Source organism: Megachile rotundata, chromosome 15 (assembly GCF_050947335.1).
Source record: "Megachile rotundata isolate GNS110a chromosome 15, iyMegRotu1, whole genome shotgun sequence".
In the NCBI taxonomy this organism is placed as follows: Eukaryota; Metazoa; Arthropoda; class Insecta; order Hymenoptera; family Megachilidae; genus Megachile; species Megachile rotundata.
The window spans coordinates 5,887,667-6,152,734 of NC_134997.1; the positions used below are offsets into that span (position 1 = coordinate 5,887,667).

The 265,068-nt window shown below is 31.0% G+C and overlaps 17 protein-coding genes and 5 long non-coding RNA genes across 56 annotated transcripts; 13 read left to right on the plus strand and 9 right to left on the minus strand.

Annotated features, from left to right (window-relative positions):
- The first annotated feature begins 5,281 nt into the window (after window positions 1-5,281).
- Window positions 5,282-9,560, plus strand: Rs1 (Dead-box helicase Rs1). Its single transcript, XM_012294998.2, has 13 exons — window positions 5,282-5,559; window positions 5,632-5,814; window positions 6,485-6,572; window positions 6,646-6,791; window positions 6,868-7,173; window positions 7,473-7,600; window positions 7,674-7,871; window positions 7,969-8,113; window positions 8,200-8,381; window positions 8,519-8,847; window positions 8,926-9,177; window positions 9,251-9,332; window positions 9,417-9,560. The coding sequence occupies exons 1-13, from the start codon at window positions 5,473-5,475 to the stop codon at window positions 9,508-9,510; spliced, it is 2,220 nt and encodes a 739-aa protein (XP_012150388.2). The 5' UTR covers window positions 5,282-5,472; the 3' UTR covers window positions 9,511-9,560.
- pds5 (cohesin associated factor B pds5) lies at window positions 9,537-17,916 on the minus strand. Of its 4 annotated transcripts, none has more exons than XM_012294996.2 (17): window positions 17,584-17,916; window positions 16,629-16,783; window positions 16,355-16,549; window positions 16,081-16,271; window positions 15,797-16,004; window positions 15,193-15,699; window positions 14,812-15,110; window positions 14,379-14,721; window positions 14,208-14,312; window positions 13,716-14,135; window positions 13,270-13,632; window positions 12,879-13,125; window positions 12,529-12,776; window positions 12,162-12,458; window positions 11,963-11,998; window positions 11,796-11,846; window positions 9,537-11,738 (listed from the first exon to the last, which is right to left on the minus strand). In XM_012294996.2, the coding sequence occupies exons 2-17, from the start codon at window positions 16,707-16,709 to the stop codon at window positions 11,682-11,684; spliced, it is 3,648 nt and encodes a 1,215-aa protein (XP_012150386.1). In that variant the 5' UTR covers window positions 16,710-16,783; window positions 17,584-17,916; the 3' UTR covers window positions 9,537-11,681. The 4 variants fall into 4 exon arrangements, with proteins under 4 accessions (XP_012150386.1, XP_003707480.1, XP_012150387.1 ...); XM_003707432.3 differs by having other exon boundaries at window positions 12,894-13,125; window positions 17,584-17,912; XM_012294997.2 differs by lacking the exon at window positions 11,963-11,998 and having other exon boundaries at window positions 17,584-17,912.
- An 805-nt stretch (window positions 17,917-18,721) lies between these two features.
- Window positions 18,722-19,577, plus strand: RpS20 (ribosomal protein S20). The gene is made up of 3 exons (XM_003707434.3): window positions 18,722-18,878; window positions 19,078-19,183; window positions 19,262-19,577. Exons 1-3 carry the CDS (start codon window positions 18,876-18,878, stop codon window positions 19,516-19,518), a joined length of 366 nt encoding a protein of 121 aa, XP_003707482.1. The 5' UTR covers window positions 18,722-18,875; the 3' UTR covers window positions 19,519-19,577.
- Window positions 19,578-19,679: 102 nt separating this feature from the next.
- eIF2alpha (eukaryotic translation initiation factor 2 subunit alpha) lies at window positions 19,680-21,767 on the minus strand. The gene is made up of 6 exons (XM_003707435.3): window positions 21,607-21,767; window positions 21,143-21,388; window positions 20,817-21,048; window positions 20,504-20,736; window positions 20,179-20,294; window positions 19,680-20,088 (listed from the first exon to the last, which is right to left on the minus strand). The coding sequence occupies exons 2-6, from the start codon at window positions 21,378-21,380 to the stop codon at window positions 19,903-19,905; spliced, it is 1,005 nt and encodes a 334-aa protein (XP_003707483.1). The 5' UTR covers window positions 21,381-21,388; window positions 21,607-21,767; the 3' UTR covers window positions 19,680-19,902.
- A 458-nt stretch (window positions 21,768-22,225) lies between these two features.
- Window positions 22,226-28,598, plus strand: Usp20-33 (Ubiquitin specific protease 20/33). 4 transcript variants are annotated; one of them, XM_012295000.2, is made up of 4 exons: window positions 22,226-23,161; window positions 23,732-25,486; window positions 25,635-25,902; window positions 28,468-28,594. In XM_012295000.2, the coding sequence occupies exons 1-4, from the start codon at window positions 22,743-22,745 to the stop codon at window positions 28,570-28,572; spliced, it is 2,547 nt and encodes an 848-aa protein (XP_012150390.1). In that variant the 5' UTR covers window positions 22,226-22,742; the 3' UTR covers window positions 28,573-28,594. The 4 variants fall into 4 exon arrangements, with proteins under 4 accessions (XP_012150390.1, XP_012150392.1, XP_012150391.1 ...); XM_012295002.2 differs by having other exon boundaries at window positions 22,230-23,161; window positions 25,635-25,906; window positions 28,468-28,598; XM_012295001.2 differs by lacking the exon at window positions 28,468-28,594 and adding an exon at window positions 26,097-26,280 and having other exon boundaries at window positions 22,231-23,161.
- A 176-nt stretch (window positions 28,599-28,774) lies between these two features.
- Window positions 28,775-36,187, plus strand: VGAT (vesicular GABA transporter). 2 transcript variants are annotated; one of them, XR_013040667.1, is made up of 5 exons: window positions 28,775-28,885; window positions 29,973-30,274; window positions 30,666-30,798; window positions 31,152-35,561; window positions 35,643-36,187. XR_013040667.1 is itself a non-coding variant. In XM_003707437.3 (4 exons), exons 2-4 carry the CDS (start codon window positions 29,988-29,990, stop codon window positions 32,334-32,336), a joined length of 1,605 nt encoding a protein of 534 aa, XP_003707485.1. In that variant the 5' UTR covers window positions 28,775-28,885; window positions 29,973-29,987; the 3' UTR covers window positions 32,337-36,187. The 2 variants fall into 2 exon arrangements, 1 of the variants encoding a protein (XP_003707485.1); XM_003707437.3 differs by having other exon boundaries at window positions 31,152-36,187.
- Window positions 36,188-37,298: 1,111 nt separating this feature from the next.
- LOC143265900 (uncharacterized) lies at window positions 37,299-38,962 on the plus strand. Its single transcript, XR_013040695.1, has 3 exons — window positions 37,299-37,467; window positions 37,545-37,644; window positions 37,929-38,962. It is a non-coding gene; the product is annotated as an uncharacterized LOC143265900 (long non-coding RNA).
- Window positions 38,963-40,375: 1,413 nt separating this feature from the next.
- On the minus strand, window positions 40,376-42,748 carry LOC100875391 (ER degradation-enhancing alpha-mannosidase-like protein 2). The gene has a single exon (XM_003707438.3). The coding sequence runs from the start codon at window positions 42,495-42,497 to the stop codon at window positions 40,425-40,427; it is 2,073 nt and encodes a 690-aa protein (XP_003707486.1). The 5' UTR covers window positions 42,498-42,748; the 3' UTR covers window positions 40,376-40,424.
- A 338-nt stretch (window positions 42,749-43,086) lies between these two features.
- On the plus strand, window positions 43,087-44,486 carry LOC105664299 (protein phtf). Its single transcript, XM_076540537.1, has 4 exons — window positions 43,087-43,197; window positions 43,362-43,638; window positions 43,746-43,885; window positions 44,122-44,486. Exons 2-4 carry the CDS (start codon window positions 43,613-43,615, stop codon window positions 44,241-44,243), a joined length of 288 nt encoding a protein of 95 aa, XP_076396652.1. The 5' UTR covers window positions 43,087-43,197; window positions 43,362-43,612; the 3' UTR covers window positions 44,244-44,486.
- Window positions 44,487-46,568: 2,082 nt separating this feature from the next.
- Window positions 46,569-48,944, minus strand: Edem1 (ER degradation-enhancing alpha-mannosidase-like protein 2). Its single transcript, XM_003708625.3, has one exon. It carries the CDS (start codon window positions 48,688-48,690, stop codon window positions 46,618-46,620), a length of 2,073 nt encoding a protein of 690 aa, XP_003708673.2. The 5' UTR covers window positions 48,691-48,944; the 3' UTR covers window positions 46,569-46,617.
- Window positions 48,945-49,279: 335 nt separating this feature from the next.
- On the plus strand, window positions 49,280-55,037 carry phtf (putative homeodomain transcription factor). 2 transcript variants are annotated; one of them, XM_076540533.1, is made up of 17 exons: window positions 49,280-49,390; window positions 49,555-49,831; window positions 49,939-50,078; window positions 50,164-50,375; window positions 50,444-50,630; window positions 50,713-50,849; window positions 51,260-51,362; window positions 51,452-51,673; window positions 51,991-52,055; window positions 52,178-52,347; window positions 52,461-52,597; window positions 52,747-53,056; window positions 53,137-53,365; window positions 53,439-53,534; window positions 53,605-53,748; window positions 53,839-53,934; window positions 54,007-55,037. In XM_076540533.1, the coding sequence occupies exons 2-17, from the start codon at window positions 49,806-49,808 to the stop codon at window positions 54,154-54,156; spliced, it is 2,424 nt and encodes an 807-aa protein (XP_076396648.1). In that variant the 5' UTR covers window positions 49,280-49,390; window positions 49,555-49,805; the 3' UTR covers window positions 54,157-55,037. The 2 variants fall into 2 exon arrangements, with proteins under 2 accessions (XP_076396648.1, XP_076396649.1); XM_076540534.1 differs by having other exon boundaries at window positions 49,320-49,438.
- Window positions 55,038-55,399: 362 nt separating this feature from the next.
- Window positions 55,400-60,804, plus strand: pasha (microprocessor complex subunit partner of drosha). 5 transcript variants are annotated; one of them, XM_076540536.1, is made up of 7 exons: window positions 55,400-55,768; window positions 56,921-57,350; window positions 57,818-57,901; window positions 58,051-58,435; window positions 58,539-58,816; window positions 58,903-59,339; window positions 59,427-59,533. In XM_076540536.1, the coding sequence occupies exons 2-7, from the start codon at window positions 56,966-56,968 to the stop codon at window positions 59,460-59,462; spliced, it is 1,605 nt and encodes a 534-aa protein (XP_076396651.1). In that variant the 5' UTR covers window positions 55,400-55,768; window positions 56,921-56,965; the 3' UTR covers window positions 59,463-59,533. The 5 variants fall into 5 exon arrangements, with proteins under 5 accessions (XP_076396651.1, XP_012150397.1, XP_076396650.1 ...); XM_012295007.2 differs by having other exon boundaries at window positions 55,418-55,768; window positions 59,503-60,804; XM_076540535.1 differs by having other exon boundaries at window positions 55,418-55,768; window positions 56,930-57,350; window positions 59,503-60,804.
- A 2,616-nt stretch (window positions 60,805-63,420) lies between these two features.
- Rilpl (Rab interacting lysosomal protein like) lies at window positions 63,421-66,115 on the minus strand. Of its 3 annotated transcripts, none has more exons than XM_012295010.2 (7): window positions 65,826-66,115; window positions 65,085-65,432; window positions 64,874-64,994; window positions 64,633-64,760; window positions 64,073-64,443; window positions 63,871-63,969; window positions 63,421-63,807 (listed from the first exon to the last, which is right to left on the minus strand). In XM_012295010.2, exons 2-7 carry the CDS (start codon window positions 65,394-65,396, stop codon window positions 63,684-63,686), a joined length of 1,155 nt encoding a protein of 384 aa, XP_012150400.1. In that variant the 5' UTR covers window positions 65,397-65,432; window positions 65,826-66,115; the 3' UTR covers window positions 63,421-63,683. The 3 variants fall into 3 exon arrangements, with proteins under 3 accessions (XP_012150400.1, XP_003707488.1, XP_012150399.1); XM_003707440.3 differs by having other exon boundaries at window positions 64,853-64,994; window positions 65,826-66,113; XM_012295009.2 differs by lacking the exon at window positions 65,826-66,115 and adding an exon at window positions 65,764-65,782 and having other exon boundaries at window positions 64,853-64,994.
- A 1,395-nt stretch (window positions 66,116-67,510) lies between these two features.
- Window positions 67,511-77,244, minus strand: LOC100875726 (FHIP family protein AGAP011705). 8 transcript variants are annotated; one of them, XR_013040722.1, is made up of 13 exons: window positions 76,629-77,244; window positions 75,444-75,655; window positions 75,104-75,355; window positions 74,879-75,029; window positions 74,461-74,706; window positions 73,724-73,771; window positions 72,399-72,566; window positions 71,045-72,319; window positions 70,763-70,961; window positions 70,390-70,561; window positions 70,075-70,240; window positions 69,907-70,001; window positions 67,511-68,867 (listed from the first exon to the last, which is right to left on the minus strand). XR_013040722.1 is itself a non-coding variant. In XM_012295015.2 (13 exons), the coding sequence occupies exons 1-12, from the start codon at window positions 76,797-76,799 to the stop codon at window positions 70,078-70,080; spliced, it is 3,051 nt and encodes a 1,016-aa protein (XP_012150405.1). In that variant the 5' UTR covers window positions 76,800-77,244; the 3' UTR covers window positions 67,511-70,001; window positions 70,075-70,077. The 8 variants fall into 8 exon arrangements, 6 of the variants coding, with proteins under 6 accessions (XP_012150405.1, XP_012150402.1, XP_012150407.1 ...); XR_001097169.2 differs by having other exon boundaries at window positions 67,511-69,839; XM_012295015.2 differs by adding an exon at window positions 70,615-70,626 and having other exon boundaries at window positions 67,511-70,001; window positions 70,390-70,543.
- A 1,098-nt stretch (window positions 77,245-78,342) lies between these two features.
- On the plus strand, window positions 78,343-80,280 carry LOC100876293 (uncharacterized). 3 transcript variants are annotated; one of them, XM_076540697.1, is made up of 3 exons: window positions 78,343-78,486; window positions 79,135-79,735; window positions 80,077-80,280. In XM_076540697.1, the coding sequence occupies exons 2-3, from the start codon at window positions 79,178-79,180 to the stop codon at window positions 80,203-80,205; spliced, it is 687 nt and encodes a 228-aa protein (XP_076396812.1). In that variant the 5' UTR covers window positions 78,343-78,486; window positions 79,135-79,177; the 3' UTR covers window positions 80,206-80,280. The 3 variants fall into 3 exon arrangements, with proteins under 3 accessions (XP_076396812.1, XP_003707494.1, XP_012150410.1); XM_003707446.3 differs by lacking the exon at window positions 78,343-78,486 and adding an exon at window positions 78,502-78,708 and having other exon boundaries at window positions 80,039-80,175; XM_012295020.2 differs by lacking the exon at window positions 78,343-78,486 and adding an exon at window positions 78,505-78,708.
- A 960-nt stretch (window positions 80,281-81,240) lies between these two features.
- Window positions 81,241-140,200, minus strand: LOC100876410 (spondin-1). 9 transcript variants are annotated; one of them, XM_076540690.1, is made up of 18 exons: window positions 140,040-140,199; window positions 121,262-121,463; window positions 106,814-107,057; window positions 100,881-101,067; window positions 99,395-99,559; window positions 98,603-98,726; window positions 97,443-97,573; window positions 96,242-96,431; window positions 92,997-93,165; window positions 89,953-90,295; window positions 88,772-88,798; window positions 87,399-87,615; window positions 85,989-86,159; window positions 83,956-84,078; window positions 83,321-83,469; window positions 83,078-83,156; window positions 82,924-82,992; window positions 81,241-82,396 (listed from the first exon to the last, which is right to left on the minus strand). In XM_076540690.1, the coding sequence occupies exons 1-18, from the start codon at window positions 140,040-140,042 to the stop codon at window positions 82,221-82,223; spliced, it is 2,769 nt and encodes a 922-aa protein (XP_076396805.1). In that variant the 5' UTR covers window positions 140,043-140,199; the 3' UTR covers window positions 81,241-82,220. The 9 variants fall into 9 exon arrangements, with proteins under 9 accessions (XP_076396805.1, XP_076396803.1, XP_076396806.1 ...); XM_076540688.1 differs by having other exon boundaries at window positions 96,215-96,431; XM_076540691.1 differs by lacking the exon at window positions 88,772-88,798.
- On the plus strand, window positions 86,503-87,858 carry LOC105663760 (uncharacterized). Its single transcript, XR_001097170.2, has 3 exons — window positions 86,503-86,891; window positions 86,971-87,374; window positions 87,449-87,858. It is a non-coding gene; the product is annotated as an uncharacterized LOC105663760 (long non-coding RNA).
- LOC105662907 (uncharacterized) lies at window positions 119,348-132,261 on the plus strand. 2 transcript variants are annotated; one of them, XR_013040723.1, is made up of 4 exons: window positions 119,348-120,029; window positions 120,627-121,149; window positions 130,004-130,262; window positions 130,340-132,261. It is a non-coding gene; the product is annotated as an uncharacterized LOC105662907 (long non-coding RNA). The 2 variants fall into 2 exon arrangements; XR_001096416.2 differs by having other exon boundaries at window positions 119,349-120,029; window positions 130,004-130,242.
- Window positions 140,201-143,528: 3,328 nt separating the features above from the next.
- LOC100877024 (uncharacterized) lies at window positions 143,529-152,328 on the plus strand. The gene is made up of 11 exons (XM_012288714.2): window positions 143,529-143,948; window positions 144,944-145,056; window positions 145,321-145,536; window positions 145,971-146,809; window positions 146,899-147,018; window positions 147,789-147,901; window positions 148,311-148,450; window positions 149,099-149,217; window positions 149,791-150,136; window positions 150,710-150,912; window positions 151,977-152,328. The coding sequence occupies exons 1-11, from the start codon at window positions 143,915-143,917 to the stop codon at window positions 151,999-152,001; spliced, it is 2,268 nt and encodes a 755-aa protein (XP_012144104.2). The 5' UTR covers window positions 143,529-143,914; the 3' UTR covers window positions 152,002-152,328.
- On the minus strand, window positions 152,196-153,748 carry LOC100876135 (splicing factor YJU2). The gene is made up of 3 exons (XM_003704765.3): window positions 153,590-153,748; window positions 152,723-153,466; window positions 152,196-152,650 (listed from the first exon to the last, which is right to left on the minus strand). The coding sequence occupies exons 1-3, from the start codon at window positions 153,611-153,613 to the stop codon at window positions 152,345-152,347; spliced, it is 1,074 nt and encodes a 357-aa protein (XP_003704813.2). The 5' UTR covers window positions 153,614-153,748; the 3' UTR covers window positions 152,196-152,344.
- A 76-nt stretch (window positions 153,749-153,824) lies between these two features.
- Window positions 153,825-185,899, plus strand: LOC105662908 (uncharacterized). Its single transcript, XR_013040550.1, has 3 exons — window positions 153,825-153,950; window positions 184,812-184,908; window positions 185,291-185,899. It is a non-coding gene; the product is annotated as an uncharacterized LOC105662908 (long non-coding RNA).
- On the minus strand, window positions 178,086-181,327 carry LOC143265885 (uncharacterized). Of its 3 annotated transcripts, XR_013040664.1 has the most exons (4): window positions 180,716-181,327; window positions 180,347-180,559; window positions 178,987-180,171; window positions 178,086-178,640 (listed from the first exon to the last, which is right to left on the minus strand). It is a non-coding gene; the product is annotated as an uncharacterized LOC143265885 (long non-coding RNA). The 3 variants fall into 3 exon arrangements; XR_013040665.1 differs by having other exon boundaries at window positions 178,987-180,045; window positions 180,347-181,327; XR_013040663.1 differs by having other exon boundaries at window positions 180,347-181,327.
- Window positions 185,900-265,068: the final 79,169 nt, after the last annotated feature.

Consider the following 265,068-nt stretch of genomic DNA (forward strand, 5'->3'; position numbering starts at 1 on the left):
CAGCACCAAAATGAGAATTGACTCTTCAAAATACAAATCAGTCATTAAAAATTAGAACTGACTTTCTAAAATGTAAACTAATGGCCAAATATGAGAACTGGGACCTAAAGAGTGTCAACTTAGCTTCCAAGATACAAATTTAACATACAAATACAACATAGTCTACAGAACGACAATAAAGTTCCCCAAAAATGGAAACTGATCCTTTAAAATACAGGTTAGTTCTTAAAAACCCGAACTTGGATACTTAAATAAAATCTAATCTTCAAAAATGTAAACTAGTTCACAGAATTTTAAACTGGGCCGCAGAAAGTGTTCTTTTCACACCCAAAGTGCTAAATAGTCCTTAGAAATACAAACTTAACCTTCAAAATGCAAACTAGACTGTAAGATGGCGGATTGAATCACACAAAATTAAAACGGACACTCTAAAATGCAAACTAGTCTTCAAATATTTGAAATGGACCCTTAGACGTGTTAACGTAACCCTCAGAATGCAAAACAATCCCTAAAAATGCTAACGTAACCTTAAAAATACAAACTGAACCCTAAAAGGGCGTATTGAACCCCCAAAAATAAGAACTGACCCTCTAAAATGCAAACTAGTCTTCGAACGTGTGAGCTAGGTTTTAAGACGTGTTAAATTAACCCTCGGAATGCAAAATAGTCCCTAAAAATGCCAACTTAACATTGAAAATGCAAATTGCACTCTAAAATGGCGAACTGGACCCCAAAAAAATTAAAACTAGCACTTTAAAATGCATATTGACTTCCAACAATGTAGACTGTCCCCCTAGAATTAGAATCAGTCCCCCAAAATGTACACTCCCTTCAGTTAAAGTGAAGTGAGGTAAGTTCGTAAACGGGGCAAGTGCGTATACAGGCTGTTTTTATTACAATATGAGCGAAATTTGTTCATTTAGTATGTTTGTTTTCTCATTTTGTTTCACTATATCCCCTTTTATATTTCAGCTAGGAGTACTTGTTTGCAGTATAGAGTACTTGCGTAATGCAGTAAAAAGCATTTTGTAGCAGATTTGTTAATAATTCTGCTCTTGTCCCATTGCACTTGAAATAAAGTTTCAAAGTATTTAATTTCAAGTTACGCTCTTACCCCATTTTCGGGGAAAGTGCAGAGTAGTTGACATTTTAAACAATTTCCTATCAAAATCAAAATGTACAAGGAAAATTAAGGTCCTAGTTAATATTAATTAAACAGTAGTAATTGTGCAAAGCGTTCGATATCGACAGCGTTAGGCATTTACATAGCAGACTGAAAATGCTTACGTTTAAATATCAACTTTACAAAAACCAGTCTGCACTTACCCCACTTCACCTTATTATAAACTGTTAATCTTTACTATATCCAAAAGAAGAAGAATTCATGTTGGTCCTCCTAACCATAAAAGTAATTAAATTACAATATTAGTAATTAACACATTGTACGTAAAAATAAATTCAAAATTTGTGTAAAATAATAAATAAAATTTGAACATCGGACTACTCTCGGACAACACGGAAGAAAGTAGGTAATGTATCTAGTCAACTTCTTCAAGGATGCTTTGGAGACAAAGGATTAGAAAAGATACGATCTTCATAAAAGCGTTTACGATTCAATGTCGACCTTTGATTCTATTCGCCTACACGGATCATGAATGAAAACTAGCATTTCAAACAATGGAACAATCGACCCGTTGTATTCGTATGTCCATGGAGAAAGTTAAACTTGCAAAGTATGTTGAAAGTTATAGACGTAGGAGTCGCAGAATTAAAAAGACAAATACACAAGATTTTCTAGATGAATCGTCGCTAAAAAGTAATCACGGTTTAATTAAAGACAATAATATGAGATCGCTGTTTTGTAGATTAGATTACTAACTCAATCATGATTAAATATAATTCTAGACGAGATATAAAAAAGATCAATCATGCCACTATTGCTCGTGTTACACAATGGAAAATACCACTATCACTGAAATTATATTTCACTTATAATTTATTGTGATTATATAATCACACACGTTTTTTAAATTCGTATTCACGCGCAAAATGTGGCGACGTCTACTTCCGGTAAACAGTGCCGCGTGAAATTGATCTTTCTGTCGTGAAATGATCTACGAAATAAACGCACAAAATCGTGAGTAAAATGAATTTTAATATTCAGCATTCTAGTTTTATATTTAGACTATAATAATAAATCGAAATATTGTAAATAATAAATTTAAAATATACAGTGTATGGTGCACCTAGAAACAAAGTGCAGTACATAGTCAATTATTTTTGAACACGTCAATCGATAAAGCAGGAACCCAACAAATGGAAACGGATTTTACAAAAACAGTATTACTAACATGATCTAGTGACTGAACGAGGAACTATTCAACAAAAAATTGCGTTTTTTTATAAAATAAGGTAATATTCATAAATTCATAAACAAGATAAAATTTTTCATAAAATTTTATGCCTTAATGACACCTGCAAATTATTCTACGATTTAGATACAGATAGAAAAGTGGTACTATATAAGCTAAAAACTTTATACATTGACAGTAGTATGTAAATCTACGTGAGTTTTAATGTACATGTACATATACCATGACATAATTTTCAGAATATTGTCAATAAGGTAGAGAATGATATGAAGATGGTAAACAATTTTTTTTCAAATTATCTAAAACCGTTCTCGCAGATGTTTCATTTTTTAGGAAGAAGCTTATTTGCAAAATTTGACGTGATTCATAGCATGATGGTTTTAAGGAGAAATGCCAAATTGATAATGGCTTCATAAAGTCAAAGCATGCCAAATTTAATTAATCTTGCACTCCGATCCAATTTGATGCATAGTATAATAAATTAAGCCAATAAAATTAGTATTATTGAGCGAGCGAGCCGAAGACGAGCGAAGCTCTTATACTTGACGTTGCAACTTCTTTGTCCGCGTTTTTCTTTTGCACCACTCAACCAATTCTCGTCAAATTTTGTATGCACATGCGTATGTACATCCAGATGGACATAGAAAAAAGAAATTTTAATCGGACTTGCCACGAACGAATAATCACCGAAAAAACTGATCCTAAAAAGTGAGGGTCCGAACACGCATATCAGGAAAATAAAAAAATGAATATTTCGGCACTTTCTCGACGTAGTATGGTTCCTGAGGCATTTAGAGACAAATTTCTATTAGGGTTTGATGCGCTTTGATGCCTAATAAAGCCAGGAAATCAATTTTTCTCGAATTCGGTCCAAAACGGTACAGGTGGCGCCATCTAGCGGCGAGCGGCGAAACTACGAAAAACTAAAATTTCGATTTTCTCCGAAATTAGGCAACTTTACATATTTCTGAGGGTCAGAAATTGTTCTGTGACCTCTCTACAACCTGTATATTGCCATAAGAACTTCTTCAGAGCGCTAGAAAAGAAAATTAGAAAAAAGGTCAAAACGTGGACTAAAAAATTGGCGTCCATCTAGCGGTGAAAGTTGGAACTACAAAAATATAAAAATGCGATTTCCTCGAATATTAGCGAACTTTGAGTACTTGTGAGGCTCAGAAGGTTTTATGTGATCGAATTAGAAGCAAAATAAAGCAATAAAGGTCTCCTGAAAGCTTTAATAAAGAAAATAAAAAAAATGTCATTTTATGGAGAAAATGTATGGCGCCATCTAGCGGCGAAACTGCGAACTAAACTGAAAAATCGTATGTCCGGACACGCGTTAAGGAAAAATATAAAAAGTAACATTTTGCAACTTTGACGACGTAGTATGGTTCGTTAGACATTTTAATGCAATTTTTGTTGAATAAGTTATTCATTTTTTTGCCTATTAAGCCCACAAAATCAATTTTTACTTGACCCCTAAACGCGTGTTCGGACATACGTTTTTTCAGTTTAGTTCGCAGTTTCGCCGCTAGATGGCGCCATAAATTTTCTCCATAAAATGATATTTTTTTTATTTTCTTTATTAAAGCCTTTAGGAAGCTTTTGTTGCATTATTTTGCTTCTAATACGATTACACAACACTTTCTGAGCCTCTGAGATACTCAGAGTTCGCTAATTTTCGAGAAAATCGCATATTTATGTTTTTGTAGTTCCAACTTTCACCGCTAGATGGACGCCAATTTTTTAGTCCTTGTTTTGAACTATTTTTCTATTTTCTTTTCTAGCGCTTTTAGGAGGTTCTTATGGCATCATATAGATTCCAGAGAGGTCACAGATTGATTTCTGACCCTCAGAAGTACTTAAAATTCGCTAGTTTTCGAGAAAATCGAAATTTTAGTTCTTCGTAGTTTCACCGCTAGATGGCGCCAGCTGTACTGTTTTGGACCGAACTCTACAAAAATTGATTTTCTGCCTTTATTAGGCATCAAAACGCATCAAACCCTAATAGAAATTTGTCTCTAAATGCCTCAGGAACCATACTACGTCGTCAAAGTGCCGAAATATTGCACTTTGCATGTGCAGTAGAATTGACGTAGGCGGCTCATGTACGTATCGCAATGCTGACACAAAATAATTAATTACTCATTACCCGAACATTATTTATGAACTTTTATGATCGAACCATGTAAATAATGCATTGCTGACCATTCTTTAATCATAAAAGTTCATAAACTGTGCTCAGAAAGTGAGTAATCAACGATTTTGCATACTCATTATCGTGTATATTCCTCCTACGCGCCGCCCGCGCATGCCACGGAGGAATAATTACCGAAAAACCATATCCTCGTAGACTTTAATGCAAAATTGAATTTGCTCGCACTTATGTACTTGACTTTTCAACTTTTTGGTCCACGCTTTTCTCTTGCGCCACTCAACCAATTCAACTGGATGACACGGTTGACTATTTTTGCTTTAGCGTGAAATTTACTCGCTCGCTCAACATTGTTAGGTTAAGCGCGGAGCGCCTAATCAAACGGACCTAGTTTGAATTTTCACGAAAATGAAACAAGTAGTGCCATCTCTTCGGCGAACAAGGTTAACTACGCACTTTTGAAACTGTAGTTCCATTGGCGCCCGCACACTCCGCTAAACGGTGCCTTCGTCTTCGGTTCTGTGGTGATCATCAGAGTCGTCGTCGGTCAAGAGGAGTTCTATTTTCGAGCCGTTGATAAGAAGAATTTTATTTGTTCTTGATATTCAATTTTATTTATGTTCAATTGTATTTTAAAATGAAAAACGTTCGTTATTCATTCCTTAATCATATCTGAATTCAAAAGCACATATTTAAATTCAATCCAAAATTAATTTCAATAAGTCAGTTATTCCTGAAAAGTTATTGTTTATTGACTGTTTAAAATATTGAAAAGCAAACTCTATATTTTAAGCTTCATGTTCCCTCTAGACAAAACATGCATAGTCTTCTTATATTTAGTATATACAATTATATATATCGCATAACACATGTTTGCTGGCGTTACCACGTGGTTAAGTTTTGGAATTAGAATGAAATAGTTGTAGGTTATACTTGTAATGGAAAATGGATAATAATTATGATTTAATAAAAACCATTGAAGAAGATGAAGAAGTGCCAGATTTCTCTGAGAATTCTGACGTTGAAGAAGATGTAGGATATAACCACTAAATTGTAACATTACTTCAGTTGAATATTCGTGAAAATAATTTCTTGCTTTGATAGTTCCAGCCTCACAAACCGAAGAAAAACCAAAAGAAAGATTTCGATAGCAATTTTCAGTTTTTAAATGATGCTTCTGATTATAATAAAGACACATGGAATGACTTAAACAAATATATTAAAAGGAAAGCCAAAACGAAATTGGACGATAAAATTAAAAATATTAGAAACGAATCCGGGAAGGAAGTATGTGTGCATATTTTCTTACTGCATAATTGAATCAATAAGTCACAAATACAAATCCATAGGCATGTGTGTAGAATACTTTTCTTTTATTATTCTTGACTTCAATACATAGTACTATGGATTTTACATTTGGTTTTGTGACTATTTGAAATTTACTACTTCTGGACTAGTATTATTCAGTTAATTGATTTAATTGTATGTACAATTTTATTGAAAAGTTTATTATTATGAAAAGTTAGGAAATATTTAGCAGGTATAATCATAATAAAATATAGTATTAAGCGACAGTGTTCAAAAGAGCGTGTCGTAGGACAATATTATTACATTATTGAACATCAGTATTTTTACAAACTAACTAATTCAGAATATAAATGGTTGGATAATTAACTAAATCATAAAGTAAGAAAATATTATTGCATAGTTTAACATTTTTTTTTATTTAGTAGAAAAGGCACGAGTGTGCTGTTTGGCATTTTTGTATCATATATAAATTACATTCCTGCAATAATATTTACCAGTTCAATGATTAAAATCACAATAAATAATTTAGCATATATTTTATAATGCAGCTCATGATTAAATATTCTAATTAAACAGTTTGTTTGTAAGAAAACGATACATTGAAAGTACATATAATGTAATTGATTTTATATATAAATCTTTTTTTCAGAATACAATAGATGATGATTTAATTATAGATATATCTGAAATTAAACAAGATGATGAAATTTCATTGTCAGACAGTGAACTTAAAAAGGGTAATGATATTATTTATTTTATTGTACAGTATTACAAAATATCAGTAAATATAAATATTATATTTTATATTAGATATATTTAAGACAAAAGAAAAAAAGAATAAAAAGAAAAAAAATGTTGAAGAAAATGATGAAGAGGCAATTGATTTTGAGGAATATTCTAACTCAGAAACTCATGCAACATTTTATCAAATGAATTTATCACGTCCTTTATTAAAGGTATACATTTATCAAATATAGATATGACTGAATTAATTCATAATATAATATAATTAACAATATGCAATTGCTAAAGGCCATCACAACTATGAATTTTGTTCATCCGACACCTATTCAAGCTGCTACTATCCCTGTTGCATTAATGGGCCGTGATATATGTGGTTGTGCTGCCACAGGTACTGGTAAAACGGCAGCTTATATGTTACCAACTCTAGAAAGATTATTATATAGGCCATTGGATGGACCTGCTATTTCTCGAGTGCTTGTCCTTGTACCAACAAGAGAACTTGGTGTACAAGTATATCAAGTTACAAAACAGTTATCTCAGTTTACTACAGTTGAAGTAGGATTGTCCGTCGGTGGTTTAGATGTAAAAGTTCAAGTACGTACATTTAATATTTATAAATGTAAATACCATCAAGTACAATAATGTCCAGTTTGTAATTTTAAATTTTATAATTCTTGTTTACACTTCTTATTAAGGACGATGTTTAAATTTGATATTTTCTGCTTTGTAATTAGGGTGCTATGATCTATACATATAATGAAAATGATATTAAACTTTAACCACAACTAGATAATACTTGCTATCAAATCCGAAGCCTGTAACCACTAACTGGACATTATTGTAAATATGAAATTAATAAAAACTGCTTAGTGAATTTGTCATTGCTTAATTAGGAAACTGTACTAAGGAAAAACCCAGATATTGTAATAGCTACTCCTGGAAGATTAATAGATCATTTGAAAAATACACCAACATTTTCATTAGACAGTATTGAAGTACTTATTTTGGATGAAGCGGACAGGTAAACTACAAAAAGTACTTCATTCATATTCTGTATCTTGTAACTAAAAAAGTATATGTTAATTTTATTGAAGGATGTTAGATGAGTACTTCGCAGAGCAGATGAAATACATAGTGCAGCAATGCTCAAGAACTAGACAAACTATGCTATTCTCGGCTACTATGACAGAAGAAGTAAAAGACTTAGCTGCGGTATCTTTAGATAAACCAGTTAAAGTATTTGTAGACAGTAATCAAGATGTTGCGTTCAATTTACGTCAGGAATTTATTCGGTAAACAAATTAATATGACAATTAGATGCTACAACAATATTCATGAAATTTATATATTTTGTTTTCACACTCACTTGTTATATATTCTTCAATGTAGGATACGAAAAGAACGAGAAGGAGATCGTGAAGCTATTTTGGCTGCTTTAGTTTGTAGAACTTTTCATGATCATACTATGGTTTTTGTACAAACCAAGAAGCAAGCTCATAGACTACATATTCTACTAGGATTGTTAGGTATCAAGGTATTTAAAATATATCATATATTAGTGAGGTTTAGCTATAAAGTTTTTATTACATTATTAAATAATGATATTTACATACATCTTAGGTTGGAGAACTTCACGGTAATCTTACACAGCCTCAACGTTTAGAAAACCTACGGAAATTCAAAAATGAAGAAATAGATATTTTATTAGCAACGGATGTTGCAGCAAGAGGTTTAGATATTAGTGGCGTAAAGACCGTAATCAATTTTGTTATGCCAGCAACTATGCAACATTATATTCATAGGTATTAATAATTCGATTTATATGTATTTCACACCTTTATAACTTATATACCTTAATAATCGTAATCATATAGCAAAACTAATTGTATTCTATAGAAAAAAAGAGGAAAAAATAATCTTTGTTTACTTTGTATATCAGAGTAGGAAGAACAGCTCGAGCTGGTCGTGTTGGAGTTTCAGTGTCATTAGCTGGAGAACAAGAACGTTCTTTGGTTAAAGATATTATTAAAAATGCAAAAAATCCAGTAAAAAATCGAATAATACCACCTGATATAATAGAAAAATACAATAAAAAATTAAAATCTCTTGAACCTGATGTTGAAAAGATTTTAGAAGAAGAGAGAAATGAAAGAGAACTAGCTAAAATAGAAAATCAGGCAAATCGTGCTGAAAAGTTACTTAAGGATGAAAATAAGTCTACGCAAAGGAGTTGGTTCCAAACACAGAAAGAAAGGAAAGAAGAAAAAGGTTTGTTTTAATGCTGCAACATTTAGTTTTGATAATTGCATAATTATAAAAAATAATTGGTTTTATTATTTTTTTTAGAAAAATTAACCCTAACAGAAAAGAAACCAAAACCTAATAAAGAGAAGAAAAAGAATGATGAACCTCCGAATATAGTTAAAGAAACGAATAAGAAAGTATCTAAAGGACCCAAAAAGGAAACAGCAGAAGATAGAGCAATGAAGGAATTAGAAAAAATTGCGGCAGTTCAAGCAAGATTAGCTAAAAAGAAAAATAAGCAAAAGAAACTCAGGACAGTCGTGGATGATGATAAATTCATGGCCAATAAAAGAGGTATATTATGGCAAATTATTTGTATTAATCTTAATGTTTTAATATTTTTTGTCTAATATTTATTATATTTTAGGATCTTTAAAGCGGTCAAAATCTTCATTTGCTGCTGATTTAACGGATACAAGTAAAAAAGCTGTGAAAAGAATGCGTTACGAGTAAGTATATCTATTTTATTATAATAATGCATATTGATAATTAAATATTATATGAGACTCATAAATAAATTTTATTTGTATTAGGGCAAATGTTAAGAAAAATGAAAGCAAAAGGAAAGGTGCACAGAATTTAAACAGAGGGAAGAAGGATACTAGGAAACCTTTTAGGAAACGTTAAATCAAATTTTTATATTTGTAACTAAATCTTATTAAATACATACCATTTTATTTAATTTGTTTTATTATAGAACCGTTACAATGCGTCACTTACGTCTCACAGATTGACAGATGAATAGCACTGATTAATTGGTTTTTTCGTCAGAATATGTATATTTTGTAGTCTATAACCTGTTTGAAAAAATTGCAGTACCATGCAACGAAATGCCTACGAAAACATATTTTCTACAATAATAGCATAGAACACAATATAATATGTCTTATATCAGCATAAATTTGCAACGTAAAGAAATATACAATAAGATTTTATTAATTTTAAACAGTATAACAGTATATGCATGAGTAATGGATTATGAAACAATAATTTATAAATGAAAAGTACAGAGTATCTGTATGAATGTTGGAAAAAAGATTGAAAACTGCAAAAATTTGCATTGTACTGTAATTTCAATGAAGAGGTAATAGGTATGTGTTAATTCTATAATGTTTATATAATAAGATTCAAGCATTCGTCACCATTCACAGCCTCATACACAATGTTTACTCTCGTCTTAAAATTTAATACAATTTACTGCTTAATGCTAAGAACTCTAATGTTGAAAAAGGAAATTTTATAAAACCTAGGCCCATTTTAAATTATTTTAATTGTATTCAAATTTGTACCCAACTACGTTCTAAAATTTTATATAGTAAACAAAAATTATTTTACTGATTTTTTTTTATCTAGTTTTACTGATTCTAATTGTATAGAAATGTTACTATGAAAATTAATCATATGAATGTAATGTATTTAAAATAAACAAAGATATAACTGAACATACATATTTAAAACATATGGTATCAAATAACATGGGAAACATGAAGTAAGAATATTTACTTTGTTTTTTGTAATCTCTGGATACAAATTTGAATTGAAATAATACGGAAGTATTTTGTAATGCATGTACAATAATGACAGTAGTACGGGAATAACTGCCACACACGAGGATAATAAACTTCAATCAGTTATCAGATTGATACTGTATTCTCATTATTTTTGTATAACAAAACTTTTTATATTAATGCGCACTATTTATCAAAGATATATTTATAAGTATACATGTATTAGATACTATTGAAGTATTTATAAGGTCACCTTGTCTGAAATAAATTAGTGGTCGTGCGCTGACCAAATCTCATTTAAGTTAATTTTAAAATTAAAATATAAACGAGATAGTTTTATCAAACAATACATGTCTTATTAGAAAATAGCGGTCATGAAAACGACGTAATTTCTTTAATAAAATAATAATAATAATAGCAATAAGATAATATTAAGAATAATAATGATAATCAGATTAATAGAAACAAACAACTTTGGATCGCAAAGCCAATTGACACACCCACCCTTTTATCTAGAATACGATGTTTATAGAAATCCAACAACGTTATGTTGTTCTCTTCTGCGTACAAATGTATTTTATTACCTCGACATACTTTTTATAATAAAACTTGTTCTCCATTACCTTTTTTTTACTGAAAACTACAGTTATATGTGATGATATATATAGATTTTATTGTTTAGAAATTATTCGTAACAAAAGTTTTGTATATAATTTCATTCAGCTGTGAAGAAAACTTTATGTGACAGTACAAATATTTATATTCGTTAATGCAAAAGTGAACAATACAACAATTGTCAGATATTTCACAAGGAAGAAAGACCTTCAATTGAGAAACATTTTTCAAAAGTTTTATAAAAAAGATGTTTATCATACATTTGTAAATTTGAAAAGAATCACTTTTATGTTATCGAATATGTCATTAATTTTGTTAATATATTAAAAAATTAAAAGAAAATAATTTTATGCTTCTTTTTATCGTCAAAAGAAAACATTTTCGAGATGGTCAAATACTTAATTTTTAATTATTTACCAATGCGATGTAACCTTGTAAAAGTTTTTGAGTCGTAAGCTTACATGTATTAATTATTTGACGTTAATGTATCATTATCTTAACATCTTACTGTCTAGACATACGCGAACGACATGTTTATTAATTGTTGTACATAACCAAAATATTCTGTTTTCTAATTTGTAAAGTTCTTTAGACTCTTTAATTCTTATGATCATCACGTCTCTTAAGTCTTTCCCCTACTCCTAGCATCCTCTTCAATACAATCCATTCACTTAATTATTTATTTACTTTATCTGATTCTCTTAATGCCCTCTTTGCCGGTGGTTCTTCGATCTGAAAAATTATATTCTTGTTATGTATCGAACGTAATACTTAAGCTTATTTACTTACTTCTTCCTCTAATCCAGGTAATTGAATTCTAGTTTCTGATGCTTCTGCCGGCTGTAAAGAAATTGCAATGTTATGCATCATTTACAATAATAACAAGATGTTATATATCATTTGCAAAATAAATGATACAAGATATTATACTCTAGTGAAATTCTAAATAATTTTACCTGTGCATCAATACATTCCACTTCTCCAATTTGCAGCTTGAAATCATATCATACATACTTAAAATTTCTTAACACGCTATACATATACATATACTATATATGATTAAAATAAATCAATAATTTTTATGAATTTTACCCCCTTAAATTGTGAATCGAACATTTAGATTAACTGAACTTCAAATTGTTTTAATTATCTTACCCTTGCATCAGTTTCATTCGGCCCAATGCCCACTTCCTTTTGTTGCTTGGACTTAGCTCTACGCTGTGGTCTTTCACTAACAGAATGTGCATTGTGAAGTGAAACTTTTCCCTTAGGGCTCGACATGTTTATTTGCATTTCAGCAGGTAAATAATTCCTAGTGTTAGCTATCAGTTCATCTGCACGTTTAAAGTACATTGTGGGAATCCGTGTTTCACTTGGGAATTCCTTCATGTCGAAATTTGTTGTTTTTGTATATATTACATTCATAGCCAAGTCACAAACAGCCCACAATTTCTGCATATACACAAAAAAAGGTATATTTCTTATGTTTAATCGTAAGTAATAAATACTTTAAAATACTTACATAGTTCATGTTGTTATCTTCAGGCTTTAAAGCATCTTTATGACTTTTCATTCGTTCTATTAAATTTTTGTAAAAGCCATAACAATAATATTCGTTTTTTGTTATAAGAGGTTCTAATATGAACCACAGACACTGTTGTATCACTTTTAACTGATTAATCATTAGATGACTTGTGAATTCAGGATCGTGTGCAAGAATAGGGACTGCAAACACTAACATATAATCGGGAAGAATGTGTGGCAGTTGACCTGTAAGGATAATTTAATCGAGTAGTTAATGCTCAAATTTTTAACATTATTTGACAAGAATGAAAACAAACAATATCAAACAATATTTCACTAATGCCTTACTATTTAGTTTCTTACCCATGGCCCTCTCCACTGTACCCAAAGACAGTGTTTTTACATAATCCCTTCTTTTATTTATGTCGGTTTGCATGTACGTTTTTAAAACGCATTTTAGTCTTTTATCTTGTTCTTTGCCAGCAAGAGCATAATAGCCCATAAAATCTAATGGCAAGCATTTATTGGGAATTCCCCTTCCAAGTCCTTTGTGTAATTTACTACCAAAAGCTTCCCTTACTTGTGGAACTTCATCCTTTAAATAAAATATTCACGATACAACTTTCACAATATTTTTGTTAAACTACTATTTTACAACGATCATATATATATTTCTTCAGAATATATAATTTATTTAAAAAATATATTAATAAACATTAAATTATAAATATTAACATACCACCATGAGTTGTGAAAGATTATAAAATTGTTCAGCTGTAAATTGATCACCAACACCTTTCTGTTCACAAATTTTTAGCATTGAACAACCAGCTTGTAATCGTAGCCAGCTCATTTCTGCTTTACTTAAACGGCCCTGTTGTAAAAGATCTCCTTTGTTTACTACAAATGCATTCAACATTCTAAATGTTTTTTGCGCAGAGAGAACATCAGTCTTCAATCCTAACAACCAGCGTGCCATACATTTTAATCCCTCCAACCTACAACGTGTTTCTTCAGGTAATTGATCTTCTCTGCACCAATCTCCTTCAATGGTGTCAGAAGTTTGTTCACTGCTTTCTTTTACTAACAATTCTTTGACTATCTACAAGTGTATAATATTCATATTAGATTACATCAAAACTTGTTATTATAGTTTTTAAATGATAGTACTGCACTAGAACTTACTTTTCTAGACACCATATTTTTTATTTGTACTTGATACTTTTCTGGTAAATTATAAGCTATATGACCTAATGTAACTATAGATGTTCTATAATATTCTGAACTTGGTGTAAGGCTATTTTTAATTCTTTCAATGATTTCAGGAAAAATTGTATCGTGTATATTGGTCATGTTAACAAATAAACACCTGATAGCTTGCTTTGCTTGTTTTGGTGTTCCCGTTTCTGCGAAATTCTTACATATTGGAACCATAAGGTTCATAATATCTGGTGCAACATCACACAAAGGCTTATATTTTCCTAAAAATGTAAATATTGAAAGTACCAATGGAGCTACCATTTCATCTTCCAATTCTAAAAGATGGACAAGTTGCATCAAGATATCATTGTGAAGAAAATGTGGACCAAATACAAATGATAGCATCTATAAAAAATATATTTAGAATAAATCAATAATATAAAGATGATGTTTAAAAAGATAGAACTGGGAACTTACCACAAGCAGTCTTAGACCTTTTTCGCCTGCATTATTTGGATTAAGCCCAACTTCTTCTATTACGTTACCACCTTTTAAACAATCTAATACATATCCGATTAAAACCTGTTAACATACGATTAATGTAAAAATATGAATACAATAATTAAGAAGTAAATTATGTATATTTACCCTGATTGCTTCTTCATCAATCATGACAGAACTTACTCTTTCTAACAACATCTTTATTGTGTTGTAGTATAAGTTTGTCATGACAGGTTGACCTAACTTTTTCAAAACCATACTTATTGTATCTGCACACTCTTTACAAGAGACATTTGGCTGCACTATTGTTTCCATTCCTTGCAACAATGCTGAATCTTTCCTCATATGAGCACTGAATTTTTGTAAAAATTCTTGAACTTTCATAGGATCTGGTAAAAAGCGGGATATCTGGTGAATTTTAGCCACCAGTTCAACAACAGCATCCGGTTTTTTTACAATTTCTAGCCATTCAACTACTGCCCGTCGTACACTAAAAAATAAAATTTTATATAAAAATAGTAATAAACTTACATTGTATATTTGATTACCAAGAAATTAACAAAAAACAAAATATACTTACGCAAGCTGATGTTTTTGTAGTTCCACAAATGCTTTAGATGCATGATCATCGATTGTACCTAATAGATGATATAATTTCTTCATTCTTTCACCAGCTGGCAGTTGGTAAGGAACTAAACAGGTATTTAACAATCTCTCTACTAGTAATCTATCTTCCATTCCTGCCATGTAATAACCATGCAATATTTTGTCCTTTATCCAAGTGACAGCCTTTTTTGTAGCTTGTGGTACATCTGCATCGTTCAAATGTTTCTTGTATATCATTGCCAATCCTGCCATTGCTTCTTTTCTGATTTTAAACTAAAAATTAAAGCAGTTGTTAGGATATCAATGTAATTTTTTGTACTTTACACATAGAATGTTTCCTATAAAAATTACATACCTTTTTGTCCAAAGTCCTCTCTTTAACAAATTCTAATAAATCTTCACTGTCTGAAACAACTTCAAAATCCCTCCTGGCAGTAGTCACTATAGCCATGACAACTTCATATCGAACACTTTCATCTGCATCATGCTGTCTTAATTTTAAGGTATCAGTAATATCCTTTCTTAGTTCTGGATGATTCAGTAAAAAATGCATTGAATACTGCACACATTTTATACGAATTGATACACTGATATCATTAAATCTTCCCAAAAATGCTCGCCACAACTGCGTATGCTGCACAGCTAACTGAGATCCTTTTTCAGAAAACATTCTTGCCAATAATGCTACAGCACCCAATCTTTCAGTTTCAGAAGAAGATTTTAGTTTACATTCTAACTGTGGAAGGACGGACAGCAAGACGCTGGGACATATGTGATTTAACTCATAAATCAAATCATATACTTTTTTGCAGATTTGTAAACTTTTTTCCTCTTTACCCAGAATTAAAACATGATTAAAGAACTAAAAAATTTAAACATAACAAATTTATTATTATCTTGTTTGATCTTGTGCAAATATACTTACAAATAAAAAAATATCTAGGTTTTATTCTACTCACTGCTTGAATGTATGGTTCTAATGTATCACTACATTTAATCACTAGCTCTTTTGCAAGTAAATATGCATTCTTCTTTTGTGTTTTGTTTGGTTCTACAATATTCATAAGTATAATGTCTAAAAGTTCGTTACTAACAATATCTGATTCTGTAATAAGTGGACATAATACATCTAACATAAAACTTTTGACTTTCCCAGAATGTTCATCACTGAAATTATAATTACAAGACAACTTAATACATACTACTTATTCATACATTACATTTTATTTTAAATTATACTCACTTTACTATCCTAAACATAAGAGAAAAGAGTGCACAGAAAATTTCCTGACAGTCTTCTAACTCAAAACACATATTAAATGATTTCACATATGCCAAATTTTCTAAAAGATAAAAATATCTTTTAAAAGCAGGATCTTTAGGATCTTTTAACCCAGCTAACTGTTTAATCAGAAATAAGAATATCGTTTTGACCTGTAACAAATACAGATATGACTCAAGTATATATTAATATTTTATAGAAGATTTGTTTATTCCTCAATATATTATTTCATTACTTGTTCTGCATCTTTATATGGAGCTTCAGGTGCATAAACCCTTAAAACATCAGCAATGCAGCAAGCAATCAGAAGTTGAACATCTTTACTCTGATGCATTAGAAAATGCTCTTCTGCCAAATGTAACGCAAGTGGTATGTACTGCTGATACATTCCTTCATCTTGTCCCATTGCTTGTAACGTATGAGCTAATGTCTAACAAAATATAATGTCAGCTATTTTTTCCTTTGTATAATAATATTTCTAAACATAAAAAGTTTTTCCACTGATGTACCTTCAATCTTCTAATAAGTTCATCTGGACCCAGATCTTCTGTAACTGATCTGCACCCTTGCGGGTAAACTATTTCTGACATAGTGTCTACTAAATGATTCAACCAAATACAAGAAACTTTATATCCTTAAAATAATCTAGAACACCGTCCAAATTCTGGAATATTACATACCATATTAATTATTATACTTAAATATTATACAAGATTATAAAATATTTTTATTTTATTGTTGAATTCTTTTTATTCTTAAAATCTTTATTTCTAGTCTTTCAATCAGTTATCATTAATCCTTCTGATTCAATGCTTTACATAATAATAGAAATTTCATTGTATGTACTTTCAAGATATGATATTAAGTCACCGATTTTCCAATTACAATTGGACAAGTTTCCTACTATGCCTCAATACTATAGTTTTCATAATTTTTGACATAATCACATAAGCTACAGTTTTGAGGGGTTAATAATGTAACAGATAAAATTTACAGATATCAAGTTTGCAACAAAGTAAATAAGACATAAATATGAACTTAATAAAAAATAAATGCAGCATAAATGTAGGAGTTCAGAAACCAAAAATACGATTAATATTTAAATTCTTAGCAGGTTAACTGTTTTTATAACTATTGAATAATTATTGGAGCTCGGGTATCAAGAAAACACTACATAAAAATCCTTCTGTGCAAAAAATAAATGCAAATTGAATAACAGAAATACTACCTAAATAAATGTAATACAAATATGCAGTTAAATACTATTTTCTGTTTATCTTTAATACTATATAAATATTCTAACATTATAATCCATGATGTAGGTTATGTCTACTTATCATGCATAAGTACAAGAAAACAATGTAAACAGTATTACTATTTAATTTACATAAAAAGATAAGATATTCTTAAACGTATCATTATAAAAAAACTGACAAGTACAGTAACTATTAAAGAATGCATTACCTCAAGATATGCATAGGCACCACAAGGCCTGTGACACTCAAAATATCAATAAAGCAAATATATGTGATGGATACACGGCACTATCTTAGTTTTTGTAGTTCACACACTTTCGCGTTATAATTGTTACTAAGTGCGAGTATGTCGCCTTCGACGTAACTTTCTGAATTTTTTGTAAATATCTGGCATGGTAAAATGATCAAAATGTTAGCAAAAAGGTGGCGAAATCGTTTTCGTAAACGGTTAAGCGTGTCAAAGGACGCGACAGCGCAATTCGAACACTTGAAGTCATCTACATTTAACTACATTGGAGAATACTTCAGGCTCAAGTGGTTAAACAACATCAGCATGAAAGGTACTGAAAGAAATATAACGGGAATTCTATTGGTTCAAATATACGGAGAAACATCCTGCACCAATAGTGTCCCGATGCACTGTTACATGATAGGAAGTTGGAACGTGACATAGTGGCAAATTCCAATTGATACGATTGATAGAAATAAACCTAGGAATGTAGGGACTAAACATATTCTTAGGATGGAGAACCATGATGAAATGAGTGACAAGTAAACCATGTTCATTTTTTGATTGGATGTTGTTTGATTCAACTTGAAAGTGAAAATTGGAATCTTTTTTGAATTTGAAAATTTAAAAATATCATAAATTTAAGAATTTGATATTCTGTAAGTTAAAATGTTATAAATTTGAAAATTTAATATTCTGTAAATTTTTAGTTTGTAAAACTCTAAATTTCTAAAAGTCTGCAATAAATTGAACCCCACTCTTCTTTCCGCTTCATTTCGACTTTGTTTCAAGTTAATTCCTAAATTTATGTTGAACACTAATATGTATAGATGATCAGTGGTATTTCAAAGCTATTTTCTAAATCAGAAATAATGCTACGACACATAATTATAAAAAAAATCACGTACTAAATTTGAAATATATGTATATCTAACATATACGTACATAATTTTGTCAATAGATAGGTCTTTGCAAAGCTATAATAAAGTAGCTTATTTATGAATATGCTTCTTACAGTATTTATTGATATGAAATTCAATATTATATTATATTATTTGTTTAAATATATCATATAATATATAATAAAATTTTATACAAAAGAATATTACATATGAAAATCAGTAGAATAGACTCAAGTTACTGCGGACCGGAAATTGCTTTTCGCTCCTTCTTTTCTGTTTAGCACATGCAACGTGTGTGTCTACTGGTTCAGCGCTGATCAGTTTTGAGCTACAGAAATTGATTATCTCGACCAGGAAAATATTTAAACAATGGTGTGTACATATTTAATTAATATTAACACATTTAATAAATTATTTACCTAATTTATATCAATTGATCATAATATTCGTAAATAGTCGTGATGTATTAGGTTAGATAGTTAAACATGCGGCCTACTATACTAAATTTGTATAAACATATTTTAAATAACTATTGTATTGTGCATTTTTAATTTATGGATTAATATTTTAGGCAAGTACAAAAGTTGACAATCCTGAAAAACCAGGACAAGAAGTAACTCCTATTCACAGAATTAGGATTACACTTACGTCGCGAAATGTACGCTCTCTTGAAAAAGGTAAGCTGCTTTGTATGGTATTATTGTTTAATATTGATTTTATGTGTACGAATTTGACTAATTATACATATATTTTAGTTTGCTCTGAATTGATCAATGGAGCTAATAAACAGAAACTCAAAGTGAAAGGGCCAGTCCGTATGCCTACAAAAATTTTGAGGATAACAACACGTAAAACACCTTGTGGTGAAGGATCAAAAACATGGGATCGTTTCCAGATGCGTATTCACAAAAGAGTTATTGACTTATATTCACCATCAGAAATTGTCAAACAAATCACTAGTATCTCCATCGAACCTGGTGTTGAAGTGGAAGTTACAATTGCAAATGAATAAATCATTTTAATAAAACTGTACAAAGTTTTAATAAAAATGTGAAAAAAAGAGTAAAAAAATTTGTGTAAAATTTGTACATACTCTGACATGATAAATATAACAAATTTAATAAATATACAGAAGATCAAAAATTTCCCAATACAGAATTAAAAATAATATAATTACAAAAAACTTGAAAAACTTTATTAGCAATTATGTAAATATTATTATTTATTTTACGAAGTTAATAGAAAATTATTTATAAATTATAATACAGTGACTTTTGTAAATTTATTTAAAATGTTTGGATAGTGTCCAGCAAGGCAGTATCATACTCAAAAAAAAGTATGATCATAACCGAGAAATAATGTCAGTCATTGAAACATTTATTGATGTATTCTGTGTTTATTCTTCTTTATCAGAGTCATTATCGGGTTTTTTATCATCTTCTGCACCTTCACCACCACTAAATCCATCCATTCCTTCTACTTCTTCTTCATCATCATCACCAGCAACTTCAGCATTTTCAAGTTCAGCTCGTTCCATTTGTCTTGCTAATTCTGCTTCATCAGTTGCAGTAACGACTTTAGGCTAGAAATTAAAAAGTACAATTTTTTATGTGTAAAATGTATTAACATATCGAATTATAAAAAAGCACTATAATTAGTATACTAAGCTTACAGCCATTTGTACGTTAAATACTCCTCCCAAGGATGTTATTTTATTTTGTATGACATCAATAGCATCACTCAATGCTTTCAAACCATCTTGTTTTTCTGGTGTAGATGTTGTCATAACTGAAAAGGGTAAAACATTTCTTTAATTACAAATCATTTTATTAGTTACCTATTGCAATATTAAATATAATGTTTAATAATCAGACAAAGTCTGCAAAGTACAGAGATCTGCAAGTTTATGTACTATGTGATTTATGTGCTCTTTACAAACTTCAATATATTATAAATACATAAACATCCACATTGCAGTAATAATAAAAGTAACATACCATATAATGGTGGTGCGATTAAATTAATTTTAATTGGCAGTTCATCAGTAGAAAGAGCTAAACCTGCTTTTAAAGCAGCTTTCACTGCATCAATTCCTTCGTAACCATAGCAAGCTACTTCTACATCTGCTCTAATTTTAACTGCTTGGGAAGTTAATTTTCGTTTGATATTATTCAATAATACCTCTTTTGTATGTTCATCAAGACCACATTCAGCTAAAATAGATGGATCCCTAAAGTCACAATGTTTTTAATAATCAGTATCATGCAAATAAAATTGTATTAATTTTATCACGATATATTTTATACTTACAAAACTGATTGTTTAAAGAAATCATATGCAGAAGCCTTTTGCTTTTTATACTTTTCTTCAAAATGCCATGCAGTTTTTTGATATAATTCTTCCAACTGATCATCATTATCATAATGTAATAATTCTGCGACATGTCTCAAAATTGAATTAACAGCTTTTGCTTTTGCATATCTTTCTGTACATTTTTCTACATCCTCTGCTGATACACGACGTTTACTAAGATCAATATAACCTAAATTAAATTATTTGACAATTAATAAGTTAGAAACAATGTACTCATATTCTTTTTTCAGTGTGTGCATAAATGAAACTTCTATTTACTTTACCTTTTTCTTTGTCAACACGAATAACAACAACTGGTTCAGTTTTTCCTACTCTAATAAGTTTATTGATTGATCTAATTCGTCTTCTAGACAATTCAGAAAGTAGAATCATACCCTCAATATTATTATATTCTAGTAAATGTACATAAGCTCCCATTTCAGCTATGCTACGTACATTTACCATTACTACATCTTCTACTTCTGGATATTTTTCTTTATAAAATCGACAAGATAACACCATTTTTGTTGCTAAAAAATAAAATTTATATTTTCTTCAGTTCAGTTTCTAATACAAAATTTAACATTTTAATCTGAATTTTAATCTGAATTTTTTCAATAAAGATTTTTAATTCATAAAAATATTTACAAGTGTCAAGTATTTTAGTAAATAAATAAAAAGGAGGTTAACGTATAGGTTAACTTTAAAAACTCTTTGAACCGTATGGTAATACACTTTTCACAATTACCTATATAATTACGTTTACGCAATAATTAATAAATTGTTTATTTATATTATTAAGATACACTTAGAACAAATAAAAATCTATTGAAACACGTTAATAATCCATGTGCACTTTTGACTTGAATTTCGGCCAGGTTATTAAGAGGAATACATAGCGGTGCCCAACCTGAATATTATTCATTGACATTTTATGTAATGACGCGACATCTAGCGTGACAAATATTTGTTCACGAATGTCATAACTAATATTTGAATTTTTTAAATATTAATGCAAAACAATATATTTAAAAACAGTAATCTACAATAAATATTAATCCTTTTTATAAATTTCAACATGATTTAAGAAAAAATAATAATATATAAGATTATTCGAAACTTTTACAGATCGAGTATCTACTGCACATGGACACTGACATGTATTTTTTCTTTTATATTGGCTATCTGATTACAAGAATTAATGTTCTCAAATATTAATATTGTACGTTCAACAAGAGATCATACTTGGTTGGCGCAACACAGCTAACTTCAGCTAATTCCCCACCTGTTAATTCTATCCCACTATTCTGCACTTTCGACTATATTAGTCATATACATGGTGGACAAAAATATATGAATACCGAAAAGGAGTAATAATGCAGAACAAGTATGATTATGTGGTGAATAACAAAATTCGGTTACCACCACGTTTCTAAAATTCTCAAACTTCCAAATCTCCAAATCTTTAAATCCAAATTCTGTATCTAACGCCCATTGTAGTTGTGCTTCATATATGAAGTATACAAAATAAAAAATCACTAAGTATATGCTTTTGGCGTCTTAAAAAACGAAAACGAGCATGCATGTTGCTCTTGGTTACGATGCGTTCTCGAACCAATCAAAGCTGCTATGCGCAGAATGAACAAGAATTCGTTTGATGATGAGTATGATCTACCGTTAAACGAATAATATCTCCAATGACAATCGTTTTCGTGGATAATGTTCGATTATCATGAACGACATGTCTCAATCAGGTTAGAAAATGATTGTAACATCACAGTCGTATGCAAGCCAAATTTTAGACGAATGTAAGAAAGTAAAGTATACGCGCGATTTCGCGTCCTACGATCAATAGCAATTACCAGGACAAATATCAAAATCCAAATGCCTCTGAGTTCGAGGAATTGTCCCCACATCGCCAATCGTTGTGATCTTGCATTTATTGAGACTGTCGTGTCTCAGAAAGAAAGATTTATAAAATGTAGTGAATGTGATACAAGCGGGCCTAACTTATGGTTGTGCTTGTTTCCTGAATGTCTTTGGGTCGGGTGCGCTGAAACACATTTGGATCATAGCACTGTACACAACCAAAAATTTCCTTCCCACTGTGCTCACATGAATCTTTCTACAAATCGTATATGGTGTTATGCTTGTAAAAGAGAAGTTTTAACCAGGCATGTACCGTCTCCACCACGGTCACCTACACAAGTAGATATTAAAAACCAGAGTAATAAGTTTGCTGGCGATGCACCTGTTAATATAGATTGTAAAACTGATGATCTTAATAGACTTATACTGGATAAGTAAGTATATTTATTAATTTAAAAAATTACAAAGGTTGGTTGAAAATTAATGAACTTTTATTTATATTTTCAAAATGAAATAAGATGCAGCACTAAGTTTATATGTGCATATTTCCCTTATAAACATGTCATAAACATAAACATGTTGTAATAAATTTATTTGACTCAGTCATGAGCAATATCATTTAAAGTAACATTTGATATGGATGTGAAAAGCATTACACTCATTTTTCAAACATTGTCACAGAAAAGATAATGATTTTCTTTTGACTATCATCCCAGACAATGAAAATTAGTTGCAGTGTTATGATTCAGAAGAAAAAAAAAATAGAATATGGAATCTTAGCACATTGTTTAAATCCTTTCAACATTATGTTTATATTGAATTTTCTTTAAATGATACTTTTTATAAAATAAATCAAACTTATTGATATTTGGTATATTTATGAAAAGGAGTATAGATCTAAGTTCATTACTTTTCACTTAGTTTTTGTATTTACATGTGTAATTTAAACATATACAAAACAACTTTTTAAAGTATAAAAATCTTTTTTCTTTTACACATAACAGGATTTATGGTGAACTTTTAAATAGAGTTAATTATGAGAAAGATGGGCTGTTTAATGAAAAATCTGGTGACTCACCAGACAGTACAGATTCAGATGAAAGCAAAGATTTTAATGGGAAACCAAGAGGTCTTGTTGGTCTTCAAAATATTGGCAATACATGTTATATGAATGCTGCACTTCAAGCTTTATCGAATGTACCTCCTTTGACACAATTCTTTTTGGATTGTGGTCATATGGTTAGCTATATGTCCAAAGATAGAAAACCTGGTTTAAGTCTAAGTTATTTAAACCTTATTCGAGACATGTGGAACAGGAAAACAAGAGGATATGTTGTACCGCATGGAATATTATCTGGTATTCGTACAGTTCATCCAATGTTTAGAGGATACCATCAACACGATACTCAAGAATTTTTGAGATGCTTTATGGATCAACTACATGAGGAATTGAAAGAACATATCGAAGATGATCGTGATAGTTTATTACGATTAAAGGGATTAGGAGAGCAATCATCAGATGAAGATGAAACTGAAATTGATGGAAATGGTTCGAGTCAGTCTGATGCCGAGTATGAAACTTGTGATTCTGGAGTAAGTGAACAAAGTTCTCTTAGTGATGAAGGTGAACGTGGTACAAAACGTAGGTATTCTCGTGTGTCTCAGTCAGAGAAGCTAAGAAGTAAATTTACAAACAGGAGTATCAAAAAATCAACTGTAGATCCACCGTTTTCTCAATCACAAAGATCTACACAAAATTCACCTGTTAAGTACAGAACTAAAAAACAAATGAAAACTCGAAGTATCATCAGTGATATATTTGATGGTAAACTGTTAAGTAGCGTACAATGTCTTACATGTGATAGGATTTCAACAAGAGTAGAAACTTTTCAAGATTTGTCATTACCCATTCCAAGTAGAGATCACATTGATATGTTACATCAAGGATCTCTAACTCCACAGAAAGCAGGGCCATGTTCAGATGTTGTATATGTAACCAATCAATCTGGTTGGTTGTCTTGGTTCTTGCAATGGATGCGCTCTTGGTTTTGGGGGCCAGTTGTTAGTCTTCATGACTGTCTTTCTGCATTTTTTAGTGCAGACGAACTTAAAGGAGATAATATGTATAGTTGTGAAAAGTGTAACAAGCTGCGTAATGGAATTAAATTTTCCAAAGTTTTAGAATTACCAGAAATATTATGCGTTCATTTAAAAAGGTTTCGTCATGAACTGATGTTTAGTTCAAAAATAGCAAATTATGTTTCATTTCCACTGGAGGGATTAGATATGCGACCATATTTGCACAAAGAATGTGTATCCAAAGTAACTATGTATGATTTGATATCGGTAATTTGTCATCATGGAACAGCTGGTGGTGGGCATTATACTTGTTATGCATTAAATCCAATTGTTAATAAGTGGTTTGAGTTTGATGATCAGTGTGTCACTGAAGTTTCACCAGAAACAGTAAAGCATTGTGAAGCTTACGTGTTATTTTATAAAAAGTGGTCACCAGAAATGTTACAATTACGTGATAAAACTATGGAGTTGATGGAAATTTCATCGAGAGAATTGTCTGATTTGAATTTCTTTGTGTCACGGCAATGGATAAATCGTTTTAACACATTTTCAGAACCAGGACCTATAGATAATTCAGATTTTCTTTGTCCACATGGTGGTGTTAATCCTGTTAGAGCACAGTTTGTAGACAAGCTTAGCATGCCCATTCCACAAGCAGTTTGGGAATATTTATATAATACGTAAGTGCAATTTAATTTATAAGTGATTTGATATTTTATAAAAGTAATTTTTAATTACAGATTATACTAATTATATTATATGATTATTAAGCTTATAAAATTATTTTTTCTATTATATCTTAAGTTAATTAACACAATATTATTTCAGATTTGGAGGTGGTCCAGCGTGTACTCATTTATATGAATGTCCAGTCTGTGAAGAAAAGTATGAATTGTTACAAAAAAGGAGACAATATGAGATGGAGGTATTTCAACGATTAAATCATAATGCAGATAATCCTACAGCTATTTATGGATTGGCTATGGCTTGGTTAAGACAGTGGCAAAGTTTTGTAAGAGGTAAAGAAACACAACCACCTGGACCAATTGATAATAATTCTATTATAATAAATAAAAATGGGCAAAACATTCTTAAAGTGAGTAAGTATTCCAGTGTATCATACTACCTAAAAAGATTATTTAAAATGGTAAAATTAGTAATATTTTTGAAAACAGTTTATATAGATATTTATAACAATTCTTAAGAAAAAGATATGTAATGAAGTTGGTGGACTACTTTGTAGGTTTATGTTTAAGTAATCTATTTTTACAACATAAAAATTGTTTGTAGGCTCAGATTATGGACAAATACCAGAAGAACTCTGGCAGTTTTTCTTAACAACATATGGTGGAGGACCAGAATTAATGTTGCATTCATGTCAAAGACCTGTTTCTGCTCAGTCTAACGTACCATTACATTCCACTTCAAATTCAAATTTAGATCAGAATTTTAAATCGAATCGCACAGAAATGAAATCCAATAAACTGTGTATGACTAGAAGTTCTGAAACAGTTTTACAACAAGACAGTGCTATTGAAAGTTTAACTTCTGATAGTGATTCTCATCAAACACAAAGAGATGCCACTGAATAAATTAATTACTTCAACATTTTATGGTTATACATACAAATTAACACTTCTACATGGACATTAAAGTTACGATTGATATCCTCACATAAAGGAATCAATGTCTAATTGTTATGTCCTAGCTGTGTTACAAATTGTTAGATTTGTAAAACAGAAATATCTTCTTTCACAAAGTTATTTACACTGTACTCCTTGTACAATAAGTACATATTGTGAGAAGTTATTCAAAAATTTTAAACAATTTTTGAGCATTTAGTGACATTCGCCTAGTGTGTTTTTTTTTGTAACTACGTGCAATTTAATGTAAATTTGTGGGTATTATCTGTATTTGATGGGAAATTAGTACAAAATTTGGAATTTATAAGTGTATTATTTAAAGATAAATATTGAGTTGTATTCTTTGTCTAAGTCGGTAATGTATTATTAATCTACCGACTTTGATATCAAATTTAACACTTCCTCTTTGTACGCTTACTATAATATCAGTGTATCATTGTTGCATATACAAAATACTGTCACAATCTTGTAAAATACAACATATTTCTTGATTTATATTCGTCCATTAAAACAGAAATAAAAAAAAATTTATATATACAAATATATATATATATATATATATATTATAGATATATATATGTATATGATATGCATATAAGTGGAAGACTGAAAAATGAAATCGACTTAATTTAGCAGAAATTTTAGTTAATGTTGGTGAAATATACCAATCAAAATCTATCGCAACAAAACTTTACAGAACACTAGTAACATATACAAGCTTTGTACTGTAGAAAATTTAGTGGAAAATTTTAAATATCTACTGCATTCACTTCTATAATAATTAACTTATAAATTCATTAATATGTAAATTTATTAATGTCTTTATGGTAAAATTTAGGGAAAAGCATTTCTTTTGTTGTTGTGATCTCACGGCCTTGGAATGTTACCAGAATTGTGTGCAGTATAGTGTAACATATTCATATTGTATGTGAGAAACTATTTGTTTAAGTGTTACTATAATTTGAATTACAAAAGCAGGGACACAAACGATTGTACAGTTAATATCAATTATTAATGGTCGTTGTGAAAAGTAACATACCTAAGATAAATAATAAACAAGTTGGTTTCTTTATTTATTGAAATCTATATTGATTTTTATTGATACCTTTGAATATTGTATTATATTAAATAATAAAACAATATTAGTATTAACTCTAAGCATTATTGAGTCTTATTTTCTGAATGTATATGAACGCTATAAGTGCATTCAACTTCAATGGTATCTGTTTCTTTGGAATGCATGATTTTCATCACCGACATTCTCAATTATACATACATGCTTTATCGCATTTCTTTTAAGACTTTTAAAAAGTCTGTACAAAAATGTAATGCAGAGCACCAGATGTAAATGTGAAATATTTATTATTTAACATACGTTTATCTAATATTAAGTGAATGATACTTTAGTCATGAAACCTGATTTAATTTGTGAATCTGTTAAATATTTTATTTGTACATATGGAAGAATAAAATTTGAAAGAATATACAGAATTTGTATACATTGTCATACAAGAATATTTCATTGTATAAAACAGCTGTAAACTACTTGTGTACAAATATGGTCTAAATATGCAGTATTTCAATTTACTGTAAGTGACTAATATCAGAAATATAGAAAAAGCACATGAATTTAAAACAACTTCTAATCTAATTTAGAAATACCCTTTAATCTCGTGGACACAATTGGCGATTATTGCGTTATATTGCCACTCGTTATATCGCCATATTCAGAAAGGGTCATACAAAAGGAGTAGATCCATTCTAACATATATCTTTTGTGGGAAACAATATGTATCATAGTAGTTCAATTTTGCAGTAAAAAATGTCCATACAAATTTTATAATTTCATTAATCCCTTCATAATTTCAACATCGCATCACAGTATGCAACTGGACGCGAATTTTTTTAAATGAAATTAAGTCTAATTGAAGAGATATTTAGGACACCAAAGCGACCTGAGTTTCTAAGCATCCGCTGAACAGTTACCCTATTAGAAATATCGTCTCTTCTTTACGTAGGGGAGATGCAAGTTTGAAGTACAGTACTGGGATGCCAAGAGATGTCTCGTGGACCACATCGATCGAGGCTTGCGCGTTCGAGGGATGCTGGCTATATTCTTCTGATCTCCCAACCCCTGAAACGCCAACCCCGTAGTCTATGGCGCGATTAAGGGCTCGCGATTAAGGACTCGACGATCGCGGTAGACCGTAGACGACCATGCGGTATCGTAGCCCACGTAGTTAGACGGTTTCGACCCTTTGTTTTCAAGTATTTTCGTTCTCTGAACTCGCTGCCGGGCCCCTTATTTATTTTCTTTTAGTTTAGCCTCACCTGGTAAGAAAGAACGAACGAGCTCGGTATCGGAGGTGATCGCGGCTGCCATCGTTGCATTGTTCAAAAGCCGCTAAGTTTCTGAAGAATTCCGTTCGTCGTTTGGTAAGTAAAGCAAGAAATCAAGATCTGATCATCGCACACTTGTTCAGTAATAAATGTTTGTAACGAAAACGTTGAACATATCCCAGGGAAAGTTGGGAGAGATTGTTAAAAAAAAGGGATGATGAAGGAAAATTTTGAAGGGACAACCATTAAATGTTACGTTCAGATACGGATATTGTGTTAACTTAGAGTATTAGACTTTAATTTCTGTGTAATTGTTTCATACTATATATTTGACCCTTTTTCTGCTAAGTGATTAAAATGACCTACATGTGCAATCTCTTTAACTTATTTAGGAAAGATTGAGATCAGGAATTGAGGTTGATATTTTAAAGAAAAGTATGCTTGATTTATCGTTAGAAATTATTACTGACCGTATAAATTGAAATTTATTATATGAAGTAAAATAATATGATATATTATACAATGATATATTTATCATTGTGGTAAATAAAATTGATAAAATTTTTTATTACTGGGAGTATAATACCCTGTCAATTAATCTCATAGTTATCATTAGATATTATTATTAAAAATATAAATTGCTATCTTTGTGTGATAAATAAAATATCAATTTGGTAGATTTTTTTATTGCTACATTGTAAAATATAGAGGGTCATTTAAATAAATAGTCAATAAGTTTTCAAATTATCTGGGGGTGAATTAGATATCGGGTACGATTTATGCAAATCATTTGTTTAGATATATTTTTTATTACGGAAGGTATAATTTAAAAGTGTTGCGTAAGTACATATCGATGATGGCCACAGATATCGAGTTTCATCGAATGTGCAATATTACTCATCCGCAACAGTTGACAACGAATAAACATTTCCGTATCAATAATTCTTTGAATCCTATTAGATTTTTAAAAGTATTTGAAAACACTTCGATAATCTATTGAATGCATGTTTTTCATCGTTTAATTACATCAACAATTTTTTACTTTCCTGTTCGATTAATAATGAAGAATTTTTATTTCGAAAAATTATTTATACTTTTGCGATAAATAAAATAATTTTTGACTGATAGGCATTAGTTCAATTGAAGAAATTCTATTGAAGAAATTTTATTTATTCATTTTCAGAGTACAAATTAAATAATGGCCCACTTCCGTGGATTTTATATACCATCCTTTGGGGCAGCGGTCAACGTTGCATGGGAAACACTGAAGGCTAAGTGGCCAGAAAACAGCCCCTGCATGGAACTTATTCGCGGAAATGGGACAGGTCAACGACCTGTTCCAGGGCAAAGTGGTCAAGGAGAATTCAAGTCATTCGACGAAGGTCACGATAATACGGAAATGATGACCATGAACGGAGATCAAGGATATCGGGACCAGAACAATGTAGCCATCGCCGAGGATTCCTTCAGCTATCAACGAAACGGGTAAAATTAAGTAGTTTAACACATTGATTGACAGACATTGACGTAAGTAAATGAAAACTAGAATAGGTCTGACGTCTCAAAATATAAAATCCTTACCATACAAAATGTTACAGAGTACAAAATGTTATGTACATCTCACATTAGAAATTTAGAAATGTTTAGTTATCAATTTAAAAATTCTTAATTCCTAAATTATTGAATTTTTAAATTCAATTTAAGCAAATTTTCAGATTTTTAAATTTACATCTCCAATTTTTTTTATTTGAGTTTAGAAACAAAAACAGCAATATTATAAAATTAAAATGATTATGTGATATATCTTCTTCATATTATTTCCATAATTTTTAGTGCGTTTTAAATCTATATTAACTTAGGCAATTTAATGTTTCAGTGACAAAATTAGGACAGGAAGTGTCAGTAGCGGAGAATTTAGCGAATACGACGAAGGTGGCGGTGAATTTGGTGGATCAGGGGTAAAAATTAACGAATGGCAAGCCGCATGGAATGTTACAAATGCTATACAGGTATTTGTTCATGTTTTTACTAACTTCTAATAACTAGAAGGGTATTATAAGACCTCAAACAATGTTACTTTTTCAATAAATGCAATAATACATGTAACAGCATATTATTTTTCATACAAGTTAATTTATGCGAATATTCTATACAGAAAACAATTAAAGTATAGTACTAAAAAGAATGAATACTTCGTGAGATTTACGCAAAGATTAAAAATATTTTGCGAATTGTCGATCTTTCGATACTAATACATGTGCGTAATAACAAAATCGAAGTATTTGTATAAAACAGTTGTATTTTCTCATAAATTTAGTTTTACAGGATTCAGACACAAACTGATATAAATTTCTAATTGCAGGGTATGTTCATCGTATCGTTACCATTCGCCGTATTACGCGGTGGTTATTGGGCTATCGCTGCGATGATCGGTATAGCGCACATCTGCTGTTACACCGGCAAAATACTCGTCGAATGTTTATACGAATTGGATACTGTAACCGGTCAGCGTGTCCGAGTACGGGATTCCTACGTAGCTATCGCGAAAGAATGTTTCGGGCCGACATGGGGTGCTCGAGCGGTAAACATAGCTCAGATAATCGAATTACTGATGACCTGCATCTTGTACGTGGTAGTCTGCGGTGACCTCATGATCGGTACATTTCCCGAGGGAGCGATCGACACCAGAAGCTGGATGATGTTAACTGGAATATTTTTACTGCCTCTCGGTTTTCTCAAATCCCTGCAGCACGTCTCGGTGTTGAGCTTCTGGTGCACGATGTCCCATTTGTTCATAAACGCCATTATCGTCGGCTACTGTATCCTAGAGATCGGTGATTGGGGTTGGTCCAAGGTGAAATGGACAATAGATCTCGAGAATTTCCCGATTTCCCTCGGCGTGATCGTGTTTAGCTACACCTCGCAGATATTCCTGCCCACCTTAGAGGGCAATCTGATCGATCGGTCCAAGTTTGACTGGATGCTCAACTGGAGCCACATCGCGGCCGCCGCCTTCAAGTCCCTCTTCGGTTGGATCTGTTTCCTCACTTTCCAAAACGACACCCAGCAAGTGATCACGAACAATCTACACTCGGCCGGTTTCAAAGGTCTGGTCAACTTTTGCCTGGTGGTGAAGGCTGTACTCTCGTATCCTCTGCCGTATTACGCAGCATGCGAGCTCCTCGAGAGAGCGTTTTTCAGGGGTAGGCCTAAAACGATCTTCCCAACGATATGGACCGTGGATCGCGAGCTGAAAGTCTGGGGTCTGGCGTGGCGAGTTGGCGTGATCGTTTTCACCATTCTTATGGCGATCTTCATTCCCCATTTCAGTATTCTTATGGGTTTCATAGGTTCCTTCACCGGGACCATGTTGTCCTTCATATGGCCCTGTTATTTCCACTTGAAATTGAAGAGAAACTCTATGGAATGGAGTGCAGTCGCTTACGATTGTTTCGTCATCTTCCTCGGTGTACTCTTCGGCGTTATCGGTGTGTACGATTCTGGCTCTGCTCTGATAAACGCCTTCGAGATCGGTTTACCGTTTTGAATGGCCACTTGGTTCCTTCGATCTTCGTTTGTCTTCCATAAACAAATGTGTAGATATACGCACTGCTCAAGGGAACTATCGAATTGCAGCTTGCGTCAATTGCCCTTTATCGTTGTATCAAACGGTCGAAACCTATCGAGAACGTCTGGCATCTTTAATCGCGCACCTATCAATTTCCGGATCACATGGTACAAGTATTGTACCGCTTTTAGCGGCTGCACTGCAATCTAGCATTCCCTTGAGATTCGAAGTGAAGAGAGAAAGAGAAATAAAGAAATAATCAAACAACGCGACTCTATTTTTGCTGATTTCGAACATTTTTATGATCGATCGTACAAAGTTTACGATTTTCGTGTCATCGCTTAGAGACATTATTATAAAGGTGTGTCCTTCCCGCTCGTTCAAGTAGATACAAAACGTTCAAGACATTTTGAGATTGTACATTTATAATTCAACCAGAACTCACACATATCTAGCTAAATGATGTATATTTAAGACGAAGAGCATCGTAGAACGAGCAAATATTTATTCTTGAGCAATCTCGGCTTCGTGTCCTACGTCTTCCCGACTCCTCGTTTTTCTTGATTTCATCGACGATGGTCGACAACAGGGGCTTCCTAGACAACATTTAGATTATATTTAGCAAGCAGTAAATATCTCGCTAGGCCGTAAGTAATCGATGTCTTCCAAACAAACAGGTTGCGTGTACAAGCGAAACACGGTGAATATTGTACGTACAAGTTAACTAATTACTGTTACACAGATTTCGGGATTTTATAATCAACATTGCGGATCTTGTAATTTCTATCTATACGTTGAATCACACGTATCGCCGAGGAGGCGTTTAGCGAACTTTAAGCGTACAGGAAGAGTAACTTTTGATGCATTATAGTATTTCGGACAATGTTCATTAGGGTGTGACACACTGGAAGGTACACGGAATAACGAAAGAGAACCTTCCATTCAAAAAATGTATAAATAGGGTACATTATGTAAGTAGGATTCTGGGGGAGCCTGGTCCATTTCAAAATATGAATTGACCATCAGAAATTAATAAACTGCATCTGTGTTAAGCTTCTCGAGGGAAAATATATTTTCAAATCGTCACGTTTCTAAATTTTTATTTCTAAACCATGAGAATATCTCAATTTGCACATTTTTTAATTAGGAAATGTTTAAAATTTCAAATTTAGAAATTATTGATTTCTGAACTCCTACATCTTTAAATTCCTAATGTAAGAAATTTCTAAATACCTCTCAAATTTCTAGGTTCCAATATTTTATTTTTAAACCTTCATAAATTTTTTGATTCTCAAGTTCTCTAAAGGACAAATTTTTAAAACTTTAAATTTCCAAATTCTCCAAGTATTAAAAATTCTCAATTTCACAAATTTCCAATTTTCCAATTATCAAAGCTTCAAATATTCAAATTTGTCAAGTGTCTAAAGTTCAAATCCAAGCAAGAAAATGTGTGAACTAATTAAAGGCAATGAACATAATTCCATAGAAACAGCTTCCCTAAGGAAGCCTACTGCAACTGTATCACATCTCGTTTATCCCAAATACTATAGTACTGCCGTAACAATTTTTTCTTATGGTTACTCCAGAATCATTAGCTGCCCGTAATAAATACAGCGTATCTAACGTCTCCTCGTCGAGCAAGTGAATGCAAATATGTAACCAGTTATGTACGAACAAGTACAATTAATTAGTTAATTATAATCCAACGTCTTCCAAGGTCTTTGAAAGCCGCATAGATCACACACGCTAGATTAAGCAATATGAATTGTAGTCCATTGTAGTAGGTTCGTCAAATGTTCTGCGAGATGTTCTTTAAATCTGATCAAATTTATTTGTCCATTCCTAAATTTTTTAATTTTTACTTCGCGTTCTTCAATTCTATTTGATTCCTTGAGTAATATTTAAACTAGAGACTATTCCATCATTGGTGAAAGTATGGTGTGTGATTGAGACGATAAAGAGTGTGGAATTCCTTCATCCATTGTACCAGATTGAATTGGTAGAAATATTTGTGGTTCGTAAGGTGATTCGTGACCAAGATAAGCGTCAATTTCATGCGACGATACGAGCGATATGATAGTTTAAAAAAGAGGTTAGTTGACGCTCGAGTAATATCAGTACCATTTTAATAAGACTAGCCTTAACATATCGTTAAAAAATAATATATTAATGTCTTTCAGTGATGTTATACAGTTTAAATTTTTGCATTTGTCACATTGGCGTAATTAGGTAGATCAAAAAATATTTTACGGAGAATATCACACTTTTTCTTAGACAAAGTGGCGGTATAAGAACTTGATGCTATTACATGTCTTACGCGAATGTCTTTTATTCATAATTGCGAAAATGTATTATTTTTCTTAATTATAGAAAAATCTACGAATTTGAAAATTTGTGTATTTGAGAAAAAGTTAGAAAATTTAGTAATTTAAAAAGTTAGGAAATTTTAGAAATAAACGAAACGTAGGAAAAGGAAAAGAACAATTTGGAACTTTGTTAGCTGGAAAATTACTTGGAAAATTCTTAAATTCACTATTTTACATGAAACTTCTTGTATCGCTATTTTTCTTTAACCCTCTTCTATAACTATGTCTTACGCCGCCATTTTCTATACCTGACCCGCACTATAATTCTGTATAATACGAAAAGAAAGAACATCTCGCAGTCGAAGAAATGTGTTATTTAAATGAGATACGATAATATTTATGAAATGAGTCTTCCAATGATGTCTTCCAGAATGATAATAATGATAATAATTAATGTAATACGATCTATTGATCGAAAAAAATCTTTGTCAATGATATTAAACGTTATATTGAGAGTTGTAGGAGTTAAGCGTTAATTGTTAAGGCTATCAAATTTAACGTATAAGTGAATCACTGATCATTTGAGCATTATTTTTCTTTCTTAAGGAATCGTTTTCTCCATCAACGTAGATCAACGATAAATTAAACATAATATTGCCTTGTTGTCATTAAATAAACAATATTGTACATATAGTATCGCTCTGTTGCGAGATGCATAAAGAGAACCGCTTCGATTACAGTTGACCAAAAACGAAACCGATAGATCAAGTTAGGTGCGATGGTGTGAATAAAACTGCAATTACAATAATTACAAGCAATGATTTATTTGAAGTTTGAGAGCGGACCGAGTTATTCTTCACGAGGATAGACAAATTTATTTTAGAATAATCGATAGAAGGTAAATGTGTTATCCGTTAATTAATTAAAGTAATAGGAACATTTCAGATTACGGTTTTTAACATCTTACTTATTCTTAAAGAGAGATACTAAACTGCATGGCAAACGGTACTATTTTAAAAAAGAATGTTAATATATGAATGATAAAATACCAAGAAACGAAAGGCAAACGATGTAATTGTAGAAGAATTTGAATAAGCAGACAATACACGAAGAAATAAATAGAAGATGCGATCGAACGCGTTGAATGGAATTGATTCGTCAATTTGTTTAAATACGAACGAAATATAGCAATGATCGTTGTATAAAAACTTTGCGAAATAGCTAACATAATTGTTGTCACATAATTTCCGATTTGTGTGTCATTTTTATTGATTGCGACATGTCTAATTTCAAATCCGATGAGATTACACAGGTGTTCAGAACTGAACGTGTAGATTTGAAGAGCTTTCACGGAAACGCGAAAGCTTTCGTGGAATCTCGTGAACAACCTCATTAATATTGTAGTTAAACATGAAAATGGGCTTCCACGTACATATATATAAATTGTATAAACATGTATGTATAATATAGAATTTATATATGTGTATAGATTATGAGAGATGAAAATACATTATCAAAATTTTACGTAAGCGCCTTTTTGTTTTACCCGACGCTAAATTAAACGTTTAGTAACTGGAATTACTAAAGTAAGTTTATTTAAATCAGCAATTACTGAATTACTGAATTCCTAAATTCCTAAATTATTAAATTACTAAATTACCTAATTGTTAAATTACTAAATTACTAAATTACTAAATTACTAAATTACTAAATTACTAAATTACTACATTACTAAATTACTAAATTATTGAATTACTGAATTACTGAGTTACTGAGTTACTGAATTACTGAATTACTGAATTACTGAATTACTGAATTACTGAATTACTAAATTACTGAATTACTGAATTACTGAATTACTGAATTACTGAGTTACTGAATTACTGAATTACTGAATTTCCGAATTACTGAATTACTGAATTACTGAATTACTGAATTACTGAATTACTGAATTACTGAATTACTGAATTACTGAATTACTGAATTCCTGAATTACTAAATTACACATTTAGTAATTGTCAATGTGGAAGTTCGAATATTTTAGTCCGTTGGAATTTCGGATTTTGATATTTTAGAATTGGGGAGCTTGGAAAAGCTTGATTCTTAGAAATTTGAAAATTTTGTAAACTTAAGAATCTGGAAAATTTGAAATTCAAGAAATTGAAGAGATATTTTGGAAATTTTTGATATTTGGAAGTTTGGAAATGTAAGAATTTGTAAATTCAGAAGATCGAAAATTAACATTTGGAAACTATAAAAGTTGGGAGTTTAAAAATTTGGAAATTCAGAAAATTGAAAATTAGCATTTGGTAATTGTGAAAGAGAGTTTGGGAACTAAGAAAATTAAGAGTTAACATTTAGAAATTTAGAAATTTGAAAATTTGGCAATTTAGAAAATTAAAAAAGTAGCATTTGTCAATCTGAAAATTTTCCGAAACATTTTACGTAAGAGACATTCTTTTCCATCCAAAGTTCGTAAAAAACGTGGATTTGGCATATTATCGACAAAATATAGAGATCATTTACAGAGATCATTTAGTAAGACAATTCTTACATTTCTCGATGAAGTAAAACCGTAAAACAAGAAAATTTTGTTAATTATGTGAACAATACGGTATTTGTTTATCGCTTATGCTTTTCCTCCTAAGAAGAAAAATGTAACTTTCACCATAGAAGAAAGTAACTGAAAACCGCAAAGATTTAGATCGGTTATGCTCTAAATACTTAGCTGTTGATACATAAAAGGATCGTTGTTATTGGAAATGTCATTCTACTTCATAAAATTGCAAAAGATGAACTTCTTGGTAAGTCTGAAATTTTATTACCATTTTATTTAATCTTTGCTTCTATTGCTATTTATTATACACAATCTCATTTTCAGATAATTACTTGTTTATTTTGTCACTTGATTTCGGTAACATTTATGAGGGTGCAAGGTGGTACAGAAAAATTATTCTTCCACGATGATTCCGCGAAACATGGTAGCTATTGAACAATAATATTATATGAACATAGTTTTAAATTTAAACTAACATAAGTTTATAAATCTGACATGATTTTTATTCAATTTTTAAACTCGTTAGTAATGGAAATATCAATATTACTTTTGCTAAATAATTTTCTATTTAAAATTAAATACAAGTCTAAAATTAACTCTTTTATAATTAATTATCTGCGAGATTTATATAATTAATTTCTTTGAAAACAAAGTAATATTTTTAAATATTAGAATATACTTTTAATGTAAAATACTTCATATTTTCAGACGAAGTACCTCGAGTAAAAATAAAGGTTTTTCGAGGACCAAACGAAGAGCAAGATGGAGAAAAATTCACTACTTGGGGATTTTGGATAAAACAACCAGCTAAATTGGATTCAGCGTATTAAACGAAATTATATTTAAACTAATGAACAATTTTAATCGAATATCTTAAGTTTATTACTATCGTCTTTGCATTATTTTATGCAATCCTTTTAAAGGATGTCGAATATGGTCTTTAGGAGAAGGAAACTTGTAGGTGTAAAAACTTCGAATCTTATTTTATGAATATAGTGTTTATTATGGCATTGTTAAAATACAGATATTATTGTGAAATATACACGTTATGAATTAAATGCCAGTTACAAGTACATCGTAGTTTACTTTCTAGCAAACCGTGGGTTATTTGGGTTCATCTGGTTTGCATGATTATCCAAAGCTGCTTTGGATTTATCTCCGTGAAAACCGGCCTGATGCCCAGGTCCAGTCGGTGTGTGATTAGGATTACATTGATTTGCTCTATTTTGTTGTGCTCGGTCCATCTAGAAAAATAAAAAAGGTATAAGATATGAATCGGTCCGTTAAATAAATTGAATAATAATAATGACAATAAGTGCAGATATGTCATATTCAATTAAAAGTATAAAGTTCGGAGAGAATTAAAATAATACGCGTTTTTTAAAAGGTATAAGTTTAAACAACATTTTTGTATACTTTTCGAAATAATTTGTTTCATATACTGACGGTGTTTCACGAAAATACTTGTAAGAAGAGAAGTGAATTATTTTAAGGTTTAACTTACGGTAAAATTCGTATGCTTGCGAGCTGCTGATGAACGATGTAATTTCGTGTCGTAACGCAATTGTTATAACGAACTGCGCTCTGCATCCTGTATTTATACTGCGCGGAGAGTAAAATCAGCGCGCGCAGCCAATTAGGGAAGCCCCGAAGTAAAGTCGTCGTACTTCCCCCTTTATTACACAGTGAATTCTTATATTTTCACAATTTATTGTAATAAATGTAGCTTTTTTATATATGAACTATTGTTCCTTAAATGTTGTTCCTACTTATCTGATAAATCTAAAAGTATTTAATCTAAAATTTATTTTTAGAGTGCAGAATAATTGAGATTTAAGAAGTCTCGTTTATATAAGTTAATGTTTAACTTATATGGTTCCAGAATTTTTTTATTGTTACTGAGTATACAGCCGTACATACTCCCATCGATTCTTTTCTACTTTTGATAGCAACTTTTATTATAACAGTTCAATACATTAATAGTAATTGGCTGTACATCTTTTGATGAGAATTTTCCTGAAATAAATTTCTATTTATCTTTACAGGCGTCAATTCATGTAAAATACATATTTATACATACTTTTAAAATAAATGCCACGATAGTATTATTAAGAGGAACTTGATTCGTATGTTTTAGGAGAATTTTAAATGAATTGTGTAACATTTACAAAAATGATAAAACTTTAAATATTAGCGTTCAATTGTATATTTAGTTTTTTGAGTAATGTATAGAGCTGTATTTTACGAGAAAAATAAGATTATTTATACAAGTAGTTAATTGTTAGTTAAACTATTTATATTAAAACTTATTTTTAATTTAATATCAACATTAAAATTGTTAATGCGTATGATACGTTAAAATTTGGATACAATTGCGTTTTAATATTTAAAGTTATATTTAAGACTTTTTAAAATATTATATGATTTACTTGAAAACGTTTTGGTTTAAAATATCTATTCTAATCTGCTTTTGCGCATTATTCATCAGAGATGTTCAGGGAATTCCTGTGAATGGGGGTTCCCCTACTACATGCATTCTTTATTCAACATTTCTACAAAGGCACAGTATGTGCAACATGCTCATTGCATTTAATATTTCTTCGGTTGGCTAACTTGTACTATTGCTGAAAAATAAAACTTTCTTTCTAACTAAGTTACTTTTGCTACATTTCTCTTTAAAACTTATTTGAATGAAACATATGCTAAGCATTGACTTTTTAAGTAATGTATTTTGTTATAAAAAATTCAATAATTATTAATAATTCATCGTTACTAGGTTGCCAGACATGATTCTTGTATGCGCATGCGTACAAAAAAAATCTAGTAAAAGAGGGTAATTTGAAGTATTTCCTTTCATTTTATAAAGATGTATATTGAATCTCATTATTTAAGAATTATAAATATATCAAATACGTTTCGATAACATTGTTCCAGTATTTATTTTAAAATAATGCACAAATTTCTGTGTAAGATACATTACTATTTTTGAGTAACTCAAAATTTTCTTGAAAAAATTAATTTATATGGAATGACAAATTAAATTAAATAACAAACAGTTAAAAATAAATGCATAATTTAAAAATTAACAAAAATTGTCAAAATATAGATAAAAAACTGAAATATATTGTCTGTAAGGTAAAATATAAAAACTGGAATTGAGAATAGTAAGTATATTTGTAATATATAACAATATTATTAATAACATTAAAAAAATTCGCCTATAATTGATATACGTTGTAGGAATGATTGAGATTGGCAAGATAAAAGTTGATAATTCAATCTTGCAGAATCATTTGTAGGATACAGATTTCCTTTCCTAATATTTTCTAACAATATTTGTGGTTCAAATCGTGCTTTTATATTATTTTGTTTAATAAATGATTCTGTACTGTTTCTTATGGCAGAATTAGAATAAAGTCCATCCGGGGTATCATATGTTTCATAGGCATCAATATTTTCACTATCATCGGCTTTATAAATTACTGAAGGAGGTGCAACAACTTGTACTTTCAAAGATTCAGGATTTTGATTATTTCTACTTAATTTATCTTCTTCCTTTATTATTACAGTTTCATCATTTTCATTACTTGTTGGAAGCATAGAATTGACAGAATTTTTATTAAGATTATTTTCTACATCATTTATTAAAGTGTGCCTCATTTCAGATAATTTTACAATTTCAATTGGCTGTTTATCGTCGTTTTTAGTTCTAGTATCTCCTTGAAATAGTACATTGTGTTTTGCATTTTTTTCCTCATTCTGATCATTCATAGGAATGAATTTCCATAATTTTGCTTTTTGGTTAGGAAATAAATTGTGACTCCTGTGACAACAATACAATGCTCCAGGATCTATAGGGTGTGCCTCTGTATTAAAAATATACCCTCCAGCATCTACAATACACTGACCCCATTGAGTTTCAATAATGTCTCCTGTTTGGCCAGAATTATGAATAAAATTATCAGGGTCAAAGAGAAGATAGAGATATTTAGTTGTCTCTGCCAGAAAAAAGGACTCCATCCTATCTGCTTTTCTATGGTCCCTAACATCATTAATTGTTGCATATCCACATGTAGTTTTAGCACTGTGTTGTAAACTTCTCAATATATCTATCCCTACTTGTATTAAATAAGGATCGCCTGTTGCTCTGTATAAATACATAACAGATTCTATGAGTTCTGGTCTTAATGGATACCCTTCTCTATTTGTGCCTGCTTCAGCTTGCGGTATATTATAAAACTCTGGTGTAAATCCAAATTGTTTCCATACACGGTGATAATTGTGCAATGATTTCATAGCATCTCCAATTTCACCAAACAGACTTAACACTCCAGGCCAATAAGCATCCAAAGACTGAAACACTGGCAAAGTCACTTGACCTTTAGTCATAGAAACCCATAAATGCCAATCTTCTCTACGGATATACTTTTCAATCGCAGCTTTATGTTCATGAAAGATTGTTGCTAATAATGGATCTTGGAATAACAAAGTACCCTTTGCTAAATACTCAAAGTAAGAATCAACTCCAGCACCAATTCCAGAATCCTGAGCTGTCCAATGACCTGTCAATACATCTACATGATTGCCTACTAACCCAATATTTGATTTATAATAATGTAATGCTTTAATAGCATTCATAGCTACTTCTTCGTATAATGGATCTCCAGTTAATCTCGATAAGGTTCCAAATTCTAATAAAAATGTACCTATACCGGCTGTACATGTAATGCTTGTTTCACCTTCTGGAACTCCATACTTTAAGTTAACTGTACCATATGGCATCCCTGTTGGAGTATCAAAAGCTGCAATCAAACGTTTTGCCATATCTTCTGCAAGGCGTAGTAATGGACCATTACAAGGCCATCCTGGTTCTAGATTAACGCCTGCTTTACGTGATAGAAGATGAGCACTAAGTAATCCTCCAACTACTCGTATATTAGTTTCAAATACAGATACATTAATGTTTGCCTCAAAGCTTGCTCTGGCGCTTATAATTTCTGCTACACGTCGAAATTCAGAAAAGTTGCCCATTACAGCGAGAGTATCCAAAGCGTCAATGAGCGTTAATGAGAAACTACCCCATGTATCGAATCCATCGCAACTTAACGATCGCAATTCGTCATAAGGATAAGCATATGTTAAATAGCTTGAATATGCATGATCAAACATAGATCGCACTTCTTCTCTCAGAGCAATTAAATCTTTCTTTTCGTACTCACGTAACCCATTTACAAAAGATATAAGGCCGAAAGTTAACCATACATTGAAAATTAACATTTCTATTTAAATATCTTCTTCTGTTCATTCAAAATTAATAAGTGTATTATAAATGCATATGCAATGTAAAATGATTTGTTTTAAACGTAACATCACTATATAATAAATAAATAATAATATTTTAACCTAAAAGCCGGCGTTTGTGTGATATAGATATATCATTTAAATACGTAATTCATTTGTTGACTGACGTGTTTCGGAACATACTCTTGTAACAAATGTTTTATCCTTCTAACGAATATTTATATGTATATATTTTAAGTTTAATATTTATTAAAAAAATGTATGCGAATGCATGTAATTATAACACGAATATTGAAAATTATAATAATTTTAAATTCAGTTTTAACAAATATACGTTGAATAAATATATTTTTTTAAACAGAAAAAAATATTTAAATTCTGTATAGCAAAAATTGTTTTTACATTGTTAAATTATATAGTTATTATAATAATAATAAAGAAAAAGAAAAATAAGAATGTCAAATGAAAAATTCATATAAAATTAGAAATATCTAATTCTTCATATGTACCTAGAATAATAAATACACATTCAAATTAATTAAAGAAGTCCCATTTATAGGTATGCACATGTTTTAACAAAAAAACAACCACTGAAAAATATAGTTCAATATTATTCCGTGTGTATTATTATAGGATTGGTTTCTTGCAATTTTGTTAAAAAACATTAATATCAATGGTACAATAACTTTAATAACGAATAAATTGAATTAAAAAAATATTCAATGTATGGAAACAGCTCTAAATGTCATTAACAAATACATGAATTAATTTTAATCAAATGTACAAATCTAAAACTTCACTGTCGTAATCATTACTAGGAATTGCATACTTTGTTTCTAGGCAATGGCGTAAAAATTATTTGGATGCGGTACGAACATCGTTCGTACTTTATATTTTTCATCTGGTGGAATACCTCGAATAAAAATATTGACAGATAACGTTTGTCGTATATTATGGGAGCAACATTTTTCTTAAATTCATTAACAAAAGTATACGGAAAATTATCTTCCGTTCGTTTAAATATTGTTGATTATTGGTTGAAACTAAAAATTCATAGCCATTCTGTACGACTACGATAGTGATCGACAAAAATGAAATTGAATGAGCTCGTTTATTGGTAAGAGATATATTTTATGTTTATTTTGATTTATCAAAGTAAGCATTTTATTTTAGTGGAAATTACTCAAACGAGCATAAACATAATGAATGATTTTGATATCTTAGGTATCAAAAGAAAATTGGTACTTATGATAAACAACAATGGGAAAAAACTGTAGAACAACATATTCTTGGAGGATTTACACATGTTCCAATGAGAACTGCAAAATTAAAAACAGAATTTATTGATGTAGACCTTGTGCGAGGTAAATTAAATAAAATTATTATAGTTTATATTGATTTGATAATGTTTAATATTTTCTCTTATAATCAAATATTACTTTTGCTAAATAATTTTCTATTTAAAATTAAATACAAGTCTAAAATTAACTCTTTTATAATTAATTATCTGCGAGATTTATATAATTAATTTCTTTGAAAACAAAGTAATATTTTTAAATATTAGAATATACTTTTAATGTAAAATACTTCATATTTTCAGACGAAGTACCTCGAGTAAAAATAAAGGTTTTTCGAGGACCAAACGAAGAGCAAGATGGAGAAAAATTCACTACTTGGGGATTTTGGATAAAACAACCAGCTAAATTGGATTCAGCGTATTAAACGAAATTATATTTAAACTAATGAACAATTTTAATCGAATATCTTAAGTTTATTACTATCGTCTTTGCATTATTTTATGCAATCCTTTTAAAGGATGTCGAATATGGTCTTTAGGAGAAGGAAACTTGTAGGTGTAAAAACTTCGAATCTTATTTTATGAATATAGTGTTTATTATGGCATTGTTAAAATACAGATATTATTGTGAAATATACACGTTATGAATTAAATGCCAGTTACAAGTACATCGTAGTTTACTTTCTAGCAAACCGTGGGTTATTTGGGTTCATCTGGTTTGCATGATTATCCAAAGCTGCTTTGGATTTATCTCCGTGAAAACCGGCCTGATGCCCAGGTCCAGTCGGTGTGTGATTAGGATTACATTGATTTGCTCTATTTTGTTGTGCTCGGTCCATCTAGAAAAATAAAAAAGGTATAAGATATGAATCGGTCCGTTAAATAAATTGAATAATAATAATGACAATAAGTGCAGATATGTCATATTCAATTAAAAGTATAAAGTTCGGAGAGAATTAAAATAATACGCGTTTTTTAAAAGGTATAAGTTTAAACAACATTTTTGTATACTTTTCGAAATAATTTGTTTCATATACTGACGGTGTTTCACGAAAATACTTGTAAGAAGAGAAGTGAATTATTTTAAGGTTTAACTTACGGTAAAATTCGTATGCTTGCGAGCTGCTGATGAACGATGTAATTTCGTGTCGTAACGCAATTGTTATAACGAACTGCGCTCTGCATCCTGTATTTATACTGCGCGGAGAGTAAAATCAGCGCGCGCAGCCAATTAGGGAAGCCCCGAAGTAAAGTCGTCGTACTTCCCCCTTTATTACACAGTGAATTCTTATATTTTCACAATTTATTGTAATAAATGTAGCTTTTTTATATATGAACTATTGTTCCTTAAATGTTGTTCCTACTTATCTGATAAATCTAAAAGTATTTAATCTAAAATTTATTTTTAGAGTGCAGAATAATTGAGATTTAAGAAGTCTCGTTTATATAAGTTAATGTTTAACTTATATGGTTCCAGAATTTTTTTATTGTTACTGAGTATACAGCCGTACATACTCCCATCGATTCTTTTCTACTTTTGATAGCAACTTTTATTATAACAGTTCAATACATTAATAGTAATTGGCTGTACATCTTTTGATGAGAATTTTCCTGAAATAAATTTCTATTTATCTTTACAGGCGTCAATTCATGTAAAATACATATTTATACATACTTTTAAAATAAATGCCACGATAGTATTATTAAGAGGAACTTGATTCGTATGTTTTAGGAGAATTTTAAATGAATTGTGTAACATTTACAAAAATGATAAAACTTTAAATATTAGCGTTCAATTGTATATTTAGTTTTTTGAGTAATGTATAGAGCTGTATTTTACGAGAAAAATAAGATTATTTATACAAGTAGTTAATTGTTAGTTAAACTATTTATATTAAAACTTATTTTTAATTTAATATCAACATTAAAATTGTTAATGCGTATGATACGTTAAAATTTGGATACAATTGCGTTTTAATATTTAAAGTTATATTTAAGACTTTTTAAAATATTATATGATTTACTTGAAAACGTTTTGGTTTAAAATATCTATTCTAATCTGCTTTTGCGCATTATTCATCAGAGATGTTCAGGGAATTCCTGTGAATGGGGGTTCCCCTACTACATGCATTCTTTATTCAACATTTCTACAAAGGCACAGTATGTGCAACATGCTCATTGCATTTAATATTTCTTCGGTTGGCTAACTTGTACTATTGCTGAAAAATAAAACTTTCTTTCTAACTAAGTTACTTTTGCTACATTTCTCTTTAAAACTTATTTGAATGAAACATATGCTAAGCATTGACTTTTTAAGTAATGTATTTTGTTATAAAAAATTCAATAATTATTAATAATTCATCGTTACTAGGTTGCCAGACATGATTCTTGTATGCGCATGCGTACAAAAAAAATCTAGTAAAAGAGGGTAATTTGAAGTATTTCCTTTCATTTTATAAAGATGTATATTGAATCTCATTATTTAAGAATTATAAATATATCAAATACGTTTCGATAACATTGTTCCAGTATTTATTTTAAAATAATGCACAAATTTCTGTGTAAGATACATTACTATTTTTGAGTAACTCAAAATTTTCTTGAAAAAATTAATTTATATGGAATGACAAATTAAATTAAATAACAAACAGTTAAAAATAAATGCATAATTTAAAAATTAACAAAAATTGTCAAAATATAGATAAAAAACTGAAATATATTGTCTGTAAGGTAAAATATAAAAACTGGAATTGAGAATAGTAAGTATATTTGTAATATATAACAATATTATTAATAACATTAAAAAAATTCGCCTATAATTGATATACGTTGTAGGAATGATTGAGATTGGCAAGATAAAAGTTGATAATTCAATCTTGCAGAATCATTTGTAGGATACAGATTTCCTTTCCTAATATTTTCTAACAATATTTGTGGTTCAAATCGTGCTTTTATATTATTTTGTTTAATAAATGATTCTGTACTGTTTCTTATGGCAGAATTAGAATAAAGTCCATCCGGGGTATCATATGTTTCATAGGCATCAATATTTTCACTATCATCGGCTTTATAAATTACTGAAGGAGGTGCAACAACTTGTACTTTCAAAGATTCAGGATTTTGATTATTTCTACTTAATTTATCTTCTTCCTTTATTATTACAGTTTCATCATTTTCATTACTTGTTGGAAGCATAGAATTGACAGAATTTTTATTAAGATTATTTTCTACATCATTTATTAAAGTGTGCCTCATTTCAGATAATTTTACAATTTCAATTGGCTGTTTATCGTCGTTTTTAGTTCTAGTATCTCCTTGAAATAGTACATTGTGTTTTGCATTTTTTTCCTCATTCTGATCATTCATAGGAATGAATTTCCATAATTTTGCTTTTTGGTTAGGAAATAAATTGTGACTCCTGTGACAACAATACAATGCTCCAGGATCTATAGGGTGTGCCTCTGTATTAAAAATATACCCTCCAGCATCTACAATACACTGACCCCATTGAGTTTCAATAATGTCTCCTGTTTGGCCAGAATTATGAATAAAATTATCAGGGTCAAAGAGAAGATAGAGATATTTAGTTGTCTCTGCCAGAAAAAAGGACTCCATCCTATCTGCTTTTCTATGGTCCCTAACATCATTAATTGTTGCATATCCACATGTAGTTTTAGCACTGTGTTGTAAACTTCTCAATATATCTATCCCTACTTGTATTAAATAAGGATCGCCTGTTGCTCTGTATAAATACATAACAGATTCTATGAGTTCTGGTCTTAATGGATACCCTTCTCTATTTGTGCCTGCTTCAGCTTGCGGTATATTATAAAACTCTGGTGTAAATCCAAATTGTTTCCATACACGGTGATAATTGTGCAATGATTTCATAGCATCTCCAATTTCACCAAACAGACTTAACACTCCAGGCCAATAAGCATCCAAAGACTGAAACACTGGCAAAGTCACTTGACCTTTAGTCATAGAAACCCATAAATGCCAATCTTCTCTACGGATATACTTTTCAATCGCAGCTTTATGTTCATGAAAGATTGTTGATAATAATGGATCTTGGAATAACAAAGTACCCTTTGCTAAATACTCAAAGTAAGAATCAACTCCAGCACCAATTCCAGAATCCTGAGCTGTCCAATGACCTGTCAATACATCTACATGATTGCCTACTAACCCAATATTTGATTTATAATAATGTAATGCTTTAATAGCATTCATAGCTACTTCTTCGTATAATGGATCTCCAGTTAATCTCGATAAGGTTCCAAATTCTAATAAAAATGTACCTATACCGGCTGTACATGTAATGCTTGTTTCACCTTCTGGAACTCCATACTTTAAGTTAACTGTACCATATGGCATCCCTGTTGGAGTATCAAAAGCTGCAATCAAACGTTTTGCCATATCTTCTGCAAGGCGTAGTAATGGACCATTACAAGGCCATCCTGGTTCTAGATTAACGCCTGCTTTACGTGATAGAAGATGAGCACTAAGTAATCCTCCAACTACTCGTATATTAGTTTCAAATACAGATACATTAATGTTTGCCTCAAAGCTTGCTCTGGCGCTTATAATTTCTGCTACACGTCGAAATTCAGAAAAGTTGCCCATTACAGCGAGAGTATCCAAAGCGTCAATGAGCGTTAATGAGAAACTACCCCATGTATCGAATCCATCGCAACTTAACGATCGCAATTCGTCATAAGGATAAGCATATGTTAAATAGCTTGAATATGCATGATCAAACATAGATCGCACTTCTTCTCTCAGAGCAATTAAATCTTTCTTTTCGTACTCACGTAACCCATTTACAAAAGATATAAGGCCGAAAGTTAACCATACATTGAAAATTAACATTTCTATTTAAATATCTTCTTCTGTTCATTCAAAATTAATAAGTGTATTATAAATGCATATGCAATGTAAAATGATTTGTTTTAAACGTAACATCACTATATAATAAATAAATAATAATATTTTAACCTAAAAGCCGGCGTTTGTGTGATATAGATATATCATTTAAATACGTAATTCATTTGTTGACTGACGTGTTTCGGAACATACTCTTGTAACAAATGTTTTATCCTTCTAACGAATATTTATATGTATATATTTTAAGTTTAATATTTATTAAAAAAATGTATGCGAATGCATGTAATTATAACACGAATATTGAAAATTATAATAATTTTAAATTCAGTTTTAACAAATATACGTTGAATAAATATATTTTTTTAAACAGAAAAAAATATTTAAATTCTGTATAGCAAAAATTGTTTTTACATTGTTAAATTATATAGTTATTATAATAATAATAAAGAAAAAGAAAAATAAGAATGTCAAATGAAAAATTCATATAAAATTAGAAATATCTAATTCTTCATATGTACCTAGAATAATAAATACACATTCAAATTAATTAAAGAAGTCCCATTTATAGGTATGCACATGTTTTAACAAAAAAACAACCACTGAAAAATATAGTTCAATATTATTCCGTGTGTATTATTATAGGATTGGTTTCTTGCAATTTTGTTAAAAAACATTAATATCAATGGTACAATAACTTTAATAACGAATAAATTGAATTAAAAAAATATTCAATGTATGGAAACAGCTCTAAATGTCATTAACAAATACATGAATTAATTTTAATCAAATGTACAAATCTAAAACTTCACTGTCGTAATCATTACTAGGAATTGCATACTTTGTTTCTAGGCAATGGCGTAAAAATTATTTGGATGCGGTACGAACATCGTTCGTACTTTATATTTTTCATCTGGTGGAATACCTCGAATAAAAATATTGACAGATAACGTTTGTCGTATATTATGGGAGCAACATTTTTCTTAAATTCATTAACAAAAGTATACGGAAAATTATCTTCCGTTCGTTTAAATATTGTTGATTATTGGTTGAAACTAAAAATTCATAGCCATTCTGTACGACTACGATAGTGATCGACAAAAATGAAATTGAATGAGCTCGTTTATTGGTAAGAGATATATTTTATGTTTATTTTGATTTATCAAAGTAAGCATTTTATTTTAGTGGAAATTACTCAAACGAGCATAAACATAATGAATGATTTTGATATCTTAGGTATCAAAAGAAAATTGGTACTTATGATAAACAACAATGGGAAAAAACTGTAGAACAACATATTCTTGGAGGATTTACACATGTTCCAATGAGAACTGCAAAATTAAAAACAGAATTTATTGATGTAGACCTTGTGCGAGGTAAATTAAATAAAATTATTATAGTTTATATTGATTTGATAATGTTTAATATTTTCTCTTATAATCAGTATATTAATGCATACAGGTTCTTCTTTTCCTAAAGCTAAGCCAAAGCATGGATTAACAACGGTAGCTTGCTTGGCACTTCAACGCCTATTATTTCTTCCTTTATATAAAAAATGGTGGATACAACAAACTAGTTCAAAAATTTTTATTTTATTTTTATTATTATATAGTTTGCAGATGATCAATATGTGCATATATTTTTGTCACATTGCTAAGGACAGTGAAAGTGATGTATGATCTTATTATATTAGAATCATAATTGTATATAAACATTTGATAATTAAGTTACTTATTTACAGATTGTATCAATATCAGAGGTATTAATACCTGCTATTATGATGTTGATACTATGTATTGTTCATTCCCATATTGTGTCAACTCATTCAGGTCCAGCAATAGTTGATGGACAAAGTAAACAGAGAATAGTTAGACGTTCACGACACACTAGATGTCGAATGGGAAAATCAAGGACAAGACAAAACCTACGTAATTCATAATTAATATTTATTATAGAACTTGTTCCAATTACTATACACATGTTAACTTATAATCATTATGTAATGTATAGGTTTACATGAAGATTCTAAATCATCTCAAGACACAGCTTCTGAGAAAGCTAGTACAGTAAGTGGTGAAGTATTAACATCTGTACGATTTGCTAAAAAGGTTGTAATTGAAAATTCATTAACTGTTAGTCGGTCACAGGTAATAACAATTCATTATTTTAATAATACATATATAGTGGATCACAGAAGTATTTATGCTCCTTTTGAAACAGAATAACTTTTTTAAAATTGCATCCAATGGTTTGAATTTGTTTAATAAACTAGAAAGATCAGTTTATTAAATGACTGCATAATTAAATGCTTAATTTATAGCTTAAAATCTATAGCGTAATTAAATGTACCAAAGATATTTTTCAGTTGCTATTTTTTTAATATATGCAAAAAAAATACGTCATTTAATGTAATTAATTTCTATCTTTTTAAAAAAAGTCAAGTTATTTAGTTTCATTTTGAAAAAAGTTATTTTATTTTAAAAGATATATTAATACCTTTGTAGTTGACTGGATACAATTTTTAAAGGATATTTTTATAAGAATATTTTTTATATAGGAAATCGTGACCGCTCAAGTATCCTGTGATAATGAGCCAATCAATGCTGCTGTGAACAATTCTCTTCCTATGAATGAAGCTTCAGCTAGTCATACTGAATCAAGTTAATATATTTTGCTAGTATTATAATAACTATTATTATTTTTATTAAATGTTTTTGATTAAGTGCAAAATATACGTTTTTTGTTATAGATAATGTTCCAGATCAAAACATGAAAAATGTACATCAAGATGATGATGGATTTGAAAGTTTAAACGGGAATGTATCCAGTGATAATGATAAAAGTGCTGCACGAACTACAGTCGAAAAATTTAAACAAAAAAGGGATGGATTACTGAAAACTAATGAAGACCATATTCTTTGGCCAGAAGATTCTACCAATCAATCAGCTTTACTACAACCTAAATTTTCAGGTTTGATTTGTAACAAGTTTTACACAAGATTATGTTTATAACTTTGCATAATAAACTTAAAATGTAATACATGATGTATATTTAGGTTCATTTAAAATGATACGTTTTTATTTTAGTATGTGAATTAATTAAGTTTATTATTATGTAAGATCACTTTATTTATATCTTCATTTCAGTTTTTTAATAGGAGTATAATGTTTATTTTATTACATATTAGAAATTTATTATCTGTTTTGAACTGCTAACACGCTTTAATCTTTGTTGGAAAGGTAAAATGGCCTATTAGCTAAAATGATTGTCTTCCACTTTCCACGCAGCACCTGATTTATTAAAGACAGAAAATAATTCTTCAAATAGTGAAGCAGAAGCTCCAAATAAAGTAGTAAGTGTAGTTTTAATATAGTTAATATAATAAAATAGTTTATATTTATTAACTACATCTAATTATTTTTCCTTGTTTTGATCAATGTAAAATAGCACCATAATTGTTAATTGTTTTTAAAGGATAAAGATCACTGTCTCATGGGAATAGCATCAAGAGAAGGACGTCAACAATGTGAAAGTGAAGAAGAAGGAGAATGTGAGGAGACAGTTACAAATCATTTAACAGAAGCCACTACATCTGCTACTGAATGGATGGGAGTAACTACAAATAGTGATGAGTGTAGTTACAGGTACTTAATATTATAAAATTAATTTTTTGTCATTTAAAACTTTTGTTATATGTTTCGTGTAAATTATATAATTACACTAAACTAAATTATATAAAAATAACAAATTTTTTTAGTTCGGAACTTGAAGAATCCGATTTACATAGCGAGACTAATAAAAATTACGGAGAACTTGCGGAACATCCATTTTCTTGGGAATTTGAATTGCCACCCTCTATAATGCTTAGTTCGAATTGTGCATCATATGATCGAGGTAATGTATATTGAAATAATTAATCAGAATTGTAATTCTCAGTTATGAAAACTTGGGATTACATTATTATATTTGTTTAAAAAATAAGTAGAATCTATAACAATAAAGAATTAAAAGAATGTAATGATGAAATGTACGTAACATTACAGTTTCATGTACTATATGGACCCGTCGTGATATAAAAAAGGCTGAACTATCGGTACTGGACATCAGTTCAGCTATTATTGCTAGAGTAGAATCAATGCCTGAAAGTATGAATTACTTTTATGGAGGCCTATTGCTTAGTGTAGTATTATCATTAATACCATCTATTAAACGATTAAGTGACCATGTTGGAATGGATAACAGTAGCAATGTAACTAGTTCCTTAATACCAAATGATTTAACTTACGTCAATTTGGAAACATATAGCGATATTTTATGTAAAGTTATAGATTTGGCATTTGGAACAACTCTTTGGTAAATACAAAGTAAAAATAATGATGTGAGTTATAAATATTAGTTTACTTAATATATTAATAAGAAACAATTGATTTCAGGGAACGCATAGTAGTGCTTATATCAGCATTTGAAAGACTTATATTGTCATCTTTATTATTTTTTTTATTAGCGGTTGCTGAACGTACTTATAAACAAAGGCTCTTATACGCTAAATTGTTTTCGCATCTAACATCATCAAGACGTGCAAGAAAATCTGATTTGCCGCATTTTCGGTTAAATAAAGTACGCAATATAAAATTGTGGTTAAGTGTCAGATCTTATTTAAAGGTAAATTAAAATGTTACACGTATTTAACATGTTTGTTCTATTAAAACTATTTTATGTATTATTTGTTGTGCAGAGAAGAGGACCGCAACGTTCCGTGGATGTAATAGTATCAGCAGTATTTATTGTTACCTTATTATTATTATCATTCGTGAGCTTGGAATTAATTAAGGTAAAAAAGAAATATGAAATAATATTATAATCGGATAAATTGATATTGTAATTAAAAATACTCCATATAGGATCTTGAAAGTTTGCATTCCCGATATAATGTCGAAGCACTCTTTTGGAGTTTTTCTCTTGGAATATTTATACTACGTTTTATGACATTGGGTACGAAAATTAATAAAAAATATAGAAATCTTTCTGTCTTGATAACAGAACAGGTAATAAAAATAAATCGAATATTACATCTATAAAACATAATAAATAATTCATATTTTTATTTTCAACATTCAATATTTGTATATTTTTAGATTAATTTATATTTACAAATCGAACAAAAACCACATAAAAAAGAAGAGCTTATGGTAGCAAATAATGTACTCAAATTAGCAGCGGATTTGATCAAGGTAGTACAAAATGATGATTCTTTTACAACACACTTTGCTAAATTAAATAATCCATGTTATTAATTGTTGCAGGAACTTGAATGTCCATTTAAAATATCTGGTTTATCCGCTAACCCCTATTTATACACAATTACAAAAGTAGTATTATTATCTGCTCTTTCAGGGGTGCTTTCAGAATTACTTGGATTTAAGCTCAAGTTGCATAAGATAAAAATCAAATAAAAAGGTGATACTATATTTATTTTCATATAACTACCTCAATGATGTTAGCCAATTAACGAAAATAATTCAACTTTGTTATTGAATATTAGAATATTTTATAAAAGCGTTCTGTATGGGCGTTTAGAAATAATGTAATTTCTTGGTAACTTTGAATATACATACATATGTATATACGCATGTGTAAATATATATTATGTATCATTGTTATTTATTATTACATTTGTTAGATTTCCGTTTTATAATAATAAATGAAACTGGCAATGTTCAGTACCATTATTCTAGTAAACTACGTAATGAAATATTTTATTAAGACGTTAGTTCATTTTGAATTAGTATCTTTCTTATGTGCACAAAATAGATAAATAACAGTATACCATCGATCTACATGTGTTACAATATATAGTATACATAAGTAGCAAAGGTTAAAAATGTTTGTTGGAAACATAACGAAAAATTTACATACATGTTTGTCGGTGTTCTTTTGTAATACAGAATGCTTAAATATCGTGTAAATATTTATCCAACAAACAATGATTTAATTGACGTACGCAACATATGCAACAAAAATGTTAATAATTATGTATGTAATTTATACACATATATCTTTGCAAAGTTACGAATGTTATTATCTAAGTGCAAACAATTTCAATTCCAATACGTTAAATTTCTATAATAAACATGTTTACGAAACCAAAAACTAGTAATTATGACTTATTTAGTACTTCTAGAGAATTTCTATATAAATATATAATGTACCGTGATATATAAACAAAATAGTACCTGTGTAAAATTTATGTAATTATATTTGTTATTTTTAAGCTGATCTTAAATGTGTCTGTATGTATAAGAAGAATGAAGAAAGTAAACAATTCATAAATAAATATAGTAATTTCATTTTTATCATAATTACTATAAAATTTTGTTGTATTATAACATCAATTGAAAGCTGGATAAAAAAATATGTACTGTAAGAGTATAATAAATATTTTATTAAAAATTTCAACATTTGAAAGTTTGTGTGGTTAATATACTATATTTGAAATGTTGAAATTTCTAAATTTGTAATTTCTATGTAATTGAATTTAAAAGAATAAAAATGTTTAATGTGAAAATTAAAAATTTGGAAATACTTATAAAAATTTCTATTAAAATTTGAAGACAATAATTCCAAATTTTCTTGAATAGTGTGTATGTGTGAGAAAAAATAATCATTTAATGATATTTAATAATTCAAAATATAAAACACGCGCTACTCTCCTCTCATGTTAGTTTCGATTATATTGCGCCCTCCTCATTTATATGTCGAGATGTATGGTTTGCTTTATATCGACCACCATGGAAGTTTCCATTTTATTGTGTTGCGTGAAATTCATATGAAGTTGTGATGAATTTAACTATTTTTGCATAACTAAATAGTATTTGTGAATATGTGTTCCTAAGATATCTAATATAAAAATTTGTTTAATCTTTTATGATTATGATTATCAAGAACTTTAGTAGATAGAAAACGTTTAAAGATAACTCACACCTAACCCAACACTTCTAATAGTTGGAAATTTATTATTAGTGTTTATAATTATCAAAAATATACAGTATTGTGGTATATATAAAGGTATTATTATGGAATTGATTAAATTATTAATAGTGGATGATAATATTGATGTATGTCGTATACTCAATATAAAAATCATACACTTTTTCACGTTTAAAAAAAAACAGTTTTATATACTTTATTCTAAAATTACGATGTTTTTAATATGATTATTTTCTCGGAAATAATGTGAAATATGTCTATGTTTCATAACATAAATTATAAAGATAGAAAAAAAATTCAGAAAAGTTTATTAAATAATGTAGAATAAAATAAGCAAAACTTAAGTAATTATTTCAATGTATATCAAAATATTTATTGATATCAATTTTTAAGTTCTTGTAACATTTTGTATTTTGTAAGTTTATACTTAACACATTCGCTATCAAGTATCATGTATATGTGATGCTGTAAAAGTTATACAAGGTATAGCATCATATATCTATGATATTGGGTGATATATTTTAGCAATGTTAATATTATACAACATTAGATAAAATTATGAAAATTTAGTAGTTGAACTATGTAAAACAATATTTTTTTAACCATTGATAGTGAATGTGTTAACATTCTTATATCTTGCTTTTCATTTTACTAATACACATTGATTAAAAAATATCAAACCTTCATAGAATCTATGTTTCTTGATATCAAAAATAATTTATACATTAATGTAATAAATTTATTTTTATTATCATCAGGCCATAATCCGAACTAGTAACAGGTTCAATTTTTCAATGTTGTTCCTGTCTAATTTCGGAGCCAATCAGCTAAACAGTACAGCGAACTGTGTCAACTATCTTCTACAATATTCTGACAATATAATATATTATGCAATATATACTCATGGATATATAATAGGCCCCAAACTGCTAACACTAATGCAAATGTCCAATTTTCGTTGCCATTTTCAAAGTGGTTTCAAATTGATTGGACTTTGGCCTCATTGGTGAAAGTGGTGTGGCCATACAACGCGCTTGATATTATTTAATCCATGAGTTATTACATATGAAGATTGTGTTCAAGTTTAAACAATAATTTCCATCATAACAATATTAAAAAATTAATTGTCCGCTGTTGTACATGAATGCATTAAATATTTTGTCAAATATAACAATTATAGAATAAGTTAAAATATTCATTATAATCTAAATATTATATGTTGATTGTCAGATCATACAGTATTTTAGCAGATACCTTGTTGTACATATAGTGGACATGGATAAAGAAGTTCCTGAAGAAATGCCTGAATCAAGCATGACATCTCAAGATGCAACAGTTTTACTTGATCAACAGAGCATGTTGGAAGTAACTATAGATAGCCATAATAAACCATCTAATAGAAGTCATTGTAGTGATACGATGGAAGAAGAAATTGTATCTGCAGATGATACAAATGTATATAATGGTTCTACCACTGAAGATTGTGTCACGGAATCTAATGCAGATAGTATAGCAGCTACAGATGATTTAAGACAGTTTGATGTTTTGGATGACTTAGAACGTCATCCAGATCAAAATTGTTCTGATATGGATTCAGATACAAATGAAAGTATGGATTCTGATGTACCAGATGAAGAAATTGAAGCCATGCTTGAAGAAGGTAGATTTTAATATTACAAAATGGTTCAGCTATTATGATGAAGTTATTTATGCCTTTATGTAGGGTGTAGAATATGTTTAAAAAGTACAGTTGAATTAACCCCTTGCCTTAAATAGATGTACTGACTCAAGTCAAAGAAAGTAAGTAAGATTGTATTTAACTCAGGTTGATTCTAATTTTTTAAATTTACTTATTAGTCTGTGTATTCTTAGACAAGAATTTAAAAAAAATCAACATGTTTTAAAATTACTTTGGAATGATTAGGGTTAATTGATGAGGCAAGGTGTTAATGTAAATTTATAAATATGCATTTAAGGTTTGAAATAAATCGATATGAAATTTGCACACAAAGGGTTAAATGATGTAAAAGGACATAAGATTACTTGTTTTTCTCTTTTTGTACTTCTCATATAGATCATGCAGCTGCTGAGTACTTTTTTTAGTTAAGTATTGTATGCTACTATTAGGTTTACCAGAAGAATTTAAAGGCAAAAGAAAAGACAAAAAGGATAGTGTACCATATGAAGAAAAAGAAAAATTGGTCTTGGATGGTAAGTGTTATATAAAAAAATGTTAGTATCATATGAAACACATGTTAGTACATAAAAGCATTTTTTAATATATTATACAAAGAAATTTAGTGTTCACTACATTATTAAAAAACCAACAAGAGATGTCAAATTTGTGATTTCTTTTGTAGAAATTGGTCATAATCATTTTGATGTACTCCCAGAAGGTTGGGTTCAAGTCACACATAACAGTGGAATGCCTTTGTATTTACATAAACAAAGTAGAGTTTGTACTCTTGCAAAACCATACTTCCTTGGACCTGGGAGCGTAAGAAAACATGAAGTGCCTGTTAGTGCAATACCTTGCCTTCAATATAAGAGAGCTCTTCATGAAGAAGAGGAGGAAAGGAAAAAGCAGAAGGAACGTGATCCAAATACAGAAGTTTGTAGTCTTCCTAGTGCAAAAATAGAAACAATTCAAGAAAATCGAGCAGCTCATTCATTAGATAGTGAACAATTAAGAAACTATTGCCAATCGCTTTTCCGTTTTAAAGCTATTAAAGTAATGAGGTTTCAGTAAGTACATATTAAATAACATCAAATGTATGCTAAGTTTTTTGTAATGTAACAAGTTGGTTAGTGTATTTGTGACATACAATTAATGTAATTTGATATATAGATCGTGGTCAGCAAGGAGAAAATTTACGAAAAATAAAAAACATCGTAAACAACTTGAAAGACCAACTTTACCTGATGGAACTAAATTAATAACATTTCCGGTTAGTAGTTCTAATTTAGCAGGAAGTAGTGGTAATGCAACTGGAGATGATAGCAGTGGACAGAGACCTCCGAAGCATTGGATAATGAATCCTTCAGGCAAAAGTTATGTTTGCATACTTCATGAATATGTACAACATGCACTTAAAAAACAACCGACTTATAAGTTTAAAGAATTAGGTAAATTGAGTAAAAAATACTTTTACAATTAAAATAAAAAGAAAAAATTAACAAATAAGTTAAACAAATCAATAAATTAATTTCAGAAAATGCTGCAACACCATATTCTGCTGTTGTTTGTATTAATGATATGGAATATGGAAGCGGTTTTGGTAGCAGTAAAAAACAAGCGAAAGCAAATGCTGCTCGAAAAACCCTAGAAATATTGATTCCCCAAATGAGAGATAAAATTTCTGGCGATAATGGCGGTGATACAGCTTCGGGTAATAACAGTCGTATGATCAAAGCGTCCAGAGCAAATTCTGATGCAGATTTATCGTTTTTCGATGAAATATCTATCACCGATCCTCGAGTCGCAGAATTCTGTGCAAAAACAACCGAACCATCGCCACATGCTATTTTAATTACTTGTCTTCAACGAAATTATGGTCTCGGTGACATGCATATTAATTATTCAGTAAATACATTGAAGCATCAACGTAATGAATTCACAATGCGCGTTGGAAAACATGAGGCTACTGTTGTAAGTAAAATTGTAATATTACTTTGTAATATTACTTTTTTTATAAAAATAATAACAATGATTTTATTTTGATTAATTATTTATTAGATGCAAAGAGTTTCTATTATTTATTTCATAATATAATTGTTAGTATGGAAGACATCTGAAAATATTGCAATTTTAGGTATGCCGTAACAAAAAAGATGGCAAACAAAGAGCAGCACAAGCTATTTTACAACTTATGCATCCTCATATTCAATCTTGGGGCTCCTTGTTAAGATTATATGGATCTCGAAGCGTTAAGTCTTTTAAAGAGAAAAAACAATTAGAACAAGAAATTACGTTGTTACAAGGTAAAGCTGCAGTAAATCAGCCAAATCATGCTATTTTAAGTAAACTTAGACAAGAAATGCGCAAACTAGCTGAACAAAGACAGGCAATACAACCTATTGGTAAGTTTGTACCGCCAGATTTACCAACTGGATCTGCAGCTAATTTGAACAACGTAGATTTATAACATACTAGTCGGCTGTATATAACCTATGAATATTAATTTATTTTTCAAAGTTTAAAAGAAAACGGTATTCTCCATTTATTTCATATCTGATTTTAAAAGTAAGCATGACAATTTTACTGATGCTGATTCTTATACCATTAGGTGTTTAATATTTTGACATTTTTATTTTTGCGTCCTAAAATTAATATTGTATAATTATTAATTAATGATGTAATGGGATGTTGATGAAGAATAAATGAAAATTGATTTTTGAGGTGTAAATTGAAAAATTGAAGTTTGTCTGAACATAACCGAAATGTCACAGAATACTACCTCAATTGTCTTAGTTTTCCACATATCGTTTTTTCCTAATTCTTCTGTTGTGACAGGTTTCTACTAAAATTTGTCATATCGAGGATGACGGATGTATTTGTTAAAAGTGAATAAACAATTATATAGTTTGATGTTTTCAGAAAAAATCTGCGTCCTATTTTAATTCAATATCTGATTTGGTGATTGTATACATATATTTGCTGCGATTAACAATTAGTTGCTGACGACATGTATAAAATATGTATAACGCAATAATGTAAGACCTATTTCACGTTAAAAGAAGAAATGAATTCATTCTTGAATTACATATTGCGTTATACCCTGTTGTAATATGACACTTGCAGATAAGAGGCTACCTTTTAGAATATATATGTATATGTTTTTCGCAATGAAAAGGATTATTCTTAAGTATAACAGAAGATTAATAGCATATTTTAATAATTATTAAACATCTTTATAGAACATAATCGTTTATTTCCAAACAATTAATTACAATGAAATATATTTCAGTTCCATAAATATTAAGGCATCAAACTTGTATATTATCAACAATTATAATGTATCGAAAAAGTATTACAATTGTTCTAATAAAATTACTAATAGACTTAATAGGATATACATAAATTGTTTAATTATACATAAACTAATTGTTTTATATTATATAACTGTTTTTCACTTTCTTTGGCACTGGTATATAATTTTTTGTGATATTACTATCTTTTAATTCTATGTTTTATATGATACTTTACTAATAATATTCAACAATGTAGAAACAGAATTAATAATACAAATATTCAATTATACCTCTTTAAAGCTTAACCTCTGCTGTCTGTCAGAAATATAACATTGTATATATTTTTAAGGTAATTAAAAATGGTTTCTTTTTATTTTATGGTAATTATATCATATTTCAGTAAAAAATACAAACATTAATGTTCATTACGTACTCTAAATTGTAGATTTTATATCCGTGCTTTTAATATAGCACATATGCCTAAATTAAGCTATAATTTGTTTAATAGTATGTTACATGATAAATGTTTCTATATAAATGCATTTGATATTATAAATCACTTATACTATAAACAGTAATGTGTTCAGTATATGAAATGCAAAAACTGTATTTGATTTAGTCTTTCTTGTATTTTAGGGATCATTATATTTTTAAATTATATAAAAACTCTAAATCTACCAGTTGCTAAATACTTCACATGTGTTTAAATTTCATTGATAATGTATAATTGTGACATATCTTAGGCAAAGTTGATATTTTTTTTCATTAATTTTCTTAAAAAATTCATTAATTCAATATAAGACGAATAAATTTATTTACTAGGCACATTTTAATACGATCAGAATTATAATTTTAACAAGATGTAAGTAAACAGAAACTGTGTTATAAAATAATCATGAACTGTTTCTTGTCTTAAAATATAATGTACTAATATGGTTTGTATAATTTCATGTAACCAAAATTATAACACATGTTTCTCTTTATATTAATTATTAAATTTTGTTTTATATGCTCCAAATATTAATTTTATATAATTTTTTTACATATTTCTTGAATATTCTTTTTTAGTCCAATACTGTAATTGCAACATTCGAAAAGGTTTTGTCAAATATTATAAGGTCTTAATAAATTTTTACAATTATCCCGACTTTTGTTTTATAGTTAACTAATACTTACGTTGTTATATGAAAATTATTTTTATAGTATGTCAGTATAGTAATTTTCCACTGTGACCATGAAATGTTAATATTTATAATAATACTACTTTGATCTTCTTATAATTTTAGTTCGTGAAATAATATAATAAATTACTACTAATAATGTGGTTTAAATTGAACGATTTTTTTTTCAAGAATAAGCAATTTTCACAAGTAACACTAGTATTATCATTTATTGTTTTGTATATATTGGTATATTAATATTCTATTCAATTATCTTCAATATATTATGTTCTATACATCTACATTCATGATTTTTATACGTTATATACAGTTCATATAAATACAATTTTCATATTTACTTTTCACAATGTCATTCAATGGCACAAAGTATAAAAATAAAATCATTGAAACATAATACAATTTTTTCTGGATTGAACGTTTGTAAATCTTCAGATTAAATTGATTTGTTCATTTAAAATAATTTTGGTCCTTTAAGTCAGATATAAACATTTGAAATCTACGTTAGCTACAAATGCATTTGATATGAATCCAGAAAGATTTGGTATCAAGAGGTTTGACGAAACATTAATGTTCAAATTATAATCACGCTTCTCTGTAATAGAATACACTGAAATATCTTCCTAAATTCTTGCTTCATTAATAGCTGTATAGTTACATGTTAATTAGTATTAAATTTACCATTGTTTTGTAGTATATGTAGCTAACGTACTATTGATAAATAGCTTCATTATTTTTGGTGTAGGAAGCCCTTTAAATTTCATGAAGATTATAAATCCTTTTAGACAAACTAAACTAAACTATCTTAAGTGCTACAATACTATGTGTACTTTTGGTTATTATCAGCTTCATTAGATTTGACAAATTCAATGATAAAATCATACTGTTTATTACCAGATTTTTATGATAAATTATATCAAATTAGTATTTATTTAAATCCAGCTCAAAGGACCACAATAATATAAAAATAACAAAACAATCTACTGAAAGTTACTTAGTCTTTATAATAATACAAGTAAACATATTTGATAACATTGAAACTCATATAGAAAGTTAAAGAAAACATTTATCATTTAAATATATTTAGGTTTTAATTAAAAAACAGTTTATATACAATCTATTCCAAAATATATTGAAACACAATTTAAGTCCTCAGCATAAAAATAAAGATATTAAAATATAAATGTTTTATAAGGCAATAATTATCTTTCTTGTGTTTTCCTATTTAACACTGATTAGCTAAATTCAATACAATATTTATCAATACATTCTAAAAGTCGCCTTTAGTTATTACAAGATAAATGCAAGAACAAACTGAATAAGTTCAAATTGTAGCATAAAATAAATGCCCGTGTATCTATAAATGTCTAAGTATTTGTTATTAAAAATGCATAATTAAATGAAATAACACTATACTTGAGAACTAAGGTAGTTTTACAACTACCTTTTAATGTCATTTTTTACAGTATAATTTATGTTAATGCATATCAGTCATGCAATAATTTTATGAAAGTAAAGAGATATTACTACATATATTATTATCAATATTTTTAAATTTTCAGGCACGTCAATACAAATTCATAAATAAAAAAATGTGTATGTATTTAGTTCCTTTTAAACTCTTGTAGATATATATCAATTTTGTACACATGTGAATATTTCATCTTTGTCAAAATGTCTACATATTAATTATAATTAATAACTTCTTCATAATAAAGAATTATTTCAAAATAACTTATTAATCATTACCAAGAAGTAGAATGGTACGAATAAATATAAGAATATTATATCCAAGTTACTTCTATAAGATTGTGAAAGTCATTTGGTTGTTTGTTAAAAAATCATTATACAGACTCATCGCATGTACTAGTTCCAGACAGGGCCATTTTTGATAGACTAGAAAGACTTCTACGTGGACTACTACCAACTAAAAAACTACTGCTAGACTCAGAGAAAATTTTCCGGAAACTGGAAATTAAATATTATTATTAAAGTTTGAATCCTGCAATATTTTTTACTTACATTACTTACAATTTACGAATTCCAGATTCAGATGTCTTTTTCCAAGGAGCATCATCTGGTTCATAAGGAAGAGGACCTTGAACAGGAGCGTCTTTATAATCTTCCACCCTATAATGAAACAAGATACGAAATTTAATCTTTTCGTATAAAATGATATTTCAAAAGAATTTTTTAATAATTAAATATATGACTGTACATAAAGAACACATACGTTTCAGGTTTTGGTCGATATAACTCTAGTTCATCTTCTAAATCTGAAACCCTGGCTTTCAGTTCATTTCGCTCATGTAAAATTTCTTTCAATTCTGCAGTAGTAAATCTTGGTCTATCAGGATCGTCTAAATCGTAAACTGCTTTATTTGTTAAGTCTGGGTGCCCCTGTAATTTACTTAAATCTTCATTTTCCTTTCTCGCCAAACCAAGACGAGCCCGAAGATTAATTAATTCACGATTTTGATCTTGCAATTGCGCCAAAAAATCTGCTCTTTCTTCTACCAAGCCTCGTGCTTGCATTTGCGCTTGTCGTTGTTTTCGCTTTAATTCTCTGCCAACGACTCCAAGTTTTTCAACTTGCGTCGTCAGCTGTGTAAATATAAAAAGGAATTAGAATAGAATGTATAATATTATTAATCATATGTTATAAAATAAATATTAAAAAAAAAAAAAAATAACTAGTAATAATCTGTTGAATATAAAGTCATGTTATATGGGCAATACTGAGTTACAGTTTATATTTACGCAAATTACATATGAACATAGGTACCAATTTACATTTTCTATCTCCATATTTTTTTGCAGTAGCTCTTTGTCTCTTGCTCGAATTTGATCTCTCTGTTTGTCTATCATAGATCTTAGATGTTGTAATACTGCTACATCAACTTCTTGACTAGCCGTAAAAGCTAAAAATATATTATGGTAATTAACAATGTATATACATATATTATAATATTTTTAACATTGTGTTAGTAGGTAAAAAAGAGGGTGTTAGTACTTTGTTTACTGCTGTACTGACTGTCACTACGCGATTCTTGCAGAGCTTCTGCCAATCTTCTATTTTCTTCTTGTAATCTTGTAACCATACCCACTAAATCATGAGATTCTTGACGCCAATGTTCTTCAATTTGTTCCAGTTCCTGTGTATCGATTAAATATTATTAACTAAGAGAAACATCAAAAATGTATAATCTACAGATACGTTTCAATATAATTTTTATTTATTATACCTTTTCAAATCGTTGTCTATCTTCAGCCTTCCCAATTTTATCATTTTCCAATTGCGAAATTTTTGCTCGTAATTCCTGAACTGTTGTATTTTCACGTTCATTTTTAGTTGCTAGATTTTCTAACAGTTCTAATGCATGTATCACTTTTGGCATAAGATTAGTTACAGATTCTACTCCAAATGAGTCTATTAGTTTTTCACATTCTTTTCCTATTTCTGAGGCGATATCATAAACATCTACAACTGATATGTCTGATACTACAGCATATTCCTCCATATTACGGGTTGAATAATTTCCCAAACAAAAAGGCATGAATACTTCTTATATCAAAGTTTACTACATATGACCCTGTTGACAATGATAATTATATCAAATATCCTATTAATTAATAATAGAATTATTTTATTAACGTGTGTCATTAATTGCAATGTTCAAATATTTTAATTTAATTTGAATGAAAAAGTAAATGTGTTATACTTTTAATGCTATAAAATATATAAAAATAATTATAAAATTATATGAAGCACCATCAAATACAAGAAAATATCACATGGATATAATCATAATATATAATTAATAAATGTTTTAAGACAAATAATATTAATAAATATGCACTTAATGTAATATGAATGATCAAAGTGTTTTTTATAATTATTCTAGGTGTGGCATTAATTAATACCTTAATACTGATATAAAAAATGTTAAGAATAAAATTGTATATATTGATAACAATTAACATACTTGAAAGTATGAGATCACGTCGATTAATCACGGTTACAATGCTTATGTCAAAGCAGTGTTACACAATATCGCAAATACCAAATTTGATGTTTAACGTATATTTTTACACATACAGTCGATTAATTCTATCGCATACACCAAATGTTAGCACAAAAATTAATTATAAATACAGTAAAGACTTCAACAATTGACAACCTAGTGACTCTTGGTTAAGACTAGTCCCTTTTTTTCTAGTACTGCAATTTTCATAAACTGCAGCTCATTGAAGCTGCACGGTGATTGGACTTCTTCCATCGAATGAATTCAAATTTTTTTTGCTTGTTTCACGATTTATATTTATAATAATAGTTACACAAAATAATTCTTTGTTAAGAGATTATAACGTGGAAAATTTAATTAATTTTACCATTACACTTAGTAATTGAATAATGTAGAAACTTTTTTCATTTTTTATTAAACTTTTTATCATATATAAGTAATTAATTTTTTTATTTATGTTATGAGTATAATAGGCACTGATTCAGTATTATCATTGTATTTAAAATTTCATTTGAATCCCGTTAGAGTTTATTTTAAACTTTCAGTTCTAAAAGTATACTACAAATTGTAGAATTCTGAAAATGTTAGAATTACAAAAATAATAAAATATATTAAATATATTAAAAAAGATAAACAAATACTCTTTATTTAAATATTTATATTTAAATAATTATATAGTTATAATTATATATACACATTAATACGAAATTCCTGTGGTCATAAAAAGACATATAAAAAATAATTATAATGAAAATATATTTCTGTATCAACTTACTTAATAATATATACCCCATTTTTTAAAGATCTAATTATATTTTTGTTGCCCTACTATGATTTTTACATTAGCTATTGGTTCAAGTAACTATACAATTTAATTGTTAAAAAAAAAAAATATAAAACTTGAGGATATAACAAAATTTAATTTACAATTCGTTTTGAATAGGAACTGGAAAAATTATATTTTTTATGGACTGATTTTATTAAAACATCTTCTATATAACATAATAATATACATTCTATTTTATATTACATTTTTGATGTACATATGATTAATATCATTGTACTTTAATTTATATATATATACAAAATTTTATATAATACAATTGTGATAATAATAAGAAGTACCTAAAAATTATATAGTATATAATAATATAATTTTTAATTTATCAACAAAGTTAAACATAACGGTAAAGTAAAACAAACATATTGTTAGACTAATAATAAATATTAAATAATTTTTGATCTATAATAAAATATTATGCATATAGTTTTGTTTGAAAATATTGCATGTTTCTAATAAAATATGTTAAGTAGTGTTCCTTAAAATATTAAAAATTTATATTCTTCTGAATAAAGGTGAAGTAATGATATTATATCATGCACTATGTTCAAACGCTTGAAACATATATCATTATATCAATACAAAATTCTAAAATTTTTCATTTAAATATGATGTACATTGAATATATTTAAAACAGAAACAAAACTTAGCTGTTTTAATTTTAAATAATAAGGACAACTTTGTGAGACCCTAGTTTAATATCACATTGTGGCAAGTAGTTTATATTAAATAGAAATTTTAAAGTGATCAAAAAATATTTTGTTGCATAAGGATAAACGCAATACATGGTTAAAATATCTTGTGACATATACTTCGCACTTTTACTGTTATTGATTCACTTTTTAATAGCATAGTATATGAAAAATTGCACTGAATTTACCACTGATTCCAGTGATTATTAACACAAAATTGAGCTGGAACATTTCATGTACTGATAATTATACTTTGATATGTTATTTACATGTACAATAGGCAAATATTCTGTAGTCATATAATAATATTTAATATTGGCAAGTATTGACTTTTGTTAAGTTTGTGACAAAATTTTAATGTAAATAGTAGAAGTAATGCTTTATTAATATTAAACACTGAAAAATAAATAAGAGTACTGACTTCTTCTATTTAGACAAAATTATTTTAATATACTTTTCTTATTGTATTCATTATTGAAATGATGAAATTTAAAATGCGAAACGAAAGTGTCATGAAATTCATCTTATAATATTCATATCAGTCAGCTGATACTTTCATTTTTTGTCAAAGTATTAAAAAGTTGATCTGTTACCTTTATATCTATATATATAATATTTTGTGCTACTAAGTTTACAGCATATTTCTGAATATAAACAGAATATTCAGTGTAATTATAAAGCAGAGAGTCTGATTCTTTGAGTAAAAATAAGTCGAATATGCAGAGTACAAACTTTATATATTAAGCATCGCGTTCAAAAAAACGATAAGACAATTTTACAATATTTTAACAGTTCCCATACTTTAGGAAAATGTTTGATTTTTATGTATAATTCACTTGAATAAACAAAATGTAAAAAATGTATTTATTAAAATTATATCATCAAATTAAGGATACATACATTTTCCGTTATCTTTCAAATATTTATTTTTCAAATGTTCAATTATGTACACTAAGCTTTAAAATATTGTTAGTATACACTTTAGCTATAATACAGTTTTGTAAATTAGATTTAATGATTTCATGACAATATTCTGTGAAAAGAACAATTTCGATAACTTTCTAATTTCTAATAAAATGCACCTCTTATTTTTGGAAAATTATTATTTATAACAGATGGATGGATGTTATTTACAATTATAACAACAGTACCATTTGATAGATATAAGTATAACTACATATGTACATTTAGTAAAATAACAAAACTGATTTTTGTAAAATTAAATATTGTTGAAAATAATTATTCAGCATTTTCGACTTATTTTTATCTAAGACTTTGCCAACTATGTAATAACTTCATTCATTTAAATTATTTTTGTTGTAGATACAAGAAACTATAATGTTTAAAAGCATATAGTATTTAAGATTGCAAATACAAACAATAATTTTTTCATGGTTGAAGACACATTACAAATTTCAAGGTCACTTTCCTTAATTGATATACTATGTATCTGTCAGTTGTTTAAACAATCTGAAAAAATATGAAAAAATGTTACATTCATTAGAAAAAAGTTAGAAATGATCTTGAAATTTCTGATACTCTCCTATTTGTAAAAAAAATTATTGCTGATATATTATGATCGTGTACAGCTTTTATAAATATTTGACTGCATCTTGTATGTTGATTGATAATTACATAATTTTACTGATGTATTGTTAAATTAAGTACAATAAAAATGAGCTACATAGTTATCATGTATTATGTACTGCAATTTAATGTAGAAGTTGTAAACTTTTCGTACCTATGCGTGATATTTATATTTTTATTTTTAGACGGAAATCATTGCTTAATAAGTTTAGGGTGAAGATTATTTAGCTAATTGGACTGCAAAACCGAGATTTACGCTCGGAGTTTTCACTTACTAGACAATCGGTCAATTGCGTTATCAAGGCGTTATTGAATATTCTTTCCCTAAACTTCTTAAACCCTAAATGGTTGATGTCTACATTTATTCAAGTTAAATTACTATAGAAGTTATTTCATAATCAAGTTTTAAAAAACATTTGGAACAATTTCCAAAATGTTAGTATACAGTAGTATATTAAAGGAATAAGTTGGCACTTTTTTTTATTTACGTATACCTTGTTATTTATGATATACTGAATTGTTGTGCATATTTAAAGTATAGCTAAAATAAATCGATTCAATTTTAAAAATGTTTAATAAAGAATTACTATACTTTTTTAATAAAATTGTTAATAATATAATGTATGCATATTATGTAGGAAATTGCTCTAAATGTCAGTCTTCGCAACAAGATTCGGCCGATATCATTTAAATACTATAAATTAGTACTTTAAAAGCGCCTATCAAATAAATATATTTGTATATATTCTTTTGTTAACACGTGTTAACGTAACGTGATTAATATTTAAAATTGATAACATCAACGGAAACATATAAATCTACAATCTTTAAGGCTAGTTTCTGAATCTTTCATATCTACAATTATAAAATAAAATAGCATTATTGTTATTTTTTGTGTCTGCAGCAATATACCCTATATTACCTTCATATTTTGTCAGATATGACTCCAAATAAACACTGTAACTCTATAGCTTATTATATGCAAATCTAATAATATATCACATGTTTATTACAATCCTATAAAAAAAGAATGTTTTGAATAAAATTATATATTTATTAAATATTGATTTGTGAATTTCAGTTATCTTACATGCTAAACTTGAAATTCCAAATTACTTGTAAGTGACATAATGGCATGTTCCTGTGTAATAGCAGCTAGCTCTTTCAGCCATTCATCTAATACAACTGCGCATAAGACCATGTTTTGGACCGGACTTACTTCATTTGGGGATTCCCAGGACGTTTTTGTATAATACCTAATGAGTTAGGAATTTCATTATATTATTTTAATTTTTGTGAAAAGAAAAGGTATAATCTTTTTCAATTATAAACAGTTCAATCTCAAAACAGTTTAAAATAACAGTTGTAATTTACATGTTAAATAGTATAACAAAATAATAATTACCGATATCCGGAGCTATGGGCAATAGCTTCCAATTGATTTTCTGACAAACTAGGTGACTGATTTACATTAATTAAACTACTTGGACCTGAACTACCGCTTGATCTTCTAAGCATTTGTGTAAAGGAGGACGTTAAACTCCATCTTTTGCTTTCGCCTATGAAGCATAATTCATCTAATATAATTTCAAAATATAATATACATAATATCTTTAATATCTATACCTACATCGCTTGAATACTTCCAGAAGGCATGGTAATAGATAAAAATAATGTAATATTAACTTATATAAATATATTAACACGTTAGGGAAATATTAATGTAAAAAGGGAGATATTTTAAGAATATATTTTAAGTAATCCTAAAATAATCATACCTCTTGAAAATGGCTCCCCGCTTAAAGAATTTCTCTTAGCAGGCATAGAATGAGCAGCAGCTTCCAATGCATTTTTTCTTGCATTCACTAATTTATCTTCGCGAGTAATCAAAAATTGGCGAGCTTGTTCTACTAATATTTCTATGTTATTATGCTGTGATAGAAACTGGTCTATTTTATGTTTCAATGATGCAAGTACCTACGTAAAATAAAGCTCTATTATAAGGCTTCAAACAATTCACTTTGTATTTTTATTGCAAATACATTAGTACAATTACAAACCTGAAAAAGTGATCTGATACTAGGTTGAAACACTAAGGAATGATTTAGGAGAAATGACTGTAATAATGGTTGAGGATATATTGCCAGTCTGCTAATGAGACCAGTTAGATGTAAATTAACATATAAATTATTACTTGTCATACATTCCAGCTTTCGTAAAAGAACATCCAAAAATATACCAACATTTGGTTGTCCATTAAACACATCTTGACGATAGTTTTCTTTAGTCTGTTTGTTTGCTGTTAATTCTTCCGGTGTAATTGCACTCGGCTCCACAATGTTATGAAGAAATATATCTTGTTCTTTGTTTGATTCAACCTCTATTTCTTCATGTTCGCTTATTCGATCTTCACTAGGTTCATTATCTGGTGTGGACTCAGATGAACCTTTAAACGCAAAGCTTTCATAGCCACTGCTTTCGCCTATCGATAAAAGGGAATTCATAGCAGTATTTGAATCATCAATACCGCTATCGAATTCTTTTTTGTCTATTAATGACATTTCCTTAGTCGGCTCTAATATTCCAATATCTTCATTTAATAATTCAGCAATATCTGCATCTAACTTTGCTTGTTCCTCTAACGATAATTCTATTCCCGCTGCTTTCAAAGATTCTGATTTTACATTTTTTTCTGTGACATTTAAATCTTTGTGGTCTAACAAAGACTGAATATTAACTAACACATTATTTGCTGAGGAATTTTCACTAATTTCATTGAAAACAGCTGAATGTTTTAACGTTTCTAATGACATGGTTTTGGTTTCAATTTTTTTTTGAGACTGATCTGACAATGTATTATCATCTATCAGAGTTGTTGCACTGCTGGTAGTACTGTCTTTAGGCAACTCTCCGTTATATTGATACGACCAATTAGAGCATGCGATTCGGCAAGCTCTTATTTTTTGTCGGGCGTCACACAAATATGCGTGATAATTTCCGTACAAACTGTCTGATACTCTAGCACCATAATTTATAGATGTAGGTAATGATTTTAAGATTTCAGATGAAGCATTTGAATGTTTTTCATGTGTTGCGTTATTTGGTAAAGAATTAAATTGAGAATTTACAGATGCAAATGGTGCACAACAACTTGGCGTCAAAGACAAAAACTTTTCAGCTGCACGTCCAAATGGATCTATATCCCGTAACCTTCTACGCTGAGAAAGCATTACATGGGAACAAGGACTCAGTGCACCTAGACATAATTCTAACATGATGTCTTCGCAATTCAAATTAACCAAAGTTTCGAACAATCCCAATGTCACTATACATAACTACAACATAGAAATTTGTATATAACATATAATAGCTGTTATCATTTTTGTATAAAAATGATAAATATTAAAAGTGTACCCGTGATCTAGAAGATATCCTCTGAATAAGACTATCCAATATTCTACATTCGTCATAATTATCCTCAAGTAAAAATCTAACAAGTGAACGCAAAAGGCCAGGTTCAGTTACAGAGCGAAGAAATAAATCAAAATACGCTGTTGCTGCAACTAATTCGTCCACAGTTGTCTGTAATATTAGAAAATTAGTTATTTTCATTAATATTCTGGTCATTAAAAATAATATATGAAAACTTTTTATTCCTAAGTAAATAATTGTTAGTAAAACGAGTATTGGAATTATTATTTAGGATTTTTTATAGTTAATAAAGTTTTGCATTAAATTTTTATTTTGTGGTAAAAGAAGGATATTAATATTCACAGGCAAATATATTAATATGATAAATTTATAAAAAAATAAGCATACACTAAATCTAATATTAATAGGTATCTCATTATTTTTATGATATAGTGTAATATTTGAATGTAACATATTTAAAAAAAATAATAAAAGAACATTGACATATAGTAATTAATAAGAAAATATTTATAAAAAGTTATGTATTTTTTAATTAAAAATATACTTGTTTAAGTTTTATATGACTAAGATTATTATTAATTAATCACACAAAAGTACAGTTTTAATGAATTTTTGTGATTAATGGTTAAGAAAAAATTTTAAATTAAAGCAATTAATACAATATTAATAAGAATAAATATGTTCAATATAATTTATTTAAGCAATATTATAAAAATATTTATTATAAATAATAAAGTATATAATTAAAATAGAAGAATTAAAGACTTGTAGTTATAGCAACTGTACGTAAATATATTAAAAGTATTTACAAAGTCGTATTTGTACTTATAAATCACATACTTTAGTAACAGTAAAAATAATTAAAAACATAAATACGTGAATTTTAACATGCTCAAAATTACTATAATACAAATATAAATTAAACAATACAAGTAAAACAATATGCATGTGATTTATAAATTGTTATATAAAAGCTACATGAAATATGTATTGAAACTAAATGTAGGATTTTAGTGAAAGCTTAAGTCTGTACTATCATTATTTTTGTTATTTGTTGAACACATATAAAATTACTTATTTTTAATAAGAAGCAAAGTAGAATTAGGTATCATAGAATTTCTAATAATTTAGAAATCCTTATATTTTTAGTAACATACAAACATTTTATTAAAACTAATCAAAATTAACAAGTTCAACACAAACATTAATGTATATAAAATTAATGTTAAATACAGAATTATGCTTTACTAAAATTTTAAGCAATGATCAAGCTTGCTGCTCTAAGTATAGTGTTTGTTTGTACTAACCCAGTGTTCTTGTTCATCTAGCTGTTCTATGGTCAAACCAAGAGAATCCTGAGCATCATAAAAATGTCACCAGATAGCCACCAATAACCATATCATAACATGAATGACATGAATCTCATTATTTTTATTATTAGTAATTAGCAGTAGAAATCAATATGCATGTTTACTGTTAGCATACTGACATTGTTATATAGATTTAATTAACACATACGTATATGTACTTTAATTAAGAGATTGAATAAATATATGCTTATAATGATCTACAAGGTAGAAATAGTTTAAACACCGGATATTCCATTAACTATGTTAACTATACCTATAAATTTAATATTCTGAATAAACAAAGAAGAAAATAATGAGAAGATGAAATAATTCAAAGCACCAGTCAAACTACCTAGGTAACTATATCGAAATACAATGAATATTAAATTCAAAATATGAAACATGAAACATTAAACACCTTTCACAAAAATACAAGTGAACTTTTCATTTAACACAAGCGGTATCAGAAACTTTTGCATAAAAACTGCTTTGTAAGTATCATAATCTCCTAAAGTCTGACACTAGTTTAAATTAATAAAATTCAAACACCTTCTTTCACCACATATACATACAAAAGAAAAAGAGAATGAGTAACTACTTAATTTAATAAAGTATAAAAATATATTCTGAAATTTCTAAGATTATTTATAAACTAGAAGATTTTACAATAAAAGATATGTATATTTTCTTCTCACCTGCAGTAAAGCTGGTCCCATTACAGGTACCAAAAAACCATGATACAAAAATTCTAGTAACTGTTTTTGTACCAAAGGATGTGCAACTTGTGCAACAGCATTACAAAATTCTAAAGAATTCATAAGCTGCATTAGTGCTGGTAAATCGTTAACATCATCTGGAGTTAATCTGTACCAATCATCTGTTTCAATATCTAATTTTCTAGGTAACAATGAATACAATCCACTCAGTCCTGTAGCTAATACCTGAATAAATAAAGTTCTTGTTAATATTTTAGCAAGTAATGCTACAAGCAACTTAATATGAAATAATTAAAATTTATGTAAACGAACATAAAGAAAATTAATTTTAATAATACATGACATATTTAATCGTATTTGTATAGAAATTTAATTGCTTATTATAAAAGCTACATACAGGGCATATATTAGAATGCTCAGCAATATATACCCCAACTTCATCATTCTTTTTAGAGAGAGACATACAAAGTAGCATGGAATCACGTGCTTGCTGCCCTACTCCACCTTCTCGATGTACATGTGGTATTAGTAATGTAAAAATAATGAATCTGAAAATATTTTAAGTGAATAAATTTAATCACATATCTATTGCAGATAAGTAAAATATATATCTTGTACCAACTTGCTTTTGCCTACTGCTGTTGGATGAAAAAACAAGTCTAATAAAGCCATGTTTTGCATCAATGCAACACATAATTGATTTAATAACACTACTAATTTTTTTTCTACTTCTAATGGCATAATATCATTTGCACAATTTTCAAGTAATCGTAACAATGGTCTGGCAACTGGTTCATGGGCAAGAAGAGTACCGCTATGAGATACTAAAAGTTCATACAGTTTCAACTGTTCCAAACGTACAGCATTATTAAACCTATAATATTATATTTTTTGTAATAAAATAGTTATCAATAGAATATTTATATCAGATACCAATTGGTATTTATTTATGAAGACTCTACCTTCCAGTGTGTATGCTCCAGTCATAAAGTTTAACAAGAAGGTTTTCACTTAACAAATATTCCAGGCATGGAGAATGTGTTGCCGTTGTAGATTGTCGATAATTATTATAAAAGTTGGCATCTCGTAATTCCAATAATAAAAGAGTTACCATTTGGTCTATGTGATTAACAACTCCAAGAACATCATCTTGATTTGGTATCCCTTTAGGTGGCTATAGAATCATCAATATTAAGTCTATCTAAAATACTATACAGGCTGTTTGAAAGTTAAATGATGAAACTTTAGCTATATATACTATACGTGAAAGTGAGAAAAGTTATAAACACATAGATCCACAAGTGGTTTACAAAAGATATAGCAAAAATATAAAACTTAAGAATATTAGCAGGTTCGCAGTTAATACTTTATAATGTAAAGATGGACCAATAATATTTATTCATAGGCTGAACTAAGGTACAATAGACTTTTGTTACATTGATGTGTAACACCTTCCCGAAATTCAAAAACGTGGAAACTTGAAAATTTAGATATTCGACAATTTTCAAGTTTTTAAATTTGTAATATAAGGTATATAAGATATCTTAGTCATATCTGATATATGTAAATCTAATTAGATGACTTCTATACATTATATGAGACCTTTAAGATCACAGAATGATTAGATAATCATTATGGAAGGTGAATTGGTCAGAGGTCATTATTTGATTAGAAAGATCTCCAAATTTTAAGTCATTAAAATCTTATCTGTGGTGACCTGTAAAAAGCAATACTGCATTGCATAAGAGTTGGTTCATAACAAAAACTAGTACAACAAACCAGTGAAACACTTAGCGAGATACACTAAAATACACATAAAATTTTGAAAGTACTAAGTTTAATCTATCTGTAATGCTAAACTCACATTCCAAACAAAGAATTATGTTATGAAATAGAATCATAAATAAACTTCTTTGTGATAACAAAGTATTTGTAGACCTATGTGTACATCATACCCACCTACGCATACATAAGGTACTATTATATTAAATAACAATAAAGTTTAATCATTTAACATAGGACACCTTATATGTTTTGTATTGCATACTCTCATAACTTTTCATAAAAACAGAAGAACTTAGAATATTTAAGAACTATCATTTGAAAAGTTTTCAAATTTTTATTAAAGACTTAAAACATAGACTTACAGTTGTGTGCAAGATAATTTCATAAGCTTGTTGCCAGTGTTTACAGAAGCTGTCATAACATGCCGATGGATCAGCGTCCTTTGGCGGAGAGTCTCTTGATCGCTGCTTACTAAAACTAGTTCTCAGCGGACTACTTCGTAACCAGCTCATTTTTTTCGACTTATATTTCATCTACTTTCACATTTATTAAACATCTGATTTCATGCATCTTTCCTGCTTTGAATTATTCGTATTATCTTTATATTAGCAGCCATAAGCACAAATAATTTCTGTACGTTCCACAGTTCCAACTAACCAAATTTTTCTGTCAAAACTGTCCTACTTACAATTACGATAATTGTCTATCTACAAAGCAAGGACAACGATAACACAAATCGCATATTTATTAAGCGACCTGCGCATTACGAATACTTTAGTGCGTGGAACGAATATCTTATGAGAATTATTTCGTATACTTTACGAATTGATTACTTTTTTATTCGTCGTCAACCCATCATGAAATCGCCATTTTCATTTACTGAGATTTAGATGCATTTAGATACTAATCTCGAGTTTTTGTACACTCCAGTGCAAATCTGGCCTTCCTGGGGAAAATGGCAGCCAAGGCGAACAGGTCCCTACTATTCACAATACAATTCGCGCATTGAAATACATTATGCCTAATTTACAAAAACCAGTTTCGAAATTAAAAAATAGTAAAATTTTTACAAATACATGCGTATTATTAATTGCAAGTAATTTTATTGCGCACTTTACATTTCAGAAAGTGATTTTAGAAACTACATCACAATTTAACCATTTTTATAACTGAATCATACATTGCAATTTACATTTATATCGGAAGTGTTGCGGCGATTCAATATATAGAAAGGATAAAAAAGGCAACAGTGTATTAATTAAGCAATTCATTCAAACAGTTGATAGCACTTTGGCAGTCTTAATTTTTCATGAATTTAAAAATTTAAATTTTTGCGCTCATTGACTGAGAATAATACCGCCATCGTCATCTAGAGGTCAGATGTGGAATTACCGAAAATTGATTGCACTCTGAATTGATTCTGAATTTAAGTTTAATACATGTTCTTGAATTAAGGTTTGATTACAGAATGAATGGCAAACGATTTTCTCTTTAAAATAAAATTGAATACGATCAAACGACGATTGCTTTAAACATTGATAATTTGTTCAGAATTGCAGACAGAACTTTTCTTAGCCGACGGTTTTAATAACAGAGCTCTTCTTGACCGACGACTCTAATGGTTACTACATTTATAGAGTTTGTTTTTCTATATTTTAAATAGTCAATTAAGCAATAACTCTTCAGAAATAGCTGATTTATTGAAATTAATTTTGGATTGAATTTAAATAAGTGCTTTTGAATTCAGATATGATCAAGGAATGAATAACGAACGTTTTGCATTTTAAAATACAATTGAACATAAATAAAATTGAATATCAAGTACAAATAAAATTCTTCTTTATCAACGGCTTGAAAATAGAACTCCTCTTGACCGACGACGACTCCGATGATCACCATATTTTTATTTCATATACCGCCATCTAGCAGTAAAAGATGAGAACTAATTAAATTACAGTTTTAAAAGTGTGTAGTTCACTCTATTCACCGAAAAGATGGCGCTTATAAATTCAGTATAAAATGATACTATATTTAAATATTTTATTTTAAATTGAACTTAATTTTGAACGCATATGAACATATAAGAGTATGTGCGTTAAAAGATTCAGTAAATAAAACTAGAATTCTGGTTCAAGTTTAGTTTAGTTTATTGTTTCTCTTCCTCAGAAGATGGCGTTATTTTTGTTTCATAATCAGTAATTGTGCACATGGTTTATAGTGGTTTGTATATAGTTTCTATACTACATTGGAGTAGTTATTGTTAGTCTGCTGCACATATATTATAACCTAGTCATGGAATTGTAGAAACTTTTTCAATAATTTTATACGCGGTGTAATTGAAATAATATAAATGTGACGTTCTAATTTATACTTACTACGATATTGAAATATTGTTATATAGTTAATAATATCGATGGATTTCCATATAAATATTATTTTGATGTGAGTTTTGTTTTAAATGTTCAATTCTGGTTTCTTTTATGTATTAATTTCTATAATTTACTTTTAAACGATTTTAGTTTTTACCAGTCTTTTATAATATCCTTTAAAAAATATAACTTTCTTTTACGTATTATTATGGAAACATGAATCATTTCATAATATTAATATATAAAAATTAATATTAAAAAAATGATTAATAATAATATATTTTAAGTTATATGAAAATGTTGCTAGTATATTAAAAAATTGATCTATTAAAATAAATTTTTATTTATCATTAATATTTAATTTTACATAGAGAAATTATACGTTTAACTGTAACTGGGTTGAATCTACAATGTACTTTAGAATTAATAAGAAATATGAAAAATCGTTCTTTTGTGTATTAAATTACTAATGAGTTTTTATTATTTCATTATGTTCTAGTATTCAGTGAGCTTATGTTAAATGTTACTTAAAAGAAGGTAACATGTTAGGACCATTGAAAAGAATAAAATTTTTACATCATGCAAATAATTTGCTTTCAAATAGTAGTGTTGATTGTTTGAAGAATAATTTTGTACTATTAAGAACATTAAAGCTTACTGCAGATTGTAAGTTTAATGATGATTTAAGTGATGACGAAGATGAAAAGAAAAAAAGAAAAAAAACTATACCACTTCCCAAAATTACACTTGAGAATACAGATGGATCTTTGAGTGTTGTTCTATTGAATGAAGCAGCTAAGATTGCTAAACGGCGTAATATGTTTTTAATTAAGATGCCATATGTTGATACTAAAGGTTCTAGAGATATTTACAAAATTGTGGATCATGCAACATATATTAATAACAGTAATGCCGACACCCAAGTAGATCTTCAAAATAATAAAAAAGAGAAGAATAATAGAAGCAATAAAAGTTTCACTATATTTGCTAAAATCAATGAACATGATTTAGAAACAAAAGTGAATAATATAAACAGGTTATTAAAAAAAAATCATTTGGTTACCATTATATTAAATTGTGCTGCTGAGAATACAAATAAGGTAACAGAAGAAGTCAACATTTATCAAAATAATTAGATTGATTGCTTAGGATCTATAATCATACTAAATATACATTTGTATTTAATGTTTAATTTTTTTGTAATACATTAATGTTTCATGTAATTAATATAGTATAAGGAAGTAATTAATTTTTGTAGTAAATAATTTAAAAAATATTAATTAAAACCTATATTTTTGTGAATACTTAAAATTAAACAAGATTATATAATAATTTGTAAATGAAGAAAAAAATATTAACATCCTAATTATAAGAACTAAGTAGTGTTAGTCTGTATTTTCCAGATTTTTTCACAAGTGAAAACAAAATAATGATATTTTAGGTGGATGTAGTACAATATATAAGGAAGAAGGTAAATGGAATTGTGACAAAGGAAAAGGGAAAAGGAGATATTACAATACTGGTTTATTCACCTCCAGAAAATAAAAATAATGAGAAGAATGATTCCTGATTTAAAAAAATATAAGTTTTGTGTCAATATGAACAGTAGAAAAATAAATGATGTAAATTAATATTATTACATAAACATTACTGGATTATTTATTTATTTTATTTAAAATTAAATAATAAATCACTTTCAAATCTTTCTTTAAAATATGGAGTAACAATATGAATCAAGTTATATTTTTGATAGAGTAAGATACGAAACTTACTTTTTTTCATGTTAAGTTATTTGCAATTAAAAAAATTATAAAGCATATATTTTAACAGTATTCAAACAATCAATAACAATTAAATCAACATTAAATTTGTAATCAGTTTTATTCATAACTGTATTAATAATAGGATGGAACACAGTTTTGAAGTTCATTTTATATTATATTGTATACATATATCATTATTGTCAGATACAAGTGAAGAGACTAACATAGTAACAATGATTTGTTATTAATAAATAAACATCTTATTATCTAAAGATATGTAACATATATATTATTATCCAAAAGTTTAGTCACCTATTTCAAAATTGAAGGAGATAGTAGATTATAGTCAGCAAATCTTATATTAGGAAATGATAATGAACAAATTCCAAAAAATATTTATATTCATCAGAATTCGACAGGACCAATATAAAATTTGATTGATTATAAAAGCAATGGTAGTAATATGAAATTAAAATGAAGTTAAATAAGTACGCTTATAAAATATTATGCAATAACAACTTTGAAATTAAATGGATGTAAATACTTTATATTTATTTAACGTTTTAGAAAACAGACTAATAAGCAAAATATTTCAATTTATAAAAATTATGGACACATTTGTTTTGTTTACAACTAATAATATATAAACTACAACTTGCATGCATATTGTTTATCCTGCCTCGTTCAGAAAATAAAGTATTGAGATTAAACTTTTGGATAACAGCATATATAAAAACAATTAGTATTTCACACTTATAAGTATTTTTTCATTATTTATGGCAATTGAAACTGATTTTACTTAAACCTTAAATGTACAATTTTAATAATTATTAATTGAAGTATTTGGTCTTAAACTGAGATCTATATTTTCTTAAATCTTACACTGTAAATGCTATAAATATATGTTCCATAATGATGCTCGCACAAATGAATATAAATTATTTATGATAAACAAGTTAATTCTTGATAAAACATTTGTGAAATTGTACTTCTTATAATAGTAATTTAAATTCAATTTATTATAAAATTTCTTTGAACAGAATCTTCAGTATAATTTAATTGGGTAAAAACTAAATCTAACTATTAATCTTGTTTGCCTTTGCAAGTAACTGGAATGCGCTTCCTTTTAACTAAAAGAACTATCAAGATGTGACAATAACGATTAATTGATTTTTGTATATGTAATATTGTTTGATAATATATTTCTATCATTATATAATTCAAAATATCTGAAAGGAGGAACAGATTAAAAATATGGCATGACTTTTTGTGCGTTATGTTATATTAAAATTTCAAAAGGTTACTATAAACATATCTGTACTGATTAGAAATTTTTGTTAATTTTAATGAGTTTAAGTAGTACTACTTATTGACAAACAAAGAGTTTTGTTTTCAATGTATTTTACAATATAATGGTAATATTACTATACCTATGATAAGTTTACCAGGATATAATTGTCAATTGTAAAATAGCTTTTTCACTGAACTTTATAATGAAATTATAAAAAGATTAAGTAAATTTTTGCATTTTTATGTATCTGTGTATCAAGCGCTTTAAACACCAATATTGTAACATATTTGAAGACATTGATTGTCATTTTTATTTATGTAACTTTTAAAAATATAACAATAATTGATCAAAGAATTACTACATTCTATAATAATTTTATGGTGTCATACGATGTTAAAGAATTGAAGTAAAATAATGTTTATTACGCTTGATTTCACAATACATAAGTAAAATTCAATGAGAATCCAAGATTCAATCAACTTTAAAATAAGAATAAAGTAGAAAATATACATACTAAAAGTTTCTGTACTTTTATGGACATTTCACTGTATGACATTTCTTATATTCTACTAAAGCAGGGCATAGTTTGCCTCTAGGACCAGAGGGTTCAACTTTTACTATCCTTGTTCTATACTGTGATGCATCTCCACAGGTGGCTGTACAACGTGACCAAGGAGACCATTGCGTCATTTTGCAGTCAACTGAAACTAATTGCAATTTTAATAATTAATATTATATAATTTACATATCATATTATAATATTATTATGCACTAAAGTCATTTCATGAATGCATAAAGTCATTTCATGAATTACTGCCTTCATAAAGTAGTAGACACTAAAATAATTATTAATAGTGTTAGTATAACCTTAAGTATTTGTTATCAAAAATATATTGTAGTTTTTATTACAATATATATTGCCCTTTTTACAAATTTACTTAATATTGTTTTCAATATATATATATATATATATATATATATAACTTATATAATACTTTATTGATTTCATAGAATATTCAAGATTCTGTTATACATTTTATTACTATCAAATTTTGTATAATTCAATATTGCTACTCATTAATATTTTAATCTATTTTTAACGTGTAATCACTATTGAAATGAAAAGATAAAATTTATTATATGAGTGATTCAAGTTAATATTAAAAGAAATTATTTTGGACACATTACAGTGATATTATTAATTATAGTTGCACTATCATTAATCAAAACTTACCCTGATTTTCTTCTGCTTCGGAGTTTCGATCACGATACATGCGTCGGCTCGGTCCATCCCTTTGCAAAGCTGACAATTTCAAATTGTTCTCTTTTTAATAAAATTGAACTATTTCATTAGTTCTATTGATTATGTTAACAATGAAGGTACTTACAACAGGGTGGAATTTTATGGCATTTCTTCTTGCGACGCAATTTCTTTGGACAATTTTTACCATTACCTTTGGGAGGCACCTAGATTATTAAAATTGAATAATTTATGCCGTATAAATATCAGTTGATTTTATTAATTTTCTTTTATTATGATTTATTTCATATAAATTAAAAAATAAATAAAATGTAAAACTGCTTATTTCGATGATTTTCTTGTTTATCTTTAATTATAACTAAATATTTACCAAAATTTCCCTGGTAGTGACTGTATAGCCAGTACATCCTATGCATTTTGACCAATTACTCCATTCAGATACTTGACAATCGATGTCCTCCATTTCAGGTGATTCCATTACTTGACTGTCTGTTTGTATACCTTTGAATTCTAAACTTTCTGAAAGAAGACGATATACATTATATAATAGATATCATATACATATGATGCACGTATATTTTGTATAATCTACAAAAGCAATCATGTACAAAAATATTTTTTTTTCGAAAAGTTTCAGTGATCAACACAAACATCGAATATATATTAACATTGTATTCGTCGCATCTAAATTAACAAGCTATTAAGATTGCTGCACATGAAATGATTAATCATCAAACACACTAGAAATTCTACACCAAAAAATTCTTTAGATCATTGATGATATCTCTAAAACGTAAAACTTGTTTAAATTCTAATTTATTTAAAAATCGATGAAATTGAATATGTCCCAAAATTATACGTTCTAGTTTTTATGTTCAAAGTTACTTTAATTAAAATTAACAAATGAATGATAAATTAATTGAAATTAATTAACAAAGGAATTTATATAAAATTAGTTAAATTATCGCTAAACATCGATTGAAATATGTTGATTGTTAGCATCACCGTGGTGTGCTCGTTTTATCTTCGTGCTGCGCTGTTCCTGAGCAGGTATGTGATAGCTGAGAACGCTGCTGAGAGACACTTTATAGTTTTTCATCCCTGTCGACGTGTTTGTCCTAAAGTCTCCTGCGTTAGTTTTACGAGCAAGCGTGCACAGAGCAAGGATTAAGATCTCGTTAAAATTAAATCAATATTTAATAAGGTAAATGTAGTCGGACGCATAAGAATGTAATCGGATACACGAGTGTGTGATCGCTGTAAAAATCTTTTCAAATATTAACTTTAAGTCTCTAAATAGTTGTTTTCAAGTTTGATCAATTAACATTGATTAATCATGTTACTAATTTACATTTAAGGATATTTTGTAATTACGTGAAATATCTTATTTTTAATCTGAACAAATTTTCATTTAGATTCATTTAAAAAATATGAATTTATAAAAATAATTTACATTATTAAAATGTAGTTATTAATTAGGTGAAATTAATTGCACTTATGAATAGACGCTTTAAAGAAATAGAAATAGTATGAATTTCATTGAAATTCATTGAAATAGTATCAAATACATTAAACTCAAAAGTTTATCTTTTCTTTATTTAGAATTTTCTTTATTCGAAATTAAAGAACATGCAATGTTAAAAAGTTCTGAAGCTTGAGAGACTTCATTCTTGGGTAGAGAATGAGGCAATGGCGGTCACCGATATTTGGGGAAGTTGGACATTTTCGACTCCAGAGAAGTAAAACGTCAACTCTCAAAAGTATTCACTTTATGCAATCATGATTAAAACGCATCAAAACTTTGTACGAAATTATTCTCTTACATTCACATACTCTGGAAATGAAAATTAAGTATCGTCACAAATAAAAAGTACCGATAAAGTACTCTAAGTTTCATTTTATTCTAGATTTATCACAAGAAAGTTTTATCATCAACGGCCCAATGATGTCTCATTGCTACACATTCGAAAATAACTGCTTTTTATTTTTTATATTTACCTATCGTCGACGTTATTGTTTGCATACGCAACGTGCAAATACTAATTGTGATTTATTTACAAAACTTTATTTGAATAAAACAAAATGAAATTTATTTACAAGTGAATTTTATTTGAACATGATCGTAAACGAAGAGAACTGCAAATCTGAATAAAATTCGTTTAAATATTCAATATTTGACTTTATTAGTAAATACTCGATCGATGCTCCTCAATCTGCTGTTACCTGCAACGTGTTTTTTAATGAAATATATTTAATTACTAACGTACCGAAGTACTTAATTTTATACGATGAAAATGGCTGCGAACGACGTCGGAAACACGTGCGTTATCTTTGATAAATTTGACTAAAACTATGAAATACGGCACAGGTGCTGCTCGTTAACATGTATAGCCAATCAGAATATAGTAGATGAAGTTTTGTTGATGGTTTTATATTAAAATCTGGTATGAACATTGCAATTTTTGTCACAGCACTTTGTAGCTATAATACCGCCATATTTAAAAAGCAGCCACGAAAAAACCATGGCGCTAACGCGACTAAAACTATTTTTAGCTATAAAATATTTCAACTTGACACTTCTCGATTTTTTATTTTAAAAGTATTATATTTCAAACTGTAGAAAATGTGAAAAATCTAGTTCGTTATTAATAAATCTAGTATAACCAAGTTAGAATATCAACTAGTTACTGTTGACCATATCAATACCTACAAGTTATTTGCAACATTCAAATTTTTTATTTAAAAAATGTCTACCAAATTTATTTCAGATAGCACGATTTAAGTTTGCAAAGGGTAACTTGCAATAAATAACTTCCTACTGTTGTTTTATTACAATTATTTTTGAACCGCCATTACCTTCATTTTCTTCCTAAAAAAAATAAGATTAGTAGAATAAGCAACTTTAACAGGAGAAAAGGAAGTTACAGTTTCGATCCATGTTTTATAAATTTATTTCCGCGTTCGGAGTAACTTTCTGAACGCCGATATCGAGTTCTTTAAATCGAGAATAGGGAAAATGTTCGAGAAGCGAAACTCACTCTGAAAGTCTCTGCAAACATTTATGCAGTCCTGTTCTGTTGGGAAATTGTTGCGATTTCCATCGCAACCGGAATAACTGAACATACGGCAACGAACCGCTTGTTTGTCGAAATACGAACGTATAAAGTTTCCACTGCATCGTCCTTTTTGCATCGGTTCACTGCAGATTTCTGTAATCAATTTCAATTTTTATCTTCACATAAGAATTTGCAACGCATTGTGAACAGTAGTGCAAACTGACTTAAAGCTTCTGTAGTTGGGACACACAGTTTACAATAGTTTACATCAAGTTATAATAGTTTGCACGATGCTAAAATTGAGGTGAAACTCTAAAACCGTCATTTGAACTACTCAGAATTTATTCATTTATTTATTAAATTACATTATTTATTTAATTACAAAATTTATTGAAATGCGTTTCTTGAAACTTGTGTTAATTTCTATCAAGATAAAAGAATTAATGTATTATGGCGGTTTCTTCCTTTCGCTTTCACTCACTAAAAAATTTAATGACCTCTTCAATTTAAATCTTTCAGCTCAAACTTTGAGAAGATTTTTCTTACACTATATACTAAATTTTGATATATTAAAATTGTATCGTTTGTTTATTTATTTCCCCATTTTTAATTTTAAATTAAGTGTGCATTATAGGTTATTGTCGTGAATTGAGTAATTTGTGCGCATGCGCAGTTTTATCGCTTTCGTGCGGTCCCATCAAAAGGGGGAGAAACACCGAAGTTGTTTTACGCTGTTGTATCGATTTTCGATCTTCGATCCTTAACCTCTTAGGCACGGTTGAAGTTACGCAGCGCTGTTTATGTACTGCAGAGTTCGGCGCGAATTATGGGTAAACAGTACTACAATATATGACAATGCTATTCTTCACGCGAGTACATTAAAATGTAGTTTTTGATGGTTAAATTATAATTTTTCCCAAAGATATGATACATATATTTCAACTTTGATAATTTACTTTTTCAGAAAATTCACAAAATATGTAATTTCCAGATGTTTCCAATATCGTGTATTAGTGCAAAGAGATGTTCCCATAGTGCCGGAACTACTTGGTACCTTTTATTTGCATGTAATATACTTTTGTGGGACTTGTTAATACTCGTATAAAACGTGGTGAAGGCAAAAAAGCGAATCAAAATTTATGAAGACAGTCATTCAATTGAAACGGTGATCGAGTGAGTCAGTAGAGTGAGCCTCTGTAGTGTCGCTGTGTAATTTACGATGAGATTTGCCAAAGCTACTATAATGGATCATCGTACAGAAAGATTGTATTCATGCATATTACTATAGTGGTGCATCGTACCTAAGAGGTTAACGACTGTCAAGCCACTCGACAGATCCTTCGGATCCATTGTGTAAATTATAGATCGGTAAGTTTAGTGACTTTAACTTACGTTCAGCATCTTTCTTGGTAAAATCGCAGGTTGGAATATTTGCTACACAGGCAGTTTGCTGCAGTTTGCATTCGTCAATGTTGAGGTTCTCGTTGTTGTCTCCCACACTGCCCCAACTTCTTATCACCAATCTGGATCTCAGCTGGACACCAGGACCACAACTTGAGCTGCATGGGGACCAATCGGACCACTGTGTGTAACGATCCTCAGGACACTTCTAATTGCGGGATCAATCGACAAAAAAATTAAATCTTTATACAAACACAAGTTCTTTTGTAATAATCATTTATAATCATAAACTTGTAATTATTATAATTCTACATTGAATGCATTGTTTATTTAATATTTTACTTAATTCATATGTAACAATTTAAATATAACCTTTTGTACTTGTAATTTCTTTGCCTTCATTAGTGCATTTACTGTACAATTTTAAATAAAAATTTAGTTTAAAATAATATTAAGTTAAGTGAAAATTCAATTCTTGGAAATAATTTCAAATCTTTTAATATTAACATGGAATTTAAATACGAATTGTATGTATTTTGAAATATTTATATGTATCTACAAAAAATATGTATTTACAAAAAACAGTTAAATCGACAAAACAATAAATATAATAGAATAATTAGAATAAGTTTTAAATCAAGTTTACATTAAAGTTAAAATAAACGATTTTAATAAATGATTTAGATTAAATTTATGACGTTGAAGAATTAGTAACGTTTCGTGAAACGTTCGTGAAAAATGTTATAGCTTACTATACATAGACAGTACATGTAAATGAACGAATTAATCGATGTCATAATATGTATGCCGTAATAATTAATTCATAGAATTAATGTATTGATTAACACTTCACTTGCAATGCACAACATGAGATGATGAATGTACATACATGTTATATTGAGTGAGCAGAAGAGAAATTAAATCTTTATTGAAAATAACAATAAATATTATTGTTTACAACTCGTACCGTCACAATTTAAATTGTAACAAATTATACTTCAAATACAAAGAAATTATTCATAAAAAATAACTCTTTAAATAAAAATGTAGATATACAAAAGCTGTTAAAATGCAGATACAAATAATAACAATTTTTAAATATTGAAATCATAAGCTCGTCGTTAAAAATTTAATCGTTGAAGTATACAAATTTTTAATAACATCAATTGCGCGAGGTAACTGTGAAATTGTTCGAAATATAGAAAGTATTTCAGCTTAAATTTTAATGATATCGAAACCATTACCCGTTTGAAATTTGATTTGCGATACTAGAGAGGATTTTCTCCATTGCTTCTAACTCACTCGTACCTTGAATTAGTGGATCGTCGATTTCAATTTTCTCACGAGTAAATCGCTCGACTTACGTGAGGATGCCAGTACCATCGATGGATCTGCGAGAAATGGTGCAGGTATGGTTTTCAGTTAACTAGCGAATTGAACGAGATTATTTTGACACGTCGAAATTCGTTAGTGGCGATTCGTGTGTTCTGTGTTATTTGAAAGGCGATCTTTCAATACGGTCTGTGTTACACGATGATCGACAATTTGTTAATTATTTTTGTGAACAAGGAATAAATATCTCCATTTTGAATTTTTTAAGGTTTATAGAGATTTTAATTAAGTAGTACGATTTCAATTTTGAAATTTTCAAATTTCCAAATTTTCCAAATTTCCAAATTCTCAAAATTTTCAATTTTTCAAATTTCCAAATTTTCAATTTTCTAAATTTTCAAAATTTCAAAACTCAAATTCTTAAATTTCCAATTTTAAAATTTCTGGATTTCCGAATTTCCAAATTTTCAAAATTTCAAATCTCAAATTCTTAAATTTCCAATTTTGAAATTTTTGGATTTCCGAATTTCAAATTGCAAATTTTTAAATTTCCTATTTTTCAAATCTTAAATTTTCAAATTTCAAATTTCCGAATTTTCGAATGCTAAATTTCCAAATTTCCAAATATCCGAATATTAAATTTCCAAATGTTCATATCTTATATGTCTTAAACTTGCTAATTCTGTATATATAATTATGGGATATCGATGTATCGAAATAAACTTAGAATCGACATAGACACATATCGAACACAATTAACATTTTAACACTAGATTTACGCTGTCCATAAAAATGTCGGATTTCTTATTTTCAATTATAAAAATCATTATCAAGTTTTTGTCAAAGTAACCTTCATCAAGATAAATTATAATATATTATAATACGATAAATTATTGTATATATTGCATAATAATTATTTATATAAAATTATTGTATAATTATTTATTTCCATAATATAATTTCAATTTAAATATAAGTGGCCATTAAATGTCCATAAATATAGGACCAAGTATGCTCATTTCTCCTTGCTTCAATATTCGGATACTACCTTCCAGTTCAAAATTACGTTTACTCCGTTTCGTTCTTTTTACGACCGAATTGAAACTGTTATTGTCGAAGTGCACGCGTGTTTCGTGAGGTAATCGAAAGATAAGCCGATACAGTTACGCGATAATAATTAGTAAATTCCATGAAATTCTCGAAGGTTCTGTACCTGCTGCCATTCCTCGGTTACCTCCACCGCCGGTTCCTCTCCCTCGTAATCCTCTCCATCACCATTGTCCTCCTGCTCCACATCATTCTCGTCCGCCTGGTTAGACGGTTCTCTTACCTCATCCGCATCCTCATCAGGGCACGGTTCGTTCTCACAGTCGATCGTCTGTTGAAAGTCCGATCTATCCATGCCAGCTTTGCATATTTTGCGATGTTTCTTCTCGCGGAAGTTCCTTGATCTGGTTTTGTGACCTGGTCCACAGGTTGTTGTGCACGAACTCCAGCTACTCCAATTTTCGAGAGCGCACATTTCTGTGTTCGACACGGGGTGACGCTCTCCTTTACTGCATCGATACAAAATCCACTCGTTTTTAATCTATGTTAATCAGATACTATTACAAAACGTATAAAGACTCGATATAAGTGAATCTTTTAGGTATGAACTTTCGCGTATAGATCTTATTGATATTTTGGCGAACGTAGAAAAGCGAGCGAAGAAAATATCTGAATGGAAGGTAAACAGTAATATATCGATGAGACAATTCTAATAAAGGGATAATATTTTTTGTTGTGAAACTTTTACCAACATATTTGTGTAACTTTCCTGGTTAAAATACGATCAAACACGACGTCATTCGGAATATATTTATTTATTATTTCAAACTTTCGTTTATTTCCAGATTTTACTGTGGTAAGATTTGCGGTAAACGAATGAGCGATGACATGTCGCGTAATTTCGTTTCTTTTCGGTGTAATTCGGATCATCACGTGATACGTCTGACAGTCAAACGTGAATTTGAAATTTAAATATTATTATTTGAATATTAGAACTATTCAAGGTATTCAAGCATTCAATTTCGGTAGAGTTATTAAATATATTAATATTTTTGAATTATTCAATATTCTGGTGCTTAATTATTTGAATAATTTGAGCATCTATTATTGGAATTATTTGAATAGTCGAATGTTAAATCCGAATTTTACCGGTATTCGAATGTTATATTATATTTCATAAGATTGAAGAACTGAAAAGATGAAATATTTAAGAAAATGAGAAACTCCAATAAAGATGAAGAAATTACCTAATCCAAAATTATATAATCCAATAAATGAAGAAATTCCAATAAAGAATTGAAAACTGGAAAATTGAAAAATTAAAAAATGGAAAGACCGAAAAATTGAATATTTGAACAATTGAGTAATTAAATAATCGAGTAATTGAATAATTGAGCAACTGAATAATTAAATAATTGAATAATTGAACAATGGAGTAATTGAATAATCGAGTAACTGAGTAATTGAACAATTGAATAACTGAACAGTTGAACGATTGAACAATGAACAAGCGAACAATTGAATAACTGAACAATCGAATAATTGAATAATTAAGTAATTGAATAATGGAATAATTGAATAATTTAATTCTTACAGAAGGGAAGAATTGGGAAATGGAATAATGAAAGAATTGAAAAACTAAAGAATTAAAGAGCTGAAGAAGTGAGTAATTGAAGAATTGAAAAACAGAATAATTAAAGAATTGATAAATAGAGAAGTTAAAGAATGGAAGAACTAAAAAACACAAAGATTAAAAATGTGACGAGTAGACGAACTTAAAAATTGAATAATTGTAAAAGTTAAAACTCCAAAAACGTAAAATTTTTTGAACTAATTAGCAAGTTGAAAGTTGCAAGAATTTGAAATGTGGGAACAGAAGAGTTCAGGAAGTTTTGTAAATCTGACAATTAAGAATTTAAAGCTTCGGTAACTCGTCAATTTAAAAATTTGAATATTTAGGAATATGGAAATTTAGAAATATCGGAACGTGAGACAGGTTAGGTTGCACGGTGCGCCAATGTTTCAACTGAAACGCGTTATACAACACGGTGATATTCTTATACACGAATAATCCCTAAAATTCGTGGAATCTGATCAGTCCGGTAGTTCCATGCGAGGTTGGTAAATTCACAGTTCTGTTTAAATTTCGGAATGCTTGTTCATGCTATAAAGCCACCTTAACACGGTCGGTTTCCTAACACTTTCGGCTAATACAAGCTCTCGAGGATTTTAACGAGCCGACAGCTGGACAAGTGTCGCTGGAACGGCACAATGCTGGCTCGTTAAAATTCCAGCAGTTTGCATTCGCTCGGATTATAAACCGACGAGCGAGCACGTCCAATCTTGTTTTCCAGCGATTTTGGTTCTTAAATAGCAAGAAAGATACCGTGAGGACTTAACTGTCCACGAATTCGCCGAAGGACAGAGCGAAATTGCTAACCGAACCGCGTATCAAAATTTAAGTGGTTTTATAGCGGCATAAAATTGGCACGAAGTGATGATTGAAATTTTTTGGCTTAATAAGAGTACGCTCGTTCCATCGGGGATGGACAGATTTGGGGACTGAGATAATACAAAGTTCCGGAAATTAAGGAAGTTAGAATGTATAGTGGTCAATACGGTAGTTCGCTCTAAGTTTTAGTCCTGGGGAAAATGGTAACGCAGGAAAAATAGGTTTTATTGGACATCGTTCGGTTTATAACTTTACAAATATAGAAAATTTCGAATTTAAACATTTGCAGATTTTCAGGAGTCACTTTCAAATTGTTTAGTTCTAAGAGTTGGGAATTTGGGGATTTAAAGAATTAGGAAATTTAGGAAATTCAGAAAGCTTGAGGAATTTTTGGTAATTTGTGAAATGGGAACTTAATGAAAAGGGAAATATAGGAATTTTTGTTTTAATTTGGGAAATTTAAAAAATGTGATAAATTTGTGAAATTTAAGAAATTCAGGAAACTTTTTTCGATAATTTGGGAAATTTAAAAAATGTGATAAATTTGGGAAATTTATGAAATTTAGGACATTCATAGATTTAGAAATCTGGGAATAAAGAGTTAAAATCCCTATGTTAACTTCACGAATAGCGCTAAAAAGCGGAACTCTCCGTACATGCTTGACTTGTACTACTTATGATTTCAAGTTCCTTCAAGAACAAACAGCAAACAAAGAGATATAACAAACATAAATAATTCAAAAAATAATGATAATTACCAGTGCGAGTTCTTCCCAAAACATGTCAATTTGTCAGAAAGGGGAACATTGCAGTTATTCGTTACGGCAGCAGCTTCATCGAGATAGTGCCTTTGTCTGAATTGAGTTCCACGACCGCACGTCACGGAACACGCATCCCAAGGACCCCATTGTGTCACCCTGCATGCTTCTACATACGACAGAAATCATATTGTTTTTTAATATCACTTCCTTCGAGTGATACAATTGCGTTCTCGTTTCAGAACAAGACCATCGTGATAGCACTTGTTTCGCTATTGTGAAATTGTTGCCAGAAGTCTGAGATCAACACTGATTTCAACGAGGCCAATTAATTTTTATTTCTAACGTTATGACATTAGAGATCGAATACGTGCTCATTCTACAGTGATAATAAATTGAATGTATTCAAGTATTATTTTATTAAGAAGCAATTAAATGGAGGACGAAGTATAGGGGTGTATATGTATACAGGGTGGCTCACCACATTTTGTCATCTAGATTTGCGTCATTATTATTGCTCATAGCAAACAATGTTTCAGATGAAGTTGAATGGTTTTGAGAGGGGCATATGCTGGTGGTATATTTTTTTTGTAGACGGACGTGTAAAGAACATATGAATGTCATTAATGGTTTTTTAAATGGAATCGTATATTTTTTATTGCATCAACTGATACTCCTTCATATTCTTTACAAAAAAGTATTAATCTATTTATGTGAAAAAATCATTAGTTTAGGAGATATTTTAATTCTAACTTGTTAGGAAATCGTGACTTTCTGGTCAATGTTATGAATTGCCCTAACTGAACAGCAAATGTTTTTCTACATGTTCTGAGAGGTCACGTGTCACCAAACAAATCGTGAGTTTTTTTTTTGTTACGCAGTAACAATGAAATTTAGTCTCTGTTACGTCTCTAATACAATGAATTCGACGATACGGTGAATTATCACTTCATAGTGAAGTATTCTGAAGAAGAAAAGATAGACATGTTATCAGTTTATTTTGAAGCCGGGAAAAATGCTATACATGCAGAAACATTATACACTACGGAATGTTAGTAAGTCATTAATGTCTCGATTCAGAAAGTGTTCTGATGCAAATGGTCGTCACATCGAACCTTTTCTGTAAATAGACATTAAAATTAAAATATCTCCTAAACTAATGATTTTTTCACATAAAAAGATTAATACTTTTTTGTAAAGAATATGAAGGAGTATCAGCTGATGAAATAAAAAATATATGATTCCATTCAAAAGAACATTAATGAAATTCATATGTCCTTTACACATCTACCTACAGAAGAATATACCACTAGCATATGCTCCTCTCAAACCATTCAACTTCATACATTTACAAACCTTCAAATTTACAAGACCATAATTTATAAATTTGCAAATTTTCGTGTTCGATATCAAATATCTTCAGCAATTCCGCACGGAATTCTGTAATATCAGAATCCACAGTATGAAACTTTAACACATTTTATTTCAATAAATTATGTAAATTGTTGTATATAATGGTGGTCGATGGCACCAAACGATAAATTCCAGAAATTAGTGGAGATATTATTATGGGACTCCCGATTGCTAACTGAACAAAATTTGTGACCAATAAGTGAGCAGCTCTCTATACAGAATATTGTTTATGTAGATGTGTTCCATAAATAATTAATTTATGGAATTCTCGTTTAACGACTGAATAAACTAATGAGCAACGTTACACAATAAATCGAGAACCTGGATGCTCGTTATTATTAACGATGTTTCAGTAATTATTGTAAATAATATATATTCGTTAATGATACGTGGTCGAAATTATGTTTTAATTTGAAATTCATTAAGAAAATCTTCGTATAATATATTTAATTCGATCATGAAATTTAAAATTCTGATGCTAAAATATATTCCACTTACTAGTAACAATATTTTCTATTATTAGTATAATTTCATTTTACAATGCAAATAATTAGTATTATTAAGTTGTGAAATATTACAATGCCAAAGTACATTTTTACATTTTCCACATTTGCTAAATTTTTTACATTTTTTGCATTTCCTGCATTTTTTGCATTTTTTGCATTTTCTACATTTCTCTACATTTTCTATACATAATTCAAAATAATATTCTACTGTAAGCAATGCAAGATCTAATTTGACCACGTAAAGCAAGCATGAAATGTTTAAATGTTTATGGATTTACACGTATGTATGATGCACACTAATACATATAAATTATAATTGTAAACAAAAATGGAGTACAGAATTATACATTACAACAACAATAAATTAAAGTGACTATTGAATAATATATAACTACGCAATACTAAAAAAAAATTTATTTTCTAGTTTTTATTTTTTACCAAATTTCCTTCTCAGAAATGCAAACAAAAATTATTCACAGTTCACATTTAAAAGTAAACCAATTTCAAATCTCATTTACCTCTAATTCCTTAAAAACAATCAGCGTCCTTAATAGCAATTAAATAAACAGATTATGATCACGATATGGAGATTACAAATTTATATTTTTTAATATGTAACAAATTTATTGCGTATATGTGACAATTAATAATATTTATATAATAGACAATTCTGTGAAAAATATCTTGATTTCTTCTGCTTATAGTGCCTTTAATAAAAATAATTTTCCAAATTTTCACATTTTCAAGTTTCTTATTTTTCTAAATTCCCAAAAATTTAAGTTTCCAAAATTCTGAATAGCTAAACCCACAAATTCAAAATTTCTGAATTCCAAAATTTCTAAATTTAGAAATTCTCAAACTCGCAAAAATTCAAATTCTCAAATTTCTGAATTTCTAAAGTTTCAAATTCTCAAAAGTTAATGGTTCCAAATTTATGAATTCTCAAATTTCAGAAATCACAAAATTACTACCCTCAATTCCTTAATTTCTGAATTCCTAAATTTTCAAATTTCTAAGTTCTCAAACTTAAAAATTCAAATTTCTGAATTCTCAAATTTCCAAATCTAAAATTTCCAAATTCTCATATACCCAAATCCTTAAATTCCAAAATTACTAAATCCCAACCTCCAAACTTCCAGACACCCAAATCCTAAATTTTAAAAATCCCTAAAATCGAGAATTACCAAACTCCGCAATTGCTCCGCTTACGAGACACTTAATCGTTAAAGTATCCTTCCAAATTTGCCTCCATGATCGTGATCAGAAAAGAAAAAGATAATGTAAAAAAGCAATACTTGCTGTTTTTGTTATTAGCAGGTGGTGCACCTGTGTTAACGGCATCTCCTGGGGCATCTTCGCAGGACTTTTCATAAAGCCTTTGCCGATTCAAATAAAGTTTCGCAAGGGGTTTCATATCCAAACCGGAGGGGTCGTAAAATGGAGATCTCGAGTCATTTGGAAAGGTTGATGTTATGCGACGGATGGGTTCTTGTGGCTCCGTTGGCGAATCTGGTGACTGTAATAAATATAACATTTATTGACATATGCGAAGAACGCCGCATAAAATTTGTATTTCATGAATAAATATGTGCACAGGGTGAGCCACATAAAATGGCTAAATCGAATGTCTATTTTTAAAAATAGCGTTTAAAATAGCTACTTGTTATGAATTATATGATTTTAAAAATTATATCAAGTTATACAATTATTACAATTTTTGTTAATTCTCTGTTGCATTATTATATATTTTGTATTATTATATATTATTTGTTATACATACATACAATAAATATATGCATGTATGTATGTATGCATGTATTACATACATTATGCACATACTGTACATATACCCTGTACATAATATACTAGCCCTTTTAAATAATTTAAGCAAATAATATAACATAATATATTATTTGAAATAAAAATACAAGGTAAATAAAACATGAGAAAATTAATAAAGAAATGAGTGGTACATAAAAGTAAAAAGCATGTGAATATATCTACATAAAACAAGTTATATGTCAAAAAGAAAAACATTTGAGTGATGGCTGTAAAGATTTGAACTTGTGATACATTAATTCATGAACCCATCACTCTACGACCTTCGCTACCATAATCTTCCTAACATAATTTATATAATTTACATAATTCCATTAATTACGTTATATAGTTTATTATTTTTATACAATGATGTATAAATAATAGAATTAAGTGAAGTGATACAATTAAATATTTAATATATTAAATATTCTTCAAATGAATATTGACAAAAATGATCAAACTTAGTTTATTTTTGTGTTAGATTTATCAAAATTGATGCATGGCTGTGATGTCTCTTCATATTTCATTGCTTCATATCAATGTTATATTGATACATAACTTCATTAACATGTACTGCTAAGTACAGTTGTGTCTCTATAATCTTATTTGGATCTGTGAAAGCTCAAAAAAGAAACTAGTTTTAAATAAAAGATTATAGAAATAGTAAATGTAAATTATTAACGATTAAAAAATTAATTTTACTTACTAAGTAAGTGATACCATCATCAGTACCCGCGTCGTAAGGATACAAATTGAGTTCTTTGTGCTCTATCCAAGTACGTTCGGGCGTACACAGCTCTAAACCGGACACACCAACGATCCAATCCGGTGAAGGGTCTGAAAAATGATTTTTACTCCGGTCATTTACAACAAAAATTTCAACGATCGATCGTAATTTCTCAAAGTTTAAATTAAAGGGTAGCAGCGAAACTAAGCGGAAGTTTCACGATAATTTAAGACAAGTTTCCAATGTAATGAAGAAACGTCTCCGTTCAAGATTTCTTGAAGTTATTACAGATTGGAGGGCTAAATGCTTTTCTGCATTGGAAAACGCTTCTGCTACTGACAATTTGCCGATAACGAATAGTAAGTACGTGAATGGTAATTTATAACTAATTTATTTATGTCTTGATAAAATTAAATACATTTGTACTATTTTTTTAGACGTTGATTGTGGAATTCATTGAAGTTTTACTTTAGTTATAATTTAAGACATTACAAATTTAATTGGGTTAAGATATTTCTATTTGGATTAATTTCAAATTTAAAATGATTAATATTTGTGTCAGAATTAATTTATGATAACATAACATTGAGAGAATTAAATAACCAAATTTCTAATTATAATCAGTTTGTAAAAGATATATGTAATAAGTGTAAACAATTTTTAGCAGAGCAGTATTGTAGAAAATAATTTATTATAATTGTTTAATAAATATTATGATTATTATTAATATTACAACTTTTTAATAAATAAATAATTTATTATAATAAGATGCAATAAGTAACAACTTATTATAATAAAATTTAATAAGGAACAACTTATCTAAAAATCATGTTTAATAGAGTAGTAGATTTAATTAATAATTTTTCAGTGAGACCAAGTTTTTAATTGAATAATCATTTCAGTAATTAATAATTGAGTTACAAATAATTTTTAATATAATGGAGACTTCAATAAATAATAATTTAGCAAGGTATAATAGTAATTATTAGATAATAATGCAGCAATAAATAGTTTTTAATTACGTAAGTAACAATTTTGCAAAAAATAATTGTTAATAAAATAATAATTTCACTACTTATTTATTGATCAAATAAAATTTTAGTAGGTATAATTCTTATTTTCCTTAAAAATAACCTTACCAAGCATGGATACCAAAGACATTAAATGATGCTTTCGGTCAACACGGAAGACTGCAAAAGTTTTACCAGTAACGTTAGGATAGCTAATTCCTCTGGCTTTAATAATCGTCCTGATATGTTCACTCTAAAAACAAGTAACAAAATTATATTTAACGATTTTACCATTTCTGTGTATAGCTTTTTATAAATATAAAATAAATATCTATGATAGTTTCATATTTATAGAATTACTGAAGTTTGTAATTTTAATTTTTACAATATTGAAATAATAAATATGAAATAAATATCTACAGGGTGTTCAATAAAAAACATTCAATATTTAGTCGAAAGGTCAACCGTTTTTGAGATATAAATATTTTTTGCTAGTATCATGATTGACTTAGTTGCCTCCATCGCATCCGATGTTTATTTTAGTGTTTATAAATTGCGTCCTGAATGTCGACATTACATTTCATTGAGAATCGGTCAGTTATGAACCGGCAGTTGTAGATAAAAATGAACCTTCTGTAAACATCAAAATTTTAGTAACAAGTCAATCATGATACTAGCAAACAAAAATGTTTATATCTCAGAAACGGTTGACCTTTCGACCTACGTTTACTAAAGCTTTTCAACTCAATACAGTGTGTCCTATATCCCATATAAATATTGAACGGGTTTTTTTTAAAACCCAGTATATGCCTTTATTTTGGTAGAGTTAGTAAAAAATTTTAGTTTTTAGAATATTGAAATAAAATATATTCCATTTATTCTTTTATTCAAATTACTATTTTAACAAAAGTGTATACTCACCTGATCTTTTAATTCAGATTCTAATTTTCTAGTTGATCCACGTTCAGCTACTTGCTTCAGGCCTGCACTGGCCATGCCATTGTATTGCCAAAACCTGTAGTCTACTGTGTGCGATGCTCCAATAACGTCGGAAAATCGAATAGTCCAACCTTTACTAGGAAAATCCTATACAAACCATAAAAAAACGAAACGGTTGTTAACGAAATATGTCGGTCAACAAAACTCACAACGGAATTTTACGAAAACACAATTTTTACAAGAATGAACAAACTATTAAAATGTGAATGTTTTGAAACTTTAAAAGAATGACTGGGATAAGAATAAAATAATAAAGTTACAGTAAAATTATTATTGAATATTACAAGCTTTATGTGATCAAATTTACGTTCATTTGAATCTATACTCTTTGAAATTGGCGCCAAATTTGAGGTATTTAAATGTCCTCATATTATATCGCTATCGGTGATTTCATTGAATCATGTATAAACTTTACTGCAAAATTCAAATTTCCAAGTCTTCCAATTCTAAAATTTTAAAGTTCCAGTTCTCAAATTTTCAATTTCTAAAATTCCAAAATTCTTAAGCTCTAAAATTTACAAATTCTAAAGCTTTAAAATTCGCACATACTCAAATTTAAAAATTTTTAAATTCTCGAGTTTCAAAATTCTCAACTTTTCCAATTCCAAATTTCTTAAGTTCTAAAATTATCAAATTCGAAAGTTCTAAAGTTTTAATATTATCACATACTCAAATTTAAAAATTCTCAAATCATAAAATTCTCAATTTTTCAAATTCTAAAATTCTTGAGTTTCAAAATTCTCAAATTCCGAGTTTCTTAAGTTCTAAAATTTTCAAATTCACAAATTCACAAATTTTCAAATTCTCGAATCCTATAATCTCTAAATTCTCTAAATTTTCTAAATTCTCTAATTTCTCTAAATTCTCTGAATTCTCTAATTTCTCTAACTTCTCTAAATTCTCTAAATTCTCTAAATTCTCTGAATTCTCTAATTTCTCAAAATTCTCTAAATTCTCAAAATTCTCAAAATTCTCTAAATTCTCTAAATTCTCTAAATTCTTTAAATTGTCTAATCTTTAAATTTTCAAATCCTCAAATCCTAACATCCACATACCAAACCCTAAATGTTAAAACACGAAAGTCCCCAAAAGTTTTCTGATCCCGTTATATCACGCTAATCCACTATACACAAAAGTTCTATACAGTTACATGAATAGTGTTTATTTTTAGCAACAACTGACAACAAGAAGTTCCCCAAGCATCCTTTGACGGATACTTCAAGTACGACCCGAGCATGTTCAGCTTTACCGAAGAGTCCACCAGCAAACCCAAGATAAAACGTTTTTCCTTCCTCCGTTCGTTCTTTTATCTGTTCCTTTTTTACAGCACAACCGCCATAGGAAGCTTAAACTCACTCGAGATCGATAGCAGCTCACTGTCGATTTTATTTGACGAGTTCTTACGTGCCTTGGGGTGGGTATTCCTCGACCAAAGTCCCTCGAAAGTAACTTCGTACTTTGCTTCATCGCAAGCGCAACACTCTTGCAACACTGGTCCCTGATCGTCCGCTTCCGCTTTCGAGTCCTGACATATCTTCAGAACTAAGTTCGGATCATCCATGTACCACGTATCCGGCGTTTCCAATATCGTTGCTCTGTAAAATGTCAACACGCGTTACAAGTTAAATCTTCCTAAGAAAAATCAGCCATGCGATTCAAAAATTTCTCATTATTCGAAAAACACGGAATTAAAATTTGGAATATCGATCATTCATATTTCAAAATTAAGTTTGAACACCTTTCGCAAATTCATTGATTACAACCAGATTGAAAATATGCAGAATAGATATGCAAAATCGTCTGAGATTTGCATAAGTATGCAAATAAGGGAAACATAAATACAACTATGCAAATATGCAAAATGTACTGTATGTATATACATTAGAGCGATGTTTGATTAAACTTTTCATTTCTGAGGGCTGTCGATCCTTATGAATAATATTGTATTTGTTGTTGGTTTAAACAGGATTTGGTAGCAAATGAATTTTGAGAATTTTTGTTCTTTAAGAGAATGTTCTGCTGTTAATGAGAATGTCATATATCATCGAATATTAGGAGCCGGTACCACGAACTTAATAGGGGAAACTTGACTGAGAGAGTAAATCACTGTAATTACCGCATAAATTGATAAATACTGTGCATACTAACAGTATTAACTACGCCGGAAATTGGTAGAGATTTTATGGAAGTTTTTATGAAAAAGTCTTGATATGAGACCGCAGCTTTTAAAACTTACTATGACATAATTTTTAGTAGTTTTTAGTAATATATTTTATGGACATTTGAGCCATTTAGTTAGAAGATGGCTTAATTTTAAAATTGAGATCTTTAAAAGTTTGCGTTTCAGTGAAATTAAAAATAGTGCACTCCTGAAGTGCATCTAAGAATTAAAACAATTCTTATTAAAATAATAGCAATTATTAAGCGAATATGTAACATTTTACCCAGAATGGACTTCAGTCATTTTCAAAATTAACAATTAGATTTGTTATCAAATTTGAAGCAGACCTCTCTAAAAAATTTTACGAGTCAAAGATAAAAAAAATGGTCCTGTACGAATATCTCGTGATCTGCCACCTTCACCATAAAAATAGTTGTTACAAAATTTATAGCTTAGGAAATATTCTGCAAGAAAGGTGCTATGAGTTTTTTGCGTAGATTCGTGACGAACTTTTTAATCTTCATTATACGAAGAACATTTTCGAAAAGCAGAAAATGTTGCTTCATCGTCCTAAAATCTTTAAATATTGAAGTTTGCGTGCCAATATGCTATCCTCTTTCTTCGGCAGAATAATGGAGGACAGTAAATTCTTGTTGAAAGTTTCGCGGCTTCGCCGCTAGAGGCCTCCACAATTACTGCGAACCCGAGAAGTCGTAAAACAACCTGTCAAACTTCAAATTAGTCTGTCAGACAGTTCATATACAAAAAGTTAGCGGAAGTCAACCACTTTACGATCCTGCGAAGTGCATAGAATTTCTTTTGACCGTAAAAACACTGAAAAGATGGATCGGAGTTTTTATATTATCACTGTGAAATATGGTGAAAGCAAAAGACTTGACAAACAAATTTGCATTATAATTTAAGATAGGAATTGTTGAAGTTATACGGGGTGTCTCACAAGTAGTGTAGGTCCTGAAATGTAGCTGACGTAATTCTGAATAAGAATTCCCTTCGCAAAAATGGGGTTTGAAGCTTCGTTTTTGAATTATTAAGGAAAAACACGGACCAATCAGAACGCAAGGATTACGCGTGCGCAGACGCGAGAACGGCAGCTTCGGATAACGTGCGGTTATCCAACGCGTGATAATCCAACGCGTAGTAGTGCAATGTGTGGTAATTCTACTCTTAGTAATGCAACGTGTGGTAATCCAACGCGTAGTAATCCAACGCCTGGTAACTTAGCGTGTGAATATCCAACGCGTAGTAATCCAGCGCGAGGATATTCAACGCGTAGTAATACAACGCATGGTAATTCTACGCATAGGAATCTAACGCGTGGAAATCTAACGCGTAGTAATGCAATGCGTGGTAATTCTACGCTTAGTAATGCAACGTATGGTAATTCAATGCGTAGTAATCCAACGCGTAGTAACCCAGCGTGTGAATATCCAACGCGTAGTAATCCAGCGCGAGGATATTCAACGCGTAGTAATCCAACGTGTAGTAATACAACGCATGGTAATTCTACGCATAGGAATCTAACGCGTGGAAATCTAACGCGTAGTAATGCAATGCGTGGTAATTCTACGCTTAGTAATGCAACGTGTGGTAATCCAGCGCGAGAATATTCAACGCGTCGTAATCCAACGTGTAGTAATACAACGCATGGTAATTCTACGCGTAGGAATCTAACGCGTGGAAATTTAACGCGTAGTTAACCAACGCGTAGTAATGCAATACGTGGTAATTCTACGCTTAGTAATGCAACGTGCGGAAATCCAATGCGTAGTAATCCAACGCGTAGTAACCCAGCGTGTGAATATCCAACGCGTAGTAATCCAGCGTGAGGATATTCAACGCGTAGTAATATAACGCATGGTAATTCTACGCGTAGGAATCTAACGCGTGGAAATCTAACACGTAGTTAACCAACGCGTAATAATGCAATGCGTGGTAATTCTACGCTTAGTAATGCAACGTGTGGTAATCCAATGCGTAGTAACTTAGCGTGTGAATATCCAACGCGTAGTAATCCAGCGCGAGGATATTCAACGCGTAGTAATCCAACGTGTAGTAATACAACGCGTGGTAATTCTACGCGTAAGAATCTAACGCGTGGAAATCTAACGCGTAGTTAACCAACGCGTAGTAATGCAACGTGTGGTAATTCTATCCGTACTAATGCAACGTGTGGTAATATAACGCGTAGCAATCAGAGCGCGAGGATTACGCGCGCTCAGCAACTAGGCTCGAAGCTGTCGCTCTCGCGTCTGCGCATGCGTAATCCTCGCGTTCTGATTGGTCCGTGTTTTTCCTTAATAATTCAAAAACGAAGTTTCAAACCCCATTCTTGCAAAGGGAAATTTTATTCAGAATCACGTCAGCTACCACCCATTTCCGGGACCTACACTAGTTGTGAGACACCCTGTATAGCGGGCTTAAACTTGTATAACTTGTTTTTGCGGACTCCGTCCATAACTAAATTTTTACTAATTATTGTTTAGTTAATAACTAGTTAAGTAATAACAAATATAAAGTCTTGAGTTTGTAGGATTTTTATTATTTTTATAGAGATATTTGAATGGAAGCAAAAATTTAGGGATGTAAAGTTGTTAAAATTGTTTTGCAGATCATAGTCCAAGAACCCATAATTTAAAACAATTATGTTAATTCTAATTCTATAAAAGAGTAATTAAAAATGTAAAATATAGTTCCTATATAAGATTTAAAAAATTACTTGTAATTCTTTAATAAGTTAAACAGTTAAAAATAGATGTCTATAATTAATGATTAATGAGATTAAAATTAATTCTTGTATGAATAGCCTGAACGTGTAATTTAAGGAATTGTCGCACCATTTGGCCTGGTAATTTCTTTCTTAATTTTCCAATAATAGTTCGTGGAGATTGGATAATAAAAATGAAAAAAAAATCGATATTAATCAAACCAGCTTTTAATATTACGTCGATAATATGAAGGGATTAAGAAATTACGTTAAAATTAATTTGAAAAGGCACGACCGTAATAGAGAAATATTATATGTGAAAAGAAAATAAAAGGTCAATAACAATGAAAAGCCAATAATAGCAATTGCGATTTATTGTTACATCTGTGTGTAATGCAATCAATTTGATACTACCGATATTTCTTTTTCGTATAAAATTTTTATGGAAAAAACGTAATAGCTTTTCACGTGAGAGTATAAGCAGTAAAATCGGGGATCTTTGTATACATATACAAAATTGCGTGTGATATTATTAAAAAAATTAACTTTTTTAATATTTGACTTTGTTAATTTTGTACTAACTTGTGTTAATTTATATCGTTACAACTTCAGTTTAAAAATAACACATTAATTTTGTGACTAAGCGAAAGTCAAATAAGTGAGCTAAAAATGTTTAAGAAAACAAAGACTTTTAGTATCATTTACCATGTAGATACTAACTAAAATAAATATATTAATAAATTTGATTATCAAATTTCAAAAAAGTAAAATAAAATCAAATAAATTTTTCAATTTTAAAAATAAAGTTATGTCAAACAATTCCATCTTTACATGTACAATAGTACGAAAATAATATTAAATTATATAACATTATAAACATATTAATTTTAGTGGATTCCAAAAAGTGCAAACTTCTGATCACGTTGCAATTATAACTAAAGTTCACCCTTGGTGAAAGAAGAAAGTCCCTAAAAAGACTTTTTGGCTAAAGTTTTTAATTTATTTGCCAGTTCCCTTCAAAGTTTTTTACAGTTTTTGCCAAATATATCCGAAAATATAGATTTCAGAGAAAAAAGTTTCAAACGAAAAATGAAGCTCATAAAAAGTTCTACAAAGAAGGTTATATACATTTTTGACGTAAACATATTATTTTGTCTGTTATGACATAAAATAACTCGGGAATTAAATTGGCTTTGCTCAGGGCACTCTGTTGATGGGCGAGTACGGTAGAGAGATGAAGGCCCCTTTGCACTCCTGTGTATGTTTATCCTCTATACCACGTATTCTCTATACTATTTTTTACGCTAAATTTTTTACGAGATACATAACAAAAACTTCCAAAATTTGTATGAAAAAATACTTTTTTTCTTCATGATAGTCAAAATAATAAGTTTACATAAAAAATGTATAGAACATTTTTTGTAGAACTTTTTGAGAACTTCATTTTTTGTTTAAAACTTTTTTCTCTAAAATCAATATTTGCGGAGGTATTTAAGAAAAACTGGGCTGTGTGATGGACTGTGAGTAAACGAGGCTTTGTCGTTAAAACTTGTAGGGTCTTTCTTCTTTAATCAAGTGCAAACTTTGTTTAAAATTTCATTGTAATCGGTTTGCTCTTTTTGGAACTGTATCCATTTTAAATAATTAATACATGTTTATATTGCATCTTAACAAAAAATGGTTACTAAGTAGTAAATATGTTAATAACGTTCTTCTAATAAAATAATAACAGATGGGTTTACACTGGATCCTAGAAACGTTACAGTCGCTGGCCATTGAATTAGAACCACGTACTAAAATTTCACCTTTATAGTTATAACATTATGTCATATATGGAAAATTGTCTTAGGTCATGCAAAATTATTACTAAATACGTTGATAACTACTATCGTGATAAATTGTGTAGCTGATGAACGATTAAGGGTCGTGCGTGTACATTAGGCTCGACACGCGTCAGGTGAAATTTGGTGAATACCATAGAAAATGTCTGGAGTCTAAAAAACTAGTTTACAACTCTCCAACCACATTGAGTTGAAAAGAATTATATTTGGGGAAAATAATGAAGATATAAAGCATATGATCAATGTATACGCAGCATGTCACAAGCTGTGACCGAAGCAAAGGAAATACAAGATATTAACATGCGTTAATGTTATGTACAGTAGTATCATGGTAGCTAATAAATTATATAATTACAATCTGAACAGGCTTTTTAATTTTACGGAAAATATGTGAACATAAACATGGCTGCGACGTAACGTAACAAAATCGTCCATGTTGTTCCACGCGGCCATTTTGTGTACCATAGTCGTTGGACCTAATTCTTTATATAATTTTACGGAAACGTGAAAAATGCTGAGTGGTCCTAATTCGATAGCCAGGACTGTAAAATTTTGTCTAGTGACAAACGTGACCTTGCAGATAATTCATGCTTGTTATTAGAATATCCCTTCACCTGATAAATACGCAACCGCTACCTTCGGAAGGGCTGGTCCAGGCGACAGAAACTTCTTCTTTGGGCACTTTAGAGGTCTCCACGACCGCATTTGGACAAACTTCCGAGTACCTCGTCAGCGACTCATCCTGAAGATCGAAAACGCCACTGTCCATTGACTCGCCTTCGCTTTCAGCCTCGCTGGATATCAAAAACCTGACGAATTTTCGTGGAATGATGCCGATTGTGTCAGCCTGCACGGTTACTGAAACACAAATTTACATTCCACTTTTTCTTTGTGTGTATTTCAATATTAGCTTAATATTTATATTGGTTTGAATTAAATAGATATTACTGATATCGATTATGGATATTAATACTGATATTGATTATAGGTATTAATTTTGATATTAATTGAATGCATATTAATATTAAGATTGACTTTAGATGTTCATATTGATATTGATATTAACTCTTACCACCCCTCTGTATTTGCAAATTTTAAAAATATGAAAATTTGAGGATTTGAAAGTTTGCTAAATTGCGAATTTGAGAATTTGGTAATTTGAGGATTTGATGATTTAAGTATTTAAAAATTTAAAAATATGAAACTTTGAGGATTTGAAAACTTGTCAAATTGCAAATTTGAGAATTTGGTAATTTGAGGATTTGGAGATTCGAATATTTAATCATTTGAGGCTCTGACAATTTAGTGATTTGAGTGTTTAAAAATTTGACAATGTAAAGATATACAAATTTAAGAATTTGAAAATTTCCCAATCTGCCAATTTACAATTTCCCAAATTTGATAATTTAAAAATTCGAAAATTTGCACTAAAATTCAATAAATTCAATAAAAGAACACAGTACATATTCTTAAAATCCTTTCCACTTTAATCCACCGCAAACGAAAGTATAATTAAAATCGGCGTTATGGAAATGCCCGTGCATATATGTAGATTAAATTTTCATGAGCAATTTGTTGGAATCATATAATACGTCTGTGAAACGCAAATCGATGTCCGTATTATTGAAAAATTGAAAAACACCAATCACACACTTTCGTTATCCGCATTGACTATGTTAATTGAGCATACGTGCAATTCCGCCATCAAAGTACATAAATTACACTTCGAGAGTATCATTTTATTACGCGCGTTTCAACAGCATCCTATTGTCGGATTACACATGGATTTGTTATTGGAACGTTAAAATGTTTCCCACTCATAAATTTTCTGCACAAAACGTGCCCGAAATTTTTGGAACTCGCTGCTGTTTCGTAAAGTACACCATTGTCGTTCGTGCACATTGTTTTCGTTTCATTTCCGGATCGGAGAAAAATTGAAGTTAACAAATTGGCGAGAATTTTGATGTTTAAATTGAATTTACGTGCACGTTTTCTATATGGAGGGAATATTCGTGTGCCTGAAATAGAAATATAGAGGCTCGTTGCTCTCTGGCCCGCTATTTATATAACTTCGATTAAACACGGTATACCGTGAATCTGGCGAAGGATGCAGGTAAACACAATTTTTATCTCATGGTTTTCAAAAAATTGTTTCCGCTTGAAATAGTTTGCAAATGTCCTAATATTCTAATTGACATTTTTTTCTTGAAGTTTATTGAAATTCCTGTTTCTGTTTTTTCATACAAATATTTCGGGAAAATGAAAAAGCTATGTTGTTATTAAAAATATTTTATACTTTTAACATTTCTGATGTCTCTGTTGGAAACAATTTTTATTTAAAATATATTTGATATTAATAATATTTATTATTTAAAATGCTTAATGTTTTCTCTGTTTTTGCTGAAGACATTTTCTGTTTAAAATATGTCTAATAATTCAATTCATATTTTTTATATACCTCGTATGTCTAATATTTTCTATCAAAAAATTTTCATATTTCTAATTTGAGAGAAAATTGTAATAATAGAGAAATTTTTAATATCCCGGAAACTCAAAATTTTTACAAAAAGAATATCCTTAAAATTATAACAAAAAGTATCGTAAATTTTCAAAGTTTCATAAATGCAAATTCGCGCCATTTTTGAATGAAAAATTACGTAATCAAGTATGTATAGTGTTTGCGCAATTAAATACCCTTGTTTCGATAACTACTACACCCAGTTACATTTTTGAACATCTATACACGAATTGTAGCTTCCCTTCCAGTCGATTTTGCTTCAACTATAGTGCGTGTACAACATGGACGTAACACGCAGATGTTTAGAGAATTTATGGCTTCCAGTATTACGGGTCTTCGCAAACTGCGACTACTTCGAATGTTTAAACGTCTATGACAAATATTCCTCGTAAAAAGCTGAACTCGTAGTTGTTTAATCGCCCTTTCCATTGTGGCTTATTTATTGTTGATCGATGGCCAACAAAAAAATTGTACGGAACAAAGTAAATTTACAGTGCGGCGTGATTTATCTGCGCGGGAGTGGAACGTTTTCGGGCTTCAATTTTCTCTTGTAAGACAAAATATGTATTTCGTAATTTGGAAGTTTACTAATTATTATTATTATTATATTATTGTACTGTTACATTATACTACATTAGTGCACTATACTGTAGTATTATATATAATACCATTTTGCGATATTTAGCAATGTTTAATAATATTATTATTATTAATATACTACTATATTATACTGCACTATTATATCTAATACTGTTTTACAATGTTTAATCATTTTTAATATTAATATTATTATTAATAGACTATTATACTGTATTGTATGGTTTTATGTAATACCATTTTACAATATTTAATAATTTTAAACAATAATATCATTATACATATATTATTATGCTATACTGTACTGTTATATACAATACTATTTTACAATATTTAATAATGTTTAATAATATCATTATTAATAATATACTACTATACTATATTGTACTATTATACAATATTATACTATTTTACAATATTTAATAATTTTTAATATTAATATTATTAGTAATAGACTATTATACTGTATTGTATGGTTTTATGTAATACTATTTTACAATATTTAATAATCTTTAATAATAATATTATTATTCATATAATATTATACCATACTGTTCTGTTTATACAATACTATTTTACAATATTTAATAATGTTTAATAATATTATTATTAATAATATACTATACTATTGTGTATAACGTCATTTTAAATATTTAATAATATTATAACTATAATAAGTATAATATTTAAACTATATTGCAATTATTATACATATACATAATACTTAGTTGGCTATTTACATCTTTTAATTAAAATATACAAATATAAAATGACATACAATACATTGAATAAATACAAAATACTATAAATGTATATTTTGTTAAAATTTTGTTATTTTAGTTAAGATATAAACTGCACATTTGACTTCAATTAAAATATACAATTCACAATTTACATCCTTCAGATAAAGTACACAATATACAATTACAAAATATTATGAATATACATACTTCAGTGAAAATATATAAATTATTTAATTTTAGTTAAAATATATAATGATCCTTGAAATAAAATATACAATATACAAAGTATGGTATTAAAGTATTTAGCAGAAATGAAATTATGCAGCATGCACATTTGAAATTTGTGTACATGGAAATATGGGAATTCGGGGATATTGACATAAGTGGTTGCTCTCAACACAGACATAGGCTCGTTGTCACAGCCTTAATCTGATTATGCCCGTCTGCCACAAACAATAATAACGAGTCAGGTCTGGGTTAGGTCTGGGTTAGGTCTAGGTTACACACTTTTAACCATCATATACTGCGATTTTCAATGCTTTAGAAACTCTCTATTCAAGAATCTTTGTTAAAATTATGGATATGCAAAAGATTTACTAAGTTATAACATATGAAATTTTTCATTAATTTTCATTTATTAGTATTAAAAATACTAATTAAAAGTATTACAATGTTACAACTTAAATTATATTACATTATGTTGTAACTTAAAAGTACTTTAATTAGATTCTTCATATTAAACTTAGTTCACATTTAATCTCCGTTATGTGTTGTAAAATAAACGTATTTTTAACGTTAATTACAGTGTAATTAACTACTCTTTGCACTTTCAGTACACAAGAATTTTTGGATGCATAAATATTTTTGAAGTGTGTATAAAAAATTGAAAATTTTTACATCCCTGTACACAGACTAAAAATTTTTCCATATGATCGAATTATTAATTCTTACAAAAATAATTACGGCTACTATTTTAAACTTAGACATTTCTGAACAAACTTTTATTTAATACTAGTTTAATATGATACATCACTTCGAAGTATAAAATTCATATTCCTAAAAGGATGCATCATTCTAAAGTATAAAATTCTTTCTACTAAAACGATGCATCATTTTAAAGTACAACATTCATTGTACTAAAACAATGCATCATTTTAAAATATAGAACTCATTCTACTAATTTATTTCTACTAATAATTTACTTTCACTTATTCATTTGAAAACTACAATAACAATTGTATATTTCAGTTTATTATAATCGAACTAATATGCAAAACGTGCTGAAACAAAACTGATAACACTTTTTAGTTCAGCTAAACTTTTATTTATAACTTCACAAGTTTGTTAAATTTTTATTTAAGAATTTTAATGTTTCTTTAAAATTGGATCTTCAAATTAGATCTTCAAAACTGGTATTTAAAATTTTCAGGATTATTTACTTCCTCTCATAAGTATGGCTACATCTAATGAAGTCTCAAAATGGCGGAGCACCTCTCGTATTTCGCTGTAACATTTTAATCCTTAAAAAAGGAGAAGTATTCGAGGAAGTCCAACCGAAAACCTAAGTGGCATAATGTAACAATTTATACAAAGTATAGCATAATTTAACAATCTGTAAGAATTATAGTATATTTTAATAATTTGTACAAAAAGGATACAATGTAAATAAAAACTGGATTCTTAAAGGAACCCTATTTTAAAATGCACTTACAAGCACAAGTATCAAATGTAAGAAAAAATAAAATAAAAGATTCATCGAAAATTCGAAATTAATGTACCAGTCAACAGCTTACATAAATTACAAGAAAATGAAACATTACACTGCAGTTATTCTGTTTTCGATTATCGAATACGTGAGTTATAACTCAGTGCCAAGGGATGTTGGCTAAGTGAATTTCAACGTGAATGAAAACTGTGGACCAATTCAGGATGTAGTTCAAATTAGGGAACTTTCGTCTAATTGGTTTTATCCAGATGAGCAGTGAAAATAATTTGATAAGCATTAGGAGACTTACGATGTGAAATGAGATACTGTGATCAAAAAGTAAGATAAATTTAAGTGAGTAAGGCGAGTTTATGAAATAAAAAGTCTTTATTTGTTCCTCTAAATCAATCTCATCGCTTTTAAAATATTTTCCATCCGACACAATATTATGCCAACGTTTTTTCCAATCAACAAACAAGTCCTTTTCTAAGATGACCTTCAATCGATTTTGAATTGATTGAAATTCTCATTTTATATTACAAAATTTGATTGTCGTGATTTTATGGAAATGTCTGTCATATTTTGTTGAGGTAAAAAATAGTTCTATATGTTACTTGATGCTTTAGTATTTATTCATTTCCCTTTTCATTCTTCGATAAACGAGTATTTGATGTCGGTAGTTCTAGTGTTAAATGGAAAATTCACCTTATTTTTTGATCACAGTAAATCCAGTCTTGAAATTCCGAATTGCGTCAGCAAACCGTGACTCATGACCTCCCATGATTGTTCCCATAACCTTGAATTAGAAGAATTAACAGAAAAGGGGGAAACAGAGTTAAATGAAACCTTCGTCGGTGTATCGTGTTTCCCACGATGCCACGCAGAAATGATAGCAAAGAAACACGGGCTCGTTAATTTTGTAGTTGCACGTTGGAAAAATCTTATTTAAGGCACGGTAACTGTGGAGCGATAATTACTGCGATATCTTCACGCTAGATAACTTCTTGTAATTTCACAGGATCTTGTACAAAGGGATGCTGTAAAGGATTCTGGTACAAAGACATCTACGCAAAAATATGGAAATATATAATAATGTCTTGTGTGCAGCTTCATTTTTGAATAATTTGAAGAGGTTCGTGACAAAATTTTTTCATTGCACAAAATTACAAATTCAACGATTTTGTTTATTGAATTAAGAGTTGATGTTATTTAATGAATAAGTATTACTAATATTACTAAACTTTAGTATTACTAGACATTAATATTATGAAATTTTGTCAGCCATGTTTAGTAACATGTCACAACTAATATTTTTTCATAATCAATCATTTTTAGTATTTTAACACGATCAATTATTTTTCATAAATTTAGTTGTTAATGTCACTAAATTTTATCTGTCATTTTTCAACATTAATGAAGAAGTAATGAATGTTATTACATAAAGAAATCTAGTTATTAATACAAAGATTGTTAGTCATTTTGCATAACATATTACAATCAGTCATTTTCTAGTATTAGTAAAGAACTAACAAATGTTACTGAATAAATAAATTTAGTCATTGATAGCACTAAAATTTGTCTGTCATTTTTCAACATTAATGAAGAAGTAATGAATGTTATTACATAAAGAAATCTAGTTATTAATACAAAGATTGTTAGTCATTTTGCATAACATATTACAATCAGTCATTTTCTAGTATTAGTAAAGAACTAACAAATGTTACTGAATAAATAAATTTAGTCATTGATAGAACTAAAGTTTGTTCTCGACTATTCTTCGTAACATAACCTAATCATTCTTCCTAACCTAACATGATCATTAATGTAAGTATTAGTATACGTATATGTATAAGTAAGTAATAGTATAAATATGAAGAATTTGTATTATTAGATGATCAGAACATAAATAAAAAACCTAATAAAGTAAAATAAAGCGACAAACTTATGTCAAGGATATTAATAAATACATCTAGTGATTCCAAAGGGTTGTCGTTCAATAATGCCAACTTACTATACTTCGAAAATCGAGGACATGCAGAGTTCATAATGAAAAAGGAGAATATGTAGAACGTCTATTGTGTGCATGTAAAAAGACGATAATGTAAAAGGAAGCGATTGGTTTCCGATCAAAATCGATAATTTCTAATAACTTTTAAGGGAAGAATAAAAAATAATTAATTCTTTAATATTCTACGATATTATTAACAAAATGTATAAACATAGAGTTAAACAAAATAATAATTTGTCTTCCTGTAATCTAACGCGCAAAAATAAAAAAATTGCAATTTTTACATTCAGAAAAATTCTTCACAGAAAATTTCAGAAAATATAAAAGTATGTGTTGATTTGTAAAATTCATGTATTTGTTAACTAACTGTAAGAAAAATTGTTTCCAATCGTGGACCATTGATTAATTAAAAAAATTCCGCTTCACCATGTTGTTCATAACGTTTCCAATTAAATTTCGTTTAATTTTCCTCTATTTCCAATCACTGTTTTTTGATTCATGACCCGTCGAATATTCACTGTTTTCTTCATGAATTCAATTTGCGAGCATTGTCCATATATTTTCAATCATATTTATATTTGGCGACTGTGACGTACATTTTAACGTTTAAATAATGCGATTCAGTAATGTGTATCATTAATTGTATAAACTGTTTTACGTGTTGTCCATTATTTAGTCGTTTTTATAGTGAATTTCGTATTTAAATTTGTGGTCTTCATCGTCCAATTTTATATTGTACTTCTAATTTAAATATGTGGTTATTGGTCAGTTTTATAGTTTACTTGCAATTTAAGTACGTGGAAGTTAATCCTCCAATTTTATAGTTTACATCCAATTTAAGAATGTGATGATTCATCCTCCAATATCATAGTCTATTTCCAAGTTAAACATGTGATCATTAATTGTTCAATTTTATAATTCACTTCAAACTTAAATATGTAATCATTAACACTATTTCTATCACGATTATGTGATACCTATTTCGACCAAAAGGTGTCTTTTGACGCCCCTCCGTTTGAATACAAATAATTGCCAAAACTTGGGATTTCAAATTATCAAATATAGATAATTTCAGGAATATATTGATGCGTTTTTATTAGAGATTATCAGGTTGTAAATTTTAGCTTAATTCATCAATCTACAAAATACATATAAATATAGCGGTGTACAGTAAAATGCAACATGGCGGGAAATAAGCGAATATCAAAGTTATGCCGCAACTCCTGTAGTTTCCGTTACAACTAAAAATCAGGATTCTCTAATCTCATTATAACTGATATGATGCTGCAAAATGGTGTTAATATTTGTATGTAAAATGCTTAAAAATTAAGCACTGTCATGAAATTCTTAAGGTGTGAAAACCTCCTGGTAGAAATAAGTATACCATATGCACATTTGTAGATTTAAATGAGCTGGAAGAAAATGATGTCGCCGAATTAATTTAACAACTATTGTATGAAAGGTCAAAAAATTAATTGCGGAGAAATGATTCAACTTAGAGAATAATTTTAAGTTAAAATTTGAACGGTGTCTTTTGACACCTCTTGATAGGAATAGTGTTAATCATCCAATTTTATAATTTACTCCCAATTTAAATACATGATGATTAATCGTCCAATTTTATACTTTATTTCCAATTTCAATGTACGGTCATTAATCGTCCAATTTTATAATTTCCCTCCAATTCAAATACGTGGTGATTAATCGTCCATAAATCCAGATTTAAGGGTCCCAAAGAATTAATTGAAGAAAAATCATTAATACAATGATTGTCAATAAAACAGAAGAAGAATAACCGTAGAACTATAAGAACTGAGATATCGGTTTTAGTTAACATTGAAAGCAACGAAGCTTGAGCTCGGTCTAGTGAATTTAGTTTTCACGTTGCTTGATCGCTTCTCCGTTTACGTCTTTAGAAACCCTTCGACATAAATCGACGAGATTTGTTGTCTGCACGACAAGGTTTAATCGAATTCCCGATAATGCGACTTTTTGTCGCTCTTTTTTTTATTCATTAGGCTTCTTTTCTTTTCGATCGCCTTCTCCGCTCAATTTCGTCGAGTTTTTAAACATTTTATACTTCAGAAGAGTTGGATATTAATTATGTCGAAGAACACTTACAATGTTTTAGAAAATTTGCATTTCAATTGTGTCTAAGTAAACCTTTGATAATTAAAAAAAGTTGGGTATCAATTATACCAAAGAAAACCTTTTATGTTTGTAAAAATTAGTAATAGCACAGGAAATTCAAAAAATTATAGTAGAAGTATTAGTAGAATTTTTTATATGTTGAATTTTAATTATATTGAATAACACTTTCGATATTTTAGAAAAATTGGATTTCAATTATGTCAAGAAAAAATTGTTGGTATTTTAGAAATATTGGGTTTCAAATATACCAAAGAACACCTTTGATATTTTAGAAAAGTTTGAATATCAATCTACCTAAGTAAATCTTTGATATTTCAGAAAAGATGAATTTCGATAGGGTATCGAGACCATCTTCACTATTTTAGAGAATGAAACGATTTTAGTTGTATCTTTGTTTTCTTTTTTAGAACCCGCTAAAAGGATTTATCTTCCTATCGCCAGAGGGTTTGCGTTTTCAATTAAACTTTAGTTACTTCGTTTGATGCGTTTCGATTGAAAGGAGCCGGGATCTAAAAACGAGCTTCCAAGCAATTTATTAAAAGAAACGGAATTCGCTAACTCGCTTTAACGCAGTTTTTGTTTGAAAATTTTAAATACAAATGTGTTTTTTTATCGAGTTAATTTTGTTGAGCAAGAAATAAAATGAAGTCTGTACCAAGGATAATGTGGCTATAGAAATTATTGTAAGAGATGTAGGGTAAAGTTAAATGTACTATTTTACGCGGTAGGGTTTATAAAAATAATGAAAATATAAAGGGATTTATTATATAGCTTTTTATTATATGTGTTTTTGATGTTCATAGCTTTTTATAGTATTAGTAATTCGCTTTTGTTAATATTTATACAAATTTATCATTTTTAATTTGTAACGTAAAATATATTCATAATATTTTTGTAATAACAAAATTTACTAATTGTTTCATAAAATAAGTATAAATTTCCGTATTAATTACTAAATGCATACATTAAACTAAAAGTTGAGAACTTCTGCTTTAGCGTCAGAACATCTGTATCACATTGTATATGTTTATTTATTCCTCGTTGAGGACGCCATGTTGTTACAATTATTGCTAATTGAGAATGCATTTTCTCTGTTTAATTTCGTGAAACATAACAAAATATTATATATAATTTTGTTTTTAACCAACTTTTAGCATACGAAAGAAATGAGCTTTTTCATATATTAATTATCTTCTTTTTATTTGTATTATTATATTATTGTCATATTCTGGATTTTAAAAATTATTATTTTATCTTTTGTTATATTCTGGATTTTTTAAATTATTCTTTTTATATTCTAGATTCTTTAAATTATTATTATTAAATTTTTGTTTAAAATTATTATTAAATTTTTTATTACATTCCAGATTTTTAAAATTATTATTATAGCTTTTATTCCATTTTCGATTTTCAAAATTATTACTATATCTCTTATTATACTCTACACTCCAAAAAACACATTTTCGACCTGTAAATATCAAATGTCTCAAATTCCAGAATTCCTAAAATTCACAAATCTGTCAATTTTCAAAAAAGATCAAATTTCAAAAATTCTTAAAATCTGGAAATTGTCAAACCTTCAAATTCCGAAGTTCAAATTCCTCAAAAATACCTAACAAAACAGTTTTGATCAAAAAACAATTGGTGTAGTGAACATTAATTTCGAAAACGAATTGTTAGAAACGACGAGCTTCCACTGCAGCGATGAAAAGCGGTATTCGCTTAGCGTCGCGTTCTTATTATTCATTAAATCCTCTTTTTATGACCGCGGTACCTGGTTTTGAAGGATGATCATAAACCACATTTTCCAGTGGCCGTTTCCATTGTCTTTGCCCACCGCGTTCAAGTGCGAAGCAAAAGAAGAAACCGGTAAGCCACTTTATTCAATTAAATCGTTTTAAAATAATTTTATTCTGTAGTTTCGAGGGAATTTGCAAAACCGGTATTTGTCGAGTTCGATTATGTTTTGCTGTAATCGAATTCTGCGAAAAGAACAATGATATTATAAAAGTTGTATGAATGGAAATATGCAACAAGAAGTAAACAATAGGCAGGAAAATGAAATTCGTGTGGTTTGTTACGTATCTGAATCGATCGTTGTTGATGCGATATTGTTTTTCAGGATTCTGATTAAAAGGGAAACCGTGCTTTCAATAAAAGCGAAAATATGTAGTTTACGAATGGTAACAAGAAAACAACAAGAAACACCGTTCTGGAATAATCCTTGCATTGGATTTTCAAATCCCAATTGATTTCCAATTGCAACTGGTGCAAAAATAGAAATGCGGGATGCAGTCATTTTTTTATGCGAAACAAGCGATGGTTATGAAGATTATTAATAACAGGAACATAAATTTCGAGTGATAGTGTGATGTAAATTTGTAAATTGATAAAATAGTAAATTGGTAGATGAATAAATTGATGAAGTGGTGAATTCATACAGTAAATAATTTATTATATTGATAAATGAGTAAAATGGTAAATTAGTGAAGAAATAAATTCATGAATTACTGAATTGATAGATTGATAAATTTATGAAATGATGCATTGATAGATTAATAAATTAGTAAATTGATAAATTAATGAATAGATAAATTGGCAAACTGATAAATTGATAGATTGACAATTGGTAGATTGATAAATTGATAAATAAGAAAATTGATGAATTGATAAATCAATAAATTGGTGAATTGACAAATTGTTAAATTGATAGATTGATAAATTAATGGATTGATAAAGTGATAGATTGACAGATCAATGAATTGATAGATCGATAAATTAGTGAATTGATAATATTATGAATCAGTAAATTGATAAATCGATAAATTGATAGATTAATAAATTGATAAATTAGTGAATTGATAAAATTATGAATCAGTAAATTGATAAATCAATAAATTGGTGGATTGACAAACTGATGAATTAATAAATTGGTGAATCGATCAATTGAAAAATCGATAAATCAGTAAACTGTTACATTCGAAAACTAAAAAATTGGTAAACCGTGTAAATTTGAAAAATAACACTGCATAAATTAACAAATTTTATAAATTAGAAACGTGCAGATTTCAAGGTTTGAAAATTACGAATGCGTTAATTTAAAAATTTGGATATTAATACTACATTAATTTGTAAATTCGTAAATTAGAAACGTGCAGATTTGAAGGTTTGAAAATGACCAATGTGTCAATTTAAAAATTTGACAATTGACACTTCATAAATTTGAAAATCTAAAAATTACCTCTGCGTAAATTTGAAAATCTGAAAATCATCTCAGCCTAAATTTGCAAATCTCAAAATTGCGATTACGCAAATTAAAAAATGAAGAATCTTCGATCTCCTTGAAGCGAAAATTCGTAAATCCGAGAATTCGGTAACTGGCAAGATATATTATTCCACGGCACGACAAAATTGCTGGGAGGAACGGTGCGCGTATTGTACCTACGTAAATACCTCAGTTAGAAGTTCGGCAAATTTCTCGCAACAACAACGATCTCGAAACGCGACTGCTCTTTAGCACGGGCTGTTCATTGTTCTTCCCGTTAAACGTCTTCATGGGGCTTAGAATCGCACCGAGTGCAACCGGTGCATTCGTCGAACCGCATTCACGCAGAACTCGCACCTGGCTGCTGGCCAACGTTACGTAACGCATTAATTCACAGACTCGCCGGATTTGCATGCTTTAGTAGCCATGGATCGTCTCCGGACCACGTTGTTCGGCTTAGTTTTCGATAATTGCATCGCGCGTTTCGCTCGATAGTCGACAAAGTGGATTAAATGTGCTCAGGGACCGATTAATCGCGAGCAAGACACGCGAACGTCCGATCGATCGACGTTAATTGACGATGAACCAATGGACAAACATCTTCGAAGAATTGCATCGTTTGAATCGTTTCTGGGATAAACTTAGTAGCGAGTTATTTAACCGTTTCATTACTGCACGTTCGAATCAAGAACACGCGGTGTGAATCAATGATGGCCGTCTGCATCGTATGTGGACGCGCTAATGGCTAGTTGTCAACTTTTTAAATTGAGCATTTTTCATTTTTGTGCTTATTTATTTGTCCATTTCTACGTTTACGAGTTTGAAAATTTTACACTAGCAAAAGTAAGATTCACATTTATATTTATTTATTTTTACTTTATTAACAAACTGTATTTATATTTATAAAAAAACGTTACATAAAAAATTACGTTGAAATTATAATTATATTTACAGAAAAAATTACATTACAAGTGCCATTTTATTTAAATAAAAAATAATACCAAAATTATGTTTATGTTTATAAATATAAATACAGAATTTTCCAATTTTGTGAATTTGTAACTTCTACAATTTTCCAATTTGTCAATTTTTAATGTGAACTAATTTCTTACCAATTAAACAATTTTTATTTTAATTTTAACAGTAGCTAATTTATTTTACAATATTTTTTTTGAAATTTTGTAAATGTAAAAAATTCCACACATTAAAAATATTTTCTTGATAAAACAAATTTTTTATCAAACAGCTAATTTTTATTTTAATTTCAACGAGAACAATTTATTTATATTATATCTTAATTTAAAGTACTTTTAAATGTAATTTTAAAAAATGATTAATTGAAAATAATATTAAGTTAAGAATCCGCTACCCTATCATATAATTTATAATTTTATAATGAACGTGTAATTTCATAAATAATATCAATACTTCCTTCCGTAGTGTCTGCTGTTTGGCCAATAATTGAAAACGCCATACTCGAGTGAATTTCTCATCGCGGACAACAAACGAGCAATTTGCATTCCGGTGCTTTCAACTGCGAGTCCATTTAACTATTCAAAGTAGTCACGAAGAGAATTAAAACTTCCACCAGTTTGATTCAAGTCTCTCCTAACTTTTCAAGACAAAGTTCATTATGTCCGCGTCGTATCAGTTAAACCACGTGTAAATTGATTTCCTTTTATTTGCCCTTTAAGATGAAAATAATTTTCAATATATTTAACAATTAATATTACAGAAACACACATCATACACCACTTGTTCCACTACAATTTATTTCTTCTGTTTATTTTAAATATAGTTTCAGTTATTTGTATATGGTTGTAGAGAATAAATCTCTCCTCTATCTCCTAGAGGGTTTTTGAATGTCGCGCGGAAATGTGTTAAACCGTTACCCCGCCCCCCTATTGTTTTTTATGTCGCGTCCGTTGCAACAGAAGCCGAGTATAAGAGCCGAAATAATAAAGTACGTATCAAGAAAAGTCGCGTCCACTTAAAACACCTTATATTTCGACTAATATTCAAATAAAATATAACGGTTGATGTCGATTAAATTTTAGTAATAAAAATGTACTTACCAGTGTATCGGGTATTTGGCATGTAGGAGAAGACCATTTCCGTCCGATTGAACAATGTCATGAATAAATGGTATTTTCCTTCTGCACTTGAACGAGGCATCGTCGTTCCGTCTATGAGTCTGTTGCATTTTGATGCGTTTGTGCTGCATATTGCCATCAACAGCAACAGAAAATTGCAAACGTCCTTCAAGCGCTTTATCCTCTGCAAAAAACGATAGAATTCTGGTGTATTAAAAGCGCACGTAACTGAAGAAGTTGAGAACCGCTGAGTTAACGAATGGGGAAAGCTGCAAGTGATTTTCTGAATGAATTATACGTTCCTCTGTTGTTTTTATTAATTCTGAAAGTCACGGCTCGCGAGAAAATTGTCTAAAACTGGCGCAGTAAATAAGAATGATGCGTCACGGGCGGGATTAGGATCGGAAACCGATTGACCCAATTTAACCATGAACACCCACAACAGATGGTGGAACACGATGAGTTTTCGTTTCACGTGAATCTGGTGGTTACTTCGTTTTCCTTTTTCCTTCGAAAGGTGGAAAATATTTTCGAAAAATCCTGTGCGAAATTATAAGAAAATAATTAATATTTGTAGTTCATGGTATTTTTTTCTATTATATATTATACATATTTTCTATTATAATATTTTTTTATTATATAAAAATAATAATAAACATAAAATCAGGAAATTTGTATTAAATCAAATAAATTCCTATATAATTTTTGTAACTTCAATACCATATACAGATATCTATACATATAGGTACCATAATTATTCAATTCATTATGGTGTTGCATATCTTGCTAAGAGTATTAAAATAATTTTCCAGATAGTCAAATATAATGTAATAGGAATTAATAATTAGATACAGTTCCTAATTAGTTATTAAATAAATGATTTATTTTATAAATGTATTACTTAAACATACAAATAACAGTTTTCATACAAAAAATTTTCTTAAGAAAAACAATTGTGTGTATAAAAATTGCCAATTCTGATATCAATATTTTTCTGCACTGTAATGTAATGCAACAAAAAGAAAAACCAATGTTTTATCCATAAATTACCCAAACATCTTGCTATCAGTAAATTACTTAAAAATTAAGTGAACTTATAATTTTGTTCCAGTAGTGTATACACGCCATTCAATCGACCGATACAATTTTCTCTTACATAATGACGAGGGTCTGAACGTATCATTGACGTTTGCCTTGATGAAGATCTTGGCCGTGGCGATTGTGACGAATCCGTTTATGCGGCCGAGAAAGAATCAATGTCGTAACCGCATTACGCCAATTACAAGTGGTGATGAGTCACTATCTTTTGCAAAATAAATCTTACATAGGGTAACTGTATCAATAGCTGATACCGCATGACTTTTTTATGAAAAGCAAGAAACAGTAAAAAATAAAGAATATAAAATTTATATTATACACTTAATTTATTAATGAAAAAGAAAAATGTAGATTATAGATGATAAAGACTGAAAAATAGTTCAAAATAACGAGCAAAAAATATTACATTTTCTTAAGTCAACTGCTGGGTTCTTTGCTATTACACAGCAACTCAAAACGAGGTTGAATCATAGATAAACGTACTCGTAGTTCTTCATCTATGGAATATGGTCCATCCCTTTTCTTGTGTGTAATGTTTAGAAATATAGAAAAACCTAGTTCTAACAATTCACTTGACGAAAAGTGTATAAATGTACATAAAGCATCTTCTGCTAGCAGCGGAAATTCATTTTTTACCTCATTCCAAAACTCGAATAAGGTTTTTTCTTTAAATTTCAATTGAAGAGTTTGATTAGCCCAAAGTTTTGTCAATTCCTTTGTTTTTTCCACTGATAAATATTGTCTGGCTTTAGAATTAATTGTAAAGGGATTACAAACCCAACTATATTGAGTCACTTCAAAAGAAGGAAAATATTTTTGTAATTCCTTCTCCAAAGATGAGAGATGATTTGCGATCAAATTAGAAATATCTATATTGGTATCATATGTGCGAGGAAACATTGTAAAGTCCTTTATCTTAACTTTTTCTATCCATACTCTAAGTGTCATCAAAAAGAATTGCAATTTGTCGTTAAATTTAAAAATATTTTCTTGGTCCTTTTCTGTGCTAAATTTGTTTACACACTCAAGAATGTCAACTAGATATGCAAGTTTTGAACACCATTGTTTGTTTTTAATTAACATAGCGAACTTAGGTTTCTCCACCATAAAAATTTTTAATAATTCGCTTCTATTGTCATAAAACTTTGCGAGTATGTTAGTTCTGGACATCCAGCGAGAATAACTATTAAAGATCAATGTTTCAGTATTGTTCCCTGTTTCCTGGCAGAGGACATTGAAAACTTCGTAATCAGCTGGTCTAATTCTAATGTACTTAATCATTTTAACTACTGAATACAGTACATTCTTTAAAGCTCCTGGAATTGTGTATTTTATCAAATATTCTCTACTTGAAAAATTATGCGTAATCTGTATGCAAGGAAAAACTTTCTTCAAGCAACTAACAAAATTCTGTGCAATTTCAATGAATACACAATCTATACAAATTGAAACACAATTTTCCCAACATAGCTTATGCTTTATCAATGTGGTTGTCATAGCACTATAAAATTCAACTATATTTGAGGTCGTAAGTAATTCTGTGGAGGCAAAGAACTGTTGTACGATAGAATCTCCATCTATGAATCTTATGTAACTTAGTACTTGTGAATTTCCAGATACGTCCAATTGAAGAGAAAACTTCTTGTTATGTAATTTTTCAATTAACTGTTTTTGAACATCTGAGGACATCTCTCTTATGCATTGATAAATAGAATGATTTGACAATGGTACATTCATTATTTTCTCTGCATTGTTTCCAAACATGCATTTAACTATTTCTTTACAAGCAGGTAGAATCAAAGTTTCTGAAATCGTATAAGGCTGCACTTTATCGACAATCATTTTAGCTACTTTGTAACTTACTATTTGTTTGTTCTGAATCATTTCTACTGTCTGGTCCACTGATTGTATCTTTAAATGATGCAAATTACTAAAATAATCGTATAGTAATTTACTTATTAAATTACCATGTAAATTAATAAAGTGTTTCTTTGATTCTTTTACAATCATACTATTGTTTTTTAATTTTTGACCGCATACAAGACATTCAAAAACATGGTCATCCAATGCTGCAAATCCATAGTTTAAAGCAGACTCACAACACTCGTATGTATCATCAAATAACGAAAATTTCGGGAAAGAGCAAAATGTCTGAAGATCATTTGATGTGGAAGAGGTAAACTTTTTGTTATAATTGAAACTGGCACTTTTAATATAATTTGCCATGTTAAACAATTATATGAATTTATAATTCTAAAATCTTGTAACAAAACGAGAAACAAACTGAAGACATACGCCGCCAAACGGTGCTACATTACTTTACACACGATGCAAGTGTGTTGATCGTCAGTGTTGATCGCCTTTTGTTCCCTAGAGACATTGTGATTAATCTTTGAACTTCACATTTTAGCAGAAATATCTAGATAGTTAAAAAAATGAAAAAAACATGCTATCAAATATCAAGTTTCCAAAATATATATTCATTTGCGGAGAATACCCGATAATCAAGGGATCTTATAGATATAATAGAGTGGGGAATTAACTTTTAATTGACTTTGGGGGCCTCATGCGGTAAAACTGAAAAATTTAAGGTGACCGTTGCCTCTACATGATACTTTATAGGAGAGAGGCGCTTCTTTTTACTTTTCATATTCAAGATTGACAATGTCGTGTAATCGTTAGTGATGCATCGTGTTCAGGCGTAATTTACATACATATAACGTGTTTTAATTATGTAATAAGTGTGTATTGTATAACGATGAATTCGGTGGATAACGGACGGTTTGAAATGCGAAATGTCACTTTGTCGGATGCCACCTTCTATTAAATTAGAATACGAGTATTCCACGGAGAAGCACGTGAGTGCCGGACACCGAAGCGTCGCCAACACGTGCGAGAAAACGTGTGTTCGTACTACTTTGCTTCTCGTACACTCGAGCGCAATGTAGGCTTCTTTTGGGTGACGTACATATGTATGTACATATGGCAATTTTTTATTTTCCAAACTTTCGTATTCTTCAATTTTTTAATTTTTTCGAGTTGGAATTTTCAAATTTTCAAGTTCCCAAATCATTTCCAAACTTAATTTTTACATTTTCAAATTTCGTAACTTTACAATTTACTAAATTTTTGAATTTTTAAATTACTAAATTTTTATTATATTTCCAATTTTCCAAATTTTTAGTTTTTCAAATTTCTAAATTTCACGTATATAGATCCACAAATTTTTTTCTTCTCAATTTCACAATTCGTCTCTAAACTTCTTAATTATCAAAAATTCCTAGAAATGAACAAATGAAATGTCATTCTAGGTATTAGTTATAATTTTCCCTAGGCAAGCCAGATTTGCTATTGACTGTACGCTTACACGTACATACGTACTACTGGCTGAGTCATCTTGGCAAATGTGCAATTGAAACGAGCCCACGCGATTTCTTGGCGCCTTTTCGTTTTCTTCTTTGTTTCTCGGCGCCATACTACGGATAGCTGTGATTGCGTTAGTAACATATCGTTACCAGTGATAGAAGTGATATCAATTCGATATTTATTGACTGTATAAACATTTTAAGTATCATAACAAACTTAGGAACATTTTCAAGTTTGGAAATTAGAAAATTTAAAAATATGGAAAATTGAAAATTGATACACGTAAAAATGTAGAAAATTGAACATTTTCATGTAAAAATTTAGAAAATTGAAAATTGATGTATGTAAAAGTTTAGAAATTCAGAAATTTAAAAAATTGAAAATTGATAAATATAAAAATTTAGGACGCTAAAGTGTTAAAAATGGATGAACTTAGAAATATCAATTTTTTATAATTTAAAATTGATAAATATATAAATTTTGAAATTGGAAAAATTGAAAATTGATAAAAGTATAAATTTTGAAATTGCAATTGATAAATGTGGAATTTTAGAGATTTGTAGAACTTGAATCATGAAAAAATTTAGGGACTTGAACTGAAAACTGATGAATGTAGAAAGTTAGAAATTTATAAAATTGAAAATCAATAAATGTAGAAAATTAGAAATTTGTAAAATTGATAAATATAGAAATTTAAGTATGCAGAGAACTGAAAATTAAAGAGCATACAAAGTGTGAAATGTGAAGAACTAAAAGCTAACAAATACAAAAATGAAAAGTGTAGAAATTTAGAGAATCAAAATTTGAAAAATATAAGAATGTAGAAATCGAAATTGAAAAGGGAACCTGAAGAATTGAAAATTTAGAAATTTAAAAAATAGAAACTTCAAAATCTGAAGAATGGAAAATTTGCAAATTTAAATTGATAAATGTAGAAATTTAGAAATCATAAAAATTAAAAATTTAGAAATGCTAAAAATAAAAAATGCATAAATTTTCAGATTTAGGAACAACACAAATTCTTAATTTTCCAAATGTTCAAGTTTTCAAATGATCAAAACGTATAGATAACAATGCTATTGTAATGAACCGATAAAAGGGTATCGATAGTTTTTGAGAGTCTTAGGCGAAGGAGGTGCATATAAGGCAGAGTATTTGATTCGTCCTGGCATTCTGCCATTCACGTTGTATCCTCGACCGCAGTGCAACGGCAGGAATTTAAACAATACCTGGCTAAGCCACGAGACCATGATTTTCCTGTCTCATTACTCCACAGTTTACGCAACTCTGTTCACGAATTCCATTGGCATTCGACGTGGGTTCCCATTTTCACGAATCACCTACCCACCATCCCCGTTCCACTCGTTAACTTCTTTTCACGTCATGCTGCACGAACGGGGTAACATATATTCGTTAAACTTTCATATTTACAATAGCGAAGTGTGAGCCTCGTTTCTTTTGTTTTTTTCGTTCACCAAAGGGTTAGTATTGTTTGTGCATGTAATTTACGCCGGAAAATTTGATACGTTTCTGAAGGCAAAAATAAGAGCCGACGGGGGACAAAGCTTTGATTAAATTTTAATTATCTGGTGCTACTAATGGAAAAAAGGTAGTGCATTAAAAACCATTGCTATGAGATTTAATATTTGAAATTAGAAGGAATTAGTGCTAGTTTTTATAAGAATCGTATAATTAGGGTTTGGTTAGGTAGAATATTAATAACGTTATTAGCTGATTCTAATCTTTTACTGTAGTTTGATTAGTAGAGTACAAAGTTTTGACTAAATTTTAATTATCTGATGCTACTGAAGAAAAGAAGATATTGCATTTAAAATTGTTACTATGAGATTTAATATTTGAAATTAATTGGAAGAAAAAATTAGTGGTAGTTTTTATAATACGAATCGTGTAACTGGGATTTTTGGTTAGGTTAGGACATTAGTAACTTTAGTTGATTCAAATCTTACTGTACTTTGATTAGTGGAGTACAAAGCTTTGATTTAATTTTATTTATCTGCTACTAATGAAAAAATTATTACATTAGAAATTGTTACTAATAAATTTAGTATTTAAAATTAAAAAAAGGAATTAATGTAGTTTTTATGATAAGAATAGTATAACTAGAATTTTTCATCGAGTTAGAAAATTAATAACTTTATTAGTCATTCTAACCTCTTACCGTACTTTGATGACGCACTCACGACGCACACGCGATGCATTCCTTTTTATAAATTTTATTCGTGTTTTTAATACGCTTCAAATTGAAGCTTAAGATTAATTATAACTTGTGTAGCGAAGGACCACTAAATATGAACTGAATGCGACATTTTAACTTTATGTGTTTTAATATTATAGCAGTGAATGGCTGATATATGTGAGGAATAAATCAGAGGGCAAAGGGTTAATAATGGTGGCGTCTGACATCGGACTACGTGGATTTCAGGAAATATCGAAATTTTAATATTTGCAAATATTAATATCTGGGAATTTATAATTTTTGAAGCATTTGGAAAATTAATTCGAGAAACTGGGAATTTGGAAATATTGGAATTTTAATGTTTGAGAATGAAAGTATTTGAAAGTTTATAATTTTTTAAATATTTAGGAAATTAATTTAGGAAATTGGGAATTTACAAATACTGAGGTTTGAAAATTTATAATTTTTTAAATATTTGAGAAATTAATTTGGGAAATTGGAAATTTGGAAATATTGGAATTTTATAGTTTGAGAATGAAAGTATTTGAAAGTCTATAATTTTTTAAATATTTGAGAAATTAATTGGGGTAATTGGAAATTTGGAAATATTAAAATTTTATAGTTTGAATGTAAGTATTTGCAAATTACTAATTACTGAAATATTTAGTTAATTAATTTGGGAAATTGGGATATAACAAAAAATTCGTCTACATAATTCTTTTCAACAATTTTTAAACATTATAAAGAAAATTCGGTAGTATTTATTGAAGTGTAGAATTAGTTTTTAATGGTACCGAATATTTGTTTATTTAACAAAGGGTTAATACGGTATTAATTTCATAAAGCAATAAATAAATAACGTTCAATAATTACAGTTATGACATGCCACATTAATTAAATATGTCCATTTTAATTGCATCGTGAATATATTATTATTGCTTTTACTCGGATGCGATAAAATTGCACCAAAATGCATTGAACAATATATTAATTTGCTAGAAGATGCATTAACATCGAAATTGTGTTAATTAAATGCTCAACAGGCTGAGGTTAAACATTTAGTTCGATTATTCCTCTTGTACGAATAATATTATCACATTTATTATTTTTTCATTTTTAAATTTTCAAATTTCTAATATTCTATATTAACAAATTTTTATAACTTTTAATCTTGAAATTTTCAAGTTTTTGAATGTTCAAATTTTTTAATTCTTAAATTGTGAAATTTTTGTATGGTCAAGTTTATTATTTTTTGTTATCAAAACATCAAAGTTTAAAATTTTCAAATGATCAAATTAATAAAGTTTCAAACTTGCAAATTTTTAAATTACTAAATTTTAAAATTATCAAAGTAACAAAATATCAAACCTCTAAATTTTCAAACTTCCAAATAGTCAAATTATCAAATTAACAAAGTCACAAACCTTAAAATTTTCAAATTTCCAAAAATTGAAATTTCAAAATTATTCAATTATTAAATGTTCAAATAATCATATTACCAAATCTTTGGATTATCAAATTTTTTAATAATCATACTCCTCAATTTTTATCTAACCAAATTTCTAAAATTCCAGATTGAAATTAAATTATTATAATCAAAATTAAATTTCCAAGTTGCCAAATTTTGAAACTGCCAAATTTACAAATTTTCAAACTATCGAATTTGTTTCTAAAATACAAAATCACCTCTTTATTTTGAAAAAAAAAAAATGAAGGTAATAAAAGTAGATAAAAATTACCTAAAAATAAAATAAAATAACCTAAGAGTGCAAAATAAAAAAGAATCGTCAATTAGTGCAATATTTTGAAATGAAATGCAAATATCTCGCAATAACGAAGAAGACTTGTCCCACTTTCAAAGTAAACGGCTCGAACGTTAGTAATGTTCGCGAAAAAATATTTTTCGTCAGGACATGGCGCTTACGTTAGATACATTAACCCTATCTCTGCTGCAACCCCACGGTATAACGCTTTCTACGAGGGACAATAATTCAAGAAGATAGAAAACTCTTTTGTGTCCCAAAGAACTTTCAGTTCTAAAGAGCATATTGAATTTTTTCTAGCCGAATTGGGGGTAGAGGCTGATTACCCCTATTATGCGACAGTGGGCGAGGAAACGAATGAAGCGGAATAAAAAGAAAGAATGGAAGGGAAAGAGGCTTCAGGGATTCCGTCGAGCCGAGTGAAACTGCGAACGACAGATGTGAGGACTGCCAATACGTCATTCGAATGTCAATAAGTCGAGGATGGAAGATTTCTAGCCCGCAAATGGCAGCAATATTTCTAGGGACATCGTTATGGGGTGCGATCTGCCAATATTTGGTTATTACATATTAACACTTTGACGATCGAACATTTTGCTGTTGAGACTCTTTTGCTTCTATGTTTCTTTTTTGCAGGTTTGGAAAGTGTTAACTCCAGAAAGGTGGAGCTAACTTACAATTAGAGTAAGTTGTTTGTAGATCTGTGTAAAGACATCAAAGGACTTCGAAGACATGTATGAAGACACGACAAGATCACTGTTTTTTTCATTCATGACCCGTTGAATATTCACTGTTTTCTTCATGAATTCCATTCGCGAGCATTGTCCATATATTTTTAATCATATTTATATTCGCCAAATGTGACGTACATTTTAACGTTTAAATAGTGCGATTCAGTAATGTGTATCATTAATTGTATAAACTCTTTTACGTGTTGTCCATTATTTAGTCGTTTTTATAGTGAATTTCGTATTTAAATTTGTGGTCTTCATCGTCCAATTTTATATTGTACTTCTAATTTAAATATGTGGTTATTGGTCAGTTTTATAGTTTACTTGCAATTTAAGTACATGGAAGTTAATCCTCCAATTTTATAGTTTACATCCAATTTAAGAATGTGATGATTCATCCTCCAATATCATAGTCTATTTCCAAGTTAAATATGTGATCATTAATTGTTCAATTTTATAATTCACTTCAAACTTAAATATGTAATCATTAACACTATTTCTATCACGATTATGTGATACCTATTTCGACCCAAAGGTGTCTTTTGACGCCCCTCCGTTTGAATACAAATAATTGCAAAAACTTGGGATTTCAAATTATCAAATATGGATAATTTCAGGAATATATCGATGCGTTTTTATTAGAGATTATCAGGTTGTAAATTTTAGCTTAATTCATCAATCTACAAAATACATATAAATATAGCGGTGTACAGTAAAATGCAACATGGCGTGACATAAGCGAATATCAAAGTTATGCCGCAACTCCTGTAGTTTCCGTTATAACTGAAATCAGAATTCTCTAATCACATTATAATTGATATGATGCTGCAAAATGGTGTTAATATTTGTATGTAAAATGCTTAAAAATTAAGCACTGTCATGAAATTCTTAAGGTGTGAAAACCTCCTGGTAGAAATAAGTATACCATATGCACATTTGTAGACCTAAATGAGCTGGAAGAAAATGATGTCGCCGAATTAATTTAACAACTATTGTATGAAAGGTCAAAAAATTAATTGTGGAGAAATGATTCAACTTAGAGAATAATTTTAAGTTAAAATTTGAACGGTGTCTTTTGACATCTCTTGATAGGAATAGTGTTAATCATCCAATTTTATAATTTACTCCCAATTTAAATACGTGATGATTAATCGTCCAATTTTATACTTTATTTCCAATTTCAATATGTGGTCATTAATCGTGTAATTTTATAATTTCTCTCTAATTCAAATACGTGGTGATTAATCCATAAATCCAGATTCAAGGGTCCTGAGGAATTAATTGACACCTCTTGATTGAAATAGTGTTAAATAAATAATTATAAGTCATCTTTCGAGTGCAGAGAACATATTCCAGGCCCACGAGATTGAAAAAAATAAAAGCTGAAGTTGTACCAAATTTTCATCAAAATTAAATTAAATTAAATTGTCAAAGGTTCGTCGGTTAAATAAATTCCACCCTTGTTTAACCGCATCATAAAGTAATGTAAATATTGGTCACTGGTTTGATAGCATTTGTAGCAAACACTAGACCGAATATTGGCTAACGATCAGGTATCGACGAAACAAATCAACATTAACCAATATTGGATGGAATATAACATTGGCCAATGTTTGCCGAACGCTATTCGAGTCTATGCAAGTTGTGTTTATAAACTATGAATGTTATGAACAAGAATTTCGTGAACCAGATTCTGATTACGTATCGATTGGTATTAGACCAATATTAATTTGTATCTAGAATCAACTATTCGTAATTGAATAGCTCTGAACAGATCGATAGCTATAAAAATGTGAATACTTATAATATTCGGAGAAAATGCAATTATTGTTATGACTGAAATATTAATTTCATTAATTATTCTATTATTGATAATAAAAATTATTCTTGATATTAATTATTGACAATAATATATTAATTTTTATTTAAAATATATTAAATTGGTAAATATATGAATGGTTTCATAGCATTCTTTATAGTTTCATAGCTTAATACTAAAACTACCAAAGCACTCAAATTACCTGTAAAGTTTTTTATTACAAATTACAAAATTTTTTAACTTCATTTCCTTGAAATCTACGTTCACTTTTATTGAAAAAAAAAATGTAACTGGATGTTAATGTATGTATTGTTGTCTGTTTATTTATCTTTCAGTGCCATTATTGATTTCAAATGAAATGTTATGAAAAATTATACGCTAGTAGGTTTATTGCTTACAATATCAATAATTAATATTAATAATAGATATTTGCAAAGCAGTGTAAATTAAAACTATCACATAAATAAAATTGTAAATAGTTTATTAAATATCTAAGTAGTTTATAAAAAATAACTACGCAAATTTTCTATTTTTTGTATTTCATTTAATACACCGCACTGCATACAGATATTTGTGTATTTACGTCGGTTTCTAGAAACACAGATTTCCATCTGAACGGAAACGGATATTCCAGGGAAGTCTAATAAGATCTTGATTGCGTTTACTTTTCGAAGGGAGCCACGATTGAACGCAAAATTCAACGAATGAATGTCCAATCGCAAATCAGAGGGAAAACATTGCTGTTGAAATGATTGTTGATGCGGAACAAGAGAAAAGGCAAATTTTCACCGGAACTGAGTTAATTCATTCATTACTTGATCGAAGAAAATTTCTTATCTTGCGATTCATTTGTACAACCGGAAAACGGATGAATCTACGTGGAAAAACGAGCAAAAAATATAGAATAAAATTTCTTTGTAACATAACTTTATTTTAAGGAAAATTGAATGAAACATTTTTTAAGTTTTTGTAAAAAAGTTTGTTCACTGTGTAAAATGTGAGATCAACAAATTTCTTAATTTTACTTAATTTTATTTTTTAATTCTAATATTTATAGTACACTCATATATTTTTATCTTGGTATACATGGTAGTATACATTATTAATATTATTCTTATTATTACTATTAATATTATTAATATTATTCTTACTATTAGTATTACTATTATTAATATTATTATTACTACTGTTATTATTATTATTAATATTAATATCAGTAGTAAGATTATAACATATATTATTTAAATAGCAAGTAACATTTCAAATATTAACACAAAACTCATATTTTCACAAAATTAAGATTTTCTCTCAAGATAATTTATTCAACTAATATTCACTATTCAAATAGCAGTATCAAAATAATAATATTCCTCTAAAAAAAGAATGTCACGAGCCAATAATTTTATTTCCACAGATAATATTTGTATTCATATTTTTAACCATTAAAAATTCAAAGCACTTTAAAACGGTAGTACAAAATTGTAACATCTAAAATACACGCTTCAGTAAACTAAAGAAAATATTTTCTTTCCCGCAACTTCCTCGTCGTAGTTTCTAGAAGGGATACCAGATGAATGGTTTCAACGTAAAATGATTGATGAACGCGATCAAATGGAAGAAAAAGAGTACTTACGACCGTTGTTTTCCACCTGTTATGGTATAACAGCGCGACGGAGTTAAAAAAAGAAGATTAAGCTTCAACATGAAGAGAAATGTAATACGAGCATTTTTATTTTCTTCTTCACTGCTTGTATTACCAATTTTATAAAACTCCGAATAAACGAATATCGTGTTCCAACGTTGGAAGGAGTTTTTTTAATAGCATCATTACTTTCACCCTCAATTGTGGTGCAATAAGAATTATATTTGGTGATTGAGTAGTTTGAGTATTTTTTGTGGATTTTTATGACTTCTCGTGAAATCTTCAATGTGTTACAATAATAATACAATTATATTTGGGAACCAAACAGAGTCCTTAATTTACAAAATGGATGAAGAAAGGGGTTCTTCTAACCTAACCTCACATTTTGCACTCTTTAATTTGTTTTACTTACTAATTTGATGAAGAAATCTCAATAAAATGCATTGCAACAGGATGAAATATGTGATAAATATATTTTTCTTTTATTACAAGTAGTAAGTAAATAATAATATACATATTTAAACAATTTATTTATCTGCTTTATTTATAAGATCCAAGAGAAAAGTCGACCCACACATAACAAGGGAGTGACTGTTAAGAGTCAACTCTGGTGACCAATTCTGGCTACGATTTTTAGCAACTATAGCACAAAATAAATAAGTGCGATCCTGCTTTATTTTTGTTTTATTCACAAGAGATAGGGACATGTTTTCAAAAATGTGTAAAAAGACTTCGTTTTGAAGGATTTCGAAGCCAAGAATTTTGACATTTCCTTCCCAAAATATTCTTTGTATAATTCTTTAGAGCGATAAAGAGCTCGATTTCGCAATTTTACTCTTAAAACTTTAGGAGAAGGAAACACTCGAGTTTTTATGGAAGAAATTTGTTCATGTTCCATTTTCGCAAAAAAACCTCTTCACCACATCGAAGAATTATACAGAGAATACTCTAGAAAAGAAATCCTGATAAAACATTGCTTCCTGGCATCAAAATCCTGGCAAAATAAAGTCTTATTTTTGCAAACCAAATATTTATTGTCTTTGTCTCACCTGGCCAATAGACTGTAATATAAAGAAAAATCGTTTGAGCTCATCAAGTTTTCACTAGAGGTCCCAAAAATACTCGGAGTATTAGGTTACCAAAATTGAATCTCAACATAATTGTTATTATTGTAATACATTCAATATTCCATTAGAGGTCACAAACATTAAAAAAAAAATACTCCGACTACTAAATTAAGGAGTTGGTAAGTGAAAGAAATTAAGGAGTGTAAAATGTTAGGTTAGGTTAGGAGAACTCCTTTCTTCATCCATTTTGTAAATTAAGGACTCGGTAAGTAACAGAAATTAAGGGGTGCAAAGGGTTAATGTATTATTAGTGCAAATTGAAAATAGTTACTGGGTGACATGGTCTTCAAAATGCAACGTTAATACTGAACCTAATACTGGATGAGTTTCTCATTAAAATTTACTAACTTACAGCTTTATAAGTCGAGAATTTTTGAAACAAACCAAACTGATCAAATAAGGTTTACTTAAATCGCAAAATTTGTTAAGATGTTATTTGTGAATTATGTGCTAACTTTTACTGAAATGAACAATTGAGCCGTTCATTTTGAAAGTGGCCTAAATCCGTTTATGTTTAAATTGAGAGAGTGTGCGTTTCAAGGAAATTAGAAATAGGATACCGATGTATTACACTGAAGTGTATCTAAGAGAGTTAAATTTATAATTCCTATTGAAATAATAACAATTATTAAGCGAATGTCTTCTTACCGAGAATGGACACTTTCAAAATTAATAACTAGATTTGTCATCAAAGAAACAGCCAAGTCCATTCGATATAATTTAAAATGTTTCGAATTGAAAAAACAATATTCAATTTCTTTTATATTTCATTACAACACTTGAAAAACATTTATGCGATTCAGGAAATCCAACTATATAAATTACATGACAATTTACTGCTCGTTTACATTTCGTGTGTGCGGAAGGGATTTGAAGTCATGGTACTTCGGTGTATATCGTGTTAATACTAATTAATTATTACATTAACTAATTAATAATTGTAATTACCATCATCACTGTGGACATTTGAAAATCCACGGTTTCTAACATTATCAATAGATTGGACTTAGGCCACTTTCAGTTAATTTTTCAACTATCAAAGTAACTGCGAAAAAATGTCCAAAATTATCGTATACTCTGAATATATTTAACCGTAAAATTTTTTATGATAGTTAACATCAAGTATGTGTTACTAAAATTAACAACGGACATCTGATAAATGGACTTAGGACTGGACTTAGTCATTTTGAAAATAAACGGCTCAACTTGGCCTATGATTTCCTCGTTAGGTGCGTCAATCAAAGTTAACGAATTATCGTCGCAGTCTTAAAACAAATAAGGGTAGTTGAAATGATAGATATATTTTGGACTTAAGAATCCTTGATAATGCAAATTATAATTGGTATTAAATTACAAACTCAATCGTGTTGCAAATACGAAGTTTTTTATATCCGTACTGTAACGTTACAAGTGTGATACGTTATTAAACGGCAGAGTTAATCTGTATATTAAATTACGTTTTGTCGTTTGTTTATGCATTTTTAATTAGTGTAACTTCACATAAATGGCGTATATTCGAGAATGTTTAGCGTTGAATAAATTGTAAGAAGAAATTATTCAGTGGTGAATATGTTGTTTCTGCGACCTTTTCAGCCCTTAATGGTTACACTTCATTAAAATAACACTTTTGATATACTAGAACGTTTAAGACCCAGTCACTAAAAATTCTTACAAAGAAGCTACTCATTCTAACTATTGAAATGATAAACTTTGCAAAAATTGTTATAACATACTTTATAATTGTTAATATATAAGTTAACATACAATTGTTTTAACATATTTAGACATATTCAACACATTAATAATTTCAGTAGATTTAAATGTTGAATATGAATACAAATTCAGAAACGTGAAAACGTGGAAAGGTTGAAGGTTTTCATAGTAAAATTCAAAACTTTTTTCAATTTTAATATAAGAAGTTAAAGTTTTAGGTGAAGACTCTTAACCCTTTATACTCTTATGTTGAGTGTGGCTCGACATCACATTTCTCTTATTGTTAGATCTGATAAATAATTCAGATAAATATAATGGTTGAATTTTCATTAATTTACTGTTTATAATAAATGAAAAATGTGTTTACTCATTGTCTCACATACTCCACTGTTTCAATAGATTTTATTGAGAACTCCTTTTTGATCTATTTTATAAATAAAGAAGCTGGTAGGTAATAGAAATTAAGGAGAGCAAAGAGTTAAAATATAACAGTAAAAATAGCAATATTTTAAGAAAGGTATTTACTGAAATTTTCAGGATTGAAAATGAATTGCAGCTAAATTTACTGGAACAGCCATTAGACCACAGTTAGAGTGCTAACTGTTTAACCACCATGGTCTAATCTTAATTAGACAGTAATATTAGACTAACATTAAACCAGTGTAACCATGTTAAATGTTAGAAATACGCAATTGATAATATGCACAAGTTAAATTGCTTTTTATTCACATAAAAGTATCCAGCATCGAAAAATAGAAATCTACATTGATGATGCAGAAAGTTCGAAAGATCGTTATTTATCACCTCGAAACGTACACATTTGGGTCAGGAAATGTCACGATTTTTGCCAGACGAGGTTGATTAATCGTATTACATAAATTAATTGGTGTTTGCAACGTACTTTCGTGCGGATGCTCAACTTTACTGGAAGTGATGTTACAAATATTAGTTTGAAATGAAACTGGTCTTTCAGAAAATTTTAAGTTATTGATCGCTACTTAATTTACAAATTTTATGCAATTGAATTATGGATAACTGAGAAGAATTTTTTAAATTTCTACATTTTAGAAATTTTGAATTTTTGAATTGCCAAACTTCAAATTTTTTAATTTTCTAGTTTTCTAATTTTTTAGTTTTCTAGTTTTTTAGTTTTCTAATTTTCTAATTTTCTAATTTTCTAATTTTCTAATTTCCAAATTTCCAAATTGAGAAGTTATGCATTTCTAAATTTTTATATTTTCAAACATCCAAATTTACAAATTTCTTAATTTTCAAATTTCCAAGTTTATAATTTCGAAGTTTCGATTGACTAAATTTCCAAATTTCCAAATTTCCAAATTTCCAAATCCCCAAATCCCCAAATTTCTAAATTTCTAAATATTAAAATTTTCAAATTTCCTATATTTTGAATGTTCAAAATGTCAAATTTGCAAATTCATAAATTTTCAAATTTCCAAATTGAGAAGTTACATATTTCTATATTTTTATATTCAATAATTTCCAAGTTTCTAAATATACAAAATACGAATTTTCAAATCTTTAAATTTCAAAATTTCTAAATATACAAGATACAAATTTCCAAATCTTTAAATTTCAAAATTTCTGAATGATCGAATTGTCGAATTTCCAAATTCAGAAATTTCAAAGTTTTGAAGTTTTCAAATTTTAAATAGAAATTTTGCATATTCAAAATGTCAAACTTCCTAATTTTTAAATTTCAAAATTTCAGAATTGAGAAGTTACAAATTTTTAAATTTGTATATGCCTAAATTTCTAAATTTCTAAATTTCAATACTCCAAATGTAAAAATTTGAAAATTTTTTATATTTCTAATTTTTTACATTTGTAAATTCCTAATTTAAAACATCTCCGAAATACTAAATTGTTCATTAACAAAAAAAAGGACTAAATTACAAATTTCGAAGTCTCCAAAATTTGAACAGTATGGTTTGAGCATATATGTATACGTATAGTCCACATATGCCCTTCACATCAGTATCCCTGAGTTTGTTGGACGTTTAATTCACCCATCATGTGCTATAATTCATTGCACAAGTTTAAATCTATTAGAGTGCATTAACTATATTAATTAAAACTTATTTAATAAAATTATTTTCCAAACATTATACATAAAATAACAGAGTACCATCATTACCAGATAATAAATTACTGTATCAATAAATTTTACGCTACATAAAATTGAAATCACTCGAAATATTAAAAAAAATTTGTATCGAACTGCAAACTTGTTTTATGGAAAAAACGTCTATATTTTTATACGTGATTTATAGGAAATATCGCACCAGTTTTAAAAATGAACACGGTATCATCGTGTTCGTATTTCAATATAACACGTAGTAGTGTAGAATGAAGAATGAAATGTTCTCTCCTACATTTATCAACGTTTCTCTCAGGCAATAGCTTTTACATAGCTCGTACACAAAAACGTTGCATCACTTTTTTACCTCCATTTATTACAGGTATCGCTGAAATCTTCACTGAAATAACGCGCCGAAATTCTAAATGAAACTTCGACTTTTCACTAAAAATTTACATTACTTCGTTAATGTTAACTCTACGGTAATGTACTGGTTTATAAATCATTCGCTTTCGTTCTAGAAAATTTCGTGGTAACTTGCAAATTATTTCTTTTCATGGTTCATTTTCAAAGAAATTATTTCCATTTACATATTTAATAAACATACTGAAAATCAATAAATTTAATATTGAAATAATTATTGACTTAAGTAGTTTGTGTGTACTGTATTATTTTTATAAAATAAATATTGCAGAAATTTTCATTTATTTAAACAATTTTTAATTTTGTGTATTTGTGTTTACATGTATACCTAAATAAAATTGATATATGACACAATTAAAAAAAATAATATTTTCATAAAAAAAAGACTAACCTAACCTGAAATAATTTAATTAGATTTAAAATATCATATATGTAGATTTAACTAGATTTAAAATGTCATATAAATGGAGCAGAAATTTGAAAACACATCAATCACAGTTTCTCAAAAGGAGCAGTCGCATTCTCATTCTAAGCTGACATTCATAAATCACTAATTATTGATACAAGAACATTTGGAATATATTCTTGAAAATTAACTCCATTACTGTCCAGTCAAAATTAATATTACATCACTTTTAATTACTACTAACTGTACAAAAAACATTAACTCAAATAAAACAAACAGTTCACTTATATTGTGAGTAATTGAGTTAATATTTTTACAGACAATCCAAACAAAATATTACACGAATTGTTTCAATAAAGGAAATATGTAATGCTCACCATAATGATGATCGGAAGAAGACGCACACGAGTACAGGAAACACGTGCACTGGATTTAAAGCGTTTGATTTTCGTGCTTCATGTCACGTGTGTAAATCACAATTAAATTGCACGTATAAAACATCCGTCGAGTTCGCGAGTCTACGATCAACTGACCGCTGCTCTCGAGGCGCGCGAACATCAACCCGTTAGCTGCGCGAACTCGCGTGCGCAGAAACTCTCGCATTTTAAATATCGTATTTTTTAAAGTTTCTACTCGTTTTAATTATCAGGCTTAAACAGTCTACCTTCGGGCAGTGTTCACGAGTAAAAAATTCGAGATAATTTACGATGATTTTAGAAGGGCCTCCATAAACACAGTGCCCATTAATTAGGTCAACCGTATTCCCCGGTAAATTGTTTCGCCTGTTTGATGTGTCTGCATCAGCCGTTTTTGGCATTTATGGTGGCGCCTATGTTTTGTCGTTATGTTCTTTATTTCTTTTGCGCGGGTTAATTACGTCTCTGTTCAAACACATGATCGCTCAACTGGACGAGGTCTCGTTTTTATTATGCCCGGTTGAGAAAGAAGTAGAAAAAGCGACTGATTCTGAAATTGTTAGACTGTGATAAATAGTGAATTAGTGAATAGTGAATTATATGTTGGGAAACGAAGAACTTTAAATGATCTCCATTTTCAGTGCTCCTGTTTTATATTATTAAAATATATGGTAATTAAACTTTTATTTAAAACTGGAATTATTTCACTTCTAATTGCCAAAGAAAAATTTTCTGGTTTTCAAATTTCCTAGTTCTCAAGTTTTCGAAGTTTCGTATTTTTTGGAACTTCAAATTTCGTAAGTGTCGAATTCCCTAGTTCTCAAATTTCGGGAAAGACAAATTCCCTAGTCCGCAAATTTCGAGAGAGACGAATTCCCTAGCTCACTAATTTCGAAAATGAGAAAGTCCCTAGTTCTGAAATTTCAGAACAGACAAATTCCCTAGTTCACTAATTTTGGAAATGACAAATTCCCTAGTTCTGAAGTTTAGAAAATGTTAAATTCCCTAGTTCTCACATTTCAGAAGAAACAAATTCTCTAGTTCTGAAATTTTGAAAATAAGAAAATCCCTAGACTTTGTTTTAAAAATGACAAATTTCAAGAGTTTCAATTTCCATAGTCCTCAACTTTGGGAAATTTGAAATTTCCCAGTTCTAATATTTCGGGAGGGCCAAATTCCCTAGTCCCCGCATTTTGAGTGTGACTAATTCCCCAGTTCTCAAATTTCAAAAACGAGAAATTGCATAATTCTCAAATTTTACAAATATAAAATTCCCTAGTTCTCACATATAAGAAGTATAAAATTCCCTAGATCTCAAATCTTGAAAGTGTCATGTTACGAGCCGGAGGGGTCACAGCCGCGTGGCTGGGGGTTGTATTTTGGTAAAGGTAGTGTTACTAGGCTAACTCAGGTTTGTTAGTCAACCTGAGCGCCAAAGGAAAGTAGACGCGGGGACGAACCGACGTATGGCTAACGCCGGGTGCCCCAGGAGGTTGGTTATCGTGAACGAACCGATGTATGGCTAACGCCGGGTGTCACAGGAAAGGTCAAGACGCGAGGACGAACCGACGTATGGCTAACGCCAGCAGCCTCAGAAAATGATATGTGAACGAACCGACGTATGGCTAACGCCGTGTGTCACAGGAAATGTTAGTATTTGTGCTCGTAACAAAGATATGCCAGTATACCTCGAGCGGCTAAGATATACCGACTGGTGGGTTTGTTAGGACTTTGGTTATAATTGACAAAAGGCAAAATTAAGTTTAAAATAAATTGAAAACATATTCTTCCCAAAACCGGTATTACAAATGTTCTAGTGTATTTGTCGGTTAAGGTGATGTAACAAGAACTGATCTTGATTTGACTTTAAGTTTAGTTTGAATAGTTTCGACTCCGACGAAGCGAGAATCTAATCCTGCCTAGTTTTAACGAAAAACAAGCGAAACGGGGACCAACTTTAACCCGATCTTGCTCGAAATGACTTCTCTTGATTCAACACGATGACTCTAACGATACTCGGACAGAGGTTCCGTGTTAAACGACGTTTAGTAATCTACTGGGTCCAAAGCACCTTCTCCACAATCCTTTTTATACCCAAAAATGGGTAGAAACCGAGTAGTGGTGGAAACGGTGGGAACGAATCAACGCGACGTTTTCGTCTAACGAATTTTCATCGCGTTGGTCCAAAGACGTTAGATGTTCTCGAGCGAAGCCTAATAAGGAAACCCTGGTAACTGGGAAAGCTAGGCAAGACTAAACTCCCTCTTTGCGGTGGTCTTCGACTATTCTCGAATATCAAACTCCAAGGAAAAAAATCATCGGCGTACGTAACAGTCAAATTTGTTAGTTCTCAAATTTCGAAAATATTAAATTCTCTAGTTCTCTAATTTGAAAAATGAGAAATTCCCTAGTTCCCAACTTTTGAAAATGTCAAATTCCCTACTTTTCACATTTCAGGAGTGTCAAATTCCCTAATCTTCAAACTTCGGAAATGAGAAGTTACATAATTCTCAAATTTCACAAATATAAAATTCCCTAGTTCTTAAATTTCAGTTATTCCCAATTCCCTAGATTTCAAATTTTGAAAGTGTCAAATTTGTTAGTTTTCAAATTTCGAAGATAATAAATTGCCTAATTCTCTAATTTGAAAAATGAGAAATTCCCTAGTTCCCAACTTTTGAAAATGTCAAATCCCCTAGTTTTCACATTTCAGGAGTGTCAAATTCCCTAATCTTCAAACTTCGGAAATGAGAAGTTACATAATTCTCAAATTTCACAAATATAAAATTCCCTAGTTCTTAAATTTCAGTTATTCCCAATTCCCTAGATCTCAAATTTTGAAAGTGTCAAATTTGTTAGTTTTCATATTTCGAAAATATTAAATTGCCTAATTCTCTAATTTGAAAAATGAGAAATTCTCTAGTTCCCAACTTTTGAAAATGTCAAATTCCCTAGTTTTCACATTTCAGGAGTGTCAAATTCCCTAATCTTCAAACTTCGAAAATGAGAAGTTACATAATTCTCAAATTTCACAAATATAAAATTCCCTAGTTCTTAAATTTCGCCTATTCCGAAATCCCTAGATCTCAAATTTGTTAGTTTTCAAATTTCGAAAACGTCAAAGTTTTTCGCTAGTTCTTAAATTTCGAAAGTGTCAAATTCTCTAGATCTCAAATTACGAATACGAGAAATTTCCTATTTCTCAAATTTCTAGGTGCAAAAATCTCTATTTCTCAATTTTCAAAATCTTCAAACCTCCTAATTATCAAATACCAAAAGTGTGAAATTCCCTAATTTTCAAATTTCTATATAATCATGTTTCCTCTTCCACAAATTTCGAAACATCTAGAAATTCGTATCTCGAATGCATCCATGTCGCCGTGCGTGACATGTCCGCTTTACTTTTACGCCAATGATTGACTGTCAACTTTACGTTCGTCAATTCTTCTTTTACCTTTTTGACATTCCGTGGCACCAGGTAAATCGTCGCGTTGCGGCCCGAAAAAAGAGGTTCGCGGCAAACGGGAGCGGACTGTTCACCCGACTCGAGCTCGTGTATCGATTATGCCGAGCGCGATGGTCTAAATCGCGAATAAATCTCGGCCGTTCAGTCGCATAATATTCGAGTGCTTTATGGTCTTCAATGTCGCGAAGTCGTCGACTGTCTCTTGAACGAGTGGACTGTCGTACGATCTCGCTGTCCTGACCAGCAGGAACATGAAATCGAAATCTGATCATTTTTACAATAACGCCGCAAAATCCTCCCCGTGTCCTGAACATCGAAACCAGCGCACTGATCATCGTGTTGCTGCGAGGCCGAATCATTATTTGTCAGAATGAGTCAATTAACAGTATCCTGCAATCCGTCAGGTTGTCAACATGGTTATTCGTATATTTTTCTAAATGAAATTATTTAGTCGAATTTATATGCTTCTTGTTTATTTTTATTTTAACTGCAATGTTTGAGAGGGAGATATTGGGGTGGAGAGATGAAGGAGAGATTGGGGGATCCGAATTGGATGTTTGGTTTTCTGTGGAGGTTAAAAGTGGGATATGTTGAGAGAGTAATTGGGGAGATTTTGCAGGTCGTTGATTTATTGAACACTGTTCTGAAAATTTTTAGGTTTAAATTCGTAAATTACTAAATTCTTGAATTGTTTAATTCCTAAATTCTTATTTTTTTAAATTACTAAATATTTCAATTTTTACATTTTTACATTTTAAAATTTTTACAATTTTACGATTTTATATTTCTACATTTGTAAATTTCTAAATTTCTGAATTTCGAGACTTCTGAATTTCTAGATTTCTGAATTTCTAGATTTCTGAATTTCTAGATTTCTGAATTTCTAGATTTCTGACTTTCTAGATTTCTAGAATTCTGAATTTCTAGACTTCTAGATTTCTAGATTTCTAGATTTCTGAATTTCTGAATTCCTAGATTTCTGAATTTCTAGATTTCTGAATTTCTAGATTTCTGAATTTCTAGATTTCTGAATTTCTAGATTTCTGAATTTTTAGATTTCTAAATTTCTAATTTTCTAAGTTTCTAAATTCATGAATTCCCAAAATAAGTACCTAAATTCTTACATTTTTAAATCCCTACTAAATTTTCAACTTCCTAAACTCCTAAATCCCTCAGTTCTCAAGTTCTCAAATTTCCAAATCCTCAAATCTCTAAATTCCCAAGTTCCCAAATTTGCAAATTTGCAAATTTCTAAATCCCCAAATCTCCAAATCTTCAAATCTCCAAATCTCCAAATCTCCAAATCTCCAAATCTACAAATCCTCAAATCCTCAAATCCCTGAATGCCTAAATTCCTAAATTCCCAAATTGCTCATCATTCATTTACTACACAATTCAGAGAACGAAGAGTCCGCGAGCGTTACCGAAAAAGGCACGATGCAAAGTCCAGGAAGTAAAGCCCCATCTCAAAAAAATCGAACACCGCTTCAATCCGGCCGCAGTTCAACCCCTGTACGTATTTCCCAAATATTTCATTCCAAAATTGTCAAAACACATTTACGGAACACACGAAATTTTATCTAAAAATTCAAAACACATGAAATTTTATCTAAAACTTTTACCTATTTGAATTTCGCCTACTAGAATTACGTATCAATGAAACAAGCTCGAAATAACTAAATCCCATCGTTTAAATCGAAATTGCATCAAGTTCTGTTCGCATAGTTGACGATCGATAACGATAAAATCGAATGCAATCGTGAGATACAATTTTAGGGAGACTCTGTGAGTAATTCGACGGAAGATGCTTTCACTGGTAACAAACCGCAGGGCAGTTCTGTTCGTCGGACATCGACGAAATCATCGGTCAGCCCCACTTCGTACAAAAGACCGTCCTCGGCTTTAACCACTGGATCTATGAAGCTCGAAACACAGTATTCAATGAAAAAGAAACGTTACCTGCAGCTGAAGAAAGACTTACTGGACAAGCAGGTACATAAAAGACATATAACTCGATCAAGGTGAGATAGCTCTTTGCACTCAAACAGTATCTCCAAATCTTTTCAGTTGAAAAGTTTTTATTCTTTTGAAGCTTTTATTTTATGCCATTTCAGCAGAAATTATGGTCCTTCGGCTTATCAGGGATTAAATTAAATTTTGATGTTGCAATCGTAGTATCTCGCAAAAGTTAGCAATCAGATCCACAAGATTGATTAGAAATCAGAAGATATCTAGAAATAGTGACACTAATATTGTAATGATATAGAATTTCAACAATTGACACTGTATTAAGAAGTTGCAATCTAATATTTACTAAAGTACCGGTTTGATGCTGCAAACTATCCTATTAATTATTAATTAATTAAGTGTCCTATTATTTAACTATCCTATTAGTGTCAGTGATCTAACGAGTCGTAAATTCACAGAAACACGCGCAAGACCTGTACAACGACATAACGCAGATCCGCGAGAAGCTGATCTCCTCCGGCAGCAAGGATCCAGGTAAACTAGAAGACGTAAAGGTGGAGGTAGGATCCCCGAAGTCGCCCATCGAAGCGAAAGAGCAAATCGACAACAACCTCGAGAAACTCGCCATCGGCGGCGAGTTCCTGAGGAGCCTCGAAAACAAGCTGCACGATATCCCGAGGCGGTCGCAGGCTCTCTGCCAGGAGCTGCTGGACAAGCAGTCAGAATTCGTGGCTTTCGTCACATCGCGTCTGATAAACGCCAGCGAGGTCGGTGTCGACGACACGAATTCCGTGTTGACGATGCAACTGGAGGCTCATCAGAAGGAGTGCGACGTCCTGAGGAGCCGGTTGGTCGAGATAGAAGAAGCGGAAGCGAACTCGATGGCGGAGTTGATGAAGAACGTGCGCGACCTGGTGAAAGGTTACGAGAGTTACAGGATGAAGCTGAAGGAGCTGAAGGTGATCGAGAACCAGAAGGAGCTGGAGTCTCAGTTGAACAGCACGGCGGAGGAGTTGCAGACGGAACGGGAGAAGAGTAACCAAAGCAAGGAACGTGTTAAGGACATGGAGGCCAAGTTGCTGAAGGCTCGTGCGAAGATACGAGAGCTGGAAGCACATGTGGCGAACGACGACGCGAAGATTTTGCAGTTGCAGACCAGCGTGAAGAGCCTGGAGACGCAGATGAAGCAGAAAGATCAGTCGATGGAGGTGAGGTTAAAGGAAATGCAGAAAACGATGAAGAGCAGCAAAGGATTGGTCGATAAGGTGGAGAAACAGCGGGACACACTGGAAACACGGTTGTTCTCTCTAATAACTATCGAATTATTCGCGGTCGTTGTAATCGTGAGGCTAGATTTTCGTGTCCTCTTGATCTGGCCTGCTTTAGGCTGGTGGAACTGAAGGAGAAGATGAACAGTAAAGAGAATGACGCCATGAACACTATCAAGGAGCTGTCCGAGAAGCTGAACGAGGTCATTAATGAAGTTGCAGTGGAAAGGGAGAAAAGGTAACGAGGAAACTTCTTTTGCAGGAAGATAAAGGGAGAATGTTGAAAAATATCCTTTTCGTCTTGAACGAATAAAGTGGTTGAGAGGTTAGAACTTGTTTGGGTCAAAAAGTACAACCCTGGGAATTTGTTCTCGGCAAAAATACGAGTTTCTGTTAAAATTCTTAACAAATTGGGGCACGTAGTAATAGATGTTTTCTTTGAAATACGTGTGATGGTTGGATGCATATTTTTAGATGTATACGTAGGACGTATTGGGCAGTGGATTAAATTTATTAAGTTAGAACTTTGGAAATTTAGAATTATAAGGGTTTCATGTTGTTTTCACGTTTTGGATTAATAGCTCTAAATAAATATTTCGAAATTTAGTAATTTAATAATTTAATAATTTTATAATTTAGACATTCAATAATTAAATAATTTAATAATTTAGTAATTTAATAATTCAATAATTTAATAATTAATAATTCAAGAATTCAATAATTTAATAATTTTATAATTTAGACATTCAATAATTTATTATTTTAATAATTTAATAATTTCAGAACTTAGAAATTCAGTAATATTAAAGTACATTAATTTCATAATACGGCAATTTTCCAACTGAGACAATTTGAAATAAAATTAAAGTCAACCTAAATAATAATATCTAATTTGTACGCTGTTATTTTGAAGCATCAGAATATTCAATTAATTTGTAGAATCTGTCAAATCGAAATAACATTTGTAAAGTCTCTAATTTTTTTTCGTAAACATTTATTTTTAAACAGACAACAAGTGGAAGAAGCTTTCGGCGAGCTAGAAGAACGGTACAAGAACCTCGAAGAGAAGAGTCAACAGTTATGCGAACTCGCCGAAAAGAATAAAGATTTCACGATTATAGGTACGAAATGTAACAAACTCTTAAAAACTATAACTTTTAAACAAGGAAACACGAATATAATATGCATTTAGTATATATATTTTCAACTTTTAGACAAAACCAACAAAATTAAGTATTTAATAGAATGTTACTAAATACTTTTGAAAAAGTAATTCTAAGTCATTGAAAAACTTTCAATTTCTTCTGCGTTCGCACATTTATTTAATAATGAAGGAACCACATTTTTTATTGTACCTTCTATGTTAAAGAACAAGCTTATTATAATAAAAGTTTCCGGGAGTTAAACAGTTCACCTTCAAGCAATGTCAACGAAAAACAATTAATAAAAATTTAGTTTAAAAATTCGAGTAAAACTATAATCCTCAAAATGGAATTAAAATTAAAAAAAAAATTGTTTATTGTTCATTAGAGGGAAGTCACTCGGAGAACGAAGTCCGTTTGTTCAAGGAACTAGAGGAAACTAGGAAAGAACTGATGACGCAGAGAGAAATGATGCTTCAACTGCAACAAGAGAAAGAGGAGATCGTTGCAGTGATGCATCAAGCGGCCGTTAGTTTGCACTACTTTCGGGATATGTCCTCGTATAAGTCCTAAGAACTACTCAATGCGATCATTTCGTTCGTTAGATATACTTTTATATAGAACTTGATTAAATTCGTGGCGCATAAATAGTGGAAAAACTGTTTTACTCGCGAAGACATGTACAATGAAAATCTACGATAGAATTTTCTGTTGGCAAGACTGGATGAGAAATTATACTTCAGAAAATCACTAGATGGTCTATGTATAAATTTTTTTTTAAAGTGTCTCCAATATTCAAGTACAAACCTAATTACAAATTTTCGGTTTCAAATTCTAAATATCTATATTTTAAATTTTCAAAATTAATTAATTTTCATAGCAGAACTAATTTAAATTGCATCAACATTCTACTCATAATTTTACACTCATTTTTACAAATTAGAAAATTTAAATACATTGGTAAATATAGTAATACAAAATTAAATGAAATTGCGTCTACTTCTAAACTTTCGATGAATCAATGAATATCTTGAGAGGGAAAACTTGAAAATAATTTGCTTTCAATAATTATTTCGAAGCACCACGAATTCAGTCGAGTTCTGTATATTTCAATGACAAGACGATAATTTTTAATCATCTTCTTTCCGCGTCCTTTTTTCTGTTCCCGTGGGTCAGAGTCACGAAGAAGAAGAAGACTCGAGAGAAAAATTGGCTAAGGAACTTGTATTCAAGACTAACGAACTACAAAACATGATGATGCAGAATACGGAACTGAAAAAGGTTGCAAAAAACGCGTAAGTTATATCTAATTTAACGAAATGTGCACGCTATGTTCGGTTTTCACTCAATTTTACTTCTTTACTTGTTCCTTACTAGAGTTAGCTCCAATGACGCTACTTTTGAAACTATCAGTCGTGAAAAGTCGAACAATACTAATAATGTTGCTTGCATATTGCAACGGGTTTTAGATATCCATCTGTATTACATTAAAAAACTACTATAAGGGTTAACAACAAAATTAAAACTAAAATCTGTACAATTTCACAAAAATTTCACTTCAACTTTTTTTTTACCAAATGAAAATTACAGCTCAATATATTTCCTTTACCAAATAAAAATTTCAATTCAATATATTTCTATTAACAAATAAAAATTTCAGTTCACATTTTTTCAAATCAAAGAAAGAATCAAGTCAAGATTTCGTGAAGTTTACTTCTTTTTCGACTTTTTGAGAGCCAGTTACATCAGTACATGAAACCGGACGTAGCATAGAACATTCAGCCCTAATGACGCTACTTTCTCCACGTCCGAGGAGTCGAACAACGCAACTAACAACGTTCTTCTCTATTTTTTCTGCTACGAAACAGCCAAGAAAGAAATGGAATGTTAGAAAGGCAGTTGACAGAGATTCAGAATCGACTGCAGACACATTTAAAAGAGGGTGGCAAAGTTGGGTCGAGCGCTCATGCGATTGAGCTTCAACAACAGGTTTCCGATCTCCGTAACAATTTGGCGGAAGTAGTTCGGCAAAAAGAGGAGCTAGAAATTGCATTGACTCAAAAGCAATTGGAGCTGGAACAGCGTGATCGTGTGATGCGTGAACAGAGCAAGTTTCTTAAGGTCAGAGACGAATTGCTTGATATTTTGAAGGGAAAAACGCAACAGGAAAATGGGGAAATGTCCAACAGCGACGAAAACAACGAATATGATCAAGTAATTTTATATTTCTTCCTTTTTATGTTTAACATAATTTTAGAATTTAAAAATTTGGAATATCGAAACTTAAGGTCCTTAATTTTTATACTTGGGAATTTCAGAATTTAAAAAAGAAATTTTAAATCATAAAAATTCCGAATATTAACTAATTTACGAGTATTGGAGCACGCCTTTCTACCCCTACTTTATCTCGAGAATAGTATGCTCAATAATTCCGTATGCCTTCCTTTATCTTTTCCGTAATCTCGCCCCCTGTGTTCAGTACTGTATCTGAGAATATAAGAACCTGATCTACCCTCTACATAATCGTAGTTATGCCAATGTTAGCATACCAAAGTACTCAGAATGTGCGAGACCTGGGGCAAAAATCGATATTATTTCCAACGTTACTGACCCTTGTTATATCGCTACAGGGCTATGTTAGCAATGCAGAAAACCTTGAGGCCTTTAAAATTTTGCAGATTTGGAAACTATATCCCTAAATTTTCTAATTTAGAAATTGGATTCTGAATAAATTCGATCAAAATAATTATTCTTTGCAAACTATCTGGTGCAATAAAATCTATGTAGGTTCAGAAACAGATAGCGGCCAAAGCGGAAATGATTCAAGAGCTGTACACGACTTTGGAGAACAAGCAGCGGCAGATAATGCGTCTGGAGAAGATGGTGAAGCTGATGGAGGACCAGCAAGATCGTGCCCAGGCACAGCGCACACGTTTCGAGAATCGCATTGCTCAACTAGAGCTGGCCATACAAAGGAGCAAGGAACAGCGGTACGTTAGGGAAAAGTCTCCGTCTCCTCTAAAATTTCCCGTAGACAGTGAACAGGAAACGTCGCAGGACTATTACAGCGATTCTGAACCATCTCCGTTGCAAAATTCGTTCCGCTCGCAGTATGTCTCGCACGACTCGGTTGCCAAAAGGTCAAATTATTTGTCTCATTCTGTGCCGTTGCAAGATGGTCGTTGTTTCGTGCACGATTATGAAAACGAGACGCCGCGACAGACTTCATCCGACGAAGATCAATCTTATATCTGTGAACGTTGTCGACGAGAAACGGAGACCTTGAGACAGGACGATGGACGATGGTTAGACAGGAACGACTCGGACGACAATAACTCTGAGGCTTTTCGTGACTGGTCCGGGAATAGGCACAATCTGGAAGGGTTAAAAGATTCAGATGATCGTGATTATCGCGTTGACTATCTTCGTAACTTACCGGTTAAGAGTAGAAACTATACTCCGATGTTCAATCGGCATGGAGACTCTGATAACGTGGACGACAGTAGCAGGGAGTTGCATTATCAGAAAGAATATCAACTACGTAATGATCTTCGTCGTCGTTTTTGGCCGTCGACAAATAGGACAGAATCTCATGGCATGAATTTATAAAAATTTCGTTGTATCATCTGCTAAGGTACTTTTGGCACTTGCAAGTAAGACACCTTGCTGTAATGTTGCAAACATTGTTGTAAAAATATAATTGCCTGTGAGTGACAGATGAGATTTGATCAAATTTTCTGGAGTTGCTATAATAATTGTAAGAATACGGTGTTTGTTAAATATGAATATTGCAAAGCGTGCTACTATCGTCTACCAGTGAAATTCATATAAGTTTTAATGATAATTTCGACTGCATGCAATCTGAGATATAACTTTGTAAATAAATTTGAATGTTGTGAATATGGTCTGATTTAATAGGCTAGGTACTCCCTGCTACAAAGTTTTCAATGTCATATTGTTGATAGAAAAGTTTCTTACAGAGTGCCTAGCCTTTGAAACAGACCGATTTCTAATCCCTTTGTCTCTCTGATCGATTGTATTTTCTGTGTTTTAGGGGTAAAGGTTTCGGCATCCTGTAAGGAACTTTCTAGTCATCGTCGACGTATATGTCTCCATCAAATTACATCAAAATCAAAACGATTAGTTACTAACCGTTACATCATTGATGAACAGCGTTCTACTACATTTGCAAGATTTTGGTCAAAGTGAAGTAGAAATTGTTCGCAACATTTTAAAAGGTGTATAAATTAAACAGTGATTGTCATATCCTAAATTCGTTAGCAACAGTTAACAAAAATTGTTTATGTATTTCAATTTACATGTATATTTGATAAGACTTATTTGTATATCTGTATATTGTGTTTATACATTTTATTTTATAATAAATTGGATGAACTTAAATTATATTTACAGTACTGTACGTTAATCACTATCATTTTCACTGCTGCCAGAGTATGCTCCCAATAAGGAGAGCCCACTGTTGGTATTGCTTATTGCGTTACTTGTACTTTCGGACGTATTTACACTTGCACTACTATTACTTTCTTTACTTGAAGGATTTGTTTCATCTTTTGTGACAATTTCAGTTTTTTGCTTTTCTGTGTTTGTTTTAATACCTATATTTGTTTTCCTTTTAACTATACCCAACAAATTCTTTTTATTTGACGATGTACCCACACTTTCAGACCATGACGAGTTAGATGGCTTTGCACTTGGTTTGCTATTCACCTTGAGAGAAAGAAAATAATTGTAATTTTTGTAAATGTATCATTTGTGAATTAAAAACTAATTTATAATTACCTTATCTTTATCTACTGTTATTGTATCTGTTGTTGACACGGTATTGTTAATTTCTTTTCTATTTTCTTTCTTATCTTCTTTTGTTTTGATTATTTTCCTTGGTGGTTCACTAGTTTCTTGTTCATCTAGTTCAACAATTTCTTCTTCCACAATAGTCTTCTTACCAAATATCGATTTAATGCATTCTTCATCATACTCTTCTTGTTCCTTTTCTGTCCTTTGCTTAGCTGTCTCTGTATCAAATTGTTCTAACATTTGATCATAGTCAATTGCTTGCTGTCTGCGATTAAGATCTTTTAATTCTTCTAAGGATTCTAATAATTCTAATTCTTGTTTCGATTGTAATGTTCTTTTTTCTAATAGTTTCATTGGATTGGTAGCTTCCTCTTCCTTCTCTTCATCTTCTTCCCTCTGAGCTTGCTCTTCAGCCAATTTTAAGGCCATGAAATTCCTGGTAGCACCTGCTTCGATCTCATAATCTGTGTTCTTCGGATCTGTCTTAAAACTTATCTCTTGAAGGCATCTAGTGCATTTTATGTAAAACCTGTAAATTCGTATTCCTAAATAGTCGTCACCTTCTACGTCTTCTTTACGAGCATTAAATTTCTTTCCTTTATAAATATACTCTCCACAAGTTTTACATCTCATGTTGAAAGGAGCCATCAAACGTACCGTATATTGCCTATTTCGGGCCAATTTCATACGAGGAATCTTCGACGGATCGAAATCCGGTGGATAATATTTCTAAAATGTAAACATTATAATAAACAAGTTGAATAAACTTAACATGCATAACCAATATAAACAATAACAAAAACAGTTGTTATGTTTAAGTTTAAGTAATCAATTATACAAAATTTTACTTACATTTAAAACTTTACGCTCCGACATGTTGTTTTAGTTTAATATAATTATCCTTCAAGAAATATGTATTATATTAGACACATATAAGAACAGTTACAAGTTAAAGGAAACTTAGGTTAAATTTGTTAGTAAGGTGACAATTCATGAGTGGCGCATGTGTGCAATGCTACCACCATTCTAACATGAACTTTGTATGATCTGCGCAAGTGCAAGAGTCTTGCATTGGTACACCTGATACTTTTCGATTCGTAACAAATACGAATTTGCAGAATTTGCTATTTTATTTGTGATACCGTCATTGTGCTTTTAGCAAGTGTAAGTTAGTGTTGCTAGTGATATATTTCCAGTTCATTTATACAGAAACGTAAGTTAAAATCATTATTTATTAAATGTAGTTAGCAAATTATCGTGAAAACGCATATTGCTGAAAAATTATTGTTATCAATTCTATAATCATTGTCAAGTGATGTTATATTCCCTGCCTCGTAAAGAAATTTTTATAAGCAAATTATATTAACAAATATGGAGTGTATTCACTCATTTCACAGTTTTTAACGTATTTTTAAAAGTAAGATATAATATTAAAATTTAGAGGTTGTCAATCATCATTGGAAAATTCCAGTTGTCATTACAGAATTACTACTTTGTAATCTATATATCAATTAGTATATAATTTAACAATAATTGTACTAGTAATTGAGAAATACATAATTTTTGTTATCATGTAATTTGTTACTGAAAACCATGAATCTGTTGCTTTTGATTTTTTTACTGCTGTTGTTTTTAATTTCTTTACTGGTGTCGGATTGCAAGTATTTTGAAACAAAATGGCGGAATTTGGTTCTCCATGTTACGTTATAGAGTTGAATGATCGCATTACGTAGAATTTGTTTAATCTACAGAAGGACATTTTGAATAAGGTTTCAGAAGTTTGTGTGTGACTTTGTAACATTATTATTGACAAATTATTTAAAATAAAAGTATAACTAATAATTATAATAAATTTATTATTAATGACATACAGAATAAGCAAATATAGCTGATTTTTAACTTAACTTCATTTCAATTAATGTCTCATTGTTAATAGCAAAAAATGTAAAGGCAGACTTTTAACAAATGTGTCTTTTAATAATAATCGGAGCATTTGTAATTAAAGTCCAATTAATAATAGCATAAAAAATCAATTTTATAATAATTATTCGGTCCGTATAATCAGCACGCTATTATTAATAACATTTGCTAAAATATCCTGATTATACAATTATCCTCGGTGAAATTAATGTTCCGTTATAGTAGAGTTAGAGTAAATTCGTTTCACATGGGACGAATTAAAATTGGTGGCAAGACCTCCCCGGATGTTTCCCCGGCTTCTTCTCTCTAACGTGAATTTAATATCCGTGAATATAATGCGGGCATTTGACCGAACGATGAAAGCAAGCGTACAGAAGAAGCAGCCTGTCTTGCTTCGTAGAACTGGATTCAATTCGTCTTCGAGTGCGTACGTTTGTATACAGAGAGTTTAAAAAATCTTCAGACATTTTTAAATTATATTTCGTACCAGTTAATATTTCCTATCCAGTTATTCTTATGATATTAAATTGAATCAACGGGTTAATTTTTCTGACGTACAGGCGTTTACATATTTTGTCCATTTATTTTATAAAAATCGAATTTACATATTTTTCAATTGTAGAATGTTTGTATTCATTAATTATGGATTTTTTGATTATGGTATTTTCGGATTTTATTATAATTTTACAATTGTAGTATTTTCTGAATATGAGTCTTTTAATTATAGGCAATTTTTTCATATAATTATGGGAAATTTTTTACTTATGGGATTTTTTATTTGTAGGATTTTAAGATTTTTTCATCATAAGATTTGATATTTTTTAATGTTGGAATTTTGCATGTTAGGGTTCTGTAATTTACTAATCTTTGAATTGTTAAATTTTTAATTTCGAAAAATAGTAATTACAAATACATTTACGAAAAATTATTTTCGAATGTAAATCTTGACCCATGAAAATTTAGAAAACCCTATCTCGCATAAATCCTTAAAATCTTGACCTGCTAATTCTTTTCTTGTCCACCACATGTTCATAGAAACTGTTTCTCCTTCGAATTTATGCCCAAATTTTCGTGCAACCATTTTGAAACACTCTGTATAAAGGTTATTCAGCTAAATGCAAGGTCATGGGTACATGACTTGGGTCAGTCAAGCGCGTAAAACGGCCAAACAAGAATCTTTGCGTAAAAAGAACTATCCCACGTCCCTTTTGCGGGACGGTGGAGGTGTTTACGTATGCACGGATAAGTATACACATCTTCAAAGTGTGAATTCGTAAATTCTATTACGTGTATTCTCATTTCCGGCCGTTTCACTGTTGCTTTCCCGTTTCACTTCGGTTCTTCCTGTTATGTCGTCGATCTACTCATTGGAAATACATGTTAAATTAAGAACTAGATTTATGATCTTCGCTTTTTCTTGCGTAGAGAGGTATTTATAAAATACTATTTAATTTATTATTTGTCTGACTTATTTATTATTTAAGTATTTCTGTATGACGGCGGGCCGTGAAAGCCTCAATTCTCTCAATTTATTATTTATTAAATAAATAACAATTTAGCAGAAGTTAATATCTAACAGAAGTAGTAAATTGTTAATAGATTTTTTTATAAATTCAATATTATAATATTTATTTTTATACTGAAATATAATATTAATATTTATTACTATAATATTTATTATAATAGTGAATAACTTCAATATCGATTATTTTTATCTGAAACAAAGAACAAAGATTTTCTCCAAAAGATTTAAAAATTTTATCGCAGTTCTAAGAGCACCAATTCTTCACAGAACTTACTCATTTATTAATTTAATTAATTTGTTAAATATTTGTTACGTTTTTATCTGAAACTAATAATAAATATTTTTTCTGAAAGATTTAAAATGCTAGTTTTTGTCTTAAATAATTTTTTGAAATTTATCAATTCCTCACAAAATTCACAAAAGGAACTCATATATTAATTTAATTAATTTATTAATTATTTTACATTTTTATCCATAACAAAAAACAAACATTGTCTCAAAAATATTTAAAAAATTATTTTTTGTTGTAGTCGATTTTTTTAAAAGCACCAATTCTTCACAGAACTTGCTTGTTTATTAATTTAATTAATTTGATAAATATTTTTTATATTTTTGCCAGAAGTTAACAATAAACATTTCTACTGAAAGATTTAAAAAATTATTTTTTGTTGTAGTCATTCTTTTAAATTCTTTACAGAATTTACAAAATTTTATAACATTTATTTATTTACAATCACTGTATAGACAACGAGGATGTACTTTCAGTTAAATGATATTATAGTATTAAGAAATGATTTTTCAACTATAATTGTTTTAACTAAAAGAGACATTGTGCATAACGAAATGCTTGTAATCTTCATTTTCTATATCATCGTTCTGCTTGCTTTCACTAATACTTTATTTGTAAACCCGCTTCATATTCTTCATGTTTTATTGAACATCCGATCTTCATTACGCTCTTTTTGTTATTGCAGTTGTAGCTCAGGTTTTTCCACCTAGAAATGAATTTTCATTCCGATGTTCGACCTGTGGAAAAAAAACGATTTTAAATTCTATTTCCTGTACCACCGACCATCCTGTACTGTTCGTTAAAAACTAATTACACCGTTTTCTGATCAGTTCATATTCTTGTCCCGAATTGCGTTTTCGAGGTCTGATAAAATTTTATTTATAAACGATATGCATGAAATTTTATGGATTTTTATAAGTAGGTACTTTGAATATTAAGTTTACTTTTATAGAGTAGTTAAAGGTGTAGTGGTTTTCGGTCGTAAAATTTTAATTGACATCTGATGTTATGGTTAATAATTATCCTTGATTTATGAATATATTATAAGCCGTAAAATTTCGTAATTTAGAAAGATCTTAAAAGGAAGAAATTACAACTTTTTGATGGGCCGCTATAAATTTTTATACCGTTCTGAGCACAGACTGCTTGAAATATCTTAATCTACTTTGTCTCTACTTTTATTTTATACGAAGAGTTTTAAAATAAATATACAAGTTAAATGCAATATTATTCTGTAACTGCATAAAACTTTGATCAGTGATGGCACAATTACGATTAATAACGATACAATTAAATTCAATAAATAAAATACAAATTACACAAATCATAACCTAATGAAATGAAACGTCAATTATTTACAAACAAAATATTTTAATATAACTGAAAAGAAATGTTTAGATACGTCCTCCTAACAATAAAACGTGGAAAATAATTTGAGTGTGAAAGGAAGCTGTTATCAAAATAATTTTTAGCTAAAAATTTATCAGACAGAAGCAGCAAAATTGTTGCCGGAATTTTTGTTCGTTCGCCTCTCACTATATCTAAATGAATGTGAAAATCGTGTGTGTGCTCGGAGACAACGAATTTAGAACCAGGAAGTATAGTTGTAGGCGTCAGTGAACTTCATTTTATCGTTCATTCATTCTGTGATTCCACGGTTTTAGTATTTATAACTAAAACCATTGACTGCGATAACAAGTACAGTGATAATACGAAAATAAGAACCTATTATATTGTATTATATTATTTATACCTATAGGCAATGTAAATGAATTAAACTAGTACTTGTATTATTGACATTTCCTATTTTCATAATGTTACCACAGTTTATTTTTATTGATGAACTAATGCAATTATTTTCACATTGAATTACCACTTTACAATTACGTAGCAAATGCAGTTACTTATAATGAAATCATGTTTTGAAATTTATATTTACCTGTATATTATATATATTATATACATTAATGGCTAGGGATTTTTGGATTTAAAAATTTCTTGATTTAAGAATATAGGGATTTTGGTATATAGAAAATCTAGAAAATTTTGGGGGTAGGTATTTTGGGACATAGGGATTTTGAAAGATGGCGATTTTTGGATCTAGGGAAATTTTGATTTAGGGATTTTGGATCTAGTGATTTTGGGATCTTGGGAATTTTCATCTAGAGATTTTGGAAGATTTTGAGGTATGAAGGTTCCGAGGTCTAGGGAATTTTAGATCTAGCAATTTTAGGATCTAGGGAATTTTGATTTAGGGATTTTGGGATCCAGGGAATTTTTGATCTAGGGATTTTGTGATCCAGGGAATTTTTGATTCAGGGCCCTAGGGAATTTTTTATTTAGGGATTTTGGGATCTAGGGAATTTTTGATTTAGGGCCCTAGGGAATTTTTGATCTAGGGAATTTTTTGATCTACGAATTTTTGTAGCCAGGGAAATCTTGATATAAGGATTTTGGAAGATGGATTTTGAGATATGGAGGTTTTAAGGTTTGGAGTATTTTGGATCTAGGGACTTTTTGCTCTAGGGATTTTTCGATTTGGATATTTTAGTATACCGGTGTTTTCGAATCCGAGGATTTTGTATTTAGGGATTTTGGCATCTAAGAATTTTACGACTTAGGGATTTTTAGATCTAGGGATTTTGAGGTCTAGGCATTTTAGGATTTACAGATTTTGAGATGTGGGGATTTTGGGATATGGGGATATAGGTTATAGTAAGGTTATAGTGAAGTATAGGATATAGTGATCTAGGATAATAGGTACCAAGATTGTATCAATCTAGGTTTAGATTTAAGTATGTGGTGATTTAGAGATTTGTAAGTCTAATGATGTGTGATTTAGGAATTTATAATTATGCTTTGTAAATGTAATATGCAGATTTATCATCTTCTACGTTAATTTATGAAAACTTTAATACATTATATATTCATCGTTCCCTTTTCATATAATGATAAGTATATCACAATTTAATTATTTTGGACATAACTTGTATTTCAATAATTGAATAATCGTGACTAATTAACGTCTTTTTTACCTCATTCGCATTCAAATTTATATACTTGAAAGAAATGTTATCGTTAGAATAGAGCAACAAATGTCAGTCCTCGAAATTGCGAAATTTTAGAGCGAACACAAAAGGCGAGTTTCCCACGGTACATCTCAATATTTCACAGTGCTTGGAATCAAGTTCTTTGCGCGGAAAAGGATTACGAGATTTGCAGAAGAAGTGAGCCTGAAAGCGAGAGAAAAAAAGCGAAGTGGAAGGTAAAAGTGAACTTTCAGGTTTTAAATGAGGGCTTTATATTTTAACGCAATTTACGCACTTTATCGTAATGTAAAACTTGGTTCACTTTGGGTGTAACTAGGATTGAGAGAAATCACCAAACGTTATATCGCCGTGTATCGTACGGATAGTTACAAGTTGTCTTGTAATATCTGTATTTGCTTAGTTCTACAATTTTTCGTGGTTAAAGCAGGGTTCACAAGATTCTTGTTGGTAATAAAAGAAGTAGGGTACACGAAGATTTGGCCGAATTTTTCTCAGAAACGTTTTGCACCGCACTTTGATCCCATCGCAACCGCAAATCGTGGTATGCCGTACATTATTATGCGTGCCACGATGCATTCAATGCAGCTTTCTTTCAACCATCACAAAACTTTTCATCGTCGAATTTCACGTGGTTTTCTTGTCTTTGCTGTAATTCGAACGGCGATTTAAGAGGAACGATAAATGAGTCTCAGAACACTCATCGATTTCGTTTAAATTGATTTCTGCTAACACGCTTACTGTGAAACATTAGTTTGAAAAATTCTTTGTTGATTTAAGTCTGTAAATAAGGAAAAATTTTTGAATTTTTGAGATTTGATTATTTGAACATTTCATACATGTATGTCTTTAGATTTCTGCATTTCTTAGTTAGGAAAATTGTAAGACTAAAAGTTTGTGATTTTTGTACTTCTAGATTTGTATATTTTTGAGTTACTGAAGTTTTCATTTTTCATGTCCTTTAGTTACTAAATTTGGAAATTTTAAATTTTACGATTCTAAATTACTCGATTTCAACATTTCTACAATTCCAGGTTACATTTCGATATTTTAACATTTGGAATTATTTAATGAATTCCTAAATTTCCATATTAGGATTAATTTCTGAGTTAGGAAATTTCAGACAACACATTACTAGATTACTAAATTTAAACACTTTTACATTTCTAGGTTATTAAATTACGAAATGTTCTAACTTCTAAACTTGTCAATTTTATCAAAAGTTTGAAATATAAAAATTTGAAAGATGAGAAGTTTTGAAGAAGAAGAAAATTGCAGTGCAAAATTTAAAAATTTCAGAATTTGAAACATGGAAAAGCTGTGAACTGCCAAGTTGGAAACTTCCTAATTTCAAAACCAAATAATTTCCAAAATCAAAAATTCTAAAATTGCAAAATTCCAAAATTTCAAATTTCAAATTCCAGAATTCCAAAATTCCAAAATTTCAAAATTTCAAATTTCAAATTTCAAATTTCAAATTTCAAATTTCAAATTTCAAATTTTAAATTTCAAATTGCAAATTCCAAAATTCTAGAATTCCAAAATTTCAAATGCTAAAATTTCAAATTGCAAATTGCAAATTCCAAAATTCCAAAATTCCAAAATTTCAAAATTTCAAAATTCCAAATTCCAAAATTTCAAAATTTCAAATTTCAAATTTCAAATTGCAAATTTCAAAATTCTAGAATTCAAAAATTCCAAATTCTAAAATTTCAAATTGCAAATTGCAAATTGCAAATTGCAAATTCCAAAATTCCAAAATTCCAAAATTCCAAAATTCCAAAATTTCAAAATTCCAAAATTCCAAAATTCCAAAATTCTAGAATTCCAAAATTCCAAATTCTAAAATTTCAAATTGCAAATTGCAAATTCCAAAATTCAAAAATTTCAAAATTTCAAAATTTCAAAATTTCAAAATTACAAAATTTCAAAACTTAAAAATTCTAAAGTTCCAAATTCCAAATTCCAAATTCCGAATTCCAAAATTCGAAGTTTCCAATATTTAAAAATTTCCAAATTGAAAATATTTAAATTGTCACTACAGAACTTTTTAAATTTCAAATATTAATAATTTCAATGTTGTCGAGTTGTTAGTTACAAAATTTCATAATTCCAACTTCCAGAATCTCCCAAAATTGGAATGTAAAAATTGCGAAGCTAGAAATTTGAATATTTCAAAAATTGTAAATGTAATGAGTAAAGGGTTCTAAATTTCAAAACTTCAATCTTCCAAAAAACTTCCTTTTAATTTTACCATTAAACTATTGTAAAATTCAAAAATGATATAAGTCACCATTTAAAAAATCTCGAAATGTACTTTGTTGTTATCCAAAGGAAGTCTACATTTCCCCCAAGTGTACTGTTGAATAAGAATCCTACATCCAGCGAAGTACTTAAAAGGCAGACGATACAGTTTCTTAGCGAACGCCGCACCGAATTCTCCGCGATCCTTGCGAGGCATGCGAGAGCATCCTGTCTTTCTGTGAAGGAACCCTCGACTACTGCCAAATTATAAGGGAACAAAAACACTCGTCTGCGGGCGCCACCAGACGAGAGTTGCCCTTTCTTCTCCCTTTCTTTCTCTCTTTTCCCTTCGACGTGATACTATGCTATCTTCAAGCCTAAAGAAACCTTCACCGCCGGTGGTTCTTCCTTTTTGCGACACGTTGTTATCGCTATTTCTTCTTAACTTTGCTACTTAAGTCGCAATCTTCACATTTTCTCCTATACAATTATTAACACGTTCAGTATGAGACCTTGCTAGAATTCTTTTACGATCTTCTCAGGTTTTAAACGTGTGAGCTCTGTCCTTGTAATTAAGAGGATCTCGACTATTATTATGAAGATGTTCACTTTCAAATTGTTATAAATTAGAAGATGGTCTATAAGAGTTAATTTAAATGGAGACAGTTGTTTCAAACAATCTTTGATCTTTTATGGAAAATCCTAATCTTGTTTAGGTACATCCGAATTACACTATTTTGTCGGGCTAATGACCATAGTAGTCGACGCCCACAACAATAACCAACCAACCACTATGTGAATCACAAGATCTTTAATCTGAAAGGTCGTTCACATGCAAATCACCCTATTAGAATCATTTATTCACTGCCATAATATCATTTTATAATGGGATCCAAAAGTACTATATGCTTTGAAGCTACTTTTCTACAACCTTATCAGAAATTAGCTATTTTTCTACAACTCTCAGTATGTGGGCCTTTGGACACTACCATTGTTAGTATTGAACTTGTAGCTTTCACAAAAATTCAAGAAACTTATCAGTTTTATATAGACAGAACATGAGATTGATCTAGCTTTAGGTCACCCTTTCAAGACCTTATCAAACATCTGATAACTGAACATAGTCTTGTGAACTTAGTCTATCTGAACAAAATCCAAACTTCAATTGCGTTAAAATAAGAATCTAGGTCGGCACATTTGAACTACAGTGTGTCGTCAGTAGTGTGACACGTTAAGTCCAGTTTATCACATTCGAGCTATGAAGCGTGTTCAAATGTGACATAGGAGGCCCTTGTCTTTTCTGACCAAAATAAAATAAGATTAACAAAGATCACTGGGCGTGTTAATATTTCGCCAGAGGTCCCAAAAACTTTCAAAAAATGATATTCGGAGTATTCCGCCTGCAGATTTGACCCAGCAAGGTTAGAGTTCGTGGGAGGATCGTTAATCGCTACTATTCAACTTGTAGCTGTCTCAACAATTCGAGGAGCTTATCAGTTTTTATATCAACAGTATATGGAGCTGATCTAGCTTCAGGTCACCTTTTCGACTATATAAAAAATCTGATAACTGAACCCAATCTTGTGAACCTAACCGAATTTGAACAAAATCCAAACTTCACATTCCAGCTATAAAGTCCAAATGTGACATAGGAAGTCCTTGTCTTTTCTGGCCAAAATAAAATAAAATTGACAAAGATCACTGGGCGTGTTAATATTTCGCCAGAGGTCCCAAAAACTTTCAAAAAATGATATTCGGAGTATTCCGCCTACAGATTTGACCCAGCAAGGTTAGAGTTCGTGGGAGGATCGTCGATCACCTAGCGTGTTCTGGTAAGAAGCTGGTTCATTGTGCCCCGAAGACAATGTCTGGACGGTAGACAGACTTGGAGGTAGAGGGTGGCAAACGTTTCTCGGAAAACCGAAAAGCGAAACACGAGCTGGGCCCCGGGTCCCGGGCCCCGGGCTCCGAAGAGGGCGGCGGCGCGTGTGACACCGGAGAATCACCGCCATTCCTCAGTGGCCAATTCTCTCTTTCCTCCTCGTTCCTTCCCTTTCCTCGTCGTTCGTTCCTCTTCTATTTGCGACAGCGTGCTCTTCGGCTCGTCTAAATGGCCACGAGGACCATTCCTTGGCCCTTATCGAGTTTCAGCCGCGCAGGTAACGTCTTAATTGGTGTTCACCTCTCGCGGATATATTGTCGCTCGAGGAACGGTGTCGTGAAATTTTAATCCTTTGCCGCCATGCTCCGTCTCCTTGATCGGAGGCGAAACAAAGTTGCACGTATGAACGGAGGACCAGCTTCCAATGGACAGCTCGATAAGTGGTTCTTTTAATTGCTCCTTTTCTCGATTCGATGCTCTTGATGCTCCCTTTGGAGAGTTTCGAGCTTCCTCAACCCTACAGTACTGCGAATGTACACTGCCTCTCAAAAGTATACCGGGGTTTCGTCGTTGTGACACAAAATATTTTGAGAGGGAATGCAGAATTTTTTGGTTACAAAATAAATTGTCTATGGAACACATAATATTTGTTAAATTCAGGGGACTTGTTAAATAGGCTTATTTTCAGTCACGAAAATGATTAAAACCTTAATTTTCATATTTCACATCCTTTAATTTTCAAATTCTTTAAATTTTCCAAATTTCTTTTCTTGATTAACAGTTTAGTTGCTACGTCATATACGTATGGCTGACGAAGCAAATTTCCATAAGAATTTATCATCTATATTATTCTAGAATTTGTTTATTGACATATCAGAAAATACTTGTAACAACTACTTGGATCTATGAATAATAAATATAATAAATACTACAAAGCTATTTGGTAATATTTGTTAAAAATAAAAATATTATTCAACGAAATTTTCAACTGCTTAATGTGGCAGTCAACACATTAAATTTTGTTTTGAATAGCGAAAGTAAATTTCTGAGAATATTCGTTATTAAACAAAAAGTTCCCTATTTTCGTAACAAGAGAACTCAACATCAGAATCTACTTACGAATTCAAACTTGCAGAAGTAATATACTACCTTTATCAATAGGAAATATTTTTAATTACTTTCATTACTTTTCAATAGACATATGAAGTATTTGATAACAAAAATAAAAATTTTCACTTTTAATTTGAACAACTGCTTCATATAATAAATTAAGAATCTATTTAATATTATAGTAGTCAATTTATATAATAAATATTTCATCTTAATGTGCAGTGAATTGTAGCTATACTTTCTTGGAAAATGGCCCCTGAAGAATGAGGTAACAGCTTACGAAGTTGTCTATCTGGTCACGTTCATTTTCTGACGTGAAGAATTAATAGAAAAAGTATCTGATACATGTTATTATATTCGAACAATAATTCTACTAATGTATTAATTGCAAAATAATTGTACACAGATTGAAATTGTTATAACAAAAATGGTGGATATAATTCATGCAGATTTCGGAATTTTTTAACTGGAATATGGGAATTTTTTAATTCTTGAACTTTGGCATATTGGAATTTTTAATTATTAAATTTTGAATAATTTGAAATTGTTTAATTTTGGAATTTTGAGGCTTCACAATTTTGGAACTTTTATAGGAACTTCTGAACAATTTTGGAGTTATGGAAACATAAAGCGTCGGAGCGTTGTTGAGGGATGTTTAAAAGTACGTTCTTCCATTTTAAAAATATTAGTAAGCTTTCAAATTTTGTGTATTTTATTATCAGTAGTGTCTAAAATACCTACTGAAAGAAATAAACGACTCACATAATGAATTTGCTTGCTTCTAAAGCTTGATTGATACTAACATGAGGTTTTTAGCAAATGCCTAAAGATTAGATTTTATGAAACTTATTTATAATTTTATTTTACGAATTAAGATATAGTGCCATATAATTTCCTATAAAACATTATTTTCTGTGTAATTTCACCATCTTCCATCATTTGAACGTAAAATGTAATAAATGTAGGTAACATAATTTGTTTACTTATGAATTACGATTTTGTTAGTCGAAGAAAAATTATTACTTATAATCTGTGTTTGAAAACTTCGATTTCAGTTTTGCTATGCTAAATTTCATTTTGTACTAATCATTGCACATTCATTTTCTTTTTATTCTAATTGTTACTCTTTTATTTTCATTTTGTGCTAATTGTTACATTTTAAATTTCATTTTGTGCTAATTGTTACTCTTTAAATTTCATTTTGTGTTAATTGTTGCACTGTAATTTTATTTTGTATCGATTATCATTCTATTCTAATTTAATTCACATCAGACTACTTTCCATAGTAAACTTAGTAATGAATATTAAAACCTGGTTTAAAAAATAGAAAATTTTTGTAGTTTATTTAAACTCAACTTCTTTTTAAAATCAGGTAACACATGAACAAATTAAATTTTCATGCGAATACACCCTCTTTTTGTACCATTTCAAAAACACCCTGTATGCAAGTTCGTATTAGTAATAGAAGCAAAGTTTCATGTATAAAATCATGTTTTGTTATAACCCATCTTAATACAATTGCTTACACGCTACAAATTAAAGCTCCTCAAAATTCCAAAAGCTCAAATCGAAAGTGTCAGGTATTGTCATATTTATGCAACACGTTGTAGCAGCACGGGACGCGATGGTCGAGCGATCCGATCTGTCGATTTCTCTTGCTACATTGTGTTCGGGTTCGAAGTCCAGTCGAAGTTGGCCTAAGCTAACGCTCGTTAAATGGATTGGAAAAGAATACTTTCCTCGGTCGAAATACCTCAAGCTCCGAACAGGATCGGCGTGTATTCGGTTACCGCACCTTGTCGGAAATCCTGTTTGATCCCACGGTCCGTTGGAAGGCCTCCCCGATTCGTACGTGATAAACGAAAAAACTTGCCTCGCCACTGCAGCACCTACGTGACACCCTGGTAAAGAGATTATCGAATTCCTGCACCGTTCTTTCTTTCCCCCGTTCCGAAATGTTGCCGTGCAAAAACACGCCTCGTCGATTTCCTCGTACAATTTTCGCAAAAACCGAACGCTTAAGCTCGCTTTTTTCCAATGTTTTCAATGTTGCGCGTGCCTTTTGCTTAACCGAGTTATACGAAACTTCGAGTAATTGAAGAGGACCGTAAGAGGATTGATATGCAACCTTGATGTTCGGAAATTCAACGGAGTTCTTGTTTGTACTTTCAGGGGTATTTTAGTGGGGGTAGATTTACCTGGTCTTGTGTAATAATATTTTTATTATTTTTCGATTTTAATATGTTCAATTCGGCACACTTTTTAGAAGTCTGGAGGCATTTGCTTGAGTCAACACTTGTTATTAGGTTGCGTTTAGTTTACCATGGAAAGTTTGTTTATCCTTTTGACACCACTTTGAATCGTTGCTAATAATAATAATAATAATAACTAGATGTGAATCACCGAATCACGCCGTTAGATGAATGCAGTGTCTATGAACCACCGGTGGTCTACGCCGGGTCGAACGTGTGTACAACTTATTTATTTGTATACAATTTACAATAGCCCGTATCTATACTGGGTGGCTCACCACATTTTGCCATCTAGATTTGCGTCATCATTATTACTCATAGTAAACAATGTTTCAGATGAAGTTGAATGGTTTTGAGAGAGGCATATGCTGGTAGTATATTTTTTTGTAGGTGGGCGTGTAAAGGACATATGAAGGTCATTAATGTTTTTTTAAATAGAATCATATATTTTTTATTGCATCCGCTGATACTCCTTCATATTCTTTACAAAAAAGTATTAATATATTTATGTGAAAAAATCATTTGTTTAGGAGATATTTTAATTTTGATGTCTATTTACAGAAAAGGTTCAATGTGGCGATCATTTGCGAGCCAAAATGTGGCGAGCCACTCTGTATAATAAAATAACAAATGACGATATGAGGTATCGTCAATAATTGATTTGATTTCTATACTAGATAGTAAAAGGGATTTAATTTGATGGGTGAATTGATGCATTCCCATGAAACGTCACAAAAAATTAAGACGTACCTGACTTTCTTCTGTTTTCTATTTTTAAACCCTTAACCTATAATTTTCTTTGCAGTTGCGTTATTCGCGGCTACCTAATTATTGCTACGTTAAAACAACTAAAGAATGTAAAACTGTTAAGCTCATTTTGCATTCAGCAAGCCTTGAGAAGCTTAATATCAGTAGATGATATCAGTAGAATATCTTTTAAAAATTTTGCACCGGATATCAATAATATTTGATATAATAAGTCACTCTGTTTAATTTTTTCTTTATAGTACAAGAAAAAAAGGACTAATTATATCAAATGTTATCGACAATATTAAATGCACACTGGCATTGCCATTTTTTCATTTTGACCGCCATTGACCAAAATTCAGAAAGTTCCTTTAAAAATAATAGTAAATTACTTGCAATAGTTCTGATTTGTAATAATTAACATAGTCGTTAATATTAATTACAACAAAATAAAAGCATGGTTCCAAAAGAATGTTATATAGAAGTACGTTGAAGAAGATAAAACGTTAAGGCGTCGAAGAGACGGTAAAAGAAACAGTGACGCGAAATATTTTCGGGTTTTGACCTATTACGGCAGCAATGTGGATCGTTGGAATATTTTCATGCACGAACCAGTGTATGGGATCGGTTCACAGAGGAAGTTGCTTCCTTTTTCTTTAGAAGGCTTGTTCGATCCGCCTGTACTAACGCGGGATTCCGAGGCGTGCACAGAGGCAGAATTGCACCTCCCGCATTGCTGAATTCCAAGGGACAAGTGGTACTGTCGAAACAGCCGTTGCATTCAGAGCACACCTCCATGGTGATCCTGCAATTAAATTAATAGTCGACTCGACAACCTTGCCTCCGTCCGATCGATAACCTTTCCGCGTTTCAATCAACGAGTCGCCGACTGAATCATCGTTTCACTGTATCCGCGGGTGTTTTGTCTGCACGTTGGAATTTCCGGCTTTCGGGGCTCTTGCGATAAAGAATTATTATTATTAGAGAATTATGGATTTTTGGGGTTTCGGATTTTTGATTTTAGGAATTTTGGAAATGGGGGTTTTGAGATTTTTAGTTTGGAATTTTGGAGTTTCGGATTTATGAGGTTTGGAATTTTGGAACTGGGGGTTTTGAGATTTTTAGTTTGGAATTTTGGAGTTTCGGATTTTTGAAGTTTGGAATTTTGGAACTGGGAGACATTAAGGTTTTTATTTTGGAACTTAGGAATTTTTGAATTTTTTAATTTTGGGATGTGCGATTTTGTGATTTTGTGACTGTTGAGATTTTATGACTTGGAAATTAAAAAATTTGTGAATATTAGAATTTGGAATTTTAAAACTTTGGAATGTTGGAATATTGGAATTCGAATTTTGGAATTCTGGAATTTTGGAATTCTGGAATTTGAAATTTTGGAATTTGGAATTTGAAATTTTGGAATTTGGAATTTGGAATTTGGAATTTTGGAATTTTGGAATTCAGGAATTCTGGAATTTGGAATTTTGGAATTTGGATTTTTGAAATTTGGAATATTGGAATTTGGAATTTGGAATTTGGAATTTGGATTTCTGGAATTCTACAATTCTGGAATTCTACAATTCTGGACTTTGGAATTTTAGAATTTGGATTTTTGAAATTTGGAATTTTGGAATTTTGAAATTTTGGAATTTTGGAATTTTGGAATTTTGGAATTTTGGAATTTGGAATTTGGAGTCCTGGAATTTTGGAATTTACAATTTGGAATTCTGGAATTCTGAAATTCTGGAATTCTGGACTTTGGAATTTGGATTCTTGAAATTTGGAATTTTGGAATTTTGAAATTTTGGAATTTGGAGTTTTGGAATTCTTAGAATTTTAAAACTTAATTATATTCGAAACTCAAGCCGTTTAAAAATAATTCACTGCAAATACACGAATCATGAAAAACACTTCTCAAGCGACAAAAATTTCACAAGAATAGCACTGCATTGAACATACCGGAAGAAACCAGTGCAGAATTAGATTTGCCCGAGTTTTTGCCATTCCAATCAACAATCTCTCGATTCATCGTATAAAATATCGTACAAGATATCGTATAAAATGCTTTCATGACGTAAGCAATTAAAGTTCATCAAAAACAAAGAAATTCGATTTTGATAAAACACTACGCGTCCTTCAAGACGTTTTCATAGCTCTTATTCTTGTTATATCACATATCGATCATTAGAATAATTAATATATGCATAAGGTTACCAACTATTGTGCAATGAAACGGACTAAAATGCAAGTCAAAAATATTATAAATAAAAGAAATATTTTATTCGTTGCAATGTTAAATGCATAACAACAACATTTGTAACATTTTACATCGTGATTATGCCTATTAATTGTTATTTAAATAAGTACTTTTCCATCGACCGAATATTTTTCGTCAATGTATCATCTAACAATATATTAGAAATATCTGAACGAGAAATATCCTTCGTACCGAATTTTATGGCAAGTGCCGTATCAACATTCAGTCCCGATTTCTCACCCGTCCAAAAATCATCAGATTGAAAAAACTCCTTCAACCGCTGCGTCAGTTCCAGCGGCAACGTAAATTGAACAAGAATAAATAAATTTTCGAATCGTCGTGTCGAATACAAATACGTGAAATCACTCGCAACGGATCGGCTCGGCATCGATCGAGTACGGAGATTTACAGATTAGTCTTGAAATATCGAAGAGGACATGTAGGACACTTATCGAGGGAGGACAGATCGTACGGAAGGACTGTCCTACAGGAGGACGATTCACTTTATATACCGTTTTGTGGCCGGCATACTCTATAATTTTACAACTTTAGCCGATCATTCTTGTATCGCAATCAGCAGTGAAATAGATCAGCGAACTGCTCTGACTGGTTAATATTTCAATAATCGGCAGGTCACTTGGACTTCTCTATTGATTCTTCCGGTATCATTGAACGATTGTTGGGTTCATTGAATCTAGTTCCTAGTTCCAGGTTGAAACATTCCGATCGAAACAGCCGTTCACTATCAGAAACACGCCTCTAGCTAGAGTGCTATTCAAGTGGAACAGGTTGAACGTCGATCAAACAGTTTTTCCATCTCGCATTCTGTTACTTCGATGAAGTACATTGTTGCTGGACGTCTTCAGCAACCGCTCTCCGACTGCATTTTAATTGATACACAAGGATGTAAGTTGGTTTCTTTCAACAGAAATACAGTTTGAATTATCGTTTTGTAATTTGATCAACAGATGCCTTCAGTGGATTGAACAAGTTATTTGCACTTGGTTATTTTTACGACACATTTTTGTACTATGCTTTTTATGATGGCTTTGATGTCGTTGGGTCTTTGGAATTTTCTAATTTTGTCAATTTAGGACTTTGAAATCATCGAATTTTTGAATTTTTGAATTTCTAGGACTTTTAGAAACTCAACAAAATTTTAAGAACAGGAGTTTTTAATTGTTATTTTTACATTTTTAAATTTGTAAATTTAGTAATTTAGAAATTTAGAAAATCAATAATTTGGAGATTTGGTAGTTTAGAACTTTAGGTATGTGTTTACAAATTTGAGAATTCATGAGATATGAACATTCGAGGTATTGGATATTCAGCAATCTTGCAATTTATGGCACTTGGAATTTAGGAATGTCACTGACGATTTGAAGGTAATTACAGAATAATTAAGCGGGTCAAGCGAAGCATTATAATGAAATAAAATATACGTGGGAATCGGGAAAGGAACGTAGCAAGGATGATCCACATCGAGAGTCCTTGCAAAAAGACCGAAGAAAAAGCGGTATTGCCTGAATGGTACAGTCAACAGCAAATCTGGCTTCCCATGAAAAATACCGCAATCATTGATGAAAAAGCCTATCAGTTCATCATTTTATGTACGAATATTTTAGGATTTTATAATTTTAGGATGTGGAAGTTAAGAAATTTGACAATTTGGAAATTTGGGGATGCAATTGTTTGAAGATGTAGGAATTTGGGGACGTAAAAATCTTGGAATGTAAGAATTTAGGGATTTAAAGACTTGGAGATAGAAAAGTTTGAAGATTTAAGGATTTGGGGATTTGGGGATTTAAGAGTTTGAGGAGAGAAGAATTTGGGGTTTTAATGATTTGAGGATTTAAGAATATGGGAATATAAGAATTTGGTAATTTAAGGATTTGAGGACTTAAAGGATTTGGAGATTGGAGGATTTGGGGATTTATGAATTTGGGGATCTAAGGGTTTAGGGATATAAGAATTTGGGGATTTAAAGATTGGTAGATCTAGAGATTTGAGGACATGAGTATTTTAGCATTTAAAGATTTGATGACCTAAGGATATGGACATACAAGAATTTGGAGATATAAGTATTTGAAGGCTACAGGATTTGGATACCTAAAGATTTAGAAATCTAAGGATTTGGGAATCTAAGAATGTCAAGATCATAGGACTTCTGAATCTTTATGTATAATGACAATTAGTCATCTGAATCTTTATGTATGGTGACAATTAGTCATCTGAGTCTTTATGTATGATGACAATTAGTCACCCGAATCTTTATGTATCATAACAATTAATAATTTAAATATTTAAATACTTTGAAAACTTTCGCATTCGAAAACAAAAATTGAAATAATGACACCTGAAAATAGTCAGTTTGACTGGTTGGTTCTACCCACTTTTAGAATAATAGTACTATCAGTCGAAAACTTAAGAACAGAGAAGTTTAGTTTCGTGCAACTGTACATCGAACCCACATTTATCCCAGTACTTCAACAATTATAAAAATACAAGTTTCGATCAGTTTCATTGACTTTCAAAAGAGGTATGTAGGCAGTTGTTCAAAGGGCGGTTCACAAGCAGGCGGTAACTCCTCTCGCTTGGAACATCTCAATGATCGAATGGTCGGTAAATTCGTTCGAGTACTCGAATTACTCGGATTCTCAGGTTGAATTCGCGTGACTGGTGTCGATGTGGCAAGGCCGTGGACCACCGGAGCGAGTTTGGTCCGCTCGGCGAGAACGTCGAAAAATATTGGACAGCATAATCAGAGAATTTTAGCACGTTATAATTTGAAAAATTCTGGATGTAAATTTGAACATTTGAAAATATAATTTCTAACTACATTTGGATATAACATAAAGATATTACATCCTTATTTAATAATAAATAAAGATATTGCTGATAAAAATATTTAGTCATATAACAATTCTGAAATTTGATTATTTTTTTATTAATTCTGTTTTGCAAATGTCACATGTATTTGTGAAAATATCTTGTACATATTTTGCATATTGTATATTGCACGTATCTAAAAATTGAAGATTAAAGAACTAGTGTATGTATAAAGAAAAATTGTTTAAAACAGCATCCTTAACAACGTATCCCAAGGTCAAGGCTATTGGAGAGACCTTAAACTCCACATGTATATTCTTGCAAATATCTCGAAAACTAAGACCAAACGACTAATGCATGCATAAAGAAAAATTGTTCAGAATATAGTCCTTGACAGGATATCTCAAGGTCAAAATCATTGAAGCACCATAAACCTTGTATTTATAATATTTGTCGAACGTAGCGAGGCTCCTGAGACTCGATCTGCATTTGTTCGTTTGTACCACAGGCCGCCATTTTGAGTCTCCCACTTGAAATTTTGAGGTCAAACTCGTGAGACATCCTTGCTGCATAGACTTTGGCGATCTGACGACAGGAACCCGTCGTCATCGACGTCTATCGTCGTCGAATACCCACATTTTTACTAAAATCCTTAATCCATCCTGAAACCCTAAAAATCCCTAGAGACGAATGAACGGCAACTTTCCTTTTTCGCTCCTTGTTTTTTTACAGAAGGCAGCGTTGCCGTCGATTACACAGTCGTTAAAGCAAAATAAATTGGTGTACCTCGATCCGAAGTGTCTCTCCCCGCTGCCGAATTAATAAAGACGTTCAGTAGAAGATGGCAAGCTGCGGTTGGTGTCAATTAGCCGTTGTCTGGCCAACGGCAAATCACGCGAAACAACCCTGGAAGAGTGACGCGTGTGCGTGCACGCGTGAATGACGCCTGGTGCTTTTGAAAGAAGGCATCATCTTCGATGCAGCGTGCATAATCAAAAGCAGAATTCACCGGACAAGAGAATGGCGCTTGTTCGATTAGCGGCTCCGTCTCTCTTTATCGAAACCCATCGCATACCCCGACGTGTGCTGTACGACGGCTGCCATTCACCAACGAAATCTCGTACCGACGATCTGCGAGAGATTCGAGACGAGGCATCGTCGTGTCATCCGGTGCAACACGCGAAACAATCGTGCACACCGGTATCATGTTTTATTTACTAGCGGCTCCACCAGCTGCCACACGCGAATGTGTATTGAAAATTTAGAGTAAACATGCAGGAAAAAATCAAATAAAAAGACTTTAAAGTTGTTCTAAAACATGTCTGAAACTAGCGAAAACGATACCGATATTGTTAATTGCAACCAACTTAATGACGACCAAGTATCGTTATGAGTTATAGAGCTCTTAACGAAAATGGCAATATAACAAGAGTCCACTTCAATACAACTTTAATAACTGCTATCCTTGAAAAGACTAGGATTTATTAGTCCAAGTAATATTAATTGAAATTTCTTCTCATCTTTTTATCAAATTTTTCATTTCATTGACGTTCAATCTCGTATCACTGTAGGGACAGCGGAAGGACACAAAGGCAGCTAATTAATTTTTCTAACACGTTTTAGAAAGACATGAAGACGTTAGTAATTATTCAAATATACCATTTATACGAAGGTCCACGTATCGTGACACGAAACGTCATTCTGTTTACTTTACGTTCTTCCTCATCGGTTTACAACGGATGCATTCTTGCAATTGGTATGCATTCTAACTTCGCTCGATCTACGCGACGTGTTTCTATCACTTAGGTAACAATATGTTTCTTTTTCTGTTTCTTTTGCGTACGAATATGGAGATCAACTTTGATTCACAATTTTAATTCATAAAAGTGATTCACAAAGTTGACACGTCCTTTGAAAGCAAAACAAAGTTGCACCCCATAGTTTTTATTTCAAGGGAGGTTAATTATTCCACTAATTATTATGCATATGATTGCAACTTTTCAATGAAATTATAGATTTTTAACAAGCTTTTGTTTTGTATCTTCTTGTGTTGTAAATTATTATTTCAAGTGTTCATAATGTTTTGACATAGTTCGTGGACTAAATATGTGTGGAAGTTTTGAGTTGTTATGAGTGTTTTTTTATATATTTGAGATTTTGATTTGTATGGAAGTTTATATTTAGGAATTTTTATACGCGTGGAATTTTATATTTGGGTTTTTGATATAAGTGGAATTCTGGATTTGGGATTTTAATTTTTGTGAAAATCTATATTTGGAATTTTTATATGTGTGGAATTCTACATTCGGAATTTCTTTAATTATGGAATTCTATATTTTGTATTCAGAATCATGTGGAATTCTATTTTTAGAATTGTTGTGATCGTGGAATTCTACATTGTGGATATCGAGTCGTCTGGAATTCTATATTTTGAATTTTTATATTTGTGGAATTCCACATTTAGGTTTTTTGTAATTGTGAAATTCTACATCTTGAATATTGAGTCGTATGGAATTCTACATTTGGAATTTTGTAACTGTGGAATTCAATATTTGGAATTTTGATAATTATGGAATTCTATATTCTGGATTTTGAATTGCAAGAAAGTCTGCATTTGAAAGTTTTTTAATTGTAGAATTTTATATGATATTTATAATAATTATGGAATTTTTAATCGTGTGGAATTCAATGTATATTTAGAATTCTAATGTGTGTTGAATTTTGTACTTTTCATATGCGTCGACTTTTATATTTGCAATTTTGATTTATGTGAAATTCTATTTTATAGAATTTAATTCTATATATGTGAAATTAAGATTTAGGCTCGTGTAAAATTCCATATTATAAGACTTTCACATGTGTGGAATTCTGTATTTAAATTCTAATGTACATGCAATTCTAATTCTAGCTTTTTCATTTACATGTCTAGCTTCCATATATGTGAATTTTATCTTATATGTGAATTAATCATTATCACTTTCGTAAAATTCTATAGTCCGATTTCGAAATTTCTACAATTCCACGTTAAGAACACACCCTGAGTTATAAAACCTCCCCTCCTAAACTCCGCACCTAAAATTTCCTCAGCAATTTCTAAACACGAAATACTGCCTGTTCGTTCAACCTTCAACTCTCATTTTCAAGATGTAGCCCCTCACAGCAAAAACTTGTATCATTTCAATTGATTCCTCATCATAGAACTTCTACTTTTGTTGTACGACAATTTACGATCCACGGTGTATACACACGGACGGAATCATCGCGATCGTTGTAGCTTTTATACCTGGAACAGGCGTCAGCCGATGCAGGATGTTTTGGCGAGGCTCGTGAAGGAATTGCAAGGAAAAGACAGAAGGAAAAGGAGATCCTCCATCTCGGTTTCTCCTCTTCTGCGATACAGCCTTTAGAAGTCGCAGCTATATGTGACCCGTGATGCGCAGGCATGATGAATAGTTGCATCGTATTAAAAATAGCCGTGTGGAATATGCATCACTAGTTACTTTTCAGTAGTATCCTGTCATTCTTTCAGACTGAGGTCAAGTTTGCGTTTCTTTCTGATTTCGGGTCAAGGTTGTATTTCCTCTTGTTCATGGGTTTGTTTGTTGTGCATTTGGCATTGAGGTCAGAAGTAAATATTTTAGAGGGAAAGTGATGTGGTTTGAATCGAGCGATGCACAGTTACGGAGGGTGGTACATGAATGTGCACGTGCAGTTATGGTGGAACATAGGGATTATGGTGGATAGGCAGGTTGAAGATTTGAAATTTTGACGTTTTTGTACAGTGACATTTTTGAGTTATTGAATTTATGGATTTTTAAATTCTCAGATTTTTTAATTTTTAGATTCTTGGATTTCTAGATTGGTAGACTGGTAGATTTTTAGACTTCTAAATTCTCAGGTTTCTAGATTTTCAAATGTGTCTCTATTTAATTCCACTGGCAATTTACTTGATTTTATTTCATCCTATATCCCTCAAACTTAACACCTCTACTATTTCAAATGTACTATACCAACCCTATGTATTGCTCAGAGAACATTTAAATACGATAAAGGTATCGAAGATGATTTAGGCAATGTACGAAAGTTTTGGAGACATTCGTTAAGAAGTCCCAGGGGAGAGAACGTTTCTTCTCTCCTTTTTTTGTTTCAGTATCCGAGACAGGCCCCGGGTGGTCCTGTGTGATCACCGAGGTACCAGTTTATACCTACAACGTAGGCTGTGATACGCAAAACATGATAAATGGCGAGATAACGAATATGGAAAGTTTATATTGTATCAAATATTTTGCACTGTGTACACCTTTACTGCAAAACTTTCCCATGCGTGCTTCTGCGAATCAAAATGTACTCTTCTAGCAGTTTCCTTTTTTGTCGCGGAATATGCATTGTATGTAGATCGATTCGGGTAACGTTTCAAGTATGCAACCATTTTGTAGAAAATATTTTATACAGTTGTGTTGTTGAAAACTTTTAATGCAACCGGGTTATAAAATATGTTTTATGCTATTGTTTTTTGGGAAACGTTTAATGCAACTGAGTTGTAGAAGACATTTTATGTAACTGTTTTGCAGAAGATGTTTCAAGCAAACATTTTATGGAAGAGGGTGAAATTATGCGTTGAATGTACATGTATTATTTTGTGGTATGTTACATACTTATATACATACTGATACTTCTGTAAAAATTTATTTTTAGACAAGTTTAAGTAAATGAAATTTTGTGAACTTTATTTTTAGGTAAATTTAATATAACAAAGTTCATAAATATTTCTTCAAATGTAAAGTAAAAGAAATTCAGTAAATTTTTAGATAAATTCAAAGTAGAAGAAGTTCTATAAATTTACTTTCAGATAAGCTCAAAGTAATGTGTAAATATATACATATTAGATATATTCCTTTATATATCTAATACATATATCCAATCTATAATTTATTTCTTAAATAAACCTTGATATTTGTTATAAACTTATTGCTATAGAATTATGAACTTTGACATTCATTATAACCATATTAATGTACAATTATAAACTACACTATTCCCTATAAACATATTCATATACAATTACAAACTTTACTATTCCCTATTAACATATTCATATACAATTATAAACCTTGCTATTCATTATAAACATATTAATATACAACTATAAACTTTGATATTCGTTACATCCTTATTAATGCACAACTCCCTATAAATATATTCATATATAACTATAAACCTTGCTATCCATTATAAACATATCAATATACAATTATAAACTGTATTATTTATTACATCCTTATTAATGTACAACTATAAACATTAATATTCCCTATAACCATATAAACAAACAATTTCCCCAAAATAGCGTACATTATTCAATTAAAAATCCACAGAGAAACATAAAAATTCCTCTTGTTTACATGTCCAGAGTTTCCGTTTTCCGCGACAAAGCATAACACAGAAAAACACGAATTCCGTGGTCGATGAAATATGGCGAGGCAGGATACTTGAAAAGTGTTCTCCGGTTGTTGTTTTTATTTTTTCCATGTTCGGTGAACAGCCTTCAGGAAGTCGCTTGCAATCATTGACGTGCCAGGGTGTCCTGTACGTAGGTCGTGATGTGCAGCCACGATGAACAATCTTACCGCTTGCGGAAAGATGCAAATGTCGCGGCTTGCAGAATTCCTGCGCAGTGAAGGCGAAAAATTCCATGGCGTGCTTGAAAAACCATTTTTCATTTCGTTTCTCAGCATCGGCGTGTGTCCACGCGAGAAGTCGTTTCGTGGCGATGAAGCCGTTTGGACGACGATACGCCTCGTCTGCTGTTGGAAATAATTTATTGTTATTAATATAACCGAGAAAAGCAACGTTTCGTTTTATCTGGACGTAGCTCGGTCGTTCGCGATGGAATTCCATATTTCTCGATACAATGTAAAGTTTTTAATATTTTGAATATTTGCTATGTTCATTTTTTATTTGATGGACTTGTTTTCAGTTATATTAATTATTATAGAAATCTGTATTAGTTACAGGATGAATTTGCATTAATTATCATAACTTATAGGATAAGTTTACATTAATTATTGATTATAATTAAATTAATTTTACATGTTATACAAATTATAGAATGTAATAATTAGAGAATTTCTTATTCTACAGATTGCTTACAGATCAAGTCATTATATTTTCATCCACAGTTATCATCATCCTCATTCTTTTAAAAAATGTTTCATTCTCTTCAAAAGTGTACTTTCATTCTTCAGAAGACTTCTTTCAAAAAAGCTTGTCCCACTTTCAAAGATGGACTTGCCCCACTTTCAAAAGAAAAGGCGAAGTAAAAAAAAGAGTAGAAGATGAAGATATCGCGATAGGGAAGATTTCCTAACTCCTGCTGTTTCTTGTATCTCGAGCAGGAACGAAGCAGGCGAATATTTAACGATCCTCCAGCAACCAGTCGGATTTAAAATCCAGGGACTGGTTCCCGGCGTGGACCCACTGCAGCCACCTGTCAGCCAATCATAAATTCGCGGTGTCCTTTCATCGGCAACTTGTATATACTTATTGTGCGAGCAAAGTTCGAAGAGACTTGGGTTCGCTTCCTTTCCGCACGCGTATCCTGGCTGATGGGAGGCCCCCGTCGGCTACCAAACCTTGGCTCCGTAAGTTGAAGGCCAGCCCCAGCTATCTCGTCGGCCCGTTTCACGCTCACGAACATCCTTACGAGCCTTCTACTTTGCTCCTTGGTCGGCCATTAGGCTGCCAGCCAGATCCAGGGTAAGAAGTCCTCGCATACCAGACGTGTACTCAATGAACTGACCGAGAGACCGAGCTGGAGTGGGTAAAGGATGAACGGAGGAACGAAATTGCGAATAAAAGTATTAATACGAGATTACGTTCATTCCGTTACTTTATCGATTCATTGCTGATTTCTGTGATCTTCTAATAGATTATCAAGATTGTCAATCCATAGGTTATGGATATTTTTTAAATGTTGCTTTGAATATCCGATGAATTCGTTACCTTATCAATTGCTTACTTATTTTTCTGCCTTGCAATTAAGATTACTGTAAATATCTTTTAGATGTTACTATAAATATACGGTGATACGCTGGTTGCTTTACCGATTTCTTACCGATGCAGGTAATCAATGTTTTCGTGAATATATTTTGGATGTTTGAGTGTCCGTTAAATCGGTGGTTATATCGATTCCTTTCAGATTTTTGTGACCTGCAAATAGGTTATCAAGATTATTATGAATATCTTTTATGTTAGTTTGAATATCCATTGAATCAGTGTGCTACACACTAATGTAGCTAACGCCCTGTGAAACCTAGGATCCACCATTTTGTAAATCTAGTGTTAAATAAAATTGTTCCTCGTTATTATGTGCTTGAGAAAATATTTAATTTTATATTTCAGTAAAATAAAATATTTAATTTTAAATGTGCCCTACATTTTAAGAATCGTTGAAAGAAATATACAGAGTGAAAAAAGTACACGGAATTGCAATTATCGAGTCAATACTTACAAAGATAAGAAAACATTCAAAATGTTTCGAGCAATTAAAGCATGTAAGTCGTTTAATAAAAATCCTGATCGTAAGAGATCCGAGGCTTCAATAAAACTTAATTAAAAGAAAGTTTCCACGTAGCACCCTTTGAAGTAGCGAGATTAATTACAACTCACTCGTTTCGAATAGAAACTTTTTTCTCGTCAATTAAAACCATGTTTCCACGCGCACCTGAAACCGTTTAAATTACAAGAAATCACACTTCTGCACTAGTGAAAAACTTCATCTACTTCAATTAAACGAGCATCGATGCAAGTTTTGCAACGATATTGAAGTTACCAATTACTGGGATTAAAGTTATGATTATTTTTCAGGGATTATAAACACCTAATGGGATATGTGTCTTGTTTGTGGCCCGTAGTGATTTCAATATTTCAGTATTTTTATATTCTTTCTTGATTTGTACTTCAATATTTTTTAAACTAAGTTTTAAATATTGCACATTTGTAAATTTTCAGTTAGACAAATTGTCAAGTTTCTATTTTCAGTTTGCCTAATTGTCAAGTTTCTATTTTCAGTTTGCCAAATTGTCAAGTTTCTATTTTCAGTTTGCCAAATTGACAAGTTTCTATTTTTAGTTTGCCAAATTGACAAGTTTCTATTTTTAGTTTGCCAAATTATCAAGTTTCTATTTTCAAATTTTCCAATTTTTGGATTTTGTAGTTATTCAAGTTTTCCAGTTTCCATCTTCATATTTCAATAGTTCCATATTTCTAAATTTCTAAATTTCTAAATTTTCAATTCCCCAAATAATCATGTTTCTGTTTTAAAATTTTCAAGTTCATAAATTTTCTGTTCCACGAAGTGTTAAATTTCCAAATTTCTTCATATTTTCAAATTTTTAAACTTTCAAACGTTTAGGAAAATTATTAGCACGAAATCCGAAAAACGTTCGTACAAAAAAGACGACCGTCAGTGATGAGTATCACTGCCGTTACTATGTGAAGTTGTTACATATTTATTTATTCTTTAATTTAAGGTTAATTGAATGACCGATATCGTATTCTTCATTGCATAACGCGAATATGCAGTTACAGCAGTGATACTCATACAATTCGTTTTTTGAAGTTACATATTTGCTTTGACACAAATGTTCTTTTGCCACAAGATCAAAGTGTTTACTTACTTTTGTTACCCACTGTATTTAATTTTCAAATAATATATGTGTTCATAAATAAATAATTTAATAATAATTCATGTAATTACTAAATAAATAATTGTAATAATTATTAATATAAAATACAATATAACATAATATTAACATTATTTTATATTAATAATTATTAACATATGTATAAGAGAATGTTGAATTGTTTAACAATATTATAATTGATGTATCTATAATTAAACTAAAGAACTAATCCCTACAGATACATTACCTTTCATACCGGAAGTGAATATCAAAAACAAAACACGATAAAATAAAAAAATCCAACAGTTCTATTCAAAGTGTAAGTAATATTCACAAATTGTTAAGTTCTAAACATTTGACATGTATCAATTATAAATACAAAAATTAATGTGACTACAAATAATCTGCCATGTATTTTTAATTTAAAACAAGAAACATGTTCACTTTGTAGTTCCATCAGCAATAATAAATAATTTCCCAAAGGAAATTTTTCATTGCCTCGACAGAAACCAGTTCGTTGTAATTATTACAAGATGAATAAAACTGCAACTTCAATTTTGTTCGTTCGAAAACGCAACGTGTCGTGCAACTAGTGTGAAATGATTTTAATTAATTTCACGATTGCTTAATTATGCATTCGAGAACACTATAAAGAGAACGCCGAAGTCGAAGTCCACGGAGGTTTATTGAACTTCATTTAGTCGGTGCAACACAGGTACACACGTATACAAGTCGATCTTGACCAAACAGCATTCTTTCGAAAACGACGATCTAAAATAAAAAGTATAAGCATATAGAAGGAGGGGTCAGATCAAGAAAAAAAAGTATGAAGAAGTTAGAAATGATTTCAGAAGAATCTGATAACGAGAATTCATTTTGTAAACTAAGGTATTTGCTTCGCCGAGGAACATTTTACAGATCGTTTCAGGCTTACTTCTTTTTATTACTATTATTTATTGTGGGAGTAAATTTCACGTTGTCATGAAGTTAAAATGCATGTAAAATTGATTCTCACAAAATTAGTGTTTCAATGTATTGAGTTATTTACAACATTATTATTATTATAACAATTCGTGAAATAATTTAAGTCGATTTATCAGCCATATTGTGAAAAACAAAATAGCGTCGTTATCTAATTAATATACTTAAATAAATATCAACAGACTTAATAATAAATATCATAAACTTAAACAGAATATCAAAGAATGCTTACAATCTAATAAAAATCTGTCAAGGCATACATATTTTATTTAAACACTGTTGTACATGTTCCGGGTGTTTATCGATCAAATATAAAAACTGCAGCGTGTAATCACCGTGTTAATATATTAATAACGCGTCAACAAAGTATTACTTCATCTTCTCAACTTTCCCTTTTCGTTTGAGTTATCTTGCTGTAGATAACATTATACAGATTAAAGCTCCCCTGCAACAGATGCAGGACAGCGGTTTAACATTGTAAACACCATTTCGATCGGATTATCCCGTAACTGAAACATGTGACAGTGTGTAGGCACACGAGGATAAATGGCGAACTAGGGGAGCACCCTTGTTTCAAAGGCTAATGGTTTTCACGTGTCGCGAATTAACCCACTTTTCCATTCTTTCTATCGATAATGCGAACAATATTTGTTATTTATAATTGTAGCAGAGAACAGATCGCGTGTGTAAGAAACGAAATGCCGAATTGAAAAAGTTTCGTATTATCTGTCATAGATTTTAACATAGAAAAGAAACCAACGCTGTCCGAGCATGCCACTCAAGCATAAACCAAAACAACACATGACAGTGAACGAAGCTATAATGTAGTTTTTCTTTCATACTGAACTTTATAGCCTGCTCTTCCCGCCAAAAAGTACCACTGTAATATTTCATACTTTATTGTATTTTCCTTTGAGAAAATATTTATTTACCTTTGAGAAAAGAAACTACACATAAGATTACCATTATTGTGAAAGATTACCATTATTGTTTTATAACCTCTTACTGTGTCATTTACAAGTGTCACTTCGTCGCTTACTTATCATCAAGTACAGTGGTTTTGTTGAATGTATTGTGATTTTGTAAAAAGAAGTTATTTTTATAAACGAAATTATGAATGAGTATACATTTACAGTAGAACTTAAAATACTATAACTGCAACAGGTTAAAAATGTACTTAAATTTTATTAAGATGACTCGAGACGTAAAGTTAGGTTAGTTATAAACAGGTGATTTAAAAAGATATAATTATAAGGAGTGAATTCCTGAAAAAGACAATTAAAAATACAACATTAAATAATAAAATTCGAATCAATAGCTCATCAATGTCTACAATTGTTTCCACAATTCACAAGGATAAAAGTAAATCATTTTGCGAGCGATAAAAATAAAATTTGTCCCGAATGACGTCACAGATTTTATGTCACATTGACCATAATCTAAACGTTGAGTCGTTCGAACTTACATTTAAATATTTCCATATTTAAGCAGTATTTCCGTATTAAGCTACTGAATTTAACGATCTTGTGGCATCATTTCGAGCCTGTATATTACTAGCAACGTGGATCGTCACGTTTGTCGTCGTTAAGATTAAATTAACGCGACTCGCTTATTTTTAACTCGCCATCGCGCATTAATGGGATGAGAATTTCGCGTAATTGATGAAGCTCGCGAGGGGGTGCACGCTACAAGCATACTTTATTGAGTGAAAATAATGTTAAGGAACAGGGACATTATGTATTTATGAGTTAAATTTGAATGATGAAGCGAATTAATGTAAACTGACGTTCATTTCGGGACTGCAATTTTTCTTAATAATTTGGTAATAATTTTAACGATCTTTGGATGGTCTTCTTGTAAATTATAGGTATTAAAGAACTGTTAAATCTTAAATTCTCAATTTGGGAATATATAAACTTCAAAATATAGCGTTTTAAATGTAATGATATAAAAATATAGAATTTTGAAAATGTAGAAATTTAATTTTAAAATTTTTTGAATTTAGTTCGACATTAATTTCAATCGATTACATAGTGTAATATTTACTTAAATTTATCAACAATTAATAACAATTATTATTTACATTAAAATGCACCTTTCAGTATGTGAAAATTTTTATATACTGAAACAGAAACCTCACATAAATATTGTTGCAACGTACTCATTGAGTACAATACTTCCGAATAACAACTGATAAATGTTCTTTGTGTTGCAGAAAAAAAAGTTTGAAAACAATAAAGCTTACAATATGCATTGAGCTGTAAAGTGTATGTTGCAATTTAACGAGCAATAAACTTTTGTGGTTCACAGCATCTGCTACCTGTGGGTTGCCGCATACCTCTCGAGTTACAAAACTACTTCGAACAATTTTAAATTACGCGCCAATAAAATGAAAGCGAAACGAAAAGTAAGTACTTGCAGTAGGTAAATAAAACTGAAGATAAATAAAAATTACTGTGTTATGATTTAATAAAACTTCTTTATTATAATGTTTATTTTAATTTATTATATTTATTTATTATAATGTTTATATTTTATATAAACAGTATATTTTTATATTTATTATAATGTTATGTGAAATAGTATATTGATGATACTCTTATGTATTGATAAATTAGATAAATATTAGAATATTCTGTTAGTCTGATTTTATTGCAAAAATAGAAATACAAAAATATAAAAATATATAAATAAATAAATATAAAAATACAAAAATATAAAAATATAGAAATAAATAAATATAAAAATATAAAGGTATAAAAATATTAATAACCACCTAACAATTGCAGGCTGAAGAGGAATCCTGATATTTATATTTGATGCAATAATCATGAGGTGAAAAAACGAGAGCAGTCCCGTTAATGCTGCACGAAGTTCGAGGGCTCATTAACGAACAATCATTTAGCAGTTTCATTGTCAGTATCAGCAATGCTGTTTTCGTTTGCATAATTTCATTTCTGGTAGCAACGAAAACTAAATGAGATGGACACATGCAAATTGAAGGCGCGCGTTTGAATTTCTGCAAGTGCATTATGCATCAGGAACGGGATTTTTACAAGAAGGAATGCTACAACTTCCTTTGCTCGCGTCATCAGCCTATAAGGAGAAGAATGAGAATGCCGAGCCTAAGATGTGCTGCTTCTGCATGGCAAGCAGATGCATTCACAGAAATCTTCACTTCCTTTGCGACACTGATATACAGGGTGATCCTCTAACTAATTGTTTACCAATATTTTACAAAATCGATCGAAAATACCGAGTCACTCGTTACTCAAAAATACTTTCGTTTCTGGCAGAATATATTTTTGGCATTATTCAAAATTTAACATTAACACTGGATTCGACATTTACTTATGTTTACCTTGAAGTAGAAAAATAAATAATGGATGATACACTAACTATAATACCATGATCCTTAATCTCCACAAAAGTCAAAACACATTTGTACGGAAGTGTCTTCATAATTTTATAAGAGCATCTCACAAAAATTTATTTTGCAAAAAAATTTTCAAAGATGAGGAAGAAAGTTTACTTTATAAAAATTCATTTAAAAAAAAATTCTTAAAGATGATAAAGAAAGTTGTTTCATAGAAATTTATCTTATAAAATGTTAATACATAAAAATTCTCAAAGATGAAGAAGAAAGTTTACTCTATAAAACTTCATTTTAAAGAAAAATTCCTGAAGACGATAAAGAAAATTTGTTTCATAGAAATTTATCTTACAAAAATTCTTTGAAATAAAGAAAATCGAATAAGACAAAAAAGGTAACTAAAAAAGAATATTCAAAGAGGCTAAATAATTTGAAATAACAGTATTTACCGCGAGGACAAGGCTGAGAAAACTTGGCTTCCCTTGTGGAAGCAGGGGTTTTTATCGGTAAACAAAGGGCCCATCGAGTTTCCTCTGTCACCGTACTCGTTATACGAGGGTAATCACGAAATTAGTGGTGTATCAGGTCACAAGCAAGAAAAGTAAGCAGGGTACAACCGCAAGGTGGTGAAGGAAGTCGTGGAAGATGAAATCCAACGCGTAGGCAGTCTTGTGTGACGTTTCGTGAGTTTTGACCGACAGTACATCCGTATTGCTAGATTGCTCTAAGGAAAATGAACAATCTACTCTTAGATCGTACTTCCTCCATTGCAGATTGCCGTTCACCAACGACTTCCGTCGTCTCTTTCATACCCTTTAACGTTCTGCAACATGTGAGAGGAGTTTCCTGAGAAATTCTTTTCGTTACATTTATTTGCTATATTAATATTATTACAAAATTAGTAATATTACTATTGTTATTATTATTGCTACTATTTTGTTATTATTATTAATAACATTATTGCTAATACTATTAGTAATAGTGGTAATATTATCATTCATTTCTTCTTAAAAGTTAAAATCTAACAAAAATTTATATTTTCAATAAAATATTCAAAATTCAAATAGAAAATATACCCTCTGAAACAGGGTGTTGTCTACAATTTTGGATTAAAAAAAATTCACCTTCAAAACATATGCAATAAAGTATTTTCGTTCCTGACTTGTAAGCTTCTTAAAAATTCCCGAAAATCACCTGTTTCTCGGTCCCCTTTCACCACGCCAGGTGTAAGCAGGTCCGAAAATTATCCCGAATTTTTCTTAATCGAAGAAGCGTAGGCTACTTTGTCGGTCACATGTAAAACCAGTGTTCTCCTTTGTATTCGTGCAACGAAGACAAATTACCGGAGAGAAACGGTGGTTCGCAACCCTCGTAATGGCCGGCAATTTAACCGAGCGTTCGTCAAATTTTCTGCGACGAAGTTCGCGTGCGATTAATTCCCTACGGGCTCGTAAACAAATTCGAGGATTTGTCCGTTCGAAAAAGACAAAGGGTGGTTCGACACGGGTGGCATGTGACCCGTGTTGTTTCAAGACGGGCTCTCCCTTCTTTGAACCTGCTCTTCGATCGACAATAGGCTTCAGTGCAATAGCCCAGACTTCCGTAGGTAAGAAGGTAAATGTAATAAATAACCTTGCCTCCCTTCGCCATTTCCTCGACGGAACAAAAACCAGCCATATGGTGTTTAACTACGCGCGGACGAGAAACGATAACTATCGAAGAAAAGGGGAACCTTGCTTTCTTCCATCCTGGCTATCTTTAGCCGACTACGAGTTTCGCGTGATTCAGCCATAATCACGGGGATACCACGTCAATTAGGCACGTGACAATCTTCCTGTATCCCGAAGACTACATGTCTCGTCGATCTGTAATTATGATAGATAATATCGGATAGTTGCAGCAGATTCTCCTTTTCTGCCGATTCAATTGTGGGAAGCGATGTGCAAATGAACGGATTTAATTGCGACTGAATTATGACCTTTAGAGAAGTATTTACATAAAAGTAACAGGTGCCGAAATATTTACTTGCAAATATTTAATGTAACAAATATTTTGTAAGCGATATTATATCTATTTGTTGTTATCGATTTTTAAAGTATTTTCTTTAGCTACTGAATTGCTGAATTATTTGAATATTGATTTATTGAATGATTGAATGATTGAATGTTTGAATTATTGAATTGTTGAATTGTTGAAATGTTGAATTGTTGAATTATTGAGTTATTGAGTTATTGAATTATTGAATTATTGAATTATTGAATTATTGAATTATTGAATTATTGAATTATTGAATTATTGAATTATTGAATTATTGAATCATCGAATTGTGAAATATCAAATTATCAAAGTATTAAATTTGTAAATTAATGTATCAAGTTATTACAATATTACAAATCTGTTACGTTAACAACATTATCAATTATTATATTTTCTGCTCAGATGTTACTTTCTTTTTAGAACGGATAAATCATAGGTTCTTTATTTACAACTCAATTGACAAATTACCTCGTTAGCCACGCAAGCCTGCAGGAATCTACAAGTGTTCCACATCTTTAATACAAATAATCCCCTAGGAGACGGTTTTTATGACCGTACCATATCAACATTTTACTCTCTGTTTACGCGCTATAAAAATAAACCGATTCCTAGAACTTCCCCAATTTTATACGTCCCGCTGAGAGGCTATGTTAAAACTGTGTACATACTTGTAGAAGACGATTCCTCGGTGGTAATATAACGGTAGAACATCTGCATCAGCAGCTGTACAAAATAAAACGTTTATATGGTTGCTGTTTCTTATTATTATGTATGTGTTTCAATGCAGAATTTTTAAAACTGATTTTCAAAATTTATTAACTCTCCGTGGAAGATTTATTGACATGGACATAAAAAAATTAACTTTGTTTATCTTTTATTCTTTGTTTATTTTTAATCCTTGCTTAACTTCTGACTCATCAGGACGAAATTTTGTGGAGAATTGAAAAATACCTTCTCTAACGCAGAATGGGATTTTTATAATAAAAGATGAACAGAAATACTTGAATAAATATATTATATTTTGAGCAGCGATAGAAATACCCGTATATTTAAATAACGAAAAATAGAAGGCATAGCTTTGAACATTTCTTCGGTATCGTATGTGGCTTATTTATCTATTTCCAATTACAGTTATGACACGTATAGTACATCACCTTTGGCGCAGTTCTTTTCGTCCCCATAGTAACACGTTACTTTCGTCCCCTACCGCGTTTTCCAAAACAGAAATCTAACCTACAAACCACACACGATTTATTGAAATTACCTATGGGAACTTATAAGATATCTAAGAACGCTCTAACAAGTGATTTAATACGAATAGTTTAACTATGAATATTAACAAGAAAGTCGAAATGGTAGGAATTTATTTGGGTGACCTGAATTATTAATTCAGTTCAACCACTGCGTGCGATTCGTGTCATTGCTCGGTGTCGATCAACAAAACAGGTATCATGCACATGCAATTATGAAAATTGTCTGAAAACTTTGGTGAAAGTTAGAAAAAGTGTTACTTTCATCACGTCATTAGAACTGTACGAAGAGTATACTTCAAGGATGAGGTAACAGCAAGTGTAAGTTAACACATTGTCTCCATATACGCCATATTAGGGTGACGCATAATTTCCTGTTTGAAATTTTATGGATCACTCGTTTTGTAAAAAGCATGTTTTCATTTTATAGAGAACATCGTTTCATTTTATGAAGAACGTGTTTAGTTATCCAATGATAAATAATATCGGTAAACAGTTTAATGTAAAAGCAACTAACTATCAAGTTTGATGCAAGTAAACTTTTGACCAAGTATGATGAAAATAACATTAAAATTAATGACAATTTTTAACAAATTTAACGTGGGAATTCAAAGTGTCAGTAATATTAAAAACAGTAATTACTTTGAAAGTTTCGAGTAACAATTAATTAAATCATAATTTTGTAAATCACACTTATAACCTAAAGTAGAATATCTTACAAAATGATTCAAAAATATTCCATCAAAATTTAATAAAAGGCCTTTTAATTTTCAATTTTAGTTCTCTCTAACTTGAAGTCAGCCATGCGAATAATTGACTCAGTTTCCATTAATTTTCGTTATGTTTGGTTATTTAACCACGAAATTCTACTAAAATTTAATAGTTATTTTACTTTGTCACTTATTGAGCGAAGTTGATCAGTATATAATGATTGAACAATTTAAAATCGTAGAATTATTTCGTAGAGAATATCGTAGAGTCTTATGTTTAATATATTTTTCAAATTACTATTAGATGGTCACAGGGTTAACATAAATATCAAGGTTAAAAATAAATAACTATCAAGGTTAAAATTATTTTATGAAGAACATGTTTATCCAATGATAAATAATGTCACTAAACACTTTAATGTAAAAGCAACTATCAAGTTTGATACAAGTAAACTTTTGACCAAGTTTGCTGAAAATAAAGTTTCATCACATCTACCTATCCACTTCTGTCATCACGTTTTTATACTATATATCACGTAGTAAGGAAATAATCTAATCGACACAAAACTTGATAACATTCACACACTTCTCTGATAATATTCGTTTCATATTTTGCAGCTTAATTTGTTTCTGCACTAAGGAAATAAATTCGACCTAAAGCTTGATTACACTTCGATAAAGTTCCCCTCGCATCGGCTTAATTTGTTTGTGCACTGCGGAAATAACGTAATTAACACAAAACTCTGATCACGTACGATTTATTTATTCAGCAAGGAAATAATTAGCACAGAACTTAGTTACGTTTCTACACATCTCGTATCGCGTTTCTCTCCGTTACGCTTCCTATTATGCGCGTGATTATGAAACCGCGTGAGAATCGAGAAAAAGAGAAGAACGACCGAAGGCGTTTGAAAAAAAGAAATTCGCGATGGAATGCGACACAGTGTTCCTAATGGAAGCACGCCCACGTGCGACAGTGCATTGACCGTGGCTGAAGTTTCGGGTGGCTCATGGTACCCTAATATTCTGCCATAAATTACCGGCAAGAATGCACGGGAAGACATTGTTTGGTTAACCCCTTAACAGCTCGCCAATCAACCGTTCGTGGCCCTTTCTAAATTGCAAGTTCTTTTGCTTAAAATATTCCTCGCAATAATTCTGCCGACAGAGATGTTAATTAACACGAATATCGGAGGTTAATTGCGTGATAATTCGTTTATCGTGTACTCTTCCTTTTTTCAATATGTTTTGAGTGTTTCGCATAATCTTCAGGTTGTTGAAGTTTTTAATTTTTATTTTTTATCGAAAGATTTCATAAAATTTTAAAGAATCAACTTCGTATGATTGTAGTAATTAATATAATACATAATTGCGGTATTAAATGTGTTAATACATAAGTATGAAATGTGCAATTATAGTAAAGATTATTAATGTTACACATAAGTATGGTATGCATATGTGTGTAAGAAATTATAACAAATATGTGCATTAATATAATATGTATATTCGTACAATAAATTATAATACATTATGAATCCAACACATGTGCTAATAAATGTTATAATAAGTATCATCACATGTGTAAATACCATATGTACATTTGTATAATATGAAACAAACAAATCACACGTGTAACAAATATTACATCACATGTGTAGACAAATGCATAATATTGTTTGTTCACATAAGTGTACACAATAAATAAATAAATACAACTTGTACAAAATAAATAAAACTAAATATGATCAATTGTACAACGTCAAGAAAATTCAGCATCAAAATTCTATGAAATTAAATAAATTAATAAATATAGTTAAAATTAATATAATTTCAAAACATCAAATTTATGTGTGAATGAAAAAAGATTCATAAGTACTTCAAAACGAAACTTGGTTCCGATTGATCGTATCAAGAGATGATTGAAGGGTTAAGAACGTGCATAAAGCAAGTGAATAAGATTCACACGATGCTCGTTTGTTTTTTAAGAGGCACGATAAAAGCGAATGTTCCCCTCGTGAAGGAGTTGCGAGGCAATCAGAAAATCCGTGTCTTCGAACAGATAAAAGACCGGAAGAAGAGATTTCAATGGCTAATCGTTGTCCTGAAGGACTCTCCCACGGCTTGCCAAGGAATTCCTATCTGTTCCCCACTGACACTGATTTTTCTATTGCCGTTCTCGGAACTAGGCCACGCACTCGCAGATACACTCATATGGGTACCCATACAACGGATTTCATTACCTGACACGACCCTGCTAACTTTCTGTCGAAGGAAATCTTACAGGAAGCCCGTGTGGGAAACGGGTCTTTGATCCGACTGAAATTTTGCGGACTTTTCCTCGAAACTCGAATATCAGGGTTAACTGTATACCATGGGAAATTTTACTTTATTGATCACTGGCCACCATCGAATTATAAGGGAAACCAAAATGAAACGCTTTAAACTTAATGAAGCATGAAAATCTAAATTTATGAGCAGTTTTTGTTATGTTGTACTATACACTTTTATCTTTCTTTTGTATTTTTATGTGTTACAATTTTGGACCACAAAAGTGACTAATGTCACTTTGTCGCCGTGCGCATGCGTACTGCGCATCTCTATACAAAGCAATATTTCTTTATTGTTTTTTAATAAATACTTTGGTTTTAGCAACATTTGGAACTTAAACAATTGCAATAGGACTTAGAACAATATATTGACACTTGGAACAATTTAAAATAAAGAAATGTGACGACAAATGCATAAAAGAAACATTTTTATATTGTACTCTTTCTTTCACAAAAATGAAAGCAAAATTCATAAATAACTAAATAGTTAAATATTTTTATAATTACATACTTGTATAAATAACTATATAATTTCATATTAATATACTAGTAGAGTTTTAACAATACAAAAGAATGAATAAAGTAATAGCACACACTGCATACAGAACATGGTTGCACAGTGTTGCACAAAGAAAAACAAAACTGTATAGAAATGAGAGTAAATAAAATAATAAAATACTCGTTTAATTTTTCTGATAACTCATTATCATTTCCTCATTGCTACACTGTTTCATTAGCCCAATATTCAGCTAACTGGAAGAATTTCCAACCCCTCCATCGGTTGCAATATAATGGGATTTTATCGTATTCCAAGTAGTAAAATCTGTAAAACATGTATCGTTGATGTCATTGATATCAGTTGCGAAGTTCAATCGTCGCATTTCAGGCAACAAATTTAGGTTCTTTAATTGAATATTGAGATAAAGATTCGCAAGTGGTGGGAGCGGCGCATCCGGTCCAATCATCTTCGTCATTATATGCAGATTGTAGCCGAACATAAAAATTCATGTGGCTCGTGCCACATGAATACCTTTGTCTGTCAAATCACTAACAGCGCGAGAAAATTCTAAAGAGATAAACTTTATGCGTTCGGATTTGCGTTTGAGCACCTTGCGACGAATATAAACTAGAATTGCGCGGGAAGTGTATCAAACGTTGAACATAATCAAATTTTTCTTCGTTCGACTTGAGTAATCTATGGGTCCAATGTTGTAAATTAATCTATTTAATATTAGTTCAATCGTTATGATTAATTCAGCAATTAAATTGTCATTATCAATTCGATAATTCAGTTGTTATAATGAGTTCAGTAATTCATTTATTTCAATTTAATTCAATATTTCATTTTTTATAATTGAGTCAGTAATTCAATTATTACAATTAATTCAGTAATTCAATTCTTACAATTCATTCAATAATTTAATTGTTATAATTAGTTTTGTAATTTAATTCAGTAATTCATTTGTTTCATTTCAATTCAATATTTCATTTTTTATAACTGAGTCAGCAATTCAATTATTACAATTAATTCAGTAATTCAATTCTTACAATTCATTCAATAATTTAATTGTTATAATTAGTTTTGTAATTTAATTCAGTAATTCATTTGTTTCAATTTAATTCAATATTTCATTTTTTATAATTAAGTCAGCAATTCAATTATTACAATTAATTCAGTAATTCAATTCTTACAATTCATTCAATAATTTAATTGTTATAATTAGTTTTGTAATTTAATTCAGTAATTCATTTGTTTCAATTTAATTCAATATTTCATTTTTTATGACTGAGTCAGCAATTCAATTATTACAATTAATTCAGTAATTCAATTCTTACAATTCATTCAATAATATAATTGTTATAATTATGTTGGTAATTCAATTGTTACAATTAGTTCTGTAATTTAATTCAGTAAATCATTTGTTTCATTTCAATTCAATATTTCATTTTTTATAATTGAGTCAGCAATTCAATTATTACAATTAATTCAGTAATTCAATTCTTCTAATTCATTCAATAACTTAATTGTTATAATTATGTTGGTAATTCAATTGTTACAATTAGTTCTGTAATTTAATTGAGTAAATCATTTGTTTCATTTCAATTCAATATTTCATTTTTTATAATTGAGTCAGCAATTCAATTATTACAATTAATTCAGTAATTCAATTCTTATAATTCATTCAATAATTTAATTGTTATAATTATGTTTGTAATTCAATTGTTACAATTAGTTCTATATAATTCAATTAATCAAATCTCATAAAAATAGTACATTTCAGGCAATTCTATCTTCAAAGAACTATCTTCAAAAACATTGACCCTGCAAAACGACACTTCTGATCAACTAATGACAAAAATCGCAGAATTTTATATTTAAAAGTAAACCTTATCTTATCTTGAAAATTTCAATTTGAGTTTTCACTAACAAGTACACTTTTCAACCCTCGTTAACTGTCACCAAAATGTATCAAGTTAACTACGAGCGATTTATTGGTCCCACTTCGATCTCCACCGAGATAAATTAAATTTTCACACTAAATTGCATCTGGCCAGCCCCGGAGGAGCGAAAAACAGGAGGCTCGTAGTAAAAAAGGGGCATAAATAACGTGTCTCCAGGGATTCCCGTGTATTCTGAAAAACACGAACGTACGGTTCTCACAGAGCGTGTCTGTGTTCGGTAACTTGGAAATTGTCGAAAGAAGTCGATGTAGAAAACAGGAGGAAAAGGTCCTATCGGTCGAATCGGCAGAAGAAAAGTTTCATGGGAATTTCTTTTCTTTCGACCCTCCTTTTCGGCGCACTCGAGAAAGGAGCGGCGTTTAAACGGGATCCTTGGAAAACGGGAACACTTGCTGCCATTTCCTAAGAAGCGCAGCAACAAGTTGGAACCTGTCTGCACTTGTCCTCTACTTGTGCAGCCATTCTAATAATATTTAGGTTTGAAAACACTGTGACGCCTGGGACCACCTACCGAGCGAGACTTCCTCTGCTACTTGCCGAAATTCGAGATCTTTGCGCCGGGTTTATTTTCAATGGGCGGCTCTTTCCTTTTTTCTTCACCGGTGAAAGACTCTGGCGACGGGGATGTTTTGTGCACGGTTTCTATACGAAACTAACAAACTCCTTTTGTAAATAATTAGTGGCTTATTAGACTAAGTATTTTAAATGCAAGTACTTTGGTTCAGGGGTTCTCCCTCATACGTCAAACACATTATCTTATCTTATATTCTTTTATTGACAATCCTTCATTGATTTCCTTACAAGAGGTAATTGGTGCGTCTGCCATATAAAGTATCACAAAGACGACAAAAATGAGACAATCGAAGCACGCTAAGTGAAACAGTATTTCCGTATCGGTAGCAGGACACAGATTATGGGTTTGATGTGACACGTAGGAAGTTCCCACAAGATATATATCGAGAATACCGGTGAATAAGCCCCCATGAAGAGGCACGAAATAGAAGAACGTCTCTTCGTGGGCTTCCAGGGATCGGTGCATTGGGGTGCAATGCCAGCTTCATCGTAATTGCACATAGAGGCAGCAGGCAGATGCGTATCGTGCGTACCCCCATATTTTAATGGCATCACGATGCCACGATATATGGACTCCATAGGCCCACGGTGAGAATACCTTTGACTCAGGGTAAGCGATGGCCAGATAGCATGGGAATCCGAACGATCGATAATCCTGTACACAAGGGGAATCAATGGGATGTTGAACAACTTGTTGCTTGCTGCCTTCTTGTTCAAATAATTGGAACAGGGTTCATTGATACTTGCTCATCGTTCCAAAAATACTTTCTCATGTATTAAATACGTTCCTCATATATTAAAATGGAGCTCCAAATGTTTGTGGGTCTAAATTTATTTCTAAAAACAATAGTATGCGATTATATATATTTTTATACAAAAAATTAGAGTTCTACTTCAAAAATCTAGAGTTCTACTTTAAGAACTTCAAGTTCTACCTTCATGTATTCAAAATGGTCGAGATTCAAATCTTTCTAATATAACAGATTTCATAAATTATTTAATGTAACCTATGAAGATTACATAGATCATACAGATTTTGATTATATAGATTACAAAGAGTTTTAGATTGTTAGCTAACCAGATTTATGTAGCAATTCACCCTACTTATCCAGAATTACTGTCTGACATAAATATGTAGAATCTACATGAGTTACAGATTATATAAATTTTCGTATACATTAGTTACACTAGATCGGAAACAGCCTATGTAGATCAATCTACATATTTATTCAAAATGACTAGCTAAAGGACGAGTGAGGCTTATGTAAATGTTCTTGATATAACCTACGTAGATTATAACTTTATCTAATATGATCTGATAGATTATGTAATTTAACCTGCATAGTATAGAGCATGTAAATCATATAGGTTATGCCTGATACCTGTTGCCTATGTAGGTTATATAGGTTATGTAGGTTAGGTATATAGGTTAGGTTAGGTTAGGTTAGTTATATACGTTATATATGTTACTTAGATCACATAGATTAAATAGGTTACGTTAATCATATAAATCGTATATGTTCCATAAATCACATAAATGACATGAATGATATAGATTAGATGGTTTATATAGGATGTACAAGTTTTAACGTAGATTGTGTATATAGATAATACAATTCAATATAATCTAATATATTATACGACCTAACCTGTAAAGGTTATATGGAGTACATCTCATATAGATTGTACATATAGGTTGTACAGATCAAATCAATCATACAGGTTGTATGAATTTAGACATACAGTGTGTACCAAATTACCTGGTACTACCAAGTTATGTACTACCCTATATGAAGATTTACCTCACTTATACAAAATGATCCAGTCAGGATAAGACATATACAGATTCTCCAGGCATAATTTATACAAACCCTTAAATATCTCACAATAGCAAAACAAGGACTTGTTCCACAAATACTTGCCATTAAAACCACTATAGACTTGCTGTTTATTCTGAGCGGATAAGTCTAGAGCGAGTCAACGTAAGGGTTGGAATCGAAAAGCCTATTCCGGTCGGTCATAAGGAAAGCAGTCATAACAAATTGACAAAACAGCACCGTTAACGTGCACCGGAGCTCTCAGGTCGAAACGGAACACGTAACCTCTGTCCGGTCTCTCCCGGAGAGCTCGAAAGGGTGAGGAGAGACGGGCACTCGGGGTCCCGGAGTTCTCCTCGCGTTTGATGAGTGCCGACCATAACAGCTCCTCACGTACGATCTAAGTCGGGTCAAACCGGACTGACAACCGTTCTGCCTGTGAACGGAAGACGCCCTGGCATAGCCAATGAATTCGTCTGCGACCGTATGGTAATGTTACTGCGTGCGGTCCTTATGCCGATGACGAGGCGAGCGCAAGCCCAGGCCGTGTACGCCTCTCTGTGTACACGTATGTACGACCGTTTGCAATTTATTGTCTGGCCTCCAATTTGCCAAGTGAGTGGCCGTGGGCGCTACCGCCACTTCCGACGGATATTCGGCGTCGAAAATTGCCAATTGTCTCAATGGAACTCGATTCGTATTGTGCACCAACATAAACACACGCGAGCTAAGCACACGCTCGATTCTGCTGTCTGATGGCTCCTTCGTGAGCTCACGTTTTCACGCGACACCTAAATCGCGATCTTTAATGCCGCCACGCTGGGCCTCCATTTTTGGCAGAGACCCGTTTTATCTTAGGACATCGAGTCGGAGTTGGAGTCAGGGTACAAAGCAGTGGCAGTAACACAATGTAGTTAAACTAAAAATAATCTTCTTTCTCTGCTATCTGCTATCATTCATCTTACCTTCCTTTCTTGACAGCCAATAGTCATCTTTGCTTCAATACTTCGTTACTTTCGACACTTTGAAAATCATTTATTATCACATTCTTTCGTATCTTTTCACTTTCTTTCGTATCCTTTAACCATGACTTGTATTCACGCCATTTTGCTGGAATTTTCAACACGTTTTTAAGTCGAATCATTATGTGAGTCATGGTTGAATATGAAGTAGATATTACGCTTTAACTTTCTTTATTTGCTTCAATATTGAAGCTGCATGGTTAGATCTGATGCATCTGATAAATAAATCATACGCTTCAATTTGAAGTTTACGGCCAATTACGAATTGCATGCTGAAGGATCGCTGAATACAAAGTAGCATAACATTTTAACTTTCTTGATTTGTTTTAATATTGTGGAATGGTTAGATCTGATGAATAAATCATACACTTTAATTTGAAGTTTACAACCAATAACGAATTGTATAGTCGAGCATTGTTGAATACGGAGTAGACATAACATTTTAACTTTATTTGTTTTAATGTTGTGTGGCTAGCTCTGGGTGGTGTATGTGATAAATAAATCATGGTAAGGAGTTAGTTTGTAATGTTGAAATTGGAGTTTTGGGGTTTGGGTTATTGGATATTTGGGATTTTGTGGATTTAGGATTTTAGGGGATTTGAAAATTTGGGGATGTGAACATTAGGAAGATTGGAAGTTTGAGAAGTGGACTTTGGGGATTTGGAAACTTTGCAAGTTCAAAACTTGGGAAATATTTGGGATTTAGGTATTTTTGATTTTGAAAATTTAGTATTTTAGGGATTTGAGGATTTGGGAGTTTTGGGCTTGGAAGTTTAGGAATTTGTGGATTTAGTGTTCTAGAGAGATTGCAAGTTTGGGGATTTGGAAATTTGGGAATTAAGAAATTTTGAGGATTTGGAAATTCGGGGATTTTGAAGTTTTGAGATTTGGAAATTTGGGAATTAAAGACTTTGAGAATTTGGAAATTTGAGAATTAAGGAATTTGAGGATTTGGAAATTTGGAGATTTGGAAATTTGGGGATTTGGAAATGTGGGAATTAAGGAGTTTTTGAGGATTTGGAAATTCGGGGATTTGGAAGTTTGGAGATTTGGAAATTTAGGAATTAAAGACTTTGAGGATTTGGAAATTTGGGAATTAAGGAATTTGAGGATTTGGAAATTTAGGAATTAAGGAATTTGAGGATTTGGAAATTTGGGATTCGGAAATTTGGAAATTAAGGAGTTTGGGGATTTGGAAATTAAGGTATTTGGGGATTTGGAAATTTGGGAACTTGGGAATCTGGGGATTTGGAAATTTGGGAATTAAGAAATTTGGTGATTTGGGAATTTTGGGTGCTTGAAGCTTGGGATTTTCAATATTTGGGATTTGAGAATTTCTTAATTTACAAATTTAGTATTTTGGAGATTTTAGGATTTAGTAGTTTTGGATTTGTAAGTTTAGTAATTTCGGGATTTAGGGATCTAGAAGGGTTGCTAATTTGGGGATTTGAAGATTTGGAAATTTTGGGACCTCGAAGCTTGGAATTTTCAACATTTGGAATTTTTTAATTTACAAATTTAATATTTTGGGGATTCGAGGATTTAGGAGTTTTGAATTTGTAAGTTTAGTAATTTGAAGATTTAATGTTCTAGAAGGGTTGCTAATTTGGGGATCTGGAGATTTGGAAATTTTGGGTGCTCGAAGCTTGGGATTTTCAATATTAGGGATTTGAGAATTTCTTAATTTACAAATTTAGTATTTTGGGAATTTGAGGATTTAGTAGTTTTGGATTTGTGAGTTTAGTAATTTGGGGATTTAGGATTCTAGAAGGGTTGCTAATTTGTGAATTTGGAGATTTGAAAACTTCTGGAGCTCAAAACTTGGGAATATTTGAGACTTGAGAATTTTTTTATTTACAAATTTAGTATTTTGGGAATTTAGGAGTTTTAAGTTTGTGAATTTAGGAATTTGGGAATTTAGTGACTCAAAGAGGTTGTAAAAAATATTTGGAGATTAGAAATTGAGGATTTGGTGGATTTGAGGATGTAATAGTTTAGGAAATTAAGAGGATTGTACATTTGATAATTCCAGGTTGTAAGGTTCTTGAAGGATTGCAAATTTGTTAAGTGTGGAATTTAGTGTTTTTAAAAATTTGCAAATTCAGAAATTCAAGGGTATATTCAAATATTTAGAGTTTTAGTGGTTTAGTAAATTCAGCAAAATAAAAATTTGGAAACATTAGAAAAAGAACTTAGTAATTTGAAAATTTGTGAACTTGAAAGTCCAAAATATTAAAACTTGCAAGTTTAAAAAATTGATAAACCCGCAAAATTTAAGAGTTTCATCAAAAAACTAGAACCCTCTCATCAAACTATAAAACAACTGAGTCCAAACAAGATGTTAAGAATATATCAAATTCTTGAATGTAAATTATAAATCGATTGACAAAAGACTATCTTATCTTTAATTTATATAAACCGTAAACACCACCCCGAATGTCATTCCTTGTTGTGTAGTTGCCACCGTTCAGTCATCAACAGTTTATTGTAATATTTCAAATAAATAAATTATTATATTTGGCTTAACATCCATTTAAAGTTGTCATCTTCAATCACAGCATAATTCTAACACAAGATAATGGTAACAAGATATTTCTTTTATTAGTTCCACTCCGAACAAAAACTCCCAGTTACGCCAATGACTCCGTCACACTAGTGCCACGTGAAAAGTTACCCTAAGGGCATCGTGTTGTCCCATGGATTCGTGGAATCCATCGATAGGTTGTTCGTATCGATAGTGCGCCGCCGATAGGTCGATGTCTTGATCCTATTCGTGATGATCGTCTTGTAGGGTCGAAACGAAGAGACAGGCTGACTTATCCTTCTTTGCAGGGCGATCGTTTGGGTGCCGAAGTTAATGCCGTGATTGGACGATCATGATGTTTTTCTGTGGACTTTTTTTAGGGTTTTGTAACCGACGGATTTTTGAGACCCTTGTGAGGGATGATGATGGGGTTGCGAGATACGTTGGATGATAGTGATAACTTTGTTGATTGCTAGTAACTGTTGACTGTTGAGTGCTGGCTAGTATTTATCGTAGGTGATCTCTTTTGATAAGATTTGATAGATAGAGCTGTTTCAAGCATTTGCAGTATGTTTTGTAGTTTTTGAAAAAATAATAATTTGTTTAGGTAGAATATTATTGCTATTTAATATTAAACATATCACATGTGCACTTAATTCAAGACTGAAGATGAAGTTATAAAATACATATATGAACAAACGACTAAGCATAAAATTATACATACGTTAATTCTTTAAAATGAAAATAATTTAAATTAAAATCATCACAGATTTAAAAAAAAGCATCTTAACAAATTATGTACCACAAATTATGTACCACAAGTAGTTCAAAACTTGTGGATCTCTCATTTGATCGTTTTGGTAGCTTTAGTTTTAATGTAATTGGGTTTGGGTTACATAAATATATTATACCTCTTTGCTTTTATCAAACTGACTTTTCTAAAAATTATGAACAACGTTTAAACACTAATTCGTAGATAAATAATAAATTATATAAAAATCTGTAGTGTTACTACAACTATTTAATCAATTTACATAAAGACCAATTTTCAGGCCATTCATAAACATACTAATCTTGTTTAACTATTTTTAGTTCTTATTTTGTAAAAAAAATTATTGTGTTTTTATCAATCTGACTTTTCTAAAAATTATAAATAACGTTTAAACACTAATTCGTAGATAAATAATAAATTATATAAAAATCTATAGTGTTAGCATAACTATTTAATCAATTTACAAAAAGACCAATTTTCAGACTTTCCATAAACATACCAATCTTGTTTAACTATTTTTAGCTCTTATTTAAAAAAAAAAAGTCATCGTGTTTTAAATACAAAAATACAATACCTAATTTTTCCTTCATAATTTATTCTTTACCAAAAATTTGAAAAAATGTAACTATAATGTTAACAAAACCGTAAATCATTGAAGACATGATAGATGACGTAGTACAAACAAAATGGCCGCCATGTGTCCCACACAGTCCCATCCATTTAAACGTTAAAATTTTCGTGTGAAAATCATTTTCGACAAATATTTCAGCATTATGCAGACGATGACACCGTTTTGCAGTGAAAAGGTATCGAGTTATTCGTTTTGCGTTTGCACGAAAGTCATATATCATTGAAAGAAACCCGACTCCTTTCTCGGTAGGCGAGATCCTCAGTGAACTACTCCATCCCGAGGATTAAGCTTGTACTTTGTTGCTGCAAACAGAATATAATTCCTGACTCGATATACGGGGTAGCCTCGTATTCGTCGAGGCTCGTTAATCCGTTGATGCTTAATTTAAGGACTCCTCGCGCGTCTATTCGAGGTGTGCTTAAATCAGCCGGTGCAATAAGGGGAAAGGTATTCCGCGTCGTAGATTAAATTGCAGAACGAAAACGGAGGATAATGGCGCGACTTGTTCGATGTTCAACCTTGCAACACGATATTTCGTGTGTAACGTGATAATACGGTCCTGTTGCGACCATTCGGAAATGCCGGTTTCGGAATTTCGCGTCGAACTATTGCGGATCGTTACTTTTATAAATTATTGCAACGTTTATTTAGGAGTTTTGCAATTTGAACGATTGTACGTTCTAATTGTATAGCTTGAGAGGCTATGATGTAGGAAAATTGTTGAATGTTCTGTGTGAATGGAACTTTTGAGTAATGGCGATGAATGAAAGTTTTTTAATGGAGACGGGAATTTAGAGAGATAGGGATTTAGGGAGACGGGGTTTAAAGAGACGGGGATTTACAGAGATGGGGACTTAGGGAGAGGGGAATTTAGAGAGATGGAGATTCAGGGAAACGAGGATTTAGGGAGACGGGGATTTAGAGAGACGGGGATTTAGAGAGACGGGGATTTAGAGAGACGGGGATTTACAGAGATGGGGACTTAGGGAGAGGGGAATTTAAAGAGATGGAGATTCAAGGAAACGAGGATTTAGGGAGACGGGGATTTAGAGAGACGGGGATTTAGAGATACAGGGATTTACAGAGGTGGGGATTTAGGGAGACGGGAATTTAGAGAGATGAGGATTTAGGGAGGCGAGGATTTAGAGAAATTGGGATTTAGGGAGACGGGGATTTAGAGAGATGGGGATATAGGGAAACAGGAATTTAGGGAGATGGGGATTTAGGGAGACGAGGATTTAGAGAGACGGGGATTTACAGAGATGGAGATTTAGGAAGACGGGAATTTAGAGAGATGGGGATTTAGGGAGACCAGAATTTAGAGAAATGGGAATTTAGGGAGACGAGGATTTAGAGAGATGCGGATTTAGGGATACAGGGATTTGCGAATACAGAGATTTGGAGATTTGGGGATTTAGAAATTTAGGTGTATAGGGATTTGGCAAGTTGGTGAAGTAATTTCCTTAAATTTCCAAATCCTCAAAATCCCTTAATTCCCAAGTTTCCAAATTTCCAAACCCTCAAATTCCTTAATTCCTTAATTTCCAAATTTTCAAAGCCCCGAATACATTAACTCCCAAATTTCCAAATCCTCAAATTTCTCAATTCCAAAATTTCCAAATCCCCAAATCCCTTAACTTCCAAATTTCCAAATCCCCAAATTACCCTATACCAAAATTTCTAAATACTCTCACCGTTATATTCAACATGGACCAGGGACAATCATAGGGTTTCGACCAACCAAACACGTCGAAACTTGTGGTTCAAAATATCCAAATATTACTGTATCAAGAGTGAAAACCCAACCTAACTTAACCAAGTAATTCTAAGAAACTAATAGTATCGAGTGACATCAGCATATTAATTAACAGTATTTTACTGCTAACTACTCATGGAAACCTATGGCCCACGGATTAGGAACATTCCTCTACCGAAAGTGAGAACCTAACCTAACCAAGTAGATTGAATAGATACCAAGAGTACTGGGTGAAAGAAGAGTTTCAATTAATAGTCTTTTACGACCAATCAAACTCGTTGAATTTGTGATTTAAAGCCTAAAAATATCACTCCACCACGATTGGAAATCTAACCTAACTTCGAAGAAAGTACCAAGAGTATAAAAGAAGTATTTCAATTAAATTTTCATACCTGGCAAAAGGGGTTAATGATATCAGTTTTACACGTCCCACTGCATCCCGGTAATAAATGTGTCTTATCTGAAGGAGATGAGTCGGCGTTACCGAATCTATACATTGTACGTAACGTGGCTAAAATATTATCGCAGATAAAAATATTATCGCGAGAAAAGGTTAATTTAAAGCACGGTCCATCAAGATGCTGGCCACTGGGGAGGAACGCGAGGGGACGAGGGAGCAGACGGTGGGAAGGAAGTGCCGAGGAGGATGAAAGGCAACAGAAAGAAACGAGTATTCCCGTCTGGTAGGTCTTTGTACTCGGCTACGTTGCTTCGAAGAGAGAGGACCAGCAGAACAAGAAGAACCAGCGATGTTGGTGTGCGGATTGTCTTGGACCCAGGGCCCTGGCCACCCTGCTTATGAAACGGTTAATCTGACGATAATGCCCGCTAGCGAGAAACCCGGGCCGAGAACTGTCAATGGAATTCCGAATGAGACCGAAAACCTTCCAAAGGGATAATGATCGCATACGAAATTGTCAGCCCTCCGGTTCCTGTGAATCCTACACGATGCTCGAACCAGCCTTTTTTTCCGTCCGTTACCGAACTATACCCTCTCTTTCTCTCGACGAGGCCTCTTTTTCCGCTTATCACACTTCCTTTTTTTAATTGGCCTCGCTCTTGCTCGGCGTGGGTCAGCTTCGATGAACTTGGAAAACGAAGGCGACGTTGTTTCCTTTGGGTTTATTAACGGAGTATGTTGTTTGGAGTATTATTGGTGGTATTGCTTTTTTGGGGTTTAATTAGTGGTGAGACTTTTTTGGAGTTTGGATAAGGATAGCATTGATTTTTTGGAGTTTGATTATTGGAGATATTGGTGTTTTGGAGCTTTGTTATTAGAGATATTGATTTTTTGGAGTTCGAATATTGGTGACACTGATACTTTGGAGTTTGGATGTTGGAGAGATTGATTTTCTGGAGTTTGGATATTAGTGACATTAACTCTTTCGAGTTTGGATATTAGTGACATTAATCTTTTCGAGTTTTGTTATTGGAGATATTGATTTTTTGGAGTTTCGATATTGGTGATATTGATTTTCTGAAGTTTGGATATTGGACATATTGATATTTTGCAGTTTTGCTATGGAAGAGATTGATTTTCTGAAGTTTTGGTATTGGTAACATTGATTTTCTGGAGTTTGGATATTGGTAACATTGATTTTATAGAGTTTGGATATTGGTGACATTGATTTGTTGGAGTTTAATTACTGGAGATATTGATATTTTGGAGTTTTGTCATGGGAGAGATTGATTTTCTGGAGTTTGGATATTGGAGATATTGATTTTTTGGAGTTTTGTTATTGGAGATATTGATTTTTTGGAGTTCGAATATTGGTGACACTCATATTTTGGAGTTTGGATGTTGGAGATATTGATTATTTGGAGTTTCGATATTGGTGATATTGATTTTCTGAAGTTTGGATATTGGAGATATTGATACTTTGCAGTTTTGATATTGGAGATATTGATTTTCTGGAGTTTGGATATTGGCGATATTGATATTTTGCAGTTTTGATATTGGAGATATTGATTTTCTGGAGTTTGGATATTGGTGACATTGATTTTCTGGAGTTTGGATATTGGTAACGTTGATTTTTTAGTGTTTGGATATTGGTGATATTGATTTGTTGGAGTTTGATTACTGGAGATATTGATATTTTGGAGTTTTGTTATGGGAGAGATTGATTTTCTGAAGTTTGGATATTGGTAACATTGATTTTCTGGAGTTTGGATATTGGCAACATTGATTTTTTAGAGTTTGGATATTAGTGACATTGTTTTTTTGGGATTTGATTATTGATGACGTTGAATTTCATTGACATTGATTGGTAACAATGATTCTTTTGAGTTTAGATATTGATGGCATTGATTTTTTGGAGTTTGAATATTGAATGATTATTGGTTTTTGGAGTTTGGTTGTTAGTGACATTGATTTCTTCGGGTTTAATTATTCGTTATATTGATTTTTTACAGCTTGATTATCTTAGACATTGATATTTGAGAGTCTAATTAATAGCAACATTAATTTTTTGGGGTCCAATTATTAGTAACATTGATTTTTTGAAATTTGCTTATTAATTATATTGATTCTTTCAATTTTGATAATTGAAAACATTAATTGTTTAGAATTTGGTTATTAAGGAGATTGATATTTTGGATCTTAATTATTTGGCATGGGAGCAATTTTTTTTTAAATTAACCTTGCGTACAAGTTTAATATAAATTTGAATACGGATTTAAAGTGGCATGACGATGTTGGAGGCCTACATATTTTTGTGGTGAAAATATGTTTGAAGATCTTAAATGGATAAGTATTGTATAAGTTTCTTCTATTAATTTAGTGATTTATTATTTTACTTTACTGGTATTTAAATTTTTTATTAGTTTAGAGTTTTAGTGTTTTGCTACTTCATTATTGTGATAATTTACTAGTTGGCTATTTTAGTATTATACTTCATATTGTGCTGATAAACTATTATACCATTATTTCAATTATTTACGATATTACGATTCTACTGTGTAAATATTACTTTACAATTTTAGTACACTATATTTTAGTATTTTACTGGTTTACTATTTTGTAGTTCCATTATTACACTGTTTTTCTATATCACTTATAACATTACTATTCCACTATGCCAGTATTATTATTATATTTTTATTACACTATTTTATTGTTTTATAATTTCACTATTTTTATCAACTCTTATTAAAAATGACTGTATTTTTAAATAACCGAATATCCACATTTCTAAACTTCAAGATTCCTAAATCTACGTTTCTACGTTAACAATTTTATCAACTCATCAAATTTTCAAGCGTCTAGACGTCTACACTTCTAAATTTGTAAATTCATTGATTTATCCATTTATAAATTTCTATATTCCCTATATTCCTAATTCTCAAATTTCTACAAGTCTCTCCACTCTTGTAACTAACCCATTACATACATAAACTGAAATGATCACTCTAAAATTAATATCGACTTTGAAATAATTACAAGTAATAAGAATTATGAATAACAAAAATAAAATACCGAACTGTTACATCTGAAAAATTACAGAATTTTTAATAATTACCATTTAGAACAATTGTCAATAATATAAATATGAAAAAGAAGAGCAGTAAGTTAGAGACGAAAAAATAATGAAACGAAGTTGTATAAGAATTCATTTCACGGTGCCTACGACATTTGTCGGAGCGTGAGAAACGCCGGACAAAATTCCTGTATATTTACATAAAAAGGAAAGAAAAGGAAGAACGTTCGGGCCAAGAATCAAGGATTCACGAAACACACCGATAAACCGCAAGTTCATGGGGTTCCATTGATGCTAGCCTCCTGTCACATGGCGCCTGACCTACCGAAAGCTAAAGCATAAAATTAAGAATGAAAACAGTCACTATAACCACCTATTCATTTTTACCAATTCTATGATAACCAATTTTCTTACAATGAAAAGGAAATAAATTGAAGAAGTATTCTTATCTCTTATTCATGTTACATATCGATCATTAAAATAATTAATATATGTATAAGGTTACCAAATTTTGTACAATAAAAAGGACCAAAATGCAAGTCAATAATATTATAAATAAAAGAAATATTTTATTCGTTGCAATGTTAAATGCATAACAACATTTGTAACATTTTACATCGTGATTATGCCTATTAATTATTATTTAAATAAGTATTTTTCCATCGACTGAATATTTTTCGTCAATGTATCATCTAACAATATATTGGAAATATCTGAACGAGAAATATCCTTCGTATCGAATTTTACGGCAAGTGCCGTATCAACATTCAATCTCGATTTCTCACCCGTCCAAAAATCATCAGATTGAAAAAACTCCTTCACCCGTTGCGTCAGTTCCAGCGGCAACGTAAATTGAACAAGAATAAATAAATTTTCGAATCGTCGTGTCGAATACAAATACGTGAAATCACTCGCAACGGATGGGCTCGACATCGATCGAGTACGGAGATTTACAGATTAGTCTTGAAATATCGAAGAGGACGTGTAGGACACTTATCGAGGAAGGACAGAACTTACGAAAGGACTGTCCTACAGGAGGACGATTCGCCTTATACACCGTTTTGTGGCCGGCATACTCTATAATTTTACAACTTTAGCCGATCATTCTTGTATCGCAATCAGCAGTGAAATAGATCAGCAAACTTTGACTGGTTAATATTTCAATAATCGACAGGTCAGCTTGAATTTTCTATCGAACAGTATCATTGAACAATTGTTGGATTCTACTTCCTAGTTCTAGGTTGAAACCAATCGGTTAAACATTCCGAAACCTTCATATCTCCTTTATACTAATACTAAAAGTAATGAACATACACATTCTACATCTGTCTATCGTCTGTCTGTTAACAATAAAAGAAAAAATGGAAGAGAAACGAGCTCTCGTAGTTCCGTTATATCGAGGCATATGCTTCACAGGGACGACACAGTGAAACGTGAGTCCTACGCCAGTATGTAGCAGGTCGGTTTTGGTATAGCAGGCGGTTACATCCTGTGATATTTTTACGAGGACCTTCCGAGAATCGAAACACTGCGTGGGGCGAACAGCTGAGACGAAATGATAAGACAGTTGCCAAGCTATCCCACTTATCGGTTGCCCTCGCCAAAACGATTCCGTTGCCACGATGTGTCCCTGACCTTCCATTCACATCCGTCCATCTGTATGGTGTTTGTATTTAAAATCGTCCAGGACTGCTCGAATAACAGACTAAACGTGCCGTCAGCTCTTCTCGAAACTGTTGTTAATCTCTTATCGAGACTATTGCCTCTCTTCTACACATCGGCCTCTGGAAAATTTTCTCTTTTGCATATTTATTTAGTATGCTCGATTTCTTCATTTGTTTTTGATAGAAGAGAAAGGTATAGTTTGTCATTTTTGTATTATTATATTGGGTGATCGTTTATGTAAATTTATGTTAACCACTTCTTTTGGAGATTAGGTTAACTCATCACTTTTTCAAGGTTATATTAACTAATTTTTTGTGGTTTTGTATTAATTGATCATTTTTATAATTTTCAAACTAATGTTATCATGCAAGCTTATATTGAGTGATTTTTGTAAGTTTATATTAACTGACCACTTTCTTTGGAGGTTAGGTTAACCTATCTTTTTTATAATCTTGTGTTAATTCATTTTTTTAAAGTTATTTTTGTATGATTATATTAAGTGATCTTCTCCGTAAGTTTATATTAATTCAACATTTTTCAAAGCTGGTATTAAGTGATCATATTTTTGAGGTTATGTAAAGTAACAAACTATAATATTTTCAAATCTGTTATTACTTTAACTGTAAATTTTACAAACTCTCAATTTCCAAATTCAGAAAGTTACATATCTTTAAATTTTTAAATCTGTGAATCTTCAAATTTGTATGTTTATAAATTAAAAAACTTACATATCACAAATTTTCTTCTTCTTTGTATCTTCTTAAAAGATACAGAAAGAAATAAGAAAATTAAAAAAAAAAACATATATTAAATTAATAATGAACTTTCCAATCCATGTCTACGATATGAATATGCAAAATTTTACATATTAACAATCCGCAACAAAAAGTTAAAATCTCTGAAAAGTCCGAAACGTTTTCTGCTACAAACATCTTCCACGAGGCGCAACAATGAAGCGTAAGTCATGAGTTGGTAAATCATGTACCCGAAAAGATTGCAAATTACACTTATACGAATTTCCAAATCGATACTTTCAATCTGTGAACGATGTTCGAACACGAATCAACGAAAGTCCCGTAATCGCTCGTCAATAAGATTCAAACACGTGAAACACGAAGGGGTGGTTCTCGCTGTTCGTGATAACACGGTATTCCATGGGATACGCGTGCATCACAAAGAACGATTTGTGATGCCATCGGGTAAGTTCGAGTCACGCACCGGTATATCGGCACGAACAGCATAATCATGCAGCATTTTTTCGACGGTCATTATGCCGGCAAACTGTTTTTATTTGTTCGTGTGCAAATGTACTCAAATTTCGTAACAATCCTCAGCAAAATACATGATCAAAGTTCGGCAAGAAGCTCGAAAATCTGTATCTGGCAATTTCTTATTCTGTATGATCGCATACATCCTGCGTCACGCGATTCGGAATTACTAATACTTCTATTATAAATTTTTTTATATGTTCATCTTTTCTGAAATATCTAAGATTTACTTGGGTAGATTGATATTCAAACTTTTCTAAAATATCGAAAGTTTCGATGAAATTCTAATCCGATTTTTCTAAAATATCAAGGGTTTTCTTCGGTATTATTCATATACAACTTTTCTAAAATATTAAAGGTTTTCTTCGATGAAATTCAAATCCAACTTTTCTAAAATATCAAAGGTGTTCTTTGGTATATTTGAAACCCAATATTTCTAAAATACCAACAATTTTTTCTTGACATAAGGTAAAAGTACCAGTAGTTGACCATGTACCAGTAGTTGACCATTTTGTTTAAAAAATGATGAAATAAGGTTTGTATAAGTTGCGCACTTCAGATGATAGTGACTTTTAGATGCCACGACATTTGTTGTTTAAATTTTGGAACAATTGCGCGTGAAGTAAAGTGTGTCTATTAGCAGCGAATATCCGAGTGCAATAAGGTAAGTAATGTGCCGATATATTTCTATTTCCTTAACGATTCTGTTAAGAATAGCTCTATAGTCCAGATAAAAAATTTATATGTTGCGAACATTTTGTGAATAAATCAGTTACTGTGTAAGCGCTTACAATGTTTTATCAATTTAATAAATACATTGTTTTTGTCGTTCTAACTTAAAAAAACAATAGTTTTTTAATGGTCAACTTTTGGGTATTGTTAATGTACAACTTTCAGAAGTTGACAGGCATGGAAGTGAATAGTGGCTACTTCACTATTTCACTATTTTACTATTTTACTATTTTACTACTTTACTATCATACTGCTATAGTGTTTTGCGATTTTCATATTTTACTATTTTATTATTTTGCATCTTTGCTCTTTTCCTATTTTCTTGTTTTCCATCTTTCCTCTTTTTCTCTTTTGTCATTTTGTTATTTTGCTATTTTACTAGTTGATTATGGAAGTGGCCAGAGAAGCCCGACGTGTTGGACTACAAATGGAGTGCTGTAGTTTCTCATATTAATGAGCCCACCAAAGCAAGCAGAACTCGTAATGTTTATTCTGTTCCTGAGTTGAATGTTTTATTCAATTAATTTGGTTAATTTCGTCGTTTTATTGTTTAAATATGATTTGTACTGCTTATTGTTAAAATTAAACGATAATAAACTGATTTCCAGCATTAGTCTTTTAACCTTGCTTCGAATATAAGTAGTCAACTACTAACGAAAAGAGGTGGTCAATTACTAGTTTTTTCCTTTTCAAGAGTGGTCAACTACTGGATCATTTTCCGAATTCTCAAAAATATTTACCAAACTTGTATAACTTAACTTTTTTTAAAAAGTGGTCTTGGTACATAATCTGAAGGGTTTAACGAACGTCTCCATGCATTGATTCTCGCCATTTATTGATAGAGTAAAGGGTTACCATTGTTTCCGTAGAAAATTTCTCTTAACTGGTCAACTACTGGTACCTTTACCTTAATTGAAATCCAATTTTTCTAAAATATCGAAAGTGTCATTCAATATAATTAAAATTCAACATAAAAAATTCTACTAATACTTCTACTACAATTTTTTTAATTTCCTGTGCTATTACTAATTTTTACAAATATAAAAGGTTTTCTTTGGTATAATTGATACCCACCTTTTTTTAATTATCAAAGGTTTCCTTAGATACAATTGAAATGCAAATTTTCTAAAACATTGTAAGTGTTCTTCGACGTAATTAATATCCAACTTTTCTAAAGTATGAAATGTTTAAAAATTCGACGAAATGGAGTGGAAAAGGCGATCGAAAAGAAAAGAAGCCTAATAAATAAAAAAAAGAGCGACAAACAGTCGCATTATCGGGAATTCGATTAAACCTTATAGTGCAGACAACAAATCTCGTCGGTTTATGTCGAAGGGTTTCTAAAGACGTAAACGGAGAAGCGATCAAGCAACGTGAAAACTAAATTCACTAGACCGAGCTCAAGCTTCGTTGCTTTCAATGTTAACTAAAACCGATATCTCAGATCTTACAATTCTATGGTTATTCTTCTTCTTTTTTATTGACAATCGAGGTGTATTAATGATTTTTCTTCAATTAATTCTTTGGGACCCTTAAATTTGGATTTATGGACGATGTATCACCACATCACCACACAGTATTTGAATTGGAGGGAAATTATAAAATTGCCCGATTAATGACCGTATATTGAAACTGGAAATAAAGTATAAAATTGGACGATTAATCATCACGCATTTAAATTGGAAGTAAATTATAAAATTGGATGATTAACACTATTCCTATCAAGAAGTGTCAAAAGACACCGTTCAAATTTTAACTTAAAATTATTCTCTAAGTTGCATCATTTCTCCACAATTAATTTTTTGACCTTTCATACAATAGTTGTTAAATTAATTCGGCGACATCATTTTCTTCCAGCTCATTTAGATCTACAAATGTGCATATGGTATACTTATTTCTACCAAGAGGTTTTGACACCTAAGGGATTTCATGACAGTGCCTAATTTTTAAGCATTTTACATACAAATATTAACACCATTTTGCAGCATCATATCAGTTATAATGAGATTAGAGAATCCCAATTTCAGTTGTAACGGAAACTATAGGAGTTGCGGCATAACTTTGATATTCGCTTATTTCCCGCCATGTTGCATTTTAGTGTACACCGCTATATTTATGTTTTTTGTAGATTGATGAATTAAGCTAGCATTTACAACCTGATAATCTCTAATAAAAACATAGGTAACATCATATAGGTAATTTTCGATTATATCGAATCTCTTCAATTCTATCAAAACAAACTGTGTTGAATGGTTTTACGGTTAGAACTCGACTTAGCTGAATATCAGTTTTATCTTCAAGCTTCACAGATAAAAACTCAGTGCATCTTTTCACAGTTTCTTTGTAGTATTTGTAACCTACCTGGATTAGGAATGTTGCACTAACATCGGTTGTTAGTTGACCTCGATACAGCAATCTATCAAAACATCAGCGGTTAGCAAACATCACACGTTATCAGTGATTCCTAATCTTAAGATATTGCCATTTCCAAACGTATTTTAACTTATCCGAATAGCAAACTGTCAGAGAAATGAATATCCATGTTAAATATAGAGGAAGTTTCAAAGAATTTGTAATCTTAAACGAATGTTTAAATATTGAAGCAAAAGATTACTTTTTAAAAAAGATCGAAAAAAAAAATCGTAGTAAAATTTTAAAATAATGAGATTTGTCAGCGATGAAAGTTGAGAATTTTTATTTTTATTGAACAAAGATTTCAAATTCCTTCAACTTTTTTTAAAAATTGCTTTGAAAGAAATGATTTTAGATTTCTTTCAAAAATACAGTGATAAATTTGAAGAATTTTTAACAATTTTTAAGTTGAAATGAAAAGATTTTTAACAATTTTCAAGTTGAAATGAAAAGACTTTTAACAATTTTCAAGTTGAAATTGAAAGATTTTTAACAATTTCCAATTTGAAAAATTTTCAAGTTAAAACTAAAAAATTTTAAATAAATTTCAAGTTGAAAAATTTTCAATTTTCAAATTGAAACTGAAAAACTTTTAACAATTTTCAAGGTCAATCTCCTATGCATTTATTGTAATTGCTAAAACAAGTTTAATTTTGAAATTTCAAGTAACTAATTTGAACACATAAAAATTGACATACTACAATAACATAAAAATACATTAAAAATCAAAGATCTTAAAACTTCCATCAGGTTGGTTTGATACAGAAATTAATTCAAAGAATTCGTCATAAAAAATATTTATTATTGACGATAATTTGCAACTGTAATAATTCATCTACTCACTGCAATTTTCTTCTTTAAACAAAGCCTTAAATATTCGAGCAAATCAAAGTTTTCAATATTTGAAAATTACCAAATTTCCAAATTCCCAAATGTCCAAATCTCCAAAGTTCTTAATTCCCAAATTTCCAAATCTCCAGATTTCCAAGTTCCCAAATTTCCAAATCCCCAAATACCTTAATTTCCAAATTTTCAAATCTCCAAATACCTTAATTTCCAAATCCCCAAATCCCCAAATTCCCAAATTTCCAAATCCCCAGATTTCCAAGTTCCCAAATGTTCAAATTCCCAAATCCCTAAATCCCCAAATTCCTTAGCTCCCAAATTTCAAAATCCCTAAATTTCCAAATTTCCAAATTTCTAAATTTCCAAATTTCCAAATTCCTAAATTCCCAAATCTCCAAATTTCAAAGTCCCCAAATTCCTAAATCCCCAAATTCCTTAGTTTCCAAATTTCCAAATTCCTAAATTCCCAAATCTCCAAATTTCTTAATTCCCTAATTTCCAAATCCCCAGATTCCCAAGTTCTCAAATTTCCAAACCCCCAAATACCTCAATTTTGCAAATCCCCAAATCCCCAAATCCCCAAATTCCTTAGTTTCCAAATTTCCAAACCCCTTAATTTTCAAATTCCTAAATTCCCAAATCTCCAAATTTCCAAATTCCCAATTTTCCAAATTCCCAATTTTCCAAATCCCCAAATTTTCAAATCCCCAAATTTCCAAATCCCCATATATCTCAATTCCCAAATTACAAATGATTAAAAAAATCCTTCAAATCATATTTCACAGAGCCTTTCACTCAACTCATGGACCTCACAGACTTTCACATGGCTTCCCCATAAAACACCCCAAAAAACCGTACCCTGTTAACGCAGTTAACTTAATACTCCAAATTAAAAGCAGCTCCACCCTCAACGTTGAAATACGTTACTCGTTTTTTCGTCGTTAAAGCGGTCGGTCGAGACACCCTAAGAACGTCTCGCAGGGTCGATTATGGGGTGCCGTTAATAAAAATTCGGTAGCGGCCACCGTTACGCTTGATAATCGTCCGAACGATCGTCTGAAAGTCTCTGAAGCAAGACTCCAGAAATTTTCACTCGGTGATTACGATAATTCAATTAGAAAATCATCTGGCGTGATGGCACGCGTGCAGCACGCGCACCTTATGCCAGCGACGTGCCACCATACTTATACACCCTGTATTCAATAGGGGTGGCCCTAGGAAACCGTCGCCTTATGTTCAAGACGGTTGTTCCGGGGAAGAAAAGCGGAATTGTGTCGGCGAAACAAGCATTGTACCCGTCCGGCAAATTGCAGGCGTTACGTACAGTCTGCGACAAATCTGACTTCTTTTGTGAAGAATGTTGCTATAGGTCGATATTAGGTCACTAGTTTATTTTTTAATGTGGTTTCAAGATTTGGAGTAAGTGATATAATTTGGAGTAAGGTTAGGAATTTAGATTGCTTATTATTTGGTTGGGGGTGGATTATTATTGGGTATGGAAATAAAATATTCAAGTTAAGGTTTCAGCTATATTTTTGGGTGTTTATAGAAATTATAAACAGCTGTATTTGATACAAAATTTAACAATGTAGAACGGGGTTAAGGATTTAGGCTTTTTGGGGATGAATTATTTCCTTGAAAAAATATAAAAATATTCGAATTAACATTTCAGTTATCTTCGTGGACTTTGTTAAAATTATAAACAGTTGTATTTGGTACAAAATTTAACAATGTAGAGCAAGGTTGAAGATTTATGCTTTCTGAGGGTGAATTGTTTCCTTGAGAAAATATAAAAATATTCGAATTAACATTTCAGTTATCTTCGTGGACTTTGTTAAAATTATAAACAGCTGTATTTGATACAAAATTAACAATGTAGAACAAGGTTGAAGATTTAGGCTTTTTGGGGATGAATTATTTCCTTGAAAAAATATAAAAATATTCGAATCAACATTTCAGTTATCTTCGTGGACTTTGTTAAAATTATAAACAGCTGTATTTGATACAAAATTAACAATGTAGAACAAGGTTGAAGATTTAGGCTTTTTGGGGGTGAATTATTTCCTTGAGAATATATAAAAATATTCGAGTTAACATTTCAGTTATCTTCGTGGACTTTGTTAAAATTATAAACAGCTGTATTTGATACAAAATTAACAATGTAGAACAAGGTTGAAGATTTAGGCTTTTTGGGGGTGAATTATTTCCTTGAGAATATATAAAAATATTCGAGTTAACATTTCAGTTATCTTCGTGTACTTTGTTAAAATTATAAACAGCTGTATTTAATACAAACATTCCTTTATTGATAAGAAACAGCTCAGCTAAGATTAATAACTCACATTAGTATCTATTATTATAGGATTAATACTCCATTCAATTGTGTGTCATGCTAGGATTAATATTCTGTGACTTATGTATCACGTTAGAAATTATAATTCATATCATGTCCCTGTAACAAATACTTTATAAATATTTTTTCTAGTAATAGTACTTATTTTCACCTATAATTTATTTGCAAAAATCATCTCTCCTTTCAACAAAATACAACCCCAAATGACACTTCTACCTTAAATTACTGGATTTAAATTTCTAAACTCTTGATTCTGTTTGTACCACACTGTTTTTCATTTGGAAATTGAGTTTACTTTGAACGTTACTTCACCATTCTTTGCTAATAAACTGTTTAAATGCTAATCTTTTCTTACGTGGCGCCTCGCTTGTGGCGCCACTCTTTCATCATGTCCATATTCTAACACTTGATGTGTCGTGTCTGGGTGAACTTAAGAAAGACCTGACTTTTCAAATAATTCAGCACTTAGAAGCATTTAAATCAGAATCCTTTCTTATTTTCAACACAATATTCCGAGTTTCTCAATTGAGACATGGGCCAATGATCATAGCAGTCGAGGCCCATATAAAATCAATCAATTGAGACATTTGATCCTTTTTGAGGAACTGACTTATCGAAATTTTACGAATATATCTTTTTATGACGTCTTTATTTTGATATCTTCAGTATGACATTGTGATTATGATATCATTATTATACCTGTCGTCCTTAAATTTCGAAGACAACCTAACTAATTTCTTTATAATATTTTCCTTTCTCCTGAAAAATGACTAACTGTCTCCTCGATCAATATATCTCTGTTTTTATGTACCATGTTTATTTCTCACTGCTCACAATAATTTTCAAATAATTATTTTTTTAAAATAATTATTATTATATGCCGTCTTGCTTATTAGATATTTGCAAACAGAATCAAAGCTGAAGAAGCATAACAAAAAACGTAGATAAATATTTGCACTCAAAGAGTTTTACTGTTTTCAGATAGCAAATTTAAAACTTATTAGTTGAAAAGTTTTGAAGTTATTTCGATTATTATCTGTCACTATGTTTACACATATAGGTTAAGTGTCCTACCACGTTTATGACATGAAAATTTATTATCCGACTTAGTTTAGCAAGAATATGTTTTATAATAACTATGTTAATATAATTGCGTGCAAACGAAGTGATTGATAGAGTACCCCAGCTATCGAGTCTCCATAAATAATAACTAGCGTTGAATTACGTATTTTTAAAATCAGCTCACGTTTCGAACCATTCACCGTTTCCGACTCCAGAAAAATGAACAAACCGGCGCGTACAAGAAACATAATCGAATGGAAATGAAATACACGGCGAAGAAAAGAAACATTTGAAGAAGTTAACCCTTAATAGCCGAGAGTCCATGCCAGTAGCTCCCATATAAGTATCCCCCTGCTTATGCAGCCACAACCCAGACAATAAGTAAGAACAAGGAGGCATTAATTAAAGAACATTTGGCACGTGCCTTTTGTGCATTAATGGCACAAAAGCATATGCACCTCGTTCACGTATCAACAGAGTGGTATGCGTAATAAGGAGCACCTTATGTTCAAGACGGTTGTGCATTCAAGATGGGGACTTTTTCAGCGGAAAGCTGTCACTCTGCTGATCCCTGATGCTCGACGACAATCGTTATTTCTTACCGGGCTGTTCAGAACACTAGCTACTAGTTTTATGGCTCAAACAAAACCGTAACTGTGGTGAGCGGAATTTAGATATTGCTTCAAGTCATTTTCTTATAAGGCTAGATAAATATGAAGCTCTATTTTTAGCTTTTGTTTAGTATGATAGGTATGAAGAAATTTAGAAGAATGTTCAATTTCTCACCTTGTCTTACAATGACACTTGTGACGCACCGAGTGCGTCACAATGTGAATGTGATACAATCGTATTTTTACTGTATTTGAATGCTGGGTCTAATTCTGATCATAATCTGCGTAATTAAAGATCACCAAATGCATAGTGTATCTAACATTTTAAGGTTCTTTGATTATCTTAACGTTGCAGCAATAGTTAGCTAGATGTGAGCGATGCAACTGTCCAAAAAATTGTAGGTTAGGGAATTGATACAAAAATCCTCGACACGAAAGTGGCTTAAAAGTCAAGATGGCGTTTCAGAAATAAATTTCTAAATTCACCTCATATTTCATTTAACACCATGCTATATCATCCACATGAAGACATTCATGTCATCATATATCTCAATATGGCGTGATAATAGTATCTGCAATATTAATCCATCTACTATCAAGAAGAAAGTACACGATTTAAAAATTGAAGCTAGTGAAAAATTTGAAAACCTTCATACAAAGTACAGACTTTGAATTTATTGAAAACAATATAGGAAGAACTTTCAACAAGTTTGAAGATTTGACGAATCCAGGTAATCGAACCCGTTGACGTAAGTGCGTTGCACCGTTTAAGAAACCGACGGGAGCCACGTTTCTTGCGATCTTTGCCATCGGCGATAAACAAAGAGGATCGAACATGTGCAACACTAGTTAGAAAAGGAAGAAGATGGAACGCGTGCCAGCACACCTGCGTTTCAGGGGTAGCACGGGTACTTGGACACCTGGCGATCGACTACCGTCTATCGTCTAACGTAATAGTATTTCGTGGCGTATGAAGTGGGCCGGGGGTGAAGGAGAAGAAATGAAAAGAAAACGGTAGGGTATCCCGGTCGAACGGTTTCTGGAAGGGGAGAAGAAGCAAAGTACCGTCAGACGACGACCTCGATACGTTCGGATCGGTTCCATAGGTGGTGACTGCACTCGAGCTTGCTTGTGGCACCTGGCCTACCTTACGGTTGAAGTGTGATGGGTTTTATTAGCTAAATGCAAAAATCAACGCTATTTTTAACTACTACCCTTTTCTGTGATATCTTGGTAGTAGAATATGGGGCTCAAAATTGTTCTGATGCTCACAATAATTTTTTTTCACTTTCTAAAAATTTAGGATATGATGTAGATTCTCAAAAGTTTCAGCTGAGGATCTTAAAAAGAGGTTGCAGACTGTTAGCCAACATGTTCATGTTATCCATTAACTACTTACTGAATATTATTTATCATTGAATGTCCTCCATAAAATGTGCAACTAACTTGAATATAATTTATATAATAAACATATGAACCACGTCACCTTTCAAAGGGTTAACAAATATGATGATCGAGCTCACATGAACTTCGATGTCAACGGTCATTGCATGCCCCTCAGGGTGTACCATAACTGCAAATTTCGGCGATGAATGCAATAGTCCGAATTCACGCGGCAATGGTCTCGTGCCTTTGCCTTTTGATTCCAACTCCCCCTATTCCTTGTGTGTCCTGCAGTCGCCCGCAGGTCCTCGAACTCGCAAATACTTTCTTAGCTCGTTGACGATGGCGATTTCGAATAAAAATATCCATGCAGCTGCTTTTGCTCTTTGTATTTCACGGCACGGGCTAGACGCTAGACTTTTATTGTTACCTTGCCTTTGTCGTGGCTCGACTACCTTTGCGCCGCTGACTTTCGATCGATAAAGGATCAACGGGCACCGTGAACGATTACGAAGGAAATACGATATACAGGGTGTATTGATAATACGTGCGAGCAAGTAAATGATAACTCTTTGCGAGACTGTACTGAGTGTACGGAAAATTATAAACTGTAGGTTCTAATTTCCTGTGGGTTTTGCATTTTGTAGGTTATAGGAACCTATGTTGTAATAAGGTTCTTATAATATACAAACTCAGTAGATTGTAATATCTGTATAGGGTTCATTTAACTGTAGGAACTTATAAAGATAATTTTTACAATAGAATTTTTAGAACAGATTTTCAAAATTTATTAACTCTTCGTGGAAGATTTATTGACATGGACATAAAAAAATTAACTGTACTTATTTTTTATTCCCTGTTTATTTTTAATCCTTGCCTTACTCCTGATGAGTCAGGAAGAAATTTTGTAGAGAATTGAAAAATATCTCTTCTAACGCAGAATGGATTTTCATAAGAAACGATGAAAAGAAATACTTGAATAAATATATTGTATTTTGAGCAGCGATAGAAATACCCGTACATTTAAATAACGAAAAATAGAAGGCATAGCTTTGAACATTTCTTCGGTATCGTATGTGGCTTATTTATCTATTTCCAATTACAGTTATGACACGTATAGTACATCATCCTTGGTGCAGTTTTTGCAGTTCTTTTCGTCCCCATAGTAACACGTTACTTTCGTCCCCTACCGCGTTTTCCAAAACAGAAATCTAACCTACAAACCACACACGATTTATTGAAATTAACTATGGGAATTTTTAAGATATCTAAGAACGTTCTAACAAGTGATTTAATACGAATAGTTTAACTATGAATATTAACAAGAAAGTCGAAATGGTTGGAATTTATTTGGGTGACCTGAATTACTAATTCAGTTCAACCACTACGTGCGATTCGTGTCATTGCTCGGTGTCGATCAACAAAATAGGTATCATGCACATGCAATTATGAAAATTGTCTGAAAACTTTGGTGAAAGTTAGAAAAAGCGTAACTTTCATCACGTCGTTAGAACTGTAGGAAGAGTATACTTCAAGGATGAGGTAACAACAAGTGTAAGTTAACACATTGTCCCTATGTACGCCATATTTGAGTGACGCATAATTTCCTGTTTGAAATTGTATGGATCACTCGTTTTGTAAAAAGCATGTTTTCATTTTATAGAGAACATCGTTTCATTTTATGAAGAACGTGTTTAGTTATCCAATGATAAATAATGTCGGTAAACATTTTAATGTAAAAGCAACTAACTATTAAGTTTGATACAAGTAAACTTTTGACCAAGTTTGGTGAAAATAACATTAAAATTAATGACAATTTTTAACAAATTTAACGTGGGAATTCAAAGTGTCAGTAATATCAGAAACAGTAATTACTTTGTAAGTTTTGAGTAACAATTAAGTAAATCATAATTTTGTGATACTTATAATCTAAAGTAGAATGTCCTGCAAAATGATTCAAAAATACTCCATTAAAATTTAATAAAAGACCTTTTAATTTTCAATTTTAGTTCTCCCTAACTTGAAGTCAGCCATGCGAATAATTGACTCGGTTTCCATTAATTTTCGTTATGTTTGGTTCTTTAACCACGAAATTCTACTAAAATTTAATAGTTATTTTACTTTGTCACTTATTGAGCGAAGTTGATCAGTATATAATGATTAAACAATTTAAAATCGTAGAATTATTTCGTAGAGAATATCGTAGAGTCTTACGTTTAATATATTTTTCAAATTACTATTAGATTATTTAGGGTTAAAATAAATATTAAGGTTAAAAATAAATAGCTATCAAGGTTAAAATAAATAGCAAGGTTAAAAATAAATAACTATCAAGGTTAAAATAAGTATTAAGGTTAAAATAAATATCAAGGTTAAAAATAAATATCAAAGTTAAAATGAATATTAAATATCAAATCTGCAAAATTCAACAAGAGAATAAGATGTTCATGAAATTCGCATGCTTTATCTTTGAAAAAGAGTAATATCAACAATATCAATAATCAGACTTACTTTTTGTAATGATTATAATATTAAAAAAACTATTGTAATTTAGAATATTACAAGTATCGAAATTTCATAAGCAATTAATTCTTGAAGTCTGGCTCGTTGAATAACTTATAATTCATAGTGTATCGCACAGCTGATACACTATATTCTTTATGCGTTTATCATAACAGAGAATGTGCAAACGTATGACGTTACAGTGATGTAATACGATGACATTTTTTGCCATCAAAATGCACGAAAAATTGTGGTTAATGCTTCTTCAACTTTGATAACCACGAAACCAATCTTAAAACCATCTGCAGTTCTTCCTCATTGGATCATCAGCTCTTCTTGAAAAATTTCATGAAGAAATATTAAATAATATTTGAGCGATAATACGACACACATAAAATTGAACTCAGATTTATATATGTGCAAGATATAGTATAGAGTATGTAAAAGATATACATTGATAGGAGAAAATATTAAACACGAAGACAGTAAACTGTAGTCTCGCATAATCTTGTTCGCAGGAGTACGTTAGCCCTAGGAACGGCCTTCCTCCCCGTTGACCTCCGAAAAAATAATTTCAAACAAGAAGAAACCGACGGCGACAGGGCTGAAAGACGTTACACATAGCGCACAAGGGATCACCCTTAGCATGACAATAAGACATCTGCTTGGCACGAGCTTGCGAAGGGTGCAAGTCGCAGCCAGTCTGGCCAGCCACCCTTAACGAAATCGGCCCTGCTTGGATAATCTTCGACGACGTAATGAAGCAAAGGAAACGCGAGGGTACGATCCTTCACGATTGCCAACACCTGGCTGATCCTGGACGACGAACTTTCATCCATCTTGCGATTAACACTTAACCTACCATACAATGCGTGGTTACTTTGCTGGGATTAGTGGTGTGTTGAATTTGGTGGCGTAGAAATTTGGGCAGTTGTGGATTAAGAATTTGCAAATTTTGGAAAATTGAAATTTGGAAGTTTTTCAGATTCGAAAATTAGGTAAATTTCAACTTTTCAAATTTTTGGAGTCACAAATTCTCAAATTCTCAAACTCTCAAACTCTCAAACTCTCAAACTCTCAAACCCGCAAACTCTCAAACTCTCAAACTCTCAAACTCTCAAACTCTCAAACTCTCAAACTCTCAAACTCTCAAACTCTCAAACTCTCAAACTCTCAAACTCTCAAACTCTCAAACTCTCAAACTCTCAAACTCTCAAACTCTCAAACTCTCAAACTCTCAAACTCTCAAACTCTCAAACTCTCAAACTCTCAAACTCTCAAACTCTCAAACTCTCAAACTCTCAAACTCTCAAACTTTCAAACTCTCAAACTCTCAAACTCTCAAACTCTCAAACTCTCAAACTCTCAAATTCTCAAACTCTCAAACTTACAAAATCTCAAACTCTCAAACTTCCAAATTCTGAAAATTCTCAAACTCTAAAACTCTCAAACTCTCAAACTCTCAAACTCTCAAACTCTCAAACTCTCAAACTCTCAAACTCTCAAACTCTCAAACTCTCAAACTCTCAAACTCTCAAACTCTCAAACTCTCAAACTCTCAAACTCTCAAACTCTCAAACTCTCAAACTCTCAAACTCTCAAACTCTCAAACTCCCAAACTCCCAAACTCCCAAACTCTCAAATTCTCAAACTCTCAAACTTTCAGATTCTCAAATTCTCAAACTCTTAAACTCTCAAACTCTCAAACTCTCAAACTCTCAAACTTTCAGATTCTCAAATTCTCAAACTCTCAAACTCTCAAACTCTCAAACTCTCAAACTCTCAAACTCTCAAATTCTCAAAGTCCTAAATACTCAAAGTCCCTAATTTTTTATTATAAACTAAACAGTATTTAATTAATTCACTTTTTCCACTAAATATTATATTTAAGAACCATATTACATTAAAACAATCTTGGAAACTGTTAAAAATATTAAAATATTATTATATAGTAATATAGTTATTTCAAACATATCTGATTTTTATCATATTCGATAATAATATGTTAATACAATAATACAGTAGTATGACAGTATGATAGTATGATATTATGATAGGGCGATAGTATGATAGTGCGGCGCTAGGACTGTATGATAGTCTCAGGGCGTGTTAATATGTCAATATGTTAATATGTCAATATGTCAATATGTTAATATGTCAATATGTCAATATGTTAATATGTCAATATGTTAATATGTCAATATGTTAATATGTCAATATGTTAATATGTTAATATGTCAATATGTCAATATGTCAATATGTCAATATGTCAATATGTCAATATGTCAATATGTCAATATGTCAATATGTCAATATGTCAATATGTCAATATGTCAATATGTCAATATGTTAATATGTCAATATGTGAATATGTCAATATGTCAATATGTCAATATGTCAATATGTCAATATGTCAATATGTCAATATGTCAATATGTCAATATGTCAATATGTCAATATGTCAATATGTCAATATGTCAATATGTCAATATGTCAATATGTCAATATGTCAATATGTCAATATGTCAATATGTCAATATGTCAATATGTCAATATGTCAATATGTCAATATGTCAATATGTCAATATGTCAATATGTCAATATGTCAATATGTCAATATGTCAATATGTTAATATGTCAATATGTTAATATGTCAATATGTCAATATGTCAATATGTCAATATGTTAATATGTCAATATGTTAATATGTCAATATGTCAATATGTCAATATGTTAATATATTAATATGTCAATATGTTAATATGTTAATTTGCTAATATGCTACAATATGTTAATTTATTAATTTGCTAATATGCTACAATATGTTAATATGTTAATAGGTTAATGTGCTACACTATTAATACAGTCATGTGTAAACAGATAAATTACATATTAAATAATAAAATAAAGTAAGAGTAAAGATAATGATAATGAATAATATATCATGTAATTAAGACTCAGAAGATATTATGTTCGATATGATCCGTCGATTAGTATCTATGTATACCGTAATGAAACAACTTGTCATTAATCCAGAGAAAGAGAATGGAATGTTTAAAATTATCGAAGCATGGAAATTGGATCGAATTTAATAAATGATCGAAGAAATTTGCTTTAAAACGTCTTCTTGTCGTTCTTCTTATTCCAGATTTCTTATCTCAAAGAACTCGTTCTAAGTTTCATGGTCAAGGTTCTTATTCGTGGAAACTTGTTTTAAATTCCTCGCTTTAAGTTCCTTTACTCTAAGGAATCTCGAATAACTTAGAATTTAATATATTCAAAGTTCCTCGTTCCAGGTTCTTTGCTTCAGGGAACTTATCTGACATGCAAGATTTCTATTTCCTAAGATTTGTGTTATATTTTTCGTCTCGCGTACGGAATAGAAAAATAAAAAACGCTGAACTAGTTTTGTGTCAAACATGTATGTAATATTTATCACCTTAAATTTCTTGCTTTAAAACTTCCTGTTTCTCCTGGACGCCTTTTAAACTCGTTATTTCCTTCAATGTAGATTTTGTACTATTTTTAGAATTTCACGGAAGTCTCCTCCTCTCTGTGCTTGAATTATGTAATTAAATCTTGCTTTAAATGAGAGTGAGATTAACAGAGATTTTTAGTTAAATTTCTGCATTTAAGACTTTTTTGTAGGATTAAAAAATTTTAAAGTAAAGCTACATTTAAAAAATTAAAAATTTATTAATTTATGCATTTTCAGATTTAGAAAATTTTATGTTTAATGATTTTGGAAATTACAGGTTTCAAACTTTGAAACTTTGTAATTTACAAATTTTCAAAATTATAAATTTTGAATTTGAAGAATTTCTAAATTTACAAATTTGCTGATCTGCAGATGTGAAAATGGCGTAATTATTTTATTCTCTGTTATTAATAAAGAAATCTTATTATCAAAAAATTAATTCTATAAAGCGCATAATTTTAAAGAAAATAAAAAGTTGCACAGATTTTTTTTTTAATATAAACATAAAAAACGTATATTTCAATTATTTAATATAAAAAGCAACGTCCACTTTTCGAAGTGGGTTAAAATACATTCCACCATGCATGAAAGACCTAACCTCCAAAAATTAACAGTCCAAACCCTATAATTTTGTGGTTCTCGTACTTTAAATGCGCCTCATAAAAGGATCGCTAATTGAAAGGCCAAAATAAAAATCCTTCTCCTTTAATTTAATTAAATTAAACGTAAATCACCGCTTCCAAATAATAATTAACGTGTCAATTAAACAGTGTAACGGACCTAACAGATAATTTTGAGGAATTTTTGTTGCTAAACAATCGTATGCGATCTCTGATTATTAAATAACGCGGCTGGTCGCCAAAGCATCGACCATCAAAGCTATTCGTCTCTGGAATAATAACGTTCCGGTGCTCTATATCGTTGCAAATGAACGCGAGGTTCCAGCACACTGCGTATGCAATTAATCAAATTCACGCCATATGGCTACCCCTGAGCGAAGGAGTCTCATTTTTACAACTCGTTCTCTCACAACACGAGCTTTCATTGTTCGAGCCGCGGTGCTCGCAGCTCGATAATCATCGTCCTTGCGAAAGTGAATTTTTTTCAACGGTGTACCTTAACGTTGGCAAATTGCCAACAAATTGTGATTCTATAGAATTCTCGTTAAAAAATCATTTAGTGTGTTCCGAATTTAATTTAGGTTATGTTGATGAAAACTGCGGATATTGAAAGCGTAACATTTCAGATTTAATTGTAATATATTTTAAATACGATAAGTAGTTGTTGGTATTTTCAAATTGAAAATTTAAGGTAGCAATTTATTTCAGATACTGCTTTGAAGAACTGCTAGTGACTTTATACGTCATAACTGAAAATGTGAACTATTTATTAATTTCAAGATTGAGAAAAATAAATTACGAACATCTTCTGACATCACCATAGAGAACTAAGAATTTCTCGTTGAAAAGTCGTTAAGTGAGATACGGTTATTAGAAAGTCAGGTTTGAAGGTTAGGTTAGGTTGCTGAAAACAAGCAACTGAGGATATTAAAAGCGTAAATTTATTTATGGTTTAATTGTAGCATACTTTAAATACAATCAGTAAGAAGATAGACTTGATATTTTTAGAAGTAATGAAATTAAAAGTAGTTATTTATTTCAGATGCAGCTTCAAAGAACAGCTGGTGATTTAACATAACAGAAGTGAAGCTGTGAATCATTTGTTATTTTCAAGATTGACGAAAATATATTTTTTTTTATATGAGTTTCTAACACCTTCATAAAGAACTAGCAATTTCAGATATCAAACGAAAATATAAGTTGCTTGTTATTTTCAAAATCTAAAAATACATGTTTATAGTATAAATTAATTTAGAATATGTTTGCAAACAGCAACTAATAACTTTAATTACCAAAAGTGAGAACGCACATAAAAATTTTAAGGAAAATATTTGAAAATTGTTCAAATTAAAAAATTGCTAAAATATATTAGAAATATTAGTTTTTGACATCATCATAAATAACTAACAATTTCAGATACTGAAAGCAAACATATAAATTGTCACTTTCCAAAATTTCAAACATATTAAAATTCATTCAAAATACATTTAGAATATAATTGTAAAAAACAATAAACCAATTTCGTATATTCGAATTACATCCTTGATTTAAAGCCACATAACATTATTGAAACACCGAATCACGATATAAGAAACAATGTAACAAAGAAAGAAACAATGGATATTTTTAACTACCTCAAAAATGAAACCGTGAAAATCGTTGTGCACCCATTAAGAGTCTACAACACAATTTCGCGAGTCTTTCAACTACAGTATGAATTTTTCATGATACACGTTTAATCAGAAAGTTATTCTGTACGTGCCAATTAAGGTGTTCACGCTTGGATCCCTTACAACAAGATCCACAGATCGCACGTATACATAATGGCCATAAAAAAGAATTCCCGTTGAATTTTAATTGAACCCCGTCTAACATTTAAATCGCGACTGCAGAAGATCCCGCTCGATAGTTGACCAACGAATCGTGTTAATTACGTCGTTAATTATTTACATACTAATCTTCTCTATAACACAATGTTGCATTATTATACCTGTTAATTTTCAGCGTCATTGCTTAAACAAATGTTTAATCAGAAGGGGACAATGTTCCTTTTTCGTTAAAATTACAATTCTTTTTAAATTCAAGAATATTGCAGATTATTCTCTGGTATGCGTATTTTATAAACAAAATTAATTTTTCATTTAACAAAATAGTAATTTAATAAGTAACATTAATTTTAATATTAATTTTTCATTTAATAAAATAGTAATTTAATAAGTAACATTAATTTTAATATTAATTTTTCATTTAATAAAATAGTAATTTAATAAGCAATATTAATTTTAATATTAATTTTTCATTTAACAAAATAGTAATTTAATAAGCAATATTAATTTTAATATTAATTTTTCATTTAATAAAATAGTAATTTAATAAGCAATATTAATTTTAATATTAATTTTTCATTTAATAAAATAATAGTTTAACAAGCAACATTAATTTCAATATTAATATTAATTTTTAATTTAATGAAATATTAATTTAATTGCAATATTAATTTTTCTGTTGCTTGTAAATGTATCTCTTGCAAAAATGTTTTTGTTCATATTTCTGTAAAAATAGTCAAATTTTCCAGATCAGTTTTGATTAGACTTTTTTACACAATATGTATACTAAATTTTTAGGGGATGAGAAAATTTCTTTTGAGTCTAGAATCAATGCATATTTCAAATATTATAATCTTAAATACAAAAAAAAAAAACGATTCCATCAAGTGACTTTATTTTTCTTTTTATTTAAGTCTAAGTGAAACTTTCATAAGAGAATTACAGAGCTATGAAGCTTACTAGTTGTACAAAAGGGTTACTATTTATGTGCTTAACGTCGATTTATGAAACGTTAGAACATAAGTAATTTCTCAATACACTTTATACTTTCATGATTTATATTTTTAAAAAGAAACTGTGAGCAGTTGTACCCAACAGCTATTTCAGAAAGCAACCATTTTGTAATACAACAAATGAAACCCAGAGTTTTTTCGCTTGACACAAAAGGGAGTTTTAAATTGTTGGTCTTTGACGTAGAACGGGACATTCATTAATAAGATAAGGTATGCCAGACAAATCATCAGAGAAGGAAAGTCGGGCCACCCTGTTCCGAGCTGGTCATTCACTCGATCAACCGCTGCTGATCGACGATTTATTATATTTAGAGACGGCTACAGACGCAGCCTCGATAATTTAATCTCGTGGAAGCTTAACGAGCTACGATAAGACGTCGTGAATCAGGCTTTTCTTATTCTTCTTTTTCAAAATCGGACGATTATCGTTTGACGGAGCGGAAGCGCCGCCTCTCTTCACACCAAGTTCAAAAATTTCGAGCTTTTTTTGCTCGGGATAGAATTCCTTTTTGATAACGTCTTTACATTTAGACGTTTCGATTATAGCAGTTTAGTTTCGGTGTTTTTTTATTTTCCGCGCTTTTCTATGAAAATTTATACTAGTTTTTAATAACGTAACATTGTAACTCTTTTATTTAAGTTGTTTATATGATAGGAATTATTGGTATTAGTTTAGAATTGTATCATTAGTATTAAATGTCAGTCCACATTACTTTATGTAGATTTTAGGCTTCACATTTTATATTAACAAATTTTATTTTCGACAAAATGTTATTCATGGAGACAAATTGTTGTATTTGTTACTTGATGTGTCAGCATTTGCTTATTTATTTTTAACCCTTAACATTGAGGTATGAAACAACCCCAGCCAATGTAGCTTTAATTTCAGTCAGTTTCGATTTTTTATCCTCAAAACCTCAATAACTTTTATTTTTGAAAGACCAGTATTTTTACTGTTATATCTCAAGAATATTCATCAAAATTTTCTTATATTAAACTCGTAAAAGGTTTAGAATTTTTCTGTGAAAACCTTCATTCTTTAAATTTCCTTGTTTCTGAATTTTTTTTCATACTCACCATTTAAATTTACTGAAATCACCTGTGAAATATGTTGAAACAACTTTCAAAGATCATTTATAATTTTTTTTTAGTTAAAATAATGAGTAGCCTTGTAAGAATTTTTAGTGGGTAGGATCTTAAACGCCCTAGGGTAACAGGTATATTATTCTCATGGAATGTGACCGTTAAAGAAACCTAAGGTCCGCCATTTTGTTCTCGTCAGTCTAGCGTCAAATGGTTCCACGTTATTATGTCATTGAAGAAATATTTGATTTTATATGTACATATTTGAAATTTACTTTTACACGGTCTTAAAATTCTAAAAATTGTTGAAAGAAATATACAATAAAAAAAATTACTCGGAGTTGCAATTAATAGAAAGCCAATACTTAAAATAGCTTTGTAAGAATTTTTAATGTCTGTCTTAAACGTCGCAGTGTATATTCTGACGAAGTGTCAACCCCTCAACAATTTTCTAAATAGTTGTCATGTAAAAATAACCAATTATTACTGCAACATGAAGACAAAGAAAATTAAAAAGTTAGATACAAACCTTGATTGTGAAGATTGTAATTAAAGGGGAACGCAAAATTCAATTAGGATGAAAACATGAGTCTCGTTTATCATGTATATGTACTTACTTTCGTCACAAGTGACACGCTATTATAAGGCAAAGGGTTCATTTAGAAATATGCATTTAATACTTTTGTTATATCCGAAAAATTCAGATTAATACAAGAAGAGGGTTCACGCAACGCACTGTTGAAAATTGTACGAACGGAGGGTTAATGAAGGACGTATTAGCACGTGTCCGGTGGGTACGGTGCGTTAAGAATTTAAATGCCCCGACAAAATATTATGTAACTTGCGGGGCGCGCGGGCACGCGGGCGAACCAGCCACTTCCGCGAGTTTGCAGCGTTTGATTCACGTGCAGCCGGTGCATCGCGTTGCATACGACTGCATATCGCCGGGGAATGTGCACTCGGTTACACATTCTTCCGTCTTTGTCACTGTCTCCCGTTTCGCTGAAATCGACTTGCTGATTTCTATGAAATTTTACTCGATCTTTTGATAATTAATTGTCTCGTGCTAATATCGTACCCACGCATATCTTCCATTCGAAACAATTGCAATTTTATTTTATTTTTTTTAATCCAGGTTTTAAGTCGCATTTACCTTCAGGTCATTAGCGACGACTGGTTTCTATTTCCTACACTTTATTGGACTATATAGTATGGTATAAATTGATTTCTTTCAGGTACTGTAGGGTATTCTCTACGTACTTTTGCGAAGTTAAGACTTTGGTCGGAGTTATTCCATATTTTTGTCCATTGGAGATAAAATTTAAAGATTTTAAGATTAAAATGTTAAAATAAATACTACATCGTGGAAAAATATCTTTCATTCCTTCGCTTTATTTTGATGTGAGGCACTCACATTTCTACCATTATAAATCTAATTCGGATTGGTTAATTCATCAACAAATATATATTATAAATTGACTGATAAATGCTATTAGTATTCGTCAACTATTAGCGCCGTTGAAATTATATTGCTAAACAGTGTTTTTCATGACATGGTTGCTTTGACGTGATATGAATTACATCCGTTATATCTCAATAATTTTTCGGTTAATTCATCCAATGTTATCCTACATCAATATACGTAATTATTAATATTGTTAAAAGTATATTAATCAGTTTCGTTCATGACAATGTCGTATATTTATCGTACTGACAATATTTGCTGTATTGTACAACGTACTTCGCCTTACAATATCTCTCAGACGTGACGCACCCTCATTGCAACTGTGACACATCTTCCTTGAATTTTTAATACGCTTCAATTTGGAATTTGTCCAATTATAATTTGCATAGTCGATTACTGGATACAAAATTGGCTTAATATTTTAATTTTTGTTCTCTGTTTTAATATTGTAACTGTGATTAGTGAATTTTGACTGACGCACCTGATACGTCATAAGGCAAGGGGTTGATGTAGTTAAATTTCGAATATGTTCAATTATAATTTGCATAGTCAAGGATTGCAGAATATACAATTGTCATGACATTTCAATTTTGTCTCTCTGTGTTAATATTGCAGATGTAATTAGTGAATTTTGACTGACGCACCTGATACGTCATAAGGCAAGGGGTTGATGTAGTTAAATTTCGAATATGTTCAATTATAATTTGCATAGTCAAGGATTGCAGAATATACAATTGTCATGACATTTCAATTTTGTCTCTCTGTGTTAATATTGCAGATGTAATTAGTGAATTTTGACTGACGCACCTGATACGTCATAAGGCAAGGGGTTGATGTAGTTAAATTTCGAATATGTTCAATTATAATTTACATAGTCAAGGATTGCTAAATATACAATTGTGATAACATTTCAATTTTGTCTCTCTGTTTTAATATTGTAACTGTAATTTGTGGATTTCCACTGACGCACCTGAAGAATCACAGGGCAAGGGGTTGATATAGTTCGCAATACCGTGTGTTGCAAACGTAGAAACATTTTAAGAATTCGATCATTTGTAAAATAAAAAACATTCTCGATAACATTATTCCGGGTGCTCTTCGATTTCTATTACACTTGCAATAAAGTTGGCGACACGGCCCTGCGAATAAAATACCCGAACGTCTGCCACCGCCATACCGTGCGTTCTTTGTATTCCTCCGAAGTAACCGAGATAAGGTATCCAAAAAGTCTAATTCCACAATACGATCAGCAGCCCGAAGTATTCTATAAATTCCCTGTTAGAACACCCACAAAGTCCGGAATATTAACGATACCCGAGATAAAATATTCGGTAGGCTAATTCCACAAAACGATCATCAGCTACCAAGGATCCCACGACGGGAACACCCACGCCCGGCACTCGATCGTCAGCACCCACGAGTTCCCAAGCGAAATTCCCGCCATAAAAACGGGCATGGATCGAATAAAAGGTACAAGAGCCAAAGCCTTGTCAGAACTGTGTCAGGGTGAAACATACGACGTGTACCGACGCAGCTCGATTTGTCGGCTTTAATCGTCCTCGTGTTCCGTCCTTTGAATTATGATAGCACGAAATGAAGATATGAGTCCCTCCGTGTTCATAGCGTGTCATAATTACTATCCGTCTTCAACAAAACTCAATCTTATGTCGCGTGAAGAGGCGTTTCTGACGTCATATTTGTTTCTGCGCTTGCGAATGATAGCGGATATTGCTTATTTTGTTTAGCGCTGAGTGGTGTATGCAATTTTTCTGACAGCGTCATTTATTTATTTTATTTACTCGGTTAGGTTATTTATTTGATGTATTTGGTTATTTACTTGGTGTATGCAATTTATTTGGTTTATTTCTTTGGAATATGACATTTATTTGTTTTACTTATTTAATGCATGTAATTTGGTTGTTTGATGTATGTTAGTCATTTATTTTATTTATTTGGTGTATGTAATTCATTTTATTTAGTTAGTGTATGTAATTTGTTTGTTTTATTTCTTTGAAGCATGACATTTATTTGTTTTACTTATTTGGTGCAGGTAATTTATTTGTTTCATTTGTTTGGTGTGTGTTATTCATTTATTTTATTCATTTGGTATATGTAATTTATTTGCTTTATTTTGTTAGTATATATCATTAATTTGTTTTGTTCATTTGGTATATGTAATTCATTTTATTTAGTTAGTGTATGTAATTTGTTTGTTCTATTTCTTTGCTGCATGACATTTATTTGTTTTACTTATTTGGTGCAGGTAATTTATTTGTTTCATTTGTTTGGTGTGTGTCATTCATTTATTTTATTCATTTGTTATATGTAATTTATTTGCTTTATTTAGTTGGTACATATTATTAATTTGTTTTATTAATTTGGTATATGTAATTCATTTTATTTAGTTAGTGTATGTTATTTGTTTGTTTTATTTCTTTGCTGCATGAAATTTATTTATTTTACTTATATGATGCAGATAATTTATTTGTTTCATTTGTTTGGTGTATGTCATTCATTTATTTTATTCATTTGTTATATGTAATTTATTTGCTTTATTTAGTTGGTACACATTATTAATTTGTTTTATTAATTTGGTGTACGTAATTCATTTTATTTAGTTAGTGTATGTAATTTGTTTGTTTTATTTCTTTGATGATGACATTTATTTGTTTCACATATTTGATGTACATAATTTACTTGTTTTATTTTTTAGGTACATTTCATTTATTTATTTCCACAAACTATAAATAGATTGAATAAACCACAAAGAGTACAACCACATTATTTCTCAAAACTATTATTTCTGAAAGACTAAAAGAGTAAATTACCAAACGAAAACGGATTTTTTCGACAATGTCGCTATCTTTATGATCGATAGTACTCTTGCATCCTGCACGCTATGCTACCAATGTTGGTATTTTGAAGGAGATATACACGTGGGACTCGAAAGCTGATCGTGCGGATATAAATCGTCGCGAGATCGCAGCGGGTAACCGCGAGTTTTAAATTTCGCGCGGATTACGAATGCGCCGGTGAATACGAATAAATGGAATTACGGGACAAGCACGCGATTAATTACCCTGAAAAATGACGCCGTTTAACGTGGCCAACGAGGAAAGGTATGTGTACCGTTGATAATGACCGCGATAACCGAAATGTTTTGTCGAATTCTTTAGGGTGACTTTAAAACGAAGCCGCAGAACATGGGTTGAGTAATTTGTCGCGAGATTAGATAGGTGTTTGGCAGTTCCTTTACACTTCCAGAGCAATTTCTGAATTCATCTGTTCTTCTGCGTTATAAAAGGAGGACACTTCGTTTTCAATCGCAATGCGAGCTTGTTAATAGGCTCAATGTTAATGGCGTCATTGTTGAAACATAATTGCGATGTCTGCTGTGTAGAGTCGTTAATCAGCGAATTTTTGAATAATGAACAAGTTGTAATTCAACAGAAAATTGTTAAATAATGAACAGGTTGCAATTGATAAAAAAAATATGAAATAACGAACAAGTTGCAATTGAACAAAAATTATAAAATAATGAACAAGATGCAATGGAACAAAAATTATGAAATAATGAATAAGTTGTGATTCTACAAAAAATTGTTAAATAATGAACAGGTTGTAATTGAACACAAAATTGTTAAATAATAAACAAGTTGCAATTGATCAAAAAATTATGAAATAACGAACAAGTTGCAATTAAACAAAAATTATGAAGTAATGAACAAGTTGCAATGGAACAAAAATTATGAAATAATGAACAAGTTGTGATTCAACAAAAAATTGTTTAATAATGAACAGGTTGTAATTGAACACAAAATTGCTAAATAATGAACAAGTTGTAGTAGATCAATAGATTAGGAAGTAATGTTGCAATTGAAAAAAAGTTATGAAATAATAATCAAGTTGTAGTTCAACAAAAAGTTATTAAATAATGTACAGGTTTTAATTGAACATAAAATTGTTAAAAAATGAACAAGTTGTAGTAGGTCAATAGATTAGGAAATAATAAACAAGTTGCAAAATTAATAAATATTTAACGAGTTGTAATAACCTAAAAATTAATAAATAATGAACAAGTTATAATTGAACAAAAAATTTCTAAATACCAAAATAGTTGAAATCCAACAAGAAATTATTAAACAGCAAACAAGTTCTAATTAACCAAAACATGACTAAATGTACAAAGAAGTCGTAATTAACCAAAAAATGATTATATAACGTCAATAAATGGTAAATAACAAAAATTACTAAATAACAAAGACGTTGCAATTAACTAAAAAATTATTAAATAACGAACAACTGATACTTGAATAAAAAGTAATAGATAACAAAAAAGTTGTAATTAACCAAAAAATTATTAAATAACGAACAAGTCATAATTAAACTTCTGAATGAAGTTATATGAAAGTTGTCCGTGACCTCAGCCGCCATCTTGTGGACGCAGTAAGCCCGAGGTGTTTCACTATGTGTGGCCATACGCTATGGTTTAGACTTTAGACTATTATTACCCGTTAATTGCTTATTGAATTTAGATCAAATGTTTCTTACTGGTTCAACATTCCTATGTTGCTTTCTCTATTACACCTTGGTCCATCATTTCTTTCGAATTTAACGCTTAAAGGCTCGAGTTTCGTTTAAATCGATCACGATCTGTTTTCTCGTTCGACTTCGATTAGCTTGGCTGTACGAAGCAAAGTCGACAATTTATTAAGCGAGTTCTAAGGGCAGAATCGTGACGTGGTAATTGCTGGTTATCGACGGCGTGCAAAAGCAACTAACTATAGTGGAATTCGCGAACGATCTAGCAGAATCGACCAATCTGGCGGCATCGAACGATTCTGGCAGAAGAGAACGATCTAGGCAGAAGAATCGAAGATGTTATCAGAATTTATATTCTAAGAATTTTCTGACGCTGAAGTGATGGTTCTTTAGAATGGTGTTCAGATTTGACGATGGTAAACGTTTAGAGAGGAAACAAATTATTTAGAAGGAAATGAAAAATTGATTTAAGGAAAAAAAATCATTTTGAGGAAAAATCGCAGTATCTCTGTATTAGTCGATAAATAGCAAAATATATGAATGATTGTGTAAAATTCGTTGTAGAGAATAATTCTATTAATATTTGAGATACAGTACAATTCTTGTCAGAGCAATGTGCGCTTACAAAAGAAAATGGTTCCGTCTGACAGAATTTGATGCCTTGAAGTAGACGTACTAAGTTGCTTAAAGACAGTTATGTTACAAATTATATTACAAGCATATTTCAGTACGTCCTTTTTCGAATTACGATACAGGATATATTTCATCTCGATCTTCGATGTCGTAAATTATATTACATATGCACCGCAATTTTGAAATTTGGGTGTTTAAAAATGCACCGACTTAGGAATTTGGGATATTGGAGATTTGACAGCTTACAAATTTAAGAATTTGGGATGTAAAAAATTTGGGGATGTAATAACTTAAGAATTTTGGAACTTGGAATATTGGAAAATTGGGTATTTTATAATTTGCAAATTTAGGAATTTGGAATATTTGAAATTTGAGGATTTGATAATTTAGAAATTTAGGAATTTGGAACGTTGGAAACTCGAGCATGTGATAATTTAAAAATTTTTGAATTTGGAACATTGGAAATTTGGGGATTGTATAACTTGCAAATTTAGGAATTTGGAATATTTGAAATTTGAGGACTTGGTAATTTGGAAATTTAGGAATTTGGAACGTTGGAAATTTGAGCATGTGATAATTTGAGAATTTTGGAATTTGAAATATTGGAAATTTGGGGATTGTAGAACTTTCAAATTTTCGAATTTGGAACATTGGAAATTTGGGGATTGTATAACTTGCAAATTTAGGAATTTGGAGCATTTGAAATTTGAGGATTTGGTAATTTGGAAATTTAGGAATTTGGGACGTTGGAAATTTGAGCATGTGATAATTTGAGAATTTTGGAATTTGAAATATTGGAAAGGGGATTGTATAATTTGCAAATTTAGGAATTTGGAACATTTGAAATTTGAGGATTTGATAATTTGGAAATTTAGGAATTTGGGACGTTGGAAATTTGAAGATTTTATGATTTGGAAATTTAGGAATTTGGAACGTTGGAAATTCGGGCATATGATAATTCGAAAATTTTTGAATTTGGAACATTGGAAATTTGGGGATTGTATAATTTGCAAATTTAGGAATTTGGAACATTTGAAATTTGAGGATTTGATAATTTGGAAATTTAGGGATTTGGAACGTTTGAAACTTGGATTTGAATTTGCAAATTTAGGAATTTGATAATCTAAGAAATTTGATGTTTGAAATTTTATTAATTTCGAAACTTGTAATTTGGAATTAGTTTAATTAGCTTAATTAGTTTTAAGTTTAAGCTTAATTAGTTTTAAGTTTAAGCTTAATTAGTTAAATTTCTCTATCAAATTTAAGTCACAAAAGTGAAACAAATCCCCCTTTTCTGTCTCTTTCAATGAGGAACCTAAAGGATTTAAATTAAAGAGAAAAGTATAGTATTCATCGACACTTGCTCTTTAAAACAAGCCCTTCAAAAGAATGCCAAAATTCCAAACTGTGAAGGCTCCTTATTTCTTACCAAATTCGAAATCAATAAAATGATGAAATAAACCCTCCTTAATTTCACACAGACTATAACATACATCAATTAAAACAAAATCGCAGATGGCAACGTCAAATGTGATCGATTTAACGCGAAACGAGGCAGCCGTAAGATTGAAGTAGCAGTATTTCGCAACGAGACGAGGATAACGATTAACAAGAAAGAAATAAAGGGTCGAGGCTATTCCCTTTGATATTGTACGCACGTACGCAAGCAACCACCTTCGCGGCGAGCAAATCGCGGGTTACGAGCCGAAGGAATTCTTCGGTTACCCCCCATTAAGGCTGATCCTCGTAGAGCCGCAGACGCTTGCAACGACGCTCCTCGAATGCCACGCCGACAGAGAGACGAAATCGAAAGGTTATGGTCAGAGCACAGACCCAGACCACGTGTACACCCACACTAATTCACGACAAAACACGTTCCATGTGATTGGTACACTCGGATTCATGGATGTATACAGGCCAAGGAAAGATGAGCGGTGAGTAGTGGTACATCGGGTAACTACGCTACTCTTCGGCGCTTGTCGGGTGATCAGGTGATACGTCGGTCGATATAGATTTCTGGGGGCGATATGGTAGAATGTTAGAATGCGATCGGAGGGTGCAGGTTAATTGGGAAGTGTGTGAATGGATGGGAGAATATTTTGAATTATAAATTGGGTGATAGGAGAATAGGAATGGAGTTAGGTTTATTTTATTTTTGTCTTATTAGTATTCTATTTGAAGTCTATTTTTATTCTATTTTTGTTTTTATTTATATTTTACTTTTATTCTATTTTTTATTCTCTTTCTTATTATTTTTGTACATTATATTTACATATTGTATAAATACATTATTCGCATTATTTTTTATTCTATTTGGGTTGTATTTCTTCTCTGTCTATAGTCAATTTCTAGTCTATTTTTAGTCCATTTTTATTTTACTTATATTTTATTTTTGTTATTATTTCTCTTTCTCTTTCTATTCTTATTCTACTTTTTTTCTATTTTTTTTTTTTGTTTCAAAATTATGGCTGTCCTACTTTATTTATATTTTTTCCATTTTTATCCTATTTTTACCCTTATTATTTCTTTATTCTATCTCTGTTTTATTTTCATTTTATTTATATTCTCTTCATATTCTATTTTTATTTTTATTTCACTTTAATTTTATTCATATTCTGTTTATATTATATTTATATTCTATTTCTAGCCATAATTTTTATCTTCATCTTTATTTTGTTGTTATTTATACTTTATATATATTTAATTTCTATTTTATTTATATTTCATTTATAAACAATTTATATTCTGTTTCTATTCCATTTTTAAAAAAGAGTATAAACGTTAGAAATTTTGGACATAAATTAATAAATAATTCAACAAAGTTACAGTGATGAAAACAGGATTTCAGCAGGCGACCATCGCGCAACTCTGATACAGAAACGAGCGGAACGCCATTATGAATCAGCCATAAGCCGATTAAAATTCTCTCCAGGGCATTACAAGATAATATTCCTGCAAATAAGATGTAATCTTGAATTCGTTTCAATTATATCAAGACAGCTTAATGAACGTTTACGTTATATTTCGACGTTTCAAATTTAGTTGAATATAAGATCGATAAAATTAATTGAATTAATAGAGATGCTTTCGTGAGAATTCCATTAAATACTCTAGATGAAGGAGGATAAATGAATTTCTATATCATGCGTTTATTTTGAAAGTGGCCTAAGTTCATTTGTCAGTTGTTTGTCATTAACTGTGATAAAGTATACTTGATGTTAACTACCATAAACAAATTTTGCGGCTAAATATATTCAGAGTATACAATAATTTTGGATATATAAATTTTCGCAATTGATAGTTGAAAAATTAACAGAAAGTGGTCTAAGTCCAACCTATCGATAATATCAGAAACCGCAGATTTTCAAATGTCCACAGTGATGTTGGTAATTACAATTATTAATTAGTTAATGTAATAATTAATTAGTATTAACACGATATACACCGAAGCACCATGACTTCAAATCCCTTCCGCACACACGAAATGTAAACGAGCAGTAAATTGTCATGTAATTTATATAGTTGGATTTTCTGAATCGCATAAATGTTTTTTAAGTGTTGTAATGAAATATAAAAGAAATTGAATATTGTTTTCTCAATTCGAAACATTTTAAATTATATCGAATGGACTTGGCTGTTTCTTTGATGACAAATCTAGTTATTAATTTTGAAAGTGTCCCTTCTCGGTAAGAAGACATTCGCTTAATAATTGCTACTATTTCAATAGGAATTGTAAATTTAACTCTCTTAGATACACTTCAGTGTAATACATCGGTATCCAATTTCTAATTTCCTTGAAACGCACACTCTCTCAATTTAAACATAAACGGATTTAGGCCACTTTCAAAATGAACGGCTCAATTGTTCATTTCAGTAAAAGTTAACACAAAATTAAAAAATAATATCTTAACAAATTTTGCAATTTATGCAAACGTCATTTGATCAGTTTGGTTTGTTTCAAAAATTCACGACTTATAAAGCTGTAAGTTAGTAAGTTTTAACGAGAAACTCACCCAGTATTAGGTTAAGTATTAACGTTGTATTTTGAAGACCATGTCACCCAGTAACTATTTTCAATTTGCAATAATACATTAACTCTTTGCACTTCTTAATTTCTTTTACTTACCGACTCCTGAATTTACAAAATGGATGAAGAAAGGGGTTCTTCTAATCTAACATAACCTAACACTTTGCACTCCTTAATTTCTTTTACTTAATTTGTTTTACATTTCTAATTTCATTGAACCGCAAACTCTTAAATATCTCAGTTTAAACATGAATGAACTTACGCCACTCAATATCTTTTTACTTCCTGCCTTACTATTAAATAAATAACCTATCATTGAATTTTCAAAACTTTTGTTTGCACCTTCCTCTCACTGCTTTCAAAAACTAAAAATCCAAGAAAACCGAAATAGCAAAACGAGAATTTCATTAACATCATAAAACTCCTGTTATTAATTATGAATGTATAGTAATATAGAATAAATGGCAGCTAAATTGAAGCAATTAATAACGACCTAATGATTAATGTCGATCATTATCAGTAAGAGTCGTAACGATTTGAAGAAATGTGTTAAGCGCATAAATCATGTATGACGATAGTTCTCATAACTGATAGTCATTCACAAGTATTATCCATCATCGAAACCTTTTGTTCTGTAAAAGGAAAGATTGTAATTGATATTTTGATTCGTAATACAACGCGTAATCAATGTATATGAAATAATAATGGAAGCTAAAGGACCTCGCTGAAACACTTATTACAGAAAATAATTAATGATACTTGAGTCGCGAAAGAGACAGTTGCTTCGATAATTAGGGCTGATAAAAATAATTACGAAACGTTCTTAACACTTATAGATTGCACTACTTGGATGGACGATATAAAATAATCTGATTTAATTATTGTTGTGTTACTGTGATGGAAATTTTGGGTTCTTCAAATTTTGGATTTGGAAATGTGAGAGTTTAGGGGTTTGGGAGGTTGGGAATTTTGAAATTTGATAAATGGGGAATATTGGGATTTGGGGATTTGTGAAGTAGTTGATTTTGAGATTTGGGAGTTTGAGGATGTGGAGATTTAGGAATTTGGGGTAGTGGAAATTTGGGTATTTGGTAATTTGGAAATTTAGGAATTTGGGGTGGTGGAAATTTGGGAATTTGGGGAATTTGGGGAATTTGAGGAATTTGGGGAATTTGGGGAATTCGAGGAATTCGAGGAATTTGGGAATAGGGGAATTCAAGGATTTGGGAATTTGGGAATTTGGGAATTTGGGGATTTGGGGATTTGGGAATTTAAGAATTTGGAGAATTTGGGGAATGTGGGGAATGTGGGGAATTTGAGGAATTTGAGGAATTTGAGCAATTTGAAGAATTTGGAGAATTTGGAGAATTTGGGGAATGTGGGGAATTTGAGGAATATGGGGAATTTGAGAAATTTTGGGAATTTGGGGAATTCGAGGAATTTGGGAATAGGGGAATTGGGGAATTCAAGGATTTGGGAATTTGGGAATTTGGGAATTTGGGGATTTGGAGATTTGGGGATTTAGGGATTTGGGGAATTGGCAATATCGAATTTGGGAGGTTGGGAAGTATGGAATTTGATAAGGTTGGAATATTGGGATTTGGGGATTCGAGAATTTGGGAATACGGGATTGGGGAATTAGGGGATTCGAAAATTTAGGAATTTGGGGTGATGAAAATTTGGGAATTTGAGAATTTGGAGAATTTGGAGAACTTGGGGAATGTAGGGCATGTGGGGAATTTGAGGAATTCGTGGAATTTGGGAATTTGGGAATAGGGGAATTGGAGAATTCGAGAATTTGGGAATTTGGGAATTTGAGGATTTGGCAATATTGAATTAGGGAGATTGGAAACTCTTGAATTTGATAAGGCAGGAATGTTGGGATTTGATAATTTGGGAATACGGGAGTTGGGAAATTAGGGTATTTGGCAATTTTGAATGTGGGAAGTTGGGAAGATTGGAATTTGATAATGCAGGAATATTGGGATTTGGGGATTTTGGAATTAGTTGATTTTGGAATTTGTGGATTTGATAATTTGGAAATTTAGGAATTTGGGGTGTTGGAAATTTGGGGGTTTAATAGTTTGGAAAATAAGAAATTTGGGATGTTGGTAATTTGCGGATTTGATTAGTTGAAAATTTAGGAATTTGAGGTGTTGGAAATTTGGGGATTTCATAATTTAGAAATGTAGGAATTATGCACGGTGAAAATTTGGGGATTTAATAACTTGACAATTTAGAAATTAGGGATGTTGGAAATTTGTGTATTTGATATGGAAATTTTACAATTTGGTAACTTGAGAAACTTAATATTTAAAATTTTGTTAATTTTAGAATTTGGGAATTTGGGTATTTGGAAATATAGGATTTTAGGAATTTTAGATCTTGGAAATTTGGAGATTTAATAACTTGGAAATTTAGCATTTTGATTATTTTAGAAATTTGATGTTTAAAAATTTACTAAACTTGAAATTTAGTTGTTTGGAACTATATGAATTTAGAAATATAGATGTTGAAAATTTGGGGATAATTTGGTACAGATATTTGATAATTCAGAAATGTTAGAATTTTCGATATTGGAAAGGAATTTTACAATTTTCAAATTTGATGTTTAAGACTTTGTTAACCTCGATATTTGATAGTTTGAAAATATAGGGATCTAGAACTATAAACATTTGAAATTTGGTTATAACTTAAAATAGATATTTGATAACTCACAAATTTACGAATTTCTTAATTTATGAAATTTATGAAATTTGTTGTTTGTGAATTACTCTTGTAAGAACTTGCCATATTTTAACAAGTCTCACAACCTACTCACAATATAACAAATTTCATTGAAATTTTGAATACATTTCAATCTAAAGTTCATTTGTACTAGTCAATAATTATTCAATACAAAATTCACATAACTTCATTTACTTCAACAGTGCAGCAGTGAATAATCAGTGCTGACATACTTGCCAAATAAATCACATGGCGAAGTAAACTAGCGAAATACTACTAAAATGTATTAAACATCAACATATTTTTGTTCTAATCCAATAACTCCACAAGACTACCACAATCCCGTCTTCACTCACCACCGCATTCTCCACTCCCCATCGAAGCGACGTCCTCTCGAATTCCCATTAAGGACGAAACAAGCGGTCATAATTACAGCGCAATTATCCCGCGATGCGAATGACGCTTGGCATCTCGCTACCAAAAACCCTTCGAAAATCCTTCGAAACCGTCAACAAACATGGTCGTTGCCTCATCGACTTCAAGGCGAACCGACTGTTAGGATCGCGCATCGTTTAATCATCATCGAGACAAGGTCGCAAGAAAATACCAGGCCATTCTGGCTGGTCTACCGAACGCAACAAGAAGACACTCGAGAAACCAACACCGAAAGAACGCATCAGCATAACAACAATAACAACAACAACAGAATAGGGCCGAGTGCGAAAGCACGAGCTGTGGGCCGAGCCGACAATGCGGCAGGTACCTACCCCGCAGGCATTCCATCAAGATGCTATCGAAAGTGGCCGAGCACGAGGGGCCCAGAGGGAGGGGGCTGGGAAAGGGGGCCCGAACGAGCGACAAAGAGGAAACACTCCCGAAGGAGGAGGCCGCCGAGAGATATTAAAGGATGCTGAGCCGCCGACCGGGAGAAGGAGAGGCATCCCATGGCGTGGTGGGTCCCAAGGCACGAAGGATCACGGTCGGGGCCCACTGCCCCCCACACCTCCCCACACATCTTCTACCTTTACCACCCCGCCAACCTCGTACGCGAACGCCCTCGAAAATGCGACTTTCCGAACGACGCATGCCTCTCATTTTTCTGCAGTTGCTAACCCTGATGAACTTCCGTACGACTCATGATTTTTAACCCTTTATGGACGAGTTTGTGTCGCGCGGTTTAACCTTTGATGTACGATACTTTGCTATTTATTTGTTGGTTACACAAATTTTCAAATTCTTAGGGTTCTGAATAACCAACATTTTAATTCGCAGATTTTTTAATAGTCAAATTTTTAATTCTCAAGTTCGTAAATATCGAAATATTCAAGTTTGAAATCTCTAATTTCTAACTTCTCGAAGGTATAAAATTGTATGATTAACAAATTCCTAAATCTCCAAATGATCAAATTCCTAAAACCTCAAATTCCTAAATTCCCAAATACTAATATTCCCAAATTCCCAAATTGCAATATTTCCAAATTCACATTCTCACAAATCCTCTAATTCGCAAATCTCCGAATTACCAAATTTCACAATTCCTATATTTCTAAGTTCCCAAATTTCCAAATTCCCAAATTCTCTAATTACCTAAATCTCCAATTCGAAAAATTTCTAAATTTTCAAGTTCCTATATTCCCAGATTCCCAAATTCCCAAATTCCCAAATTCCCAAAATCCCAAAATTCCAAGCTTCTAAATTTTCAAATTCTTAAATTCCCAAATTCTCCAATTCCCCAAATCCTAAATTCCCCAAATCCCAAATTCCCCAAATTTCCCAAATCCTCAATTCCCCAATTCCCCAATTCCCCAATTCCCCAATTCCTCAAATCCTTAAATCCCAAATACCCCAAATTTCCCAAATCCCCAATTCCTCAAATCCTCAAATCCCAAATTGCCAATTCCCCAATTCCTCAAATCCTCAAATCCCAAATACCCCAAATCCCAAATTCCCCAAATCTCAAATCTGCCAAATTCCTCAAATCCTAAATTCCCCAAATTCCTCAAATCCTAAATTCCCCAAATACCAAATTCCCCAAATTTCTCAAATCCCAAGTTCCCCAAATTCCAATTCCCCAATTCCTCAAATCCTCAAATCCTCAAATCCCAAATACCCCAAATCCCCCAATTTCCTCAAATCTCAAATTCCCCAAATTTCCCAAATTCCAAATTCCCCAAATCCCAATTTCTCAATTCCCCAATTCCTCAAATCTCAAATTCTCCAATACCAAAATTCCCCAATCCCCTTCACACTGCCCACAGCCATACCAAAACAAAAAAAATTGAAATGTATTTTACAACGAAATAATCGTAGTAGAAGTAACTAAAAAGTCACCCCATATTTCATCCCCGTCCCGGAAACTATCGAAAGAAAAGTTTCTAGCAAGCTGACGTTGAAAATGGCGGGGTTCTCGCGCTTTAAAGGGCAGCGCTTATTACACAGATTGGATTAAAGGTCTGCCACGAAGGCGAATGGTAGGCGGTGGTTGAGGGTGCTGGTAGACGCGAGGGACCAGAATGGGCAGAAGGTGGTTTTGGTTGGGACAAGAAGAAGGAGGGAATGCTTTGCGACGGTGTTCACGTGTATACACGCGTGTACACTTACACGCTGGCGTATGTACACTCGGGAGCAACGCAGCCTTCCTTTCGATAAGGAATAGAACTTGATAAGAATCATTTTTAAATTCAAAAATCTCTAAACTCGATAATTTGTAAAATTTTAAGATTCTAAAAAACTTGTTAAATTTCTAAATGTACGTATCGATTCTCTTGGCGCTGAGTCCTCAGACCCACAGATACCTAATTTTAAAATCTCTAAATTTGAAAGTTTGTAATTTTCGAAATTCTTAAATTGAAATTGAATTTCTAAAGTTCGATGTTTATGTATTGATATTACTACTTACGGTTGTGACCTGCTACAAATATTTAATTTAGAAATTCCTAAGTTCGAAAATTTATGATGTTACAAAATACCTAGATTCCTAAATTCCCAAATATCATATTTCTAAATTTCCATGTCTTCATATCTATAAACTAATGTCAAATATTCACATCCGCAAATTTCCAAATTTCAAGATTCCAAATTTCCTAAATTTCCAGAACCCCAAATACCTAAATACAAAAGCTTCCAAATTTCCAAATCACCGATTTCTTACGTTTGCAAATATCCAAACTCTCGAGTCTTGCCTCCGTATTTTCAAATCTTTAAAAGCCAACGGTTGCGAGACCTCTCTCCCCTCGGTTGCAATATTTCCCTAGAGAAACCAGATTTGCTGTTGACTGTACGCGCAAGGGAACTGGCGGCCCACCTTCACAAGGTGATTCACTGCCAGCTCAACGCGTTGTGCTCAACCATTACGTACTTGCGAATCGTCGTTGAAATGTTCCAGACGCTTCCATATTGTACATAGAGTGCCCCAACATTGATCAGCACAGATAAGTCCTGCGAACATATTTCCTTTGACAAAATTTCGCCATCCAAAACGCTGTTTAACCTATAAGATTCTGTTCATGTGTCCACAGTTGAATCCCTTTCGCTGTTCTACGTAAAAAAGTATTGTACAATAATAAAAAAGTTATTAGTTATCGAGGTATTTTTATAAAATCGTTATTGAACATGGTTCCAGTTGTTACTATTCATTTTTCTGATTCGACGTTATATTATATCGGCACTGATAGCGGAGTCATCTGATATAGTTGAACCATCTTGCATACAAAAAATTAGATTTATTAGATCAAAACGTGAGTGACAGTTTTTTAAAGATAAAGAATTATTAAGCAAATAACACGCTGTCAATGAAGATATTTGGTTGAATCGGCCATGTACTGTATAATGATTTCGAATAGAGAAAAGAGTACGATGTCTGAGGTTTCCAGGTGGAACAGATTAGAAAGAAGTATATCTAATATTATTTACAACTTGAAAAAGAAGTAGGATGTCAGACATCGAACGCCTCTTCTCTACAGACAAATTTTGTTTTGTTCAAATGTGATAGATTACACGCTGTGGACATGAGACATATTATTTCATCTTGGGATGTTCTTGCATCAAAAATGTAAGAATATCTAATAAATCGCTGTAGACACGTGACTCTTGCGATATACTGCGAAACGAAGAAAATGTCGTACCCCTTCTACCGTATTAATATATTTATTACAATATACAGTCCAGATTAACGAGCCACACTCTAAGCGAGTACGAACCGAGGAACACGAAAGAACACGCAAGGAGTCAACATTGTGGAAAGTTTTAGAAGCTCTCATAAGACCAAGGGCTTCATTCCATACATATCAAATATGATTACTAAAATGGAGGTCAGCGAATCGAATGTCTAAATCGCGGATGCTTCGATCAGAAGTTAACCGCGAACCATTAAGCAGTTGTAAATTAAGGGCTCATTTGGAGAAAAGCGAATGACATTTAGAAACACCGGAAGACAAACGGCTAGGCAACGCACAAGTCGACAAAGGTCAATTAGTAGCTGGTCAGACGAAGGACACTAAACGATTTTCCGTGCATATGATTTTACCGTTGAACGAGGGAAAAGAAGCAGCATTCAAATTACATGTACGGTCTTTTTGTTTCTATTGCATCTCGGTGGTATCGAACCACCTCGGTCGTGTTTACAGTTTGATTGTATAAGTCCCGCCGGTGCAATCTTGCACCGAGAAACGAATGTGTTGGCGTCCGAAGCGACGATGCAATGGGAACCGCCCGAGGCGTGTCGGTGCACCCTGCAAAGGCTCTCAATCGCAAGAATGCAAAGGCCAACCGGTCCGCTCGATTCCGATCAGAATTTCGGCCGAACGTGCCCGTAAACTTCGCCTTTAAAATAGCACGTTTTATTGTTACACGCGTGAGAAAATGGAGGCTCCAGCCGATATGTCTCCTTGAAACGATCGATCGATCCTTCGAACAATTTTCACATTTTTCCACGGTTTTCTTTGGGGAATGCTATATTTGGACATTGGGTGATTCTCAAGCTTTCGGATTTCAGGTTTTATGGATATTCAATTTTGGACAATTGGGGGTTTCTCAAAGTTTAGGATGTCAGATTTTATAGATATTCAAGTTTGGACATGTGGAGCTACTCAAACTTTCGGATTTCAGATTTTATGGTCATTCAAGTTTGGTAATTTGGTGAACCTTGCGAACCTGCAAAGCTCAACTTCCATTTGGAAACTAGTAAATTATAAAATCTATAATTACAAAAATATATCCCTTTCTTGTATCATCATTTTCCTCGTAAACTCCTTAATTCACTATACGTTCCATTTTCCTAGAAAAATCCTAAACTCCAACGTTTATAATTCGTCTCGCAAAGCTACATCTACGTTCACTAACCTTCAACGAAAACCAATGATTCATAGCTAAAATGAGTGTAGTCCTATAATTATTCAGTCTACATTAAAATTGTGTAAAAGAGAACATGTCTAAAAGAAAATTGACTTGAAAATTAAAAATGAAAAACTTGATAAAATCCTAAAGAAAGAAAATGAAACAGACGATAATATCGTGTAAACAGAGGGTGCCACAGTGCACATACAGCAGTCTACAAATCCCCGAAATTCTCCAAATTTACCAAATTCCCCAAATTCTCCAAATTCTCAAAACTCCCAAATTTCCAAATCGCCAAGTTCCCAAATTCCCCAAATTCCAAGTTTTCCAAATTCCAAATTCCCAAATCGTCAAGTTCCCAAATTCCCCAAATTCCAAGTTTTCCAAATTCCAAATTCCCAAATCGTCAAGTTCCCAAATTCCCCAAATTCTAAATTCCCCAAATTTCAAGTTTTCCAAATTCCAAATTTCCCAAATCCCAAATTTCCCAAATCCCAAATTTCCCAAATCCCAAATTTCCCAAATCCCAAATTTCCCAAATCCCAAATTTCTCAAATCCCAAATTTCCCAAATCCCAAATTTCCCAAATCCCAAATTTCCCAAATCCCAAATTTCCCAAATCCCAAATTTCCCAAATCCCAAATTTCCCAAATCCCAAATTTCTCAAATCCCAAATTTCACAAATCCCAAATTTCCCAAATCCCAAATTTCCCAAATCCCAAATTTCCCAAATCCCAAATTTCCCAAATCCCAAATTTCCCAAATCCCAAATTTCCCAAATCCCAAATTTCCCAAATCCCAAGTTTCCCAAATCCCAAATTTCCCAATTCCCAAGTTTCCCAAATCCCAAATTTCCCAAATCCCAAATTTCCCAAATCCCAAATTTCCCAAATCCCAAATTTCCCAAATCCCAAATTTCCCAAATCCCAAATTTCCCAAATCCCAAATTTCCCAAATCTTAAATTCCCCAAATTCTCCAAGTTCCCAAATCTCCAAATCCCCGACGATAATATCGTGTAAACAGAGGGTGCCCCAGTGCCCATAGTCCATGACTGATGAAGACAATAAAAAGGGCAAATTTGGAAGCACGATAAAAGTCCAATAAACATCGAGCTTGTTACACAATCATGGTCATAAAGGCAAGGATAAAGAGCGGCGAAAGAGAGGGGTGAGAAAAGAAAGTAGAAAAACGTCGGTGGCACACGGCAGACCATAGAACATGCATTAAGAGATGTGTAGCCGGAGAGGTACAGGTCGTTAGTGAATTCCTGGTAAGGATTTAATTTATTCAGACGTGGCCTCGCGAACTGATTCTCATGTGCGACTCGGATCTTTAAAAGCCCGGCTGCCGGACACACAAAACAAACACTCGAGCCTGGTATTAATTCTCGTTAGAGTGCTCTCCGTTGCAGGATTACCGATTACTTTTTCGACCGGCGAAAAAAACCGACCGTTGCTTTATTGAGATCCGAGACGAAATATATCCCGACGGTTCGCTCGTTTTTCTTGTTTTTCTCGCCCGTCTTTTGCCTGGCTTGCCCGGAAAAATATTGCTTCACGCGATTCCGGTGAGCACGAAATTTATGTTTCGGAATTCTTTCCCGGCCTTCCGCGTTCGATCGGTTCGATCTTGTCGCTGTTTCGATTCTTTGAACGAGGAGCAGGATTCGATACTTTGAATGAGGACGTGAAGAGAAATTAGGAGGCAATTTGAATTATTTCTTGGTGTTAGAATCACGTGGTGATAGATCACACCTTAACAGAATATCTCTTCAGTTTTTTAAAGACTCATTTCACGCTAAATCACTTTTGGACCTCACCGTCTGCGATTTTGCTCTAATCAAAATATGTTGTAAACTATGTGAAATTAGGAAGGGTTTAAGTCGTCATTTTACCGGTTTCGAATTTTTTAACAGATAACAAGCCTTTAAAGTTTGCAATTTTTTCCATTTTAGCGAAAATAGCTAAATTTTGTTTTGGTTTATTCATGAAAGATTGGACTATTTTAATATACTATTGGTCAATTTGTTATAAAATGTCGGAAAATTTAAACAAAATTCTCGAAAAACATGAAAGTTGGGGTTCGTGTTTTAGAGGACATTTAAGAGATTTAGAGGTGCCGCACCAATTTCAATGATTTTGGAATATGTTGTCAAGGTCACTGCTTTGAACGAATTTTCTGTGTATGTTGTGGATGATTGGTCTTTGTTTTCGAGATACTTGCAGGAAATTTTAGTTTTGCTGATGTAGGTGAAAGTCTATTTGAGAGATTGAAAATTTGTAAATTTAAGGTGCGTGAAATTTTGGTAGTTGTGTATTTAAAAATATACTAATTTGTGATGTGAGAAATTTGGAGATTCACGAATTTATGGGGTTGGAAATGTGGAAATTTAAGGATCTGTGTGGTTGAAAATGTGAAAATATGACTTTTGAAATTTTGCAAATAACAAATTTAAAAATACACAAGGAAGTTCTGAAAGTTTGGAGATTTGAAAATTTGTGGGTTTGGAAATTTGAGTGTTTCAAGATTTAAAGGGTTGTAAATGTGAGAATTTAAGAATTTGTGGGGTTTGAAAATGTGAAAATTCTCAAACTTGCAATGTTTCAAATGTTGTTCTGAAAATTTGAGGATTTGAAAATTTTTGGGGTTGTAAATATTGAAATTTGAGAATTTGAGGGCTTGAAAATATGGAACCTTAAGATTCGTGAAATTCTGCGATTTTTAAATTTATAAATGTACAAATTCGAGTGATTTGAAAATTTGTGATGTTGAAAATTTGTGGAGTTGAAAATTTGGAAAATTGTAAATTTTTGTAGTTAAAAACATGAAAATGTGAAAGTTTGTACAATTGAAATAGAAATCTAATCAACTTTAATAGTGCTGTGTATGTGCCTCACATACTACTTATAAGCATTGTATTGCAATACAAAATGGCTGACGTTTTACTTGTAAATCAACGCTGTATGTGTTTGCATCGAATTAATTTTATAATAACCGTCACAACAACAAAAATAAATTGGCAAATAAAAGTCTTACAAAAATGTAAAAACGTAGAAATTTGAAAATTTGTAGAATTGAAAATAAAATGTAATCAACTGCAATAGTACTCTGTATGTGCCTCAGATACTACTTACAAGCAATACAAAATGACTGATGTTTTACTTGTCAATCAACGCTGAATGTGTTTGCATCGAATTAATTTTATAATAACCGTCACAACAACAAAAATAAATTGTCAAATAAAACTCTTACAAAAATTTAAAATCGCAGAAACTTGAAAATTTGTAAGTTCTTAATTACATCAAACAAAATTCTGAAATTTGCACTCAATAAAAATGTAAAATCAAAATTAATGCTACGTATTGAAGCAACGAAGTGACAGTATGTTCACAACACAAAAAAAGTTCGAAACCACTAAAATTTGTTTTTCCATTTTTTCTTCTGTGGAACGCAGTTCACATGAAATAATATTGTCGACGTTTCTCGCTGAGCTGATCACCTTGGAAAACGATATACCTCGTTCTGATTAATTATTGCCATGTCCGAAAAACGAGAAAAGAAGTCTGTACGAGAATTTTGGCGTGTCATAAATATGTGTCCGGATCCAAACGTCATATTTACCTTTCCCTGTATGACACCTTGTATTTTGTGTCACGTTAACAGTATGTTTCTTAATGAGTATAGAATCGGAACCGATTCGATGACGTTTTGATAACGCGAGCATGATGCCAATCGAACTCTTCGTTTTATTCGTAACAGACGTGCTAATAAGTTTATAATTAACTAACTCTGCTGATTTGTTGACTTATTGAGGCGTTTGAAAGGTATGTAATAATTATTCTTAACTTTTTCATTTTTTGGGGACACTTGTGATAAGTATGTAATAACTATTTTTCACTTTTTAACTTATTGATATGTTCATGAGGAAATGTGTAATAATTATTCGTGATGCTTATCTTCTTGATGTATTGATACACTTGTAAAACGTTGTATAACAATTATTCTTAACTTTTTGCTTCCTTCAGGTGTTGATAAACTTGTAGAAAATTATGTAGCAGTTATTCTTGATTTTTTGACTTCTCGATTTATAGGTACATTTATAAAAAATTGTATAATGGTTATTCTTGATGTTTTATCTTCTTGATGTATTGATACACTAGTAAAAAATTCAGAAACAATTATTCGTAATTTTTTACTTTCTGGTTTAAACTTTTTCCATTTTTGAACTAAATCAATATGCGTATAAAACTATCAATTAATTAAAACCAATATACGTAAAATTAATTAAAATTTAAATACTCTAAAATTAATTAAAATTGATATACTCAAAATTAATTAAAATTTAAATACTCTAAAATTAATTAAAATTAATATACTCAAAATTCATTAAAATTACCACACTCTACATTAAACAAAAACAATTTACCCTAAATCAATTAACATCATTATGCTATAAACTATTTAAAATAATAAAAAAACAATAAAATGTATTTCATTAATTTATTTAATAAAAATATAAAATTTAATCAAAATAATAATATCATCAAAATAACATGCTCTAAATAAATTAATTAAAATGAACACACTCAAAATTAATTACCATCAATACAATCTAAATCAATTAATATCGTTATGCAATAAATTAATTAAAATCAAATTCTTCTTTAATTAAAATCAATGTATTAAAAATAAATAAAATTTAAAGCTACCATCAATTTTTCGGAGAACAAGTAAATTTCCCATTTTCGAAGCACAAAAATGTAATTCTCGTAAATTCAGACTACAGGTTTTATTTTCATCGAAACAAACACAGTCGTTCTTCACGAAGTCGTGAAGACTCCCACTGTTTTTGCTTCGAAAAGAGCTTCTAGCTTGAGGAATAGAATACAGGTATCCCATGTGGATAATTATCACCGTGTTAGGAAGCTGGAGAAGGAATGTGTTCTTGCGTGGATGCACGCTGAAGTTTGCACATTTGTCGGCGCAATTGACGATAACAGGTGGAATGCAATGACAGGCGCAGTGCAAAATGAAACGCCATAACGCGTGTCATAAGTACATTAAGACAGCTTACAATGTTCTTTAATGAAAGATGTATAACATTTCTTAACGCGTGAACCATTTATTTTGAAAGGGAAATTCATTTTTTGAAAAGGTGAGTCCTTGAGAACTGGTAGTGGAAACAAGAATCTTAGAGTTGAGATGTAAATATGAAGATAATGAGGAGTAAGATGACTGGAGAAAATTAGAAAATTAAGAAAATTCATTTAAAAATTTTTGAGGTACCAAATTTCTAAATTGTAAAATCAAATTCCATAATTAACAAAGTCCTAAATCTCCAAGCTTTTAAATTCCAAAAATTTCAAATTCAACTCTCAAGTTTTGAACTCTCAATTTCCCATATACTCAAATTTTTAAATTTCTTAATGTTCATCTGACATCTTTCCAAATTCCAAATCACAAATTCCTCCAATCCCAAATTCCCCAAATCTCAAATTCCCCAAATTCCAAATTACCCAAATTCCAAATTCCAAATTCCCCACATCCCCAATTCCCCATATCTCAAATTTCCCAAATTCCACAAATTCTAAGTTCCCCAAATTCCAAATTCCTCAAATTCTAAATTACCCAAATTCCAAATTCCAAATTCCCCACATCCCCAATTCCCCATATCTCAAATTCCCCAAATTCCACAAATTCTAAGTTCCCCAAATTCCAAATTCCTCAAATTCCAAATTCCTCAAGTCCCAAATTCCTCAAGTCCCAAATTCCTCAAGTCCCAAATTCCAAATTTCCCAAATCCCAAATTCTCCAAATTCCCCAAATTCTAAAATCCCCAAATTCTAAATTCCCCAAATTCCAAATTCCCCAAGTCCCAAATTCCCCCTGTCCCAAATTCTCCAAATCCCAAATTCCCCATATCTTAAATTCCCCAAATCCTAAATTTCAAATTCCCCAAATCCCAAATTTCAAATTTCCCAAATTCCAAATTCCCCAAATTCCCCAAATTCCAAATTTCCCAAATCTCAAATTCCCCATATCTCAAATTCCCCAAATCCCAAATTTCAAATTTTCCAAATCCCAAATTCCCCATATCTCAAATTCCCTGAATTCTCCAATTCCCCAAATCCAAAATTCCCCAACTCCCCAAATCCGAAATTCTCCAAATCCCAAATTGCAAATTCCCCAAATCCTAAATTTCAAATCCCAAATTCCCTAAATCCTCATCTCCCAAATTCTCAAATCACCAAGTTCTCAAATTCCCAAATTCCCTAAATCCTCATCTCCCAAATTCTCAAATCACCAAGTTCTCAAATTCCCAAATTCCCTAAATCTTCATCTCCCAAATTCTCAAATCACCAAGTTCTCAAATTCTCAAATTCCCAAAATTTCCCAATTCCACCATTCTTCAATTCCACCATGCTCCAATTTCTTAATTTCCCAATGCCCCAAATTCCCCAAATTCCACCATTCCTCAATCCTCCAAATTCCTCAAATTCCACAATTCCCCATCTCCCAAATTCTCAAAATCTGTCTCCCCCATCTCATTCAACCGACACCATCAGACGCACTCATAAAATATAATCCTGAATCGACGCTCACTGTCAACTGTCCAGAAAAATCTGCGAACGTGCAATGTCAAAGGCGACCTTATCTCGCCTCTCCCCCTCCTATATCGCCGGATTTTTAATGACGCGTATTTATACAAAGGGAAAGACTGTCTGTCTGTGGGCCTCGCAGACGGCGATAATTATCACCGTGAGAAACGTCATGTATCACCCAAGGCAACCCACCTTGCGAGAGATGGTGCCGATGGTGATGGCGATGGTGGTGGTTGGTTGCTTTCAAAGAAACCTCCTACTACGCTGAGAAAAGAAACGAGCGGAGTAAGAGAGAGAGGGAATACGATTTCGATGGAGGGATTTGATTTACGCATCGGGTCATTAAATTGGATGTATTGTGCGATACAGAACGCTGCACCGAAATGACTGTTCAGGGTGCCCCATAAAGTCTTAATTACTATGCCACGGTGCACAACCTCTCGTCGGTTTTGATCGCTCCGAGTGTTTAGGGAATCACCAGAATCAGCTGGATGTCCTCTTCTGGACATTGACCGTTTAGATGCCAGACGATAATGCTTCTGCATGTTTTTTGGGACTTTCATAATTTCATGTTGTCGTTTCAATTTTGGTTGTGGGTTAGGTTATGAGGCAGAAAGCTATTTGTGAACTAAATTGAAATAGTTTGAAGTGGATTGAATTGGTTTGAAATGATCTGAAATGGTTTGAAATCGTTTGAAGTAGTTTGAAAGAGGTTTACGATGTTTTGAGATGGTTTTTAAATAGTTTTAAAGTTACAGATTTTTGCATAAGGTAATTATAAGCTTCTGCGCTAACACATTGTCTGTCACAGTGAAAACTGATGTATGTGGTCAGACATGCTATAATACAGACTATTATAAACAAGTGTAATCATTTAATCTGTCAGTGCATCACTCTCTTCATATTAATAGCTCTCAAAAATTCTTTTCATTTGCTTTTTCTATGAACAATTAATTTAACCGGATTTGCTACGATAGTCACATATGACACATATGACATATGAATGAGACTACTTATTTTACCAATTTTATTTACTAATACACTAATGTATATCGTTGTCTTCATAGTAAGAGTCTGTGAAAGTTTCTTTCGTTAACTTTTTCCTATTAATAATTAATTAAAATGAATTTGCATATGTGGTTACATGCGTCACATATGACATACGAACATAAAAACTTAATTTTTCAATTTCATTTAGTATGCTCGTGAATGTTAGTGTATATCAACATTAAGAGCCCTCAATAGTTCTCTTCATTTGCTTTTGCTATAGGTAATTAATTAAATTGAATTTTCAATGCTGCCCACATATGTCATATATGATATATGAACAAAAATCCTCATTTTATCAATTTTATTTATTAGTACACTAATGTATACCACTGATTCTATATTAAAAGTCTGTGAAAGTTTCTTTCGTTAACTTTTTCCTGTGAATAATAAATTAAAATGAATTTGTATATATGGTCACATATGACATATGAACATAAGTACTTAATCTTTCAGTTTCATTTCATGGTATGTTAGTGTATGGTACTACATATATATCAACAATAAGAACTCAATACTTTTCCTCGTCCGTTTTTCCCATTAATAATTGATTAAATTGAATTTGCAACTTCGGTCACATATGCCACATATGACATACCAATAAGAGTACTTAAATTTTCAATTTCATCTTTTAATCCACTAGCATTGAACACCAAGAACTCATAAATACCTTTCCTTCATTTTCCCTATAAACTCAACCAAGTTGATCACATATGACTATATCAACATACTCAAAACGTTACCAACATCCAACCATCCAAACCACACATGACAGAGCAATAAGAGTACTTAAATTTTCAATTTCATCTTTTAATCCACAATCACTGAACGCCAAGATCTCATAAATACCTTTCCTTCATTTTTTTATAAACAAGTTGATCACACATGACCATATCAACATACTCAAAATGTTACCAACACCAGTATCGCTGATACTGATTGTATTAGCGATCTCTTTGGAAAAAAAACCGTCTTGTAGAAAAAGCTCTCCCCACCAGAAATTTCCAAATTTCTAAGTCCCCAAATTACCGTCTCTCATACTCCTATATTCCCAAATTTTCAAATTCCCAAATCCACGAACCCCAAATTCACAAATTCTCATCTCCCATATTCCTAAATTCCCAAATTTTCAAATTCCCAAATCCACGAACCCCAAATTCACAAATTCCCATCTTCCATATTCCTAAATTCCCAAATTTTCAAATTCCCATCTCCTATATTTCTAAATACCCAACTTCCAAAATTACCAAATTCCAAAATTCCACAATTCCCAAATCCTCAATTCCCCGAATTCCAAATTCTCCAAATTCCAAATTCCCCATATCTTAAATTCCCCAAATTCCAAATTTCCCAAATTCACCAAATCCCAAATTCACCAAATCCCAAATTCACCAAATCCCAAATTCACCAAATCCCAAATTCTGCAAATCCCAAATTCTCCAAATCCCAAATTCTTCAAATCCCAAATTCTCCAAATCCCAAATTCTCTAAATCCCAAATTCCCCAAATCCCAAATTCTCTCAATCCCCATCTCCTAAATTCCCAAATGTCCCAATTTCACCATGTCCCAATTCCTTAATTTCTCAATTCTCCAAATTCCCCAAATTCCCCAAATTTCCCAAATTCCCCACATTCCCCAAATTCCCAAATTCTCATCCCTCAAATTTTTAAATCGCCAAGTTTCCAAATTCCCAAATTCTCATCTCCCAAGTTTTTAAATCGCCAAGTTCCCAAATTCCCAAATTCCTCAATTCAACAATTCCCAAATCCCAAATTCCTCTAACCCCAAATTCCCCAAATTCCAAATTCCCCAATATCAACATACTCAAAACGTTACCAACACGCAACCATCCAAACCACGTATAGTAACAAATAAAAGACAGTTACTCTATCGTCGAAACTTCGTCGATTCCAGAGGGGTTGTATCAGCGATCTCTTTGGAAAAAGCCGTCTCGTAGAAAAAGCTCTCCCCACCAGAAATTCCCACGTGTCCGTCACTCGAATTCCAGGGGACCAGGAAGATGCCCGTTCACGGGCCAGTCGTGCTTGGAGAGGGCAAGGAGGAGGATTCGCGACGAAATAAGACCGCGGCGAGAGTCGTACACGAGGACCCACGGCGGAACTCATTTTAATTAGAAGGGGTCCTTCGCTTTATCGAGTTATTCCCCGGCCCGTTGCGTCTCTCTCGCGCCCTTCCGCGGCCCTTACTCCCCGTGCTGCCCTTCCTCCTTGCCCTGCCCCTTCCCTGACCAGCCGGATCATGGGCCCGTCCGTGAAGCCAGCTTGGAATGCGGTTCTACGGGCCCACGGGGTTCGTGGTTGTGTACATGAATGTGCCCGCGTGTGCGTGTGGCGCACCGCAACCACGTCAAATCGCACACAGACCGGCAACCTCGTATTTTTTCCACGATGCTTTTCGATCATGTCGAAACGAACGATCGTTCGCGAACATTGTTGACCGAGGTGGAGAAATTTCGGGATGAGTGCCGCCTGGAATGCGGAATCGGGGGGTGAGATCGTAATGGACAGTTTCCTTCGGACTCGACCACGGGGATTTAACGCTCCGAGGATTAGTAGCTTCGGTACCGACTATGTTTTTAAACACACTGCAATCACGAACATGGTCTTCGGAAATTTTTGCGCTCTACATGTTTTCTGAGTTTTCGACATTATTAAATCACTGATATAAGTTTAAGAAATTTTTGTGGCTCTCTCTTTGTAATTTTGTATAAAATTTCGAGTTTTATGGGAATTTTAATTGCGGATATTTAGGAATTAATATTTATTAATATACTTCTTTGGGAGTTTTATTTGAACACAGAATGATAGAGTTTAGAGAGAGAAAGGTAATTATTAATTATTTAGTAATTAATGATATATGATTACTTATAACTTCAAGTTTGCGAGTTATTAAAATTTAAAAGTATTAAAGTTGGTGTTTATAAATTTTTTCAAGTTTAGTTCTCCTAATTCTCAAGTTACAAAGTTGCACAGATTACTAGATTTGCGAGTTGGTAAATTTTCTCATTTCTCCATTTTTGACTTACTAAAATCTCCAGTTATCGACACATCAAATTCTCAAAATTAAATTTCCAAGTTCTCAAGTTACCATTCAAATTACTAAAGTTTTAAGTTTCTAAAGTTGCAAGTTTTCTAAATCGTTCAATTTCCAAACCTCAGACTCCAAACCTTAAATTTCTCAAATTTTCAAATTGTAATTTTGTTAATTTAACAATTTCCTAAAATTCTAAATTTTCAAATCCCAAAATCTGCAAGCTCATAATTTTCCAATTTCCAAATTCTAGTCTTCAAACCTACAATTTTCTAAATTTTCTAAATTTTCAAATTTTCAAATTTTCAAATTAAAAATTTTAATATTTTTGTTAATTTTTGTTAATTTTGTTAATTTGACAATTTCCTAAAATTCTATATTTTCAAAACCCAAAATCTGCAAGCCCATTATTTTTCAATTTCCAAATCCTAGTCTTCAAATCTACAATTTTCTAAATTTTCAAATTTTCAAATTACAAATTTTAATATTTCTGGTGATTTTTGGTAATTTTGTTAATTTGACAATTTCCTAAAATTCTAAATTTTCAAATCCCAAAATCTGCAAGTCCATTATTTTCTAATTTCCAAATTCTAGTCTTCAAACCTACAATTCTCTAAATTTTACTTTTGTTAATTAGACAACTTGCCAAATCAGCTGTAATAAAAAACACATATTATTCTGAAGCACGTGTCATTTTGTACGCCGAATTTGACTATTAAGTTGTGCAACGACGTGAAGAATGAAATTTGAATAACTGGGTCAGTAGCTAGAAAAAACGAAGAAAGGATGAAATTTCAAACGGTACTCTTAGATATCTTGGCAAATAGATCTGTTGAGTTGAGAAATTAACAGAGACGGCCATAGTCTAGGTTAGACCTTTAAAGTTCAGAAACTGGTTCAGAGGGCCTTTAAATGGGACGAGGTGGGATACCAATGAACAATGGAGGCAAAATTTCTATGTCTATAAATTTGATGATTCGGAACTACGACAGGATGTTGAAATATAGAAGAATAAATTAAAATTATAGAATTTTATTAGTGTGTGAACAATACATATTTATTATAGTACAATTTGGTATCTTATATGTCTAATTCAAATATCCTTTATTGAACCTCAATAAATCTTAACAAACCTGAATAAATTTCAATAAACCTTAAAATTCCTTAATGAACCTGAATAAACCTTAACAAACATGAATGAACTTCAATAATCTTTAACACACCTGAATAAACTTCAGTAAACCTTTACAAACATGAATAAACTTCAATGAACCTTCACAAACATGAATAAACTTCAATAAACCTTAACAAACCTAAATAAACTTCAATAATCCTTAAAAAACATGAATGAACTTCAATAAATATTCAAAAACATGGATAAATTTCAATAAACCTTCACAAACATGTACAAACCTTCAATAAACCTTAACAAACCTAAATAAACTTCAATAATCCTTAAAAAACATGAACGAACTTCAATAAACATTCAAAAACATGGATAAATTTCAATAAACATTCACAAACATGAATAAACTTCAATGAACCTTCACAAACTTAAATAAACTTCAATAAACCTTAACAAACCTGAATAAATTTCAACAAACCTTGACAAACCTGAATAAACCTCTAATAAACCTCATTACAAAAGGCCACATGTAATACGAACAAGCTCAAAACCACTTTTAACTCTACCTTGTTTCCATCCTTACATAATTACTTTAGTTGGCAAACCTTATCAAACAGGATAAAACCTCTGAAAGCTAGCACGAATCAAAATACAACAATCCAGATGAACATAATTCTCTTGCAAGCATAAAATTGCTCTCAACTTTATTCTATTTGGTCGTTTCAGAATTATTTCAAATGGCAAACCTCGTCAAACAGGATCAAACCTCTGAAAGTTAGCATAAATCAAAATACAATAATCCAGATGAACATAATTCTCTTACAAGTATAAAATAACTTTTAATTCTACTTTGTCTGATTATTTCACAATTATTTCACTCAGCAAACTTTATCAAACAGTATCAAACTTTTAAAAGACAACTCAATCCAAAATAGACCAAGAGTCCACATGAACATAATTCTCTCACAAGCACAAAATAACTCTCAACTCTACCTTGTCTGATTATTTCACAATTATTTCACTCAGCAAACTTCATCAAACAGTATCAAACTTCTGAAAGACAACTCGATGCAAAATATATCAAGAGTCCACATGAACATAATTCTCTCACAAGCACAAAATAACTTTCAACTCTACCTTGTCTGATTATTTCACAATTATTTCACTCAGCAAACTTCATCAAACAGTATCAAACTTCTGAAAGACAACTCGATGCAAAATATATCAAGAGTCCACATGAACATAATTCTCTCATAAGCGTAAAATAACTTTCAACTCTACCTTGTCTGATTATTTCACAATTATTTCACTCAGCAAACTTCATCAAACAGTATCAAACTTCTGAAAGACAACTCGATGCAAAATATATCAAGAGTCCACATGAACATAATTCTCTCACAAGCACAAAATAACTTCCAACTCTACCTTGTCTGATTATTTCACAATTATTTCACTCAGCAAACTTCATCAAACAGTATCAAACTTCTGAAAGACAACTCGATGCAAAATATATCAAGAGTCCACATGAACATAATTCTCTCACAAGCACAAAATAACTTTCAACTTTACCTTGTCTGATTATTTCACAATTATTTCACTCAGCAAACTTCATCAAACAGTATCAAACTTCTGAAAGACAACTCGATGCAAAATACATCAACAGTCCACATGAACATAATTTTCGAATAAATACAGTCACCTTTAACTCTATTTTAATCTGACCATTTCACAATTATTTCTCTCAGCAAATCTTATCAAATAGGATCAAACCTCTGAAAGTTATGTGGCTCCATCCAAAATACAACAGTTCACATTATACTCAAACAAATGCCAATTAACAATTAACTCTACTCTATCTTTTCATAATTATTTCAATAGCTACCTTATCAAAACCAAAGCAAACCTCTAAAAGCTTCAATCCAAAATACCTGAAAAGTCCACACGAACCTAATTTCAACTACATCAATTTTCCCTCCGAAAATTCGAAAAATTCATTGACCATTCCATCGAAGCAGTTTGTAAGAGTGGCAAAGTAAGGCCTTGTCTTCGTTGTCCTCTCTTTCTGGCCTTCTGTTTTTCTCCGTCTTCGTTCTTTCGTTCCCCTTCCTCTCCGGATGGTCTGTTGGCCCCCGTTTGCCTATGAGGGGCGAGAAGGGAGGAACAGGACCTCCAAAGCGGCGACCAAGTCCAGGGAGGTCCTTCGTTCGAGGGCCTGTGGTGGAAGGAACCGAGAGAAGAAGAAGAAGAAGAAAGGGAACGGCTCCTTGGCAGGATCAAAGGATATGGCGAGAGATCCTTTTTGCTCCGGAGGGATCGGCCACGAAGAGAGGGCCGAAAATGTTGAGCTCGGGTTTCGGGCCGCGTTTAGAGCGGGAACGCCGAAAGATTGCGAGGAACGATCGCGTTCACGGAGCTTGTTTTCGGGGCCCGGCTGATGGTTTTTGGAATATGGGCCGGCTTGATGGGTTCGTTTCGGCCCGACGGAATTGAAAGCCTGCTTTTAATGGAGCGTCGGATTTTGCATCTCGAGGACGCGCTGATACCGGCCGTGGGACGATGCTCTTTCAAACTTTACCCAGGTTTCGCTGTTTATCATTTTACGCTACCTACATGAACAACCCCCTTCGTTTTTATTATCGCGATGCAAATTATGGACGATTTCGGTAAATGTGCCACTTATCACCTTGAAATATTTTGTCAAAGTCGTTATTGACGTTATGGACATTTCGTAGTTTGATGAATAACATTTTTAGAATAGAAACAATTCAATAATTCTTGTTACAGGTAGAAACTCGTAGAACTTCGTTTTATAAAATACAATTTTGAGAGAATATAACTGTATGTTACAATGATTGATCGTATATTGTTCATAAAATACAAGAAATCGAGTTCACTGATAACTACAGACATTGAGTCAACGACTTTAAGAAACATAGACAAGATTTATGTATTATTTAATTCAAAATAATGTTATCTTTAATACAAAGTAAATTAAAATAAACTTATCCTTAACTTAAAATAATATTATGTTTAATTAAAAGTTACTTTAACATTAATGTAAAATAATTTTATCATTAACACAAAACAACCTTAACTTTAATTTTGAATGATATTATCTTTAATGCGAAATATTATCTTCAATTCAGTATAACTTAACCTTCAATTCAAAATAACCTTACCATTCATTCAAAATAATTTTGCATTTAATTCAAAACTCCACCATTAATGTACAATAACCTAACCTCTAATATCAATATAACCTTACCTTCAATTCAAAATAACTTCACTATTAATGTAAAAAAACCTAACCTCTAATATCAATATAACCTTACCTTCAATCCAAAATAACTTCACTATTAATGTAAAAAAACCTAACCTCTAATATCAATATAACCTTACCTTCAATTCACAATAACTTCACTATTAATGTAAAATAACATAAACCCCTAAAATCAGTATAATCTTAGCTTCAATCCAAAATAACTTCACTATTAATGTAAAATAACCTAACCTGTAATATCAATATAACCTTACCTTCAATTCAAAATAACTTCACTATTAATGTAAACTAACCTAACCTCTAGTATCAATATAACCTTACCTTCAATCCAAATTAACTCCACCATTAATGTAAAAAAGCCTAACCTCTAATATCAATATAACCTTACCTTCAATTCAAAATAACTTCACTATTAATGTAAAATAATATAAACCCCTAAAATCAGTATAACCTTAGCTTCAATCCAAAATAACTCCACCAGTAATATAAAATAACCCAACCTCTAATATCAATATAACCTTACCTTCAATCCAAATTAACTCCACCATTAATGTAAAAAAACCTAACCTCTAATATCAATATAACCTTACCTTGAATCCAAATTAACTCCACCATTAATGTAAAATAACGCAACCATATAAAAATAACTTTATCATCAATAATATAAAATAACCTATACAAAATAATTCCATTTATAATATAAAATAACCAAACCCCTAATATCAAAATACTGTACCATCCATTCAAAATAATTCCACCATTAATCCAAAGTAAGCAACAATCGTATTCCTTTTTCCTCCTCCCTACGTTTTTGCCAAATCAGCAGGAAGTTGCAAGAAAAAAATCGCCTGCGTTTCTCACGCAGAGATTTCAGCGCAGACTTGCAGCACGCGTGAACCGACAATTTTCTATGGGGAACAGACTGCACTAATTGTACTATATTATCGAAGCCAATCATATATCGCTCAGACGCTGCCACTTATTTACATAAATGCGAAATTTCGAATTTTTCGAGTCTCAACTTTGCTTTGAAGTTTCTGTTGCATTTCGCATTTTCGTTGATACTGGTTTTATAAGAAATGATCAACGACTTTCCACGTAAATTTACAAATTTACAATTTTGCTGCAATTTACAGATTATTTATA

Bases quoted from the DNA above. Each gene is read 5' to 3' on its own strand.
- VGAT (XM_003707437.3), top strand. From the start codon at position 29,988: ATGGCCCACTTCCGTGGATTTTATATACCATCCTTTGGGGCAGCGGTC. The intron at 30,275-30,665 runs GTAAAATTAAGT...TTAATGTTTCAG, and splicing joins TTCAGCTATCAACGAAACGG to TGACAAAATTAGGACAGGAA. The intron at 30,799-31,151 runs GTATTTGTTCAT...TTCTAATTGCAG, and splicing joins ATGTTACAAATGCTATACAG to GGTATGTTCATCGTATCGTT.
- LOC100877024 (XM_012288714.2), top strand. From the start codon at position 143,915: ATGAGTCAATTAACAGTATCCTGCAATCCGTCAG. The intron at 143,949-144,943 runs GTTGTCAACATG...TACACAATTCAG, and splicing joins AGTATCCTGCAATCCGTCAG to AGAACGAAGAGTCCGCGAGC. The intron at 145,057-145,320 runs GTACGTATTTCC...ATACAATTTTAG, and splicing joins CCGGCCGCAGTTCAACCCCT to GGAGACTCTGTGAGTAATTC.
- RpS20 (XM_003707434.3), top strand. The intron at 19,184-19,261 runs GTAAGCTGCTTT...CATATATTTTAG, and splicing joins TGTACGCTCTCTTGAAAAAG to TTTGCTCTGAATTGATCAAT.
- Rilpl (XM_003707440.3), bottom strand. From the start codon at position 65,396: ATGCCTTTTTGTTTGGGAAATTATTCAACCCGTAATATGGAGGAATAT. The intron at 64,995-65,084 runs GTATAATAAATA...ATCGATACACAG, and splicing joins ATAGACAACGATTTGAAAAG to GAACTGGAACAAATTGAAGA. The intron at 63,808-63,870 runs GTAAGTAATGTA...TTTAATTTCCAG, and splicing joins GAATCTGGAATTCGTAAATT to TTTCCGGAAAATTTTCTCTG.
- phtf (XM_076540533.1), top strand. From the start codon at position 49,806: ATGAAATTGAATGAGCTCGTTTATTG. The intron at 53,535-53,604 runs GTAAAAAAGAAA...TACTCCATATAG, and splicing joins TGAGCTTGGAATTAATTAAG to GATCTTGAAAGTTTGCATTC. The intron at 53,935-54,006 runs GTAGTACAAAAT...TAATTGTTGCAG, and splicing joins TAGCAGCGGATTTGATCAAG to GAACTTGAATGTCCATTTAA.
- pasha (XM_012295007.2), top strand. From the start codon at position 56,966: ATGGATAAAGAAGTTCCTGAAGAAATGCCTGAATCAAGCATGACATCT. The intron at 58,436-58,538 runs GTAAGTACATAT...TTTGATATATAG, and splicing joins ATTAAAGTAATGAGGTTTCA to ATCGTGGTCAGCAAGGAGAA. The intron at 59,340-59,502 runs GTAAGTAAAATT...TTGCAATTTTAG, and splicing joins GAAAACATGAGGCTACTGTT to GTATGCCGTAACAAAAAAGA.
- Usp20-33 (XM_003707436.3), top strand. From the start codon at position 22,743: ATGCCTCTGAGTTCGAGGAATTGTCCCCACATCGCCAATCGTTGTGAT. The intron at 23,162-23,731 runs GTAAGTATATTT...TACACATAACAG, and splicing joins AATAGACTTATACTGGATAA to GATTTATGGTGAACTTTTAA. The intron at 25,487-25,634 runs GTAAGTGCAATT...ATATTATTTCAG, and splicing joins TGGGAATATTTATATAATAC to ATTTGGAGGTGGTCCAGCGT.
- Edem1 (XM_003708625.3), bottom strand. From the start codon at position 48,690: ATGTTAATTTTCAATGTATGGTTAACTTTCGGCCTTATATCTTTTGTA.
- LOC100876135 (XM_003704765.3), bottom strand. From the start codon at position 153,613: ATGTCGGAGCGTAAAGTTTTAAAT. The intron at 153,467-153,589 runs GTAAGTAAAATT...TTTACATTTTAG, and splicing joins CGGAGCGTAAAGTTTTAAAT to AAATATTATCCACCGGATTT. The intron at 152,651-152,722 runs GTAATTATAAAT...CTTTCTCTCAAG, and splicing joins TAACAGTAGATAAAGATAAG to GTGAATAGCAAACCAAGTGC.
- eIF2alpha (XM_003707435.3), bottom strand. From the start codon at position 21,380: ATGGTGTTATCTTGTCGATTTTATAAAGAAAAATATCCAGAAGTAGAA. The intron at 20,295-20,503 runs GTATGTTACTTT...TACCCTTTTCAG, and splicing joins AATCGCACCACCATTATATG to TTATGACAACATCTACACCA. The intron at 20,089-20,178 runs GTAAGCTTAGTA...TTTAATTTCTAG, and splicing joins TATTTAACGTACAAATGGCT to CCTAAAGTCGTTACTGCAAC.
- Rs1 (XM_012294998.2), top strand. From the start codon at position 5,473: ATGGATAATAATTATGATTTAATAAAAACCATTGAAGAAGATGAAGAA. The intron at 5,560-5,631 runs GTAGGATATAAC...TTGCTTTGATAG, and splicing joins ATTCTGACGTTGAAGAAGAT to TTCCAGCCTCACAAACCGAA. The intron at 8,848-8,925 runs GTTTGTTTTAAT...TATTTTTTTTAG, and splicing joins AGAAAGGAAAGAAGAAAAAG to AAAAATTAACCCTAACAGAA.
- LOC100875726 (XM_012295012.2), bottom strand. From the start codon at position 76,799: ATGAAATATAAGTCGAAAAAAATGAGCTGGTTACGAAGTAGTCCGCTG. The intron at 73,772-74,460 runs GTGAGAAGAAAA...TATGATGCTCAG, and splicing joins TGGGACCAGCTTTACTGCAG to GATTCTCTTGGTTTGACCAT. The intron at 70,241-70,389 runs GTAATTATTATT...CTAACTCATTAG, and splicing joins GCCCATAGCTCCGGATATCG to GTATTATACAAAAACGTCCT.
- LOC100876410 (XM_076540688.1), bottom strand. The intron at 101,068-106,813 runs GTGAAGGGATAT...GACATTTTACAG, and splicing joins AGCGGTTGCGTATTTATCAG to AGCAACGATATTGGAAACGC. The intron at 98,727-99,394 runs GTGAGTATACAC...ACTTGTTTTTAG, and splicing joins AATCTGAATTAAAAGATCAG to AGTGAACATATCAGGACGAT.
- LOC100875391 (XM_003707438.3), bottom strand. From the start codon at position 42,497: ATGTTAATTTTCAATGTATGGTTAACTTTCGGCCTTATATCTTTTGTA.
- pds5 (XM_012294996.2), bottom strand. From the start codon at position 16,709: ATGTCAGAAATAGTTTACCCGCAAGGGTGCAGATCAGTTACAGAAGAT. The intron at 14,136-14,207 runs GTAAGTTCCCAG...TATTTTTTATAG, and splicing joins AAGGTCTAAGACTGCTTGTG to ATGCTATCATTTGTATTTGG. The intron at 13,126-13,269 runs GTATGTTAATAT...TTTTATTTAAAG, and splicing joins ATCTTTCACAACTCATGGTG to GATGAAGTTCCACAAGTAAG.
- LOC105664299 (XM_076540537.1), top strand. From the start codon at position 43,613: ATGAAATTGAATGAGCTCGTTTATTG. The intron at 43,639-43,745 runs GTAAGAGATATA...TTGATATCTTAG, and splicing joins TTGAATGAGCTCGTTTATTG to GTATCAAAAGAAAATTGGTA. The intron at 43,886-44,121 runs GTAAATTAAATA...TCATATTTTCAG, and splicing joins TGATGTAGACCTTGTGCGAG to ACGAAGTACCTCGAGTAAAA.
- LOC100876293 (XM_076540697.1), top strand. From the start codon at position 79,178: ATGTTAGGACCATTGAAAAGAATAAAATTTTTACATCATGCAAATAAT. The intron at 79,736-80,076 runs GTAACAGAAGAA...ATGATATTTTAG, and splicing joins CTGCTGAGAATACAAATAAG to GTGGATGTAGTACAATATAT.